General features: G+C 40.8%; 12 protein-coding genes, 1 long non-coding RNA gene and 3 other non-coding genes across 22 annotated transcripts; 5 read left to right on the top strand and 11 right to left on the bottom strand.

Moving 5' to 3' along the window:
* Positions 1-4,872: 4,872 nt before the first annotated feature.
* LOC141767092 (sperm axonemal maintenance protein CFAP97D1) lies at positions 4,873-9,527 on the bottom strand. Of its 2 annotated transcripts, XM_074634336.1 has the most exons (5): positions 9,348-9,527; positions 8,131-8,211; positions 7,918-8,036; positions 6,334-6,517; positions 4,873-5,174 (listed from the first exon to the last, which is right to left on the bottom strand). In XM_074634336.1, exons 1-5 carry the CDS (start codon positions 9,438-9,440, stop codon positions 5,070-5,072), a joined length of 582 nt encoding a protein of 193 aa, XP_074490437.1. In that variant the 5' UTR covers positions 9,441-9,527; the 3' UTR covers positions 4,873-5,069. The 2 variants fall into 2 exon arrangements, with proteins under 2 accessions (XP_074490437.1, XP_074490438.1); XM_074634337.1 differs by lacking the exon at positions 8,131-8,211.
* A 5,924-nt stretch (positions 9,528-15,451) lies between these two features.
* LOC141766481 (zinc finger protein 609-like) lies at positions 15,452-59,839 on the top strand. 2 transcript variants are annotated; one of them, XM_074633382.1, is made up of 9 exons: positions 15,452-15,849; positions 39,849-40,697; positions 50,032-50,257; positions 51,929-52,016; positions 52,498-54,643; positions 55,140-55,521; positions 55,696-56,040; positions 57,412-57,490; positions 59,011-59,839. In XM_074633382.1, exons 2-8 carry the CDS (start codon positions 39,969-39,971, stop codon positions 57,483-57,485), a joined length of 3,990 nt encoding a protein of 1,329 aa, XP_074489483.1. In that variant the 5' UTR covers positions 15,452-15,849; positions 39,849-39,968; the 3' UTR covers positions 57,486-57,490; positions 59,011-59,839. The 2 variants fall into 2 exon arrangements, with proteins under 2 accessions (XP_074489483.1, XP_074489484.1); XM_074633383.1 differs by lacking the exons at positions 15,452-15,849; positions 39,849-40,697 and adding an exon at positions 46,657-46,794.
* Positions 16,294-16,652, bottom strand: LOC141766511 (uncharacterized). Its single transcript, XR_012593645.1, has 3 exons — positions 16,574-16,652; positions 16,437-16,522; positions 16,294-16,395 (listed from the first exon to the last, which is right to left on the bottom strand). It is a non-coding gene; the product is annotated as an uncharacterized LOC141766511 (long non-coding RNA).
* Positions 59,840-63,754: 3,915 nt separating the features above from the next.
* gramd2ab (GRAM domain containing 2Ab) lies at positions 63,755-105,929 on the top strand. The gene is made up of 12 exons (XM_074633415.1): positions 63,755-63,970; positions 87,243-87,355; positions 94,612-94,669; positions 96,777-96,849; positions 97,127-97,230; positions 99,056-99,154; positions 100,560-100,631; positions 100,720-100,779; positions 101,558-101,687; positions 102,053-102,161; positions 103,719-103,820; positions 104,761-105,929. The coding sequence occupies exons 2-12, from the start codon at positions 87,249-87,251 to the stop codon at positions 104,792-104,794; spliced, it is 948 nt and encodes a 315-aa protein (XP_074489516.1). The 5' UTR covers positions 63,755-63,970; positions 87,243-87,248; the 3' UTR covers positions 104,795-105,929.
* Positions 105,930-109,289: 3,360 nt separating this feature from the next.
* Positions 109,290-133,249, bottom strand: LOC141766499 (proline-rich protein 5-like). 2 transcript variants are annotated; one of them, XM_074633413.1, is made up of 9 exons: positions 132,931-133,249; positions 120,547-120,680; positions 118,727-118,807; positions 117,802-117,850; positions 114,829-114,886; positions 114,257-114,348; positions 113,217-113,354; positions 112,797-112,914; positions 109,290-110,098 (listed from the first exon to the last, which is right to left on the bottom strand). In XM_074633413.1, the coding sequence occupies exons 2-9, from the start codon at positions 120,666-120,668 to the stop codon at positions 109,743-109,745; spliced, it is 1,014 nt and encodes a 337-aa protein (XP_074489514.1). In that variant the 5' UTR covers positions 120,669-120,680; positions 132,931-133,249; the 3' UTR covers positions 109,290-109,742. The 2 variants fall into 2 exon arrangements, with proteins under 2 accessions (XP_074489514.1, XP_074489515.1); XM_074633414.1 differs by having other exon boundaries at positions 120,547-120,677.
* Positions 133,250-136,459: 3,210 nt separating this feature from the next.
* On the bottom strand, positions 136,460-159,281 carry glsl (glutaminase like). 2 transcript variants are annotated; one of them, XM_074633398.1, is made up of 23 exons: positions 159,148-159,281; positions 156,626-156,746; positions 156,145-156,376; positions 154,004-154,104; positions 152,787-152,836; positions 152,206-152,314; positions 151,738-151,870; positions 151,582-151,648; positions 151,247-151,359; positions 149,971-150,100; positions 148,806-148,873; positions 148,315-148,478; positions 145,267-145,325; positions 145,132-145,176; positions 145,005-145,063; positions 143,186-143,252; positions 143,059-143,109; positions 141,819-141,995; positions 141,275-141,406; positions 140,015-140,107; positions 139,871-139,932; positions 139,231-139,371; positions 136,460-138,070 (listed from the first exon to the last, which is right to left on the bottom strand). In XM_074633398.1, the coding sequence occupies exons 3-23, from the start codon at positions 156,189-156,191 to the stop codon at positions 137,992-137,994; spliced, it is 1,947 nt and encodes a 648-aa protein (XP_074489499.1). In that variant the 5' UTR covers positions 156,192-156,376; positions 156,626-156,746; positions 159,148-159,281; the 3' UTR covers positions 136,460-137,991. The 2 variants fall into 2 exon arrangements, with proteins under 2 accessions (XP_074489499.1, XP_074489500.1); XM_074633399.1 differs by lacking the exons at positions 156,145-156,376; positions 156,626-156,746; positions 159,148-159,281 and adding an exon at positions 154,814-154,926.
* On the top strand, positions 157,835-161,593 carry c4h15orf40 (chromosome 4 C15orf40 homolog). Its single transcript, XM_074633420.1, has 5 exons — positions 157,835-157,999; positions 159,168-159,294; positions 159,388-159,515; positions 160,936-161,108; positions 161,270-161,593. Exons 1-4 carry the CDS (start codon positions 157,880-157,882, stop codon positions 161,023-161,025), a joined length of 465 nt encoding a protein of 154 aa, XP_074489521.1. The 5' UTR covers positions 157,835-157,879; the 3' UTR covers positions 161,026-161,108; positions 161,270-161,593.
* Positions 161,594-170,761: 9,168 nt separating this feature from the next.
* cart2 (cocaine- and amphetamine-regulated transcript 2) lies at positions 170,762-173,999 on the top strand. The gene is made up of 3 exons (XM_074633422.1): positions 170,762-171,017; positions 172,556-172,639; positions 173,705-173,999. The coding sequence occupies exons 1-3, from the start codon at positions 170,895-170,897 to the stop codon at positions 173,810-173,812; spliced, it is 315 nt and encodes a 104-aa protein (XP_074489523.1). The 5' UTR covers positions 170,762-170,894; the 3' UTR covers positions 173,813-173,999.
* Positions 174,000-176,087: 2,088 nt separating this feature from the next.
* On the bottom strand, positions 176,088-182,762 carry LOC141766506 (small ribosomal subunit protein eS17). Its single transcript, XM_074633421.1, has 5 exons — positions 182,644-182,762; positions 181,735-181,886; positions 180,882-180,987; positions 178,322-178,387; positions 176,088-176,210 (listed from the first exon to the last, which is right to left on the bottom strand). The coding sequence occupies exons 1-5, from the start codon at positions 182,644-182,646 to the stop codon at positions 176,133-176,135; spliced, it is 405 nt and encodes a 134-aa protein (XP_074489522.1). The 5' UTR covers positions 182,647-182,762; the 3' UTR covers positions 176,088-176,132.
* LOC141767140 (small nucleolar RNA SNORA71) lies at positions 176,285-176,411 on the bottom strand. Its single transcript, XR_012593794.1, has one exon. It is a non-coding gene; the product is annotated as a small nucleolar RNA SNORA71 (small nucleolar RNA).
* On the bottom strand, positions 179,307-179,434 carry LOC141767142 (small nucleolar RNA SNORA71). Its single transcript, XR_012593796.1, has one exon. It is a non-coding gene; the product is annotated as a small nucleolar RNA SNORA71 (small nucleolar RNA).
* Positions 181,564-181,690, bottom strand: LOC141767141 (small nucleolar RNA SNORA71). Its single transcript, XR_012593795.1, has one exon. It is a non-coding gene; the product is annotated as a small nucleolar RNA SNORA71 (small nucleolar RNA).
* Positions 182,763-185,748: 2,986 nt separating the features above from the next.
* LOC141766488 (E3 ubiquitin-protein ligase TRIM39-like) lies at positions 185,749-188,010 on the bottom strand. Its single transcript, XM_074633402.1, has one exon. It carries the CDS (start codon positions 187,775-187,777, stop codon positions 186,194-186,196), a length of 1,584 nt encoding a protein of 527 aa, XP_074489503.1. The 5' UTR covers positions 187,778-188,010; the 3' UTR covers positions 185,749-186,193.
* Positions 188,011-190,240: 2,230 nt separating this feature from the next.
* On the bottom strand, positions 190,241-198,475 carry sh3gl3b (SH3-domain GRB2-like 3b). The gene is made up of 10 exons (XM_074633412.1): positions 198,281-198,475; positions 196,245-196,313; positions 196,066-196,138; positions 195,841-195,984; positions 194,154-194,287; positions 193,907-194,065; positions 193,732-193,835; positions 192,888-193,012; positions 192,740-192,793; positions 190,241-191,205 (listed from the first exon to the last, which is right to left on the bottom strand). The coding sequence occupies exons 1-10, from the start codon at positions 198,323-198,325 to the stop codon at positions 190,994-190,996; spliced, it is 1,119 nt and encodes a 372-aa protein (XP_074489513.1). The 5' UTR covers positions 198,326-198,475; the 3' UTR covers positions 190,241-190,993.
* Positions 198,476-199,409: 934 nt separating this feature from the next.
* commd9 (COMM domain containing 9) lies at positions 199,410-205,084 on the top strand. Its single transcript, XM_074633419.1, has 6 exons — positions 199,410-199,526; positions 201,021-201,137; positions 202,018-202,157; positions 203,480-203,514; positions 203,621-203,724; positions 204,451-205,084. The coding sequence occupies exons 1-6, from the start codon at positions 199,473-199,475 to the stop codon at positions 204,586-204,588; spliced, it is 588 nt and encodes a 195-aa protein (XP_074489520.1). The 5' UTR covers positions 199,410-199,472; the 3' UTR covers positions 204,589-205,084.
* Positions 205,085-205,401: 317 nt separating this feature from the next.
* On the bottom strand, positions 205,402-220,835 carry fcsk (fucose kinase). 3 transcript variants are annotated; one of them, XM_074633388.1, is made up of 23 exons: positions 220,404-220,809; positions 220,246-220,338; positions 217,946-218,097; positions 217,204-217,254; positions 216,905-217,106; positions 216,632-216,729; positions 216,419-216,499; positions 215,271-215,390; positions 214,788-214,959; positions 213,111-213,217; positions 212,915-213,016; positions 212,670-212,843; positions 211,778-211,851; positions 211,187-211,542; positions 210,762-211,008; positions 209,271-209,437; positions 208,642-208,869; positions 208,348-208,491; positions 207,306-207,425; positions 207,009-207,196; positions 206,296-206,395; positions 205,996-206,219; positions 205,402-205,893 (listed from the first exon to the last, which is right to left on the bottom strand). In XM_074633388.1, the coding sequence occupies exons 2-23, from the start codon at positions 220,325-220,327 to the stop codon at positions 205,813-205,815; spliced, it is 3,270 nt and encodes a 1,089-aa protein (XP_074489489.1). In that variant the 5' UTR covers positions 220,328-220,338; positions 220,404-220,809; the 3' UTR covers positions 205,402-205,812. The 3 variants fall into 3 exon arrangements, with proteins under 3 accessions (XP_074489489.1, XP_074489488.1, XP_074489490.1); XM_074633387.1 differs by having other exon boundaries at positions 220,246-220,835; XM_074633389.1 differs by having other exon boundaries at positions 205,402-205,865; positions 220,246-220,835.
* Positions 220,836-221,295: the final 460 nt, after the last annotated feature.

Genomic DNA, 221,295 nt, shown 5'->3' with positions numbered 1-221,295 from the left:
CAGTCTACAATCTGCGGTCAGAAACACTTATGCTCCCCATCCTGCTCCAGTGAAGCCTAACAAACACTAATCACCAAATAGTTCAATAGCATCCTGCTAGACTATGGGAGCAGAAGTCTTAATTTCAATGGCATAACACAATGCATTTTTGCAATGAGGATCAAATACAATAAAAACTGTAAATAATACAACATGGCTCTTACAGAAGGTAAATGTCAATGACATTTATCGGCTTAAGATTTTAGGAAACACACTTATTCACATTCTTTCAGTGAGTTAGATCAGAGGATTGACACCTCTCTCATATCTGTCTGGTAAAATGTTATACAGCGAATCCAAATGTCGAACTGTTCCTTTAAAAGTTGGATTGTTTGAAGTGAATGTGAAGGCAGACTTTAAGTCCTCAGTGAGAGGAGGCAATCGTGATCAAGTTATTCTGGAATTAATCTGAAAAAGAACATTAAACATTTCTGATTATAAATGTACGGGAAAAGTATAAAATATAAATTCCTGTCACTTTAAATCCCAAATGAAAACAATGAACATTATGCAGAAAGTCACTCAGAGACAAAAAGATCACAGCCAGGAGAATAAACTGCTCTGAGATCATTTCAACCGCACAACTAAAAATACTGCAGTAATGAACAGAGTCCTTTAATTTCCTGACACTCAACTAGCGCCACTAAATATTGGAACAATAATATTTTCATCACAGAGGACACAACAGAGAGTTGGAGGGCTTTAAATCAACCCTGTCTCCTACAAAATGATGTTCCCACACAACTAAACTGCATTCTCGATTATGTTTCAAAGGGAAACGTATTTTCTCTTTCTGATTACGGTCACAGTTTTAAACAGTTTTAAACACGTGGTTAAAGTTGTAAATTGAAACAAAACGCAACAAAACAACTTGGTTAGGTTTAGTAAAACAAAAACATCATGGTTTGGCTTAAAATGACAATGTTTGTTAGGTTATTTAATTTACGGATGTAAATTCAAATAAGTCAACGTTGACTTTTAGTTTCATACGGGACATGAGCGGCGGTCTCCTGGGTGGAAGTCCTGTGTTTATTTGACCCATCCATCACCCCGACCTCCTCCCTGTCGTTAGAAACGCAATGCAGCGTTTGGTTATACTTAGCTCCACCCTCTAGTGTCACTTCTGGTTGCAAGAAACCAATATGGCGACCGCCAAAAACCAAGGTGGTGATGGCCAAAAACCAATATGGCGACGGCCAAAAACCAATATGGCGACGGCCAAAAACCAGGATGGCGACGGCCAAAAACCAATATGGCGACGGCCAAAAACCAAGATGGCGACGGCCAAAAACCAATATGGCGACAGCCAAAAACCAAGATGGCGACGGCCAAAAACCAATATGCCGACGGCCAAAAACCAAGATGGTGACGGCCAAAAACCAATATGGCAACCGCCAAAAACCAAGATGGCGACGGCCAAAAACCAATATGGCGACGGCCAAAAACCAAGGTGGTGACGGCCAAAAACCAATATGGCGACGGCCAAAAACCAATATGGCGACGGCCAAAAACCAGGATGGCGACGGCCAAAAACCAATATGGCGACGGCCAAAAACCAAGATGGCGACGGCCAAAAACCAATATGGCGACGGCCAAAAACCAAGATGGCGACGGCCAAAAACCAATATGCCGACGGCCAAAAACCAAGATGGTGATGGCCAAAAACCAATATGGCAACCGCCAAAAACCAAGATGGCGACGGCCAAAAACCAAGATGGCGACGGCCAAACACCAAGATGGCAACGGCCAAAAACCAAGATGACAAAGGCCAACATGCCGAACTCAAGGCTTCAAAACCGCAGTCCACAAACCAATGGGTGACTCTGACTCGACTGATATCAAACAAGCAGAAAACTGCTACCAGTGATGGAAGAAGTATTTAAACCCTTTACTGCAGTAAAAGTACTAATACCACGCTCTGAAAATACTCCACTACAGATTCATCCTCTGGAGACCCTGAATGTAAACCTCTGACCTCAACCCGGTGATCCTGCAGCCACAGAGACCAGGATGGACCGGAGCCTAAAGAGACAAAGGAAGCATTAAAAGAGAGCTGCTGACAGCCTGTTATGAAACAGAAGGAAAAATATAACCTGATTAATAATGAAAAGCAGTTCAAGATGGCCGATGGCGTGCTAGGTGAGTATTACATTCCTACAGAGAATGGAGCTGTTGGCTCGGTGTTGTCTGGAGGACGGGGGACGGCTGTAGATCTGTTTCCTGGACTGGTGTGAGGACTCGTCTCCTCCAGCAGCTGTCAGTAACAGGAAGGACGAGGAATCTAATCCAGATAACCTGGACCAAGATACTCTTCATCATCACAAAACGTGATGAGACGCAGAAAATGTGTTGGTCCCCACATCCGGTGAGTCTTCATCTGGATCAATATGTCCCCTTTTTTAATTCTACTTCCTGTTTACATCAATCCCTGTCAATCCCAGAATGCAGCAGTCAGATACATCGTTTATTCAAAGCTGATTTAAAGCACAACTTTGGTCCTTTATGTGCAGTTTTTACCATCTTTTCTATCAGTAATAATCATATTGTACTCAACAAAGTCATTTCTGAAGCCAACACGGAAGTGCCAAGCTCTGCAGTTCACTGAATGGCCACTTCAGGCTCCAGTTATGGCTGGAGTAAAGGAGGAAGTCAGGTGACGTAGTATAAAGAGAAGGACAAAAACACAGGACTTTCACCCAGGAGACTGTTGTTGGTGTCCTGTGTGAAACCAAAAATCAATGTTGATTTATTTTAAGTCACATACGTAAGTTAAGTTACGTAAAGTACATAACGCACGTTACGGACATAACTTAACTGCATAATAAACATACTTATTTTAACCCAAACCACGAGGGGGCTTTATAACCTATACTGCAACCAGCCACCAGGGGGCGATCCTCATGTTTTGGCTTCACTTTTGGGGAGATGTCATTTTGTCCATCTTTATATACAATGTTATGGTGGTTACATTTTACTGTATGAGCTGAGTAAAATAACAGCTGAGCAGAATGAAAATATTTCCAAGAAAAAAAATTTAAATCACCACAAAAATGAAATTAATTGGTTGGTTGGTTTCTCTACTTTAGTTTTACTTGAAATTAGGCTTTTTTACAACCACATGATGTGACATCAGAAAAACAGGATATAGAAATAAAACCTAAAAATAAATGTGTTGTTTTAAGGAATATGCAGCTGGTTTTATTAAACATATTTCATGTAGTTTGTCTGGAGTGCAGCTTGTTATTGTTGTTAGTGTGTACAGTGTGTCGGCAGCACTAATAAAGCCGGTCTGTGTGCTGCTGCCTCTGATCTTAATAAAGTGAAACGTTGTAAAACAGGGACGGACGGCTGCTCTCCTATAAACCAATAACACTGTTGACTGTGGTTTTCAGGAAACATGATGCATATATTATATATATATGTATATCTGCATGCTTGGTGACGCAGCTCTTTTATATTCATATTTAAAGAGATGAGAGAAGAAGTGGAATCATTGTTGTTACTACAGTATTTGGCTTGATGCCGTGGGAGGGGGGGGCTGGTCTGGTTTACGGTTACAGACGCTGGTTAACTGTTCCCAGATGGCCCGGTGGTGTCCTGGCCTGAGGAGCTCGGCATCAGGACAGACTGACGCTGGTAAAGGGCTTTTCCACTGCACACATATTTACTCCACACTCTGCTCTCACTGTTAACCCTCTGAGACTCTCAGGATCGATCCTGACCAACATTACTGTATCAGAGGCTGTAGCAGTTTTTCATTTTTAGAGCGAGAGTAGATGTCCTGGTATCATATGAAACTAGAAAACCTAATGAATCCATTGGTACCAACAATGTCATACCAGCTTGTCATGAAGGATGTTAAATAACGAGTCTCCTCTTTACAGACATGCCCACTTTATGATAATTACATGCCATTTGGGGCAAGTCATAGTCAAGTCAGCACACTGACACACTGACAGCTGTTGTTGCCTGTTGGGCTGCAGTTTGCCATGTTATGATTTGAGCATATTTTTTATGCTAAATGCAGTACCTGTGAGGGTTTCTGGACAATATTTCTCATTGTTTTGTGTTGTTAATTGATTTCCAATAATCAATATATACATACATTTGCATAAAGCAGCATATTTGTCCACTCCCATGTTGATAGGAGTATTAAATACTTAACAAATCTCACTTTAAGGTACATTTTGAACAGATAAAAAATGTGTGATTAATCTAATGTGAGTCTCATTGTCTCAGCCTCTGAGGGATGAAGCTCTTCTCATTATAAGCACACAGAACCGCTAAATCACTGTTGTGCTCCTGTAGTCGTTGATCTTCTGTCTCTCCCTCCATCACCTCTTTAATGACCAGAGAAAAACACAGACATGTACTTACTGCCACCTAGTGGACATAACAGCAGAGGACAGAGAGCTGCTGACATGAGGGGGTGTCTGAAACTCATATATTGATGTCTTCTTCACATATTTTAATGCAAAAATATATTCAATAGGTTTGACATTTGTCATTGTGTCTAATGCAGGTGGATTGAGTTCCATCTGTGCTTTTGACGGGACACTACAGGCAAAAACATTGTTTTTCATGCCAGGGCCGGCTTAGGGCATAGGCCATATAGGTGGGCGCCTAGGGTGCCACCTTCTGGGGGGTGCTGGTCACCCTCTAAAAAAATATCTAAATTTTTTGGCACCCTTTCTCATTTTCTGCATTGAGGTGGCAAATAAAGAAAGAAATAAAGAATGAAAAGCACTTTTCACCCTGTAACTCTCTTTCTCACACTTTTAAAGTAAATTGTAGTGAAACTGACTAAACACTTTTAAGCCAACAATATCAGGGACCAACTGTTTATTTATATTTTATTACACAGCTTTGTTGAATCCTCGATTCTGATTGGTCAATCACAGCGTTCTATCATCTGTTATTTCTTTATAACAGAGAGCTATATTACAGATTTTGAGCCATGCATGCCAAATTTAGGGTCATTTTTAATTAAGGCAGTTAGCTGAGGATAGTTGGTCTACATGGGGACACATTTAGCTGGTTTCTCTGTCGGTCCTGTTGGTCCTGTCGGAGTGGCTGCAGCTCGTCGAGCGGTCGCTGCCCTCCACGGCTGCAAACTTCACCTTCCTGTGCGACCTCTGCAGACACAAACACATCCTCTGCTTCAGGGTTCATCCTGAGATAACGAGCAGCTCATCATGGCTGACACACAACAGTCAGGCTGCAGGAGGAGCGCCGTGGTCGGACATCGATTATCACTCAAAGGCTTTTTGTGAATCTGTGGGAGCCACTTCAGCATTCATTCAGTCCAGCAGGCGTCTCTTATCTCAGATACAGAGAGCCCACACATAACGACATGTTGTGTTAAATTTAACAGTTTTGTTCCTGTAGTGTGTGGAGAGCAACGATTTGGCCAAAACAGCACACCACACATTAACAGATTCATTCATCAACAACAAGAGTCCCCACTAAAAAAAACTGAAATCGCACAAAATCTCTGGCGATCAAACATGACTTTAGTGTAAACAAACATAGGGGACGACGGGCAGGATGAACGATGGATGGATGAAGTCATGGAGACACGTTAAATAAACACTACTCAACAAGTTGCTCCTCCATTTCTGAGCTCCATCTTACTACTACTTTATGCTTCACGTTTAGCATTAGCTCATTTATTAGCCGCGGCCGCCGTGATGACGATGGTTGTCCTTCCTTCAGCAGTCAGCTTGGTTCTCTATTGGCTATCGTTCTTTTCTACGTGACTGCGTCATCGGCTGTCCTTGGGGTTCCCCACACACAACAGGATATCCCATCGTAAATATTGAACATGTTTAATATTTCCGATATGAGATCAGTGCATCCAGGATGGACTTCAGAGCCGATCGGGGGATGTAAAAAACACTCTTAACTTACAGTACCTCACACCACAGGAACATCTGGAAAGATCATCTTTAGAACCATCAAACTATCAGGGCTTTGCTGACCATCATCAGGAGGAATCAGACCTAAAATCTGCTGGATTTTCATGTAGTGTGAACCCGGCATTATAAGGACTGTGATAAATACAAATGCAGATCCCACTGTTCTGACTGCATAAAAAAGTAAACTTTTAACTCAGATTTTATGCTGGTGGTGTGTTCTTTATACTATCACAAGTAAAATTAGTTTTTAAAAATCTTAATACATCACCATACGGTATCTCAATATAGCACAATATATTGAATCGTAACCTCTGTATCATGATACGTTATCGTATCGGCAGATCCTTGCCAACACACAGCTCCAGTTTGGACTCACCTGTTTCTCTGCGAGCCCCGGAGGGTATCGGGAAATGCCGTCCCGCCGACGCTCCGCCCTCTCCCAGTCATCCAACCACAGCTGGCGGCGGTACTCTGACTGGCGAGACGTGATTCGCTGGTAGATGGCCTGATTCTGACGGCCGACCAGTAGAAACTCCTCCCTCCTCTTGTCAGCATTCAGACTGAGGAAGAAACACAGGAGGAAGATGAGGAAGCTTAATGGAAGGGTAGAAATGCATTCATTTATGTGAAAACCACATAGTTTAAAAGTCAATAAAACTCACTACACATGCATTAACGCTACCCGACGTGTATTTTTATGCTTTAAAGCTTTAAATTATCTTTTTTCTGGTGAGCTTAGTGGAGCATTTAGCAGCTAAAGAGACAGATATGTCCCTCAGGAGTTGGTGGAGACCAAAAACAGAGCTAAAAGAAAGAGAATATTGGTCAAAAAGACTGCTGGATGTGGAAATAAGCAACTGTTTGCTAACAAGGTCAACATATCAACTTAAAAAGTGATGATTAACGCCCATAGCACTTTATTTTACTAAGCAGGAGTGATTTTTTTGGTGTTTTGTTGCTGGTTGTCAAGGTGGATTTATAGCAGCTCCCTGAGTCCCAGAATAAAAGGTTTCGGAGAAGCTTTATAGCTCCTGTCAACATTAAAGGTTTTACAGCCCAGTGAGAGGGCAGATAAATACCAGAGACTGTCACCACCATCACACATCCACATCCAGATCAATAATTCAACAGCGTAACAGAGCAGGACTGGTCATATCCATTATTTAAAGGTCCAACAAGGAGCCCTGGCATCATCATAGAAACGTTAAAGACCTCATGGGAGGAGAGAAACTCCATGAAGGTCACCGTGATAGCAGAATACAAACTGAGATGAACAACAGCTGTCAGTCATTGAATAAACTTCAGCTCTGTGGAATATACTGCTAAATATATATATATATATATATATATATATATATATAATAAGATGTTATACTCTGGCGTCTTGTGCTGCTGATCACATGTAAATTGCAGTCATATGACGTCATGTTTCATGACATGTCATAACAATACTTACATGACAAGATAAGACAGGATAAGGTAATGGCAAAATAATAACAGGAAATGACAAAATCATGATATAACAGGATATTAAATGACTGGAAATGGCATGATATAACAAGGCGTGACATTACAGTACATGAGAGGACGTCATAACAAGATAGGACATGACATCACATTATGTCACAAGCTATGACCTGGCATAATGTAGGACATGACAGAACAAGATATTAGATGACATAACAAGACATAACATGCCATTCCATTATATCACATCATATAACACGCTATGACATAAAAAGACATGATATGACATGATATAACAGAACATGACAGAAGAAGGCATTACGTGACATATCAGGACAATACATCACAGGACATGACAGGAAATGGCTGATATAACATGACAGGACATAACATTACATAAGAGGACATAACATGTTGTGTCCTGACTGGATACAGCAGGACATGACAAACCCTAACATAACATGTTCTGTATTATGTGTCAGCAGGTTGTCACCTCCTCAGGTGGTACTGGTTCTGATGGTCCACAAGGCCTTTAGAGCAGACTATGTTGGCCAGTTTGGAGGCCAAGAGGCGGTTGTCTCTGTCGATGATGGACAGACGCTCGTCCTGCAGCTGAATCACAGAGACCAGGAGTTAAACCAGAGACATCTCCCACACTGCTCTGGTTTTAATGGGAACTGATCGACACCGGGGAGTGTCCACTGACCTGTAGTTTTTTGAGTTTGAGCTGGACGTGAGCTGGCGTCCTCGCGCCCTTGTTGTCCACTACTGGCAGGGCGGAGCACACCTGGACAGGTAAACACAGGAAAGCTGCAATGTGGATGCTGTTCTAACTTCAGATACTCAAACTTTAAACTAAATCTACAGATAATATGTATACTCTGTTTTTTAATAAACTCCCAATTTGGAGACACCCAACATTATTATTATATTCAGACTGAAGCGATTTTTCGCTTGCAATATTTGGATCTTTTGTGTGGTTCATGTTTATTGGACCTCATGTCTGGTTTTATGGTTCATTTAACTCCTTTTCACTCCGAATGAGAGACAAACAGGATCTTCTGTCAAATAAAAATCCAAGAAAAAGGCACAAAATGGGAAATGTTCAGGTGTTAATATGACTTTATCTTCTGTCTTCCATAAAGATGTTTATAATTAATATTAGAACATTCATTTTAGGATCAACTTCCCATTAAATGTTAGTTAGATATAATCTGTAACTGACGGGTGCGTAAATAGGAAACTGTTTATTAATAATGTCGCCACAACAACATTATAAAGGGAAAATATGTCAAATACTGTGTTTAGTTTGTGTCGCTGCCCCCAAGTGGCCAAAAAAACAATTAATACAACTTTAACTGATTACTACAACAAGTATACAATGTATTTTCTATTCCTACTATTCTACTACTGCGAATACTTCTTATTTATTATATATTCCTTCAGCTAGACGTTACAGAGCCAGTAAATGTGAAAATAACCATCTATAGCACTACTGAAGAAGAAAACAGTTTAATCCAAGGAGACACTGTTGCATTTAGTTTTATGTGTTATGTATTATGGTTTTATGGCTTTTATGATTCTCTCCTGATTTTTATAATGCCTATGTATTTATATCTTTTATCTCACAGGGCATGTTCAATACTTAACTTATCTTTTTTATTGTGTGTTTGGTTTACCACTGTATTACACTGACAATGAAGTAGATCTTATCTTATCTTATCTTATCTTATCTTATCTTATCTTATCTTATCTTATCCACCAAGTCCTCCACCATTCAGTCCACCACTACTCAGTCCAACACCGCCCAGTCCTCCACCACCCAGTCCTCCACCACCACTCAGTCCACCACCACTCAGTCCACCACCACCCAGTCCTCCTCCACCACCCAGTCCCCTATCTTCCCCTCCCTCCTCCTCCTACCTTCCCGCGGTGGCTCTCGTAGTTGTTGTGGTCCCATCGCTGCTGCAGGTAGCGGTTGGTGACGGGCTTTAGCGGCTGGTAGGACCTGTGCATGCTGCAGCTCTGATGATAACCTCACACTCACTGCGTTCACAGTAGTCTAACCCAACAGGAGGTGTGTGTGTGTGTGTGTGTGTGTGTGTGTGTGTGTGTGTGTGTGTGTGTGTGTGTGTCTGTGTGTGTGTTTGTAGGCCTGGGGGGTTGTCACCATGGAGATGTACCCCTCTTTATCTCAGCCAGATAAGTTTCCTATTAATTATTACTGAGCTGAGGAGGCACACACACACATACACTCTCTCTCTCACACACACACACCTGAGGATAATCTATTTATGGAGCTGTAGATTATATCATTAAACATCACAACATTCATCTATTGCACCATTTTAATTTTGATATCTAGATATTTGGATCAAAATATTAAAAAAAGTTTACCTAAATGTTTAAACTAAATGCAGTCAACACTGGACACTGATTGGCTGACAGCAACTAAACAAGACAGCAATTGAAATAAGGAAAACGTGCTAAGTGAAGGTTGGATTAAAGTCTGCAAACTGAACCACGACCAACTGTGATGGATTCTTTCTTTCTTTCTTTCTTTCTTTAATTCATGCTTCCATTCATTCTTTCTCTCTTGCATTTATTATTTCCTTCTCTCTTTAATTCATCCTTTCTTTTATTCATTCTTTTGTTCAAGTCCAAGAAACTTTTGTAAGAGGTCAAAAGTCCAAAAGGTCGGAAAGAACTGGTTTCATCTTTAACAATTCATTGTATTTTAGAAGTTTATCATATGTTTTTTTATGTAAAATCTTAGTCTGAAAAGTAACAAGCAACTACAGCTGTGAAATAAATGCAAAAAAGTGCAGTAAAATGTACAATATTTCCCTCTGAAATGTAGTGGAGTGGAAGTATAAGGTAGCAAAAAATTTAGAAATAAATACCTCAAAATATTACATAAGTACAGTACTTGATTAAATGTACTTAGTTACTTTCCACATCACTCCATACTTGTGTCTCTCAGCTGTTGTTGTTGCCTCTTGGCTTCTTGTGTTCAGTCTCTTTGCCTAAATATGATGTAAACTCAAACTGGCTGCAGTTTCTATTCTGACTTCATCCTGTTAAAGTTGTTTTCTTGTGTTTACATGGCAGCAGGTCAGAGCAGGAATAAACAGCCGTGTCAGGTCGTCTGCTGCAGAATAATCGAGCTGCACGAGAGATTAAACACAACCGGAGCTGAACGAAGACATTCCTCGTCCACACAGTCTCCCCACGGAGGCTGCAGCCCAGAGACGGAAATAATGACGACGGATCAACAACTCTGTGCTTTTATTGAGCCGTCAGCTCCAGTTAAACTGGAGGAGAGGAGTGTGCGGCGAGCCAGGCCTCTCGCTCTGGAGAGGGTTGTGTTTCTTGGCAGGTGTAGCTGGTGTGAAACCAAAACCTCAGTCATCTATTTCACAGTTAGTTGTAGCCTCAGTGATGCCTTCTCAGTCCAATCTCCCATCCAAGATTGTTCAGGCAGGACGGCCAGGTTTGCAGTGAAATATTTGTAAGAAGTGGAAGAAAACTGAGATGTTTCACAATTAAAGTGCCTCCTAGAGTGTGGAATGAGTTCGTTGTTGCCTCTTGTGGCCGTTGGGTTAAAAACAGCTACTATAGCTGCAGTTTTCACCAGGGGGCAACCTCTGGGTCTGAAAAGTGAAGCCAATGCTGAAGTGCCTTAAACCTGCATTCTCTCTAATAGCCAGCAGGGGCCGACTCCTCTGGTTGCTTAAAGAAGTCTGATTCTATAGAAGTCTATGAGAGAATGAGCCTACTTCTCACTTGATTTATTACCTCAGTAAACATTGTAAACATGAGTTTATGGTCTCAATCGCTAGTTTCAAGTCTTCTTCAATACAGCATGATGTTCATTTAGTAAATTATGATCCCATTCAGAGTCAAATAAACCATAAAGCAGGGGATGCTTTAGGGCGGGGCTACCTTGTGATTGGCAGGTTGCTACCACGGTTTTGTACAGTCTGGGAAAAGTCTGTGTTTTCGTCTTACAACTGTAACCCTTTCACAGTGTGTTTTCAGTTCATCAGAGTTAATTATAACCTTTTTGGTCGCCTAAAAAAAAGCCTTATTCAGCGTTCAGTTGTACTTAGCTCCAACCAAGATGGCGACGGCCAAAGACCCAGATGGCGACGGCCAAAGACCAAGATGGCGACGGCCAAAGACCCAGATGGCGACGGCCAAAGACCCAGATGGCGACGGCCAAAGACCAAGATGGCGACGGCCAAAGACCAAGTTGGCGACGGCAGAAGACGAAGCTGGCGACGGCCAAAGACCAAGATAGTGACTCCCAAAACCAATATGGCGATGTTCAAAAACCAAAATGGCGACGGCCAAATACAAAGATGGCGACGGCCAAAAACCAAGATGGTGACGGCCAAAAGCCAAGATAGCTCCCTCATTGTCCCGTTGGTTTGTGTCACACAGGAGAATATAACCAACCTGCTGTATGTTTACAGAAGTTTTTGTGTTTTCTTGCAGCCGCCTGTTGTTGGCTGCTTGATTTAATCAAGGTAAACTCAGTGGATCATTATGTATAATGGCTTTGCCCTTTGGCACGACACTTTTTAAATTAAAGGCTGAAGATGAAACACACACACACACACATCTGTCCTGCTGCCTTCAGATGACTGCAGGGATTTAATAAACTGAAGGGTTTTTATACGGCTGAGAAAGAAGCTGTGGATAAAAGAAATCAATCTTTGGTTCGATGCTGACTGCCTGAGTATATTTATCTCACTGCCTCTTTATATATATACAGTATATATGTTCTTAAGATGCCTTTGTACAAAGTATTTCCTTTTATTTATTGTATATAACTTACTCTTTTAAAGGAGCTTCCCAGCAAAAAGTATTTCGCACTATTGTACTTGTATAACCGGTGTGAAAATAAACATCTTGAATCTTGAATCTTGAGTGACGAACATAAGTGTTAAACTTGTAATTTGATGCTGATCTAGTTGCATCTTCAGTGTTTCATTATGTTATTATTTCATTAATTGTTTGCATTAGTCGGCAATGGTCTGTAGCAGCTACAAGTTTCCATCAAGTATTTAGTTTGCACTTGTTGATGAATCACCAAACAGACCTGTGATTAATGAGAGACAGTTTTCACCAAAACACCACCTCAGCTTCCAACCCGTTCTCACTCACAACTCGTCAAATATGGCCGTATATGACGAATCTAATAATAATACAATTTAAGGTTAAGTTTAAACCTGCATATAAGAAGTGGACGTAGTCACAGTGACGTCACCCGTTGGTTTGTGGACTACGGTGTTGGAGCCTCAAGTTTAGCATGGTTTTTGGCCGTCACCATCCTGGTAACTTTGATGAACTGAAAACACACTATGAAAGGGTTAAAGTTCCAAGACGAACACACGGACAACTCCCAGACCGGACAACGCCGTGGTAGCAACCTGTCAATCACAAGGTAGCCCCGCCCTAAAGCATCCCCTGCTTTATGTTCTATTTGACTCTATATGGGACCATAATTTACTAAATGAACATCATGCGGTTGAGACCATAAACTCATGTTTACAATGTTTACTGAGGTAATAAATCAACTGAGAAGTTGGCTCATTTTCTCATAGACTTCTATAGAATCAGACTTCTTTTAGCAACCAGAGGAGTCGCCCCCTGCTGGCATTAGAAAGAATGCAGGTTTAAGGCACTTCAGCATTGGCTTCACTTCTCAGAGCTGGAGGTTGCCCACTGCTCTTGAGATTCGTCCATTTCTAAACTGTTTTTCATGTAATAATAAAAAATGTTTCTGTGATGCTCATCCAATAAACAGAGCTGAAATGTTCTGCATCATTTAAACCTGGTTGTCTGAGTGTTGCTTGCTCACGTGTTTAATTGTAACGCAGGTGATCCAGGATCTAAATTATAATGCTGCTCTGAGTGGAAGCCTCTCTGAATAGGAGTCGGTTAGAAATGACTAGAATATAAAACCCACTAATGTTTATTCTCCTCTGAATACAGATGGAACCGGACGCCAGAGGCAGATTTCAAAGAATAGTTCAATATGCTGTTCAACACTGCATCGAGGACACCATGTCCTCTGATTTCAGCTCTGTGTGTGTGTGTGTGTGTGTGTGTGTGTGTGTGTGTGTGTGTGTGTGTGTGTGTGCAGGATTAATTGAGCATGTTTTGCCACTGAGTGGGTGTGTGTTCTCTTCTCTTGCTGTGATGAAACGCCGTGGGGAATTCATTTATTTTGAAGTCTGCTTATTATGCTCTACAGTGGAGAGAGACAGGACGGACAAGAGACATTCAGGGGGAGTGGAGGAGAGAGAGAGAGAGAGAGAGAGAGAGAGAGAGAGAGAGAGAGAGAGAGAGAGAGAGAGAGAGAGACAGTGTTGCCTCAATGCTCAGAGTGGGAAATGAAGAGTTTATTTAATGGGGGAAAAAGGGACTGGAGCACACTGATTGACTTGCAGCCTTTAATTGTGCAAACGTTTCAACACTAATGTGTCTTCATCAGAGAAAAGAGGACAAACACACAGTGCTGGAGGGAGTATTCAGATCCTTTACTGCAGTAAAAGTACTGATACCACACTGTAAAAATACTCTGTTACATAAAAAGCTTTAAATGTAAGAATGACACCTGTGGCCGTTAAGTCAACAACAGTCAGCATCCTGTTACTCGCGCTTGTGCTCGCACTACGTAGACGCGAGCAAGCATCGGTCAAAACAGTGAGGCGACACACACGAGACTGAATGTGATTGACAGCTAAAACCACAATATCACTAAATATTTCCCATGCTTGGCAGTAATGTTAGGTTAATTGTCCAATAGGAATTTTGCCAGCTCGGGCTCCGTTTTGATACCCAAAACCAAACGAAGGTCCCACCATGAATCGTAGGCCCGGCTGATGTTGATCCTAGTTCCCCTCCCTCCCCCCACGTCGGTCACGTTCTATGGTCTATAGTCACACTGTACTTTGACCTAATGCTAAAATGAGCATGCTAACAGGCTAAACTAAGATGGCAAACATTATACCTGTTAAAGGTCAGCATGTTATTGTAACTGTGAGCGTGTTAGCATGCTGATATTAGCATTTAGCTCAAAGTACAGTGTGACCATAGACTCTTAGTCAGACCCAGTTGACCCCTGAACCACTTCAGTAGGTGGCCCATGGATGTATTGTAAGAACTGGATACCGGATTCCAAGATGGCGCCCATTCATCCCAATATAAGTATAAATTGATTTGAATGTAGAAAATGAGTAGGAGCGCCGATCGGCATTTTTTTAAAAACATTATTATAATTTTTTTAGAGGGCGACCAGCGCCCCCCCAAGAAAGTGGCGTCCTAGGCAACCGCCTATATGCCCTATGCCTTAAAGGGTCCCATATCGTGCTAATTCTCAGGTTCATACTTGTATTTTGTGTTTCTACTAGAACATGTTTACATGCTGTAATGTTAAAAAAACTTTATTTTCCTCATACTGTCTGCCTGAATATACCTGTATTTACCATCTGTCTGAAATGCTCCGTTTTAGTGCATTTCAACAGAATTGCAACGGAATTGCAACAGAATTGCAACAGAATTGCAACAGAATTGCGTGGCCTGGCAACAGTTTGGGTCCATGTTTACTTCCTGTCAGCTGATGTCATTAACATACACTGCAATCAGGACTAAACTGGGACACATTTAGAATGTTTACGTTTAAAACCGTGTAATGGTCTAAATATTGTATATTTGTGACATCACAAATGGACAGAAATCCTAACGCACAATTTCTGCATACGGGCTGTGTGTATTTCTCTGTATATTGAGAGCTTCGATACTTTCACAGTATTTATCAAGCACTTAAACCTGCTTTATAATATAAAAGACATGAAAATCTTACATTTTACAATATGGGACCTTTAAACCGGCCCCGGGTGGTGTGAATCCAGTCCAAAAGTCCACTGAATCCAGGTCCAGTCGGTGGCTGCAATCCAGCCAAACCCAGTCCAGGTCCAGTGACTCCATTGATCCAGTGTTCCTGGGTTTGGTTGCATGCATTGTACCTTAACAGCCATTTAGCCCCACAGTGCTGTTTGTCTGTCTGTTGCTTGTCTGTTGACTTGACTTGGGGGGGGGGGTAACGTTGACTCTGGGAACTCTGGGAATATCACATCCACTCATGGAATATCTGGGATTAGTCTTGTTTTCATCCAGGCCCGAGAAGTGACTCCAAAATGTCGGTGTTTCCCGCTCTGCTTTCCCCGTTTTCTCTCCGGGATGTGACCGTGTGATGGCTGCGGTCCAGTGAACTGGGAGCACGTTGACTGGTTCTCTCTCTGACGGCTCAATCCACCAGTTTGTGGGAGCTGGTTCTAACTGTTTCTTACTGGGATTACCGGGACTTTATGGAGTGCACATGAACGGTGGTCGGATAGGGATTGTAAACGTGGTAAGTGGACGCTGTTGAAGTTGTCTCTGTTGGTGTGATTTTGGATGCAAACGCGGGATAGATAGCCTGGTAGCTATCTATCCCGGTGGGTTAGCTGCTTAGCTCAGCAGGGCTAGCTGCTGTCTTTGTCTGGAGAGACCGGGGAGCTAAGGGGCATGCGTCCATCATCGGACACGTCAAGATTTTCAAGATTCACTTTATGGTCATTTCACTGAGTATTTTGCATACACAGAAGAAGGAAATTAAATATTGTTTCTCTCCCAGCAGCTCCCAGTGTCAGTGCATTAAGGATTAAGGATATAATAAATAAGTATTAAAATTAACAATACCTAAAAAATGACAATAAAATAAGTAAAGGCACAATTTCACACAATTTGCAGTCGTGTTTAGCAGCAGAGAAAAGGTGCATTTATGTCCATAGTGAAGTGCTGTTTTGCATTACTAGTCCCCATCTGACCCAGCTTGTTCCCTTTTACCTGAACCACTACCTCCACACTCCTGAACCACTACAATACCTGAACCACTACCTCCACACTCCTGAACCACCTCCACACTCCTGAACCACTACCTCCACACACCTGAACCACTACCATAGCTGAACCACTACCATACCTGAACCACTACCTCCACACTCCTGAACCACTGCCATACTTGAACCACTACCTCCACACTCCTGAACCACCACGATACCTGAACCACTACCATACCTGAACCACCACAATACCTGAACCACTGCCATACCTGAACCACTACCTCCACACTCCTGAACCACCACAATACCTGAACCACTACCATACCTGAACCACTACCATACCTGAACCACTGCCATACCTGAACCACTGCCATACCTGAACCACCACATACAGTGACAGTAACAGCAGCCTTTCCCTGTTTTGTGTAACAGTTATTCACACTTATCAGTAGCTAGGTTACAATGATATCTGTTTAACTGGGATGTTTAGCATGTTTTCAAGCTATTTTAGCATTTTAGAAACACTTGATTGCCAATTTTACTAAATCTATAACCTCCCTTTGACTATTGTGATTGCTTGCTGTGCAGCGAAACTGGATTAAAATGATGATTTAAAAAGGGTTAAGTGGGGAAATGGTAAACGCTTGTCCGATAATGGATCTATGTGTTTGACAGCGGAGGCTTGAAAGCGCCGCATCGGTTAATTTGTGCATCACACGACAGATAGGACAGTTAGGTCAACAGCTGTATAAACCATCTGTATAATGTTAAGTAGGGGGGTATATATGGTTTGTCAGCTGTCCATGCAGGTGTTGTTCTTGTAAAAATGGTAGGTTAATCGCAAAGTTACACGGAAAAACACTAAAAAATCTCACCCATCCTAGCTGTAAGCAGCTCCGCGTCCGATAATGGATCTCGTTAGCCTGGTAGCGGGCCACAGCGGGCCTCGGGACTAGCTGCACAAGTTGTGCCAAAAATACCTTCATATTATTCGATGTTGCACTCTTAAGTGGATGTTATCGTGTCTGTTTGAGACTAATGTTATTGCAGTGTGTTGCTGTGAGACGTTATTAGCGTGCGTGTTAGCTTTGTAAGGGCAGTGAGATCCAGGGCCGAGCAGTCAGCCACCGCTAGCTATGCTAAGCTAAGCTAACGGTAGCTAGGTTAGCTGCTAGCTCCGTGGGACTGCTGTGTTTGTAGCAATCTTCTGTTTCTTTACGTGTGTAATTAGCCACCATAACCTCTCACAGATTATTAACATTCAATTAGTGTCTGTGTTTCTTGTCCCCCACCATCTAAAACAGACAAGCACTGAGCAGGAACGTGGCTAACCTAAATGCAGGCTAACTACATGATATAAATATCCTCTGAACAGGGTTACCAGGTTCAACTTTATTTGTATCTTACAGCACAATTGACTTGAAAGTTATGATTTTGTTGCTGTTATTAAAACATGCTAATTATAATATGACATATAGGCTCATTTTAGCACGATTGCATAACACAAGCTAGTGTTGAAGGCCTGTTACATTAGTTACTAGGAAGAAAAAGACTACTTAGTTCATCACTAAATCTCAGACTTTTTGGGGCCAGGGACCCCTTACAGGGGAGAATCTTCCAAGGACCCCCTCCTAAACGTAACACTGATAAAGCATAATGCTTACTACCATTTGTACTATTCAATACTAGGTCTGGGACAATACCTCCAGATTCGATTCGACCACAATACTTTGGTGCCGATTTGATATGCATTGCGATTTTTAAGTATTGCGATTCTACAAGTATTACGATTCGTTATTGCCATTTTTGTTAACTTTTTTTTAACTTACTTACTTTGGAAAATCTCTAAATTAATCTAGTAAAACATTTTGATTTTCAGCATGTATGTAGTCACAGATGTCCTGAAGTCAAATATATCAGTCATTGTCAGGGATTATTTATAAAACATTTCCAGCAATTTGATTCAAATTGTATTTGGACTCAACTTCACAGCATTGTTAGTCGACATTTCAAGTAATTGATCTTAAAAGATTTCAGAAAATGAACAGTAACGAGACTGGCATAGCCCTAATAAATCCAGATATTTAAATTTACAAGTCTCAAGATGACTTTCAGTAAGTGCTTCAACTTATTGCTGTGTGTCACAATCATATCAGAGTTTCTATTGGCCCAAAGCTAACGTGGGTGGGAGTAATGGACACAATATGCTTGTTTTATTCGCGCAAATGGTCCCCATCTGTAGATATGCACTTTTTATTGATACAGCACAATTTTATAATTTATATCTAATTGCTTCGTGGACCCCCTGACAGAGTTCCAAGGACCCCACTTTGAGAATCACTGTTTTAAATGCCTTAAAGTTACTCTGACAGGGTGTGTGATTTTCATTTAACCTACCTAAAGTAATTCATCCACCTTTTTAAGTGCTGCATTGTGTGTTAATTCCATTAACAGGAAACCAATTTAACTGTGAAGCAACATTAGGGATTATATCTGAGAATAGGCGGCATGTTTATTCTTCTAGTAAATGTGTTGACACATACCGGATATCAGTTAATGTTGTGGGAGGTGTAGATATTCTGTAGGTGTCTGACTTGTTCTGTTGAACCATATGATTCAATCTGTTTATCCAGTATCATAATTACTATATGATGACTTCTTTCAGCGTTGTGCGTCAGTGAGTTTGTGGTCTTGAGAGTCAAAGTAGTTTTACATAATGATGAAAAGACTCTGGATCAGTTTCGTCCCATCGGCCATCACTCTGATGAACACTTGAAATCAGTCATAGACTAAAACATTCACTCACTTCCATTATGATTATATTTTTACAGTTAAAATGTACACTGTATTTAACATGTACATTATATCATCATGCACTGTCACTGTTCATATAAATCCTACATGCTGTATACTGTAGCCTACATAATCACCCGTTAAATATTTTTTTCTTTGCACTATTTATATTGTTTACAACTTACAGAAACACTTGACTTGTATATAGATTAGGGCTGTCAATCGATTAAAATATTGAATCGCATGATTGTCCATAGTTAATCGTGATTAATCACACATTCTTTATGTGTTCAAAATGTACCTTAAAGGGAGATTTGTCAAGTATTTAATACTCTTATCAACATGGGAGTTGGCAAATATGCTTGCTTTATGCAAATGTATGTATATATTTCTTATTGGAAATCAATTAACAACACAAAACAATGACAAATATTGTCCAGAAACCCTCACAGGTACTGCAATTGCAACAACAGCTGTCAGTGTGTCAGTGTGCTGACTTGACTATGACTTGCCCCAAACTGCATGTGATTATCATAAAGTGGGAATGTCTGTAAAGGGGAGACTCGTGGGTACCCATAGAACCCATTTTCATTCACATATCTTGAGGTCAGAGGTCAAGGGACCCCTTTGAAAATGGCCATGCTAGTTTTTCCTCACGAAAATTGAGCGTAACTTTGGAGCATTATTTAACCTCCTTCATGACAGCTAGTATGACATGGTTGGTACCAATGGATTCTTTAGGATTTTTAGTTTCATATGATACCAGTATCTTCACTCTAGCTTTAAAAATCGGAAGTTGCATTAAAGAAATTTGTGTCTTTAAAATGAATTTGCTTTAACACATTATTATCGCCTCAACTTTGACAGACCTAATATAGACATTATATTTATGTTGTTGTATATACACCTATTTTCGCACTTACTTGTGTACATAATAGTTGTGTCTATTCCCTTTATTTTATTTGTCCAGATTTGTGGTTCTTGATTCTTCTGAACATGAACTTGGACGTCTGACGCACTAAAGCCCAGTACCATTGGTCTTTTTCGTTGATATAATATACTCTTTGTCAGTAGTAATTGTGGTGAACAGAACTTGGAGAATAACACCATTACTGGTGGCAGCCGATGAAAGGAAGTGAAGTATTATAAAGCTGTTTCTCCTGCACCAAGTACTGAAAAATGTAAACAAAGGTGGTGAACCACAAAGAAAAGGTTGTCTGAGGTTTGTCATGTGACTGTTTTAAACCAATCACAGTGGGGTGTGTGCACATAACATTTAACTGTGTCAATCAGCAAACATATCTGGCAGCAGAGTCAAATGCCTGTAAGTCTGGGTGTGACTTCTGAAACATGCTTCAGTGACTACGTTTACATGCACCAAATATAATTTTTTTTTGTCCTTATTCTGAAAAAGACAATATTCTTACTAAGCTGTTTACATGGCTAATGAAAATGAATATTCCTCTAATATTCCAGTTTACATTACGGCTGTTCCGAATACCATTTTGTGGGCTTCGAAGCTTTGTTGAGAAATATTTGAAGGCATGCATCTCTGCAAACTATCAGCTAGTTGGTTTGGGTCCAACGCACAGAGCTGGACGTAAACAGACAAGAGGTTGTGTGTCACAAACTGATGTAAAAACCCTGATTGAGACACATATTGGGATTGTGCTGTGTACATGTCCAAAGAATGCTCCTTAAACCTGAATAATATCAGCGGATCACACGTCTTAATCTGAAAATGCTCCATTCAGAATAAGGCCTAATCCAGAATAACCAAACAGAATATGCTGTTTACATGACCCAAATCAAATTCAGAATACTGTCATATTCGAAATAATAGTGGAATATAAGTGTGCATGTAAACGTAGTCACTGTTTCTGAGTTATCTAACGTTATCCAGCTACATCAGACTTTCCCACTTGGTCTTGTGTTTGGACTGTTAGGGAGGGAGTGAGAATATTAGAATATAAAAAGGAAACTCCAGATTCTCATTCCTGGAGGATATGAGCTTCATCCTTGTATTCTGATCATGTTATGGCTGTAAAAGTTCATACCTGAAGATGCTGGTTCCTGGATAAGATCACACATGTCTTCCATAGACAGGCACATCCTGTCATGCTAATGCTTTGTTTATGCTCGCGTGCAACACCGTGGCGTGGGCCTCCGTAGATGGCGCGCCCGCTACGAGCATGCACAGAGACGTTTATGCGCAGCGCGTTGTTTGTTGCAGTATGCTCCGAAACACCAGCAGGCGTAAAAACAAAATAGTCTGTTGAATATAGGGGTGTAAGAAAATATCGATACACATGAGTATTTCAATATTATGTTGTGTGATACTGTATTGTTTCTCCAAAACACTGTATAGATTTTTTTTATTAACCTCTTAAAAGTCTGTCAATCTGCCATCGTGCCCGACCGTTATCCAATCTTTCGGAGGTTGTAGTGGCTCATTTTCGAAACTAGAGAAGTTACTGGCATCATATGAAACTAGAAAACCTAATGAATCCTTTTGGTACCAACCATGTCACACTAGCTTGTCGGGAAGGAGGATAAATAACACTCCAAATTTACACCAAATTTTGGCGAGGAAAAACTGGCATGGCCATTTTCAAAAGGGTCCCTTGACCTCTGAGCTCCAGATGTGTGAATGAAAATGGGTTCTATGGGTACCCACGAGCCTCCCCTTTACAGGCATGCCCACTTTATGATAATCACATGCAGTTTGGGGCCAAAAAAGTTTTTTTGCATGCAGTGTTGTTTTTTCCTATTCCAAAAGGTGTATTTCTTGTGTTCTTTATACAATTACCTTTTTCCTAAAATTGAATTTAAAAAAATTGCAATATATCGCCTTGCTTACAGTATTGCAGTATATCACAATATATTGAACCGTTACCCCAGTATCATGATACGTATCGTATCTCCAGATTCTTGCCAATAAGTCACCAAATGTTACCGGAAGAACGTTACGTAAATGAAACTATGTAGAAAAGAGAAGCGTTCTCTGCTTTATTCTTTGGGAAGTCTGCTACCTGAAGCCTGATTTGTGTGTGTGTGTATATATATATATATATATATATATATATTCCATATTCCATGAGACCTTTTTTTTAGGTTTTACAAAACAATCTCTCATATTCTTCCGCAGCCTGCAGCATAAACCCTCTTTCACCAGTGTCTTTCCTGTTTCTCTCCAAGTATTTAATGTCATGTGACTGTCCCTGTGGTCATGTGACTGTCCCTGTGGTCTCTGAATGAACAGTTGTAGAGATGTCTGTACAGGCCAACCTGCTCGGCCAGTCTTCCCTCGTAGGCGTCCATGTTGAAATGAAAAGCGTAGCGCGTGCAGTCAGCTCACAGTTAAAAAAATTCTGAGGTGCGCCACGACAAGTTGCGGAACTTTCACACACGACGCGAAAGCCGTGATGACGTAATTTTTTGCGCCGGCTTCACTACGGCGACAATAAACGTAACTGTCTCTCAGTCTGTTGTGTGGTCCGGTTCCAGCATCCATAAACACTAGTTTGGATAAAATAACAGCCAGTGCAGGAGTGATTCATCAGCCATGGATTTAAAGCAGAAATTTATGTCGTGCTGTTTCATTAAAGAGACTATTTGGCTTATAACTACAGAGACAAGCGTTCATTCAGTTTTTTAAAATTCTCCATTTACATGATGTCCCTAATCTGATATTCAGTGCAAACATTCAAGTCAAAGGCACGCCCTTTACAACTGCACATGAATACTGAAGGAGCAAATAATCATGTGATGTAGTTTGTTCTTGATGATGTAATATTGGCACTCTGGCACACGTATTATGATGAGTAATGTTGCATCACTGAGGCAGAAGTGTTTCCTTCTTTCCTGCTGTTATTTGAACTTTGATTTCAGGCATTTCAGCTTTTTGCCAGTTTGTGGTTGAAATGTGGTGGTGTGGTTGACAATGAAAAAACGTGTTTGTGTACTTTGGTCAAAAGTGTTTTATTTCAGTTTTCTATGAAGCTCATCCTAATGCAGTAAATACATTCAACTAGAGCAACCAGAGAATAATCGCACATTTTTTATCTGTTCAAAATGTATCTTAAAAGGAGATTTGTCAAGTATTAAATTCTCTTATCAACATGGGAGTGAACAAATATGCGGCTTTATGCAAATTGTTTGTACATTTGTTGGACTTTGTTTCGGACATTTTTTCCAAATGTTTCGGACATTTTTTGTACATTTGTCGGACTGTTTTCAGACATCTTTTCCACATTTTTCGGCATTAACGCATTATTATCGTGTTAACTTTGACAGCCCTAAAAAGAATACAAAGTTTGTAGGTGGGGAGGTAATGTGTTCGAACAGGTAGTTCGAAAAAACACAACTTAATTTTAAACACACCTTGTAGTCTTGAACATGTTTCCTCTTTAAACAGCATGTGTAGAGTCGTGTTAATCTGTGTGGATGTTAGAAGTCAATCCACTTCTGTGGAAGAGAACAAGCTCCTGATCAGCAGTTTAATATCAGTGAAGTGTACATTAATAGCTGTGGACACGTAGGATTGTAGACTATCATTATGTGCAGCCAGCCCTCTGTGGTGTTAGTGGTCGGGTTGACAGCCGGGTCGCTGAGCCCGTCTGCCCTGGAGGAGGACACCAACAGGAAGCTGAGATGAGCCGATCTGTCTGCTCCTCCTGGGAGAGCCGGTCAGACAGGAAGAAAGCTCTGCTGAGCAGCGAGCTACGTGACCTGCCGTCACCCCGATCGGCCTGCCCGGCGCTCTGCCACAAACAGCCCCGGAGGTCCTTCAGTAGCGGCTGCAGTGTTGAATGACTCGGAGGATTTCAGTGGAGTTACCTGAGCTGATGAGCTGCTGCAAACAACAGAGAATCAGACTGAAAGGGAAGTCTAGTCAGGAGGGGTGAGGGTGGTGTTGGCCTGCCGGGAAATGTAGAAATAGATATCAGAATAACCAGAAGACTTTGCCTTAATTCAGGCTGTGGTATGTTGTGATTATATCACAGCTAAGAGGCGTTTCTCAGCCCGACGCGAAGCAGACAAACCTACACTAGCATGTTTCATTTGTCATCGCAGGCTAGCGTAGGCTAGCGTATTGATTTCATTATTTGGCTCTTTATTTACATTATTGTATGTTTCCATTTATTGTGTAACCACTGAAAACTGTCCAGCGTCAGCAGGATGACTCTGATAACTGCTTGTAGGCTTGCCTTTTGTTGTCAGGTGGAGGTGAGTTGCTTGGCGTGGTGAGGATGTTGCTCCACTTTCTCTGTTCCCAGAGTTTTGGTTGCCAATTCACTTACGGCCATAATCTCTCTGATGTCAGATAGTTTCTGAGTCGCTGTGCTGCGGAGGCATCTCTGGCTGTTGTTTCTCTGTCTGCTGACTGAACCTCAGAGTGACAGAAAGACGGATAAAGACAGAGCTGGGTGGATGTAGAACTGGTGCAGTAGATGATGATGGTTGTCGGTTCGCCCTCCACCTTCTCACTGCTGCTGATGCACATTAGTTTGACATCACTTCTAGACACACAACAAAAACGATGATTTTACATACAATTGACAACATGAAATTCAAGAATATACCAAAGAATACAGTTCATATTACACAGTGGAAACCGTTCCTGTAGACTTTAGCACATGGTGTGACTTCCAGGTTTCGTAGCAGAGCTCTTAACAGTAGTTTCGTACATTTAGATGTTGAGCTGTTAAAGCTCTGCAGTGTGCTGACTGAGCTACACAGCCGCTGGATGATCAATAAGATGGAGAGTCCTCTATAACAGCAGAAAGAGTCCTGATGGATGCAGGCTGAACACGGCTGCTGATACCAGCACTCAGCTCACTGTTCAGGTCCTGAATTACAGCCAGAGGTGAACTAACTGGCTGCCCTGGCAATTTGGTTCTGTGTCCGTCATAAAAACTGTTTGCACTTCACTTTAGACACATTTCTGCTTCCATCCACAGTAAAGAGAGACAGGAAACGAGACTACAAGCGTCCAGATACTGGACTCTAATCTGAGAGTCTTGATTCACTCCAGCTTTTATAACAACAACATTTAGGACAGAAATTAGTTCATTTCAGTGGATTCACTCACCTCAGGTTCCTGACTTTAATTCTCTTTTAACACTGTGTAAAATCTTTAATTATTTTTATTATTTTAGCAGTTTTAAGTAATGGTCTATTTGAAATAGATTTAACTACCAATGTAGCATTAAAGCATGGTGGAATTAGCTAACTAGCGGACAGCTGGCTAGTTTGCTAATTCTGCCATGCTTTAATGCGGGCTGGTGGCCAGCGGCAGCGCCGGGTCTAACTCTCCCACCATCTCTTGCAAGCGGTCTCGGACCGGTTGTTTTGGTCCACACCAGAGTATGATTACTGCGTTCACAGCTGACCAAACAAACCGCACCAGAGTTTGTTAGCTAACAGCATCAGAGAAGCTAACGAACTTAGGAGAAACTAATGACATTGGAGAAGCTAACGGCTTTAGTCAATTTTTATGCTTTTTTAACCTATTTCCAAGAAACTTCTGAGCACATCTCTGGTAAACACCACATTTAAAGCAGTGTTTTTGTGCGATTCTTAGTGGAGAAACTCAGTTTTACAGATCTGTCGATTAAATCAACTAATCGATTAACAAAACAAAATAGTATGAGTGTTAGTGGGCGTACACATGCCGCGTCTTTTGCACGCTCAAATCTATTGTTGTCAATATAGACGCGCAGCAGGCTCGCTCAAACCCAAGCGCCTGTTTTTCAGGGCAAGACGGCTGCGCTCCGAGATAAAAATATTTCAACCGCATGTCGTGACGAAGAACAACCAATCACAGCTGGCAGATATCTTTTCTTTCTTCCCTGAATATCAGTCTACGGTAAATATATGGAGGAGGAGTTAATCATTATAGTACAAATCGAGCAGTAATGTTACTGTGAGGGATTTACGGTGTGCTGGAAATCCATCTATCTTTTTTCTTACTTTGTTTAGTTTAGTCAGTGAGGCTTTTACTGCTAAATTGCCCCAAATTCATCATTGTCATCGCAGTGCGCAGGTTTTGGTTGCTTAAGCGCAACAGTAGCGCAACCCCCCTAACACCTTGGATAAAAGGATGACGGCGGCACAGCTGGTGTTTTCCACATGCTTACTCAACTAACGATTTTTTTTGGTTGAGGACGGCCCTAATTGCGAGGCAACAGCTTGAGTCCATGTTTACTTCCTGTCAGCTGATGTCATTCACTGCAACAGGAAATAAATTGGGACACATTTGTAATGTTTACAGCTGTGACATGGTTGACATCCATCACTGCTAACGGACCGATAAAAACACAACGCTGTAAAGAATTGTACCACCCATTAATCTTTAAACCCTAGCGGCGTATTTTCACACGTTTTAAGGGCGTGACGCTGCTGAAACTCACTTGACACACTGACATAACATTTAAACAGGCTGTTTATCATGAGCGGGTCCATCCAGACAGAGAGGACGAGGCTCCACACCAGCTTCATGCTCTGGTTTCTATATTAGAACTGTCATTGTGTCGCTGGTGCAGTTTGTGGGTTGTTGTTTTTTTTATGCCCGTCTAGGATTCACATGTCATGGCATCAGAGTTGCTTCATGGTGGAGTCTGAAGAGGTTATAGACATGATTAGCATCATGTGACACTGCTCAGATTTAAAATGGCATTTATTTTTAACCCTGAACAGCAGTGATGTAAATCAGCTCTCTGCTACTACGTCTATTGACAGGAAACTTGTGATAAAATTACATTCTCTCCCATTTGATATTAATATTACGGCTGTCGAAGTTAACGTGATAATAACACGTTAACGCAAATTTGTTTTAACGCCACAAATTCTTTAATGTATTCACGCAACTTGTGATTTTTAAGTTGTAGTGGGCTATCTTATTGTGAAGGAGGTTAAATAACACTCCAAACTTCTCTTCCACAGAAGTGGATTGACTTCTACCATCCACACAGTAAGATTAACATGACTCTACACCTGCTGTTTAAAGTGGAAATATATTCAAGAGTACAACGTGTGTTAAAAAGTAAGTTAAAGTTTATGCGATAATAAAGCGTTAATGCCGAAAAAATGTCAGAAAGAAGTACCAAAAAAGTCCATGGTAGCTTGTGGAGAAGGAGGTTAAATAATGCTCCAATGGTCCCTTGACCTCTGACCTCCAGATATGTGAATGAAAATGGGTTCTATAGGTAGACACGAGTCTCCCCTTTACAGACATGCCCACTTTATGATAATCACATACAGTTTGGTCAAGTCAGCACACTGACACACTGACAGCTGTTGTTGCCTGCAGTTTGCCATGTTATGATTTGAGCATATTTTTTATGCTAAATGCAGTACCTGTGAGGGTTTCTGGACAATATTTGTAATTTTTTTGTGTTGTTGATTGATTTCCAATAATAAATATATAAATACATTTGCATAAAGCAGCATATTTGCTCACTCCCATTTTGATAAGAGTGCTAAATTCTTGACAAATCTCCCTTTTAAGGTACATTTTGAACAGATACAAAATGTGCCATTAATTTGCGATTAACTATGGACAATCATGAGATTAATCACGATGAACTATTTTAATCAATTAACAGCCCTAGTTAACATGGTGTTACACCATGTTAACTAGGGCTGTGTGACTTCACATTATTTGGAGCCCTCTCATACACTTTATGTTAAGCTTTCTAGTAGACGTTCTTATCTCTTATTGGCCTTCATGTGCTGAAACAGGATGCGGGTGTTTCCACCGCTGGCAGTGGCAGCTGCATGACACAGCCTGCAGGTGAGTTTTTTTTTTCTTGAGAAACCAAAATCCACAAAATGGAGGATGTCCCCTTTTATGTAGAGAGTGAGGGACTTGATTGCGATGCTCAGGTGTGGTGGTTTAACTTTCACTTCCTTCAGGTCTCATTATAAGAGTAGAGTCTGCAGAAGGCTTCTGTTACTGTGATTTACTGACAGCAGTCTCAGTGTGGTTCAGTCTTCAGGGTCTTTGCACACTGATGCAGGAGGCACAAACACACCTGTTGTGTTAAGTTAATGGAGACAAAATGAATGGTTTGTTTTGGTGATGGATACGGAACGGATATGACGTAATGTTACTTAGACTACAACAATAAAAGCGGTAACTTCCTTTAACCTCCGCATAGACTCAAATAAAGCAAATATATTAATTCTGGCATTAAAAAATCTATTTCAAAATCATAGAAAAAACATGACAGTTCTGCATCTGGATGAATCTAGTCCAGATGTTTCCACCTACACTGTGTGACTTGAATATAGATTTTTTTTTTTTTACTTCAAACTGCAGCTTCCAGATGTTTGTAGTCACTTTTAAATCCTCTCCCTTCCCTTTGCTTTGAGTTTGTAGATGATAACCACACAGAGACGTTTATCACTGACTATAAAACCATGACTGTGGTATTCTGTATTTATAGAGTCTTCAGCTGTTTATTATCTTCTCTCCTCCTCCTCTGAACCTAAACACATCTTTGGTATGTCTAACAGAAGAGAAACAGGGTTTGTGTCCTGCAGGTTTAACAGACAGCAGACATCATTCAGAGACGGACTGTAAACATCCAACAGGCAGCTCAAGTAGTGAAAGTGGTTAGTGGATTATGGGATTTACAGAAAGTTAAAAGCAGTTCAGGGTGGACTGCGAACCAGCCACAGAGAGGCTGGGTCAGTGGTTGGTTCAGTAACACCCTTCAATACCTGCTCAACATCATCCTAAAAGTAAATACATAAAGACACTTAAGACACTTAAGACCAGCGTCCCTTTTGGCTCTCAGAGTCAGACACCTTTATGTTCAGCTCAACACCATGGTCTAGACTGGATGCAGCGTTGGTTTAACCCCGACCTTTGACCTCCACTAGAGCAGAGCTGCTGGACAGACTACTTAAAGTGTGACCTTTGACCTACAGAGAGAGGGGTGGTAGTGAAAGCTGGATTAGAGCTTCTTCACTCAAAGGAATAGTTCAACATTTTTCTGGCAGAGAATTAGATATTTAAATTGTATTGATACGGCTCTGATGTCTTTGTGATAGATGTAACTCTACAGACAGCAGCTGCTTAGCTTAGCTTAGCATTATAGCTGTGTATTGGCAAGAATATGACGATACGATACGTATCATGATACAGGGGTAACGATTCATATTGGGATATATAGCGATACTGTAAGCGACGCTGTATATTTCGTTTTTTTTTTTTTATTTAATTGTAGAAAAACTGTATAGTAGTAGTAGAAGTGTAAAGAACACACCAGAAATAAACCATTTTAGAATAGGCAAAAATAACATTTATACTGCATGCTAATGTCTGTAAAGGGGAGGCTAGTCGGTACCCATAGAACCCATTTTCATTCACATCTGGAGGTCAGAGGTCAAGGGACCCCTTTGAAAATGGCCATAATAACAACACAATATCCTGCTGGGGAGAAACTCCACTGGGCTCTGCTCCTTCACCTCCTTCACCTCTTTCACCTCCTTCTCTTTTCCCTTTTTCTCTTTCTCAAACTGAATATCGTGCAGCCCTGCTCACCGTAGAGGAGAGGATAGTAGCTGTACATTCTCTACTTAATCTCCCAGGACTTTGAGCAGCACTTAAACTAAATAGATGTTTATGTTTTGGTGGTGCATCAACTTGAGAAGTGTTGTTAACCGTTTCTTTACTTCTTTAATCGTCTTTATTGAATCTTTATTTAATAGTGCCGCCCAGCTGTAATGATAACCGATGCACAAACAGGTTCAATCATCATTTATCACCAGATGCAGAGTATGAAAAACAGACAAAACAGACAACTGAGTCCCCAGTTCATCAGACCGTTAGCAGCCACAATGTTGTGTGTATTGTTGTGCACCCACTTCAGTCTCCACCTCATCCGTTAGTTTAGCTGCGAGGTTGTCAACTGTGTGTCTGCCTGACTCCTCTGTCAGGGTTTCTTTCCGTCAGTGTATTACAAGCCCGGCGTAACGTTAGCGACTGAGAGAGAGAGAGAGAGAGAGAGATTTTGTGATGATGAGTAGGAAGTTATCAGTAACGTTATAGCTGAATGTAGCAGTGCAGTGTGTGTACAGTGTCTTCACAACCACCTGCTGGCTAAAGTGAAGGCGGTTAGCCCCAAAGCTAGCAACAACAATGGCTCAGGTGCACTTAAGGTGGGCTGACCTTTAAGGTGGACCAGCTATTCTTTTTTAAGGCTTCATCCACACTTAGACGTTTTTGTTATAAAACAAAAATGATCTCCATCCAGATGAGCGTTTTAGGGCCGTTTCAGAATTAATCTCCGTCCAGACTACCAGGCCGGAAAACGCATGACCATTCACGTACACTGGGCATGCACGTGCCGGTATAAACAGGAAGCAGCGCGGGATACGGGAATCGATGCAAAGCACTTGAATAATGGCTTCCCTCCTGCGCATGTATGCAGTAGTAGCATTATAAAATGCAGAATTTGACTGCACAACAGCTGCTGGCAGAGACAACAAGGTCAGCAACGCTTGTAACTCCATTTTGAATTAACCACTGGTGAACGAGGCTGATGTCGTTTGTTTTCTTCCGGAAAGGGTTCATGTGATGACGAATCAGGGAAGGACACGTCGTGACTGATAAGACACAATCAGGAAGTGAAAGTGGGCGTCTGCGTCATTGTTTTCAAACGTCTCCGTTTCTGTCGGTCTTAGAGTTTTATAACTAAAACGGCGTCAGCAGCGTTTTCAAACTCGAAAACGCCAGAGTAGTGTTGACGCATAAATGCAGCAACAGTTATGCGTTTTAAAACAAAAACGTATTAGTGTGGCTGTAGCCGAAGTGATAAGCTTCTCAACACCCAGAGCCAGTTCACCAGCTGAAGCTGGCGTCCTCCCAGCCTCGTCTTCCTCCTCCTGCAGCGCAGCACGGCCCGGTGTAAATCATCAGGAGCACTGACGGTGTGTTAATATCTGGGCGAGGATTCACCCTGACTGGGACATGTAGTTTATAGCCCAGCGCAGTCAAAAGATGCTCGCTGGCTCGTCTGTGTTGAGTTGTGGAACTGTCCGGGCCAAGTTTCCATCGGAGCAGCCTGGATGATTTGTCCTGCTGCTGGTGAGAAGCCCGGTCGGGCCGGCTCGGCGGGACCGGAGCGTCTCCGGCTCATTTCCATATAAAGAGGCTCCTCTCCGGCTGACAGCAGGCTCAAAGGAGCGGGCGGCCTGCGGAGGTGCTGCCACGCCGCCGCCTTTAATTAAGTGTGGCATTAGAGGCAGTTGAGCAGAAAGTCTGACCTAAGAACAGCTCTGCAGTCTGGACGCCACCAGCTAATCCACTCAGTCATTTTAACACAAGCAGCTTAGGAATCAGTGTGAACAGCAGAGGCTCAGTGTTGGACCAGTTCACGTTCAACACAGCTGCCATTCACAGATACTGCACATCTAACTCTCCATTAACTTTAACATTTACTGTTGTTCACGTCATTTTAGTGCTGAAGTGATTAATCACTGAATCAATCATTGGGCTGCGTATTATTTTTTTACTTTGACTTATTAAAATTGCATAAAATTAGTCATAAATAAGAAGACAGTGTTGATCTGATCAGACAGTTTTCAATAATTGGTGCTGGACCTGAAACAATTTAGTCTATCAGACAAACGACAGAAAATCACTCTCCAACTTTTTTGCTTATTGATTAATTGTTTGGGTCATTTTTCAAGCAAAAATGCATCAATGATTCTGATTCCAGCTTCTAAATGTGAGGATTTTCTCCTCTTCTCAGTTTTTTTATCACAGTAAATATTTTACCTTTGGTTCGCACTGTTGGCCAAAAACAGACATTTGAAGACGTCATCTTGGGAAACTGTGATAGACATTTTTCACTATTTTGTGATGTTTTCTTAAAGTCCCCATGAATCTGAAGTATCTCACAGTGAAACAGAATATTTGAGCGGTGTACAGGGATTTCAATGAAATCATTCACATTTCATTGGATGACTTTTTGTAAACACCCTGGAGTGAAACCGTTTACAGGAAGAGAAAAGACAGGGATTTTGATGTAAAGATACTCTTGAGACTGCTTTTCTGTCATATATTTGGCATATAACATGGGAAAATGTCTTTTTCATTTCATGGGGACTTTAAGTAAACAATCAATCAGGTAATTTGGGGAATTAATCGTCTGATTCATGGATAATGAAATTATTCAGTTCTCTTTTTAAAGAAGAATTTGAAAGTGTAAATAGCATTTGTCAGGGCATAAAACCAATGATCTGTTGACCTTTATGATATATATATATATATATATATATATATATAGTAGTCTAACAATGACATGTTGAAATCGAAAGTCAAATCAAATCATGGATTTGGAGAATCGTGACGCCCCTAGTCGACTGACAGCATATTTAGAACATATTTTCAGTTTGGATTTTCTTCGCCTTCTTTGACCGCAAACTGAATTTCTTTTTGGTTGAGAAATGTTGGAATAAGTTAGCCAAGGCTCAGGAAATTGGGGTGGGTGTTTTTCTGAGACGTTTTATATAATAAATCAACAGAAGTATTGATAATGAATAGATTCATTAGATGCAGCCCTCCTGTTTTACACTGTTGTGAATGTAATATCTGTTGGTCGGACACTTTGTGCTCCGGTACATCATGATTCAACACTAACTTACGTTTCATCGACAAAAGATTCGATAATGAAAATAATCCTTTGTTACAGCCTGACAGTATTTTCTTCATCCAGTGTAGTTCGGTGTGTGTTTGCTGTGTTTTATGGTTTTATGTATTTGTTGAACATGCGGTGTGTGTTTTCCATGCCTGTCGTGTGTTTGGTATGTTTGGTGTAATCCTCCTGGTGTGTTTTCAGTGTTTGCTCTGTGTTGTCGGTGCGTCCTCTGTGTGTTTTGTCGAAGCATTTGAAGTCGTGTTATTAGCAGCAGGATTAGCACTGACCCCCCACCCCCTCCCGTCTGACCATCTGGCTTTTCAACCAGGCTGAGCAGTTAGGCTGTTAAGTAACCCTCCTGCCAAAGGTCGGCCGGTGGGTCCGATCTCACACATAGAGCCAGTAAAGACATGAAGCAAACATGAAACAAAATCACACCAAATGATTTGTTTTTAATTAAATATTACAAAAGGTAATAGATGTTGAGTGTCTGTTACAGCTGGAGTTAGCATCACTTCATTGAGTTTTATAAATGGATTTGTGGCTCTTGTAAAACCTCCCCACAGGATTCAGAGTCACATCTTTGTCTCCAAAAAAACGACATTTGTGGAAATCCCAGTCAGGCCTGAATCTAATCAGCTGTTTCTCGGATGAAAAGCCTCCCTGTTAAATGAATTTCATGGCGATCTGTATTTTCAAATGCTGATGACAGACAAACAGGCTCAGTGGAAACATGCCTTCCTCAGGCTACATCCATACTAGAGCTGCACAATTAATCAAAAATTAATGGCCATCACGATTTTGGCTTCCCGCAATTAAATGTACATGATCGCCTGAGATATTGACGATTAAAATGCTCTGCTCATAGAAAACTCTGCTGCATATATCAAGCGCTTCCTAAACTAACAGCCAGCCGGCGATCCAGATGTTTTGGCTTCACTTTTGGGGATGGATATTATCTATACAACCAATGTGTTAAGATTAAATTGAGAGGATAAAATTGTTTATTTAGCCTCTTAATGTTGCTTATTTTGCTCTCAAAGTGCACCAGAATGATACATTTAACTTTAAAATGTAGCTAGCAAAAGGGTAGGGTGAATATTACTTTTCCCAACATGGTGCAGACCTAAATGTACATTAACGGGAATGTAGCACAGCATGGAAGTGAAAGCAGAGCTCTGTTTATTTTAATGTGAAAGCGCAATAATACAAATATGTTGTTGCTAAAACCAATGAATAATCCTGATAAATAATCATGATCTCAATATTGATCAAAATAATCGTGATTATCATTTTGGCCATAATCGTGCAGCCCTACATCCCACAATTAAATAAACATGATCACTGCGATATTGACGTTTAAAATGCTCCGCTCATAGAAAACTCATGCATAAATTAATAAAAATGAATATTGGGTGATGGTAAATTATAACGCTATCCTGACGCATCAAATGTAATCTTGTAAAAATGTAGTTTCTGGAGAGAAATTTAAATAAATCCAGTTGTTTGAAGGAGATGTTTTCACAGCAATATAAAATAGATAATAAACTTCCTAACACCAGCTCTAAGCAGCTTATAATACATATTTAGAATGACTCATGCCAAGATTTTTTTTAATCAAAGCAGCTATTTAGAAATATCATCATTTATTTCCTATTCATTTGAATTGTGTGTTTTCATGCTAATAACCACTATAGATGACAATAATAAAGTAAAAGGACAACAAAAACGGTTGGAATGAAGCACAACATGGAAGTGAAAGTCCGTCCATACTACCACGCCTGAAAACGCATATCACATGATCATTCATGTACACTGGTCATGCGCTTGCCGGTGTAAACAGGAAGCAGCACGGTTGGTTGTTCAGTTGCAGAAAATGCTACGAAGGAATAACAAAGAATGCAGAATTTAACAGCACAACAGCTGCTAGGAGAAACAACAAGGTCAGCAACGCTTGTAACTCGTTATCCGTGTTGAAATTAACCGCTGGTGGTCGAGGCTGATGTCGTTTGTTTTCTTCCGGAAAAGGGTTCACGTGATGACGAATCAGGGTCTGTCCGTCCAGACTAAAACACAATCCCGACAGTGAACGCAGCATACGCTCCAGTACGGGTGAACTGGGGACTCCGTTGTCTGTTGTGCTCATACACTGCAGCTGGCGCACCGCTGCATGCGAGGCACTAATCTTGTCGGTTAATGGTTAATAATCGGTTAACGAGGGTCGGTTATCGGTTGAGAACATTTTTCAAAATTTGCATCCCTACTTGTGGTGGATGGTAGTGTTTACTGAATGACTAAAGAAACAAGTTGTACAGGCTCCTTTACTCTTGTTGGAAGGTTTTAACCAAGTGTCAGGGAGGTCAGCATGTTGTCATGTTTGAGCTGTTGAAGTGTGAATGGGCTGAGCTGCTGTGTTCATGTTGAGGATTTTGTAACAGGATGCGCAGGGTTGGAAACTTGTGGATGTTTTGCACAATTTCAATATAAAAAAACTAGGGCTGTCCAAGTTAAAACAAAACTGCTAAAACAATGCGGCCCAGACCACCTCTGAATGTGGTCTGAGCGACCGGATCTCAGTGCGTCTTGTGTGCGTTCACACCTGTACTCAGACCTGTTCACTCTAATGCCTGGTGTGAACAGGGCCTCCCGTCAGCTCCTTCTCACTTTGTTTTTTTAAAACATAGTTCTTATTCTTAGAAAACAGAAAACAGAGAGGTCTAAATGAAGAAAAACATGCTGTAGATGATTTTACATCATATGTGAATCTAATAAACTTGATGTTGTGATGTCGACCTTCCAGTTGGCCCATTTACAGCTCTAACCTCTTTTACCCGACGGACCCGGTACCGTTCGGGTACCGGCTGAGCTGTGTGTTAAAACACTGCCTTTAAAAACTTCATAAAATGCTGTGGTGGTCTTTTTTCTGAATAGTTTCTAAAAGACGAGGCCTTAACGCTACTAAAACATCACTCCAAGTGTATTTTTACTTTATAATATTTTTGACCGGTTTTATATTGAATTTACATACTTGACTTTGAATTATTTTTTATGTTATTTACATTGTTATTGATCTTATTTGTTATTAAGTTTTACTTGATCATATTTATATCATTATTATAATAGAACTACTCCATTTGGAGTCAAAATTATACAATTGAGTTGTTTTTTATTGATTTTATACAGTGCACAATGGTAGAAGGTGATGATGCACAGGGTAAATGTCATGGCCAAAGGCTCCATTGTGTGCGCATAGCATCCTGTAGTGGATATCAGTAGTATTTTAGAGCCAGATTCCCTTTCAAGAGGTAGAAAACTCATTTGGCACACTTTGGGTATTCAAGTGGCCAAATGGAGAGTTCGCCTGGTCCTATCTTCACTAAAACCTTTGTAGAATCTATGTTCTTTGTGTTATTTATATCTGCTTTGGCAAAGTTGTAGTCAAGGAGTTGTTGAATTCAGTGGCATCTCTGTGCATGGCATCATTGCTATAATGGTGTTATCCACTGAGAAAACATTTTAGGCGGGGATAAAAATGAAAATGTCTCCTTTGGTTCATCACAGTTTACTCAGGCATAGTAACAATCACAATGTTTCTGACACTGGGGATGGATTCTCCGAGGTCTTACCTATCTATAGAGACCAAGATCATGCATATATACCTGGTAGTTGTGGAGCTATTCTTGATTTATTTTGGGTACGTCTGCCACACGTTGAATGTTGAAGCTGTGAAAGCTCTTTACTACAGGTTCTTCAGATGAGGAAACCTCCCAGTAGACGTTCAGCGTGAATAACCTCGTGCGTCGTCTGTTTGCTTCATGCGCTGATAATCAGAACCTTAATTAGCATCAGTGTTGAGTCAGTCGAGCTGACCTCCCCCTCCCTCCCATCCGCTCCCATGGCTCTGCCAACAGCCCCGTATTGTCAGAGGAGGTCAGAGGTCACGTCCCTCCATTCATATGATAAGTGGCCTGAAGGAGGATTTAGAGGAGGGATGCGTCTGCTCCCTCATGCTGCCTGTCGCAGAGGGCTGCTGGGAAAAAAAGCCTTGCAGTGACTGGCTGTGATCCGTCGTCAATACAGCCTTTATGTCAGGAGCAATACCCCCCCCCCCACACACACACACACCCACACCCACTTCAGCAGTCTGTCCCAAGAAGCTACACAACAGGAAGTAACAGACCGGCTTTCTGATCACAACAAACAGACCTTCAAAGCCGACGGGACACGTTCAGTCTGACGGGCTTCAGATATACAACTGTGACTACATCCACACTGAGGATGGGTCGATTTTTCGAATAGCCGTTAAATTCTAAGAAAAATCGACTACTTGTCCCGTCTTAAAAATCTATATTTTTGTTTGTTTAAACCGTCGCAGGAGCTGCCTGGTAGTGAGTTACTACCGGTAAAACGTGTGTGGCAAGTTTAGTTCGGCTCTTTCCTGATGGCTCCGCGCCCTTCATAGTTTCAGCAGGTAGATCAGCTGTTCGAGCATTTATGTCTAGCGTCCACACTACTCCGGCGTTTCCAAGCCTTTAAAACGAAGACGTTTGAAAACGCTGCTGACCCCATTTTAGTCATGAAACTCCGGGGTTGTGTTTTAGTCTGGACGGACAGAAACGAAGACCTTTTGAAAACTGACGCAGACCCCCACTTTCACTTCCTGATTGGGTTTAATCAGTCATGATGTGTCCTTCCCTGATTCGTCATCACCTGAACCTTTTCAGGAAGAAAACAAACGACATCAGCCTCGACCACCAATGGCGTTAGTGACCTTGTTGTCTCTGCTAGCAGCTGTTGTGCAGTTACATTCTGTATTTTATAATGCTGCTACTGCCTACATGTGCAGGAGGGAAGCTATTACTAAAGCGCTTCGCATCAGTTCCCGTGTCCAGCGCTGCTTCCTGTTTACACCAGCATGCGCATGCCCAGTATACGTGAATGGTCATGTGATATGCGTTTTCAGGCGTGGTAGTATGGACAGAGATTGTTTGGGAAACGTATTAGTGTGGATGTAGCCTGAAACACAAGATCAGGGCTTCCTCCACTCATTGATTACCAATCATCACTGATAACACCATGAAACTGACCAGTAAAATAATGTTTTCTCTCGTGTGTTACTTGTTTCTCATCTGACATATCAATTTGAATGACAAAATTCAGTTGTATTTATACCATTTTCTTTGTTATTTTAGTATGGACAACATACTTATATTATTATTATATAGCCTCCTTCACGACAAGCTAGTATGACATGGTTGGTACCAATAGATTCTTTAGGTTTTCCAGTTTCATATGATACCAGTATCTTCACTCTAGATTTAAAACTGAGCCGCTACAACCTAAAAATCACAAGTTGTGGGCGCCTGGTTAGCTCAGTTGGTAGAGCGGGCGCCCATGTATCAAGGCTTGGTCCTGACCGCGGCGGCCCGGGTTCGGCCTGTGGCCCTTTCCGCATCCACTCTCTCTCTCCCCTTTCCAAGACTCTATCCACTGTCCTCTCAATAAAAATGGAAAATGCCCCCAAAAAAATAACTTTAAAAAAAAAAAAAAATCACAAGTTGTGTTAATGTGTTAAAGAAATTAGTGGCGTTAAAACAAATTTACGTAACGCGTTATGTTATGTTAACTTTGACAGCCTTAATTTATATGCAATTTATAAACAATTTCTGTTTTCTGTTTGTTATTGTATTAGCCAAATAGGACTGTTGAGCTCCAAATGATGGTTGAGCTGCCAGGTGAAACACATGTAAAGTGACATGAATTAATTTCGGCCTGCTGTTGATGCCAAACTGCTGTGTGATCTGACAATAAGTTCTTTTAAACTGTCAGACAAAACAAGCAGTTTGATTTGTGAACTTGATTACAAATTAAGGCTATTTTCTGACACTTTGAAATCACTTTGTCTGTAATAAAAACCCTAATGGATAGGGGCGTCACGATTCGATTCAATTTTCGATTCAAACCCACTGATGGACTATGGAGTCTTGATTGGTAAAGATCAGCAGATCATTGGTTTTATACCCTGACAACTGTCATTTACACTTTCTAATTATTCTTTAAAAAGAGAACTGAACTACCCTGTTATTTAGAAAGTGTTTCAAAAATTAGACTACAACAGTCTACAACATTAAATACTGCATCTTTTCAATATCAGTATCTGTGTGACCCACCTCAGTACATAATCATTACAAAAACACAACAGAAATCCTTCTGCAGTGCATTACAAGTGTGCTGTAATCTACAAAAATATGGTTATGTTGTCATTTACTGTCGCGCTGGTTTCTCTCCTCTGATCGCTGTTTGTCACTGAGGTCGGAGGCAGAGCTTTGGACACCGTCTGTGCACTGAGAGACGCCACTCAGCAGTCCGCTAGCTTGTTGTTACTATCAGCTGCTCTGATTCAACAACGATGAATTGAAAAAACGTGCATGTAGGCTGAAATTCAGCCACGCTGTTGTTCTGTTTGGAGGTCGATGACTTAACATTAAACCAAGTAAGAGTAGAAGAGCTATGATGAGTAAGGAGAAGTTACTAACTGAAGTCTGCTAGCCGCTAGGCTAATTCATGCAGTGTAAAATCCCATTGGCATGCAGGAAGTGCCCTTAGTATCATAGCAACAGGGACGGCCCACATTTCCCATCATGGCTGTCTAGTCCCGAGTGCTGGACTGAGTAGTTTCAGTTTGCTGTTTATGTTCCAAAATGCAAATGTTCCTTTTGTTATTGTTTGTAATGTAATGTGTCTGGTCAGAACATGACTGCTGATGTTGGAAATAGTGATTTTTGTGCTGTTTTATAGTTTTAACCATGAGTGAAGTGACCGTTTCATTTCTTGACTCCAGCTGTATTTTCCCTCTGATGCATGCGAGTGGTCGGGGCCGTAGAATAAAAGAAATCGTCGATCCTGCTTTTGATTTAGATGCTTGAGAACGGAAGCCAATTTCGATCGATTTCCAATTTAGAATAGAAATCCTGACAGCCCTACTAATGGAGAGATTGATCAATAATGGAAACTTGTGTTGTATCCGACCCTGTTGCAGCGGTTCTCTGTGTCTAACCGGTTGTTGGTCCTGTGTGCAGGAGGCGATGTGGGGAGCAGGGTGGCGGCGCGGGGTCCAGCCCTGAGGAGGCGTCCTGCGGCTGGGAGGAGCGCGGCCCTCCTCTGGCCCTCCTGCGGCGCTCCGGGACGCTCCTACTAAGATGTCCCTCAGCAGCGGCCCTGCAGGCGGGAAAGGTGTGGACTCCAACGCGGTGGACACGTACGACAGTGGCGATGAGTGGGATATCGGTGTTGGCAATCTGATCATTGACCTGGACGCCGACTTGGAGAAGGACAAACTAGAGATGTCGAGCAGTAAGGAGGGAGGGGGCATGGCCGCCCCCCCCAGCACTGTGGCTGCATTACCTGACAATATCAAGTTCGTTAGTCCTGTAGCCGCCGCGCAGGGCAAAGAAAGCAAATCTAAATCCAAACGTAGTAAGAACTCTAAGGAGAGCGCGAAGGCGCCGGTCTTGGACGCAGCTAAGAAGGAGGTTCAGGGTCGGGCCCCCGGGGACCCGCCAACCCAGAACCCCAACTCTACCCCCACCAAGGGAACTGACAAGTCTAGTAAACCCTCCCGTACCCTCCCCGCTGTGAAAAAGGAAAAGGACGGGGTGTCAGGGAAAATTAAGAAGGATAAAATGGAGGTTGTGGCCACAGGCGTGCTCAACGCTGAGAAGGAGTCTGTGGCCCCCATCCTGACGCTAGGGGCCCCTCGCAGCGGCACCTTCGAGGGCCAACAGAACCCTGAGTTAGCTGCAGCCGAGCAGCTTGGGAATATGGCACTGGACTCGGCAGGGATTGGCCTGCCTGTCGCCATGACAACAGAGCAAGAGGAGGTGGACAACGGTGAATGCCGAAATCTGAAGAAAGTGGTTGGTGTGAAGGTAAGAGGATTTATTATTATTATCTAATAAACTCTGGTTGGTGCAGTGAGTCTGGCTGGACGACACGTTGGTGCTGGTCTCTCTGTAGTTTAATGCTCGTCCATTTATTCACCTCCTGTTTGTGAGTGTTGTAGAGCAGAACTGTGCTGCCATTTTAACCAGAGCTCCTAAAAGAAGATATATTGATGTCCAGAGACACAAGTGGTTAAATATAGGGCAGATATAAAATGTCTTGCTGGAGTCATGAAGCTGACAGATCAGTGATCAGTCTTCTGTCTCTGGATATAAAGTACGGGGGACTCTGATCAAAATAGAAACAGCAGAGGTTGAGATATCCTGACTTTTAGTCCATATGTTGACTTAAGCCACAAGAATGCTGGATCCTACATTTCTTCTTGATCTTGTAAGATCTTGCCCAGTGCATGCAGAGAACCTTGAAGGAGTGTTTCCTCTAGGATTTTTCCCAACAGCAGTGCTGAAGTGCCCAAGTTTTATTTCGTGTGGTTGGTACCAATGGATTCCTTAGGTTTTCTAGTTTTATATGATGCCAGTATCTTCGCTAACGTTAATCTTGCTCTGAATTTGCTCTGAACTCTATAGAGAATGTATTGTGTATGGGGACATGTTTATATCGCAGTGGCACTAATCATTTAGTAGTAGCAGCGGCGCTTGAAACCATCAGGTTTTTTTAAGACAAAGTTCCTCCGGACACACAGAGTGGTTCTCCTCGTGACGAGTTTGTGTAAAATCGGTGGAGTTTTTCCCTTTAAGCCTGCAGTCTGTAGCGCTCTAAAACCACTCAGTATCACGGTGGTTCAGCAGAATCGCAGCTACGCTATCAGAGAGCTATTGAAACACAATCTGTGTATCAGGAGACTCGTGCAGTGAAGGATTCACTGTTGTGGCTGCTCCAGTTACAAATAAAATGTTTATTTCATGTTCGGTTTTGTCAAGATGGACTGAAGATATACAGAATTCAGTGAGCAGTTTCCTTATGGTCTGTTCGTGGGTTATTACTTGATGAATTCTTCAACAAACATCTAAAACTCACAAATAAACATTACCAGTAAAAGTAGATTTTACACATATTTAAGTGGCTGCCATCATCATCTTTGCTTTTTTTGCGACATTTAGACTTTATTTTGTTCCATAAATTTCAGAATATTTGAAGAAAGACGAGTGTTTCCTAAGAAGGGAGAGCAAGACATAAGGAAATTATCCGTCTGTGGTTTTACAGTGCAGCTCTTTTTTTCTCGTGTGGACTCTCAGCTGCTCAGTGTTCAGCTTGTATATCCTCCACAGCTGCTGTTCAGTCCAGCTTTCCTCATCTTCTTACCAAGTTTAGCTTAGCGTTGAGGTTGGCTGTTATCCAGCAGCCTGGAGGTCTGCTGCCAAGTCCCAGCACATCCAGCTGGCCGACCTCCTCCGTCCGTCACACACATTTTACTGCCGTCACCTCTGACCTCTCAGATACAGGCAGACAGTGACCCGGCTGTTGGTGTCACCGTTTTTTGACCTCATAATGGCCTCAAAAAAACTGAACATCTATCTTGTTATATAATAAATCAGTTTTGATTGTAATCTAAGAAGAAGAAGGAGTCTGTGATACTTGACACATTTTATTTGTTGTGGAAAAATGTACATCGTCTACTTCACTTAGTGATTTCCTACATTTCCCAGAATGCCTTTCGATAACCTCCAGATGAGGAATTTTATGCTTTAAGCTGTTGGTTATTGTCCGTTACACAATTGAGAATACAACAATAGGATGTATTGAGTAGGAACACATGTGAACAGCAGTTAGTCCTAATCAGGGTTAACATCTGAGGTCAAAGGTCAGAGTTTAACCTAAATCTGTTCGTGTCTGGAAGTGGAAAGCTGTTTTCTAAATTTAAGATTCAAGGTTAAATCAGGTGCTGATTCAAGGTTAAAGAGGCTGTTGATTCAATGTTAAACGGGCTGTTGATTCAATGTCAAACGGGCTGTTGATTCAATGTTAAACGGGCTGTTGATTCAATGTTAAACGGGCTGTTGATTCAATGTTAAACGGGCTGTTGATTCAATGTTAAACGGGCTGTTGATTCAATGTTAAACGGGCTGTTGATTCAATGTTAAACGGGCTGTTGATTCAATGTTAAACGGGCTGTTGATTCAAGGTTAAACGGGCTGTTGATTCAAGGTTAAACGGGCTGTTGATTCAAGGTTAAACGGGCTGTTGATTCAATGTCAAACGGGCTGTTGATTCAATGTCAAACGGGCTGTTGATTCAATGTCAAACGGGCTGTTGATTCAAGGTTAAACGGGCTGTTGATTCAAGGTTAAACAGGTTGTTCTTTTAGGGTTAAAATGGGTTTACGGTTAAAGGGGCTGTTGATTTATGGTTAAACAAGCTGTTGATTCAAGTTTTAACAGGCTGTTCTTATAGGGTTAAATAGACTGTTGATTCATGGTTAAAAGGGCTGTTGATTTAAGGTTAAACAACCTGTTGATTCAAGTTTTAATAGGCTGTTGATTCTGGGTTAAACGGGCTGTTCTTTTTGGGTCAAACAGGCTGTTGATTAAGCAATAAAATGGACCATTGATTCCTGGTTAAATAAAGCATCAAATCCCAGCATGACATGGCTGCTCTGAGCGCCTTCAGTTGATAAATTATGGTTTGATTGACGTTATGCTGAGTGAAACATGAATGAGACGAGTTAGAGACGATGTTGTTAGCCAGCCTTACGATGTTATTATGATAGGCTGATTCATAGAGTTTCTCAAGGAATCAGCCTATCATAATAACATCGTAAGGCTGGCTAACAACATCGTCTCTAACCCCAATCATGTTTTGAACAGTGAATATCAACTGTTACCATCGAATCGGAGATACAGGGTTCCACGATTTAATAAGGTTAGACTGAAGCACTCTTTTTTGCATCAGTCAATCCTTAAACTAAATATGGAGCCTAATCCCAGATCAAATGTGCGTTAAAGGGCCCTGAATATTGTCTTCTGTGATTGTAATGTTTAAATGTTTGTATCCTTGTTTATTGTCTTTGTCCTTTCTGTGATGTTGCAAACGGAGCTGCTGTTATGCAAAACAAATTTCAGACCTGTCTCACAATAAAGTATAAAGTAAAGTATAAAGTATAAAGTAAGTAGACGATGTCTTAAAACATCTTAATTTGACACAGGCCAAGCTGCTGTCAGCTGAATGCTGGTTTAAATGTCACAATAGAAACGTCTGAGTTACTGCTTGACATTTCCAAGAGCCACTTTCTCTTCCAACCACTGCAGCCAGGACACACTGAATTTATTCTAACACCACAGACAGAAACAGAAGACAGCACGTGGACCAAAACTCAGACTAAACACTACGTGAAGACTGTGGAAAAGGAGTGAAGTGTTGTCTTCCTATTGGACAGTTTACATGAGGACAGACGGGAACGATTATAGAGAGACCGTAGGGGTTGTTCTTCCTGTTAACAGATAAACTTGGACCGCTGACGTCACATCTGGATTTCCAGCTGCTCCATTCGTGTTTTATAACGTTGATGTCCAAAACGGCAGTTAACATCTTTTGTTAGTGTTGGTCACTCTGAACCTGTGTCGTCATTTCAACCTGATGTTTAGCGAGGAGGGTCCGTTAGTGCTCATGTTGCTGATCTCTCTTCTGTGTTTGAGGGTGAATCTGGTTAGGATGATGCCTCTAAAGCTGCTCTGTCGAGGGGACACAATGTAGTGCTCAGCTTGTAACAATAGTGGTCAGATACCAATATATCTGTGATACGCCAAAATCAATATCACCCAGCTGGAGATACGTTTGTATGTGCACGGTTCTCCTGACATTTTGATTAGTTCAGCTGGATTTTATACCAGACCCTTCTGACGTAATTACAGATAACTTCAACGTCATTTCACCTTGTCACAACTCTACTTCTAGAAATCTGTAATTACATTTTAACTATCCCTAACTTCAGTTAGAGATATCTACAACATCATTCGGACTAGTCTCAATTTAATTTCAGATATCTAAAAAGGACAATGTAGATATCCACAGTTGAGGGGAATTAAAGATATCTTGAACTGGAATCCTGACTAGTCACAATTAAATTGTAGATATCTGGAACTGGAATTACGACTAGTCATAATTCACATTGTGGCTATCCGCAACTGAATTGTAGGTATCCGTAAAACCCCATAAACAAAGTAGTTTGAATCGTACTAGTCAAAATGTAATTACGGATATCTAAAATTAGAGTTTTGACTATAGGCAAAATGACGCTGCAGATATCTCTAATGAATATCCTGTGTAGCTATTAAATGTTTGCCATGCTGTCAATTCCCTCTGAAGGCCTCCTAAACATGGCCTTCAACATGTGTGCGTGAACAGTGTAACTATATTCCTGACGTGGCGCTCTGGACACGTGTCCAGGACGTCCAGCACCTCCCACATCTCCTGACAGGAGAAGAATGTGTTTTTATTTATCTGAGTCGAGGGTCTGAGGACAGAGGGTGTCGTATGCTGGACACACTGTAAAACCTCTCAGGCACATTTGTGATATTGGACTATATAAAAAAAAAATAGACTTGACTATGACATGGCCTCCAGTCAACCAGCTTCCCCTGTAGAGTTGTTCGATGCTTAGAAGGTGGATGATGGAATAAAAGGAATTTTGAGGTCATTTATTAATTTAGTTTCTTGCATGGTGATTCCCGGTGTTTTCTAGCGTCTCAGTTCTCTGTAACTATAATTGATATGACTAAATGTCTCTACAGTGATTTCAGTTGAAAACAGTTATGTCATCAAAGTTGGGTCGAAGGGAAGATCTTGTGAAAAGTGACAATATTTAAACTAGGGCTGTCAATCGATTAAAATATTTAATCACAAATTAATCCCACATTTTTTTATCTGTTCTAAATGTACCTTAAAGGGAGATTTGTCAAGTATTTAATACTCTTATCAACATGGGAGTGGCCAAATATGCAGCTTATGCAAATGTATGTATATATTTATTATTGGAAATCAATGAACAACACAAAACAATGACAGATATTGTCCAGAAACCCTCACAGGTACTGCATTTAGCATAAAAAATATGCCAAATCATCACATGGCAAACTGCAGCCCAACAGGCAACAACAGCTGTCAGTGTGTCAGTGTGCTGACTTGACTATGACTTGCCCCAAACTGCATGTGATTATCATAACGTGGGCATGTCTGTAAAGGGGAGACTCGTGGTAGTTTGGAGCGTTATTTAACCTCCTTCACAACAAGCTAGTATGACATGGTTGGTACCAATGGATTCTTTAGGTTTTTCTAGTTTCTTATGATACCAGTATCTTCAGTCTAGCTTTAAAATTGATATGGTTGGTACCGATGGATTCCTTAGGTTTTGTAGGGAACATTTGATGTTTCTGACTGCAGTACTGTCTCAGACTTGTAGTTAATGTCTCAGACTTGAACCTGTTGTGTTCACAGTCTTGTTCTTTTGATTTTTTAACAATGAACCGTAATGATCTCAGCACCGTGTCTCGTTGTCACCTCACTCGGTCTAAGAGAAAGAACATGAAAAGGTCTCTCCTCTTATTATAACCTTGCCCTCTTCACTTCTCTGTCTAGTGACACATTAAACAAACATCAACTCAAACACACAGAGAGACGGAGTGTTTGTGAAGTGCTGATCAGTATCACTAATCTCTCTCTCAGCCGGCGAGTGACCTTGACAGGAATGTGGCTGGTTGTTGTAGTGAATGCCTCTCTGAGTGAATGAAGAGGAGGAGGAGGAGGAGGAGGAGGAGGGTCGGTGTTTCCCAGCCCAGTATCAGAGCGACGGTATAAACCAGACCTCCCTCCTGCGAGAGAGCTGGTTGGCGATCTTCTGGGGGTTTCCCAGCATTCCAGGCAGCCATGTTTTTTTTATTCTTATAACAGAGAAAGGATAAGAGCTGGTGGTTTCTCTTGTTACCACGACAACACCCTCTTAACCAGTCGCTAAACCAGTAAGCTACACCCAACAGAAGCGCCTGGCAGTATTTATCATGCCCCATCAGGTCTGCTGTCGGAGCTGCAGGGAGGACGGAGGGTGTGTCCCAGCCTGTAGAGAGAGACGAGGTAAAACAAGGCTATATTCATGAAAAGTTTACATGATGACATTAACTCGTGGATGGTTGGTTGTTTTATTGATTGATCATCACAGATCATGGATATATCAGACTATATCTGATCTGTACCAGTTAACAGCAGATACACTGAGGGTTGAGGTGTCGGGAGAAACACTCCTGACAGCTGATTGGCTGGTTATGTTGTGACTGACAGCCTGTAAGTTGCTGCAGCTCTGCTTTAAACTCCCAGGATGCACTGCTGCCTCAGGTGTGGGCGTCTCTTTCTCCTCCCCCTTCTTCAGGAGGAAACGTTTGGATGTTGACACGTCTGTTCAGGTACCGAAAGCTGTGTGTCACTTCCTGTTGGGCTGTCTGGTCAGACAGGTGTAGGTGTTTGAGACAGGAAGTGTTTAGAGGAGTTTTGTTGTGTATGAGTTTTACTTATTGTTGGTGTTGCTGAGGTAGCAGGAGGCGTGGCGTGTGTTTCCCCACAGAGTCAGGTGACGAGGGTTGTGGTCAGTACAGGTCTGTGGGGGTTAAAACTAACGCTGATTAACATTATTGGTTTGATTAATCGGTTGTTTAGTCCAGAAGATGTCACAGAATCGGGATAAAGCCAAACCATAAAACCTTCAGCACGCTTCAGAAAAAAGTAGTTTGATTTGAAATGTGTAAAATGATTATCAGATCCACTCGATTGATCCTGTGAGTGTCCTCAGTGATCGGAGCTGTTGTCATCTCAAGGGATGTGACGGTGAGGAAATTATCCCATCGGTTAATAAACTTCGGACTACTCTGAGATGAGACTCCGTACAGAGCAGACACTTTCAGTTGGTAGTGTCCGTCGTCCCGTTATGTGTTGATAACACGCTGCTGATTCACGAAAATCAAGGAAATGGGTTTTATTTCTGTTTAAAAAAAAGCAAAACGACGGAGGGTACGTAATGTAATCGGTGTGTGCCCGACCACCGTGTAACACCGACTACCACGGCAAGCCTAGTCACCTCCAGGGTTAGTCAGTTCTGACCTTTGACCTCTGGGTTGGAGGAGGAGGAGGCAGGATGAAGGTGCTGCTCTCTGATCTTCTCCCGTCTCCTGGAGAGGAGGCGGTTTTGGGAGCGTTGCCATGGTGACGGCTGACACCTTCCCAGTGCTCCCTGCTCTGCCCTCCACCCCCTCACCCCAGCTGCTTCCCACTTGATAATTACAGGGTTCCTCTTCCTCCTCTTCTTCTTTGTCCTCTTTTCTCCTCGTCTTCTCTTTTCACCAATCTCTCAACCTTTTCCTCCTCCTCCTCCTCCTCCTCCTCCTCCTCCAGAACAAGCTGTAACACAGACATATAACCACTTCTTAAAGTTGTTATGGTGAACGTGATGGCAAACAGCAGTCATTTGATGACTCCTAATTAATATAAAAGTATTGATTATAGCAGCTTTAACACTGAACGTCACTCTCATGGCTCTCATTAAATAATCACGTTAATTAATAAATTCTGCCGGAATGGTTTTAACAAGTCTTCCTGTGAGGTAATATATTAGTGAAAAACACTTCTGATGTTTGATCTTTTATTCTTGTCAAACTAAACTTTCACCAACATCTGTGCTGTTTGTTTTAACACTCACACCACAGCTGTGTTAGTCCATTCAACATCACATAGTGAAGTTTTTAATGTGGTGTCGCAGCACAGATGTAGAGGAAACTGTGTTCATACTAGTAACCGATCTGCAGTTTGAGGCATCCTGTCAACAGTTTACACTCTTTTATAACGGTGACTAGAGCTGTAACGGTACACAGGAGACACGGTTCAATGTGAGTTCATTACAGCAGGAAAACAAACAAACCCATAAGGATCCGTTTGTTGTCTTGTATTCTGAACTGACAGTAGTTCAAGTGTCAAAGACAAACAGTCCTCCTGCTGGGGACTGAGAAACATTTTGGCAACTTTAGTAGGGATGCACCGAGTTATCGGCCAAACATCGGTATCGGCCGATATTCATCTTGTCGACAGCCATCGTCCTATCGGCACATAAGATGACGTTCACCGATGGCGGTAGCCGATGTTTATCTGTTGTGTTAGATCAATTCTGTGCCGGCTAAATGTTGTGTTGCTTATTTGTCTCTGACATCAGTAACCAGCTGCTGATTTAGAGAAGAAGACGCTGGCTGGACACAACTCTGACATGATGGCGGGTGCCGTGTGCCCCTGTGGTTTGTTTACAAATAAAAGTGAAAGAAAAGTCGTCCGTGTGGGAGTTTTACACTGACTCAGAGACAGATCAGCGACAAGAACATTGTGTTCAACGAAAAATGAAGCAGTAAAACAATGGCTTACAAGATTTATTAAAGCAATCACTGTGGTCTGGATGAGCGAACCTGGTGTGTGCGTAATGTGTCACGAGAAGCCTGTCAGTCCAACGAGGGGTGACGCAGCACCCAGTACGTTACCGTGGGAACATCCTACACGCCATCCAACCCGGACGGCTGAGGCAGCGAGGCCCGAAGCTGAGCCAGCAGAGCGGAGCTCTTCATCCGCTCCCCGCCGGCGTTCTGCCGCTACTAGTCCTCTAGTTAATCCATCACGGATGACGTCGTTCTGTCAGTCGGTTAAAAATATATCTATAATAGGCGGCCGCTAATATATATAAATAAGTGAAGTCTGTGTGAGAAACACTGATTATGTTTCTAATCGCTTTTACATTTACATTTAATTTATGTGTCACGAAACAAATATTTGTGTTGGGCTGTGTACTGAAACATTCTTCTCATTGAGTAGGTAGATGTTTAGCAGCTGAAAGGCTTTTGAAGCAGTTATTAAAAAAAATAAATAATAATATTTATCATGTGAAAGAAGGTTATATTAAAGGTTGTTTCATAAATGTGTATGAATGAATCTGTGCTCATTCAAAGACAGTGTAATGAACTGCTGAATGACTTTAAAACAGTTCAGTTATTTTGTATAATGAAGAGGTCTTTGTTTCCCGGCACAAAAAGGGAATAAATGACAGCAAAAACAAAATATATAAAAACATAGGTAATCGGTCAAATCGTTATTTTAAGCATCTCTATTGGTATCGGCTGGGCAGCCCTAACGGTGACCCATGAATGTAAATGCTCTCTGAGTTTCAGGGGATTGTTGTTGCGTACTGCTGAAGGGACGTGTTGACCTCTGAGTCTCTGGTCCAGATTGTGTTTAATCTCATTGAGTGATATCGTGTCTCTCACCCCTCTGCTCTCTGTTTCCTTTCAGATGGAGTCTCCGGTCTCCCCCCCGGCTCCTCCACCTCTCCACCTCCTCGCTCCCGTCGCCAACAGCGACATCTCGTCACCCTGCGAGCAGATCATGGTTCGCACGCGCTCAGTAGCTGTGAACACGGCAGACGCCGCGCTGGAGACGGAGCCGGAGTGCCTGGGACCCTGTGAGCCCGGCACCAGCGTCAACCTGGAGGGCATCGTGTGGCAGGAGACTGAGGACGGTGAGATGATGGACATCCCCAGTCTGTTTCTGTTATCCGTATACATGTAAAACACCAATAAGATGATAGTTTTTTATTTGGAACACAAAATTATCCAACAGCAGGTACACAAGTGTACCCAAAGTGTGTGTGTGTGTATGTATGTGTATATATACGCTCATCAATGACTAAGTTAAAGGATGAGATTGTGTCATTATTGTTATGTCAGTGTAAATGGGATTGTTTCCATCTGGTTAGCAAATAAATGATCTTTTTTATACCCCAAAAGAAGCTAAATTGGGCACAGAGCTGATTAACTTCAGTAACAGCAAAAGGTCGACTTTGTGTACAAATGCACAGATATTCACCTTGTCCATCTGTATAAAGACAACCAGTGAAAGTAAAAGATATCTGGAGGAACTGGGAGAAAAATATTTCTATAATTTCTTCTGTCATGGAAAAACAACACCAGCAATGCAGCAAAACTGCGCATGTGCACAACGTTTTTCTGATCTTCAGATGCTTTTAACACGATTATTTAACCTCCAGATATAAACCTAATCTAAAGGCTGAAATCTACGACGGTGTATCAGTGCCATTTCAAGTAAAAAATATAATAGAATTACAGAGCCGGAGGAGGGGGGTAATATTCCGAGAAAAAACTCATGATTTCTGAGATTAAAGTGGTAAATTTCTGAGAAAAAATTTGAATATTCCCTGAGATTAGAAAATCACAAATTTACTAGAAAAAAACTCTGTGGTTTTTTTTGTCAAGGAACCACATCGCTTCAAGGTTGGATCAACCTCATCACACCACAGACGCCACAGAATATCCACGTTTTTTTCCTCGCAAATTTACCACTTTAATCTCAGTATATATCCAAGTATCTTTCACCTACATTTAACGCTTTAATCTCAGAGAATATCCATGTTTTTTTCTTTTAAATTTACCATTTTAATTTCAGAGAATATCCAAGTTTTTTCTTGTGAATTTACCGCTTTAATCTCTGAAAGTTTTTTCTCTAAATATTACCCCCTACCACCGGATCCTTAATTTTATTTTTACCCACAATGGCCCTGATATGCCATCGTAAATTTTCTCAGCTGACAAATTGCTCCACGGATTTATTTGAGAATTAAAGATTACAGACCCACACATCCAGCAAATGTTTTTTGCTGAACTTGGAGCCTTTCAGCCTTTAGTTCAGGCTCAGCTACGATGAGGTTTGTCTGGAGTTGTGTTGTGTGACCCACATTATGAATGGTGATGTCCAACAAGATGCCACACCAGACGCAGCGACTGATGTTCAGGTCTCATGACGGTCGCCTTCATATGATAGAAGATGCTGGCGTCCTGTTGCAGAGACAGAGTGGCGGTGACGGACCTCAGCTCACTGTCTGGCAGGAAGCTGTTCACACATCAGCTGCACACTTTGATCCGCTCCTGTTGGTGGAAAGTTTCTGCTAAAATACTCTGTTGCTCTCTGCAATTAGTCACTGATTGATGTGACTCGACCTCAGAAACCTGCTGTGTGCCATGTTGGTATGAAACCATTTAACATCTGCTTCCCAGCAGGGAGGGAAGTCAATCTGTCACGTCTGTTTCCTGCTGCAGCAACACGTTCTGTGGCTGTCATTGTTCTCAGTCACTGCGGAAATGTACATTAACTGTCTGTGTCTGTCTGTCTGTAGGCATGCTGGTTGTCAACGTCACCTGGAGGAACAAAACGTACGTTGGGACCCTGCTGGACTGCACAAGACATGACTGGGCCCCTCCAAGGTACAGACACACTGAATCCACTTCAATATACATGATCTATAAATCAGTATACATCAGCACACTGATCCGTCAGTACACGTCAGAGGTGTGGACTCAAGTCAGACTCGAGTTTGATTATTTGATTATCTTACACTAAATTCCCCAGATCCTTTTTGTTTGAACCGATTCGACAGCATCCAATCAAGTTGCTGGAGAGAACCATGAAGAACTGACGTTACTGAGCGCCAGTTACTCTGTTGTTAAAATTCACATTTGGTGAAGAGCACATTATGACTTGTTTAGGACTCGAAATGCAAAGTTTAGGACTTTGGACTTGAGTGCAAAGACTAGAGAATCACCTCTGTCACACATCACATGATGGCACCAGAGGTATTAAAGGTACCTTGTTGGACAGTTGTTTAGTTGTCAGATCCCTTTGTGCAGGTAAAGGATGCTAGCTCTAACCCAGTTAGCTGCTCTCTAACTTCCTGTGTGTTTGCAGGTTCTGTGAGTCTCCCACCAGTGACGTGGAGATGCGGAGCGGCCGCGGTCGGGGAAAGAGGATGCGTCCCAGCAGCAACACGCCGTTGAACGACAACAGCAACTCCTCAGACAACAAAGGCAGCGGGAGCAGCAAGACGCGCGGCGCCGCAGCTAACAGCAAAGGACGGAGAGGCAGTCAGACGGCCGGCGGCGCCGAGGACGCTAAGGCCAGCCCGTCGTCCGCCAAGAGGAAGACCAAACCCGCCTCCGATATGGAGCCCACCTCCAGCTCGGAGGACACCAAGGCTTCAAAGCGAATGAGAACCAACTCCACCGGCGCTGCGGTCCCCCTCCCGGGGAGTAAACCGGACCCCCTGCCCCCGCCACAGCTGGACCGGACCTGCCCCTCCCCCGTGCTCATCGACTGCCCTCACCCCAACTGCAACAAGAAGTACAAGCACATCAACGGGCTCAAGTACCACCAGGCTCGAGCCCATAACGACCACGACGTCCGATTGGACCAGGATGGAGACAGTGAATACGGGGACGACCCCGCCCTCCACCCTGACCCCGCCTCCTGCAACGGTGCCGCCATCTCCCCCGCCCGCTCCACGACACCGAAAGGACGGGGCTTTGACGCCCCATCCCCATCGCCGGGGAAGCTGACATCAAAAGGGAAGAAGAAGGCAGGAGAGGCTGAGCCTGAGGTGACGGACGGCGGCGAGGAGGCGGCGTGTTTGACAGACGAGGCCAGCAACGACGGGATGGACGACAGAAAGGCTAAGAAGATGGCGGCCGGAGGCAAACCTGATAAACTGACCCAGAAAGGCTTAAAGCAGAGCCGCCCTGCTGCTCCCGCCGCCCCAAATGCGCCCTCGCCATACGCCCTGCAGGCGTCCTCCCCAGCTCTGGGCTCCGTGGTACAGCCCATCCCCAAGAGCCCCCAGCTGAAGAACATCCAGCCTAAACCGCCGCCGCTGGTTGACCCCGCCTCCAGCCCCACCCTCGCCAAGGACAAGAAAAAGAAGGACAAGAAGAAGAGGGAGGGAGGGAAGGAGGGGGACAGTCCGAAGGGTAAGGGGGGGCGGCCGGAGGAGGGGAAGAGCCCGTACTCGGAGTCGTCGGACGGTTTGCTCAACGGCTCCTCAGAAGCTCACCAGAGCCGGCTGGCCAGCATCAAAGCCGAGGCCGACAAGGTGTACAGCTTCTCGGACAACGCGCCCAGTCCGTCCATCGGCGTGGCCAGCAGGATTGAGGCCGGCATCGGGCCCCACCTCAACCAAAACGGAGCCGACAACGCGTCCGTCAAAACCAGCAGCCCCGCCTACTCCGACATCTCTGACGCCGGGGAGGACGGCGAGGGGAAGGCGGAGGGGGTGAAGGTCAAAACCGAGCCTGACCAGGGGCCGCGTGAAGGGGCCAAGAAGGCGCTGTTCCCCCCTCAGGCTCCCAGCAAGGAGTCGCCCTACTACCCCAACTACGAATCCTACTACTCCCCCAGCTACCCCAACCCCAGCCCGGGAGCAGCGCCCGCGGCACCGCCTCATGTGGAAGGAGCTCAGGTGAAGGTGAAGAAGGAGGAGGATCCAGAGGTCAGCGAGGAGGTCAAACTGAAGGTGGAGCCTCAGGAGGAGAGGAAGGTGGACCCAGGGCCTCCGCAGCCGTCCGTCATCCAGCAGCGCTCCAACATGTACACCCAGCCGCTGTACTACAACCAGTACTACGTCCCCCCCTACTCCTACACACCTGACCAGGCCTATCACGCCCACCTGCTGGCCTCTAACCCTGCGTACCGCCAGCAGTACGAGGAGAGGCAGCGACTGGTCGACAAGAAGGCCGAGAGCAAAGAGCGGGAGGCTTGTGGGAAGGAGGAGTGGAAGCAGAAGGCCTCGGTGCCCCCCACCTTGTCCAGAGCCCCCAGCCTCACCGACCTGGGCGCCAAGGGGGGGCTGAACCCCGGCAAGTCCAAAGAACCCCCGCCGGCTGCAGAACAGGCCAAGTCGGTCATCATGGCGAAGGGAGAGGACCAAAAAGCTCCCGCCGCCCAGCCTGAGGGTCTGAAGATGAAGCTGAGTGAAGCAGGGCATCATGCGAAAGAGGAGGCCAAGCAGGGGGTGGAGCCAGGCAGGCCAGCAGGTGTAGAGCCCGCCATGTGGTACAGACAGGTAACTGTAGTTTTACACAGCATCCCCACAACATCCAGCTACATCTTGTTCTGGCTGTTCTCCGGCTTTTTTCTTTGGCTCAGTCACGGCTCTGTGGTGGTTTCAGGAGTGGAGCGTCTGTCCTTCAGCAGCCACTTTTATAATATAGTTTAGAGTTGTTTCACTCATATTTTTTTGTGTTTTACATGCACATCAAAAACACTTTTGCAGCTCGTATAGATGTGGTAACAGATATCTAGCTGTTCGTTACTGAGACGTTGCTTTCTCTGATCACTTATTTTAAATGTCAGTGAAACTGATTTTGTTTGTTCTGTCAGACAATGTGATTGTAAAATATCATGATGAGAATATTTAATCCTCAGCTGCTGCTGTGTGTATATATATATATACGGCGAGGGGAACATTTCTATATATATATATATATATATATATTGTACATATACATGAGGTATCACCACTGTCAGCTGCCTTTACTAACGTTTCTTCTTCTCTGCAGGAGCCGGACTCGCGCTTGTGGCCGTACGTCTACCCCAACAAATACTCCGACGCTCCCAAACCGCAGGAGGAGGAGCGATGGAAGGAGGATAGGGAGAGGGAGCGCGACAGGAAAGGGAAGGAGGAGAGGCCGCGGCCGAAAGAGAATCTCCAGAAAGAGGAGGCCAAGGAGGGGGCGGAGGGCAGGACTCAGCTGCCTCCAGAGGAGCACCGGGGGGGAGGGAAGGAGGTGCGCCCCCCCCACATGCAGTTCTCCTCCCCCCTGGCCCAGCACCAGGGCTACATGCCCTACATGCACGGACCTTACGCCTACAGCCACGGCTACGAGCCCAGCCACCCCGGCTACAGAGGCATGCCCTCCGTCATGATGCAGAACTACCCTGGTAAGAGGAGGGTCTGACCTGGAGAGGAGTCAGGTGACTTAAATAACCTCTATTTTACCCAGCGAGGGTCCAGGAGCACAACATTAGGGTTCAAACATCAGTTCTGGTTCTCAAAGGTCAGGTGCTGGCGATGTTACATAATGTTTGTGTCAGCTGACGTGTCTCTGTCCTCAGGCTCGTACCTGCCAGCCGGTTACTCCTTCCCCTCGTACGGCGGGAAGATGGCGGCGGGGGAGGAGGGGGAGAAGCCCTCCAGGTCCAGTCCCACGGTGAAGCCGCCCGGCGAGGCCAAAGCTCTGGACCTGCTGCAGCAGCACGCCAGCCAGTACAAGAGCAAATCCCCGTCCATCCAGGACAACAAGACGCCGCACGACCGCGAGAGAGACAGAGAAAGAGACAGGGAGCGGGAGAGAGAGGGCGACCGGCCGCGATCCTCACCGTCCCAACGCATGCTGCCTTCCCATCATCACCTGGGCTACCCGCTGCTGTCGGGACAGTACGACCTGTCCTACGCCTCAGGTGAGACGAACACACTGTAGCACTGTGACGGAGACGTCCGTTTGTAGATAACCGCAGACGACACATCCACATGTTTCCAGCTGCAGCTGAGTTTGATTGCAGAAAATGTCAAACATGGAGTGTCGGTCCGTCAGACGTCTTCCAGAACCACTTGGCATCGATCTTTGAACATATTTGTTTTTTGGCAGTTTGTTTATTTTTTCTTCTAGTTTAGTCCAACGATTTAAATTACTTCCATAAATTTAGGTTGGATTTAAAAAAGAACGGTCAAATCAAAGATCTTCTAAAGTCGTGTTCAGACCAAGAGCAAAGCAAATTTTCGCCTCGCTTTACTTGGACCGCCGGTATCATTTGTGTTCATTCGCGCTAGACGCGCCGGAGAGGAGGAGGAGCTTGTCTCCATAGATACCAACAACATTTCTTTCCTCCATCAACCATGGAAGAAATAACCTCTGTTGCTGCTTTGTACATGTTGTGGAAGTCCCAGGTATGTCAGAAAACCAAACGCCGTCGTGTCTGGGATCATAACATCACCCGAGCTGTATTCACATACAGTGCCATCGCACTGACTGTATCTAGCAGCCACACGTCACTACTGCGGTATGAACCCAAAATAAACAGATTGTGCAGTGATTTAATATCAATAAACAGATCAAAATGATGCTGAAATAACTACATAATGATGTTGATTAGTAAAAAGTCTGAACTCATGCTTTGCCAGGTCTGTCTGCAAGACAACAAGCAAACAACTTTTAAAATGCTTGTTTTCTGAATGGAGTTTGGATGAATCAGTGCCAGGCTATGCAGCTGCTCCATCAACACTCAACATAAAGTCATCTAGGCATAAATACGGCTGCGACGTTGTTGTTTCTACCATAGACAGTCTGTGATTTCTACACAGAGTTTGTCCGGTCTCGGTACAGATATGATGTACTATCGTAGCTCTGGGTGACCACAGACACAAACAAGATTTATTTCCTCCATTTCTGATTCGACAACGTCAGGACGACAGTGAGGACAGGAACTCTGGATTCAGCTATTAGTTCATTTTACAACTTTTAGGAGCTAATGATTTAAATGAGGGATATTTAAGTGTTCCTAGTGGGAAGTTGATTTACCTCAAAAAAATGTATCCTTTACAGATCATTTACAGACGTCTCTTTATAGATCCGTGGAAACAGACTCATGTTGTTTTCAGTCCAAAATGGTGGCAGCGGCATCTAGCAGCTGTTGTCAAAATAGCACCAGAGTTTCGTCTCTTTGCTTCTAAACTCTTTTGTTATACACAATAACATAACACACACTGAACATGTGTGATTCATGTGTCTGCCATGTTGGATCTGTCTGATTCTCTCTCTGTCTGTCTCTCAGGCCTCTCGTCCTCAGCCATCGTCGCCAGTCAGCAAGCGTCCGCCCCGTCCATGTACCCGCCCGCACGGAGGTGAAAACGGTAAGACTCTCACCTTTTATTACATCTTTTATATTTTGTATTCTTCCATACCTATTGGTGTGTCTTCCTGTCTTCTGCAGTGATCTTATCCCACTGTGTCTGCAGCACCACCTGGTGGTCACAACAGCCATTGTTTTCTGATGCACTAAAAGAAATGTGGTGCAAATATTTACCTTGTTACACTTTTAGTACAAATTTCCATCAGTGTTGGATGTGACTGCAACAGGTTGACCTCAGAGGTCAAAGGTCAGTGCAGCAGTTCAGTGTTGAGTTTCTCTTTAATGTCTTTAGTGGATTAACTGACTCTGAAGCAGCAGCTTTCTGTTCACGGTCAATTTTCTGATGTCACAAAATAACAATAAAATCTTCTTCTACTCTGTTTACTGGCAGATTACAGCCACGCGGTGTGGAGGACGGAACCTGCCAAAATAAAAAATAAATGAATAAATAAATGACGATAAATAAATGTCATTAAATGTATCAAAAATAATATTAAAAATAAATGTAGACATTAATTAATTGATAAAATGTAGCATACGTAAATTTATATTTCTGTTTTAATTTGCTTATTTATTTATCTTAGACACATGATGAGTGACGGCCCGCTCATCTGCATAATCAGGCATAAATGCATAAAGAAATATAAAAAGAAATGTGTAAAGAAAAGAATACAGAAATAAATAAGTTTGGAGAAAAAAATAAGAGGTGAAATGCAAAGGAAAAATTATGCTGAAATTATAAATAAACAAATCCATAAATATATAAGTAAATACATACATTTAAAAATAAATATAAAATAAGTTAAAAAAAAAGTAAATGCAGAAATAAATGAATAAATACAAAAATAAATGCAAAATACATAAATAAATTAATAAGAATAAATAAAATAAAAAATGAATGAAAAAAAAATGCATAAATATATCAATTTAAAATTAATAAAAATAAATACATAAACTACATACATACATACATACATACATATATACATACATTTAAAAATAAATGTAAAATAAAAAATAATCGCAAAAACATATAAATAAAAACTAAATGCAAAAATGTATAGAGATAGTAGATAGATAAATGAAAGGGAAAATTAAACAGAAGACTAAATAAATAAGGGAATATTACAAAAATACATAAATAAATGAAGAAGCAAATTAAAACAGAAATATCAATTTGTCACATTTTATCAATTAATTAATGGCTATGTTTATTTTTAATATTATTTTTGCTACATTTAATGATTTTAATTATTATTTATTTAATTAATTATGTTTAATTATTTTTTTATCGAATCATTTATTTATTTAATCATTTATTTTAGATTTTGGCATGATTTCGCTCCAAACCAGTTGATGGAAACGCTCCTAACTCACATTTGTTTTTTGGGACATTTCAAAAGTTCACTTTAAATTCTCTTGACAGCTGAATGGAAACACGACGACTAACCACATGTCGAGTTACAGGTCGCTGCGTTGTCGTTCCCTGTTGACCAATAACGTTCTCTCACCTGTCTGCAGGCACACCTGATTGGCTGACCTCCACCCTGCCCAGAGTCATGTGACTGGATCAGATGAGGAAGCATTTCTGTTTCGACATCAGTTCAATGGTGTTTGTGTACGTTTGATTTCTCTGCCTGGACGTCCAGCCGGCCGCTTCGCCCCTCGCTGGACTGCTGAGACTTCGGGAGGATTCTACTGGTCCTGCTGGTCCTACTGATCCTGCTGGTTCTGCTGGTCCTGCTGGTTCCAGACGGTACCATGGTGCTCGGGTGGGTGGGCAGCAGACGTTTTGGCACTTGGACAAAGAGGACCTGGTGGGTGGAGACACGTTGAGGTGCTGCTGGTCGTGTTGTCGGACCGTTCTGGGCGGCTGCGGCGGGGGGGGGAAGGACGGGCGGTCACTTCCTGTCTGGCCGAGCCTTCAGTCGTCTCAGTTTTTTATTTCCTCCTCACATTTCTGCGACGTCCTCCGACCCCCAGACTCTATCTGCCGTGACCTCTGACCTCTCTGACTCCACCAGACGTCGTCACACTTTGACCTGGAAGTTTCTCAGCTTCACAGGAAATAAAAAAATACTGTGGACGGAGGAGGACGGACCAATCAGAGGGCAGCGTTGGGACTGATGCTGCGTCCTCAGACTCCTCCTCCTCAGTGTGTAGCTGTACTGTACTCTGTGTATGTGTGTGTGTGCGTGCGTGTGTGTGTGTAAATACTGTACAGAGGAATTATTTTAAAGAGCCTGTTGGATGCTGTTGGATTTCCTACTCTTCTTTTTGTCTGGTAGCCTCTGCCTCTGTTTTTCTACTGTTGTTGATCTGATATTAAACCTGTAGCTGGTGGAACGGCGCCCGCGCTCAGTGTCCTCATTGATTCACCCGAAACACGTGGAAGCAAATCAGCGACTGAAGGAGGAAGTGATGAACGAGTGAGAGAGCTGAAGTCATATTGTACGAGCAGAATTAGGTTTAAAGGAACAGTGTGTGTCATTGAGACATGGACGCTGTTCCTTTAAACCTAACAGAAGATAATTATTAAATATTCAAAGCTCCCTTCTGGCGGTCTGGATCCCCCGAGCACACAGACCTGAGCATCATTTGACCTGGAAGTGCCTCTTTCAAAACCCCCACTTTCAAAATAAAAGCTGGGACAGTGGTGTTCGAGCACTACAGAGTGCTGCAGAGATGATGTATTGCTGTCGTCCAACAGGAAGTGATCATCTCCCTGGTTTACTCCACTAACAGCCAATGGGATTGTTCCATTGCTTGGCTGCGTGGCTATACATTATTTCCAGCCGATATCCGGGCCAAGACTTCCTCTTCCGTGCGCTGCTCATTGTCTACAGTCCGATTAGCAACTTGAGATGTGAGACGAGTTGGAGTTGAGAGACTACGTCTACGGCAATTCACTCAAAATGAATTCTCTCTGGTTCCTGTGTCTCTAATGTGAAGATTTACTGCTTTTCTCTCATGTGTGATAATAAATTAATAACAAATCTTTAACTGTTTGACTGATGGTCGAATAGAAAAAAATATTTCAGCTTTGAGAAGTTGTGATTTCACTATTTATTTTTGACATTTTATTAGACTAATCAATTAGATTAATTTAGGAAGTAATTATCAGGCTAAATGATAATGAAAGTAATTATTAACAGCAGTGCCAAACAACACGTTGTTACATTAATTAATTTATTATGAATTTCTTGAATTGATAGTAATGATTGCAGCTTTTCTGTCCGTCTCTTCTTTTTGATTTGATTTTTATCATTATTTGCATTTTAAGAAATGATATTGTATTTAATAGTAATACTGGAGTTACACAGCGTACGGAAATAATAACTGATTACATAAATATCAGTTTGTAAGATAATTCCTTTTAATTTAATTATAACTAAGAACAGGTGAGAATCTTTCTTCTTGATCTCTTCTGGTATTTTCCCAAGTAGTACGATGTTTTTTATTTTATTTAGAGAAAAACCCAAAATATTTGACTGCTTTATATGACCAAAACATATGACTGTGGTTTCTCTCTTCTCCTCAGTGATCCAGATGTAACTACAGATGCTGTTTGGAGCCTCACTGACATTGTTACACCTTTAAAACCTGATGGTGAAAAGAAAACGTGAATTTTCCACTGGAGTCGGGGGCAAAGGCAAAGATGCTGTGTGAGGTGAAAGGGACAGGAAGTTAGTTATTGTAGTTTGGCTGCTGATTTGTTATGCTCCATATTTTTAGATTCAGTTTGACTTAAGCTTTCCGTGGATATCATCTCTGATGTCCATCAGGAATAAACGTCCATAAATCCACTTAGAAGTCATAGAAACAAAAATGATTCTTATAACTGCAGAATTTGACTAAGAATTGTCACATTTTTAAGTTTTCTTCAGTCTCATATTAATCCAGTGATAGTTGTTTGTACATCCATGAGTACACTGCAGACAGGAGCTACTAATAGATAATAGATATAGATAAATATGGGCTCGAAATCATCCCAAAGCATTGGAGGCTCACCGTGTCCCCTGTTCTAAGTGATCCTCATGTAATGTGGTTGTTTAGCCACAGAGAGGCGCTGCTGCACTGTTAAACGTCTCCGCAGCAGACTGATTAAAAGGTCAGTTCACCTAAATCACACAGAAACAAAGCTGTATTTTCTCACTTACCTCAGGTCGTATCCAGCCGTGCAGACAGTTTGGGTTTCCACCCCAACACCCCATCCTCCTCCAACTTCTGGAGTAAAATAAGACCTACAACTATCTGCATGGCTCAGAGAGAAACTGTTTTGAGAAAACACCAACCCGCTGCAGCACCGCGACTCCACCCGCCTACACCTTCTGCTTCTCAGTGTTTAGTAAACTTCACAGGATGTTTCAGAACTGGATGTGGTTTCTACCTCAGCGACAGCAGACTTCTCAGCTCAGACCAGAGGAAATAAACCCAGAAAACTGCTTCTTCTTACTGTATTGTGAGTCATAAACGTGTCTTATATGTTCCTCTAGACGTCCAGCGTGTTTTAAAGCATGTTACCAAAATAATTCAGCCTCCAGAGAGTTCAGCGAAGTATCTTAATGTGCAGTCTTTTAATTACAGTGTTTCTGCTGGTTTGATAGAAAATGTGTTTAAGAAAAAGCTCAGTGACCTCTGACGTTAAGGTCGTTGATCATGACCTCAAGATTTGCGTTTTTATAATCCCGATTAATTGCATGATTGTCCAAAGTTAATCGCGATTAATTGTAAATTAATTGCACATTTTTTATCTGTTCAAAATGTACCTTAAAGGAAGATCTGAGGTCAGAGGTCAAGGGACCACTTTTAAAACAGTATGTGCTCGACAAAATTTAGGGCAAGTAAGTTTGGAGAGTTATTTAACCTTTCACAACAAGCGATTATGACATGGTTGGTACCAATGGATTCTTTAGGTTTTCTAGTCTCATATGATACTAGTATCATCACTCTGGCTCTAAAACTAGAAAATCAAAAGTTGCATTAATGTATTAAAGAAATTAGTGGCATTAAAATACATTTGCGTTATTATGGCGTTAACTTTGACAGCTCTAGTTTTTATGTAGCATCTTCCATATTTACTGTTTAATCACATGAGCACACTACAGCACACCTGGGGCCAGGTACACTGTAAAACAAATCTCCATCTTATCAAGTTCTCTCCATAATTGAGTTTTTTTGTTTAATGTAAGTGAAATGGCACTTTGCTGCATTATAATCAATCGTTATGTAATCAATAATCAAGTAGTTATCAGTATTTTATAAGACCCTATAAGAACTCAATTACAGAAATAAGTGACAAGAAATGAAAGTGTTGTATTCCAGAGAATAACGTTAACAGATAGATTGATAAATTTGTCAGAGCAAATTTGTTTTGATGCCACTCATTTCTTTAACGCAACTTGTGATTTTTAGCTTGTAGCGGTTCAGTTTTAAAGCTACACTGGTATCATATGAAACTAGTCAACCTAATGAATCCATTGGTACCAACCATGTCATACTAGCTTGTCGTGAAGGAGGTTAAATAACGCTCCAAACTTGCGCTAAATTTGGCGAGGAAAAACTGTCATGACCATTTTCAAAGGGGTCCCTTGACCTCTGACCTCCAGATACGTGAATGAAAATGGGTTCTATTGGTACCCACGAGTCTCCCCTTTACAGACATGCCCACTTTATGATAATCACATGCAGTTTGAGGCAAGTCATAGTCAAGTCAGCACACTGACACACTGCAGCTGTTGTTGCCTGTTGGGCTGCAGTTTGCCATGATATGATTTGAGCATATTGTTTATGCTAAATGCAGTACCTGTGAGGGTTTCTGGACAATATTTGTCATTGTTTTGTGTTGTTATTGATTTCTAATAGTAAATATATACATACATTTGCATAAAGCTGCATATTTGTCGACTCCCATGTTTATAAGAGAATTAAATACTTGACAAATCTCCCTTTAAGGTACATTTTGAACAGATAAAAAATGTGCGATTAATTTGAGATTATTTGCAATTAAATATTTGAATCAATTGACAGACCAGATAGATAGATAGATAGATAGATAGATAGATAGATGTATAGATGTATAGATGTATAGATGTATTTAATTGATCCCAAATTTGGGAATTATTGTTTAACAGGGCCCAGCAGTTCATTTTGACTCCGGGGCCTCCTTGCAGGTTCCTGTTTGAAACCCTGTTTGGTGGCTTACTATTCCATCTTCTCCCCATGCTTTTATTTAGATTTTTTTTATGTGGCATGCCTTTATTTTGAAGGCCTCTTCCTGTCTCTTCCTGTCTTGTCTCTGTTAATCTGTGTGAACTTGGTGCAGCTGCTCCAGAAGACTGTGAGAGGACTGTGAGAGGAGAGGACTCCCAGCAGCAGCAGCTCGGCTCCGGTCCGGTCGGTCTGTCGGTGGATCGGTGGGTCGGACAGAGTACCTGCTGTACTCCCGCGGACCTGATTGAAGACTGCAGAGTACACACAGGTGAGACTGGCTGTTGTATAAATACTGTGAATGTGTGAGGAGACGCTGCTGATGTCATCACTGATGGTGGTAGTAGTAGTACTGCTTGTACCTCAGTAACAGTACTGACATGTATTATATACTGTGATCATAATATTACTAGTATCAGTGGTATTATAGGTGCTATTAGAAATAGTACAGTACTGGGAGTAGTATTTTTACAGCAGCATCAGGCTGTTATAGTAACTGCCTGTACTGTAGAGGCTACCAGTGGTGGAATGTAACTAAGTACATTTACTCAAGTACTGTATGGTACTTGTACTTTACTGGAGTATTTCCATTTTCTGCTACTTTATACTTCTACTCTACTACATCTCAGAGGTAAATATTGTACTTTATACTGCTTTAACCAGCTCCAACATTAAAATGATTCTTACATAACATAATATAATATATATTATTCTGCATAATAAGCACTTTTATTTTTGGTACTTTAAGTATATTTTGATGCTGATACTTTTATTCTTTTACTTGAGTAACATTTTTAATTCAAGACATGCAACAGAGTATTTCTACACAGATCTGAGTATTTCTATATCTTACTTTTCTCAAGTAAGAGTACTCCAAGTAAAAGTACTCATAATGCAAAATGGCCCAGAATTATTGATTTCATTATAATGTTTCTTATAATAATAATAATAATTATTATTATTGATGTGAACATGAATGTTGCAGCTGGTAAAGGTGGAGCTGACTTTATATACTGCTGGGTAGTTTTATTTATAATAACACATCATAATTTATTAGTGGATTATATTTTGTTTTAATAATCTGAATGTGTTTAGTAAATATTAACTACAGATGTTAAATGTAGTGCAGTGAAAAGTATAATATTTCCCTCTGAAGTGAGTAGAAGTATAAAGCAGAAAATAGAAAATACTCCAGTAAAGTACAAGTGCGGTACGATCCGTACCAGGATTGTTCCTGTTATGCAGCAATATTTCATCCTTATGATTTTTGAAAAATAGAGATGGATTTTCATCATTTTTTTGGTCATTATATAAGAATATTGACACGTTTAATCGTCAGGAAAACATATTGGCCAATCTGAGGCACTCAGATAATAATCCTAATGGGTAGACTGGTTTATACTGGTCTATAACAGGGTGGAACATGTGGAGCTTCAGATCTGTGAGTGATCCAGGTTTACTAGCTAATCTTCCTTTACACATAAACATAACTTTTATAACTATATCAAATATGTTTTAACTTTTTTTTGATCAGATCAATTTTCTTCATAATTTAGCCAAACAGGCTGGCACTTTAAGAGTGTGACAAACAGATTAACATCATGAAACATGGAAACAAAAACACAGTGAAAGTTTATTCTCATCCTGCGTTTCAGATTTTATAATGGGTGTGTATTGCGTGGGTCGTTAAGGGCTAGAGCGCGTGACATCATCGCTGGAGTGCGGGAAAGCTTTGAAATCTTTTGAAAATTTTCCGAACAAATTGCTCTGTAGCCCACAACGTCCACTCCTCATACACAATTAATACATCAAAACGTAGGTATTTTTGTGCCGGTCGCAAACATGTAGCTATGGAATCAGTCGGACTTACACATTTGGCGACACATGCCTGAACGTGAGAGCAACTGCAGGCTTCGCTCCCATAGGGCCCCATATTAAATTTCACAGAATGTTTTGGATCAGAGAAAAAAGTTACTACTTTTCGAAACTGCCGCCGAGGTCACATTTTTGAAACTACAGACCCAAATGTCGCACCATTTGTTCATCAGAGACTCCTACCTGGTCTCATGAACAATCTAAGCGATAGGAGTCACGGTTTCTGTCGTAGAAGCACTTTTATGACATGTACGTCTCTGGTTAACTCCTATTATAAACTGCCCCACTGCAGCAGTGGCCAATCACCACGGCAACTTCAGATTGCTGCTAGACAGCTGATTCACATTAGCCAATCAGAGCAGGCTGACTAACACACACACACACACACACACACACGCACACTATTTACTGTATCACGCCATTTCAGTGAGCCAGCATGCTCTAAACCAGGGCTTCAATGGATCAGGGCCATAATTAATGTGATCAATTACACCTGTGATTAAAAGCCCCCAACTCTCATTGTATGATAACAGGAACTAGGTATTCACCTACTTTTCAAAATAAAATCCCTCAACTCTTACTGTATGTTAACAGGAAACTAAACACTCCTCACGGCCCCCCAATCACCATGGCAACCACTGACAGACACGCACGCAGCGAAAGGGCCTACAGTGATGACCTCACTATGGACAGACAGTCTGAATTCTGCCCCCCCCTCCACACACACACCACCCCTAGCCCCCACCCCCCCCCCCCCCGTGCCCCAGCACCAGGCACACTGGTCAAAATTTCTTGCGAAATTTTCTAGTTCCAGTGTGCCTAGAAGCACAAGGCAAAGCCTTGTGCAAAGCACACTGGTCTATTATTCGACGGGCTTATTCTTCCGCTGCTTCTGCCTAAACTTTGCCGCGCTACTCCTCCGGCAGCGTTGCCAACACCTGTACAAAAAGTACATCAAAACGTGCGGAATGATCGGGAATCGTATGCTATGACCTGGCTAAGAGATTCGCGCAGCGGTTTCCGAGAAAATCGCGCGAAAGCGTGATTTTTTTGCTCCATTGGAATGCATTGAAAATCGACGTGAAGAGTGCTCATAAACACTCCTCTTTGGGGCCATACAGAGTCGCCAATACTTTAACGTAGAAGCGTGATTAAAAGTTTAAACGGGTCACGAGACTTGGGACTTTATTTGGCCAAATGGAAATTTTTTGATAGCTGGCACGGTTTTCACGAAATCGCAGTTTACGTTTTGTGAACTTTTCAGACCGTTTCAGATTTTATAATGGGTGTGTATTGCGTGGGTCGTTAAGGGCTAGAGCGCGTGACATCATCGCTAGAGTGCGGGAAAGCTTTGAAATCTTTTGAAAATTTTCCGAACAAATTGCTCTGTAGCCCACAACGTCCACTCCTCATACACAATTAATACATCAAAACGTAGGTATTTTTGTGCCGGTCGCAAACATGTAGCTATGGAATCAGTCGGACTTACACATTTGGCAACACATGCCTGAACGTGAGAGCAACTGCAGGCTTCGCTCCCATAGGGCCCCATATTAAATTTCACAGAATCTTTTGGATCAGAGAAAAAAGTTAATACTTTTCAAAACTGCCGCCGAAGTCACATTTTTGACATTACAGACCCAAATGTCGCACCATTTGTTCATCAGAGACTCCTAACTGGTCTCATGAACAATCTAAGCGATAGGAGTCACGGTTTCTGTCGTAGAAGCACTTTTATGACATGTACGTCTCTGGTTAACTCCTATTATAAACTGCCCCACTGCAGCAGTGGCCAATCACCACGGCAACTTCAGATTGCTGCTAGACAGCTGATTCTCATTAGCCAATCAGAGCAGGCTGACTAACACACACACACACACACACACGCACACTATTTACTGTATCACGCCATTTCAGTGAGCCAGCATGCTCTAAACCAGGCTTCAATGGATCAGGGCCATAATTAATGTGATCAATTACACCTGTGATTACAAGCCCCCAACTCTCATTGTATGATAACAGGAACTAAGTATTCACCTACTTTTCAAAATAAAATCCCTCAACTCTTACTGTATGTTAACAGGAAACTAAACACTCCTCACGGCCCCCCAATCACCATGGCAACCACTGACAGACACGCACGCAGCGAAAGGGCCTACAGTTATGACCTCACTATGGACCTCAGACAGTCTGAATCTGCCCCCCCCTTCCACTCACACACCACCCCTAGCCCCCACCCATCCCCCAGCACCAGGCACACTGGTCAAAATTTCTTGCGAAATTTTCTAGTTCCAGTGTGCCAAAGCACACTGGTTTATTATCCTGCGGGCTTATTTCTTCTTCTGCTTCTGCCTAAACTTTGGCACGCTACTCCTCCGGCAGCGTTGCCAACACCTGTACAAAAAATACATCAAAACATGCGGAATGATCGGGAATCGTGTGCTATGACCTGGCTAAGAGATTCGCGCAGCGGCTTCCGAGAAAAGCGTGATTTTTTTGCTCCATTGGAATGCATTGAAAATCGACGTGAAGAGTGCTCATAAACACTCCTCTTTGGGGCCATACAGAGTCGCCATACTTTAACGTAGAAACGTGATTAAAAGTTTAAACGGGTCACGAGACTTGGGACTTTATTTGGCCAAATGGAAATTTTTTGATAGCTGGCACGGTTTTCACGAAATCGCAGTTTACGTTTTGTGAAATTTTCAGACCGTTTCAGATTTTATAATGGGTGTGTATTGCGTGGGTCGTTAAGGGCTAGAGCGCGTGACATCATCGCTAGAGTGCGGGAAAGCTTTGAAATCTTTTGAAAATTTTCCGAACAAATTGCTCTATAGCCCACAACGTCCACTCCTCATACACAATTAATACATCAAAACGTAGGTATTTTTGTGCCGGTCGCAAACATGTAGCTATGGAATCAGTCGGACTTACACATTTGGCGACACATGCCTGAACGTGAGAGCAACTGCAGGCTTCGCTCCCATAGGGCCCCATATTAAATTTCACAGAATCTTTTGGATCAGAGAAAAAAGTTACTACTTTTCGAAACTGCCGCCGAGGTCACATTTTTGAAACTACAGACCCAAATGTCGCACCATTTGTTCATCAGAGACTCCTAACTGGTCTCATGAACAATCTAAGCGATAGGAGTCACGGTTTCTGTCGTAGAAGCACTTTTATGACATGTACGTCTCTGGTTAACTCCTATTATAAACTGCCCCACTGCAGCAGTTGCCAATCGCCACGGCAACTTCAGATTGCTGCTAGACAGCTGATTCACATTAGCCAATCAGAGCAGGCTGACTAACACACCCACACACACACACACACACGCACACTATTTACTGTATCATGCCATTTCAGTGAGCCAGCATGCTCTAAACCAGGGCTTCAATGGATCAGGGCCATAATTAATGTGATCAATTACACCTGTGATTAAAAGCCCCCAACTCTCATTGTATGATAACAGGAACTAGGTATTCACCTACTTTTCAAAATAAAATCCCTCAACTCTTACTGTATGTTAACAGGAAACTAAACACTCCTCACGGCCCCCCAATCACCATGGCAACCAGTGACAGAATGATCGGGAATGGTGTGCTATGACCTGTCTAAGAGATTCGCGTAGCGGTCTCCGAAAAAATTGAGCGTAAGCGCGATTTCTTTGCTCCATAGGAATGAGTGGCAAATCGATGTGAAGAGAGCTCAAAAACACTCCTCTTTAGGGCCATACAGAGTCGCCATACTTTAACGTAGAAAAATTATTAAAAGTTTAAAGAGGTCACGAGATTTGGGACTTTATGGGGCCTATCATCCCCCTTCTTATAACCTCACTTATGTCCTCAGACCCCCCCCAGCACCAGGCACACTGGTCAAAATTTCTTGCGAAATTTTCTAGTGAAGTCTTACTATTCCTCTTCTTACGGTTTTTGCCGCGCTACTCCTCCCTCAGCGTTGCCAACAATGCCTGGAAGGCACGTTCACAGTCATCATTCCATATCACTTTCGAGGTTGATTTTTTTGTTAGTTCGGTGAGTGGTGCCGCCAATGTAGAGAAATGGGGAACAAACCTTCTGTACCACCCCACCAGTCCTAAAAAGAATCTCACTTGCTTCTTGGTCAGGGGTCTTGGAATCATCTGTATGGCCTTTATCTTCTCTATTTGTGGCCTTATCTGCCCACGGCCGACCAGGTACCCAAGGTATTTCACCTCCTCCTGAGCCCAGGAACACTTGTTTGCATTCAGGGTCAGCCCAGCTTCCTGTATCTTGCTTAGGACGATTTCAAGATGCTGCAAGTGTTCTTCCCAGGATTCACTGTAGATTACCACATCATCAAGATAGGCAGCTGAAAACCTGGAGCAATCATTAAGAACAATGTCCATTAATCTTTGAAAGGTCGCAGGTGCGCCATGAAGGCCAAAGAGTAACACAGTGTACTGGAACAAGCCCATACCTGGAATCTGGAACGCTGTGTATTCTTTGCAAGATGGGTCAAGAGGCACTTGCCAGTAACCTTCATCCATCATCAAGATAGGCAGCTGAAAACCTGGAGCAATCATTAAGAACAATGTCCATTAATCTTTGAAAGGTCGCAGGTGCGCCATGAAGGCCAAAGAGTACACAGTGTACTGGAACAAGCCCATCCCTGAAATCGGGAACGCTGTGTATTCTTTGCAAGATGGGTCAAGAGGCACTTGCCAGTAACCTTTACAAAGGTCTAATGCTGTGATGTAGTTGGCTTTCCCGATTCTCTCTAGCAGCTCATCAATACGGGGCATGGGATATGAATCAAAACAGGAAATACTGTTCAGTTTCCTCATGTCTGAACAGAACCGAGGTTGAGTACAATTTTTCTTGGGAACAAGCACTATGGGGTTTGACCACTCACTTCTGGATGATTCAATGACTCCCATGTCCAACATCATCTGCACCTCCTTCTTCAGTGGTTCCATCATTCCAGTGTGCATAGAAGCACAAGGCAAAGCCTTGTGCAAAGCACACTGGTCTATTTTTCGTCGGGCTTATTCCAGTGTGCCTAGAAGCACAAGGCAAAGCCTTGTGCAAAGCACACTGGTCTATTATTCGTCGGGCTTATTTTCTTATTCAGACTTCTGCCTAAACTTTGGCACGCTACTCCTCCGGCAGCGTTGCCAACACCTGTAAAAAAAGTACATCAAAACGTGCGTAATGATCGGGAATGGTGTGCTATGACCTGACTAAGAGATTCGCGTAGCGGTCTCTGAAAAAATCGCGCAAAAGCGCGATTTCTTTGCTCCATAGGAATGAGTGGCAAATCGACGTGAAGAGAGCTCAAAAACACTCGTCTTCAGGGCAATACAGAGTCGCCATACTTTAACGTAGAAAGATTATTAAAAGTTTAAACGGGTCACTAGACTTGGGACTTTATGGGGCCTATCATCCCCCTTCTTATAACCTCACTGTGGTCCTCAGACCCCCCCCAGCACCAGGCACACTGGTCAACATTTAACCAACTTCTTTAGGTATAGGCAACAAAACTACAATTTCTTTAGGTTTAGCCAAAAAAATCAGTTAAGTTTAGGTAAAAACATCATGTTTTGGGTTAAAACTACAAACAACAACAGCTACACAGCTAACCCATTGCATTATCCGACACATATTAAGATAATCCACATTAACTGTGAATTGGTTTAAAACAAACATAGAAATTCAGAGATTCTCAAACTACCACATTGCATAACTCTTTGTTCACTGTGAGGGTTTTTTCCAGTCCATGAAGTGCTTACTTCTTGTAGAGCACAGAGGTTGTAAGAAAGTGGTCGTGGTTAATACAAAAGAAACTCAGACTTTAACCTTAAGGGAAAGAATCTGGTTTTGGTTACATATTGATGTTTATGCATCCTGTCTCGTGTCAGCTTGACTTTATCAATAATTAACCAAGACGATGATGTTTACCTAACTTTAAAGTGCTTTGAGTTTCTTCAACATTACCAAACTAGGGTTATCATATTAGTTGTGACCTCCCTCTTCACCAAAACGCTCACAAAGCTAAAGGCTCCAAGGAAATTTATTTCGTCATTGGAGTAGCAACTTCAAGACACTTTTTTTTTTAAGTCATGGGAATATTAGATCTGTTTCTCCAGTCCTCCAGCTCTGTCTCCCTGGTGGGGGCTCTGGTGGTCCTGCTGCTCGTCTACCTAGTTTTCTTATTCAGACTTCTGCCTAAACTTTGCCGCGCTACTCCTCCGGCAGCGTTGCCAACACCTGTACAAAAAGTACATCAAAACGTGCGGAATGATCGGGAATCGTGTGCTATGACCTGACTAAGAGATTCGCGTAACGGCCTCCGAGAAAATCGCGCGAAAGCGCGATTTATTTGCTCGACAGGAATGAGTGGCAAATCGATGTGAAGAGAGCTCAAAAACACTCCTCTTTAGGGCCGTACAGAGTCGCCATACTTTAACGTAGAAAAATTATTAAAAGTTTAACGGGTCGCGAGACTTGGGACTTTATTGGGCCTTTCATCCACCTTCTTAAAACCTCACTATTGTCCTCAGACCCCCCCCAGCAACGGGCACACTGGTCAAAATTTCTTGCGAAATTTTCTAGTGAAGTCTTACTATTCCTCTTCTTACGGTTTTTGCCGCACTACTCCTCCCTCAGCGTTGCCAACAATGCCTGGAAGGCACGTTCACATTCATCATTCCATATCACTTTCGAGGTTGATTTTTTTGTTAGTTCGGTGAGTGGTGCCGCCAATGTAGAGAAATGGGGAACAAACCTTCTGTACCACCCCACCAGTCCTAAAAAGGATCTCACTTGCTTCTTGGTCAGGGGTCTTGGAATCATCTGTATGGCCTTTATCTTCTCTATTTGTGGCCTTATCTGCCCACGGCCGACCAGGTACCCAAGGTATTTCACCTCCTCCTGAGCCCAGGAACACTTGTTTGCATTCAGGGTCAGCCCAGCTTCCTGTATCTTGCTTAGGACGATTTCAAGTTGCTGCAAGTGTTCTTCCCAGGATTCACTGTAGATTACCACATCATCAAGATAGGCAGCTGAAAACCTGGAGCAATCATTAAGAACAATGTCCATTAATCTTTGAAAGGTCGCAGGTGCGCCATGAAGGCCAAAGAGTAACACAGTGTACTGGAACAATCCCATCCCTGAAATCTGGAACGCTGTGTGTTCTTTGCAAGATGGGTCAAGAGGCACTTGCCAGTAACCTTCATCCATCATCAAGATAGGCAGCTGAAAACCTGGAGCAATCATTAAGAACAATGTCCATTAATCTTTGAAAGGTCGCAGGTGCGCCATGAAGGCCAAAGAGTACACAGTGTACTGGAACAAGCCCATCCCTGAAATCGGGAACGCTGTGTATTCTTTGCAAGATGGGTCAAGAGGCACTTGCCAGTAACCTTTACAAAGGTCTAATGCTGTGATGTAGTTGGCTTTCCCGATTCTCTCTAGCAGCTCATCAATACGGGGCATGGGATATGAATCAAAACAGGAAATACTGTTCAGTTTCCTCATGTCTGAACAGAACCGAGGTTGAGTACAATTTTTCTTGGGAACAAGCACTATGGGGTTTGACCACTCACTTCTGGATGGTTCAATGACTCCCATGTCCAACATCATCTGCACCTCCTTCTTCAGTGGTCCCATCATTCCAGTGTGCATAGAAGCACAAGGCAAAGGTATTCACCTACTTTTCAAAATAAAATCCCTCAACTCTTACTGTATGTTAACAGGAAACTAAACACTCCTCACGGCCCCCCAATCACCATGGCAACCACTGACAGACATGCACGCAGCGAAAGGGCCTAAAGTTATGACCTCACTATGGACCTCAGACAGTCTGAATCTGCCCCCCCCCACCCATCCCCCAGCACCAGGCACACTGGTCAAAATTTCTTGCGAAATTTTCTAGTTCCAGTGTGCCTAGAAGCACAAGGCAAAGCCTTGTGCAAAGCACACTGGTTTATTATCCTGCGGGCTTATTTCTTCTTCTGCTTCTGCCTAAACTTTGGCACGCTACTCCTCTGGCAGCGTTGCCAACACCTGTACAAAAAATACATCAAAACATGCGGAATGATCGGGAATCGTGTGCTATGACCTGGCTAAGAGATTCACGCAGCGGTTTCCGAGAAAATCGCGCGAAAGCGCGATTTTTTTGCTCCATTGGAATGCATTGAAAATCGACGTGAAGAGTGCTCATAAACACTCCTCTTTGGGGCCATACAGAGTCGCCATACTTTAACGTAGAAACGTGATTAAAAGTTTAAACGGGTCACGAGACTTGGGACTTTATTTGGCCAAATGGAAATTTTTTGATAGCTGGCACGGTTTTCACGAAATCGCAGTTTACGTTTTGTGAAATTTTCAGACCGTTTCAGATTTTATAATGGGTGTGTATTGCGTGGGTCGTTAAGGGCTAGAGTGTGTGACATCATCGCTAGAGTGCGGGAAAGCTTTGAAATCTTTTGAAAATTTTCCGAACAAATTGCTCTGTAGCCCACAACGTCCACTCCTCATACACAATGAATACATCAAAACGTAGGTATTTTTGTGCCGGTCGCAAACATGTAGCTATGGAATCAGTCGGACTTACACATTTGGCGACACATGCCTGAACGTGAGAGCAACTGCAGGCTTCGCTCCCATAGAGCCCCATATTAAATTTCACAGAATTTTTTGGATCAGAGAAAAAAGTTAATACTTTTCGAAACTGCCGCCGAGGTCACATTTTTGAAACTACAGACCCAAATGTCGCACCATTTGTTCATCAGAAACTCCTAACTGGTCTCATGAACAATCTAAGCGATAGGAGTCACGGTTTCTGTCGTAGAAGCACTTTTATGACATGTACGTCTCTGGTTAACTCCTATTATAAACTGCCCCACTGCAGCAGTTGCCAATCGCCACGGCAACTTCAGATTGCTGCTAGACAGCTGATTCACATTAGCCAATCAGAGCAAGCTGACTAACACACACACACACACACACACACTATTTACTGTATCAAGCCATTTCAGTGAGCCAACATGCTCTAAACCAGGGTTTCAATGGATCAGGGCTATAATTAATGTGATCAATTACACCTGTGATTAAAAGCCCCCAACTCTCATTGTATGATAACAGGAAACTAGGTATTCACCTACTTTTCAAAATAAAGTCCCTCAACTCTTACTGTTTGTTAACAGGAAACTAAACACTCCTCACGGCCCCCCAATCACCATGGCAACCACTGACAGACACGCACGCAGCGAAAGGGCCTACAGTGCTGACATCACTATGGACCTCAGACAGTCTGAATCTGCCACCCCCTCCACACACACACCATCCCTAGCCCCCACCCATCCCCCAGCACCAGGCACACTGGTCAAAATTTCTTGCGAAATTTTCTAGTTTCTTATTCAGACTTCTGCCTAAACTTTGCCGCGCTACTCCTCCGGCAGCGTTGCCAACACCTGTACAAAAAGTACATCAAAACGTGCGGAATGATCGGGAATCGTGTGCTATGACCTGGCTAAGAGATTCGCGCAGCGGCTTCCGAGCAAATCGCGCGAAAGCGCGATTTTTTTCTCCATTGGAATGCATTGAAAATCGACGTGACGAGTGCTCAAAAACACTCCTCTTTGGGGCCATACAGAGTCGCCATACTTTAACGTAGAAACGTGATTAAAAGTTTAAACGGGTCACGAGACTTGGGACTTTATTTGGCCAAATGGAAATTTTTTGATAGCTGGCACGGTTTTCACGAAATCGCAGTTTACGTTTTGTGAACTTTTCAGACCGTTTCAGATTTTATAATGGGTGTGTATTGCGTGGGTCGTTAAGGGCTAGAGCGCGTGACATCATCGCTAGAGTGCGGGAAAGCTTTGAAATCTTTTGAAAATTTTCCGAACAAATTGCTCTGTAGCCCACAACGTCCACTCCTCATACACAATTAATACATCAAAACGTAGGTATTTTTGTGCCGGTCGCAAACATGTAGCTATGGAATCAGTCGGACTTACACATTTGGCGACACATGCCTGAACGTGAGAGCAACTGCAGGCTTCGCTCCCATAGGGCCCCATATTAAATTTCACAGAATTTTTTGGATCAGAGAAAAAAGTTAATACTTTTCTAAACTGCCGCCGAGGTCACATTTTTGAAACTACAGACCCAAATGACGCACCATTTGTTCATCAGAGACTCCTAACTGGTCTCATGAACAATCTAAGCGATAGGAGTCACGGTTTCTGTCGTAGAAGCACTTTTATGACATGTACGTCTCTGGTTAACTCCTATTATAAACTGCCCCACTGCAGCAGTGGCCAATCACCACGGCAACTTCAGATTGCTGCTAGACAGCTGATTCACATTAGCCAATCAGAGCAGGCTGACTAACTAACACACACACACACACACACACACACACTATTTACTGTATCACGGCATTTCAGTGAGCCAGCATGCTCTAAACCAGGGCTTCAATGGATCAGGGCCATAATTAATGTTATTAATTACACCTGTTATAAAAGCCCCCAACTCTCATTGTATGGTAACAGGAAACTAAACACTTCAGGCCCCCCAATCACCATGGCAACCACTGACAGACACGCACGCAGCGAATGGGCCTACAGTGATGACCTCACTAATCCCCCCAGCACCAGGCACACTGGTCAAAATTTCTTGCGAAATTTTCTAGTTTGAGTTACTGTTGCCTTTCTATCATCTCGAACCACTCTGCCCATTCTCCTCTGACCTCTGATATCAACAAGGCATTTTCGTCCACATAAACTGCCTCTCACTGGATATTTTCTCTTTTTCAGACCATTCTCTGTAAACCCTAGAGATGGTTGTGCGTGAAAATCCCAGTAGATCAGCAGTTTTTGAAATACTCAGACCAGCCCGTCTGGCACCAACAACCATGCCACGTTCAAAGTCACTTAAATCCCCTTTCTTCCCCATTCTGATGCTCGGTTTGAACTTCAGCAAGTCGTCTTCACCACGTCTAGATGCCTAAATGCATTGAGTTGCTGCCATGTGATTGGCTGATTAGCTATTTGTGTTAACAAGCAATTGAACAGGTGTGCCTAATAAAGTGGCTGGTGAGTGTATATATATACTGTATATATATACACACACACATTAATTAAAGAATATTTGAATATTTTTAAAACATTTCTTTTTATTAGCGAAAGGCTTATTTTACAATTCAATTCCATTATGTAGTAACATTTCTTTTTTGTTTTTAAAACAAATATTGAAATAAGAAAAATAAAATAAATTAATAATTATAGAAAAAATATAAGTGGTAATAATATTATTAATAATAGTATTGATATTGACCCTATCCTACATTGACTACATTGACCCTACGTAATAATAATAATAATAATAATAATAATAATAATAATAATGAGTAAATGAAAATATAAAAACATAAGATACATTCAAAGTAATGATTGAAACAATAAAGAAAAATGAATAGATAATAAAAAAAAGAAAACGTAAAAAAAAACATTGAATACAATTTACAGTATATAAATAATAAACACACATATCTGGTGCACACACCCATAAACACATCTCAGAGGGTGAACTTTGGGTCGGTCCAGGAGGAGTTGTACGTTTGTGGCCATCTAGTTCCAAAGAAAGCAACATGTTGATAAATGGTCCCCACATTTTGCATATTTTACATCATTTTACATAATTACTTTGCACTGGGGATGTGGTAAAATCCAAAATGTACCAAAACAAAGTCAGTAAAGTAAAAAAAAAAAAAAAAACGAAGTATTTTTAATGTGCATTATTCTTTGTTTTTGTTATAGAGAAGACCTTAATCTATAAATTATGAATATTTGACACATTTTAAAGAAAATATGAGGAAGTAATTCATGGGGACAGAAATGTTGCTGCAGAGAGAACAACACTGAATGTATGTGGTTGAAAGTTTCTCTGCAGAGAGGACTCACTGGTCCTAATATTTGAGATACTGTAGTACCTTCAGTTCCTTCAGTGTACTTTAGTTCCTTCAGTGTACTGTAGTACCTTCAGTGTACTGTAGTACCTTCAGTTCCTTCAGTGTACTGTAGTACCTTCAGTACCTTCAGTGTACTGTAGTACCTTCAGTGTACTGTAGTACCTTCAGTTCCTTCAGTGTACTGTAGTACCTTCAGTGTACTTTAGTACCTTCAGTGTACTGTAGTACCTTCAGTGTACTGTAGTACCTTCAGTTCCTTCAGTGTACTGTAGTACCTTCAGTACCTTCAGTGTACTGTAGTACCTTCAGTAGTAGCTGCAGTAGTCATCATGAAGATCTCAGCCTCCGTTTGTTCCAGCAGCATCTTCCCTGCAGGCTGCTGTGTTTTGGCTCTCTCTTGGTTTTTCTGTTACCTCGTGTGTTCAGAGGCTCTCGGGTCGATCTGGTCCAGTCTGGTCTGGTCTGGTCCGGTCCGGTCCAGTCTGGTCCGGTCCTCACTGAGGAGCTGCAGAACAGATCGTCCTCTCAGAACAGCACACAGTCATCCACCCTCTTGTATCAGATTTAAATAAACCACCACCTGGATAATAATTATTCATCATCTCTCCTCATAATAATATCTTCTCATTTATATAATGAATGATATCCTGTAAAGTCAGCATGAGATCTAAAACATCTTTAGCTATTAAATAAATATTAATCATCAGTTATTTTTAAGGAAATCTTATGTTTGTTAACGTCTTAAGTAGGAACCAATGAGCCACAGACAGGAAGTCAGACAGTATTGAGGGACGGACGAACACACTAGCACATTTGATTTAATGATAAAAGTAAAAATATAGAATAACAACAGACGTATGCGTTAAAAAGTTGCTGTCCTATTGTACAGCGGTGGAAGAAGTATTCAGATCCTTTACTGAAGTAAAAGTACTAATACCGCTCTAGTCCACTACAAGTAAAAGTCATGTACTTACTTAAGTAAAAGTATGCAAGTATTATCAGCAGAATGTAGTTAAAGTAGTCTACAGTAAAAGTATTGATGTTGCAGTAAAATGTTCCCTCAGTGTTTCACTATTATATATGATGTTCTGGTGCCGTAAAAAGTACAATATGGAAATACTCGACTAAAGTACAAGTGTCTAAAATGTGTACTTAAGTGGAGTACTTAAGAGATTAAATGTACTCAGTTACATTGCACCACTCCTGTTGTGATCTAGTTAGTGTGAATAGATGTTATCCTGAGTTCACCTGTGTGACGCAGGTGTTGTGATGGAAGTTCACATTGTGGTTGCAGAGGAATATAATTTTCTTATGGTTTGCATATATTTCATTGAAGAGGATGCCGCTGTGTGGTGAAGACTTTCTGTTTCAGCCGGAACAAACGACAGACCGTCAAATATCATTATTAATATTAATAATAATAATAATAATAATAATAATAATAATATCAGGGTTTTGTTTTATCAGGTTAGAAGATTTGTGTGTTTATTGACAAACCTCCTCTGTGGTTTTATGACTCTTTGATTATGAAATATTCAACATTATTTCATTGATGGATGGATGGATGGATGGATGGATGGATGGATGGATGGATAGATAGATAGATAGATAGATAGATAGATAGATAGATAGATGTACTTAATTGATCCCAAATTGGGAAATTCTTATGTTACAGCAGCAGGTTATCCAGACAATGTACAGGAACAGTAAATATACATATCAACACTAAAGATAGAAAAAGATTAGAATACACTATAAATATAATATACTACTACAACAAGCTCAGAAAATATAAGATGTAAAAATAGAATAACAATAACTAAAAAAATCTGCATATTTTTATAAAAAGATTTGGAAAAAATAAAGAACAAAAGTTTAAAATGTCAGAGGAGGATCCTTAACCCTCCTCTCTCCTCTTCTCTCACCTCTTCGCTCTCCTCTTCCCTTTCCTCTTCTCTTCCTCTTCTCTCTCTTCTCTCTCCTCTTCCCTTTCCTCTTCTCTCTCCTCTTCCCTCTCCTCTTCTCTCTCCTCTTCCCTTTCCTCCTCTCTCTTCCCTCTCCTCTTCCCTCTCCTCTTTCTCTCCTCTTCTCTTTCCTCTTCTCTCTCCTCTTCTCTCCTCTCCTCTTCCCTCTCCTCTTCCCTCTCCTCTTCTCTCTCCTCTTCTCTCCTCTCCTCTTCCCTCTCCTCTTCCCTTTCCTCTTCTCTCTCCTCTTCTCTCTCCTCTTCCCTTTCCTCCTCTCTCTTCCCTCTCCTCTTCCCTCTCCTCTTTCTCTCCTCTTCTCTTTCCTCTTCTCTCTCCTCTTCTCTCTCCTCTTCTCTCCTCTCCTCTTCCCTCTCCTCTTCCCTCTCCTCTTCTCTTTCCTCTCCTCTCTCCTCTTCTCTCTCCTCTACCCTCTCCTCTTCTCTCTCCTTTTTTCTCTGCTCTTCTCTCTCCTCTCCCCTCTCCTCTTCTCTCTCCTCTTCTCTCTCCTCTCCTCTTCTCTCTCCTCTTCTCTCTCCTCTCCCCTCTCCTCTCCCCTCTCCTCTTCTCTCTCCTTTTCTCTCTGCTCTTCTCTCTCCTCTTCTCTCTTCTCTTCTCTCTCCTCTTTTCTCTCCTCTTCCCTCTCCTCTTCCCTCTCCTCTTTCTCTCCTCTTCCCTTTCCTCTTCCCTCTCTCTCTCCTCTCCTCTTCCCTCTCCTCTTCTCTCTCCTCTTCCCTCTCCTCTTTCTCTCTCTTCTTTTCTCTCCTCTTCCCTCTCCTCTTCTCTCTCCTTTTCTCTCTGCTCTTCTCTCTCCTCTCCCCTCTCCTCTTCTCTCTCCTCTTCTCTCTCCTCTTCTCTCTCCTCTCTCCCCTCTCTTCATCCCTCTCCTCTTTTCTCTCCTCTTCCCTCTCCTCTTCTCTCTCCTTTTCTCTCTGCTCTTCTCTCTCCTCTCCCCTCTCCTATTCTCTCTCCTCTTCTCTCTCCTCTTCTCTCTCCTCTCTTCCCTCTCTTCATCCCTCTCCTCTTTTCTCTCCTCTTCCCTCTCCTATTCTCTCTCCTCTTCTCTCTCCTCTTCCCTCTCCTCTTCTCTCTCCTCTTCCCTCTCCTCTTTCTCTCTCTTCTTTTCTCTCCTCTTCCCTCTCCTCTTCTCTCTCCTTTTCTCTCTGCTCTTCTCTCTCCTCTCCCCTCTCCTCTTCTCTCTCCTCTTCTCTCTCCTCTTCTCTCTCCTCTTCTCTCTCCTCTTCTCTCTCCTCTCTCCCCTCTCTTCATCCCTCTCCTCTTTTCTCTCCTCTTCCCTCTCCTATTCTCTCTCCTCTTCTCTCTCATCTTCTCTCTCCTCTTCTCTCTCCTCTCTTCCCTCTCTTCATCCCTCTCCTCTTTTCTCTCCTCTTCCCTCTCCTATTCTCTCTCCTCTTCTCTCTCCTCTTCCCTCTCCTCTTCTCTCTCCTCTTCTCTCTCCTCTTTCTCTCTCTTCTTTTCTCTCCTCTTCCCTCTCCTATTCTCTCTCCTCTTCTCTCTCCTCTTCCCTCTCCTCTTCTCTCTCCTCTTCTCTCTCCTCTGGAGAGCGAGCTACGCCCGCAGGGAGTTGGAGCTTTTCAACTCCAAAAAGACAGAAAAACACAAAGGTTCCTGTTAATTTAATTATGGACATTTGTGTTGTGATATTTAAACAGTGAAATAAAAGCGTCTCGTCTACAGACCGGTCTCTAGAGAGCTCCAGCTAGCTCATAGCGGTCTGTGAGCGTGACCGCCCGGCTTGCGAGGTAGTGATCCCGGCAGGCGCTAGGAGCTTCTAAACTCTGAAAACGTCGAAGCAAATGTTCGATTCACCATCTAATATTGTAAAACTGTCAATATTCAAAATCTACACAGTTGATTTCTCGCCTCAAACATTCTCGTAAGTGAATTTAGTGATGAAATAGCTACGAAAAATGTAAAAAGAACTAGCCTTTTTTGGCTGTTGTTGTTGTAACCTGTGGGATACAGTAGGCGAGGTGGACTGGTCCGATGCATACTGTAGATTTTGCTTTTGTTTGCATACTATATGCTACATTTTGGCCAAATCAGTACGCACTACTATTATAGTATGAGGTTTAGAATACAGGTAGATACTGCATTGGCCGCTTCAACCCGGTTATGGCTAGAAAGGATCCGTCTTGTGTAAATCTCTTGCAGGAGTTCATGTTCATGTATTTACCTTCTGCAGGCATCCTGCATATCTACATTTGTTGTTGCATCTGCACTTCTGTGTGTCATGTTAACATGCTAATTTGAATGCAGTGTGTAATTTGTTTTAGATTAAAGTTCTAGTAATGTCATGAATCAAGTTCAAGGTTAGTTTTTGTCTTCTCTTTCATTTCATCATCATTTAGTGTTGATTTTGACGGTCCCTACGGAAAAGCGGTAGTGTTTCTGAGCACCAGAGTCCCTTTAGAAAACCTCTCATTTTACTGCAGCAGGGTCTGACAGTCAGCCCCGCTCAGTTCTGGTTCTGGTTCTGGTTCTGGTTCTGGTTCTGGTTCTGGTTCTGGTTCTGGTTCTGGTTCTGGTTCTGGTTCTCCCGTGCCTCCCTTCCCTCGAGCGGGCCCAGAAATATGGCCTGGGCCTCCAGCAGCATGGTGTCGGTGTTGGTTCCCAGCGGGAACCGGCAGAGCAGCGAGGAGAAGCTCTGCTCCTGGCCGGAGAAGGAGCCGCTGCTGCCGCGCGCCGAGCTCTCCACCTCCGGCGACTGCTGGGAAGCCGGATGACATATTCTGACATCTTCTGTCGTTGAACTCTGTGGAGGACTGCGAGCTTCAAGCTGTGTGCTAAACCACGTGGAAGATGTCCTGCAGGACTCTGTCATCCTGATCCGTCCTCTCAGTTAAACGTTGAGGATGTGCGACCTGATGTGTGACGGCATGAATTTGAAGATCTAAAGTGTTTCCCATTACAGCGAACAGCCTTCGTCTCCCTGAGGTGCTGCCTGATTTAATCAGCGGGGCGAGACTCCTCCAAGAGGAAACCAACGCACATCTCCATGGAAACCAAGAAGAGGAGGAGGAGGAGGAGTACCTGCTGTCAGCTGGAGGGAGGGAGATGGGGCTACATATGTGTGAGGAGTATGCCTATTACCATGGCAACTGTGGTTCACTTCCACCTTTGGTCCGTCGGTGTGTTTATAGAAATGTGTGCTGCTCACATCAGCTCTGGTTATTTAGATGTTTGGTCCAGATGAAGATCTTTATGTCTCATTATAATGGTATCAAGCATGAGATTTGTCTGCGGTGTCATAATGTGCACAAGGCTGTTTTCATCGCTGGATGTCTGGAGGTCAATATGCATAAATATGGATTATTCAGAGTTGCAGGTTATGAAGCAGAAGATGTTTCTTCAGCTTGTCTTATCAAGTCTTCATTTTAACCCTTCCTTTTACACATGCCCTTGTAATTTATTAGAAAGTACTATCTCAATTTCTAGATAGTACATAATTAAACATGGGCTGTTACCGTTGCCTACTTTCTTTGAAAATACATAATTATATCTGAGTTATCACCAACCTAAACCGCTCACAACTACACGGTACATAGTTGAGTTGATGGGTAATCGTGCAGGTTTTTCTTTTTCTATTTTCTCTGTATTTACCTACTTATTTAACGGGGGTAATTACCCAAGAATATACTATAATTTACCATATAATTACCGGGTAAATATTTAGTAATTGGGGTACTGTGTAAGGAAGGGTTACCGTCTTTATTTGTCGTGTGCAATTATAATCAAACTTTCTTTCTCAGATTACCAATACTACCAATATTTTTAAAAAGAAAAACATGCACGTTAAAATAAAATATCCTAGACATAAAACATAAAATAGTGCAGAAGTTGAAATGTAGAAATAAGATTGAATATAAAATAACAGTGCAATACTCTGGCATTAGTACTGCATTTATTTATACTGTACATTTAAACTTATTAATTTATACTATTCTTGCATTTTAATACACTAAATCATATATCCCATTTTTTCAGCATTATTATTTACACTGTTATATATATTGTAGTATATTATTTTCCATATTTATTATTTATATTTTTCCATATTTATTGTTGTTATGTTGTAGTATAATGTACTTATTTGACTTATTTCGATTTTCTTATAATGTATTTCTATTCTAGAATGAACTGTATGGATCAATAGAGTATTTCTGATAATACTGCTAGGCTGGTGTACAGTAGTATTAGTAGTGGTAGTAGTAATAGTAATAGTAATAGTAGTGGTAGTAGTAGTAGTAGTAGTAGTAGTAGTTGTATAGTAGTTGTCTCCTAAACCGGATATAAATGCTGATGCTGCTGAAAGAAATCCTCACAATGAAGAATTACTGTATAAACTCAGTCAAATCAAGGTTGAAACAGGAGAAAGCAGATTATACAAAGGTGTCAGGTTGCAATGGCTTCACATGTAAACACTTTTCTGTTTTTAATGTACACATGAGATTTCCATGCAAAGCAGGTTTGTGATGCACAAACAGCAGGGTGACCGAGACTGGTAGGAAAAACCCACAAATAGTGAAAGACACTCGTAAACGCAAAAAAAATAAAACAATAATTTGATGTTTTTGTTGGCTCAGATGTGATGCAGCACATTCCTCTAGGGTATTGATTCAATAATATAACAAATCAACAGTAATCCTGTAGATGCATTTCACCTCTCTGACTGTTAGAAAGCTGAGTTCAGCCGACGTGGAGACGATGAGGAGAAAAAACACTCAACAGCCTCTTTTCATGCCGTTGCCATGGCAACAGAAGGGAGAATATCCCAGCTGCCATCACGTGTCGCGTCGGGCACGTGTTCGATCCGAGCTTCTGATCTGAGGACTCACTTTAATAACCAATAAACCACCAACACTAAATGATAAACCCAGAAACAACTGCAGCAGCTCCAGTTAGATATCAGTACTAATAATACTACCAATACTAATACAATCATAGTATTAACTCTAGTACGTACTGCAGTAGTACAACCCTTTTACTAATTCATCATGTACAATATATACACTCACCGGCCACTTTATTAGGTACACCTTGCTAGTACCGGGTGGTGTTCTGCTGCTGCAGCCCATCTGCTTCAAGGTCGGACGTGTTGTGCGTTCAGAGATGGTATTCTGCATACCTTGGTTGTAACGAGTGGTTATTTGAGTTACTGTTGCCTTTTTATCATCTCGAACCACTCTGCCCATTCTCCTCTGACCTCTGACATCAACAAAGCATTTTCGTCCACACAACTGCCACTCACTGGATATTTTCTCTTCTTCGGACCATTCTCTGTAAACCCTAGAGATGGTTGTGTGTGAAAATCCCAGTGATCAGCAGTTTTTGAAATACTCAGACCAGCCCGTCTGGCACCAACAACCATGCCACGTTCAAAGTCACTTAAATCCCCTTTCTTCCCCATTCTGATGCTCGGTTTGAACTTCAGCAAGTCGTCTTCACCACGTCTAGATGCCTAAATGCATTGAGTTGCTGCCATGTGATTGGCTGATTAGCTATTTGTGTTAACAAGCAATTGAACAGGTGTGCCTAATAAAGTGGCCGGTGAGTGTATATTAGGACTATCATAGTATTAAGTCTATTACGTACTGCAGTACAACCCTTTTACTAATTCATCATATACAGTATATATATTAAGACTGTCAATTTATTAAAATATTTAATTGTGATTAATTGCACACATCACACATTTTCTATCTGTTCAAAATGTACCTTAAATGGAGATTTGTCAAGTATATACAGTATATATCATGCACTTTGACTCATTGCTGATCTACTGTGAGTCCCTTCTCCAGTTTATCTCAAATGACTTTATAAACGTCACTGTTTTTATGGACTTTATTTATCATATTATATTGTTCTCTTCGGCCCAGATGTCAATCAAACATCGGTCAGTCCTCTCCCCCTCATGTTAACCTGTTGTTTACCTGTGTCCATCTCAACGAATGCCCTCATAGACAGCCTGCATTTTAGTCACTTGGAAATGGTCTGAGGTCTGTTTTGGTCAACACCAGAGTTCGATTACTGTGTTTACAACTACCCAAACGAACCTCACCAGAGTACGATAACTGCGTTTACAACTACCCAAACGAACCACACCAGAGTACGATAACTGCGTTTACAACTACCCAAACGAACCACACCAGAGTACGATAACTGCGTTTACAACTACCCAAACGAACCTCACCAGAGTACGATAACTGCGTTTACAACTACCCAAACGAACCTCACCAGAGTACGATAACTGCGTTTACAACTACCCAAACGAACCTCACCAGAGTACGATAACTGCGTTTACAACTACCCAAACGAACCTCACCAGAGTACGATAACTGCGTTTACAACTACCCAAACGAACCACATCAGAGTACGATAACTGCGTTTACAACTACCCAAACGAACCACACCAGAGTACGATAACTGCGTTTACAACTACCCAAACGAACCTCACCAGAGTACGATAACTGCGTTTACAACTACCCAAACGAACCTCACCAGAGTACGATAACTGCGTTTACAACTACCCAAACGAACCTCACCAGAGTACGATAACTGCGTTTACAACTACCCAAACGAACCGCACCAGAGTTCGATTACTGCGTTTATAACTACCCAAACGAACCACATCAGAGTACGATTACTGCGTTTATAACTACCCAAACGAAGCTCACCAGAGTACGATAACTGCGTTTACAACTACCCAAACGAACCGCACCAGAGTTCGATTACTGCGTTTATAACTACCCAAACGAACCACATCAGAGTACGATTACTGCGTTTATAACTACCCAAACGAACCGCACCAGAGTTCGATTACTGCGTTTACAACTACCCAAACGAACCGCACCAGAGTTCGATTACTGCGTTTACAACTACCCAAACGAACCACATCAGAGTATGATTACTGCGTTTACAACTACCCAAACGAACGGCACCAGAGTTCGATTACTGCGTATACAACTACCCAAACGAACCACACCAGAGTACGATAACTGCGTATACAACTACCCAAACGAACCGCACCAGAGTTTGATTAAAATGGACAAAAGTTTGGGTTGTGAAAGCGCTCTAAGTTCCAGTCCTTGTACCATCTCTTGTAATTTTACAGTATTTTTTGGTTCTACTACTAACCACAGGGTTAAGAGTACTACCTCTAGACAACCTCAGTCATACTGTAGCCATAGAACCAGCTCTGGTATAACCCCCAGTATTAAACCAGAACCGACCTTATTACTCAGTGTAAACTTTACTTCTTCTCGTTGTCAGATGAGTATATTTTGTTTTTACTCAGCAGCTGTCAGATTGTGAAGAAGATGGAAGTAAAGACAGTTTTTGGTGGTAGACCAGAGGAACAGAAGTGTTTCTGTTTTGTGTTTCAGAGTGAAGCTGGTCCTCTCGTCTCCTCACTCTCGTGTTTGTTTCTTCTTCAGCTCGCTGGATGTTGGTCACACGTCTATATTTAGAGCTGGTTATCTGATGCTGCATCCCTCGCTCTCCCTCTCCTCCTGATCATCATTTCACAGTCTTTCAGAATAGCGTTGATGTAACACTGTGGTACATTAAAAAGCTTTATTTATAACGCTCTGTGGCGACGGAGCGATCTGCAGACACAGAGGTGTAATCCCCGACATCATCACACTGAAAAATATGTACAAATACGTGTGACTTCAAACAGAAATATTCTAGTTGTCTAACATTGTTCTTCCCTCCTGACCGTCCAGGCCCATAATGATGATGTCAGAGAATATGGAGCAGAGTGATGATGTCAGCGTCCTGCACCCCCATGAGGTGGAGCCCCCCAGGGAGGAGGACGGACACTGCCTCTTGCCCTTCAGGTGAGTAACTGCAGTCTAGCTACAATCACAGTGATTGGTGAGGGTTTTTATAGGCAGGATTAAGAATGGGGGCGTTTTTCTTTCTATGCCAGAGAGAGAAAAATGGCCACAAGGGTGGAAGAGATCAGCACGGCTGTTTGGGTTGTTGGAAGTTGATTAACTTGAGATGATTATTTGATCGACATGACAAACGTTAAATGCCCCTAGCGACCACTACTGCAACGTCTGTATAGTTGGTTTTCAAAGTCCGACACTGACTCAGTTTAGACTTCATTCTGAAGTTAGGGTATTGACCCGTTTATGCTGACGTCATCAAAAAATTTATTATGCCCCAGCCATCTAGACGAGGTCGCTAGCTTTAAACATGGAATTAAAACTAGGGCTGCCAAAGTTAACGCAATAATAACGCATTCGATCTGAGCAGGCTCAGTTTTAAAGCTAGAGTGAAGAAACTGGCTTCATATAAAACTAGAAATCCTAAGAAATCCATTGGTACCAACCATGTCATACTAGCCAGTCGAGGAAAAACTGTCTTGGCCACTGTCAAAGCATTTATAGGTACTCACGAGTCTTCCCTTCACAGACATGCCCACTTTATGATAATCACATGCCGTTTGGGGCAAGTCATAGTCAAGTCAGCACACTGACACACTGACAGCTGTTGTTGCCTGTTGGGCTGCAGTTTGGCATGTTATGATTTGAGCATATTTTTTATGCTAAATGCAGTACCTGTGAGGGTTTCTGGACAATATTTGTCATTATTTTGTGTTGTTAACTGATTTACAATAATAAATATATACATATATTTTCATAAAGCAGCATATTTACTGGGGCTCGAACGATTCACCTATCTCCCGATTCGATACTATCACGATACTTGGGTGCCGATTAGATAAGTATTGCGATTCGATATTACGATTTATTTCGATTTTGTGATTTTGTTAACTTTTTTAACACTAGACCATTGGAAAAAGTTGAATCATGCACTTCTAGGTACTGTTACTTTTGAAAATATCTGAATGAATCCAGTAAAAAATGTTTGATTTTCAGCATGTATGTAGTCAGAGATGTCCTGAAGTCAAATATATCAGTCATTGTCAGGAATTATTTATAAAAAAAATTCCAGCAACCAAAAAATAAAGAATAAAGACATTTCCCTCACAAATTAGTGGTATTTTCTTTTTAATTTATAAGGGACATGTAATGTTTTATACTTCTGGTGAATATAATCCAATCAATCTTATTTCCATATATGTATTTTATAAATACAGTTCCCTTTGTTAACATCTTATTTTGAAAACTGGACGTAGTCCCACACGTGTATACTTCCTCTAACTTCTCCAAGGTGGTCTCTAGCTCTCCCGTCAGATCCGTTCTCTTTATACATCCATGGTCAGCTCCATCGGGGCCGTTTGAATGTATTTAACATAAATGTCAGTATATGGGTGCTCTACAGTTGTAGCGTCGGCCCATTTGACCACGGAGATGAGAGTGACGGTCGGCTCGACCGCATGTTACCTCAATACGATAATGTTTCCTGTCCGTGACAGAGTTAGCATGCAGCTTTAGCCATGATGTCTAGATCTGCTTTTCCTGCAATGTGTGAAACCCAAAGTGTTTCCATACTTTACTGGATGTGTAGTGTTTACCACGCTGGATTTAAAATGTGAGGCTGCAGGTCGTATCCATGCAGACCCTCCAACGTTTTCTGCTTTGTCGTTTCTGCTTGCTGCGGCCGGCTTGTTTGTCTTGTTTTTTAAACGGATATGACGTCACGTTACTCAGACTGCAAAAATAAAAGCGGTAACTTCCTTCTACCTCCACATAGACTCAAATAAAGCAAATATATAGATTCTGGCGTTAAATAAATCAATTTCAAAATCGTAAAAAAAAAAAAAAATCGCTAGACATAGGTGAATCGATTAATTTTCCCACCCCTAACATTTGCCCACTCCCATGTTGATAAGAGTATTAAATACTTCACAAATCTCCCTTTAAGATAATTTTGAAAAGATACAAAATGTGTGATTAATTGTGATTAACTATTTTAATTGACTCACAGCCCTAGTTTTACTATTTGATTAATTTACAGACATTGTTATAATATGTTGGCTGTTTTGTTGGCAGCTAATCTTTTACATATGAGGAGTATGCATGAAGGAAGCAGCTGGGTGACTGCCGGTGTAGCTCTCACCTATTTGCAGTATCAATACAGATATTTTTGTGACAAAACCAAATACTGATGGTAGCTCTGTGTTTAAATACTTCCTCTCACATGTTGCGTTCTCACCGGAAACAGAAGCAGTTTAGGTTTTGATCTGAGGAAACAGATGTAGGTCGGGCTGCAGGTAGAAACCTCCAGCAGCTGCTAGATGTGGACTAAGCTCACAGCTGGAGGGCCTGCAGGTGGATCCAGATGTTGTGGACAGAAACACACACTGAGTTATAACCTGTGTGTTGGTACAGGAAGGCTGCAGGAGACTCGGCTTGTGATACAGAAAGTGAACAAACGTTATGTGGATGATTCACTCCCTCCTCCTCATAATCAACCAGCTCCCTCATTAGTCCTGACAAAGACCGTGTGTGTTTGTGTTGGTGTGTGTTGGTGTGTGTGTGTGTGTGTGTATGTGTGTTTGGCGGGAGATGAAAGCTGAGTAGACGTGCAGGACAGACAATAAACAGAGAGGGAAAGCCTCACTGTGTCTCTCACTGCTCTGTTATTCCTGTCACGTACGACACAAGCTGCAGAATCAGAGGCTGACTGTGTGTGTGTGTGTGTGTGTGTTTGCCTGGAGCACGTGCAGTCCGCTCACGTTTCCAGGCAGCAGAGCTCAGAGAGGCTGATGGGAAAACACTGGAGGTGTGTGCATGTATGTGTGTGTGTGTGTGTGTGTGTGTCTGTGTGTGTGTGTGTAGCTGGTGTAAAGCCTTAAATCACCTCTGCTGACAGGAAGCTAATGTTCCCTTTAAAACCCACAAACAACCAAACACACTAAAACACACACCACGATTCTAAACGGAGAAATGTCACTGTGATCTGAATCCTAATGGACATAAAGCTGCGTGAATGTGTTGAACTTTGAGGGGACGGAGAGTCCAAAATAGAGCAAAGCTATCGTAGCTTATTAGCTGTGTGTCACCGTTTACTTTTATTTAAAGGAACAGTGTGTAACATTTCAGAGGATCTATAGGTTTTAGTGTCGTCACGGTGTTAGCTGGAGGCTAAACAAAGGAAGGACTGGAGGCTAACACTAGCAGTGGGCTAAAGCTCCACATCTTAAATGTCATCTTGCTGTGTTGTTGGGTGCCAGAATCCAGATATCACACATTTGATATGACAAACTGTGATTCGAGGCTCTAGCGAGCTACAATATCGGAGAAACGTTTCAGAGATGGAGAGTTGCTAATATTTAGCCTTCTGCTAACCGCAGCCATGAGCCGATATTGTACGACTCTTTACTGAAGTGTAGTTAACTATAGGCATCCAAAGATTTACATACGCCCTCAATTTATCCTTACAGCGCTGCCGTTGGCCACCAGCCCGCTGGTCGGACGGCTGGCTACTTAGCTAGCTTAGCTTGCTAATTCCACCATGCCGTCATGCAACACAGAAAATGAGCCGAACAAAGTTGTCACTCATTTGGCGATAGCACTGTGCTTTCCTACGTCGTGGCAAAATCAGGATAATCAACAGCGATCAAAAGAAAATAGCGGTCAACAAAGAAAATGGCGACCCACTCAACCTCTCTTTCCTCCGGCATCCGGGTGACCAGCTGATTATAATAACTATGAGCGGCGCCCATATCTATGTGACCCAAATCTCCCAGATCACATAATAATAAATGACAATATCACAAACACTAACCCCAATACCAAAACATATAAACCATCATAACCAGTGGCGGCCGGCCAATAGAGGGCCACGGGGCCTGGCCCCACCCACCTTGAGCCACCAAAAAAAAAAAAAAAAATTATAAAATTATAAATTATAAAAATTATAAAAATTGTCAATATGTGTGTTTTTGACCTATGGAATATACCCGTAATATTTGTAAAATAGGATAACTGCGCCAAATATCTGCTTTCCTCCTTGAACTCTCTGCTAGTGCACCTCTCAGCTGCTCTGCTGCACGTGCACTTTCTGGGGCCAAATGGATTTGGCCCAAGGAAGGCGGGTCTAATAAGCAGTACAGCCAATCACTGATTAAAGATATATGATTACAAGCATGAATGACATACAATTCATCCAATCAGCGCCGTAAAAAAGACTTCCGGGAGGGCCAAACTGATTTGGCCCATGGTGTGCGCGCGCACGTTCACGTGTGTCTCTCTCTGTTCTCGTCAGGGCTCATGTCAGTTCTCGCGTGATCTTGTCTTCTCGTCTCTCGCTTCTCTCCACTTCTCTTCTCTCACAGCCCATTTTAACGGCATGACAATGGAACAGCCAAGCACTAGTAGCGCTACTCTTGCAAGACTCAACCCTAACTCGATCAAATCTCTCCTCCAAGACCCGTTTGAGAGAAGGACTTTGGCGGAGAAACTCCTGGTGAAACAACTGGGCCCAGATCAACCTCCTGGACTCAGCATAAAACAACAGACCGGCGTTTGTTGAAATTGATTGGCCCTACCCAAAAAAAAATCCACCAGCCGCCACTGATCATAACCCTAATTAACATGACTACAAACATGACTCCTTTCTGAGGTCGTTCATGGCTCCTACATTAAGGACGGCCTCTGAGCGAGGAGAACGGCGTTACCGCGGTTTGCCACTCGGCGGCTCACGTTACCGCAGTCTTGGAAAGAGAGGAGTGAGAGGAGGGGGACTCAGCTGGTTGCAATCTGCAACCACACCACTAGATGTCACTAAATCCTACACACTGTCCCTTTAAAGGGATAGTTCAGGTGTTTCTCAGTGGGGTTGTATGAGGTACTTATCCACAGCAGGTGTATTTCTTACAGTAGGTGACGGTCGGCGTGCCCCCAGCTTGGAGACAAAGACAGCAGTACCAGTACCGGAGCAAAGCAGTACACTGCAAAAAAACATATTTTAGCTACCTAAAAGAAAAGCTCACCTAAAAAAATTTATATCCGTTTAAGTTCCATGTATGCTCTATTTATTAATATTATATTTATAATTATTAAATTATAAGGATTCAAACTTTAAACATCTGAGACTGAGAAGATCCAGACGTGTTGTTATCTGTTCAACCACACGACACTCTGAAACTGTTGAGCGTCATTTCAACTGTTTGACATGCAAACATGAGATGTTCAGATGTGTCTGCTGAGTGTGAACACGACCTGTTTCTCTGCTCCACTTTCTCCATTCAGAGTCACTGTTTGCATAATTACTCCTTTTATCTGTGTGTGTGTGTGTGTGTGTGTGTGTGTGTGTGTGTGTGTGTGTGTGTGTGTGTGTGTGTGTGTGTGTGTGTGTGAGCGTGTGTGTGTGTGTGTGTGTGTGTATCTGCCTCCCAGTAGCTCTTGTGGACAATAGGTCCTTTCACACACACACACACACACACACACACACACAGATTGAACTCTCCAGTGTACCGAACTAAAAGCAGTGGCTGATGGGAATTTTCACTCCTTTTCCAGTTCCCGTTTTTCACATTTACACTGTTAATAATGATGACTGGTGGAAGAAGTACTCAGTAAAAGTAGAAACACCACAGTCTAAAAACATACAAAACATAACGTATAGCTGAATACTAGCACTGTCAATTGATAAAAATGTTGAATCGAGATTAACTGCAAATGAATTGCACGTTTTTTTATCTGTTCAAATTGTACCTTAAAGGGAGATTTGTCAAGTATTTAATACTCTTATCAACATGGGAGTGGACAAATATGCTGCTTGGGTAACGTGACGTCATATCCGTTCTGTATCCATCAACCCAAACAAACCGCAGCGAGCTGAAACGAGAGAGTAGAAAACGTTGGAGGGTCAGCGTGGATACGACCTGCACCCTCCCATGTTAAATCCAAAGTGGTAACATCCAGTAAAGTATTGAAACAATTGAGGTATCACACATTGCAGAAAAAGCAGAGACATCATGGCTAAAGCTGCATGCTAACTCTGTCACGGACAGGAAACGTTATCGTATTGAGGTAACGTGAGGTCAAGCCGGCCGTCACTCTCATCTCCGTGGTCAAATGGGCCGACGCTACAACTGTAGAGCACCCATATACTGACATTTATGTTAAATGCATTCAAACGGCCCCGATGGAGCTGACCATGGATGTATAAAGAGAACGGAGCTGACGGGAGAGCTAGAGACCACCTTGAAGAAGTTAGAGGAAGTTTACACGTGTGACTACGTCTGGTTTTCAAAATAAGATGTTAACAAAGGGAACTGTATATACAAAATACATATATGGAAATATGATTGATTGGATTATATTCACCAGAAGTATATTAAGTATATTACATGTCCCTTATAAATTAAAAAGAAAATCACACTAATTTGTGAGGGAAATGTCTTTATTCTTTGATTTTTGGGTTGCTGGAAGAAATGTAATAAATAATTCCTGACAATGACTGATATATTTGACTTCAGGACATCTCTGACTACATACATGCTGAAAATCAAACATTTTTACTGGATTAATTTCAGAGATTTTCCAAAGTAAAAGTCCCTACAAGTGTATGATTCAACTTTTCCCCCATGGTCTAGTGTTAAAAAAGTTAACAAAAAATCACAATAAATCAGAATACTGAATTGCGATACTTGTAGAATCACAATACTTAAAAATTGCAATACATATCGAATAAGCACACAAGTATCGTGATAGTATTGAATCTGGAGATAGGTGTATCGTCCCAGTCCTGCTGGTATCAAAATGTGGCATATGAATAACCAACAGTTCGTATGATATTTTACAAAAAGTCATTCCTTATTTTTTGTGGGTTTTCCTCAGAATATCCAGCAACACATGACAATTACAGTCTTTTCAAAATAAACTACCATCTTCACAGGAAACAACTTGGTTAGTGTTAGGAGTAGATGTTGGTCTGGGTTAAATAACTACGGAAGTTACGTGACAAATAAATCAATCGTTGACTTCTGGTCTTACACGGGACACGAACAGCAGTCTCCTGGGTCTGGTGTTTACCCGCCCATCCACCCCGACCTCCTCCCTACGCTGCGTTAGTCGATCTTTATACGTCCTGGTTCTTCTCTGCAGAAACTGTGGTTCTTGTCTGTTCTGACAGAATAATGACATGAGATGTAATGTGTTGTGTCCTGCAGGCTGCAGCTGATCGATGACCTGACCTACGAAGACGTGAAGAAGTGTTACCGAGGATCAGTGAGTCCTTCACTCAGCAACACAAACACTCACCGCACCTACACACACCTACACACACACACACGCACGCACGCACGCACGCACACACACACACACACACACACACACACACACACACACACACACACACACACACACACACACACACACACACACACACACACAGGCAGCTCTGTAGTTGTTTCCAGACGTCCAGAGATGACGGTCGACCAGCAGGAGTCCTTTCAAATCTTTTTTTAAGTCTCTGCAGAAGTTTCCGGCGTCTGTCTCGTCTCCATGGGAACACGGTCAGGGGTGTGTGTGTGTGTGCGGTTACAGTCGACCGTCAGACATCCGAGTTCCCAGATTAAATCTCAGATATGAGACCTATATTTAACACAGAGCTACAGATTTACTGCAGCTTCTAACACATTCTGAAACCCAGCACCATTTACTATTTACTCATTTGCAATGATCAGTTTTGCGCGGAAAACTCTCCACTTCTGAGTACCAGATGCAAACATAGCACGGATGGGATTCACAGGAGACACAAGGAAGAAAGAAACGTGAATGCTATTTATTCTACAGAAATCTCCTTGATATCTGTGATGAGACCACAAAAACACCAGTAGTGGAAGAAGTACTCAGATCTTTAACTTCAGTAAAAGTAGTAACACCAAAGTGTAGAAATACTGCTACACATAAAAGTCCTGCATCCAAAATTGTATTTAAGTAAAAGTACAAAAGTATTGGGATCAAAATATTCGTACCAAAGGCAAAAGTACTCATTAAACAGTAGGGGTGTAAGAATATATCGGAAAAAACGATGTGTTGTGATATTGTATAGATTCTCAAAAACCCTGTATCGTTTTTTTATTAATAGTTTACATGCAAAGATTAACTCAGTCAATACTTCATTTAATTTATATATATATATATATATATATATAAAATATATAAATTAAATGAAGTATATATCAACATGAGAGTGGACAAATATGCTGCTTTATGCAAATATATGTATATATTCATTATTGGAAATCAATTAACAACTCAAAACACTGAGCCCACTACAACCTCCACAAGATCGATTGAATTGATACATTAAAGAAATGAGTGGCGTTAATACGAATTTGCGTTAACGTGTTATTATCGTGTTAACTTCAACAGCCCTAGTTTCAAATATTAAACTGACCTCTGGAAGTAGGAGTTGAAACTCCAGTATCAAGAGAAAATGAAAGATCAATGACTTAATGTCTTCTATAAAACTTCTTTGGTGTCAAAGCTTGTAGTTTGACCTGAATGTCCCAGCCGTCTCTTCAGGTGGAGCAGCCGGCGTCGAGCTGCCTCTGCTGCTTTCTGTTGATTCAGTCTTTGTTGTTTCAGACAGGAACAGGAAGGCAGGAAGTCTCACAGAGAATAAAGACACACAGGTGTATTTAGATGATGTAACGTCTGACCCACATATCAGGAATCAAAACAATACTGAGCATGAATATTCATGAAAGTAGTGGTTTAGTTTGTATTAGAAGTATTCAAATCTTACCATGGTAAAAGTACTAATACAACAATGTAAAATACTCTGTTACACGTAAACATCCTGCAGTCAAAACTAGGGGTTGGGCGATATTGAAATTCCCCTACTGACGTTATTGCTTTAAGGAAAACAACGATATACGATATTATCGCCCAAAAAGAAAGCTGAAGAGAGATGCACATAGATATAAATATCTATAGAGATGCATATGTTGAAATAATATGCATAGAAATGTATAAGCAGGGAGAACTATTTTACACAAGGGCATGCTGAGATCAATAAATCAGATGAATCAACTGAACAACATCGATGTCGGTGAAACGTCGGTGTTGTTGTCTCAGGTCTCTCTCTCGTACATTCGCCAACGGTCGGTCCACACAGGGAACACCAACAGCGCCTGGCGGCTGCAGAACCTGTTACCTTACCTTACCTTCAGCAACAACAGTCCAAGTTCTCTCTGTAATAATGACATTCAAATCAATTATTATATTGATTTCAACCAAGTGACACCAAATGACATGATTATTAATTCCATAACGAGCTGTATGTGAATGTGTGTGACTAACTGTGTTCCTCCTGCTGCCTCCACAGACTGTCAGCAAGTACAACTCTCAGTACCACAAACTGTTCCAGACGGTTCCTAAAGAGGAGATCCTGATGAAAGGTAACACTGACTGACAGGACAGATGTTTCACCACAGCTGTATCTCTCTATCAGCTGTCTATCAGCTGTCTATCAGCCGTCTATCAGCCGTCTATCAGCCGCCTATCAGCTGTCTGATCTATACCCCATTCTGACCTGGTGTTAGCTCCTATGTTGTTTCCATAGACAGATGTTTTTATATTTTTTTCCAGCTCCTGATGAAAACATTTGATAAGTTAACTGTCTCTCTGTCTTCCTGTCTGACGCACCTGTCTCCCTGCTCTCTTCTTCCTCTGTAGTGTATTCGTGTGCGTTGTTGCGAGACATCCTGCTGCAGGGACGACTCTACATCTCCAGGAACTGGTTGTGTTTCTACGCAAACCTGTTTGGTAAAGACATCAAGGTGAGTGAAGAAGCCGTCGGTCCATCTCAGACCACCTGTTCCCTTTAAGCTCGATGTCCACTGATGATGACTTTGTGATTTTTCAAATTAAAACAAGCTTTTAAAAAACTCTTTCCGAGCTGGACGAAGCTGAAAACTCGTCCAGTTTAAGACCACTTCCTGTTAGCTTTCTCTGTGATTTCCATTATAACCAGTGTCGAACAACTTTGTGAATATAAAATCATCATGTCAGCGTAGTAGCACAGAAATGACTGTTTATATGACAACAGAAACTGAATATGTCGATGAGAACAACACATTGTGAACTAGTATGCTAAAATACATCTGCAGGTCAAAGGTCACTGTAGTAGGATTGACTTGTACTGCTGTTCTCTCGTAGTTTAGGTTAGCTGAGCTGAGCTTAGTTAGGAGATCTGCAGACTTTTTAAATCAAATTGAATACTTTTTAAGACCTCAACCAGGAATCTTTTAAACCCAAATGCACATAACGTAATATGTTTTAAATCAATTACAATATTGTTATTAATAAATATTTATATTAATACATATTTATATGTATCTCCATATAACAAATTTATCAAAATATAATAATAAAAAAAATTCACTGCAATGAACTGTGTTCCAATGTTTGATGCATTACATGAAACACATCTAAAACAAAACCTTACATACATACATATCGTAGCTTTTAATTACAATTTGGAAAATTCTTAATTTGGAAAAAAAAATAGTAAAAGGCCGTCAGTGGGTTCAGTGATGAGGTGACAGTTGACGGAAGTCAACTTTATTTATTTATATAGCACCTTTCATACAATTATGCAGCCCAAAGTGCTTCACATAGAAAACTAAAACACAAAAAAAACTAAAAATGACAACAATAAAATATTAAAAATCTATAATAATAAAATACTCAAAATCAGAAAGCTAGAAGCCTTGATTTCTTTGTCAGCTGGAGATGAAAAGTCTGTTTGTTTAAGACAGAATTATTGATTTCAGTTTGGTAAAGCCTCGTTCTCGTCCTTAAAACAGTGTCGTGTAGTCGTCAGCACGACAGGAACATTTAGAAAGATAAAGGTCCAGTTTTACATACATGATCCCCATATGACTTCACTGAGTCAACATGTATTATGTTCTGTATGTGTTTGGTCTAGACGGTAGTTTATTCTGTTGAGTCCAGGTGAAAGGTCACCTCAGGATCATTCAGGAGAAAACTGTCATAAAACTACAGTCTGTACCCCGAAACAGCAGAGGAGGAAGAAGTACTCAAATAAGATACTTCAGTAAAAGTACCAATACAAAAGTGTATTCATAAATTGACTTAAGTAAAACTACAAATGTGTTAGCATCAAAATATACTTGAAGTACCAAAAGTACAAGTATGCAGAATAATCTATAATATAATATTGTATTATAAATATTGATGCATTAATGTGTTCAACACTTTAATGTTGCAGCTGGTAAAGGTGGAACTACTTTTAATGACTTTATATACTGCTGGTAGTTTAATTTATAATAATATATCAGCATTAATTAGTTAATTAGATTTTGTTTTAATATTTTGAATCTGTAAAGTTACTAAAGTTATTAAATAAATGTAGTGCAGTAAAAAGTACAATATTTGCCTCTGAGATGTAGAGGGGTAGAAGTATAAAGTAGCAGAGGATGGAAATACTCAAGTAAAGTACCTCAGAGTTGTATTTAAGTACTTGAATAAAATCTTTGATGATGAGGTGCCTTGCTCGAGAGCTGTCGAGCAGAAGAGGCAACAGGAAGTGTTTGCTCTGACTTTCAAACTAAAATGTTGTATTTGATTATCTTCCTGCAGGTGTGTATACCGGTGGTGTCCGTTCGGCTGGTGAAGAAACACAAGACGGCCGGCCTGGTGCCAAACGGCCTGGCTATCACCATGGATACCGCTCAGAAGGTACCAGACAGGACGATTACACACCGGAGACACCACAATATTACAACATTATTACACATATAAGACGGAGGCTCTACTTCCTGCTTTACTTTGACTTACGGATCATTTTTGTTGTATCAAAAGTCCTCAGTTCCAGCTCAGTGTTGCTTTTTATTCAAGCACAAACATGACTGGATGGATGAAAATAAAAATGAAATATAAAGTTTAAGGGTGGCGGCCAGCTTGTCTAAGGATCCTGCAGAGTTTAGGGTTTATCAAAATAAATTTAAGGATTTTTTAATACCACATAGAATGACATTTAATTAGGGCTGTCACAGCAAATTTGTTTTAACGCCACTAATTTCTTTAACACAACTTGTTATTTTTAGGTTGCAGCAGGTTCAGTTTTAAAGCTAGAGTGAAGATAGTGGTATCGAATGAAACTAAAAAACCTGATGAATCCATTGGTTTCAACCATGTCATACTAGCTGTCACAAAAGAGGCTCAATAACGCTCCAAACCTGTGCTAAATTCTGGCGAGGAAAAACTGTCATGGCCATTTTCAAAGGGGTCCCTTGACCTCTGACCTCCAGATATATGAATGAAAATGGGCTTTATGGGTAGAAGTCACTGACAGCTGTTGTTGCCTGTTGGGCTGCAGTTTGCCATGTTGTGATTTCAGCATATTTTTTATGCTAAATGCAGTACCTGTGAGGGTTTCTGGACAATATCTGTCATTGTTTTGTGTTGTTAATTGATTTCCAATAATAAATATATACATGCATTTGCATAAAGCATCATATTTTACACTCCCATGTTGATAAGAGTATTAAATACTTTACAAATCTCCCTTTAAGGTAAATTTTGAACAGATAAAAAAAAAAAGTGTGATTAATTTGCAATTAATCGCGATTAACTATTTTAATTGATTGACAGCCCTACATTTAATACATTCTTCACTGTCAAACCAGTCAAAGAATGACAAAAAACCTTAAGGGACAACCTACAATTATTTATTAAATACATTACACTACTTAATTAATTTATTAAGTTGACATGGACTCTGATAAGTGGCAGAAAATAATTGAATGGATTAACCAAGAAAAAATTTATTAATCACATTTTAGTTTAGAGGTGTAAAAAAATCTCCTGACAAAAGTTAGAACTAAAAAAATATTCAAAACCTTCTTTAACCATATTTAAAACCTTTAAGACCTTTTTTAATGGAACTGAATTTACGTGCACACAAAACGCTGTCAGACTCAGCTTTAAACTGTCAGACTGCAGTTTGAGGATGTTTAATCTGATAAATGAATGAGATGCAATGAGAGATATGAATGCTGGTTTTGGCGTGTTAGCACAGACATTAACTGGTGTATTAGCATGATAGAACAGTTTGTACCGTAACCTGTGTGTCTCTCTGCAGTACGTGTTTGTGTCCCTGCTGTCCAGAGACAGCGTCTACGACGTCCTCCGGAGGATCTGCACTCACCTGCAGGTCAGTGCATCAGACACACAGAAGACAATAATACCTGTTTATATCACAGAAAATATTCCATCCTGACTTCCTGTTTGTCTGTTTGTAGGTGAACGGGAAGAGTCTGAGTCTGAAGCAGTACCTGGAGGAGCCCAGCTCTCTATCCATGGTAACGTCACATTCACCTGTATTTATAGACAGTTTCTGTCCATTGTAACGTCACATTCAGCTGTATTTATAGACAGTTTCTGTCCATTGTAACGTCACATTCAGCTGTATTTATAGACAGTTTCTGTCCATTGTAACGTCACATTCAGCTGTATTTATAGACAGTTTCTGTCCATTGTAACGTCACATTCAGCTGTATTTATAGACAGTTTCTGTCTATGGTAACGTCACATTCAGCTGTATTTATAGACAGTTTCTGTCCATTGTAACGTCACATTCAGCTGTATTTATAGACATGCTGAATACAGAAAGAAGAGAAACACATCCCGTTAATGTGGGAGATATAAAAACCCATCAGAAGCAGAACTGAGTCTCCAGTGTGATGATGAAAGCTGATGTATTAGATATGAGTCACCAGTCAGTGAAAACAGGCTTAGCTGAATACCAGGATCTGTTGTTTTGGTCCTGTGGTGACCCTCGGTGACCCCATCATGCTCCCTGGATAAGAGGCTTTCCCCGTGCTGCCTTCAGGTTCTGGCTGAAATACTGTAAAGTGGAGTAGACAGCACATGATCGACCCAGAGGAAAAAGTTCTCAGTGATTTCCTAAAACAGCTGCTCTCCGTAGTTTTTTATCAAACAGGTGGAAATAGTGACTTTTCTGGGTACTATAGGGGAGATATCAGGCTAAATTCATTGCTGGTTTGAGTCTGAACATGAGATTTGATGTTGAAAGTTCATGAAGTCTTGACTGTCTGTTTTCTGTCCTCTCTCTGTCAGGACGAGTTTCCAGAGGTGTTGAAGTGGAGGAGGAAGCCCTCGCTCCCCGCCGTCTCCTCGTCCCTCCCAGACCTGCTGGGAAGCTCCTCCCCCGGCCTCGTTGCAGACACGCCCTTCATCACGCACACAGGTAGGCCCGCCCACCTGTCAATCAACAGTCACAGGAACCCCCCTCGAGTCAAAGAACGTATATTGATAAGAAGTGAAAGTCAATAGTTCGTTCCATCAGCGCCCAGCAGCAGAGCTACGCTTCTGCCAAGTTGATTTATATCCTCCGATTTACAGACATCTCTTTATACATCCATGGACACACACTCATTGGCGTTTTCAGTCCAAAATGGCATCAGTGCTGCCGCAGCGCTATCTGGTGGCTGTTGTCAAAAAAGCATCAGAGTTTCATGTCTTTGCTTCTAGACTCTTTGCCTGAGTTACAGACAGTGAGGTGCTGAGATGCCTAACATGCCGATTAAGCTGTTTTCTTGTGTCTGTGTGCAGACAGCAGTCTGGAAACAGAGAGATCCGAGATCAGAAAGATCCTGCTGACAGAACCAGTACCTGAACTGGGTCACGTGGAGTACCAGCTGCTGAAACTCTCCATCCTGCTGTGAGTACCACAGTACACAGAAAGTACAACAAAATACCCAGAAAACACATTCACAATCCTCCAGAAACAAAAATCTGAAAAATAGTTAATAAAACTACAGACACCCCAGAGTGTTTTTTCCCTAAATCTTGTGGACTCAATAACTTAAATATGCAGTTTATTGTGTTCAGGAGCTCTATTAAAAAATACCTCAAATACATAAATTTATCACCCAAAAACATCCAGGATTTGACTAAAAACACATACAAATGATAGAAATGGCACTAAAAACCTCCAAAACCTTCAGAATACACAGAGAACAACAGTGGGTGTGTAAATATTACTAATCAGTATTAGTAGTTTTAGTAAATCTCAGGTGTGTTTAGAATCTTCTGTATTTTCCAGTTTTGTCTCAGAACTGTGAACTATATTTTATTGTTGGTCTGTGTTGCCACCTGCTGGTTGAAAATCTTTCACATGGCCACATGCAATATATAACATGACATGAAATGTATCATATTTTAATCATCCATGGTTCATTTCAATACTTTCACTTTCAATAGCTCTTATTTAAAACACTACTCGGCTACTGCGTCCAACTGCAACCCCCCTAACAAGCATCTGTCAGCTTAGGAATTACAATTTTTAGAAAGCTACTGGTTGTCGTGGTAACTGGAGGCACCTCGCGATAGTTGCAGGAATTACGTTCTGTCATCAGCGCTGATGCTACTAGCCTGAGGTCCTGAATCATATGCTCGCTCCCTAAGCAGGCACTCAGTCATGAAAGCTTTGAGAACCCTGATATATGTCACAAAAAGTGTACTAATCAAACTGTATTATGACTGATGACATACTATACTATGACTTTTTATGACATGTTATACTGTGATGTTTTTAGAAAGTTTTTCAACATGCTATACTATCACTTTTTATCTTTGTACAATACTCTTCTTTTTTCCCCATGACATTTTTCGACATAAGTTTTTTTTTCATGACTTTTTAGGACAAACTATACTATGACTTTATTATGATTTTTTTTACATATTATACAATGAATGTTTTTATCACATGCTATACTAAGACTTTTTTTCATGATATTTTTCAAACTTTTTCGACATACTATACTGTTACTTTTCGTGAAATTTTTCGACATATTATACTATGACTTTTTTCCTTTAAATTTTTCAACATATTATAGACTTTTTTTCCATGAAATTTTGTGACATACTATACTATGACTTTTTTTCCATGAAATTATTCGACATAGTATACTATTACTTTTTTTGGTGAAATTTTTCGAACTTTTTCGACATACTATACTATGACTTTTTATGACATTTTTTTACATACTATACAATGAATTTTTTTATGACATGCTATACTAAGACTTTTTTTTCATGACATTTTTCAACATACTAAATTATAAATTTTTTTGGTGACATTTTCCGACATACTATACTAAGACTTTTTTCATCAAATCTTTCGACATACTATTATGTATTATTACTAGTGAGCATGTTTATTGATTGAAGGGTGTACATGTGATCTGTGATATATGTTCTCCTATATGTCCCTCAGTGTCTTCCTGTTGGTCCTGTCGTCCTGCTATCTCGCCTTCAGAGTTTGTCGTCTGGAGCAGCAGCTGAGCTTCCTGAGCAGCCAGCCCACGCTGAGAGAGAGGTACACACATAAATATACAATCCCCTCGAAAACTATTGGAACAGCGAGGCCAATTCTTTTATTTTGCTATACACTGAAAACTTCCCTTTCCCGGGTTAATGTGGCCCGGGAAAGGGAAGTTTGGGGTCCCCTGCTGGAGCTGTTGCCCCCGCGACCCGATCCCGGATAAGCGGTTGAAGATGGATGGATGGATGAAAACATTTGGGATCGACATCAAAAGATGAATATGAGACAAGAGATCAGTATTTCAGCTTCTATTTTCAGGTATGTACATCTAGATCTGTTAACATAGAAGATAGCACCTTTTGTTTGAACCCACCCATTTTTCAAGTGAGCAAGTTTATTGGAACAAGTGACTGACGGGTGTTTTTTGTTGCCCAGGTGTGTCCGATTACATTGATCATTCAAACAATAAATAGCGCTGAATGTCTACTCTCAGTTTCAGCTTTGGGTTTTGCCTGTGCAGACTGCAGTTATAGTTAAAAAGGTGTAACCAACATGAAGACCAGAGAGCTGTTTATGGGAGAAAAGCAAGCAATTTAGAAGCAGAGAGAAGATGGAAAATCAATCGGAGCCACTGCGGTGAAAACCTGGCAAAGCATCACAAAAGAAGAGTGCAAAAGTTTGGTGATGTCAATGGGTCGCAGGCTTGATGCAGTTATTGCAAGCAAAGGATTTGCAACTAAATATTAAGTATTATTCACTTTAATCTATTTTAAGTCTACCTGTTCCTATACTTTTGATCACCTAAAAATGTGGTGCTTCATTACAAACGATATAATTGGAGCACAACCTCATCGCCCCCCTTTTTAAAAATGGGAACCACCACCCCGGTCTTTGTACTTCAGGAAATTAATTAACTGGACCATTTAAACCCACAAACCTCCAGTGCATCAAATAAAAGATTAAACATGCTTACTCTTTGTTCCTCTTTTTCCAGGTGTGGCGAGGTGCCCTGCTGGCTGGCCAATTAGAGGACAGGAACCTGACACTGAAGCCAATCAGGGAGTTAAGAAGAAACTTGCACTTACATAGACTTCCCATCAGGGGGCGGCGGTGAGCGGAGACAGCTCTCAGGAGGACTGTAGCAGCCGTCAGCAGCTAAACTCTGAGCCCGCCACGACCTGGTTACCATAGAGACGTCACAATAGACAACAGAAACAGTAGACTGACCTTTGACCTCTGAGGATGAGGTGATGGGGTGGACACGCAGAGGGCACGTAGAGGTCAGGAGGCTGGAGGGACGACGATATGCTGTAACATAACAGATGTAGATTAATGTGAAGCAGACTGAAAACAGTGTGTGTGTTTGTTTGTGTGTGTGTGTGTGCGCGCATGTGTGTGTGTGTGTGTACATAGACTTAACGGTATTAGGTGTCAAACAATCAGCCAACTAACGCACAGTACATCCACCGCGTACCTGCTACGGCTAAAGTGCGTATATTCCTGTACTTTGGCGAGAAACATACTACGCTTCAGTTGAAGAAGATATCTAGGCTTGCGTATAGACCCTTTTAGTGTCAACGTCATGATGACATCACGGTGTTAGCTGGAGGCTAAACAAAGGAAAGACTGGAGGCTAACACTAGCAGTGGGCTAAAGTTACACATCTAAAATGACATCTTGCTGTGTTGTTGGGTGCCAGAATCCAGATATCACAAACATTTGAGATGACAAACTGTGATTCGAGGCTCTAGCGAGCTACAATATCGGAGAAGCGTTTCAGAGATGGAGAGTAAATGTTGCTAATATTTAGCCTTCTGCTAACCGCAGCCGTGAGCCATTGGCTGAGGTTAGCAGAAGGCTAAACTATTAGCAACCCTTTCTCTCCATCTCTGAAACGCTTCGCCGTTGGTGGTCCCATTGGTTAATGTTCACTTTCTCAGCCAACACTTGTGATCCTGAAGAGTGAGTGACAGGACATATTGAGAGAAACTAGTATTTTCTTCAGCCATTGTTAAAAAAACAAGCCAACAATACTTGCTAGCCAGCGTTAACTAACATGTTGGGAGAATTATTTTGCCTCCACTAAATTCCTCATCATGGTTACTAACAGAAAAGAGGGCTATATGCACGCGTAGTTATCTATCAGGTGTAATGTGTTGATATAACATGAAGTGACATGTACAGGCAGGTGTGGCGTATGTTGCACTAAACGCCTATGGTATGTCACATGTGTAACGCCTGTGTGAATGGTCAGTGTTCAGAGGTTTGGTCAGATCGTTTGACACCTCATAAATGGATCCACATCTACTGACACTCTGACCGTGAGGTCTGTTAGTAGTTCAGGTTAAACATGTTTTCATATGGACACTGTTGGATGTGATGAAACCGTAGTTAGAGTTGGGAGAAGCTGCAGGTTTCTCTCATTCTGTGTTCACGTTACAGATGTTTGTACAAGTTTTACATGAATTCAGCAGGAGATTTATATCTGATGGTCACAACGTAACTCAGTGTCATTAAATCATCCAGGAGACTCCCGTCTCTGTTATGTTGAGAAACATTTAAAGTTGCATTCACACCAAGAGAGAAGCAAATTTTCGCCTCGATTTACTCTCGCGAGTTGGGCCGCCGGTATCATTTGTGTTCATTCACACTAGATGCTTGTCTCCATAGATACCAACAACTTTTCTTTCCCCCATTTCCTCCATCAACCATGGAAGAAATAACCTCTGTTGCTGCTTTGTATATGTTGGTGAAGTCCCAGATATGTAAGAAAACCAAACACCGTCGTGTCTGGGATCATAACATCACCCGGCGGAAAGCTGTATTCACATACAGTGCCATTGCACTGACTGTATCTACCAGCCACACGTCACTACTGCGGTATGAACCCAAAATAAACAGATTGTGCAGTGATTTAACTGCAATAAACAGATCAAATATACAGATAAAAAATGATGCTGAAATAACTACATAATAATGTTGATTTGTAAAAAGTCTGAATTCATGCTTTGTCAGGTCTGTTACCAAGACGACAATCAAACAACTTCTAAAATGCTTGTTTTCTGAATGGAGTTTGGATGGATCAGTGCCAGGCTATGCAGCTGCTCCATCAACACTCAACATAAAGTCATCTAGGCATAAATACGGCAGCGACGTTGTAAACGGATCAAAAGGATGCCGAAATAACTACATAATGCCAATTTGTAGTTAGTCTGAATTCATACTTTGTCAGGTCTGTCCGCAAGACGACAAATAACTTTTAAAATGCTTGTTTTTTGAATGAAGTTTGGATCACACTGCGCAAAAAGTTTGCTTCTCTCTTGGTGTTAATGCGCCATAAGTTGTTAACTAAAGAGACGTTGGTGGAACCTGCAGCTCCGCCCAGCTCTCCGCACTCTAGTGGTTTATGTTTCCTGCCATTTTCATTCATATCTCAACTGACTCAGACTTTTTTTATATCTACAAAGTGCCAGAATTCAGAATATCATCTGTAAAAACACTAAATAATCTAAAGGTTTTAAATGGAGTCTAACTGCTGCCTTAAAGTGTCGATGTATCCTTAGATATCGTCTTTAATAACATTTCATGTGGAGAAGCCACTTCCTCCTCAAGGTTGAATGTTACTGAGTAAATCTATCACTTCCCTTAAATGTGAACTTTCTGCACCTTTTAGTTTGTTTTTAAAGAAATAAATTCTCAGTGCCAAATCTGTGAAGTAAAGTGTTTGTATGAGGAGAATGTTGATAACTTACCAGAGCTGGACTCCTGAGTAGAAAACCAGCTTCAGCTCTGCCTGTTAGAGAAAACACACAGTGAGATGTTAGTACCCAACACAGGGTCGGCTGATCATGAAGTTAAGAGTTTATATTTGATGCACTTACAGGAAAAGAAGGAGGTCAAGTCCAGGAGGTTTGAGCAGGAGAATGATGATGATGATGATGATGATGATGCTGTTGAATGTTTTAACTCATTTTGTAGTTTTGGCTGTAACACAAGATTCATCAATAAACACATTTACATCTCCTGACTGATCTTTAATTACAGCATCAACTCATCATTACTTTAGTTATTGAGAAATGTCACTCAAACAGGAAGAAATAGTGACTTTGCTGGGGACTATTTTCAGCGGCGGATTAATCCACATTTGGTGTTCAGTTTTAATACTTAAACTACATTTTCCTGATTATACTGACATACTTTTACTGAAGTAACATCTTCAATGCATGACTTTTACTTGTAACAGTATTTTTACAGTATGGTATTAGTACTTTTACTGCAGTATCAATGCAGGACTTCTACTTGTAACAGAGTATTTTTACAGTGTAGTTATAGTACTTTTACATGTAACAGTATATTTACAGTGTAGTAACAGTACTTCTACTGTAGTATCAATGCAGGACTTTTACTTGTAACAGACTATTTTTACAGTGTAGTTATATACAAAAATATGAAAATAATTGTGGCATTAAACTAATCTGATAAATCTACGATGAGCATTAAAGAAATTATAAAATGTGTTTATCATGAAACGACTCTTTGACCAAAACGTATGTTTTCAGTATGAAACACGGACCAGCAGAAGACTTCAGAGGTTTGTTCCTGGAAGATAAAAGTAAAGTTTACATTTCACATTAAACTGCGACGTGTTTCTGCAGATAAACGACTCTTTACCTTCTCTCTGCTGGTTGCTGATCTGTAAACTAAACTCCATCCAGCTGTGGAGCTGAAAGTTTCTCTGGAAACACACAGAAAGCAGTAAAATAACACACTACAGTCACTTCTCTGACTCACCACATGAGGGCGCTACAGCAGCTGTTTTAAATGTCACTGTCCAGCAGTCATGTTTAGTCATTTTAGTCTTATACAACTAATAAAATTACACAAAAAATTAATAAAAACAGAAATAAGACTTTTGAAGTGGTGACAAACCAAAGCAAGTTTATACTGACTGAAAAGGAGCTGACTTATTACACCTTGACTTTATTTATTTATATTTATATTTATTGATATAGCTCCTTTCTAGTCTTCCAACCCCTCAAAGCGCTTCACACTACATGTCAGCATTCACACACACATTCACACACTGATGACAGAGGCTGCCATGCAAGGAGCCAACCTGCCCATCAGTATCTAATCTAAATACTCATTCACACACCGATGGTTCAGCCTTCAGGAGCAGTATCTTGCTCAAGGACACTTCAACATGTGGACGGTTGGAGCCGGGGATCGAACCTTCTGAGTGGTGGGAGACCCGCTCTACCGCTGAGCCACAGCCACTCAATAAATGATGCTGTCATGTTAATAAGGACCAACATCTGTGAGGAACGTTTCCAGCACCTGGTTGAATCTACGCCACCAAGAATTAAAGCAGGTCTGAAGGCTGAAGGGGGGTCCAACCCGCTACTAGTGAGGTGTACCTAATAAAGTGGCCACAGCACCACCACCTCCACATCACTACCAACAAACTAGTAACAACTACACCGTCACATCTCTGCTGCCTACGGGACTGAAGAAAACACCGTTTAAATTTAATTAAACTTTATTAATCATTAACAATCCTAAAAGACAAACTTATTTACACGACCTGGTTCTGCCCACCGGATCAGTCCAAACCTGAAGACACAAAGCCTGATCCTGGATCAGCGCCTCTATACTGTTTCCTGTCATGTTATATTACTTCCTGTCCTTTTCTTTTACTGTCTATTCACTTCCTGTCTTCTTCTGTCGCACTGCGTCCTATTTCTTGTTCTATCCTTCCTGTTTTCTGGGTTCTGTTTCATCCTCTCTGGATGTTTTCCGTTGTTTTCCTCGTTTTGTTTCCTCTCCTCCCGTCCTGATTTCTTGTCCCATCATGTCTCATTATGTCTCCTGTAGTTTACTGGCTGATCCGCTTGTGTTTTAATTCCCATAATGTCCTGTTATTTCCTGTCCCCGTCCTCTTGTTTCCTCCGTATGGTCCCTCATTAGCCCCTCCGGCTAGCTGCGAGACTCTGCCATGTCCGGTTGGCTGGAAAACGTCCTGGAACTCATCGGCCCGCTACCCACCACAAACCCGACGCCTCCCTCGCCTAGTCCCTCCACCCCGTTGTCCTCCTCCGTCCCCGTCTCCGTCCCAGCATGCATCCTGCCCGACGCAGACAGCAGCCGGACGTCAGAGTGCGCGTTGGCCACCGTGTGGCGCCGCACTCCGCCGGACTTCTCCAGGTAGGCCTCGCCCTCCTGCTCCACCAGCGGGGCCAGCGACGACGAGTCGGAGGAGTTGTGATGATGAGTGACGGTGATCTCTGGCTGGTCGCCGAGCAACGACCCCGACGACCGCAGATGGCAAGGCTCTGGAGGAGGAGACAGGAAACGGTTGTGAGTGAGCAGACACGAAAAACGCCCGTCAACCTTTTGAGAAAAAATTTACGAGATTAAAGTCGTAAATTTACGAGAAGAAAGGTCAAATCAGTAAATTGATTTCTTCTGAATTCAAATTCACAGTGTCTGGATGCTGATGATAATAATCGGGGTTTTAATCAATAGCATTTCCTTATTGATAAATCTGATTGCATAGTATAATCTGATGAGATCATCCAGGCAGCCAGCATACACGGCAAGCGGCGGAGTGCGTGGTGTGATGAATATATGAATATATATATTATTATTATTATTATTATATATTCAAGTTTGATGCCAACAAAAATATATGGAGGTTCCAACTCTTCACAGTTTCCACATTAACTTCATGTCACTTTAAACAAGTTTAAACTCTTTCATTAGTTCTGACGAAGGAATTAAATCTTGTGTGTTAATCTGGATTAACTCCAGTTTGAAATATTGATATTATGAGCGTTATATAACAGTAGCAGAGTATTGTTGAAGTGGCCTCCTGCAGGAACACCTCGCTGCTAGACAGTTTCTAGACCCAGCAGGGATTAGGACGATAATCTCATCAGCCTTGGTGAAGTGGTGAGTTTACAGCTGAGACATAAGAAAAAGCTACTGCACTTCATCGACTCCACACAGTCTGAGATGTAAAACGGCAGCAGATTTCTGTTAGCATCTGTTAGCCACGCTGCTAAACGTCAGTGATATACCAGAAAATAAATAAAGTAAAAGAAACATTTGTTTTTCCCTAAAATATTTAGCTATTAATTCATGTTTTGTTGACTTTGTTAATCAAGCACAAAGCACGGAGTGTGATTTTGTTTTTGTATTAACTTGGTCAAGACATGATTTTAAATGGTTTCCCCCAATTATTTCTACTTTATTTACAAGTTTTTGCTGCTTTTTCCTTTTAAGAATTTACTTTTTAAATGACGAATGGCAAGAAATATTACTAAACTAAAATTTTTCAAATCTGTTTTGAACAAAGAAACAAAGAAAAAAACAAATATACAACAATATAATATAATGATATTATTATTGTTGTATTGTTGCATTAAATAATACAACAATATACAACAAAAAATAAATATATTACACGTCTACTTACTTAAGAAATCAATAATTTGACACAAAAACATTCCGCCAGAGTCCGACATCAGAACTGCGCCCATATTAACGGTCTGCTATAAAGAAATAACAGACCAATAACCAAATAATTAACCAATCAAAATCAAGTATTTAATTAATTTAACTGTGTAATAAGATAATATAACTAAAATACTGTATGTCCAAACAGACCAGTTTGCAACATTTGAACTGTAAAGCTTCCACAACACCAGATTACCGATATCATATTTTATCATCCTGATCTACGACATATATGAAAACAAATGCAAGAAAACTCAATAATGTGAGACCTTTACATCTCTCGTTTGTACTTACTTACTCTGAATTACATCTGTGCTTTAGCTCTTTATGTCCACAATCCATAATCATCTATACGTCTAAAACTGTTCATTAAAACGCTCTTATTAAGATGTGAGTATTTTTTCATGATACCTCAGTTGCACTGCGCTCACACTATAGAGATGAAAACAGCTGTTGTGTCAGGTGTGTTACAGTAGCACTAACACCTGTAGTTGTAGTACAGTAGAGCTCAGACTGAAACAGACTGTGTGTTTGTGACCTTCTTACTTCACAAAGAACCGTACGGCCGACCGGCTGGAATGAAACCACAGCAGCAGATTAAGCAGCTCACCTCCCTGCTGAGAGGATTTAAACAGCATATTACTACAGAGCCACGCCCCCTGACCTCTGACCTCTGACCCCTGACTGGATCTGAGCATCAATGCTTTTACAAGATGACTTTGTGCGACTGATTTTAGACAATTTATGTGCCTGTTTGTTTCATCGTGCTTCAGGTAGGAACTGAAGAACATGATGATGTCTCTGTGTATTTTATGTTATTATCATAGACTGTATACAGTATAAGAAGTGGACGTAGTCATGGTGACGTCACCCATTGGTTTGTGGACTGACATTCTGAAGCCTCGAGTTCGGCATTTTGGTCGTCGTCACCTTGGCTTTTTTTGGCCTGTGCCATCTTGTTTTTTTGGAACCAGAAGTGACACGAGAGGGTGGAGCTAAGTACAACTAAACGCTGAATAAGACATTTTTTGGCGACCAAAAATGTTACAATTACGCCGTGGTAGCGACCTGTCAATCACAAGGTAGCCCCGTCCTAAAGCATCCCCTGCTTTATGGTCTAATTGACTCTAAATAGGACCATAATTTACTAAATGAAAATCATGCTGTATTGAAGAAGACTTGAAACTAGCGATTGGGACCATAAACTCATGTTTACAATGTTTACTGAGGTAATAAATCAAGTGAGATGTAGCCTCATTTTCTCATAGACTTCCTGGTTATTATGAAGCAGCTGTGTGCAGCGTTCAGGAGAACTCTGACATGTGACGTCTACATTTAAGTGTCAAATGATGACATTTCCCACAAGCATTTGAATGCACCATCAGAGAATACAGTCTGTGCACTGATATGTCAAATATTTATTTAAGAATATGCACCGTGAAAGAAAAATATTTAACTGCAACTAAAGTTAATTGGATCAATATTGATTCAGCAGTGATCGGTAGTACTCACCCAACAGGAGCTGGTTTCTGTTGTGAAGGACGTTGCTGAGATACGGAGACACGACGATCTCCACCAGACGCTCCAACTGGTAATACTCCAAACTGGGAGCTCCGGACTCGTGGATACCCTGACAGAGTAGATGTACACAGAGGAAGTATTTGTTTTGCCTATTATGTCTCAATTATTAAAGACTGAAGAAAGAAAGAAAGTGCTGTCTTGGCTATCATTAGCAGCCGCCGTGTATGGTGAAGACGCTGCTACTTATATCCCTGAGAACTCAGTAGGCCGACTATGTTTGCTACGGTGAAGATCTGTGTCACTGGTCCATGATTTTGTGAATGTATTCTACAGCACCTTTAATATTTGTGTCGTTGTATTGCTCTTCTCTATGCGGACATAAATAAATAGTTTAAATGTGTGTGTGTTTACCTGCAGCACCAGCAGCATCTGTGTGACAGCTGGAGGGACGGCGGCTGCAGTTCTCAGAGTTTCCTCCAGGTGGAGCTTCAACAGCACCAGTTCTCTGAAGGCCAACAGGGCCATCTGCCTCACCGTCAGTTCCTGACCCTGAACAAACACACACAACAAGTTAATCCACTGACCTCTCCACTTAAATTATCCCAGATTATTTAAAGTTACACTCAATAAGATCTCCGTTTTGTTCTCTTTGGCGGTGCGTGTGACGATAAGCCGTACTTGCAGGTGTGTTTTTGGATCTCACTTCCCAGAGATCCAAACAGTGTCACCTGTGTGACGTTTTTTTTTTGTTTCATCGTCTGTAGTCATCGCCGTTTCCTTTGTTTGTCCAGCCATAGTAACCGTTTACTCGCAACGCTAGCAGAGATAGGAAAAAACAGCACGCCGCTTCACAGACAGGTGTGTTGAAGAGTGTGATGAGTTAGCTCCGCCTACCCTCTCTGCCGGACCAATCACTGCTGGCGGATGGAAAACACGTCACTAACTGTGAACCGCTTGTGATTTTCCCCAGGAATGTCTCCACAGTGGGCCACAGACTCAATCACTACAGAGCGCTGCAGGGATGACGTATTTCTGTTGTCCAACAGGAATCACGTTACCGCAATACGATAACGTTTCCTGTCCGTGACAGAGTTAGCATGCAGCTTTAGCCGTGATGTCTAGCTCTGCTTTTCCTGCAATGTGTGAAACCCAAAGTGTTTCCATACTTTACTGTTTGTGTAGTGTTTACCCCTTTGGATTTAAAATGGGAGGGTGCAGGTCGTATCCACGCTGACCCTCCGCTGTTTGTCGTCTCGGCCGGCTGCGGTTTATTTTGGTTGAAGGATACAGAACGGATATGACGTCATGTTACTCAGACTACAACAATAGCATTAAAAAATCCATTTCAAAATCGTAAAAAAAAAATCGCGATACTTAGGTGAAACTCTTTTCCCCCCCCCACCTCTAATCAGCGTGCTAACATGCCCACAATGACGATGTGTGCGTTGTACCTGGACAGGGTAGAAGATGGCCTGCAGGGTCGGGAGGATCTCCGTGAAGAATCTGTCCCACATGTCGGCGAGGACCGCGAGCTGGTCGTCACCTACGGGGACACACACACACGCACACACACACAGCCGGTTACCATGGAAACACATGTCCACCAACATCCCGAGGAGGAAATTATCTTGTTAAAACGTCAACTTAATGTTTCTGTTGTTCAGCAGTCTGTAGACACAAACAGGCCAACACGATCTAACACGGTGTGTTATTACGTTAAAAATGAACCTTATCGATTCCTGGATCACAGCAGATTTAATACAGCAAGGAATCATGGGTAATATGTGAAGTGACTACATGTAACAAGGAGCTGCTGTCTGACATCTGATCACATCCCTTTACATACAGTACATCAAGTCAGCTCTTCAAGCACATGTTAACTTTAATTCAGACAGAAAGATTTTGATTCCTATTTAAAGACAAAGTTGCAGTGATGAAGGAAACCAGTCACAGTCACACAAATGAGAGAGCCTGAGAGCCTCCCGTTCAGAGTTCAAACTCAGAAACCAGAAACCAGTCTCACCGGAGTGAAGGAGGACCTGATCCAGGATTTCAGACAGACCTCGAGTCAGCAGCTGGTTCTGAAACACACACAGTTTATACATTAACTTAAATAAATAAAAAAAAACATTAAGATCATTCAGAGAGAGCCCGATCAATACATCTTTAATTTATCACATGTATCAGTGTATATCCTACCCTCATTGAGGTGGACGAAATAATAGAAACACCGGTTTGTCTTGTTGCAAAACTCATTTTGGCCACAAGAGGCTGAAGTGCGCCACTACCTCTTGTTCTAAATACGATTAAAGCATTCAAGATTTCTTCAAGGTGAGTTTTAAGCTCTCCATGCACTCTAAACACACAGTACATACTGTATATTGTTCTGTAAATTAAAACTTGTGTAAGTAAACATGAATGCTTTTAGTTGTATTTAGAACAAGAGGTAGTGGTGCACTTCAGCCTCTTGTGGCCTAAATTAGTTTTACAACAACAAATACAAAAAGAAATAAAACAATCTGCCAAACATTTATTTTCTTAGAAAAATTATCCTGGTGAAATCTTTTTTTTCCACCTGTTTTTAAGTCTCACGTGCCTCTCAGGTCTTCCGTAAATAAAAATATAAATCCTGCACTTACATTAGTTGTCAAAAAACAAATTACAACCCCTTTTTGTCCCCTCATTCATGTTGCTGTTGACAGGCAGGACCACTGATCAATAATGTCCATAAGCAGAAGAAGCTGATCGGTTATTGATACCCGATCCCCATAACACATTCAGGCGTAGCAACGTCTGTACTTGTGAAGTCTTCTGTACTTGTGAAGTTTAACAGTCTTATTGTTCTTATTATTATGTTTCTATCATTTTTATTTCTCGTGTGTATTAGTATCAACGTATTTGTTGAACTGTGTTATCATCAGTCATCTGTAAAACCCTTTAAGCTGCACCGACCTGTAAGAAAGGTGTTGGATAAACACATTAATCCTCCACTTGAACAGGAGTTACAGTCAACTTTAATGTTCATTTTTAAAATCTGCAGAGTCACTGCTGTACCGTCACTGCTCCATTTAAACTAAACAGGAAAAGATGTATCATGTGACCTTAAGGGAAGACAAGGTCACCGTCTCAGTGACATTTTATCACATTTTATCTGGATGTCAAAGTTCAAACGAGCGTTTTCCAGAGGTCAGATCAGTGAGGACGCTGAGCTTTTGGACAGGAAGGACACGTCGTCTCTGAGACGAGCGTTGAGATTACAGACGGGTCTGACAGGAAGTGGACGTCTGTCATCTCCATCTGCTGATCCACACCTCACCATCTGCAGGCCGGCCGGTTAATAAAAGGATCAGGAGCCACTTGGCCGTTCCCTGACTGCAGAAATCAGCTTAGTCTGAATCACACGGAGCCGCTGCTTTATATCGGGACTAGGGCTGTCAATCGATTCAAATATTTAATCGTTGATTAATCTCACATTTTTTATCTGTTCAAAATGTACCTTAAAAGGGAGATTTGTCAAGTATTTAATACTCTTATCAACATGGGAGTGGAAAAATATTCTGCTTTATGCCAATGTATGTATATATTTATTATTGGAAATCAATTAACAACACAACACAATAACAAATATTGTCCAGAAACCCTCACAGGTACTGCATTTAGCATAAAAAATATGCTCAAATCCTAACATGGCAAACTGCAGCCCAACAGGCAACAACAGCTGTCAGTGTGTCAGTGTGCTGACTAGACTGTGACTTGCCCCCAACTGCATGTGATTATCATAACGTGGGCATGTCTGTGTCCCTCACAGGTACTGCATTTAGCATAAAAAATATGCACAAATCATAACATGGCAAACTTTGTAACTTGCACACTGTACTAATGTTTGTAGTATTTTATTCTATGTTTATATTTTAGATTTTGTATGTTAGTTGTAGTAGTCAGGTATACCTATAGTATATTCTAATATTCTTTTGATTGTTTATTCTATGGATATATTTCTCTAGTGTTGATATGTGCATTTTGTTTACTGTTCCTGTGCATTGCTTAGATGACCTGCTGCTGTAACACAATCATTTCCCAGTTTGGGATTAATAAAGTACATCTCTCTATCTAATTCAGTTCAATAGATATTACTATAAGTGGCCCATATGACAAGTACGTTTATGTATTTGGTTGGTATGAATTTTCTCAGAAAGCACTTCCCTCTTAGTGTTCAAGAAAGAAGAACATCATTGATGTGGTTTAGACTCATTATTTATATATCATTTATAACAACATCTAGACTGTTGTGTTCTGCTAACGTGAGTCAGGAAGGTTACAGACTGGACTACAGACTGGAGAGAAAGAGTGGAGGATTAGTAGTATTTAAATCGGATCATGTGTGTAAATAGTAGGAGAGTTTTAACCCTGTTGGAGTCAGTTAAAGGGCTTCCACAAAAAGCTGTAGAGAATATTGTAATTTTATTGAAAATTAGTAAAAGAAGAGTAAACAGGGTTCACATTTTTAAAGAAATATTATTCCAGGACATTTTCAGAGACAAAAACACATCCAGATATATTTCAGTAAAATGGACCCAGACATTGTGAACTTAAACTTCTTAAACTTCTGAAAACATGAACAGAGATGTCACTTTATATTTGTTAACAATAAGACAGTAATCCAGATAAGAAGCTCCAGATTTCTCTAAATTAAACTTGGATTTAAAGCTGCACCTGTCAACATTTCGACATAAAGAATGAAAAGACTTTTTAAGAGATTCCTTTCTGTAGTGGGATCATTTCACACACAAATACCAGATTATTGATTTTCACATCAGCCTACAAACATCCAGTCTCACCAGACTCTGATGATTAAACTGCACCAAACAGATACAGGAAGTGAGGCGACCACATCGACACCAGCTAATGTTTCCTCTGATTGTTGAAAACTTCTACATGAACTCAGTCCCACTGTCAGGTTTCTATAATATAAACAGGAAGTAAAGCGTGAACATACCTGGAAGTATTCTGTGATGAAGGAGCCCATCTCAGTTTTAAGGAGCCACCTGTAAACATACAAGAAGAGTTCATGACGGCCGCCATGTTTCACATCTGGAGCTGATTATTAAGATCTGATTAAGCTAATAACGTTCATATGACTCTAATCTACAGAAACAGAAACTGAGCACACTGTACTTGGTCTGGTATTAAAGTGTGATGTTGGAGTATTTCTATTTCCTGCTACTTTATACTTCTACTCCACTACATCTCAGAGGAACCTTTTACTTTTTACACTACATTTATCTGACAGATTTAGTTATTTTACAAATGAAGATTTTACAAACAAAACGGGATCAATTTATAAAATATGACAGAGCTATAAATTAAACTTATAAAGTATATAAAGCAGTTCAAATGTGCTCCACCTCCACCAGCTGTAACATTAAAATGATGCTTACGTGTTAAAGCATCAGTAATAATATAATAAATATATTAACTCTCTGACAGGGGCCGCTCTGCCCAACAAGTACTTTTACTTTAATACTTAAGTACATTTTGCTGTTAATACTTAAATCTTGAATGCAGGACTTTCACTTGAGTATTTTTTACAAAGTGGAATTTATACTTTTACTGATATAAAAAGATGCAAGTACTGCTTCCTCCACTGCCTAGAGATGAAAAAAGTCTCATCTTATATTATCTGATGTACTAGTAAAAAAAGAGGGCTACAGCACTGGGGTACAGGCATTATCATGACTACTACTACTTTCAAAAACTTGCTTCAACAGGTGATAATCATTAATTCAGAGTTTTCTAAACTCCTCTCTTTGTACATCAGAGAAGAGGAGTCACATGAAAACATGAAACATGATGATGAGACCTGATGATCATCAGCTTCTATTGTCTGTTCATTAAAGAGAAAAAGAAGAAGACTTCGTCACCTGATGCTCTCGTTGAGCGTGAACAGCTCGTTAGTCTGCAGCACTCCACCCTGGAACACCTTGATCACAGCTGATTGGACGCTGAGGACACATAAACAAACACAGGTCAGAGGTCAGAGGTCAACAGGTGGTGTGTCAAATGAACTACACGTCCTGACAGGGAGACTTCTCATCTCTGAAGCACAGAAATTATATTATTATTATTAATGCATTCATATTATTAACATTATTACTAATACATTAAAATTATTAACATTATTACTGCGTGCATGCGTTGGTCCTGGTATGTGACTCAGCTGGTTGACAGGAAGTGGCCCGGCTGCCACCTCCACTTCCTACTAAACATCCTGGGAAGAAGAGCAGGAAACAGGCCGGAGAGTTTCTAATGCCAGAGCTGAAATAACCTCCGCACACTGAGACCCGGATGTACCGGGGTCTATCTGGGGTCTATCTAGGAGTATCTGGGCCCTTCATGTCCCAACATAATGTTAGACCCTCTCATGTCATCACTAACGGTCACTATTTATGATATATGAACTCCAGCGGCAGCCTCGACTAATAACGGTCTGATGATCAGCGGTGGAAGAAGTACAACCAGTAGTGATACCACAATGTAGAAATACTCCATTACAAGTAAAAGTCAGGGATTCAAATTTGTACTTATTTAAAAGTGCAAAAGTATTAGCAGACATTTAAAGTCATCTCCTTGGACTTTGAGAAACTGGGATGGACATTTGTCACTATTTTCTGACACTTTAGACTTCTCGATTAGTCTGGAAAATAATCGGCAGACAAGGAAAATAATCTTTAGTTTCAGCTCTAATTAGCATCAAAATACACTTAAAGTACCAAAATTAAAAGTATGCAGAATAATATATTTAAATTACACAGCTTTGTTTAATACTCGATTCTGATTGGTTAATCATGGCGTTCTTCGGTCTGTTATTTCTTTATAGCAGACTGTTGCTATGTATAACAGTGCGTTGCTACGTATAGCAGGCCGTTGCTACGTATAACAGACTGTTGCTATGTATAACAGACTGTTGCTATGGGCGCAGTTCTGATGTCAGACTCTGGCGGACCGTTTTTGTGTGAAATTATTGATTTCTTCAGTAAGTAGCCGTGTAATAAGCGGGATAATGTACAGCTAGCGGGTCATTATTGTGAAATAAACCCCTTCAGGGCGATGTGAGACCCCTCAGTGAAGTGCGGCATCTCCCTGTCGGGGTTTCTTTCACAACAATGACCGGTTCACTGTGCATTATCCCGCTTATTACATCACCTTAATGTTGCAGCTAATTTTATCTACTTTATCTGCTGGGTAGTTTGTGAATTGCCCCCAGGGATCAATAGTTTTATCTTACGCCGAATAGAAGAATGGTTTCAGAAAGTTATATATACAGTAAACATATATATACAGGACTTTTACTTGTAACAGAGTATTTTTACAGTGACCTTGCGCTACTTTTACTGTCCTTAAGTGTAAGTTATGAGTACTTCCACTTAAGTACCACTGACAACATTTTATTGATGTTGGATTCTCTCTCCTTCTTCAGATATTCTTCCTTCCTGGATTAACAGCTGGATGTTAACAGGATGTGACTGACTCATAAATAAAGTCTCACCTTTAAATCTCACATCTTAAATATCAACAGAAAACCGTATAATCGGATCAGAAACTCTGTTCTGACCTTCAATGGAACCTGTTCTTCTGTCAGAGGGCTGGAAAAAACACGAGTTAGCACTTTTTACCCTGTTTTAAGCTCATGTTTGGACCCATAACACACACACACACACACAACCACACACCCACAGCTGACCTGTTCCACACGCTGGTGTTGGAGATCTGCAGCGAAGGTGAGCTGGCGTGGAACCGGGCGAGGTCCGACAGAACCGGGGAACTCATAAACCGGGGCCTGGGACGCCGAAAAGATCCCATCATGCACCCTGGCTGCTGAGGAGAGAGGAAACAAAATGGTTAGTTAAAAAGCATCATCAGCATATTAGCAAATACAGTACATATATATATATATATATATATATATATATATATAAATATTCCTTCTCTAATCAGAACGTGGTATCCATTAGAAGATTTTGTAATATTAGTAGAAATGAAAGATCCAACTGTAGCTTTGCAACATGTTCACTTGGCAGGTTTTACATTGCAACCAGGTAATCTGATTACAAAACCAACAAAACACAGAGACCTCCCACGCTGAGGCTGATGGACATCTGCTCTTCTTCCCACTGTGCACCAGTTAATCAGAGATATAAATAGTGGTTCTTTGAGCTAAATATCAGCATGCTAACATTAGCTAATTAGCACTAAACCATAGAAATAGAAAATAGGAGTAGAACAGACATTCCCATTCAAATCAACGTAGCAGGATGGTCAGAGTGATGGCCATTTTTAATGTAATTTTGACAAGTTGGTCTGCATTCATCTCTTGCTATGCAAACGTTTGTTTTGTGAACATGTCTAATAATGATTTAGCAATTTTGCCTGAACCTGAGGGTTGACGATACCTTAATAAATGAAGGTTGATCGTCGCCATGTCCCTTCAGTCTTCCCCCGTCCAACACACAGGATATTACTGATCCTGACATCTCTACATATCTGATTGAATCCCGTTAGGCTAAGTGTTGTCTGTAAATAACCAACGTGTTAATTGCCAACTGTTTGATCTACAGGCTGAGATTTAGTTGGAGACGACAGTCTGATGCTGCTATAACGTTAATGTATGACTGTATTACTGCAGCAGCCTCACACTCAAGCTAACGTTAGCTAGCCATGCTAGTCACTGTCACCAGCATCATTTAGCCATTTAGCACACTTACAGTGAATATTCACGTATCGTATGTGCCTCCAATGTCAATGTGAAAGCCTCGGTTAACCCGCTAAACAACAGCTTTTCATCATTTTCTCTTCCAGCCTCGGAGATGACGCCATGCTGGTCTGGTCTATAGCTTGGGGTCATAAAGCCATGCTGGTCTGGTCTATAGCTTGGGGTCATAAAGCCATGCTGGTCTGGTCTATAGCTTGGGGTCATAAAGCCATGCTGGTCTGGTCTATAGCTTGGGGTCATAAAGCCATGCTGGTCTGGTCTATAGCTTGGAGCCATAAAGCCATGCTGGTCTGGTCTATAGCTTGGAGCCATAAAGCCATGCTGGTCTGGTCTATAGCTTGGAGCCATAAAGCCATGCTGGTCTGGTCTATAGCTTGGAGTCATAAAGCCATGCTGGTCTGGTTTATAGCTTGGAGCCATAAAGCCGTTCAATATACCTTCTACTCCCATTTGATTTCTATGCACTAAACACAAAGTGCAGCTGAGGCTGATGAACGTCATTAGTTCTGCCGGTATTTGGTCATAAAGTAAAGATTTGGACACATTAACATGTTGACCTGATGATGGCGCTAGAGGAAAAGTAGGATTCATCCTCTGGGGAACATAAATGTCTGAACAAAAATGTATGCCAGAGATTCACACAAGTTCACACCAGAGGGACGAATTATTCAGTTTTCTTTGAGAGAATTAAAAGTAAAATGAGTACGCCTATTTAACTTAAAAATGCTGTTGCAGTGTACTTCTTATTTTGTTATTTTCATTCTTTTAAAAGTCACCAGAATGCAGGAAAGAACGTCTCTGAAACTTAAATTTTTCTCCTGCTATGGGTTAGAAATCCTCCCTATTTTGAGGTCTCGAGGTTGGTATGAGCTGAGATCTGCAAAAACTTGCAAAAACTCTCACAAGACTCGCTGCCCGACGACCTAACCTAACCTTAACTATTCAAGGTCAATGCCTAACCTGAACCATCTCACGAGAGTTTCCCCAACTTGCTGCTTCCCTTCTAGACACGAGCAATAAAGAGCTCCTGACAGCAGCTTTGTGTAGGTTCTACTTCCTGTTGCAACTTCAGCGGCGTCTGATTCATTTAGAAACACAGAAACACCAGCTTCCTCCAAACCACAGCTTCCTGTGGAGCGGCGCTGACCCGAGATCAGCCCGTTTATTTACAGCGCAGAGGTCTCACTCTGCCTCGCTTCCCAGAAACCACAGACGCAGACAGCCGGGCTGTCCTCTCAGCCCTGTGACGGGTGACAGCCTTCACACTCTGGTGTCACCACATGCTTTAAAGATGTATTTCTGTGCATGTAAAGTTTCTTTGTACTGTAATATATTTAGTCTCTTTTTCCCTCTAAAACCACAGATTTAATTTTGTCAGTGTGGGAAACTTTCAGTCACTTTTTCTTTTCTGTTTTTGTGACTGAAGGACTGAACGTGTGAACTCAATGAAGCTAGTTTCACAGGTTTGTTAAGTAAAAAGCTGGAGTTGGTGATTATTACAGAGTAATGGAGAGGTGTGTTGTGGTTTTGATGGCAGGAAAGTGAATGATTCAACACTAATTGTATGTTGAAGTTAAAGGAAATATATTCGTTTACACAAGTTGGGTTTTGCTTCAACGTAAAATCCACCAGAGACGAGGAAACATGTATGTACGCCCACAGGAGGAGGAAATACAGCTTTTATTTTAAGGGGGATTTTTTATCTGGACTAGAAAATAACTTTCACTATTGCTATCGCTCTCTACACCCGCTGGTTAATACAACAAGTTCACACCTTGACTGGAGGATCAGCCACAAACTGGTAGATCAAAAGAGTGTCGAGCATTTACAGAAACAAACAGTTCAACAGCTGCAGACGAGGAGACGCCGCCCTGTTTCTGCACCTACCACAGAGAAGAGCTCAGTATTTACCAGAAACATCTACGGTTGTCAAACACAAACAAATCTTAACTTAACGTCAACTTGCTAGATTTTTCTGGAATGGATGAGTTTGCTCTGAAGGAAAGGCTGAAAGCTTCAGAATAAGTGGATAGTAAGTGAGCCCATAGTTAAGGTTTTGTTTTGGTGAAACTACTGTTGTGGAAGTTGAGAATGAACTTTGACTTTGATCAAAGTTAATGACGTGTTAACGCAAATTCGTTTTAACGCCACTTAATTTCTTTAACACATTAATAAGATTGCGATTTTTATCCAACATGTCCACATCCCATCCTTTTATTCTAGTCTTTATATCATACATGCAATATCAAAGCCATAATATATGTATGGTATTTATTCCAATTAGTGAATACAAATGTGATTCATAGGTTGTAGCGGGCTCAGTTTCAAAGCTAGTGTGAAGATACTGGTATCTGCTGGCGGCACCAGATAAAAAGGTCAGAGGATCACCAGCATCATTAGGAGTCACCCTCTGGGGAGCAGGAATATTCATTTCAAATGTCATTGTAATGATGTTGAAACTAGGGGTTGAATAAAACTAGGGGTCTTTTCTGGAATAAGTGTGACTGAAGTAAAGTTAAAAATCATAACAAGTGACTTAAATCAGACGTGCAGCATTCAACACGTGGAGCATCAAGTTACTTAACTAATAACAACTTAACATCCAAAAACAACTTAAACCACTAAAACATGCAAAAATGTCCTCATGCAACACTTTATCCTCCCGCGCCGCCGGGCTGAGTCTCCATCCAGGACGCCCAGGTGGCTGATGGGATCTCACAGCCCAGTGTGAGTCCCACAGTCTCTGGCTGTGCCGTCTCCTCTGATCACAGCCAACGGGAGGCCCCGCGCTGACCGTCAACACAAACACACTATTGTTTATTCGGCTGCGTCCTGCCAGAACCAGAGGAGGCCAATACATACTGATTTCTCTCTCGCTGGGCAACCCGAGGAGACGGGGAAACAACCAGGACAAACTCACTCGGACTCTTCCTCGTCTGTAAATGGGACTGACCACGGCCCATTTAAAAACCTCATATCTGTATGAACTCATTTGACAGCTAAGTGGGTCTGAAGTACCGATATCCGAGTGTGTTTTTATGGACTGCTGCGGACAAAAACAGGAGAAAATCAACTAGGAAGGGGGTTAAATAATAATAAAAAACAATAGAGACCCACAATAGAGGTAATGTCTTTTGTAAGGGGGGTACAGGAGGTGTTTAGGGAAGGATAGCAGGTCAGCAGTAGATATCAAATAGAAGTGGTGTACATCATCTGAAAGCTGGGACCCTGAAGATTAATTTGAGATGCAGCTCAGCACTGTGTGTCAAGTTGTTCTAGTCATAAATCAGAGACATGGATGAATTAATTAATTAAAATAAAGAGTGAAAGTGTATATGGGTTTAGAACATGATGATAGAAGTATATGATGGTCATCCCCATGCTCTATTATGTCTCATAAGTTGTTGCAGCAATTTTTGGGTTGATACCATTTGTTACCCAGATTTGGTGCTAAATTTAACCATTTTTTACCACTGGAGAATTGATAAAGAATGATCAATACACCCTCCTAAATACCACATTGAGACACCAAGACCTTGAGGAACACCGTAGAAAAAGTCATGCTTCGATTTGGGATCAAAAACTTTTGACATTTGGAGATTTCTGCAAGAATTTAAATTTTTGGCGATTTGATGGCGAGCACTTCTGTTGTGTAAACTGCTCAGAAACCTCCTTATTGTCAATCTAGCTAGGAAAGCCTTCCATCCTCTGAATTCTCTAGGTCTCTAGTTTGTGGCTGTAAAGTTCCATGAGGAACACATTTATACTGCATTCAAAAAACTGCATGTGATTATCTTAAAGTGGGCATGTCTGTAAAGGGGAGACTTGTGGGTACCCATAGAACCCATTTTCATTCACATGTGTGGAGGTCAGAGGTCAAGGGACCCCTTTGAAAAAGGACATGACAGTTTTTCCTTGCAAAAACTTAGCGTAACTTCGTAGTGTTACTTAACCTCCTTCAAGACAAGCTAGTATGACATGGATTCCTTAGGTTTTCTAGTTTCATATGATATCTAAATCCTCACTCTGGCTCTCTGAACCTGCTACAGCCTCTGAAAGACAGTAAAGTCGGTTAGGATCGCGGACCTCAGTGGTTTAATGTCATGTGAATTAATCATCTGTTGTCCAGAATGTTTATAAGGTATCAATTTTTGAGAAAAGAGTAAAAAGAACAATCAAAACAAAAATCTGAACCGTCTGAGAATGTAAAAAGGTGAAAGGGGGGTTAGCAGCTCGTCACCCAGATAAGTGTGGGAGGGTGAGACTAGATCTCATACCAGGGACTACAGGTTGTGTGTGGGAACAGGACCATGTGTGCACACAGTCCACCACATGTAGCGTTCACAGGATTTGGTGGCATTAACAAACACTTCAGAGTTACGATGCAGAACGTCTCTCTGCATCTTCGATCCCCAAAGACCGTCTACGTTTGAGAAGATGATTCACTTAGGGAAGAAACAACTGTTTCACCTTCTGCTCTCCAAAAGTGGGCGTTAGGTGTCACCATGTGTGCAACCGTCACCATGACGACCCATCTGGTAGACAGTCAAAAACCAGTCATCAAAAAAAAGGTCAACCCCCCCCCCCACCACCAGCAGCTCAACCCTCTCTCCGTCAGATCCTCCTCCACCGAGCCATCCCATCAGTCTGTGATGTTCTGTCCAGCAGATATTTACTGACCAGTTCAATCATATCCTGTCGGTCTAAATAAGCACGAGTCATTTTTACATAAAGTCATGACGACGGCAACACTTTTGTCAAACTTCACACACAGAACGAGTTTTAATTGACTGACATCACGGTGACATTTAGGTGAATCCTCTTCTTCTCTTCCTGTCTGAGACTCAGCTGCTCACATTGACTCCACTCGCATGTCTGTATGTTCACCACCATGAAACAATCAGAAAATAACTTTGGCGACGGCCAAAATGCTCAAATCAAGGCTTCAAAACAGTAGTCCATAAACCAATGGGTGATGTAACGGTGACTACGTCCACTTCCTATATACAGTCTATGTTTTTGAACCCAGAAACTCAATGTGATCCTCCATTACATCCGTCACATTAAACAATAAATAATCAAATGATACTGCAACCCTACTGATATTAGTGAGGTAGGATAGCGACAGTCATCCCTGCAAACTCCACCCCACAAAGTTCCAGTACTTTCAGAAAAAATTACCCCCCGACCAAGGCTTTTTGGGGGGGGGGGCGCAATGAGTTCCTCAAAAAGTTCCTGGTTCCAGGGGAAAGTTCCTGAGTTGGAAACGGGATATATAACAAAGCTGAAAAAGTTTTCTTTGGTCACATGAAAATCAACCACCAGTCAGCAGAATCCAGCTACTGTAGGTCACCTGACAAACCAAACCAAAACTTCTTGACCAGATCGACCCAGTCAAATCAAACTGAAAGTGAAACTAAACAGTTACAACTGAACTGGAAGAAAGTCGTCTTATTCACACAGTGTTTGTTCTACTATAAAATCATGAAGACAGATATCTCCTGAAATGACCAACGCTACAGTAAACAGAGTGTTGGGTGCTACAGTTTCTTGTGTTTGGTTGTGTGCATTAGTGCGAGCATGTGGGCTAATCCTAAAACAGAAGCCCCCTGTCATGTGAAAGTACTCAGAGAGACTAAAGCAATTATAAACTGAGAGGGGGTGTGCAGTATGTATATTCTGATCTGGGATCATTTCTGTGAACTCCAGTCAGAAAACAACCGTATTCAATTTTGTACTACTTTAATTTGCCCATTTCAGAGAACACGTATCTACATACTGACTGTGTGTAGTTTATGTTTCACAGGTAATCAAGGTGATGAATCAGTTAATGATATTTCACAGATTAAAACATCTATTTGAAAATGTTGTATTTAGCCAGCTGAGCCTCCTGTGAATGTCAATATTTTCCAACATTTTATGAATACAGAACAAACATAGTGAAGGTGTCACTTTGGGCTCTGGGTCATTCTGACGCCATTTCTCACTATTTTCACTATTTTTACAAACCAAACAATCAATCAATTAATGAAGAAAATATTAGCAGATTAATCCATAATGAAAATAACCAATAGTTGCAGCCTTAAATAAAATAGTTAATAATTAGCTCCAGTAATAATAATAATAATAATCTTATGATATAATACAGTATATAATAGTAAAACAGTCAGTTTTAATACTTTAACTACATTCTACTGATAATACTGACATACTTTTACTGAAGTAATATTTGAATCCAGGCCTTTTACTGTAACAGAGTATTTTTACACCATGGTATTAGTACTTTTACTGTAGAAGAGTGGTTTTACATTGTGGTATTAGTACTTTTACTGTAAAAGAGTGGTTTTACATTGTGGTATTAGTACCACAGTTCAAAGCTAATTGTAACCTTTTTGGTTGCTTAAAACTGTCTTATTCAGCATTTGGTTGTCGCTGAGCTCCACCCTCTTGTGTCACTTCTGGATGCAAAAAAAAATAAAATGTTGCCGTACAAAAAACCAAGATTGCGACGGACAAAAACCAAGATGGTGATTGCCAAAAACCAAGATGGCAACTGCCAAAATGCTTATCTAACGGCTTCAAAACAGTAGTCCACAAACCAATGGGTGGCGTCACGGTGACTACGTCCATTTCTTATATACAGTCTATGTTTTGAACCCAGAAACACAATGTGATCCTCCATTACGGTCACATTAAACAATAAATAATCTAATTATACTGCAACCCTACTGATATTAGTGAGGTAGGATAAGCATTTTTAATCCAGTTTAATATACAACACATTTACTGTGATATTTTCAGCCAGTATTTGGCTTCATTATTTAATTTTGAAGCATCTGAGAGAGCAGAACTAAAGAAAAATCATAATTTATTTTATATGACTGTATGTTTCTTTTTAAAGCACCTGGTTCAGTCTTCAGCCAAATCTCCATGGAAGCCGTTTTTAAAAGGGAAAGTCCCTAAAATCCCCTCAACAGTTGTCAATGCCGTTATATTTTTAGGCAACCTTCCCTTTTCTACTTGTTAGTAATATCCTACGTTTCCCAGAATTCCATTCCACAATGTCCACATAATTATAGGAAATGGTTAAATACTGTATGTGTATATCAGAAATTACAGTGATATTATGATCAAAGCATTCAGGGTTTCTCCGGTCTACAACATGTGAACTCAACAAGCGGTCCTGTCGCTGGATTCTGGTCTTTTTCTCCTCATGTGGTCATAGAAACTATAATTGTTCTTCTTCTCTGGTGGATTCGTGGCGGCTCTACCAGAAGCCCTGTGACGTCACCTTGTCTACATATGGTGATCAACAGGAAACAGTTACAAACGCCAAACCACTGAATGATGAAAGGTCCATCAGTAATGTGCATTTATTGTTAAACAGTTCATAGTCTTCTGACAGCAGGTAAAAGGCAGAGGTCAACAACTAAAGTAAACTACCAGTACATACATGTATGTCACCAAGACCTAAACCACCTGTAGGTCTATCTAAGGACTACAAACTACCTGCAGTTCTACCCACAGACTTTAAACTACCAGTAGTGGGTCTACACAATCTAAACCCTTTCACAGCGTGTTTTCAGTTCATCAAAGTTAATTATAACTGTTTTGGTCAACTGAAAGTGTCTTATTCAGCGTTCGGTTGTACTTAGCTCCACCCTCTCGTGTCACTTCTGGTTCCAAAAAAACAAGATGGAGACGGCTAAAAACCAAGATGGTGAAGGACAAAATGCCGAACTCAAGGTTTTAAAACAGCAGTCCACGAACCAATAGGTGACGTCACGTTGACTACGTCCACTTCTCATATACAATCTATGCTTGTAGGTCTATCTACAACAGTGGTCTCAAACTCAATTTACCCGGGGGCCGCTGGAGGCAGAGTCTGGGTGAGGCTGGGCCGCATCAGGTATTCCACAAAAAAAGCTTTGTTAAAAAAAACAACAATCTTCTCAAACGTCATTATTAACAGTTCTTTAACTTGAATGGGTTCTTCTGAACATGAACTGTCCTGAACATTAATGGAACATTGAAGAACATGAATGGTTCTTCTGAACACGAACTGTCCTGAACATGAATGGAACATTGAAGAACATGAACGGTTCTTCTGAACATGGCCTCTATTGCGTCTCCCACTTTTCCTGAAATTGTCTGTGCTCGTCACCAACCTTTCTCTTCACTGCAGGCTTTGAAAAAGACATGATTGGGGCTGTGTGACAAGATATATATTCATTCCACTTGGTGTCACTCCGCAATAAAGTTGTGCCTGCTGTGTTTGTGTTGCTCTGCAATTACACCACCAAACCGCTAGTTGGCGGCGGCGTCTCTATGAGTTTCCTTCTTCTTCTTGTACTACAAACAGAAACTGAGGGAGTTGGAGCTAATAACTGTTGAACCACAGAACTTTTACTGATATTACTGCAACGCCGAAAAGAGAAAATATATCTGAGTGGATTTGTGTGAACAAACATTGAAAAGATGGAGGCAGAGAGAAGTAGAACTTGGTCCTGGCCGCTCAGTATCGCTGAGAGACTGGACCAATCACAGCTGTTGCGGTCTGCGTCGCCGCGACGTGTAGTTACATTTCTGGAGAGGTGCACGTCAGGCTACGGCGTCGATTACACGCAGAAGTATAAATCAAGCTTTAATCGAGCTTATGCGATGTTACACGGGCGCCGCCACAGTTGTTGTGAAATGTTTCTCTGCTTGCATCAAGCCCGGCCGATTGCCCGCCCCCGGGAGCCATATACCCCACTGTGATTGGTAGGTTCGTTCAGCTCGGGCTCGCGCAACAAAGGGACCTTCCACGGCAAACTGCCATTCACATAAAACTCGCGGGCTGAGGGCGCCTGGTTAGCTCAGTTGGTAGAGCGGGCGCACATGTAACAAGACTTGGTCCTGACCGCGGCGGCCCGGGTTCGAATCCGGCCTGTGGCCCTTTCCGCATCCACTCTCTCTCTCCCCCCTTTCCAAGACTCTATCCACTGTCCTGTCAATAAAAATGAAAAAATGCCCCCAAAAAAAACTTTATAAAAAAAAAAAAAATTTGCGGGCCGCACTAACATTAAACTTTCATATCAAGGTGGGGGCCACAAAATATCGTCTTGCGGGCCGCAATTGGCCCGCGGGCCGCGAGTTTGAGACCCCTGATCTACAAACTCTAACTCTAAACTATCAAAGATCTAAACAACCTGTACTTGTTCTGTCCACAAGCACAGAACCACCTGTAGGTCGATCTACAAGACTAAACTACCTGTAGGTCGATCTACAAGACTCTAAACCACCTGTAGGTCGATCTACAAGACTCTAAACTACCTGTAGGTCGATCTACAAGACTAAACTACCTGTAGGTCGATCTACAAGACTCTAAACCACCTGTAGGTCGATCTACAAGACTCTAAACCACCTGTAGGTCGATCTACAAGACTAAACTACCTGTAGGTCGATCTACAAGACTAAACTACCTGTAGGTCGATCTACAAGACTCTAAACCACCTGTAGGTCGATCTACAAGACTCTAAACCACCTGTAGGTCGATCTACAAGACTCTAAACTACCTGTAGGTCGATCTACAAGACTAAACTACCTGTAGGTCGATCTACAAGACTCTTAACTAACAGTAATAAGAGTTAAACCACCTAGGTCTATTGGTGCCTTCAAATGAAACTTGTGAGCTTGTATTTACAACATGGGAAGTCGTGTACACAATATGCTTGGCGTTCAAGTGGTTAAGTCGTGAGAACACCGCTGCTAAGCAACGGCAATATGAATGGCTACCTGTTAAGACTTCAACCGAGTGCAGGTCTACTCTTCTGATTTGTGGGTCTATTTACAAGAATTAAACTATCTATAAGTATATGAACAAAGACTTTTGTGATATTTTGAGCTTTTTCTTATTCTTCATGTGTTACTTTTGAGTTTCAGAATCTAAACGTGTTTATTTTATGTGATTCCACAAAACAAATTTAAATTACTGCAGAATGAAAGCTTGAGCTCGGTTTTAAAACACCTGCCGGGTTAACGGTGATGTGTTCAGGTGAACTAACGGTGATGTGTTCAGGTGAATAAACGGTGATGTGTCAGGTGAACTAACGGTGATGTGTTCAGGTGAACTAACGGTGATGTGTTCAGGTGAACTGAACGGTGATGTGTCAGGTGAACTGAACGGTGATGTGTTCAGGTGAACTAAATGCGATGTGTTCAGGTGAACTAACGGTGATGTGTTAAGGTGTCACTAACACTGACGTGTTCAGGTGAATTAACGGTGATGTGTTCAGGTGAACTGAACGGTGATGTGTTCAGGTGAACTGAACGGTGATGTGTTCAGGTGAACTGAACGGTGATGTGTTCAGGTGAACTGAACGGTGATGTGTTCAGGTGAACTGACGGTGATGTGTTCAGGTGAACTAACGGTGATGTGTTCAGGTGAACTGAACGGTGATGTGTTCAGGTGAACTGAACGGTGATGTGTTCAGGTGAACTGACGGTGATGTGTTCAGGTGAACTGAACGGTGATGTGTTCAGGTGAACTGAACGGTGATGTGTTCAGGTGAACTAACGGTGATGTGTTCAGGTGAACTGAACGGTGATGTGTTCAGGTGAACTGAACGGTGATGTGTTCAGGTGAACTAACGGTGATGTGTTCAGGTGAACTAAATGTGATGTGTTCAGGTGAACTGAACGGTGATGTGTTCAGGTGAACTAAATGTGATGTGTTCAGGTGAACTAACAGTGATGTGTTCAGGTGAACTAACAGTGATGTGTTCAGGTGAACTAAATGTGATGTGTTCAGGTGAACTGAACGGTGATGTGTTCAGGTGAACTAAATGTGATGTGTTCAGGTGAACTAACAGTGATGTGTTCAGGTGAACTAACGGTGATGTGTTCAGGTGAATTAACGGTGATGTGTTCAGGTGAACTGAACGGTGATGTGTCAGGTGAACTGAACGGTGATGTGTTCAGGTGAACTAACGGTGATGTGTTCAGGTGAACTAACGGTGATGTGTTCAGGTGAACTAACGGTGATGTGTTCAGGTGAACTAACGGTGATGTGTTCAGGTGAACTAACGGTGATGTGTTCAGGTGAACTAACGGTGATGTGTTCAGGTGAACTAACGGTGATGTGTTCAGGTGAACTAAATGTGATGTGTTCAGGTGAACTAACGGTGATGTGTTCAGGTGAACTAACGGTGATGTGTTCAGGTGAACTAACAGTGATGTGTTCAGGTGAACTGAACGGTGATGTGTTCAGGTGAACTAACCCACCAACCCGCCACCAGCTGCGCGCCGTTAGTGGTTCTGAAGTGACAGGATGTGGACTAAAAACCTCGTGGTGGTCTCAGTGTGTGAACTCACCTCTGCAGACCCGCTGCTTCAGTCCTGATGAATATAAAGTCCTCTTCACCGGAGACAACGGAACCAACCGGGTAGAAACGCAGCTCAACGCCGACAGCAGCTCCTCATCTTCGGCTCTCATTCTGCTGCACACATCGCTCCAGTGTCCGGAGATAACAAACAAACAAACAAACAACCAGTGAATGTTTGCTGAGAGCACAGTGAGTGAGGCGGACCACTTCCTCCAGTCAAACACTCAAACTGACCAACATTGCTCGGCTCTCCTCACCGGGACTGACTGACTGACTGACTGCCGCCTCTGCCTCGGTTCAACGGGCTGGAGGTTAACAAGCTAACCGAACTAACTACTCACTCTTCTGGTCACAGCCTTCAAAGTAAAAGTCCAGCTTCATCTACACGTTCTCATTGATGTTTATATATACTTTATTTTTCCCTTTTTTCAAGGTTGTTTTTTATATATGTAATTTTACAGTTCGTATTTACAATAGTTTATAAACCATTTTTTAAAGTAGATGAGCTTATAGACAAACTCATTAAGTACACGAGAGAGAAAACAACTTCAACATTCAAAATTGAAATAAAATTAAGAAAGTGAGTGTTGTCAGATTTATTTCCTGTAGTCCTGTACCTTATAATAAATCTGGCTTTATGAGAAGTTACATATTTAATGCTAAACATCAACATGTTTCATGCATTCAGCTCAAAGCTCCACAGAGTCTCAGTTCAACCTCACAATTTCATTTGGTCTTTTAGACGTTAGAGTCGTGTTTCTGAGGTCGGTCACAGAGAACTATCCAACTTCTTCTTCTTCTCTTTGTCTAATAACCGTTGTAGTCCTGCTGCTGCTGGTGATTTCAGTGAAAACAGAAGTAGTGAACTTGTTTCCTGGTGGAAGTTGTGTGTTTGGGAGCGTCCTTCATAATTACAGAGCAGCTGGTTTCTTGTTCTGGCTGCTGTGGGAACAAACTGGTTCTGTTTTCTTCTCTTTGTGTTCACGTCATCACATGTTCACGTTCAGCAGGACACAGCTTTACTTTAAAGTCATGATGATTTCATGAATGATTATTCATTGGTTTTCAGTGCAATACGTCTGTTGTAGACACATGCATCTCCATTTTCAGAAGAAGAAAGAGACAAGAGCAGTTTCATCCCGTTAGGCCGTCACTCTGATGTACACTGAATCAGTCATACTGTCAATAACCCTCTAACACCAAATATCCACTGTTGTCATTATAGATATAATTCATTCTATCTAATGCACCATTTTTCACATTTGTAGATGATAATTTACAGTTTTTAATGCACATTTTTGAACATTTTTAGATTAAAATTTACAGTCTTTAATGCACATTTTTAGATTATAATTTACAGTCTTTAATGCACATTTTTAGATTATAATTTAGTTTTCAATGCACATTTTTAGATTATAATTTAGTTTTTAATGCACATTTTAGATTATAATTTACAGTCTTTAATGCACATATTTAGATTATAATTTACAGTCTTTAATGCACATTTTCTTTAATATGTATATATCATCTGTCACTGCCAATAGGAATCCTACTCACTGTATGTACATTATACATTATCTTCACATGTACATGCTGTATATAATCATCTAGTCCATGTATATCCATCCTGTATTTATTTCTTTGCACTATTTGTATTTATTACAACTTCCAGAACACTTGATTTAGATATAGATATTTCATTTTTATTTTTATTATTGTATTGTTATATTCTGTTATTACTATTGTGTGTAAGTACATTGAGTTAAATTCCATGTATTTTTTATGTTTGTGCATCAGATTATATTTTTAATCTCTCTGTAAAGTACTTTAGTCAACATGTATGTATTGTTTTGTGCTCATAATAAATCTGAAACTGACGGTTATTTTCATTATCGATTAATCTGCTGATTATTTTCTTGATTAATCGTTTAGTTTTTTTAAAAAAAGCTATCCCAGTTTTCCATAATCCACTGTGACGTCTTCAAATAACTAGTTATGTCCAAAACCCAAAGGGGTTTCACTTAAATAACAAATTCTCACTCTTAAGAAGAACATTTCTGGCGTGTTTGCTTGAAACACGACTGAAACGATTAACAGAATATAAAAACTATTCTATTAATGAATTGTTGCAGCTTTACTCTATAATACATTTATCTGACATATGTCCATCACTGAGTCACTCAGTCATATGGAAACACAAAGCAGAGGAAGAACTACAGAATTACTGAAATAAAATTACTTCAACTAGCTACTGTATGTGGTTAACCAACAGTAGCTGATGTTATACTTTTATTGTGAAGGTACATACCTAACATCCGGTACCGGTCTGATGTCAGCTTGACTCTCAGAAGATGATTGGTTCACAACTCCTCATCTCATGAATATTCATGAGGTGGTCACAAATAAAACATGAAAAGTTTCAAAGTGACAACAAAACAATAAAACTTAAAAAGTTTAATGTTTTTATGATTCAGAAGAAAATGTGTCTTTTTTCTGACAGCAGAGACATTTAAAGTTCTACTTTCTGACGTTAATGTCACATTTACTGTTGAAGTTTTTATGTCAACTCAACCGTGCTGCAAGCAGTACTCAGATATTTTATTCCAGTAAATGTAGTAATACCACAATGTAGAACTACTCTATAAAGAAGCATTAAAAAGAGGACGTATAAAAATAATTTACAAATTAAATATTAATCCATCAATAAATAGCTTGAATTAAAAATGGATTTGCAAAAACACCATAAAACAGTCAATAAGTACATAATTTAAAAATACATCAATACATTCATAAATATAATAGAATTTAAAAAAATGTATCTGAAAATGCAGTTTAAAAATATTTTTATTTTTTTCAAAAAAGGCACTTAAAAGGGCAATTATCTATTGGATTTTAACAGTCATATAGCTGGATGGATTAATATTTCATTTGCAAATTATTTGTATAATTCCTCTTTTTATTGCCCAACAAAATAAAAAAATAATTAATTTGTAATATAGTCTATTTATTTATAGATTAATACATTAATTTGCAAACAAATGTATTAATGCCTATTTTTATTGTTAAATTGTTTATTCTTTAGTATTGTTTATTCTTTGGTAGTTTAATCTATAATAATACATCAGCATTTATTATCTGATTAGATTTTGTTTTAATAATCCGAATCTGTAAAGTAGCTTAAGTTATTATGTAGTGGAGTAAAAAGCACAATATTTACCTCTGAGATGTAGCGGAGAAGAAGTAGAAAGTAGCAGAACATTGAAATAATCCAGTATTTGAGTTAATGTACTACTTTCCACCTTTGATCTTTTCTGGTGCCACCAAGAAATAACTTTTATCTAACAGCAGTATAAAGTAGCATAAAATGTAAATATTCAAGAAAAGTACAAGTGACTCAAAATTGCACTTAAGTACAGTACTTCAGTAAATGTTACTTTTTCAAATAATAATATAATATTTTAAGTACTGAAAGAAAGAAAAGTTAATGTGAGTCTACAGAAGGAAGCCAGAGTCTCTCCTCAGAAACATAAAGCTGCTTTATTAAACTCAACAACACTGCAGCTGATTCCAGAGCAGCGTTTTCTCATCAATAGAAAAGAGGCTGATGTGAACAGAATATTAATTATTCACTCAGAGTCCGGAGCTGCTTTCAGTCCAGAGACAAAGAGAACTTAAACTGCTCACTTAACCCTCATTTAATCTGTTTAAAAGTTCAACTCTCGTGTGATAAAAGTGAAGTACTCCACTGCTCTGTGTACTTCTACTTTCCCTCAAAAGTAAAGCCTCGAAACATGAGTTTTATTTAGTGAAGTTATCCAGATAATAACTCAGTGAACCTGCTGTATGAACAGACGCCTGTTTCCAGTGGTGGTACTTGTACTTTACTTGAGTATTTCCATTTTCTGTTATACTTCTACTCCACTACATCTCAGAGAGAAATATTGTACTTTTACTGCACATTTATTTGATAACTTTAGTTACTAGTTATTCAATAATACAAAATATTTTCAACAAATAAATTATGATATTAATAAGAATTTATTGATCCTCAGGGGGGAATTCTCAATCTAAAGTAATGCATATAGGATATATAAAGTCATTAAAAGTAGCTCCATCTTTACCAGCTGCAACATTAAAGTGATGAACACATTAATGCATCAATAATTAGAATACAATAATATAATATAGATTATTCTGGATAATGAGTACTTTTACTTTTGGTAGTACTTTTGTAGTTTTATTTAAGTAATGTTTTAAATGCAGGACTTTTATGTGTCACGGAAATAGTAATAAAGCATTTCATGAATTAATAACTAATTGTACAATAAAAATAGGCATCAATACATTTGTTTAATAATTAAATTATTTGTTTAATTTATTCATCTATAAATAAATAGACTAAATTAAAAAGTAATTAATTATTTGATATTTTAAAAGTAGAATTATAAAAATAATTTACAAATTAAATATGAATCCATCAGGCTGTATAGGAAAAGGAAATTGCCCTTTTAAATGCCTGAATAAAATCTGTATTCTTATGTTATTTGTTTCTCTTTTTAAACTGCATTTTAAAATATATTTTTAAATGCCATTTATTTATTTGTAAATTACTCAATGTATTTTTAAATGATGTACTAATAGACAGTTTTATGTTATTTTTGTAATTTTTTTTAATTTGAACTCTTTGTTAATGGATCAATATTTCATTTATAAATCCTCTTTTTATTGCCCATTTAAGTATCAATAATGAATTACTTTGTAGTTTAGTCTATTTATTTCTAGATTAATAAATTAATTTGTAAACAAATTTATGAATGACTGTTTTTATTGTACAAATAGTTATTAATTAATGAGATGCTTTATTACTATTTTCTTGATACTTGTGGTCCTCCATACAGAGTATTTCTACACTGTGGTATAAGTACTTTCACTGCAGTAAAATATCTGAGTACTTCTTCCACCACTGGCTGTATAAAGAAGCAGGTTTATTGATTTATTTTGTCCATTTTATTCATCAGATAACATTTGTCTAACAGGTCAAAGGTCAGATTCAGACAGATCCCTGCAGCAGCTGGACGGCAGCGTCCTTGTTGTGTCTCCTGGCCTCCTGCAGAGGAGAGCTCCCCCATCTGGTGGAGAGACAAAACTACATCACACACCGTCTCCTCCAACAGGGACCAAAACAAGTCATGTCTATTATTTAAGTCCTTTTAGTCAGATTAATTTAAAACAATCGTAAAAGTCACCAGTGGAGTCAGAATAACTCAACTTGTTTCAAGTATTTTATCAATTAAAGTTTCCCTCTTTCTTGTTTCAAGATAAATCTCAGGAAAATGAAGCAAGATGATTTTATTGGAACTTGTTGAAATATTCTGACTGCACCAGAAGATGTTTTCACTTGTTTTTTAAGGGTCAACTAAAGATAATAGTACATTTTTCTGTCGACATCATGATGACATCACGGTGTTAGCTGGAGGCTAAACAAAGGAAAGACTGGAGGCTAACACTAGCAGTGGGCTAAAGTTACACATCTAAAATGTCATCTTGCTGTGTTGTTGGGTGCCAGAATCCAGATATCACATACATTTGAGATGACAAACTGTGATTATGATCGATAATATCGGAGAAACGTTTCAGAGATGGAGAGAAAGGGTTGCTAATAGTTTAGCCTTCTGCTAACCGCAGCCGTGAGCCATTGGCTAGAAGGCTAAACTATAAGCAACCCTTTCTCGTCATCTCTGAAACGCTTCGGCGATATTGTGCGACTCTCTTTTTGACTGACTTTACTGAAAGATAGTTAACTATAGGCATCCAAAGATTTATACGCCTTCAATCTATCTTTACAGCGCTGCCGTTGGCCACCAACCCGCTGGTCGAACGGCTGGCTACTTAAATGGCTTAACATGCTAATTCCACCATGCTGTCATGAAACACAGAAAATGAGGCGAACAAAGTTGTCCCTCATCTGGCGATAGCACTGTGCTTTCCTATAGCCTACTGTGACAAGAGTGTGTGGATGAAGCATTAAGTTGTTAAATTTTACTCATTTAGCGGCAATACAAGCCAACAATATTTGCTAGCCAGCGTTAACTTACGTGTTCAGAGAATTATTCTGCCTCCACTTAACGCTCCGCCCACTAAATACCTCATCATGGCTACTAACAGGAAAGGCTTCTATATGTTATACAAGTTAAGATGGAGATTTTTGCTCTGTAATTATTGTTTTCCAGTCTGACACTCCAGAGGCTGATGGTTGGACACACTGTCTTCTGCAGGTACGGTCTCTCACCTGTCCTTGAGGGCGGGGTTCGCTCCGGTGTTCTGGAGCAGGAAGCGGATGACCTCTGCGTGACCTTCGGCGGCCGCCACGTGTAGAGCCGACCTGCCGTCGTAGTCGACAGCGTTTACATCTGCTCCAGACAGGAAGTACCTGCAGACAACCACAGAAGAAGAGATACTGTCTGACATGTCTGTCTGTTCATCCTCAGAAATCAATCAAGTCTTCAAACTCAAGTTTCAAGTTATTTATTGTCGTCATGTGAACAACAATTACAGAGAAGCAGTCGTTGGCGATGAAAGTCTCAGATCTCAGGCTCCATCTATAACAGTGCTCATTAAATATGTATAAAAAGAAAAACACGAGGTGAGAATGAGAATCTGAGACATAAATAGTGCAGAAGTAGGCCTATAAATATAATATACACAGGTTAACATGGGTTGTTCTTTTAGCTCCAGAGTCTACCGTCATGGCAGCAGCTCCGTGAGGCTGTAATTCAACCTCATGGTGACGCTGGAGGAAAAGTTAGAGGATCACCTAAAGTCTGTAGAATGTGTTGCCTGACTTAATAAACACGTATACTGACAGTGTATAATCTGCATTAACGTGGTTATGTAATGTTGTCATATTAAAACCTGACGTGTGGCGTTACCTCCTCATGGCCTGGACATCTCCTTTAAAAGCTGCCAGCAAGACGTTCATGATCTGGTATCCCTGCAGAGGAGAGGAGGGTTTATATGAACACTGATCCTGAAGAGAGACGGAGAGACGTAAAGTTAACTTTAACAGAACTGACCTCAGATTCAGCCTTCCACTGTCTGTAGGCCAGAATCTGTCTGAACGGAGTCCTGATGTCAAAACTGTGCAGCTGAAATGTGGAAATCAGCTCCTACAAACACAAACACATATATATAAATACAGGGCCGGTTTAAGGCATAGGCCATATAGGCGGTTGCCTAGGGCGGCACCTTCCTGGGGGGTGCTGGTCGCCCTCTAAAAAATATAAATAATCATTTATTTTTGTTTGCATTGCGGTAACAAATGACCAAATAAAGAAAGAAAGAAAGAGAGAAATACACTTAACACCCTGTCACTCTTGTTGTCATGAAACTGACTAAAGCCTCCGTCTTAAGTCGCCTTTTTTAAATATATTTATTGTTAATAATTTTATTTTATATATCTTGTTCTAATTGTCTGACATCATCATTATGTAGTCATATTATTTCTGTATATTAATCTTGGGTTCTCTATAACATTGTGAAATTTTAACTCTATTTAGGTGGAGGCTGCAAATAAACCCAGTGGGTTTTTTTTTGCCTCTTCCTGCACTGTATGTTATTTATTTTTGTTATGTTTGTGTAGTATTGTGCAAAATAAATAAACATAAACAAAATAAATAGATGATCTCCAGATCTAAACTCTACTCTTTATCACACTATTATATAATACATCTAAATCAGTCCTTTCCATCCCAACCTGTAGTCTATAGTCTGTAGGTATATAGCATATTTGCATCGGAAAATGACTTGAACAATAATCAGAGTAAATTTTCTGTCAAACGCTAATCTGTTAAAGCGGCATAAAAAGAAAATACTCAAGTAAAATAGTACCTCGAATTTGTACTTAAGTGCAGCACTTGAATAAATGCTCAGTGACCTTGTGTATTACTTATTATAAATGATGTAGATGACAACTGAATTTTAATTCAAAGTCATATTTTTATTATAATTTGTTATTTGTTATTATTATTGTCATTATTATTATTATTATTATCATTGTCATTAATACTATCATTATTATTATTATCATTATCATTTTATTATTATTGTTATTACTATTATTATTATCATTATCATTATTATTATCGATGCTGTTATTATTATTATTATTATTATCATTATTGTTATCATTATTATTATATTTCTATTTTTACTTTGGTCTTTTTATTATCTGGAACAAGTCGTTTTCAAGAGTTAATTGTTAGTTTATTTTCTGCTCTGTGCCGACCATGAAAGGTGTGAATTAAATTTTAAAAAATGAGGGAGGTGTTACGTACCTGGCAGAAGTGGACGGCCCTCCAGGGGTTTCCACAGGCGTCCGTCTCCGGAGAGAACGCCATCAGACCCAGAACACCAGGAACCACCGCCAGCAGGGAGCCGTGGCTGCCAGACACAGCCGGTACCGACGTCTGCAACCAAAAACAAGTCAACATACACGACAAAACGTGAAGATCCTCACTAAACAGATCAGTATTTGTACCTGCAGAGACAAACTAAATAATATAAAATAAATTAACCATATAAAAACATAGAGTCAGTGATGGGTGAATTATACAGATCCTTTACTTCAGGTACTAATAACACATAATAACTCCTAAAACTGACATCTCCTTCTTCTCCATCATGGAAACATTGTTAATTTCTAGAGTTTAACTTCTGGACACCAGATGTCTCCTGTTCCACTGTAGTGTCTTTGTGACCTGGACCCTGATTGGCTCCAAACAAGTAGTGATGTCATAAGTCCTGCAGGTACGTCCAGGTGTTAAACTGTGAGTATTTCCTCCTAATGGTTGACTAGAGCAGGATGGAGGCTTTACAGACCTTGTAGTGGAAGGTAGTGGAGTAATCTTTCATCCCTGCCACCTGCATCATAGACAGCATGCTCCGCGTCGCCGCCGGCGACAGCACCTGGTCGCCTGACAGTGGACAGAGGCCCCCGTTGGCTAACGAGGCGGCCATGGCAGCTCCTGATTCACAGGTGATCTCTGTTGAGGCGCACTGTCACACAGTAGAGACAGTAGAGACACAGTAGAGACAGGGACACAGCAGGGACACAGCAGAGACACAGTAGAGACTTAGTAAAGACACAGTAGAGACACAGAAGAGACAGTTGAGACACAGCAGAGACACAGTAGAGACAGAGACACAGCAGAGACACAGTAGAGACAGAGACACAGCAGAGACACAGTAGAGACACAGTAGAGACACAGCAGAGACACAGTAAAGACACAGTAGAGACACAGTAGAGAGACAGTAGAGACACAACAGAGACACAGTAAAGACACAGTAGAGACACAGTAGAGACACAGCAGAGACACAGTAGAGAGACAGTAGAGACACAACAGAGACACAGTAAAGACAAAGTAGAGACACAGTAGAGACAGCAGAGACAGCAGAGGCACAGAGTAGAGAAACAGTACAGACACAGTAGAGACAGCATAGACACAGTAGAGACACAGCAGAGAAACAGTAGAGACACACTAGAGACAACTCAATAACAAATAACTGTATAATAAGGAAGTTATCATATCTTTAATTTATTTTTAAAATAATAATTGTACATTTAATTTACATAACAGATTAATATGGTTATGGACTAACCTTGCTTTTATTTTATTTTATTTTATTTTATTTTGGCTACTGATATTTCAGAGCCGTGGTCGGGGCCATAGATTCTAACTTATTGATATTTCAGAGCCGTGGTCGGAACCATAGATTCTGACTTACTGATATTTCAGAGCCGTGGTCGGAACCATAGATTCTGACTTACTGATATTTCAGAGCCGTGGTCGGAGCCATAGATTATAACTTACTGATATTTCAGAGCCGTGGTCGGGGCCATAGATTCTAACTTGCACAAACTTCAGTAAAGGATCAGTGATTCAGGAAGACTAGATTAACATAGTCTGTCCCTGCACTCTCTCTGCTACTAGGGGATGGCAGGTTAACAAAGGGGGCATCCCCCCTCAAATCATCTACTGTGTGAGAATAATAAAGATTATGACAAGTGTCCTGACCTGTTGGGATGTAAACCAACAATAAACTTAAAGGTGTGTTTTACCTGCAGCATTAGATCCAAAGCAGCATTAATGTCCGCCTTGTCTGGAAAACACTGGAAGACAGGAGGATTTTTAGAGAGGAGGCGTGGGTGGACTCTGGTGAAAAAGATGTTTTAAAGGATGTTTTACCTTTTTCTCCTGCAGGTAGAAGGACAGGGAGTGGAGTCTCACACTGGCCTTCCTGCTGCTCTGATAACTAAACATCACAACAACAAAACTCACTTTATTCCCTACACACACAAGAAAAAACAAATGATCAAATGATCTGTATACCTTCAAATAAGACACTATATCACAAGTCCTACTGAAAGAGAGTTAGTCAGTGAAAACCCAAATAAAACACTACTTTATTAGTATTGATGAAAAATGCTTTCTAACTAAAAACCATGTCTCTCATAAACATAAAAAGCTCATAATAACTGACATCTAACAAAATACCTGGAACATCAAGGAAACATGGGAATTAATTATTATAATTGAAGATAATTCATGGGAAGACCGGTTCACAGGCTGTCTTAAAGGAATCAACAGTCACTTATGAAAAGATGTTGACTGGAAAGATATCTCATACCAATAAGTCATATGATAATGGTATCTGGTGGTCGGACTCTGCAGGGGTCTAGTATAGTCAACAATAATTTACAAACAATGCTGATTACAACGGTTGATGACTACAATCTTGTGACTGGCTGCCAAAGCAGTTTTGCCCTTTGAATGCTCACACACCTAGTAACGTTTGTATACAAGAAACCCGTCTATCCACGTTATTCTCGGGGACGTTACTGTAGAAATGATTTTGGGCGTAACTTCCGGTGAGGTAGCGGAAGCAGCAGTTTGCTAGTTAGTCCCATAGGCTAACCATAGTTGCTAACTACCAACGGTGTTTCTTTTGAAAAGTAATTCGCCTTCAATTTAGCAAATCCTGCTTTATTTTTAACAGATATTTTACTAACGTTGAATTGACATTTTCTAAAATGTCCTTGCGGAGCCTTGATAATTGCTGCACTGTTGGCGGCTGTACTAACAACCAGACAAAGCTGCATTTGTGGCTTCAACAACAGTGTGTTGAACATGCACCCAAAACAAAAAGGGATTGTTCTTGTGACCAAAGGTTCAGTTTCCATTGCCGACCTACAGCTGAGGAATCCAGAAGAATCTGGCTGACAAAACCTAAACTTGAAGAGACCACCATAAACCCTTTTAACGTTATGTGTGCTCATTTCATTTAGTGGACAAAAAGCCAACGGAGGAAAACTTGTATCCTACTTTGTGTTCGGGCTATAAAGAGCAGCATAGAAGAGACGTGGGGTCCTTAAAAGGACTGACAGCGGTGCAAGGAGAACATCAGCTATGATTTCATGTGTAGGGATGACACAGCATCGTAGCGTTGGTTTAATGACAGCCAGTTACTTTGACTATTCTCTGTACAGTTTATAATGTAAGGCAGTTTATGGCACGGAGCGCAGGGAGCATTAGACTACAAATAGTTTAAGTACGGTTATCTGTGTGTAGAAATAAACTTGTTACTGTGGAAGTACTGATCTGCCTCAGAGCTTTTCAGATTGTTCATCGCTTCACCGTCTGTAGCAACGGAGTCAATAACGTAGCTAAATATGCTAGTGTAGGTTATCTGAGGCCCCTTCTTCAGGTCGTCCTCCCATCCCTCCATAGTAGAAGGCTGAGGTATGATCACATTATCCCGTTTGAACTGTAATAGGTGGTGTTCACATATGTTTTACTAGATTTATAATACAATCACTCTAGGAGAGACGATTAGCGTAGCGTTACCATGGAAAACGCCGGTTCCGGTTCAGTGACACGATACGTCGGAAGTTGCGCACCTAATTCATGCAAGGCATCATGGGGGCTGGGAATAAGGTGGATAGAATATCACCTTTAAAATACGAGTTTTATAATATGACTGTAGGTCTGTTTGCAGTGTCAGTACCTGGTGCAGTTTAAGCTGGCGTGCTCCTTGTTGCAGAGCCTTCGGATGACGTTCAGCACCTACAAACAAACAGTCAGTTTGATTCTGAATGGACGTTTACAGTCTATTGTCTGGTCGTGTCACTTACCGAGTCATACTTCTCCTCTTCCTCTGCACACAGCCGCCCCGCCAGCTGGAGACACACGACACACAGTGTTACAGGAAGTGACAACACTGGTGATAGATGGATGGATGGATGATGAGTGATGGATGAGTGAGTTACCTGCAGTAAAGACGTAGTAACGATGGCTCCAGTCTCAGTGAGCGGGCTGTGAGGGATTCCTGCAAACAGATATTTTAACCAAAGTCTTAATGCCATCTCCTGTTCAGGGTCAGAGGTCAGAGGTCAGAGGTGAAATAGGTCAGGGATGAAAACACACTTTCTGTCTGATATGTTTATATATTGAGAATTTTGTGGAAATAAAAGCTTAAAAAAAACGCAGCAGGTGGTCTAACAAACTGACCATAAGGTCCATTTAGTAGCTGCTCTGGAGCTTTCAGTTTTATCACATCACCTTCCTCAGCAGATGGAGTTGTCATGAAGATGTTTAAAGGCACACTGGTTTTCTGTGGGATTATGGTCAGATCTACTCGTGCCCTAGACGGGGCAGTGATATTATAAGTCTGTTAATTTACACATTCACACAGTCGGCAATGGATAATTTCTTGTGTGAATGAACTACGTACTCAAGACAAAGACAGAAGGAGTGAACCGTATCTAATGGGGGCAATAAAGTCTGGAATGAAACTCAACCTGACGAACTGGAATGATGAAGCTCTGCCCCTCAACTGAGACAAACCAGGAAACAGGTTGTTATTCTGTTATTCTGTCAACGCACACACACACACACTGAGAGACGGACGATAAGATTCACCTTCAGACCAAAACCACCACTTCCACTGAGAGAGGACATCTACAGGAGGGAATACTGGAATACTACCACTTCAACCAGCTGCTGAATCCACAAGCTGAACGAGAGTTTTAAGACTTAAAGTGATCATAACTTTGAGGGAACAGGGAGTGGCTGAGCCGTCTGCCTGCTGTGTTTTCAGCTTCACTCAGAGACAAAATGAAGAGAGACCAGAGATCTTCAGAGGCTCTCTGCAGTCTGCACTCTGAGAAACTCAAACTCTTCTGTCTGGACCATCAGCAGCCGGTGTGTCTCGTCTGCAGAGATTCAGAAAAACACTCCAACCACAGATTCAGACCCATCGATGAAGCTGCACGACAACACAAGAAGGAACTTCAGGAAACTCTGGAGCCCTTAAAGAAGAAGTTAAAGGTTTTTGAAGAAGTTAAAGTGAAGTTTGATCAAACAGCAGAACACATGAAGGTCCAGGCCCGACACACAGAGAGGCAGATTAAGGAGCAGTTTAAGAAGCTTCACCAGTTTCTAGAAGAGGAAGAGGAGGCCAGGATGGCTGCACTGAGGGAGGAAGAGGAGCAGAAGAGTCAGATGATGAAGGAGAAGATGGAGGCTGTGAGCAGAGAGATAGCAGCTCTTTCAGACACAGTCAGAGCCACAGAGGACGAGCTGAGAGCTGAAGACGTCTCATTCCTGCTCAACTACAAGGCTGCAGTGGAAAGAGTCCAGCAGCGCCCCCTGCTGGAGGATCCACAGCTGCTCTCAGGAGCTCTGATAGACCAGGCCAAACACCTGGGCAACCTGACCTTCAACATCTGGAACAAGATGAAGGACATGGTCTCCTACACTCCTGTGATTCTGGACCCAAACACTGCTCATCCAGAACTCATCCTGTCTGAAGATCTGACCAGTATGAGACGAGGAGAGAAACAGCAGCTTCCTGATAATCCAGAGAGGATTATTAAATATCACTCTGTCCTGGGCTCTGACGACTTTAACTCAGGGACTCACAGCTGGGACGTCCAGGTTGGAGACTGTACAGGCTGGGGACTGGGTGTGTTAGCAGAGTCTGCCCATAAGACGGGAGACCTACTGTCTGCAATATGGGAGATATGGTTTGGTGATGGTAAATACAATACATTCTCCTCATCTGATGAAGCCACTGTTCTTGTAGTGCAGAAGAAGCCCCAGAGGATCAGAGTGAATCTGGACTGGAACGAAGGAAAGCTGTCGTTCTCTGATCCTGATACTAACACACCCATACACACCTTCACACACACTTTCACTGAGAGGATGTTTCCATACATTAGAGCTGATGAACTGAAGGTTTTACCAGTGAAGGTCTCTGTGACTGTAGGACAACAGAAATAGAAGAAGATGCATCATCATACATCATATGATGATGACGGTGGTGGTGGTGGTGGTCAAGGTGTATATTTCTGAATGCTCCAATCAGAACATTTATTGAGTTTATAAAATACAGATTTATTCAGTTTTACTTAAAGACTTTGAAATGTAGAAGGGTTTCCAGGATCCTGATCCAGGAAGCAGGTTTACTGAGAAAAACCTGGATCAGTCCATGTTCCAGATGTTAGGTTTATTTGGTAACATGATCCAGATAAACTCAGTGAACTTGGACCAGGAACCAGGTTTACTGCTGTGTTTACACACATTACTGATGTAACCAGTAGGCGATTTGAGGGGGGGATACCATCCCCCTTGTTAACCTGCCATCCCCCCTTCTCCATCTCTTACTGAAATATCAGTAAGTTAGAATCTATGGCCCCAACCATTGCTCTCTCTCTATATATATATATACTAACTATATAACTAGAAGCGGGGGAGGGGAACCAAAAGAGTCGTTCATCGTGGGTGAACATAACGAACCGGGTCCGCCCCCCTGTTAGAAATTAATAAATCACCTACTAGATGTAACATCATCAGAATTAATAACTTATATTATTTGTTGTGTCCTGTTTCTGAATCACAAGACCTGTTAATCAAGTTGTGATTGACGGCAGCTTCAGATTGATTTTGGTGGTGGGAGGGGCTAGTCTTTGTTTTTTAACAAATTATTGATTATATCTTTAAAGTGAAGTTTCTGTGTATTTGAACTGCAGGTTCAAACATTGATTTGTTTATTGATGTTAACCTTTAAAGAGATTTTATTTTACATTATCTGTCATCATTATGGAAATGAGATTAAAGCTTCAACTGGAAAATAATATAAAAAAATATTAAAATCAAAGTGACATCTGACTGCTTCTCTGTGATTGTTGAGCATATAAATAAAAAACCTGAAATAACGCTGTCAAACCTGAAATATCAGACAGAAATTGGGAGGGAGAAATATGAGAGATGTGATATTAGAAAGTTAAGAAGAAATCAGACGACTGTTCCCAGACCTGTTTTGGTGAGTGTGAACGGAGAGTCGTGTCTGGAGTACGCCTCCACGCCAACGTATCTGTGGACGAGGTCAGAGCCCAGCAGGTCCACCGCCACGCCGTACACCAGCGGCCATGAAACCTCACCCAGAACCAGAGAGCCGGCCCAGTCGCCCAGAGACAACCTGTATGAAATAAAAGACTCCACGTAAACACAGATTGGTGAGATTACAGACAGACAGACAATGGAGACAAAACCAGTCTGTGTTTTTAGTCCCATTTACTGTATACTCATCATCAAATTGAGATGCAAGTTACAAGATAAAACTTCCACAGATCTACAGGCAGTGATGGAGGAAGTATTTAGATCTTTTACTGCAGAAGAAGTACTACCACACTGTAGAAAATACTTTGTTACAAGTAAAAGCCCTGCATCGAAAATGTTAACTAATAAAAGTACGTAAGTATAATCAGGAAAATGTAAATAGGTTTGTTTTAATATATAGACGTACCTCTGTCCATCCACAGTGCAGATGGAGACGCCCCACTTTGTGCTGTCCATGGTCTCCTTCTCTTTCTCCTGGTTTCACAAATTCAAAACAATAAAAAGGTCATTTGGGAATACTATAAAATTTATTATTTAAACCAGTATGAATATTACTTGTATAAAAATTAGGCTATCGAGTAACATATCAATTATGAATCAAAATTGATTAACCATTCATTTGATCTAGCTCCGAGACAGTTAACGACGCTTGTTTTACGGCACCAGCATATCAACACAACACCTTCCTTTATCCTTTAGTAGACTTCACATGACAATATTCACAACTTGGATTAAATTGAATTAAAAACCGTTTTGATTATTTTGATTGGTGAACGCTTACGGACTAAAGGAATATAAATAATCAAGGAATGGACACATTCAGACTTTATAAGACTTGGTAAGGAGTTGCCACTTTTTATTTGTCTCTCTTGTTTACTGTTGTATCAAATAGTTTGAAGCTTAGAAGCTTAATAACGTTTACATTTATATTATTATTATTATGAATAACTTACAGAAACATTGCGTGTCTTCTCTTTCTTTCTATCTCTCTTTCACACAGACAAGTGACGCAACGCTCAGCGCGTCTCACTGTAATTGTCTTCAGTCCAAAAAAGGACGATAATTATTTCCGAAATTCACAGCATGCTTCCATCCAACGAAACACTCTGCTCCAATCTATATTTGTTGGCATTTAGCCTTTCAAAAACAACACAAAGGGAGAAAGCACCTAACAGGGCGGTCTAGCAGCAATCAACAGCACCATAAATCTGAATGAATCATATGTTTGTGCTCATGGTTTCTGTAAAATTAACTGGACGTTTGAATTTTGAAGAATCTAACCGATCTAATGATGTGTAACACGTCCATATTGACAAAAGTTACCTGGCGTCTAATTGAGGCCTGAGTTTATTTCTCAAAACGTTTAACCATACCTGGCGAGTAAAAAGGACTCGGCTTTTAATTGAAGTTTTACCGTAGTTACTTTCCACCACTGTCAAAAACTTTCTGGTCTAAAGTCCACCAGTCTATGTTTAGAAGTTTAGAAACTGATCTCAGAATCTAACAGGATGTTGGGGGCAGGGTGGGAAAAAAAGTGACTGCTGACCTCAGTCCTCCAGAGTAGAACTCACCTGGACAGACGACAGCTGACGACACCTCGAAAACAACTTCTGAGTTTCTTCGGTGAAGGTGGAAAAATCTGGGATGACGAATCGGCCCTGCAGAGCTTTCAGGATCAGAGAGACGAATCCTGTGATGCACCTACAGCAGGAAAAACACTATCAAAACCAGCAACTCCACAAACATGATGACATCACTAATCACGGCCAAAACCACATCACCACTTATAACAGCATCCTGAACTTGAACCAGAAGACTCCTGTGATCCACAACTAGCTGAAAAACAATGACACCAGATCCAGAAACATGAGCACAACTGGTCACTGTCAGACTTCAGCTGGATATAAAGCAGCGTATCATCTGCAAAACATGGGAGGTGGATTTATTTCTAGTATGTCTGTAGTAACCTTGCCATCCTGGGAAACCAACCCGTTGATAATTTTTTGGACTCCAGCGCCCTTCAGTTGTCTGCCAAAATAGAATATATAGAATGTTTTTGTTCCTGAGCAGTACCTTTTCTCTGAAGTAAGAGGAAACAAGGTCGTAGTCTGCTTTGAGTTTCATATGCTCTCTTTGGGGGTAGGTATAGTGCGTATCTTTGATCCAATTCAGCTATTTGTTTACAAAGTTTTAATTGTTGTGAGTTATTTTTCTTATTAGCCCTAAAAGATATGATTTGACCTTGTAGATAAGCCTTTATTGCCTTTCAAACAGTTGAAACGGAAACATCTGGGGGTCACATTCGTATGTAAAAAAAGTGTGAGAATTTGTTCTGACAGAAATTTCAATAAATTTTCATCTGCCTAGGGAGTTAAACCTCCAGTTTCTTCTAGTAGCTCTTGATTTATTAGGTCAATTTTATTTCAATTAGGGCTGTCAAAGTTAACGCGATAATATTTTTATATTTATTTTATTTATTCATGCTAAATGCAGTACCTGTGAGGGTTTCTGGACAATATTTGTCATTGTTTTGTGTTGTTAAATGATTTCCAGTAATAAATATATACATACATTTGCATAAAGCATCATATTTGTCCACTCCCATGTTGATAAGAGTATTAAATACCTGACAAAACTCCCTTTAAAGTACATTTTGAACAGATACAAAATGTGTGATTAATTTGCAATTAACTATGGACAATCATGCGATTAATAACGATTAAATATTTGAATCGATTGACAGCCCTAATTGTTTTATTTTTTAGTATTACTATAGACCCGTTTTCTGTTAGTAACCATGATGAGGTATTTAGTGGGAGAAATCCAGTCCAAGAAGACAGGAAGCACCTGTGGAAGGTGTTTCTATCCACGGATCCCTCGGCATCCTGCAGTTTCCTCAGGTGAAAGAAACACTCTCTGAGACGAGGGTCGGACCTGTGCAGCCCGGAGCTCCAGATGGCCTGACAGAGAATCAAACAAACCCTCAGTTTCCTTCAACTTAAAATAAACACAAACCCCCCCAAAATATGGAGGACAGAACCTGCCAAAATAATAAATAAATTAATAAATAAATAAATGACTCAATAAATAAATAAATGTCAATAAATGTAATGTTTTACGCAAGAGATATGTCCCCCTTTTCCTTCCACAGCATGTTATATCTGTAAATGAGTAAAAAATACCTCAAAGAACTGGTTGATGTTAATTTTTCCATCTGAGGCGAAGCTGTCAAACAGCACATCAGCAGCCCTGAAAGCACAGAGGACCGACATGAGGAGGGATGGAGGGTGTAGCTAGCAGATGATGGTGGTGACTCTGAGAGTGACTGGAGGACTTACGCTCTGCGTTTGGACGGACTCTGCTGGGGGGGGAACCAGGGCTGGGAGAGGGGGTAGCCTCTGTCCTCGGGCTGGACCACCGCCTGGGGGAGAGGAGGCTTCAGGCCGCCATTAGTGGCTGACACCGGGACCACTGCACATAAAATCATAATGTCTCTTTATTATTATGATGTAAAATATGTTACCATTTGGATACTGTAGAGGCCATAAGTCAGTCCTGTGAGCTGAGTTTAAACTTTCTAAACAGGAAAAAAGAGATGAGAGATCTTGATCAGAGCATCAGATCATATGATAAATATTTTTGCGTCAAGCTGTGATCCATTCAAAAGAGAAATGCAACTATTTTCATTCAGTCCTAAAAGAAAAAGCTTAAAAAAATAATCTATAAATTTTTTTATTATTGTAACCATGACAACAAAGGTCCTGAGACCTTAACCACAGATTTACTTTTGAATCTCCACGCTGTACCTGCAGGTCCAGGACTCACGAGGCTGACGGGCCTCTGGACCGGACTCTGGACTGCAGTTTGGACCTGGTTCTGGATCAGGCTCCTGGGAGCTGGGCGAGGTGCTACATCCTTAAATCAACACAGAGGGATGGAAAAATAAGATCTCCTCAAACCATAATAAACACCTGTAGTATGCAAGTGTTGCAGTGGTGGAGGAAGTACTCAGATAATTTTCTGTCAATCCACTAATTGATTAATGGACTAATCATTTTAGCTGTACTTTTATAGACTAGTTTAATGTATAACAAACCATCATATTATCTTTGTATATTTTTTGCTGTCAGATAAATGTAGTGTGGTAGAAGTATAAAGTAACATGAAATGGAAATACTCAAGGAAAGTACAAGTATCTCAAAGTTGAACTTCAGTATAGTAGCAGTAAGTGCACTTGTTATTGAGAAGATAATCAAAGGTTTCTGTGTTGATTGAAGACAAGAGGAGTGTCTGATGCTCCTCTGTGATCCTGCTCAGATTGAAGGAGACCAACTCTCTGATCTTCACAGCATGATAATACGAGTGTGACATGTTGAAGCAGGTCTACCTGGTTCTCAGTGTTCCTCTGCTGACTCTCGTCTGTCATCCCTCCATCCTCTGTCGGAGAAGAGAAGAGAAGAGTGCTGCTGTTACTTTAATAAACACTGATGCTTCAGTTTCTGAGCTGATGACAGATCAGCAGCTGTGTGGTTTCTCTCATGTTTAATATAAAGCCAGAGGATAATGTCACAGCGTCTGATGGTGTGGTGATGAAGATTCTCCGTACAGTTTGTTAACCCAGTGGTTCCCAAACCCTTTCTGCAGGGCCCCCCTCAGGGGTCGCGTCCCCCAGTCTGGGAACCACTGTGGTAACCAGACAATTGGACAAATAAACCAGACAAAACCCGAAACAGAAAACCCCAAACTGACCACGGAGCAATACATGTTGCTGTTTTATTTTGGTGAAGAACATGTTTGAAGCACAGCTGTTTCAAGGCTGGTTTGAATTTGAACCGCAGAACAGAACAGTTTATTCAGAACCACCTCCACGACAAGAGAGAAAACTCTGTCCACTGATAAACGCTGTGAGATGCAGTTGAAAAGTTGATGTTTTTTATTTTCCGTTAATTATGCTAATTTAAAATTAGCATGAACGCACGTTCATTTAAATCCAGGTGGCATTCATCATGTTTACGTAGGTCTTTATGTTTACACAGTTATCTGAAATTAGGATCGTTTAATGGATCTAACGTGGCACGCGCGTACAAGCCCACGGTAAATGTTCATGCATGAGGCCCGATGATCCTTTATCTGACTGAGGTATCTGCAAGTTAGAATCTATGGCCCCGACCATGGAACAAGGGGCTTTAAACTGTGATTTGTTAGTCTATAGTATGTTCAGCTGATATTCCAGTACTGCTAACCCTAGACTAACCTTCTATTTCTATTGTGACGTTTGAAGAAGAGTTTACATACAGTACATGGAGTAGTCCTCTCACACATCTGACAGGGCACAATCAAGCTTTGTAGCAGCAGATTATGAACTTTTCAGCGGTGGAGTATATTATATAGTAAATATATAGAAATAGCTGAAATAGCTGAGCATCGGTGCAGAGCAGTGGTTTGCTATAGTTAGCCTCTCTGTGGACGGTTAGCAGCTCTGTGGTGATGACTGGGCAGCAGCTTAATTTAGAGACCAGCAGGCTCCGCCCACTAAAGGATACTCCACAGACCACTAATCACAGGGTGTTACACACACACACACACACACACACACACACTAACCTTTCATGTCTGGGTCTTTATTGGGCTCCAGCAGTTTGTTGCCGTCCAGACCGCCGTAACGTTTCCTCCATTTGCGTCTGAGAGACGGAGTTCTCTGGAAACTGAAGACACGACGAGAACAAGTTAAAAAACAACTTCTAAATTTTAAAAAACAATTCTGAGAGTCATCCTTTAATACACAACTATTCCACATCTAACCACTGAAATGATAACATCAGCACAAAAACACGCCCACAATGACAAAGCTAACATGCTAATGTTTAGCAGGTATAATGTTTTCTATGTTCACCATGTTAGCATGCTAACACTAGCTAATTATCAGTAAACACAAAGTCCAGCTGAGGCTGATGAATGTCTTTAGTTCTGCAGGTATTTGGTCGTAAACCAATACGATACGATATGACCCTTACCAAAAAACAAGTTTGTTCAAGTGTGCTATTGGTATACTTCTTCTAAACTTAAAATAAGAGACTATACTTTCAGTTTACTTTTTATGTACATATCAGAGATATACTTAACAAAAGTATACTTAAGTATACTTGGCTCATTCTTAATCTTTTGATTAAGAGATACTGAAGAAAAGTATAAGTTAATATATTTGTAGTATAAAAACTAGTAGTTTACTGAATATACTTTAAAGTGTACTTTCATAAACTATAAAGTGGGCTACAAGTATGTACAAGTATACTTGCAGTATAAAAAAAACTATTAAACTAGTAGTTTACTGAGAGTATACTTTAAAGTGCACTTTCATAAACTAAAAAGTGGGCTACAAGTATAAAACTAGTAAACTATCAGTACAATACTTACCCTTAAAGTATACTTTTATAAACTAAAAAGTGGGCCTATTTAGTCCAAAGAAGTATTGAAGTAGTATGCTTACAAGTATAAAAGTAGTCCACTATCTGTATACTTATAGTGTAGTTGCAGTACAAAATAAAACTTAAATGTAAACTAGTTGTGAACTCAAAGTTTACTATTCTTACATTTAAAGTACACTTAAAAGTATACTTTTATAAACTTAAAATCTGCAGATTTATTCATAAAGCAAATAATTAGTTAATAACGAGTAGTTGTAGTGTGTGTCTATAATAATACTTTGTTTTGTTTATTTTGTTTTAATAATCTGAATCTGTAAAGTAAATAAAGCTGTCAGATAAATGTAGTGGAGGAAAATGTACAATATTTACCTCTGAGTTGTAGCAGAGTTGAAGTAGAAACTAGCATACAATGGAAATACTTAAGTAAAATACAAGTACCTCATAATTGTCCTTAAGTGCAGTACTTGAGTACTTTCCACCACTGCAGGTAAGTTTTATTTCTATAGACAAAATCACAAATTTTCCTTTCCAAGCAGATCCTCAAAATTAATGATTCATTTAAAGTTTATCCCGTCTGATTTGTTTGGTTTATATTAATTAAATATTCTTACTGTACAATTAGGTATTAATCAATTAAATGCTTTAATACTACTTCCGTGACATTTGTGGTCCTCCATTAAAGTCCTGCATTCAAAATGTTACTTAAATAAAAGTATTACCATCAAAATATACTTAAAGTACCAAAGGTAAAAATACTAATTTATGCAGATTAATATCTATTATTGTGCTGTCAAAATTGATTCATTAATGTGTTTATCACTTTAATGTAGCAGCTGGTAAAAATGGAACTACTTTTAATGACTTTATATACTGCTGGTAGTTTAATCTATTATAATACATCATCATTTATTTGTTTATTAGATTTTGTTTTAATAATCTGAATCTGTAAAGTAACTAAAGTTATTAAATAAATGTCGTGGAGTGTCTCCTCTCTGTGTTGACTGATGGAGATGAAAACCTGTTGACATTGGTCCCTGCAGCCTCCTACAACAACCAGTAACCTGAACTGGGACCAGCACCTTTCAGCCCAGGTGAGGAGGTTTAAACAGCAGCAGCAGGTCATCTCTGTTCATGTCATCTGAACGCTCTGCCACGTCTCAGCCTGTCCCTCACCAACACAGCAGGAATGTAAACCTGGACTGTTCCCAGCTTTACAGCAGCTTCACTACATGGAAAAAGTCTAAGCGTTGTTCAGGAACAGACTCCAGATCTGATGGAGTAAAACAACAATAACACAGTAAATCACTGAATGTTTCTCACCACAGGTAAGAGCCGTCCTCTGCCTCCTGGTTCTGGATGTTCTCCATTGAAGCCTTCAGGTGTGTTACTCCAGTTCTTCTCTGTCTTCATGTGAGACGGGAGAAGCGGCGGCTGGCTCTCTCAGTGAGTGTGTCTGCAGGCTATAAACTTTCTTTAATGAATGGGATGGTCTGGAGAGGAACCAGTCAGTGCCTGCAGACACTCCCAGCTGCCACACACACTTCAACAGCAGCTAAAAAAATGAAGGATAAAAAAACATGTGAAACCACAACAAAAACTATAAAACAGCTGAACAACAAGGAATATATTTAAGCTTTTATGACATGAAATAACAGCTTAGACAAAATAAGAGTTCCCATGACACCAGAATGAGAGATTTATCTGTGATTTATAAGGACATAAATGTAAATATGTCAGTGGTTAGAATTAGATTAAAGGGTCACTTCACCCAAAATATAAAGATACATATTTTCTTACTTACGTCAGATGGTTCAGTTCAAGTAATTTATTGTTATATGCACAACAATTACGGAGAAGCAGTCGTTGGAAATGTAAATCTTGGATCTCAGGTTCCCTCCAACAATGTTCATTAAGTATGTAGCCTAAAAAAAGAAAAAACACAAGTAAAAATGAGAATCTGAGACACTTTGAACACTTAATCAGTCAATAACACTCTAACACCAAAATATATAATTTACAGTCTTTAATGCACATTTTTGCACATATTTAGATGATAATTTACGGTCTGTAATGCACATTTTAGATGATAATTTACGGTCTTTATTGCAAATTTTTGCACATTTTTGATTATAAATACAGTCTTCTTTAATGCACATTTTTGCACACATATATATTATGATTTACAGTCTAATGCACATTTTTGCACATATTTAGATTATAATTTACAGTCTTTAATGCACATTATTTTGTAATATGTACAGATGAACTGTCACTTAATGTACATATTGTAATATGTACATATCATATGTCACTGATAATATAAATCCTACTCACTGTACGTACATTATATTGACATCTTCACATGTACATGCTAAATATAATCATCTAGTCCATTTTTATCCATCCAGTATTTATTTCTTTGCATTTGTATTGTTTACAACTTCCAGAACATTTGACTTGTATATAGACGTTTTATTTTCATTATTGTATTCTTTTTTATTTTTGTTCCTAGCTGTTATTTCTATTGTGTGTATGTACATTGAGAGAGCTGCATAAAACCGGAGTCAAATTCCATGTATGTATATACTTAGTTAAATAAACCTGATTCTGATATTAAATATTCACAGTACAGAGAATAAACTCTTACGTAGCCGCTGGAAATATAGTAAATAATAAAAAGTATGTTTAGTGTTTCCATCATCATCTCTTCCAGCTTCTGCAGCTCTCACAGACACGATTAAACCACAGAGTTAAGCAGTTTATTTGTATTATTCTTTTTATTCTATTGTTGGTCATTGTTGTTCCTATATACTTGGCAAAATAAACCTGATTCTGATCAAATATAAAATATAAATAATATTGGTGAAGAAATACTTTTATATATAATAATAATTTTATTATATTTTCAGATGTTTCAACTGGAAATTAACATTAGTTTGTCATTGAGGCTTTTAGTGTGAAAAAGGCCGGAAGTTGATATTTTGAAAAGCGGAAATCACGATGTTTACATTGTTAGCACTTCCGCTCCCTGCCTCAGATAGCAGGTAGCAGGCGGATGTTTCCCCGGGCAGCTTTAACTATTAGTTGTAGTTTTATAAGGTTTTCTAAATCTGTCCCGTTAAACCGTTTGTCTGACGTCTCCAGAAACAGACAGATGCCCAAAAAAGAGAAAGCGGTGAGTCAGAGATCTACTCAGTGGAAAATAATATGTATTTAAAGGTCCCATATCGTGCTCATTTTCAGGTTCATACTTGTATTCTGTGTTTCTACTAAATGTTTACCTGCTGTAATGTTAAAAAACACTTTATTTTCCTAATTCTGTCTGCTTGAATATACCTGTATTCATGCTCTGTCTGAAACGCTCCGTTTTAGCTAATTTCAACGGAATTGCGTTGCCTGGCAACAGCTTGGGTCCATGTTTACTTCCTGTCAGCTGATGTTATGTACGTACGCTGCAACAGGAAATAAACTGGGACACATCATGGATGTATTAAAGGAACTGGATACAGCGTTGGAGGCGGGGCACCGTTCATTCCTATGAGAGTTGCTCATTGGCGCATGAAAGTCCGGAACGTCGACCGGCGCACTTCCTGGGGGCTTGGGACACATTTAGAATGTTAACGTTTAAAACTGTGTAATGGTCTAAATATTGTATATTTGTGACATCACAAATGGACAGAAATGGCTTACACACAATTTCTCTATACGGGGCTGTGTGTGTTTCTCCGTATATTGAGCGTTTTGATAGTTTAACAGTATTTATAAAGCACTTAAACCTGCTTTATAATGTAAAAGACATGAAAATCTCACTTTTTACAATATGGGTACTTAAAAATATTTTTATGGCAGGTTTTTTTGACGTGGACATTTTTGTCCTGTAAGGACATCAGATCTGTTTTAAAGGGATGCACACGGCTATGGAGTTACATTTGCATCTTTATTATGTAATCAAACAGAATAGGTTTCAGAGCAAAACTTGCCACACTGCAATCAAAAAATGTTTTATTGCAAATAAAATAAATTTGTGATTAAAAATGTATTAATGCAAATCAAAAACTTTTGTTTGCAAATTCAAAAGTACCATCCACGAGATCAAGCTTTCATTTTACATTTGCATCATTACATTTTTATTCACAAATGTATTTTACTTGCAATAAAACATTTTTTCATTACAGTGTGGAAAGTTTTGCTCTCAGACCTATTCTGTTTGATTGCATAATAAAGACACAAAAGTAACTCCATACAAGGGTACAATTTTGAGGTACTTATACTTAAACTACTACTTTATACTTCTATATTACTAAACGATGTACTATAACTGACCCTCCATACTGTGTTACCAGGTGAAAGGACAGCCGGCTGCCGCTCGAGCAGCACAGGAAGCTTCTTGTCCGGTGGCCCGAGACAAAAGTGGAGCTGTTACCATAACGGTGCACGCCAAGCCCGGCTCCAAACACAGCGGCATCACAGGTCACCTTCACTTTCCATCGCCACACTGTGTAGAATAACCAAACTGTTGGCGTGAACACCTGAAAGACAACTTTTCTTCTTCTACTCTTGCAGACGTTTCTGCGGAGGCGGTGGGAGTTTCCATCGCAGCTCCTCCGACAGACGGAGAGGCCAACACCGAGCTCATCCGTTTCCTGGCTGAAGTTCTGGAACTGAAGAAAAGTCACATATCTCTTGACAAGGTTCCTGAAACTTGTTAACATTCACATCGACTACAAGAGACAGTTTTTGGTCTTATGGTTTGACAGGTGTGTCAGGCTGAAGGTGAAGGGGATTTTAAAGGAAGCATGAGTGAATGGACAAACACAAACAGGCATAGACTGCTGCATCATCTGTTTAAAACAGCCTTGCAGTCAAGATTTTGGTGGATAAAAACTAACTTTCCATTCACTCTTAACACACATTAAAACCTGCCACCTCGACTTCCCTTTATCCTGACTCCTCCCCCCTCTTTATCCTCACTTTTGTACCTTTTTTATCCTTTTTTTTTATCACTTGCTTCACCTCATGTGTCCTACCCCTCCACCTTTCTATACTGGCTTCTTTGCCTCCTTTACACCATTTATTCTGCCTTGTCGACTGTCTTTATATAACAACTAGGGCTGTCAAAGTTAACGCGATAATAATGCATTAACACAAATGCGTTTTAACGCTAATAATTTCTTTAATGCAACTTGCAATTTTTTATTAACCTCTTAAAAATTCGACAGGGCACCGATCTTTCGGAGGTTGTAGCGGGCTCAGTTTTGCTCAGTTTTTTTTTTTTAGGTTTTCGCATGGAGCTTTGAAGGCATGTTTATTTCAGGTGCGAGCCGTCCTTTGTGCGCGGCAGCAAGTGGGAGAACAAACAGTTTTTGACCGCAGTGAAAATGTTGTTTTTGAAAGGCTAAACGACAACAAATATGACATGAAGTTGCTATTTTTAGGTTGTAGCGGCTCAGTTGTAAAGCTAAAGAGAAGTATACTTGTAACATATGAAACTACAAAACCTAATGAATCCATTGGTACCCACCACGTCATACTAGCTTGTCATGAAGGAGGCTAAATAACGCTCCAAACTTTACGCTAAATTTTGTCGAGGAAAAACTGTCACAGCCATTTTCAAAGGGGTCCCTTGATCTCTGACCTCCAGATATGTGACTGAAAAAGGATTCTATGGGTACCCACGAGTCTCCCCTTTACAGACATGCCCACTTTATGATAATCACATGCAGTTTGGGGCAAGTCATAGTCAAGTCAGCACACTGACACACTGACAGCTGTTGTTGCCTGTTGGGCTGCAGTTTGCCATGTTATGATCATATGTGAGCATATTTTTTTATGCTAAATGAGGGGTTTTGTGTCGTTAATTGATTTACAATAATAAATATATACATACATTTGCATAAAGCAGCATATTTGCCCACTCCCATGTTGATAACAGAATTAAATACTTGACAAATCTCCCTTTAAGGTACATTTTCAACAGATAAAAAATGTGATTAATTTGCAATTAATCACAATTAAATATTTTAATCGATTGACAGCCCTAGTAATAATAACATCTATTCTGCTTTATCTACATCCTGCTTTGTTTTACCTCCTTTCTCCTGTTTCTCGCAGGGGTCCAGGTCCAGAGACAAACTCATCAAAGTGGACTCCTCTCTCAGTCCGGAGGAGGTGTTGAGGAGGCTCAGACAGGCTGCAGGCTGACTGGAGGAGGTGGACGGAGGCTGAAACACGCTACTGCAGAACCACAGGAGGACGGAGGAGGAGGACGGAGGAGGATGGAGGAGGTGGGAGGAGGTTCCTATCCCATTCATTTCAACTGCAAAAGAATGTGAAGAGTTTTAGTGTGAAAACAAAATCATGGAAACTAAATAATAATAATAATAATAATAATGATATAGGAGCCTTATGCTGTCCTGTTTCGTCTTCTTGGACCACATTCACATAGGGGTTCACAGCTGGACCAGTATGGCTATTGGTACAACCTGAACAAAAACCAGAACATCACCATGGAAACGGACTGATCCACCAACCAACCAGTAGTGAGCAGGAGGTGTTTCCATCCCTGGACCTGCTGTCTGTCCTACTGGAGACTGGATATGATGTTTGACTCATGTAAAAGTGTTTTTTATTTGGGCTTTAAATAAACAGATTATGAATCTGTATGATTAAATCTTAACATTAAGATTTTATTAACTTAAAAGATTCAGAAAAGATCTCACAAAATGTTTTTGTTAAAAACTAATTCCTACAAGAGGTTTTACTAGGAGATATTAAAGGTCACATATTATGCAAAATGCACTTTTCCATGTCTTTTAAACATCAATATCTGTCCCCAGTGTGTCTACAGGCCACCATAGTATCATAAAAGACCATCCTCTCTCTTTTTCTCCTCCTCCGTTTGTCCGGAAATGGGTGCAGAAATAAAAATTCGCTTTTTTCCTAGTCTTCTGACGTCATTAGGCAGAAATGCAAGCCATGTAAGGGTTTCCTGGTCGAACCAGAGAGAACCTTCAGTAGCTGACCCCGCCCCACAGCGCGTCACTGTCTCTCCTCCTCAACCTAACTTGAGCAAAGTCTGCAAGAACCAGCAGAACAGGCTTCATGTACTCCCATCATCTAAATATAACATGTTCTTTCACAAAGGCTTTATGTAATTACACTGTTTAAACAGATGATATTTATATATTATATATATTTGATGTCATGCATGTAGCAGAGTACAGGTAGTAAATAGTGACTTGTAAGCAACACAACACATTTCTGTTTCACAGTCAAACTTTATTTGAGTTGACAGATGACAATATTAATTATTCACAGCATTTGTAATCATCTCACCTGTTAGTTAGTTATGTGACATGGTACAGGAGAAAGTCTTCAGCTCTGGTAAACTATGGTAAGCTAAGCTCCGGTGGTCTGTAGTCATGGTAACACAGAGACAGCTACTACTGTAAATAATATACCATTACTCTGATCTTCCATACATTTATCTTTTAGCAGAAATAATGAACTGACTACTGTTTCACATCTTCTATTTTCCACCCTGATGGTCGCTGTGTTTACACACCGTGTCATAGCGGTAGCATGTAGCTAACCCGTTAGCATGTAGCTACATGCTAACGGGTTAGCTCTGTATCTCCCATCTGCTTTCAGCTGTCTGCTCTCCTCTGGGATGATTCTGTCGGTCATTTCTCACAGATGGATCTGTAAAGACAGACGTAAAACAGAGTGTATGTTTACGGTTTACAGAGTTGATGCATGAGGTAAACACTGAGTTAACTAACAGAGCTATAAATAGTATTATTTACCTGAGAGAAACCGTCAGGAAAACCTGTAATCTGGACCGCAGATGTTCATCATGTGTCGCCGATTTCTGATCAGATTCCTCCGGTAACGTGCGCTGGGTGAAGTTTCTGGTTTATAAACTTTAAAGTGGTTTATAAACTTTATTCTAGCTGCTATCTCTCCACTCGTCTCTCTCTCTCTCTCTCTCTCTCTCTCTCTCTCTCGAGAGAGAGAGAGAGAGAGAGAGAGAGAGAGAGAGAGCTTCTCCGGGAGGGAGGGGGAGGGTGACGCTGTTGTTGAGGACGTTTGATTGACAGAAAACGCTGACCAATCAGAGCAGAGTGGGAGGAGACAGGCTGTGAATCAGTGGTTTTCAGACAGAGGCTGAATTAGGCTCTGAGGCAGGCAGACTCAGGCTGCAGTATGAGAAGAATAAAGGGTTTTTTGAACATTGCAGCATGTAAACATGTTCTAGTGCAACATTAAAATACATCTATGAACCTGGAAATGAGCATAATATGTGACCTTTAAATGAATATCCTGCATGTGAACACGCCTGTGACCCAGCAGTAGATGGCACTGTGTTACCTGCTTGACTCTGGATTAAACGTTGTTGTGAGATCTGCAGAAGCTGGAAGAGATGATGATGGAAACACTAAACACACTTTTTATTATTTACTATATTTCCAGCAGCTACGTAAGAGTTTATTCTCTGTACTGAGAAGATTTAATATCAGAATCAGGTTTATTTTACTAAGTAAACACATACATGGAATTAGACTTCGGTTTTATGCAGCTCTCTCAATGTACATACACACAATAGAAATAACAGCTAAGAACAACAGTGACCAACAATAAAAAAGAAAACAATAATGAAAATAAAATGTCTATATACAAGTCAAGTGTTTGGAAGATGTAAACTGTAAAAATGGTGCAAAGAAATGAATACAGGATGGTTATTCATGGACTGGATGATTATGTACAGCATGTACATGTGAATATGTCTATATACTGTGGTGAGTAGGATTTATATTATCAGTGACAGATGATGTATACATTACAGAAACAATGTGCATTAAAGACTGTAAATTATAATCTGAAAATGTGCATTAAAGACTAATTTATAATCTAAAAATGTGCATTAAAGACTAATTTATAATCTAAAAATGTGCATTAAAGACTGTAAATTATAATCTAAAAATGTGCATTAAAGACTAAATTATAATCTAAAAATGTACATCAGAATGAGCCCTTCATATCTACATACATCAGAACCGCACATATGGGTACTTGGCAAAAAGTCAAGGCCACGCCCCCTTTTGGGGATAGAAAACTGAAGCTCTGATAGACTTCAATGCAATCTGACGTATGTTTGGGTTGTAATTTTAACAAGTTCGTATGCATTCATCTCGTTATACAAATGTTTGTTTTATACACATGACTAATAATTATTTTGTGACCTTGTCTGAACCTGAGCGTTGGCGATACCTTAATAAATGAAGGTTGATCGCCACCATGTCCCTTCAGTCTTCCCCCATTGAAACACAGTGGAGGATATTGCTGATCCAGACATCTCTACATATCTGATTGAATCCCGTTAGGCTAAGTGTTGTCTGTAAATAACCATGTTAATTGCCAACTGTTTGATCTATAGGCTGAGATTTAGTTGGAGACGACAGTCTGATGCTGCTATAACGTTAATGTATGACTGTATTACTGCAGCAGCCTCACACTCAAGCTAACGTTAGCTAGCCATGCTAATCACTGTCGCCAGCATCATTTAGCCATTTAGCACACTGACAGTGAATATTCACGTATCGTATGAGCCTCAAATCTCAGTGTGAAAGCCTCGGTTAACCCGCTACACAACAGCTTTTCATCATTTTCTCTCCTGTGACAGCAAGTTTCTTTCCCCCAAAGGGGACCGCAGCCTCTGAGATGATGCCATGCTGGTCTGGTCTATAGCTTTGGAGTCTCTTTATGGTCGTTTTGCGCCTCTTTGTGGTCGTTTTACGTCTCTTTGTGGTTGTTTTGCGTCTCTTTGTGGTTGTTTTGCATCTCTTTGTGGTCGTTTTACGTCTCTTTGTGGTGGTTTTGCATCTCTGTGGTTGTTTTGCGTCTCTTTGTGGTTGTTTTGCATCTCTTTGTGGTCGTTTTACGTCTCTTTGTGGTTGTTTTGCATCTCTTTGTGGTCGTTTTACGTCTCTTTGTGGTTGTTTTGCATCTCTTTGTGGTCGTTTTACGTCTCTTTGTGGTGGTTTTGCATCTCTGTGTTCGTTTTGATCTCTTTGTGGTTGTTTTGCGTCTCTTTGTGGTGGTTTTGCATCTCTTTGTGGTCGTTTTACGTCTCTGTGTTCGTTTTGATCTCTTTGTGGTTGTTTTGCGTCTCTTTGTGGTCGTTTTATGTCTCTTTGTGGTTGTTTTAAGTCTCTTTGTGGCTTTTTTACGCCTTTTTGTGCTTGTTTTACGTCTCTTTGTGGTTGTTTTAAGTCTCTTTGAAGTTATTTTGCATCTCTTTGTGCTCGTTTTACGTCTCTTTATAGTTGTTTTGCGTCTGTTTGTGGTCGCTAGTTGGATCGGGTCGGGATTAGGCCGTGCGTGAAGTCTGTACTCACGGACTACCGGGATATCAGGGCCACAGCTCACATGAATGCAGGTCCCCGGAGCCCCATGTGATCCACCAGCGTTCTCAGAGTTAACGCCACTTATCAGCACGTGTAAAGTCTCTGGAGAAAAAAAATCTCATTAGCATCAGTCATCAGAACCAGAACCAGCGGATTGCCATGAGTTAGTGGAGCGGTAATGAGCTAAAAGTAAAAAGCTTCAAAGAGCTGTAGAGCTGCTGTGGATCAAAGCCTGGACCGATAATGACGTCCTCTCAAACATCACAGCTTTATGAAGCTCCATCCTCAAACTGCTGAGTTTGATTTTATATTCCAGCTCTTTGCAAACAAACTTTCTGCTTGTCAGGGACTGTTTAGTCAAAGTGAAGTTTATTTTTACTGTCACTGAGAACATTATATAAGGAGTAGCTCGGAGTGGGCTGATGGTTTATACATGCTGCTATAGCTGAAGTTATTTTTCATGGTGTGTCTCCTCTGGTGATCCTGGATCAGCAGCTTTACGTCTGCTGCTGAAGCTGCTGTCAGGCTGAAGGATGTTCAGACGACGTGTTAAGCCCCTGCTGGCTGGACGCACGATTTCCCTCCTAAATTTAAGGGATTCATAAACATAAATCCTCTTTTCCTCCATGTTGGGGGCTGGAAGATCCCTCGGTCAGTTTCTGAAGATTTCAGACTGTAACTACAGTTACAGGTTGCGTTCTGTAAAATAAAGTATAATTACTAAAATGATTCAAATAAGCAAACATGATGCCCCCCCACAAATGATACAGAGAGTCCTGAATGCATTAACTGTCTATGAGACAACGGACCCCTGGACACAAACATGTAAAAGACACCCCACCCCTCCAACACCTGAGCCACAGACTGAAAAAGACACAAAACAACTAGAAACAACACAGACACTTTGTGGTCATTTTACGTCTCTTTGTGGTCGTTTCGCATCTCTTTATGGTTGTTTTAACTGACTTTGGTCCTAAGACCAGACTAGGACCAATTTACAAAGAGAATCATTATTAATCAGAATTATAATATTTATAATGATGATTATATTTTACTTCATTATTGTTATTCCATTGATTGATTGATTGATTGTCTATTACACAGGGATGAGAGAGTATCAAACAGGAACAAAGAATCTCACTGCCATGTCAATGTGTATGTGATCAATAAACTAAACTTGAACTTGAACTAGAATCTCCTCCAGGTAGGAGCACTCAGATGAACTTTGGGACAGTGTCGGTCCTTATAATTCAAACAGTTTACTTGCTTATGGTACATAATTTATCTTAAGCCTGGCACCAGGAGTGCCAGAAATAAGCCACAAAAACCCACAATGGGCCATCCCGGTGACCTCAGGGTTTGAGGCGCTGTTACAACCCGGCTCTTAGGTTGCAACAAAAATGGGAGTGGAGACGAGGTAAATGCAAAAAGTATCAGTTTATTTACAAAACACTAAATTGATCAATAAATGTTTAGATCATTATCAGTAATCAGTGGTGTAGGAGTGCATGGATGTGTGTGTGTGAGAGCATATAGAAAAAGAGGAATAGCCGCGCCGCGATGTCCACAGGAATGGAATGATGTGCGTGCATGGAGAGAGAGCGCGTTCTGAATGGCGAAGAGGGTTTTATAGTCAGCGCTACACCGGGCCCAGGTGTAGCTCATCAACCCATCATGTCCTCATGTCCCCGCCTCAACCAGAGCCTGCAAGAAACAAAAGAGACCAGCGAGCCAACACACACCTAGTGGTGGGGAGGGGTCGTCACAGGCGCTGATGATGACGTCACAACGTCACCCGTTTAAGTCCTGTTGAGGAAACTTCGTCACATGTTATCCCTCCTCTCTCTCCCCTCATTTCCTGTCTCCTCTCCAGTATACACTATCAAAACAAAGCTAAAAATGACCCCAAAATAAAACTTTAAAAAGGGGCTCCAGGCCAAAGCTGACGGTTCCTGGTTCCTGCTCAAACAGTAATCCTTAAATAGAAGACTCAAGGCTCAAACATTACTGCTTATTTAAGCAACTCCACGTTGAATGAAATTCAAGTTGGTTAAAGAAGAGTCAGAGGAAGACTGGCCCAGAGCCCGACGGAGGATCAAACACCCACTGAAGAAGAAGAAGAAATGATCAAAAGATGCAGAGCTGCATCCTGCTGCAGATTCTCTTGAATACCAACAGCTTTCACTTTCACTACAAGTCAGCAGTATGTTTTGGGTGGATGCAGAGGATGGGGAGGTTTCTTCCCATAAAGAGACAATCACAGACTAAATCATGCCCTGGAGCCGGGCAGAACAAGGAGACGGGATTTAAACGTCTTACCTCACTTCTCTCTGCAGGTTTATTTATAGTGGATCTCCATCTGGGAGCTGACATAACGCTGCTTTAATGCTGAGGCCATTTTCTTTGTTTATTATCTATTCTCTGCGTACCCAGCACCAGCTTCACGTCAGCACAACGCTCTTATTCTCACACTAATGCCTCGCTGACAACAGGAGGATTTGGATGCAGCAGCTCTGAGTCTGCAAGCCGGATGTTTACCGACAACAATCCGCTCAGTTTGTGGTCGTAAATATAAAGTCGAGATCATCATAAAGTAAAAAAAAAAAAAGATATCAACAAAAATAAATTATCATCCTATCATCCAGTTTCCTTTTAGAGTCTCAGAGTCAAATGAATGCTCCAGACAAGAAGGAAAGCCAAAACAAAACAGTGTTTTTTTGTTAATAATAATAATATTGTTACATAAATACACATTTAAACAAGATACAGAACTGTGGAGCTTTGAGCTAAATGCCAACAGGATGATGATACTAACAGCTGATGAATGTCTTTAGTTCTGCAGGTATTTGGTCATAAACCAAAGTATTGGAAACAATAACCCCCTGAGACTGACTTCATTGTCTTTCAGAGGCTGAGGCACGTTCAGTTTTAGAGCTAGAAAATACTGGCATCATATGAAACTAAAAAACCTAAGGAATCCATTGGTACAAACCATGTCATACTAGATTGTCAGGAAGGAGGTTAAATAACAAAATTTTGGCGAGGAAAAACTGGCATGGCCATTTTCAAAGGGGTCCCTTGACCTCTGACCTCCAGATATGTGAATGAAAATGGGTTCTATGAGTGTAATAAGTGTTATGTAATTCAGGACGGTTTAGGGGACCCCAGTATGCAGAAATATTCAAACACACCATTTTAGAATAGACGATAAATAACATATTTATACAAAAACTGCATGTGATTATCATAAAGTGGGCATGTCTGTAAAGGGGAGACTCGTGGGTACCCATAGAACCCATTTTCATTCACACATTTTGAGGTCAGAGGTCAAGGGACCCCTTTGAAAATCACCACGACAGTTTTTCCTTCTAGCTCTAAAACTGAACCTGCTGCGTTTCTTTTCTCTCCTGTTATTAAGGTGAATATTATTAATGTTCTGCACTTAAAATTAGTTGATTTATAAAGAAACTATTTCATTGCTTGGATGGATACTGGAGCCACTCCTAAAATGGAACATTTCTTCCTTTAAAGTGAAGACTGACTCCAGGTTTGACCTCCTGCGTGTTAATAATGACCGTGATGTTATCCAGCAGCAACTTGAACAACAAACTTCCATGTTTGTTTCCCATCAGAGGTATGGAGGATTTTAAGATGCAGCTGCTCGCTGCGTGTCAGAAGGGTTTAAGTTGAGGTCTGGGACATTAATACCTCCATCCCTAATATGAAATACAAACAGAAGCACTGCAGGCAAGGAAATATATTCATCTGTGTTATTTCCGCTCTCTAAAGTTAAATATGAAAAAGGAAATTGGAAAAGGCTTCGTCTCTCGTCTCATCCACAGATTCATTCTGACTCTTTGTCTCTGAGATGTTCTGCTTGTTTTCAGGTAAATCAAAATAAATCACTTCATCCATAAGCAATCTGCTGGTTTCTGCTCTGGATCAATAACGTCATCAGCAGGAAGATGCACAAACTGTCATTGTTAAACTCACTATAGTATTTAAACTGTCACCACATTTATCATGTTGTCTGCTTGACTTTTACCTGTTTAATGTGAACATTACTGTAATTTGTGCTTTAAACATTCTTACAATATTATTCAGTGGTGGAGGAAGTATTCTGATCTTTTACTACAGTACAAGTTCTAATACTACAATGTAAAAACACTCTGTTGCAAGTAAAAGCCCTGACTTGATACTGAAGTAAAAGTACTAATACCACAGTCAGCAAAAGTATTATCAGCTAAATGTAGTTAAAGTATGAAAAATATAAAAAACTTTATTCTATTACATATATTACATCATTAGATTAGTACTTTTTTGGTGGGCTGATTGACGTTTAATCATAAAGGAATCTAATAACGCATTCATATTCTCATGTTTTTCAGCAACAAAACGTGTCTTAATAATAATAATAATAATAATAATAATAATTAATATTAAAACTCAATATAACTCATAATTAAAAACTCTTGAATCAAAGTTGACAAAACTCTCAATCATCTGTTTATTGACTTATTTAGTTATTGGACATAAAAATATCAGCACAGACTAATTTACCAAATATTTAATTTAATGTTTTATTTTTGGGATTTGGGATTTGTGTTTTTACTGTCACTTTGTTTTGAAAGGTGATATATTATTATTATTATTATTATTATTATTATAACTATGGAATATATTAATATATTATCATCACTTCCATCATAATTATTATTGTTGTTATTATTACTGTATATGATATATTAATACATTATAATCATCACCACCATCATCATTATGATTATCAATATAATCATAATAATGATAATTGTTATTATCATTATTATTACTGGATGTGATATATTAATATATTCTCATCACCTCCATCATCATTATTATCATTATTATTATTATTATTATTATATCTTTATGCAATATATTAATATATTCTCATCACCTCCATCATCATTATTATCATTATTATTATTATTATTATATCTTTATGCAATATATTAATATATTATCATCACCACCATCATCATTATCAATAGTATTATTATGTCTGTATGCAGTATATTAATATATTATCATCACCTCTATCATTATTATCAAGATTTTTTTTTTTGTATTGTTGTTGTTCTTACTAGATATAATGTATATCTAGTAAAATAATATATTATCATCACCACCATTATTATTATTCTATCTTTATGCAATATATAAATATATTATCATAACCTCTATCATTATTATTATCAAGATTATTTTTTTATTGTTGTTGTTATTACTATCTATACTGTATACATAGTATAATTATATATTATCATCACCACCATTATTATTATTATTATTATTATTATTATTATTATTATTATATATTAAATAAGTATCAAATAATATATATATATCAATATATTATCCCTAATTTCCCCCTGGGAATCAACAAAGTATTTCTGATTCTGATTATTATTAATGAATCTTCCGGCCTACGTCATACCCATGACGCCAACCGGAGGCTGGAGGGGGCGGGGCTGTTCAATCAAACATCCCGTGCGCGGCGGGGCAGCGCGTGAAACCGGAGCCACGGGAGAAAGACAGTGAACGAAAGCGCGTGAAACCGGAGCCCCGGGAGCAGACAGTGAACGAAAGCCCGTGAAACTTCGTCCTCCGTTACCTGGCAACATGTGGGTGCGAGCTTTGCTGCTCGCGGCGCTGCTGTTCGCTCTCTGCCCGGCTGGAAGGACGGAAGCCGAGAGGGACGAGAGAGACGTTCAGGACTACAGCTACGCAAACTCCAACAGACTGGTAGGGCACCGACACACACTACTACTACTACAGCATGAAATACTACAAATAAAATACTGCAAACAAAGAAGTAGTTTAAACATACTTTTAATCACAACCTTATTTATTTATTTAGCTATTTATTATTTGTCTATTTTTCTGTTTCAGTTTTACATCCATGAGCTCCATTATTTAATAATTATTTGTCGATATTTTCAAGGTTTTGGCCATAAAGAATCTTGTAAATAATAATAATAATAATACATTATTATTATTATTATTAGTAATAATAATAATAATAATAATCATATTAATAAATATATTAAAGCAATTAGTCGATTAATCTTTATTTTTTTGCCCTCTGGTTCCAGAAGATTTTCTCTATTTAAGTATTTGTATTTCTATATATTTAATATATAACGTAAATGTTCACAGTCAAATCTGTTAGCTGTAATTTGCCATTTGGAGGTTTAATATAATTAATTTGCTTTTCAGTAACAATAGCTGAAGAGACAGAGGACCAAATGAAGATTCATTTTTGAAATGTGCAGCGGCAGCAATGATTAGACAATTAATCAATAAGTCAATTGTCAGGAAATTAATCGGAAATTAGTTATTGAATTAATTGTTAAAAACATAACCAACAACTCTCTGGTGTCATTTTCCCCAATATGAGGATTTTCTGCTTTTCTCTGTTTTATTTAATTATTTTATATATTTATATTATTATAAACTGAATATATTTGGGGTTTGGACTATTATAATAAAATTAAAAATTAAAAAATAATCAGCAGATTTATCCATGAAAATAATAAACATCTACACCAACTCAAAGACATCACACAGAACTTTATAATAATACATCATCATTTATTATTATATACTGCTGGTAGTTTAATCTATAATGATACATCATTTATTATTATCTACCGCTGGTCGTTTAATGTATAATAATACACCATTTATTATATACAGCTGCTAGTTTAATGTATTATAATGCATAATTTATTATATACTGCTGCTAGTTTAATCTATAATAATACATCATCATGTATTATTATATACTGCTGCTAGTTTAATCTATAATAATAATATAATCATTAGTTGATTACATTTTGTTTTAATAATCTGTTAAGTAACTAAGGATATCAGATAAATTTAGTCAAAAGTACAATATTTACCTCTAAGATGTAGTGGAGTAGAAGTAGAAAGTAGCAGAAAATGGAAATACTCAAGTAAAGAAGAAGTACCTCTAAACTGTAGTAAAGTACAGTACTAAACGTAGTACTGCAGGTGTCTGTATTGGATGCAGCGACGATGGTGAAGTTATTTTTACCTGTTGGGAAGATGAACGAGTTTGTAGACTTCAAATGAGTCGATCATCTGTCGGCTTTATGACATGCGTTTGCGTGTGTGCGTGCGTGTGTGTGTGTGTGTGTGCGTGTGTGTGTGTGTGTGTGTGTGTGTGTGTGTGTGTGTGTGTGTGTGTGTGTGTGTGTGTGTGTGTGTGTGTGTGTGTGTGTGTGTGTGTGTGTGTGTGTGTGTGTGTGTGTTTTCAGCTCGGCGCTCTGCATGAAGTCCTGGAGAAACTGCAGACCAAGAGGATTAATCCCTGGGAGAAGAAGTACGGACAGGTTCCCTCTGTGAGTCACACGTTTAATACATAATAATAATAATCATTATTGATTATTAGTCATTATACCACTTACTGTTTATTCATTACATGTCCTTTTCATTATATAGATTACTGATTATTCTATACATTAGTTTATTCTAATTATTACTAATTATTTTATATATAACAGTTCATTCTATATATTACGGTTTATTCTATACATTACTCTGCACTGTGTTTAGATGCTAAACTGTATTTTGTCGTCTCATTATTTGTACTGATCCAGTGTTGATGCTCTGCAGTAATGTCTGTCTAACACATGGTGGCGCCACTTTGATTATAAACTTCAATGACTGAAGTGAAAGATTAACATTTATGAGTATACATTTATTCATACACAGAAGTATAAAGTAGCATCAGGTAAAATACTTGTGTTAAGTACAAGTACCTAAGAAATGTACTTAAATACAGTATGTGAGTAAACGTATTTTCCACCACTGGAACCACATCTGCTGCTCTGATTTATCCACCAATACATTTTCATATTAGTAACATCATGTCACACTGTTTATACTTACAGTAAATATATTTAAATATACACAATATTATATATTAATCAGGAATTAATGTTGTTTGTACTTCCAAACTCAGCATTACTCAGCATTACTCAGCATTACTCCTGATGATGAAGTTAATTATCTGTCAGCTGGTCATATCATAAATGAATGTTTAGAAACAGCTTCAAGACTGTGTTCATCATGTCCACTAGAACAGCTGAGTTCTATATCAACGTGGTTCTACATGTGGGTTCTCTGTGTTCTACATGAACGTGGTTCTGTGTGTGTTCTCTGTGTTCTACATGAACGTGGTTCTGTGTGGGTTTTCTGTGTTCTATGAGAACGTGGCTCTGTGTGGGTTCTCTGTGTTCTACGAGAACATGGTTCTGTGTGGGTTCTCTGTGTTCTATATGAATGTGGCTCTGTGTGGGTTCTCTGTGTTTTACATGAACGTGGTTCTGTGTGGGTTCTCTGTGTTCTATATGAATGATTAAAGTGTATAAACGTGGTTCTGTGTGGGTTCTGTGTTTTCTCAGTGCGACCTCGGGGAACACTGCGCCATCAGGAAAGGATCTCGTATCGGGAAGATGTGCGACTGCCCTCGAGGAGCTTTCTGCAACTTCTTCCTGCTGAAGTGCTTATGAGCCAATCAGATAACAAGAGTCTATTTTAACATGTTTATTTTACAAATATACGTATATATAATATATAAAACAATGTAAAGCCTGTGTGTAAAGTAGCATTTAGAGAGGAATAAATAAATCATTTAGTGGAATAAATCCTTCATGAATATTTATGTGTTGTTGCATTAAAGGTGTTTTATCTTTCTGATGACTCCTCTTTGATTTACTGCTTTTAAAAGTCATATTTCATATAAACGGTGTTATTGAGGGTTAAGGTTGATATGGAAAAACTGTTCATTAAGATAAAAAATTATTTCAGCATTCCTGGATTAAATTTAGTTTCATGATCACATCTGAGTTTTGATTTAATTCTTAAATTCATACAAAACTGGAAAACAAAATTAAAAAGTCAGATTAAGTTTATTTTCCTGGGAGCTGAGGTTTGTGATGGTTGATGCTTTAAAGAAATCAGATTTCAGTGAATCATATTACAATCTGACAAGGATTAACCAATTAATGGAGTATTTAACTGGAAGAAAAAATCCTACTGTGACTTTTTCACACAAAAAAGCCAAAAATTCTCTAATTCAAGCTTTTAAAATGTGAAGATTTGGTGCTTTTCTTTGTTTTATGTCATAATAAACTGAATATTTTTGGGTTGTTCGACAGAAAAAACAGGACGTTTGATATAATTGTGAGGACTTGAATCTTCCTACAATTTACAGACATAAAATTAATGAGAATCATCAGATTAAGTAATACGTCTGAGCATCGTCACTGAATCCGAATGTTAAATATATATCTTCCATATTACTCTGATGGCATCAGTACACTGTAAGAACATTAGATAATCATGTGAGTTAATGTTTTTCTGGTGTATTTATACCACAAGAAGCTGCTCAAATTAAATATTTTACATTTCTACACCAAATTTTATCCAAGACTCCATTCATATGTTGGAATGTTAGTTAAGGAGTGAAAACACCTTTTATTTCTAGAGTGAAGAGTGTTCTTGTGGCCAAAATCTATGATAAAATAGTATTTAACTGACTCAGAACTGGGACGATTCAGCTATCTCCTGATTCCATACTATCACCATACTTGGGTGCCGACAATATGTGTTGTGATTTTTAATTGTTGATTCAATATTTTGATTTATTGTGATTTTTGTTAACTTTAACACTAGACCATGGGGGAAAAGTTGAAGCATACACTTCTAGGGACTTTTACTTTGGAAAAGCTCTTAATTAATCCATGTTTTTCAGCATGTATATAGTCAGAGATGTCCTGAAGTCAAATATATCAGTCATTGTCAGGAATTATTTATTACATTTTTACCACCAACCCAAAAATCAAAGAATAAAGACATTTCCCTCACATATTAGTGGTATTTTCTTTTTAATTTATAAGGGACATGTAATGTTTTATACTTCTGGTGAATATAATCCATCAATGTTATGTCCATATATGTATTTTATTATATACAGTTCCCTTTGTTAACACCTTATTTTGAAAACCGGACGTAGTCACGTGTATACTTCCTCTAACTTCTCCAAGGTGGTCTCTAGCTCTCCTGTCAGCTCCGTTCTCTTTATACATCCATGGTCAGCTCCATCGGGGCCGTTTGAATGCATTTAACATAAATGTCAGTATATGGCTGCTCTACAGTTGTAGCATTGGCCCATTTGACCACAGAGATGAGTGACGGCCGGCTCGACCGCGATAAAGTTTCCTGTCCATGACAGAGTTAGCATGCAGCTTTAGCCGTGATGTCTAGTTCTGCTTTTCCTGCAATGTGTGAAACTCAAAGTGTTTCCATACTTTACTGGATGTTTTGGTTTGTTTTGGTTGATGGATACGGAACGGTTATGACGTCACGTTACTCAGACTACAACAATAAAAGCGGTAACTTCCTTCTGCCTCATCATAGACTCAAATGAAGCAAATATATCGATTCTGGCATTGAGAAAATATATATTTCAAAATCATAAAAACAAATACACATGTGAATCAATTTTTCTTCCCACCCCTTCTCATCACAGAGCTAAAGACCTTTAAATTGAACAGATTCATGGCTCAGATTAAACGCCTCAAGAATGATGCTTAAACATCTTCAGGTTTACAACAAAAACCACCAGGGGACTCATCACACAGATGAAATGTGCTTCAGTAAAACACCAAAAATCGATCAGTTTGTCAACTTCCCCTTTTTTCTCTGAATTTACATCATGCAAAAAGGAAAAGAGGATTAAACACAGGTGGAGTCCTCAAATCAACAGTCCTGCACAGCCAAGAGTTTTTGTCCCAATGGGTTTTTATTAGTAAGATACTTTACAGACGTCTAGACTCCTCGGGGTTGCTTGAAGTTCATGCCGACGGTGGGCTGGGTCACCTGCAGGTTGGACAGACCGCCGAAGTCCTGAAGAACAGAAACAAAAGACACTCAGCACCAGACTTCATTATGAAAACAGCAGATTTTAGGCGAAAAAGAACTGTCTGAGAGCGCCAGGGTCTGATAGGAACAGAGAATCCTTCAAACACGGGAAAGGCTCTCAATTTGATGTTCCTGTACTATCAATGACCTGGCGACGAGGACACCATGGTCACTTTCGATACAGGAGGGAGAAGAACACAAGCTAACATTTTATCTTTAAAGAGGAAATTAACACCCCGTTTCTAAAACCTGTATCTGCAAAGTAACGACAGCTGTCAGACTTAAGTAGTGCCGTAGAAGTATCATGTACCAGAATGTAAAAATATTCAAGTACCTCAGGATGTACTTGAGTAAACACTTTTAGAGTAGCACATTCAGAGTTCGTACAGCTTTAAGAGTAAAATTCAAGCACTTTCAAGGTACCTGAACCAAAACTGTTCAGACTCTCGCAGCCTTTATCACATCTGAACTGTTAATATAAATGCAATTACCAAAAAATCATCAATGTATATTGTCACTGTTTATTTTACTAGCTGTTCATATCAACTTTGTTTTTATTGTGATTCTTTTTTTTAAGATTTCTTTTTATTAGCAAAAGGCTTATTTTACAATTCAATTCCAACATTATTTTTTAAACAAATATTGAAACTACTAAAATAACATAAGAAATTAATAATTGTAATAAGAAAAATGTGGTAATGATATATTATTGATAATGAACCTATCCTTTATCAAATATACTTTACATAATAAAAATAATTATTATAGGACTGAGAAAGTGAAAATATAAAGATACATTCAAAGTAATGATTGAAATAAAGAAAAATGAATCGATGTTTTGATGCTGATTCTTTAACACTTAGCTCTGCTCCATGTCGGCTGTGAGACGCCAGGAGATAACGAATGACGACAGATCGTTTCATTTCAAATATTAATAGTTTACTTGAGTAACTGCGTCGATGAAACACCAGATCATGTTGAAAATAAAGCATTTTTCAAGGAGTACATTCCTCACCTTGAAAACATAACGGCATCTGCTGACCGTGCATGCAGCCTGTTGCTCCAGTTCATTTTCTTATTTTTTTCCCAACTATTTTGTATTTACTTATTTGCACTGTGGTTATGTGTTGTATACACTTCACGTCTTAATGCAAATATTCGTACATATTTCTTAGTCTCATTTCTTATTTTTAGGGCTGTCGAAGTTAACATGATTTCCACTAATTTCTTTAATGCAACTTGAAATTTTTAGGTTGTAGCGGACTAAGTTTTAAAGCTAGAGGGAAAATACTGGGATCATATGAAACTAGAAAACCAGTGAAGGAGGTTAAATAACGCTCCAAAATTACACTAAATTTTGGTGAGGAAAAAAAGTGGCATGGCCATTTTCAAAGGGTCCCTTGACCTCTGACCTCCAGATATGTGAATGAAAATGGGTTCTATGGGTACCCACGAGTCTCCCCTTTACAGACATGCCCACTTTATGATAATCACATGCAGTTTGGGGCAAGTCATAGTCAAGTCAGCACACTGACACACTGACAGCTGTTGTTGCCTGTTGGGCTGCAGTTTGCCATGTTATGATTTGAACATATTTTTTATGCTAAATGCAGTACCTGTGAGGTTTTCTAGATTATTTGTCATCGTTTTGTGTCGTTAATTGATTTATAATAATAAATATAAACATAAATTTGCAATAAGCAGCATATTTGCCCACTCCCATGTTGATAAGAGTATTAAATACGTGACAAATTTCCCTTTAAGGTACATTTTGAAAAGATAAATGTGCAATTAAATAATATAATCGATTGACAGCTCTTCTGATTTTTAATTTTAGTACTTATATTTTTTTTTACATATATGGTGTTTATATTGTATCATTATGTACATAAAATACATGTTACATACCACTTTATTTCTATTTTCTTACATTTCTTCATGTTTATATAAGAGCAACTGTATATAAACATGAAGAAATGTAAGGATCTATTTAAACATTTCTGATTCTGATAATCAAACATTTTCCAAACTTTCCAGACTTTGAATGAACCCTGAATGTTGTGACTACTCCCGTCAGTACTGTAGCAGACACTCACCAGCAGCTTCAGCATCTCCTTTGTGTCGGGATCAACTTCAATCAGCTCCTGGTCCAGGGCCGACACCTGGACAGGTAAACACACAGGAAACAGTTACACATCAACCGTCAGATCTACAGCATCAACTCTTTCACACAGGCTCTCCTTATTCCTCTTCACTCTCTGTTCTTGAACGCATCACTTCATTAAAGCTCACCAGCAGACGTCCAGTTGACTGCAAACTGAGGTGAACGCTGTTTTATTACAGCAACATTTGGGTTTATTCTAGAAAATTAATCTGTATATTCCAGCTGGACAAATTGGAGAATTTGCTGCTTTTTTTTCTCTACATTACAGTCAATTACATATTTTGGGTTTTGGACTGTTGGTCAGCAAAAACAAGACATCCGAAGACCACTTTATACATTTTTCACTACTTTCTGACTTCTTATGGACTAAACTATCATTAAAATATTCAGCAGATTAATAGAAAATTAAGATAATCTGCAGCTCTGCAATGAGCTTTACTGATGTACCAGAAACAAAATGTTTTTTTATTATGTTTATCAAAGTTGGAGAGACACCAACATGACGACCTCTGACCTCAATGTGGCAGGAAAAATACTTTCTGTACCGGTCAAGAGAGAAAAATACTTCCGACAATTATTATAACTTCCAAATGGACTATATTCATGTTGTTAAGAGTTTATATTTCACCATTTTGTTTGACGCTATTCAGAAAACAAAGTTACCAAAAGACATATGTGTTGTTCAGTAAACACTTCACTTCCGGTTGCTATGCTGATTTTATATTCTAACTATTTTATTGCAAAATATCTCCAAAGTTGTTCAGTTTTTAAGTACCGTAGCTGAACTTTATGTATTACTAATACATGTAGTCAACATTAAAAACAGAAAGACAGAGAATCAGTTAATGTTTCTGTTGCATTAAAACACGTCTGCCGTCACAGTTGACCTCTGTGTCGACCACGTGCATCACAATGTCTGTATGAGAGCGCCAGGGTTCAAAAGGAACAGAGAATCCTTCAAACACGGGAAAATGCTCGCAGGTTGATGTTCCTGTACTATCAATGACCTGGCGACGAGGACACCATGATCACTTTCGATACAGGATTGACATGTCAAGTCAAACACACACACACAGCAGATGATACTTTAAACATTTCCCCCCCCGACAGGACGGTTCATCTGTGTTATGTCATTTAGCACGAAAAAATAAAGGGTCAAAGGTTAAGGTGTGTGTTCAGTGCATCACTTCATGACACTTCTGGTGGACAGCATCACTGATTTCTCTACCGCAACGCTGAAGACCAGCAAACAACACATTCATGTCTGATTCTAAAACTGGAACACAGCAGCTCTGAGACGAGCAGTGATGGAGGATTTTCAACCACCTCTCAGTTCAAGTCTGCATCGTATCATCTGTTGTTTTCAATGAGCTGAGCTTTAACAGAATTAGTTAACAGTAGAGATGTACTGACCGATCAGTCTCAGATATGGCCGATTCTGCACCGGTCAAATTTACATGCATTTGCCGCACAATGATTCACATGGCGAGCACGTCGGCACTGACAGTAACAATTTTTGTCACAGCCACACAGCGTTGACAACTTGGCGACTTTCTTCTAACACTGTATGTGAATACAGCTCGCCACCTGGTGATGTTACGAACCCAGACAAGACGGCGTTTGGTTTTCTGACATATCTGGGAGTTTCACAACATGTACAAAGCAGCAACAGCGGTTATTTCTTCCATGGTTGATGGAGGAAAGAAACGTTGTTGGTATCTATGGAGACAAGCTCCGGCACATCTAGCGTGAATGAAAACAAATGATACCGGCGGTCCAACTCGCACGAGTAAAGCGAGGCGAAAACTTGCTTTGCTAATGGTGTGAACACAGCTTTAGGGACTTTATTTCTAAAAAAGCGACGAGCGACAAATTAATTAACTTATTCAGACCATCAGGGAAAACAGAAATATATTTAAATATATTAAATTAATTCAACCTCAGGCTGCGGTCACAGTGAGCTCTTCTCTCCCTCTCCTGTCAGTAGTGTATATAATATAATACACACCTTTACATTCTTGTAAATAGATACTGATTAATAAATAGTTTTGTACAAATGAATAAATAAAGACTTGATTTTCCATTAATGAAAAGTTACAAAAATTATCGTGTATGCTGTCAATTATAGTTCTTAGGAAGAAAACTGCAATGGGTGCATCTTGTTAGAAGCATTTCTGAAGAGGAAAACTCTTGAATGCAAACAAGAAAATCAAACATACCACACAAGCTAAATTAAGCCGGTCAATAACTTCTAATATTTTACATTTTCAGTTATTCTGCCGGCTCGACAACGCAACCACAAACTGTAGTTCAAAAGATTAACCAGACAAGCACCAACGTCTCTCTGGACATTTAAGTTTTTAAGCACCTTCAGGAGGCACATCCCAGTCAACACCAGACCCCTACCAGTTAAACCCACGTCTATGTTTACTGGTGAAAGCCTCCAATCGATCAGCCACTGTAGAACAGATGTGTGTGGTGCATTCACTGACCTCTGGCACGTAGTTATCCCTCCTCTCTCGCTCCTCCTCCTGCAGTTTGATGGAGATTCCTCTGACTGGACCCCTCTGGATCCTCTTCATCAGATGTGTCACATACCTGCAACAGCCAGCAAACATAACATAAATATAGATATAAACATAGATACAGTCTGGTTTAGCATCAAACAACGAACAGGAAGTGATTAAATCATGGTGCGATTTGTCTGAAGTGTGCCGACCATCACGGAGGTCTTTTGACCTCACGTGAAGACACTGCAGGTCTGATACTTCAGAGATATATTGACTTATTTGCTGCCTTCTCGTTGTCACTATAAAGCAGACAGAAACGCAACTGAAGCAGCATGGATTATTCCTGACATGACTGGAACACAGTGCTCCAACCAACATTTATTTTATTGATTTATCTGACAAATATTTTCACGATTTTCAATTAATAATCTAGTCTAAACGGTGTTTTTTAAAACGGTGAAAATTGAAGTTCACAGTGATGCCTTCTATCAGCTTGTTTTGTCCAACCAACAAAGGTTGTTCCGATACTGACACCAGTATCGGAAATGCTTCCGACACTGTCCAAAGTTCGGGATCGAGGGTTTGATGGGAACAGATAAAGCACTGGTCTCAATATTCAACAACAGACTTCATTGTGAGAACAGCAGATTTTAGTGGAAAGAGTTGTCTGGGAGCGCCAGGGTCTGATAGGAACAGAGAATCCTTCAAACACGGGAAAGGCTCGCAGGTTCATCTTCCTGTACTATCAATGACCTGGCGACGAGGACACCATGATCACTTTCGATACAGGATGTGTGCAGACGTTCAAGACACACGGCGGTTCTGATCAACTCACCCAGCGATCTTGTTGCGGAGCTTCTTGCTTGGAATGATGGCGATCTCCTCACACACCCTCTTGTTGGTGTGGAAGTCGCTTCCCAGCCGGGTGTAGTATTTCTCGATGATGACCCTGGCGGCCTTTTTCACCGTTTTGGTCCTGACTCGTCCCTGAAAGCAGAACATAAAACACAATCTTTATTCAGTTTGAACAGCCTCAATCAGCATCTTACTCACAGGTTTCTTTAAAACTGTGGGTCTGTATGCAACCCAGAAAGATCCTTACTGTTGACACATACTAATACTACTACTACTACTATTACTACTACTACAAACCAGCAGGAGTCTTTTGAAATCAATTCTCTGAGAGACAGGGAGCCAGTGTAGACCTCACACCTGGACTGATGCAGCCAATAAATCATACTCAACACTTCACATGCATGTTCTTTACAGTTTGACCATAACCGAGCTGACACCTATATGTAATATATGTTAACAGTCGTTATTGCCTTGGTAACGTTATTGCCTTGGTAACGTTAACCCTCTCCATGGGGGGGGGGGGGCAAGCTAACTCCCGGTTTAACCTCCAAATCTAACTAACTACGAGTCATATTTATTAGTTATTAAACCACATATGATGCCCCTTAATCAGACATAAAGAACAGTATGTGTATTCTGCCGTTCCCGTTGAACTAACCGATAAACCGTGAGTAAGAGCCGCGGTTCATTCAGCTCGCCAGCGGCTGCAGTTTCTCGGCAGCAATACTTTAAATAAAACCGCTTTGTTTGCGTCATCTCACATCAATACTGCGCTTATCTGATGTATTAAACACTCCGGTGTCTGCGGAGTAAATAATTGAGGAGTATAAACCGTTAAAACAACAGGATTAGTTTAGATTAGAGAGGTAGACATGCAGAATTCACCCACCATGTTGGATCGGCCTGGTAGAAGAGGACAAGCATTCTTCCGGCGGAAGTTTAAATCCACAGCCGGAAGTTGAGAACAGAAACAAGCTGCAGCCGCTGCGCCCCCCGAAGGCCGGAGGAGGGAACTACAACAACAAGTACAACAACAAATACTACTATGGAACTGCTACTACTACTACTATTACTACTAGGCTACTGATACTACTACTACTATTACTACTACCACTACTACTACTACTATTACTACTACTACTAATACTACTACTACCACAACCATTACTATTGGTACTAGTAATACTACTACTACTTCCGTCCAGCTTCCTCCTCATCCTCCCCTCTGCCACCACCTCCAGATCGTCCAGCTCAGATCCAACCACAGAGGTAGCCTTCCTCACCAGCCTGTTCAGTCTGTTGGCATCCCTTGTGTTGGTGTTAACAGTTTACTCTGTCCCTTCCTGTAAAGGGCCTCGGTGTTGTCAGTCCAGTCCAGTTTACTGTTCATATGTACTCCCAGGAACTTGTAGGTGTCCACCACCTCCACCTCCTCCCTTCGGATGGTGATGGGAGTTGGGGGCCTCTTGCTCCGCCGGAAGTCCACCACCAGCTCCTTGGTCTTTCCAATGTTAAGCTGGAGGTGGTTGTTATCACACCACCCTACGAAGTTCTCCACCAGGGCTCTGTACTCCTCCTCGTTGTCATCCGTGATGCTGCCAACGATGGAGGAGTCATCGGAGAACTTCTGTAGGTGAAACGTACCCGAGTTGAAGCGGAAGTCGGAGGTGTAGGTGGTGAACAGGAAGGGTGACAGCACAGTTCCTTGGGGCGCCGGTGTTGCTCACCAGCACATCTGACAGGCTGCCCTGCAGTCTGACATACTTTGGTCTGCTGGTGAGGTAGTCCGTAATCCAGGCCACCAGGCCATGATCTACCTGCATCCCCGAGAGCTTCTCATCTAGAGTGGCTGGATAGTGTTAAAGGCGCTGGAGAAGTCGAAGAACAATATTCTGACGGTGCTGTGCGGCCTCTCCAGGAGTGTGTAGGCTCTGTGGAGCATGTAGATGATGGCATCATCCACACCAATGTTTGCCTGGTATGCAAACTGCGGGGGGTCCAGGGAGTCGCTCACAAGGGGCTTGAGGTGCTGCAGAACCAGAGTCTGAAAGATCTACTGGCCTGTAGTCATTGGGGGTGCTGGGTTGTCCCCTCTTGTGTCCCCTCAACATGTGCACTAGTTAACTAGTTGCACTAAATGCTAATGAGGAGGTGGGGAAGGAGCATACTCTGAGGCTTTCTATTGGCATTCCAGTTCAAAATAAAAAATACAAACCAATCAAGACTCAGGATTTTGTCATTATCCCGCCTGCTTCATTTGCAGGTTGTGCACTAGTTAATATGTTGGCCTGAGGAATTGCAACTAGTTAACTAGTGGCTGCATGTTGCACCTTACATGTTAACTAGTGAAGGCCAAATGCTCACTAGTTAACTAGTTAAAACCTTTTTGACCTGACTAGTTAACTACTGAAGCTCAAAATATTTACTAGTTAACTAGTAAGGGAAAAATGTCCACTAGTTGCACTAGTGAGGGTCTTTTTTACCTTACTAGTTAACTAGTGCGGGCCAAAAAGAGCCACTAGTTAACTAGTGCACTGATATTTTCCTAACTAGTTAACTAGTGGAAGGTATTTTGTCTCACTAGTTGGACTTTGTGCCAAACATGTAAAGACTTTGACCAAACATGTTGCAAATTTGTCTTACATGTCGGACCTTTCCTTAACTAGTTGAGCCTTGCTCAGCACTAGTGTGCGACTGTGCCTAACTAGTAAGACATTTGTTTAACATGTTGAACTTTTTGTTGCACTAGTCGACATTTTCGGTGCACTAGTTGACGTTTTCGTCTTACTAGTTTGGCAAAACTGCTCACTAGTTGACTTGTGCGCGTGACTAGTTAACTAGTGAAGTGCTGCAACTGTCATACATGTTAACTAGTGAAATTTTACCACATCACTAGTTAACTAGTCAAGCGCACATGTCAACTAGTGAGCAGATTTAAACAGGAAGCTGTTCCTGTTTAAATCTGCAGCTTCCAGTTTCTTTCACCAGTGACTGCTGATTTGACCTGCACCAGCTGATTTCTTCTGTTCTGATTGAACTGGTGCTCAGAGGGATCAACGACTCTTTCAGTTGTCAGTCTGGTTGAACCATTGGACTGCGTTTTGTTCTCCATCTACTAAACTAAATAACACCTATTAGTAAAGAGGACTTTCTATCATTCAGACATATGTGAAATATATCAGAAAATGATTAGTAAAATACGTGGACATTTTTTTTTTTAAATATCCGAAAAATGTCTGAACTATAGTGTAAAATTTGTAAAAACTAAACTAAATAACATCTATTAGTAAAGAGGACTTTCTATCATTCAGACATATGTGAAAAATATCAGAAAATTATTATAAATTACGTGAAAAAAATCTTGAAAGATATCCGAAAAATCTGGGAAAATATCTGAAAAATATTGGTAAAATAAGTGAAAACTAAACTAAATAACATGTATTGGTAAAGAGGACGTTGTACCATTCATCAGATATATAGAGTCGTCCTCTCACACATCTGACTGCAGCAGATTACTAACAGCAGGTTTCCACGACTGTGTGACTGAAGCCTGATGTATAAAGCAACATTTACTAAAGCTTTGACTCTGACAGGTAGTTTTACTGAGGACTAGAACAGAAACTCTTCAGCCCTTATATATATATATATATATATATACAGTATATATACACTATATATTACATTTTAAAGTTACAACCTCAGATCAAAAACAAAAGCACCGTCAGTTTCTGTTTCATGAGACACTTTAATTTTCCAGTTGAAGCTTTAATCTCATTTCTAATGATGAATTACAGTGAACAGATGATGTGAAATAAAATCTCTTTAACACTTTACATGAATAAACAAATCAATGTTTGAACCTGCTGTTCAAATACACAGAAACTTCACTGTAAAGATATAATCAATAATCAATAATGGTAAACCAAAGAGTAGCCCCTCCCACCACCATCATGTTACTAAATAAACCGCCTGGCGTCATGGTAACGGCCTCTGTGCTCTACTGTATCCTGTCGGTACAACTGTAATTTATTCAAATATCTTGTTTATAGGCTACATATCTACAGACCATCAGATATAGGCAGGGGAAGGACATTATTATCAGACTGTTGGAGATGTGTCGGTGTTTTTGTTCTGCTGCTTTGCACGGAGCTGATACCCGCTCGCTCTCTCTCACATCCCCGGCTCTCTGCCGGTTCAATAACCTTTTATTTTGATGTTAATGAAATGTTAATAAAATGTACCTGAATTCACAAATATGTAGAATATTACTACTGACATTCCTGTAATGTTACATCACAACGTCTGCTGTAGTAGCCGTGTGTTTACTACGTGTTTATTTACATATAGAGTGGGGAAGTGAGATCAGATCACAACAGCTTCAACTATTTAAAGTTTTACTGTAGATGTCATCCACATCACCATGACAACCAACATCATCATCAGGACAACACAGTCACATGTTCCTCAAAGACTCTGAGAAAATCATCATCATCATCATCATCATCATCATCATCATCATCATCATCATCATCATCATCACCATCATCATCATCATCATCATCATCACCCTCGTCATCATCATCATCACCATCATCATCATCATCATCATCATCATCATCATCATTCTGTTGTCCTACAGTCACAGAGACCTTCACTGGTAAAACCTTCAGTGGGCGCTCATCATCATCATCAGAGCCAATGAATGGAAACATCCTCTCAGTGAAAGTGTGTGTGTGGGTGTGTATGTGTGTGTTAGTATCAGGATCAGAGAACGACAGCTTTCCTTTGTTCCAGTCCAGATTCACTCTGATCCTCTGGAGCTTCTTCTGCACTACGAGATCAATGGATGGACCTGGTGGGGAGAATGCTTCGTATTTACCATCACTGAACCATATTGTCCATAATCCAGACTGTATGTCTCCCTCCCTCTGGGCAGACTCTGCTAACACACCCAGTGCCCAGTCTGCACTGTCTCCAACCTGGACGTCCCAGCTGTGAGTCCCTGAGTTAAAGCCCTCAGAGCCCAGGACAGAGTAGTAGTGATCATCAAACCTCTCTGGATTATCAGGAAGCTGCTGTTCCTCTCCTGGTCTCACACTGGTCAGATCTTCAGACAGGATGAGTATTGGATCAGCAGTGTTTGGGTCCAGAATCACAGGAGTGTAGGAGACCATGTCCTTCATCTTGTTCCAGATGTTGAAGGTCAGGTTGCCCAGGTGTTTGGCCTGGTCTATCAGAGCTCCTGAGAGCAGCTGTGGATCCTCCAGCAGGGGGCGCTGCTGGACTCTTTCCACTGCAGCCTTGTAGTTGTGCAGAAATGAGACATCTTCAGCTCTCAGCTCGTCCTCTGTGGCTCTGACTGTGTCTGAAAGAACTGCTATCTCTCTGCTCACAGCCTCCATCTTCTCCTTCATCATCTGACTCTTCTGCTCCTCTTCCTCCCTCAGTGCAGCCATCCTGGCCTCCTCTTCCTCTTCTAGAAACTGGTGAAGCTTCTTAAACTGCTCCTTAATCTGCCTCTCTGTGTGTCGGGCCTGGACCTTCATGTGTTCTGCTGTTTGATCAAACTTCACTTTAACTTCTTCAAAAACCTTTAACTTCTCCTTTAAGGGCTCCAGAGTTTCCTGAAGTTTCTTCTTGTGTTGTCGTGCAGCTTCATCGATGGGTCTGAATCTGTGGTTGGTGTGTTTTTCTGAATCTCTGCAGACGACACACACCGGCTGCTGATGGTCCAGACAGAAGAGTCTGAGTTTCTCAGAGTGCAGACTGCAGAGAGCCTCTGAAGATCTCTGATCTCTCTCCTGTAAGAAACTCTCACACAGGTTCTTTAAAGCCAAGTTAGGAGGTAGGAAGCTCTTTGAATGTCTTCTCTTACAAAGTGGACACTCTTGGACGTGTTTCTCTGTCCACCAGCTCTGCAGACAGACTTTACAGAAGCTGTGGCTACAAGACAGGATGACAGGATCTTTAAAGATGTCGTGGCAGACAGAACAGCAGAAATCGTCCTCTAATCTGGAAGCCATTTCGTCTCTGAGTGAAGCTGAAAACACAGCAGGCAGACGGCTCAGCCACTCCCTGTTCCCTGAAAGTTACTTTCACTTTGAGTCTTTGTTCTTGTAAATCTCTGGTTCAGTTTGTGGATTCAGCAGCTGGTTGAAGTGGTAGTATTCCAGTATTCCCAATATTCCCTCCTGTAGATGTCCTCTCTCAGTGGAAGTAGTGGTTGTGGTCTAAAGGTCAATCGTATCGACCGTCTCTCAGTGTGTGTGTGTGTGTGTCCACTCAGTGAGGCAGAATAACAATCTGTTTCCTGGTTTGTCACAAGGATATTAAATGAAGGCTGAGACTCCGTCTTTGACCTCGTGGAGTTATGACTCATGCTCAGTGTGACTGGAGCTGTGATGTTGGAGTGTTACAGCAGAGGGTACTAGAAATAAAGGGATGGTTCCCACTCAGGTGCTCTTTGGGTGGACTCGGACTGACTGACCTTTTTGGGTATGATTTCTATTTTTCAGATAGAAATCATTTGTTTATGGTCTTTTATTAAAGATCTTTAAATAATTGCAGAGTTGTAATTCTCACCCATAAAGTAGTCTAGTATGACACCCTGCCTTTATTTGACACAACATGCTTTTGTATTAACCCTCTGAGACCCGACCAACTTTACTGTCTTTCAGAGGCTGTAGCAGGTTCAGTTTTTTCAGTTGACATGAAGGAGGTTAAATAACGCTCCAAAGTTATGCTAAATTTTGGTGAGGAAAAACTGCCATGGCCATTTTCAAAGGGGTCCCTTGACCTCTGACCTCCAGATATGTGAATGAAAATGGGTTCTATGGGTACCCACGAGTCTCCCCTTTACAGACATGCCCACTTTATGATAATCACATGAAGTTTTTTGAATGCAGTATAAATGTGTTATTGTCTCCTATTCTAAAGTGGTGTATCTGAATATTTCTGCATACTGGGGTCCATAAACAGTCTTGAATTACATAAATTGGGTATCACTGTAAAGCTGAGACTCTTGTGGATCCAATGAGCCCAACTGTATTCATGTGTGATGATGTTAGTCCCCATAGTAGACATTTCATTGTAGTGAGACCAGTTTTTAAAATTTGACCTCACTGTTTAAAATGACCTGTGGTGACCTCTAGGATAATCACAGCCTCATGAAACTTTACAGCCACAAACTAGAGACCTAGAGCATTCAGAGGATGGATGGCTTTCATAGCTAGATTGACAATAAGGGGGTTTCTGAGCAGTTTACACAACAGAAGTGCTCGCCATCCATCGCCGAAAAATGAAAAATCTCCAAATGACAAAAGGTTTTGATCCCAAATCACAGCATGGCTTTTTCTAGGGTGTTCCTCAAGGTCTTGGTGTCTCAATGTGGTATTTAGGAGGCAATATTGGTCATTTTTATCAATTCTTCAGTGGTAAAAAATTGTTAAATTTAGCACCAAATCTGTGTAACAAATGGTATCAACACAAAAATTGCTTTAACAATTTATGAGACATAATAGAGCATGGGGATGACCATCATATACTTCTATCATCATGTTCTAAACCCGTATACACTTTTTTCTAACAACTAAACTATATAACATCTTTTAGTTAAAAGGAATATCGACAAGCTAAAAGCATCAAAGACCATTCAAACGTATAGAGTAGTCCTCTCACACGTCTGACTGGACACAATCAAGCGTTGTAGCAGCAGATTACTAACTATTAAACATTAGAGTTAATTAAACTTACTTATAATTATAATAGTATCTTTTATTTATTCTTATCATGAAATTATACATTATAGTGGAAGTGCCCAGATAGTGGTCTATTCACAGCAGTCTGCAGTCTATCCCACTCATAAGAGCAGACAGCATCATTCTGATGTTGTGCAGTAATGTGAAGGCAGGAGTCGCTTTGTGCAGGAAATTAAGGTAAAAGTCTTAAAGGGAAACACGCACTTTAGTCTAAACATGTCTATACAGTATTTACTGACGGGTGTTTTTATAGCTTAAAGTTTAACATGAGGTCAGAAACTAAAGCTCTCTACAGTAGACACTCAAGCGCTCTACAGTAGACACTAAAGCTCTCTACAGTAGACACTAAAGCTCTCTAAAGTAGAAACTAAAGCGCTCTACAGTAGAAACTAAAGCTCTCTACAGTAGACACTAAAGCTCTCTACAGTAGACACTAAAGCTCTCTACAGTAGAAACTAAACCTCTCTACAGTAGACACTAAAGCACTCTAGAGTAGAAACTAAAGCTCTCTACAGTAGACACTAAAGCTCTCTACAGTAGAAACTAAAGTTCTCTATAGTAGACACTAAAGCTCTCTACAGTAGACACTAAAGCTCTCTACAGTAGACACTAAAGCTCTCTACAGTAGAAACTAAAGTTCTCTACAGTAGACACTAAAGCTCTCTACAGTAGACACTAAAGCTCTCTACAGTAGAAACTAAAGTTCTCTATAGTAGACACTAAAGCTCTCTACAGTAGAAACTAAAGTTCTCTACAGTAGAAACTAAAGTGCTCTACAGTAGAAACTAAAGCACTGTACGGTAGAAACTAAAGCACTCTACAGTAGAAACTAAAGCTCTCTACAGTAGACACTAAAGCGCTCTACAGTAGAAACTAAAGCTCTCTATAGTAGAAACTAAAGCTCTCTACAGTAGACACTAAAGCGCTCTACAGTAGAAACTAAAGCTCTCTATAGTAGAAACTAAAGCTCTCTACAGTAGAAACTAAAGCGCTCTACAGTAGAAACTAAAGCTCTCTATAGTAGAAACTAAAGCTCTCTACAGTAGAAACTAAAGCGCTCTACAGTAGAAACTAAAGCTCTCTATAGTAGAAACTAAAGCTCTCTACAGTAGAAACGAAAGCGCTCTAAAGTAGAAACTAAAGCTCTCTACAGTAGAAACTAAAGCTCTCTACAGTAGACACTAAAGCTCTCTACAGTAGGAAATAAAGCTCTCTACAGTAGACACTAAAGCGCTCTACAGTAGAAACTAAAGCGCTCTACAGTAGACACTAAAGCGCTCTACATTAGAAACTAAAGCACTCTACAGTAGAAACTAAAGCGCTCTACAGTAGAAACTATGGCCTTCCTTCCCAGTAAAACAGACACGCCGCTTGTGAAAAAAGTGCAAATCAGAAGCTGATGAGTTGCATCATTGAAAGAAACACGCTCAACACGTACGATGTGATGTCTGCGTTTAGCGTTGGTGTGTTTCTAATATGTCGTCATGGTAACGGCAGAGGCACCAGCACGTCCACGTAGCTGACGGGGAACAGTCCCGATCGGCCGCCGGCGTTGCCCTCGTACCAGTTGGCGTCGACCTGATTGGTGAGGACGATGACGTCGCCCACGCTGAAGCTCAACTCGCCCTCGTGGCTCGGGTGGAAGGAGTACAGCGCCCGGCAGCAGGGCTGATCCAGGACCAGCTGACTGTCAGCTGGGCGTGAGACACCGAGGCAGACAGAGAGAGAGAGAGAGAGAGAGAGAGAGAGAGAGAGAGAGAAAGTATTTACTGTTAGCAGGTTTAAACAGAGGTGGAATGTAACTAAGTACATTTACTCAAGTACTTGTACTTTACTTGAGTATTTCATTTTCTGTTACTTTCTACTTCTACTTCTACACTACATCTCAGACGGAAATATTGTACTTTTTACTCCACTACATTTATCTGACCGTTGCTATGCGTAACAGAATGTACAACAGACCATTGCTACGTATAACAGACCGTTGCTATGTATAATAGACCGTTGCTATGTACAACAGACCGTTGCTATGTATAGCAGACAGTTGCTATGTATAACAAACCGTTGCTATGTATAATAGACCGTTGCTATGTATAGCAGACCGTTGCTATGTACAACAGACCGTTGCTATGTATAGCAGACCGTTGCTATGTATAACAGACCGTTGCTATGTATAATAGACCGTTGCTATGTATAGCAGACCGTTGCTATGTACAACAGACCGTTGCTATGTATAGCAGACAGTTGCTACGTATAACAGACCGTTGCTATGTATAATAGACCGTTGCTATGTATAGCAGACCGTTGCTATGTACAACAGACCGTTGCTATGTATAGCAGACCGTTGCTATGTATAACAGACCGTTGCTATGTATAATAGACCGTTGCTATGTATAGCAGACCGTTGCTATGTACAACAGACCGTTGCTATGTATAGCAGACAGTTGTTATGTATAACAAACCGTTGCTACGTATAATAGACCGTTGCTATGTATAACAGACCGTTACTATGTATAACAGACTGTTGCTACGTATAACGGACCACTGCTATATATAACAGACCGGTGCCATGTATAGCAGACCGTTGCTATTTGTAACAGACCGTTGTTATGGACACAGTTTTGATGTCAGACTCTGGCGGACTGTTTTTGTGTCAAATTATTGATTTATTAAGTAAGTAGCCGTGTAATAAGCAGGATAGTAGCCGTGTAATAAGCAGGATAATGTACAGCTAGCGGGTCATTGTTGTTAAATAAACCCTGACAGGGCGATCGCCCTGAAGTGTGCCTGTGTATGATCACCTGAAACTAAGAATCTGGTCGTCTTCATGGAGTCTACCATGTTGCTCCTAAATGTTTCTACAGTAGCCCAGAACGGACAAACCAAACACTGGTTCTAGAGAGAGACTTTCACGTTTTTACGTAACCTAAAGAACATCGTAGTTCTCTGACACGCTTGTGAAACTGCGGTAACGTGAGCCACATAGTGTTAAACCGTGGTACCGCCAGCCGCCGTCTGACTTCCGTTGCCCCTAAACTGGTGTTATTATGGTATGGATGGCCTCTGAGCCAGGCCAAAACTAAATCACTAAATCCTACACACTGTCCCTTTAACAAACCAACCTGTTAGTCTTCATCCCTGAAGTCTCTTCTCTAGTGAAACCCAAAAATATAGTTTGAAAACATTTGAAATAAAACATAAATCTCACCTTTGTGAGTATTTTCTTACCGTAACAGGAGATGGGACTGCCGGGTCGGGACGGTAACACTGTGAACTGCTCTCCTGTCGCAGAATAACAAAAATATGTTCTAAATCTTTTAGACATTTTATTCCAGAGAAACTTGAGAGAGAAAACAGTATTTTCAACAGGAGTAACCTGAGGGAACTGGAGCTGTGATGGACGGCTGCTGGTAAAATCCGACTCCGCCGTTGTGTTCACTTCTGACTCGGATCCTTTTGGGTCTGAACCGTCGCTCTGGTTTGTTACTGGCAGCAGTCAGACTGTTTACAACACATACAGAACATTTAAAACTTAATGCAATAACACTGAAACCAGATCGAGAGTCTAAAATAAATAAATAAACCCTTCTGACTTAGGTGACTGATTTTAATGCCAACATCAGGACAAGATCTTCTATACATCAAATCAACCTGTTTATGTATATTCTTATGATCCTCACCGTTAACTCTTTACTTTGAGGTTTGTGTATAGTTTGAATTTGCACCTTATTGTTCACCAGTTTCCATTTATGACACTTAAGGCCTTATTTTAACAATCTTTATTACAAGGCTGTGTTGAATACTCGATTCTGATTGGTCAATCATGGCTTTCTGCAGTCTGTAATTTCTGTATAAGAGATCATTGCTATGTATAACAGACCATTGCTATGGATACAGTTCTGATGTCGGACTCTAGAGGACCGTTTTTGTGTAAAAATATTGATTCCTAAAGTAAGTAGCTGTGTAATAAGGGGGATAATGTACAGCTAGAGGGTCATTGTTGTGAAAGAATCCCCTTCAGGGCGATGGGAGACGGGTGGTAAACAGTGATAAATTCATGCTCCCCAGAGGATCTCTCTCCGTTGTATTTAGAGCTCCTGCAGTTAATAAACTTTGTACACATGATAAAGTATTTCTGTGGGTATTTATGGTTAATTAAGTGTAGAATAGTTTATATTTTGGTGATGCTGAAGTTTTCTCTCTGGTGTTGAACAGCTCACCTGACCTGCAGGTCGCCATGGAGACCCAGCAGGATGCGGTGGGCGTCGCGGTGAAAGTCCAGCAGAGCAGCGACCAGAGCGGCCAGACGACTGAGCTGAACGACCTGCAGGCAGAAACATCACCCTCTGAGTAATAGATCTGAGGTCAGTCAGAGTTTATCATCATCAGACTCACGTCGCTCTGCAGTAGGGTGAACATGCTCCTCTCCGCCAGCTCTTTGGACGTGATGAACTTGTCCCAGGCTTGATGGACCTCCTCCGCTGGGACTTTCCCTCTTCGTCTCCTCTTGTAGTCAAAGTCCAGCCGACGGCCGTTCAGCTTCTTCAGCTGGTACTGAGGAACCAACCAGAACGATGGTCAGAACACCTACACATGGTTACTGAATATCTGTATTTATATGATGAACATGAGCTGCTCTCACCCTGATGTCATTCAGCTCCGTGTTGTGGAGCTCCTGCAGAGGGTCGATGAAGGTGCGTTTAACGTTGACATCCAGAACGTCTCTGGCCTGAGCGACCTGCTGCAGAGCTTCACCCATAACAGTCAGAGCACCGCCTGAACAGGATGAGGACCAAACAGAGGATGAACCAGAGGATGAACCAGCGGATGAACCAGAGGACCAACCAAAGGACCAACCAAAGGATGTAGCAGAGGACCAACCAGAGGATGAACCAGAGGACCAACCACAGGATGAAGCAGAGGACCAACCAGAGGACCAACCAGAGGATGAACCAGAGCACCAACCAGAGGATGAACCAGAGGACCAACCAGAGGATGAACCAGAGTACCAACCAGAGGATGAACCAGAGGACCAACCAGAGGATGAACCAGAGGATGAAACAGAGGATGAACTAGAGGACCAACCAGAGGATGAACCAGAGGACCAACCAAAGGATGAACCAGAGGACCAACCAGAGGATGAACCAGGGGACCAACCAGAGGACCAACCAGATGACAAACCAGAGGATGAACCAGAGGACCAACCAGAGGATGAACCAGAGGATGAACCAGAGGACCAACCAGAGGACCAACCAGATGACCAACCAGAGGATGAACCAGAGGACCAACCAGAGGATGAACCAGGGGACCAACCAGAGGATGAACCAGAGGACCAACCAAGGGACCAACCAGAGGATGAACCAGAGCACCAACCAGAGGATGAACCAGAGGACCAACCAGAGGATGAACCAGAGGACCAACCAGAGGACCAACCAGAGGATGAACCAGAGGACCAACCAGAGGACCAACCAGAGGATGAACCAGAGCACCAACCAGAGGATGAACCAGAGGACCAACCAGAGGATGAACCAGAGGACCAACCAAGGGACCAACCAGAGGATGAACCAGAGCACCAACCAGAGGATGAACCAGAGGACCAACCAGAGGATGAACCAGAGGACCAACCAGAGGATGAACCAGAGGATGAACCAGAGCACCAACCAGAGGAACAAACAGAGGATGAACCAGAGGACCAACCAGATGATGAACCAGAGGATGAACCAGAGGACCAACCAGAGGATGAACCAGAGGATGAACCAGAGGACCAACCAGAGGACCAACCAGAGGATGAACCAGAGGACCAACCAAGGGACCAACCAGAGGATGAACCAGAGCACCAACCAGAGGATGAACCAGAGCACCAACCAGAGGATGAACCAGAGGACCAACCAGAGGATGAACCAGAGGACCAACCAGAGGATGAACCAGAGGACCAACCAGAGGACGAATTGGAGGATGAACCAGAGGACCAAACAGAGGATATACCAGAGCACCAACCAGAGGATGAACCAGAGGACCAACCAGAGGATGAACCAGAGGACCAACCAGAGGATGAACCAGAGGATGAACCAGAGGATGAACCAGAGGATGAACCAGAGGACCAACCAGAGGACCAACCAGATGATGAACCAGAGGATGAACCAGAGGACCAACCAGTAGAAGATATAAAAGAACCAATCAGAGGATGAACCAAAGAATGAACCAGAGGCCCAACCAGAGGATGAACCTCAGGACCAACAAGAGGAGTTTTAACAGAGGATTAAAACTCTTCCTTTTCTCACTGTTAGCTACATGTTTAATATCATATCTTCCTTAAACCGACTTCGTACCAAATTCAGAAGCAGCTCCGAGCTCCTGGCCGTAGTGCGACATGCAGTCTCCCAGCATGCCCTCTGTCTGCGGGTAACCCACCGACTTCCCCTGTCCTCGAATCCTGGACATCGTGTTGAGCATGCTCAGTTTAGCTCTGTCTGCTGTGAAAACACAAAGACAGTCACGTCATGTAGTAACACAAGATGGTTGGAGGAACATCTGTATAGTGTTGTGTTTATTACCTGGGTTTGGTTGGAGGAACTCTGTGGTTCTGGACAGCAGCTCCAGCAGCAGAGAGTGGATGACAACAACACTCTGACAGACAGAAACAGAGAGATGGAACAGAAAGATGAAGCAGTCAGCTCTGATCTGATGGAGCTCTCTGAATGAACACAGTGATGAGTCGTATTCACAGTTTTACCTTCTCCATCTTCAGGAAGTCATCGTCCATCTTTGTTCCTTCAGCTCCCATCAGCCGCTCGTTCAGCAGCTGCAGGAACAGATGAGGAACATCAGCAGTAGTTACTGTAGTAGTAATGGTATCAAAGGTAACTATATTCATATCATAGGAGCAGTAGTAGTAGTAGTAGTAGGCTACTAGTACTAATTGTACATGATTAAAGCAGTGATGGAAAGTAAGTAAGTACTTGTACTCAAGTACTGTACTTGAGTGCAATTTTTCCATTTAATACTTTATATTTCTCCACTCAAATAAAGATTTTTGCACCCAAAACATCTGAAGAGTTAATAAAATCTAAATATAATACTATAAAAGTCACAGTTATACACACAGAGTAATTTTTACTTTCAAATACTTTAACTACATTTTCCAGCTTACATATTTTTACTTTAAGGTGCTACTGATAACATTGATAACATTCAGCCACTAGATGTCACATTGTCCTCCCCCGCTCCATTGCATTCACTTCACAAGAAGTAGTTGCCAGACTTTTACTGTCAATTTCAGCCATTTATCCGTTATTTTTTCACACTAACTGATGACACACAGATACCACGTGATACCAACGTCGTTTTACTATTGGCTCACAAGCCTTGATAGAAGTTTTATCTTACACAGAGATAAACAAAACATTCATTTTGGACACGCCAAAATTTATAAATGATTAATTCACAATCATAATATTTTTTTTCAGAAAAAGCCATACTTTTATTCTGCACCTTTCTAAAAGCTTTGTGGATATATTATTATTTTTTAAAGAACATAAAAATGTTATCAATAAGACCTTTAAGTAACATTTACAATGCAGGATTTTTACTTGTAACCAGGTACTTTTACATGTGGTATTATTAGCCTAAAGGGTCTGAATACTTCTTCCACCGCTGACTAATAGTAGCAGCAGTTTTGGGCTGAACGGTAGTAGTATCTGTGCAGTATTGTAGTAGTATTATGGTAACAGTATTGTAGTAGTATTATGGTAACAGTATTGTAGTAGTATTGTCTGAGCTGTGGTAACAGTATTGTAGTAGTATTGTCTGAGCTGTGGTGACAGTATTGTAGTAGTATTGTCTGAGCTGTGGTGACAGTATTGTAGTAGTATTGTCTGAGCTGCGGTGACAGTATTGTAGTAGTATTGTCTGAGCTGTGGTGACAGTATTGTAGTAGTATTGTCTGAGCTGTAGTAACAGTATTGTAGTAGTATTGTCTGAGCTGTGGTAATAGTATTGTAGTATTATTGTTTGAGCTGTGGTAATAGTATTGTAGTATTATTGTTTGAGCTGTGGTAATAGTATTGTAGTAGTATTGTTTGAGCTGTGGTAATAGTGTTATAGTAGTATTTTCTGAGCTGTGGTGAAAGTATTGTAGTAGTATTTTCTGAGCTTTGGTGAAAGTATTGTAGTAGTATTGTCTGAGCTGTGGTAACAGTATTGTAGTAGTATTGTCTGAGCTGTGGTGATAGTATTGTAGTAGTATTTTCTGAGCTTTGGTGATAGTATTGTAGTAGTATTTTCTGAGCTGTGGTGACAGTATTGTAGAAGTATTTTCTGAGCTGTATTGATAGTATTGTAGTAGTATTTTCTGAGCTGTGGTAACAGTATTGTAGAAGTATTGGAAGAAGTAGTAATATCAGTTGTATTAGTAGAAGTTGTAGTAGTCAAAGTGGCATCAGTATGCTAGTATAGTAGCAGATGTTGGTGGTACTGTCAGTGGTACTGTAGTAGTGATTGTAGTAGTCAGTAGTAACCAGTAGTAGTACTAGTAGTACAACAACAACAGTATCAGGCTGATATCAGATATCAGGTAAACTGCAGGTTTTCAGATGGAAACATTAAAAGTACTTATTGTGATGTATCAATAAAGTCTTATCATTAATACTGATCTGATGGATCGATACCGGAACCAGCAGGCCTCGTGTCGCAGTAAATCCACTGAAGGGAATACATTGATCCTACATCCCCCGGTACACCTCATAAAACAGCCCGGTTTAACCCGGTTACCTGGCTGGCTTTGTGGAGCTGCTTCTTCATGCCGGAGACCGACATCTTCACCGGCGGACCGGACACAAACACCAGCGGCCGGCCGGAGATCAGCGGAGCGGATCACCGGCAGGCTCCGGCAGACTCCATCCCGTCTGAGAGGCTCCGACCCCCGCAGAGACTCACTGCAGCGAGCCGCTCCGGCTGGAGCCACCGGCACCCACTATTATTATTTATTAAACTATTATTAATGTATTATTACCGTAAATTAAGATTCATCATCATTACGATATTGAATCAGAGGCTTGTGTACAGGCATTTAATGCAACATTTATCTCTATATTACAAATATATGTTATTTATTTTTACATACATTTATATAGACTAGTTTTATTTATTTATGTAATTAATTATTATTTAGATATATTGTTGGTTTATTTTTTTATATAATCCATTAGCATATCCTTTAATATGATTTATTTATTTATGATGTTTTTTAATTATTTATTGTTTAATTAGAATGTTTTCTTAAACATTTTCTATTATAAAGTCATACTTTTTATTCAATTAAATCTGATAATAAATCAATGACTGTATTTTGGGATTTATTATTATTATTATTTATTATCTGTTATTTTTAAATAATCCATTAGCATATTAGCCTTTATTATGATTTATTTATTTATGCTTTTATTATTATAAAATATTATTCATTCTTTTAAAATGTTTTCTTAAACATTTTCTATTATAAAGTCATACTTTTTATTTAACTAAATATAATAATAAATCAATGACTAGATTAAATCAATAACACTGATTATTATTATTTATTATCTGTTACAGGTATCAGTCTGTAGGATTTATTGGATTAGATTTTAAAAGTATTTTGTTGTGATAAAATGTTTTATTTTTTTTAAATTTACTACTTTTTTTCCACACACTATTTTACTGCTGTATTGTTTTCATATTTTTATATACATGTATTTTTACTCAACATCTTCTAATATTATTAAAGTAATTGTATTAATTGTTGCTGTTAAATTAAATAAAAAAAAAATTGGATTAGATTTTAATTTTTATTGTACATTTGTTTCTCTTTTCCACTACAAATACATTTAATCTGATTTTATCTTTCCAATTTGAGGTTTCTTGAGCGCACTTCATTTCCCATGAGCAGTAGCGCCATGTGTCCTTGTCACATGACCGTGCCAACATGGCGGCCGCTGTCTCCAGCGAACATTTCGACAACTTGCAGCTTCTTCTGAAGGTATTCATCCTTATTATTCACTCTTTATAAACTCTCAGCGTTTAAACTGAAGCTCCATCTGTTGGTTTATATTGTAGTTGTTTGATTACTTCTGATTAATATGAATAAATAGCTTAAATTAGCCCTCTAGCATCTCATTCAGTTCAGGATGTAAACTCAGATAAAGACTCTGTCAATAAGAGTTTAGTCCTTATGTTTTTAGATTATGTTGTTACATATTATAATTGCTCATTACTTACTTTACACTATACATCATATATACCACTTTATAGACTGCACATATGTACATATTACATTTATTTATTGACAGACTGCACACACTATGTTCACCCATTCACTCTTCTTTTATATCTCTATTATTGTTTTTATAATGTTTGTATACCTTTACCTCTTTACCATTTATTATAATTTAACTGTCAGATCATATTCTTGTTTTGGATCTTGTTGGATTATTATTGTGGGGTTGCAAATATTAGCTGAAATGTTTTCTAGAGCTCAAACAATACTTCAGTTTTGAAGTCCATATACAGTGATGGAAAGTAACTAAGTACATTTACTCAAGTACTGTACTTAAGCACAAATTTGAGGAACTTGTAATTTACTTGAGTATTTCCATTTTTTACTACTTTCCACTTCTCCTCCACTTCATCTCAGAGGGAAATATTGTACTTTTTACTGCTCTACATTTATATGACAGCTTTATTTACTTTGCAGATTTATATTAATAATACCAAATATAATTAACTAACACATTATGATGTATTATTACAGATTAGGATAAGACTTTATTGATCTCTTTGTGAAATCCACAAATTGCCAAGCAGTGTACAGTAAAATGAGCTCCACCTTTACCAGCTGCAACAATAATCATAATACATAATATAATATAGATTATTTTGCAGAATGAGTACTTTTACTTTTTGGTTCTTTAAGTATATATTTAATGTTGATGATACTAGATCAAGTAAATAAAAATGAAATCAAGATGAAACCAACATAACTTTATTTTTATTTATTTCTTGATGATTGAATATTTTCCAGTGGCAGCACTTTTTTTATTGTTTTCATTTATTTATTCATTTTTATCTATTTTAGCATCAGTATATGTTTTCTTATTATTCTGTCCCTGGATATGTTTCTTGTTTCCTTTGTCTTTTATGTATGTGGAGTGTGTTTTATGGATGCAGTGTGGGTTGAAGCCCAGTCCTAATGTCCTACAATGTGGGACAATAAAGTGAATCTTGAATCTTACTGAAGTAAAAGATCTGAGTACTTCCTCCACCTCTGCAGATATTAATATATTGTCCGATATTAGTTTTTTTAATATAAGCAAACATCATTTCAGTTGATATCTCAGAATTATCTGACCAACAAAAATCTTCAATATTCAATGAAATCAGAGAAAATGTTCCCACCTGAGAAGCTGAAGGAGAGCTGGTCCACAGCTGTGCTCCTGATGTTGTTGTTGACTCTGAGCTGTTGTTGTCTCCTGAGGCTCCGTCTAAAGACGCAGTGAAGGACGTTTGTGTCCAGAGTCACAGAGGTCCGAGTCGGCGGCTGGCAGAGTCCACAGCAGCTACACTCAGCATCCCTGCCGCCCAGGCTGCTCAGGTAGGTGAATTCTCACTGGAGCAACAGTTGATGCTACATGAACAATAATACCTGTAAAGACTCTTTAATCATCATACTAAACATCATAATAATGTGAATGCACATTGCAGTGAGGAGAAAAAAAGGTCTGTGAATGAAATGCATCATTAAATAAATAACAATAATGAACTTTATTTATAAAGCACCTTTCACATAGGGGGTGTAGTTTCAAAGTGCTTTACAGTAAAGTCAATAAACAAGAGAATAAATAAAAACAAGTACTTAGTTCTTTATACTATGACAGTTTTCCTAAAATTAGACTGAAAAATCCCAATATATTGCGTTGCTTACATTATCGCAATATATTGAATCGTAACCCCTGTATCATGATACTTATCGTATCGCCAGATTCTTGCCAATACACAGCCCTAATGCTGAATAAATGAATACTCACAGAGTTTCTCTTTCAGCCTTCTGTAAGAGAAACTTTGTGTGATAGTTTGTATTTAAATAAAACAGCAGCAGAGGATCTAAGAGGACATTAAGGATTAGAAAACAACCAATAATTAGTAATGTAGGCTGGTCCCAAACCATTAAGAGCTTTGTAAACAAGTAAAAGAAGTTTAAAATCAATCCGAAAAGACACTGGGAGCAGGTGACGGATGATATACTCTTCTTGTTAAATGAACTCTGGCAGCAGAGCTCTTGATTAATTGTAGTTTATCAATGGATTGTTCTGGAACAATAAGAGGTTGCTGTCAGACAAAATGCAATTAAAAACTGAGTAAATCTAAACTGGTGATGATGGACGTTCAGTAGTCTGACTTTAATGTTCTATATACAGATGTTGGACTTAACAATAAACAGATCAAACCTCTGCGTGTGTGCGTTTTCCCTCCAGCTGGTTCGGTCTCTCCACGTTCTGTCTCACCACGTCCTCTTCTACAACCTCAGCTCTCCGGAGCAGATCCTCCATCTGTTCCCCGACTCGTTCCACTCCAGTCTGAAGAACCTGATCACCAAGATCATGCTGGAGAACAGGTCAGTCAGAATCTCTCTCTGTTCATAAGAGGACTGAGTCACTAATAACACATGATAATTCATCAACATCATCAGCATCAGTTAGCCTCATAATTACTGCTACGTCTGCTTTACATGGCTGCGTGTATGTGCTGACTCGTGGTTGTGATCGTTGCATGATTTGTCTTGTTGCTGATTTTGTTGCATCTTATTGTCACTTCATTGGCTTTGTTCAGTATGGAGGACAGAACCTGCAAAAATAAATAAAAAATGAATAAATAAATGACTCAATAAATAAATAAATATGTCATTAAATATAGCAAAATAATATTAAAAATAAATGTAGCCATTAATTAATTAATTGATCAATTGTGACATAAATTTATATTTCTGTTTTAATTTGCTTCTTTATTTATTTTGTCTTTGTATTAATTCCCTAGTTTATTTACTCTTATGTTTAATTTTCCCTAATATTTATTTATTATTAATCTTTAAATTTATTATTTTTTTTGCTTATTTTTTATTTATTTTATATTTATTTAAAATGTCTGTATTTATGGATTTATTTATTTTCTGTATTCTTTTCTTTTTACATTTCTTTTTGCATTTCAGGCTGTTACTCAACGTGTGTCCACATAATACATACATAAATACATTTAGAAATACTTATAAAATAAATAAAAGAATAAGTGCAAAAATAAATACATTTTAAAAATAATAAAAAATAAATAAAAGGGAAAATTAAACAGAAGAGGAAATAAATAAGGGAATAAATACAAAGATAAATAAATAGAGAAGCAAATTAAAACAGAAATATCAATGTCATATTTTATCGATTAATTAATGGCTACATTTATTTTTGCTACATTTAATGACTTATTTATTAATTGATTTTGGCAAGTTCTGTCCTCCATAGATCAGAGGACTGTTTTCCATTCAATTAAATTAAGACATTTAGGTTTTTAAAACATAGGCGTCTTATTACCAGGTGATACTTTATTTTATGGCTCCATAATTTCCGAGGATGTAATTTAGCACTAATTTTAAGAAAAAAAATGGAATTTCCTTAAAAGAAAATCTCACTTTAATTCCAAATAAATATTCATTATTTATTGTTCATTAGAAACTTTAACTCTCCATATTTGTTGAATTTTGCACCACATTTTCAATCAAACATTTCTTTAATTGTACTATAATTATTAACTAATTTCATGGTTCTTCCTCAGAAATGACAGATGTGTAAAGTAAAGCATTATTGATTACCCCTCTTCCTATTGGTTGGCTGAATGTGATGTAACTACAGGCTGTAATGACATCACACGTCTCCCACTCATGTCTTTCAGTCCAACATGGAGAACAGAAGCTCTCAGTAATCAGAGTGAGTCGATCCAGATTCAGGTTTTATCTTCCATCTTTGTAGAGTGCGTGTGTGTGTTAGGCTCTAAACTGTGTGTGTGTGTGTCTGTGTGTGTCTGTGTGTGTAGTCTCCCTCCCCCAGCTGAAGGAGTTGGACTGGAGAGTCGACATGGTGACCGGCTCAGACTCAGTCAGTCGGATGTCCATCCCAACCTGCCTGGTTCAGCTCAAGGTGGGTACCAACCTGAACCTCCGGGTACCGAGGTCACGTGTCCTCCGGGTACCGAGGTCATGTGAATTTCTGTCCATCATTCACATGAACTGATGTAGCCAGTACTTACCTTCCTCTATTGTAGAGTGATGAGGACGCTGTTCCTGCAAACAAAAGATGCTGTGAATCCGTCGCTGGTTGTAATCGTGCCCGTCACTCCTCCTAATCGCGCCCGTTGCTGGTCGTAATCGCGTCTGTCGCTGGTTGTAATCGTGTCTGTCACTGATCGCAATCGCGCCCGTCGCTGGTCTTAATCGCAACCGTCGCTGGCCCTAATTGTGTCCGTTGCTGGTCGTAATCGCGTCCGTCGCTGGTTGTAATCGTGTCTGTCGCTGATTGTAATCGCGCCCGCCGCTGGTCGTAATCGCAATCGTCGCTGGCCCTAATTGTGTCCGTTGCTGGTCGTAATCGTGTCTGTCACTGATCGTAGTCGCGCCCGTTGCTGGTCATAGTCACGTTCGTCGCTGGTCGTAATCGTGTCTGTCGCTGGTCGTAATCGCGTCCGTTGCAGGTCGTAATCGCGTCTGTCACTGATCGTAATCGCGCCCATCGCTGGTCGTAATCGTGTCTGTCGCTGGTCGTAATCGCGTCCGTTGCAGGTCGTAATCGTGTCTGTCGCTCATCGTAATCGCGTCCGTTGCTGGTTATAATCGTGTCTGTTGACGTGTCTGTGTGACCTGTTTTCAGATGGAGGATCCATGTCCGTCAGCAGGCAGCGAGTCGGTTTCCGCGGTGACGGTGGAGCTGAGCCGGGAGTCTCTGGACACCATACTGGACGGACTGGGACGCATCAGAGACCAGCTGTCTGTGGTCGCCGGGAAATGAGGCCTGGAGACAGCTGATTGGCTTGTTCATATGATGACATCACAGTTTTTACAGAATGACTGAAGCTGAACGTTAATCATCTTCACATTTGACTGATTTCTTCCACATCATGTTGATTATTTGTTGTTTTCTCCTGGAAGTTACTCGTCAGGTTTTTAACCCCGAACTAATTAACGAGTTAATTCATCAGTTGGTCGATTTACAGAAATGTACACGTTTTTATAACCGATTTATCATCAGAAAGAATCAACATTTTTTTCCTTTTTTTTCCTTCAGACCAAGAAAGAATGACTATCTGCCATCTGATATTTGTCATGTTGATAATTTGTCCATTGAATGATGAATCAAAAGAATAATTAAGGGTCCAAGCATGAAGTAATGAATATGAAATTAACTAGTGTCAAAGATATTACCCTCAAACTGCAGATATGTATTTGATTAAAGATTATTCTTTTTTACATCCACTAATATGAAAATAAACTCTTTAAGTCTTTAACATCTATGAATCATATTCACCTACATTTTATACTTTTACTTCCTTCTAAAATAAAACTACAGATGCTACGACCGCGAGATTCAAATATCGTCATTAATTAACTATTATCTGAAAAAATGTCTTTTAAAAAGAGAAGTCTGGTCATATTTTAATAATATTGTTGCTTCAGTGACATGACATTTACTTTAGAGTGATGAAGAGACAGTTTAATGATATTTAGATGTTGTTCCTCTGGAGGCTGAACAAAGTATTTACAGTCAATAACAGGATGTTGTCTTCAGACACACACACACTCAAAACACCCCAAAACAATGAGCTTTTTGTCCTGTATTTATTCTCAGTTTATTAACTGAATCTCACAGCTTCATCATCAAAAATAGATCCATAATACAAAGAAAGACTCCTTCACATTTATATTAGTACATCAGCTCTGAATGTGAACCCAAAAGTCACCAACACTACAAAAGTAAAAGTTAAAAGTGCCTGGATGACAGTTAAAATGTCCCGTCCAACACTGAAGACATCAACACTGATCAATCATTTACATTATTAAAGCTGAAATACAGCAAACTTTATGAACCAAAACTCATAATTTTATCCCTTAAACGTCTGTAATGTTTCCATTAAATACAGATGAATTGCTCATTTAAAGGTGCAGTGTGACAAATTAATAAAATATTAATAATACAATACGTGTGTGTGTGTGTCCTCAGGATGTTGGTAGGACTTTAATCCCATCCATGTCCAGCTCCACTGAGTGAACGCTGAAGTCTCCCAGACCCTAAAACAAACCAATCGGCACCACGGATCTGGACTTTATTATTTACATTATTATTATTTATATTATTTAGTATTAACATGTTAACCTTATTACACTGAGGTGTGTGTGTGTGATCAGTGTTGGTGCTTACCGGTGTGTTGTGGAGGACCTGCAGCACCGCCTGCCGCTGTCGAGGCTCCCGCGTCAGCAGGTAGAGGAAGCCCCCCCCTCCGGCCCCGGCCAGGCTCTGACCCAGGACCAGCGGCCTCAGGGCCTCCATCATGGCCCTCACTGAGGCCGGCTCACAACCAGGAGCCATCAGCTTCTTGTGCTGCCACGAGCGGTCCAGACACAGACCCAGTCTGGACAGAGAACCTGAGGGACAGATTTCAGACTGTGATTTAAAAGCTGAATGCAGTGTTATACACCCTGTTGAGGTGACCGGTCTCACCGTCTGAACAGGCTCTGGCACACTCCTCTGAGTTGGCCACCAGCTGCTGGGCGTTCTGGACCATCGAGGGCAGACGACTGTACCAGCTACGAACCACATCCTGCAGACAAAACCATCATCACCATCATTGTTTAATTTATTTTTCCCTGTGAGCTGCTCCTCCATTTCCTTTGTGCAGTGGATTGTGGGAGAATAGTGTCCATCAAAAGCACTCTTATATTAAAGCTGCACTAAAAACATTAACATATCATCACCTTTTAAGTTCATATTTTAAACTTATTTCCACATCCAGCAGCTGCAGAGCAACATGATGATTCATCAGGAGTCTTTGTGTTTGTGTCACCTGATGAATGACTACCTGAACAGGTAGTGAACAGAGTACCTGAACAGGTAGTGAACAGAGTACCTGAGCAGGTAGTGAACAGAGTACCTGAGCAGGTAGTGAACAGAGTACCTGACCAGGTAGTGAACAGAGTACCTGAGCAGGTAGTGAACAGAGTACCTGAGCAGGTAGTGAACAGAGTACCTGAGCAGGTAGTGAACAGAGTACCTGACCAGGTAGTGAACAGAGTACCTGAGCAGGTAGCAATCAGAGTACCTGAGCAGGTAGTGTACGGTGAACAGTAGTGAACTCCATGTAAAGACAGATAGTGAGAGACAGACAGACACAGACAGACAGACAGACAGACAGGCAGTCAGACAGTCAGACAGACCTGCAGCAGGTTGCGAGCCAGGCGAGTTTTCCCGGTGTACACCAGCAGGAGGTGCTGCTCCAGAGAAACCAGGAAGTCCTCTGGAGGACTGAGACGTTCCACTTCTACGTGCAGGGGCAGAGACGCTCTGGAACGAGCCACTTTGACTCCGCCCACCAGACCTCCCACCTGATCCTGCCATCCTCCACCTGGAGGAGAAGAAGAAGAAGAAGAAGAAGGAGTTCAGTCCAATCAGAGAGAGGCAGCAGACTGGTTGTCTCCTCTCTGATACTTGACAACACTGAACTGAAGACCCACCTGTGGTGAGAATCTGTTCCAGGTACAGAACGGCGTGGATGAGCGAGTCGGTGTCGTAGGTTTGACCCGTACACCTGTAGACTGCAGCCAACAGTGCCCCCGCCAGGATACTGCTGGTACCTGCAGGACAAGGACTGATTAACCTCTGACCTCCTGACCATCTGTATTTATCATTATTATTATTATTACTACGTATTATTAGACATTTAGACTTTGAGAGGTTTCATTAGTGGTGGGAATCACCAGAGGGTCCTACGATGTGATATTATCATGATACTTAAGTCACAATACGATCTTAATGCAATTTTTTTTTAAATTCAATATGCTGAATATTGCGATTTATTAATTTTTTCAACTGCAAATTATGCAGTTTGTCGGTTTTATGTAATCAGATACCATTTTCACTCTGTTCATTTCAGTGTTTTAATTCACATATCTGGAGGTCAGAGGTCAAGGGACTTGAAAATGGCCATGACAGTTTTTCCTCGACAACATTTTGCGTAAGTTTGGAGCGTTATTTAACGTCCTTCACGACAAGCTAGTATGACATGGTTGGTACCGATGGATTCGTTAGGTTTTTATCTTCACTCTAGCTTTATAACTGAGCTGCTACAACCTAAAAATCCCAAGTTGCGTTAATGTGTTAAAAAAATTGACAAAAAATAAGTTTTTCTTCACCTTCATTCAGAACATTTTATATTTAATATACAGTAGATTTCTCTTCTACTCTGGACTGCAGCCAAAACATTCAGGAAAGTTTCTCACAGGCTGCCGCTGCAGTGTGTGAGCACAGCTGCATGACAGCTCCCCTAAAGTGAAGCCATAACATCTGGATCGCCCCCTGGTCATTCACCAGGCTGCTAGTTTAGGATGCGCTTAATTTGATATGCAGCAGCTTTTACTATGAGCGGAGCATTTTAAACGTCAGTCGATCATATTCACTTAATTGTCAGAAGCCAAAATCATGATTAATATTTGATTGATTGTGCAGTGCTGAGTTGTTGTGATAGTTTTATTTCCTGCAGGTTGGTTTGTTTCTTACCAAGACCAGATCCGGTGGGCAGCACCGACCAGCTGTGGAGCTCCACCCCTCCTCCCCACCGCTGCATCAGCTGATCCCCCAGAGCATGCTGGGAGGAGAGAGACACCAGACCGCTGCACACACACACGGCCTTCAGCAGGGCTCCTGTAACAAAGAAAATATATTATTAAGAAGTGAAAGTCAGTTGGTCGTTTCATGTCAACATCAGCTCTTTATACATCCATGGATGGCTGTAACACACATGAACACAGAGGGAAACTCTCATTAACCCCGTCATTCCCTTTAATCTCCTACCAGGTGCGTGCGGCTGACAGTAGTCCCTCAGGTCATCCAGGTTGTCACACACCGTCTCCGTGGAAACCCCGCTGTCCCGCCCTCCAGTGTGGCTGACCAGCAGGAGGCGGGGCTCTCTGATGCGACGGGCCCGGGCACCAATAGGACGCTTCCCATCGACCTTCACTGCAACGTTGGTCACAGAGCCGCCATGCTCGAAGGCGATGGGCGGCGTGTCGCTCCAGCCGCCTGAAACACAACGATGCTGCTGTTTACTGAGTTTACCACAGCTGGAGGATACGTTGACAGCGTTTAACCGTTCAACGGAGGGAGGATTAAATGTAAATCAACTTAAATGTTACGGAGCTGATATCTGATTAGGACATTTCCACATAGATTTGTAAAAGCGGAAATACAAACAATAAAATATATATTTTTTGGGACAAACCAAATTATTGCTCCACATTGGAAGCACCACAGTTTGGCCTGACACTGATTTACACACAAATGGTGTTTAAAGCTGCTTTAAAAACATTTTTTTTAAATAAAAGTAGTTACCTTCACGGTTAATGTGTTAGCAAACAGCTGACTGTGGACACTAAATTAACATATAGAAAAGAATATTCTGGTATTATTTTCCGTCGACTCACCGGCCAGGTCCAGTCTGGAGGGACACTCCACTTCCTGCCACTCCTCCAGGGGTGGGACCTCCCCCTGGCCAATAGAGATGAACCTCTGCGATGACATCAAAGCTTGTCGTAGGAGCACCTGGCCGGCGCCTTCGTAGTGCCGCGCCGCCCGCACCAGCAGGTCGGGCCTGTAATAATAATAATATAATGACATTAATAAACTTAATTTTAGTGCTGTCATGGTTAACACGATAATAACGCTTTAATGCAAATTATTTTTGGGGCAAGTCATAGTCAAGTCAGCACACTGACACACTGACAGCTGTTGTTGCCTGTTGGGCTGCAGTTTGCCATGTTATGATTTGAGCAAATTGTTATGCTAAATGCAGTACCTGTGAGGGTTTCTGGACAATATTTGTCATTGTTTTGTGTTGGTAATTGATTTCCAATAATAAATATATACATACATTTGCAAAAAGCAGCATATTTGTCCACTCCCATGTTGAGAAGAGTATTAATTACTTGACAAATCTCCCTGCTTGTGCTCGCTCTACATAGAGATGAACGAGCATTGGTCAAAGCAGTGAGGCGACACACATCAGCTAAAACCACAATATCACTCTATATTTCACCTGCTTGGCAGTAATGTTAGCTGACCAGACGAATGTCTCTCCATGAATCAATGCTGATCCTAGTGTTGGCTTTTCCTGCCTCAGCCTCCCGACCGCGGTCGTAGGGAACAGGGGAGACACCAGAGTTTTGGTCGGAGACGATAACGGGACACGGGAGGAGGAGCTGCAGCATTTATTTCTGCACAAATGTCCACTGTACATTTCCTAGATATTCTCAGAGCTAAACTAACTCTTCTACAGTGTGTAGTGTGCGCGCATGCACGTGAGAGTGGAACGAAAGAGCAAGTGAGAACGAGCGCATTGTGTGAGTGAAGGCAAGCAGGACAGGCAGAGGAGCAGAGTACAGCAGAGACTCCGGCCCTGGAGACCAAAGCTACGGTCTCCCCCGCGTCCTCCAACCGCGGCCAACACTGTTTAACAGACGGGCTTCACTAGATAGAACTTTGTGGTTTTGGTGCTTCCGTGTAGTTTGTGTTGGAGTCTGAACAGCGTAGCCACATGCGAGTGCGCATGGGACACCGACCCGCAATGATTTATACGTGTAAGAAGTTAAAAACAGTCCCTTTAAAGTACATTTCGAACAGATAAAAAATGTGTGATTCATTTGCGATTAAATATTTTAATCGATTGACAGCCCTAGTTTATTTGTATAGTACCTTTCAGACAATAACTGCAGCTCAAAGTGCTAAACAATAAAGACATTACATGCACTGAGTGCTTCACATGAAAATTAACATAAAAACGATAAGATAAAATTAGTGACCTAAACAATCTGTGCGTTCCTCAGTCTATAAAAACAAGCTAAGACAGAATAAACATGTATAAAATACAACCATAACAGTTACAGTGCAAGATGTTATTAGGGGGCAGTCACGCTCACCTGCTCAGCCAGTGTTCTCTCTGCATAGCCAGGGCGTCGATCCCGCCCCTCAGGTTACCCTCCTCCAACAGGAAGTAGGCGGAGCTCCAGGCCTTGTTAGCGGCTGGCCCGCTCCTCAGGCCTCCCTTTCCTCCCGCCATGCACACCAACACGTCAGCAATACAGGAGAGGCAGCGAGCTGCCACGCCCAGCTCTGCACCTGACTCCGCCCCTGACTCGGCCCCCTGCTTCCTGCTACCTGCAGCAACTGAAAAAAAGAGCAGAAACAGGATGTTGAATTAATAAATACAAAATAAAGATAAAAACAGTCTCAACAGGAGGTCCATTCAGTAGCTGCTGATGAGTTTGACAATAATGCACAAATAATGAAAACATGACATGAACACAACAGTACGGGAATTCATGAGATTGTGATTGTGACTCACTGCTGTCCAGTGCCTCCAGCAGCGCCTCCTGCTGGCCTCCCAGCACCGCAGCCCTGAAGCAAGGCAGCAGGCAGACGTCTGTGCGACTCCTCAGGGCGTCCATCACTCTCCTCCTCCCTGCCAGGAACAGTAACTCCTCCCTCCACTGTAGCTCCGCCTCCTGGCAGGTGAGTGACATCACCTCCTTCAGAGAGAGCCTCCACGCCTCCCTCCACCTCCGCAGACAGCCGGCTCCACCCAGCAGCCAGCCGACACCTCCCTCCAGACCCACAGCACCTCCTCTGGGGTGGAGGACCGGGAAGAGACGAGCCTCCAGGAGGGAGCGTCGTTCTCCTCTGACCCACAACTCCTCCGGCCTGAGAGGAAGAGAAGAGGAGAGAAGGGGATGGGAGGGGAGGGGAGGAGAGGAGAGGAGAGGAGAGGAGAGGAGAGGAGAGGAGAGTTGAGGAGAGGAGAGGAGAGGAGAGGAGAGGAGAGGAGAGGAGAGGAGAGGAGAGGAGGACTTGTGGTTTACAGAAAAATCTCAACACTAAAAGAAGTTTAAACAGGAAGTATGCCACAAAATGATGTTTTAAAGATCAGGAGTCCTACTGGATTCCCGTTCTGCTGTAGAGGAGGCTCCATCTCTGGTTCAGGAAGGAGGAACTGCTGTCATCAGAGGAGACCTGAGGAGGAGGAAGAGGAGGTCAGACAGGAAGTGTCTCAGTTGGTTTCTGACTTCGGTCGGTGACAATATTTTTACATTTTATGATCAGAATATTACGAATATTGAAATTTGAGAGTGTTTTATTTGAACACTAATTTATTTTCTTTGGCTGTCTCTTGATTTTAAACCTTTTATTTTGTGGGTTGTGACTTAATTTCACCCGTTTTTATATCAGAATCAGGTTTATTGACAAGTAGGCTTTCACATACATGGAATTTGTCTTGGTGTTTTGGAGCATAACAATAAATATATAGAGAAAATAAAGAACTGCAACAGTCAAGAAACATAAATAAAATAGAAAAATATGACAGAATATGTATAACATATCTGTTTTTAAAATGAAGAGCTGTACAGTTTGTGCAGGAATGTACAAAAGTATGAAGTATGGAGAATATGTACAGAGATAATAATAATAATCCAAAACATGTGCATTAATGTGGATTCTGTTTTTTTTTTAATCTTCTACTTTTCCCTTTACTCTTTTTGTACACTCTGTGTTTTATAAATAAAGTTTTCTTGCTTAAAGCTTCTAAAAAAATCAATAAAATAAAATAAAAGTTAAATAAATAAATAAAGGATGAAGTCAGACAAGAGTTAAATATGAGAGTTAAAGTTCATTCTTGACCTTAGAAACACATCAACTCAACTCAAAGTCCACTTACTCGCTTCTTACAGTGCTTTTAACAGCAGCTCAGTCTCCCTCAGCGGATGAAGACCATGAGATATGTTTGAAAGCTCCAGATAAATCTTTTCAGTGAGTTAAATGTTTCTGTGTACCTCAAGGTCGTCCTGCGCTCCCGTCACCGTGTAGACGCTCAGCTTCAGTTCCCCCACCTCTATGCGATGTCCCTGGATGATGATGTCATCGGCCAGCTCCAGCTGCCTGATACACTGTGATGTCGTCAACTCGAGACCCGACAGTAAACAACCTGACGGGACTTCCAGAGGACCCTGGTGGAGAGGTCAAAGGTCACAAAGGTCACCACTGTATACATGAACAGCAGCAGTGAACTCTTCCTGACCTGCAGGTGACAGTGTTGCACCACCGCTCCGGTCGCCACGGCAACGTCTCCCTCCAGAACGCTGTTGATCACTCGACCGCCGTCGTCCACCGCACTATCCATCTGAAACAGGAAACTGCTGTGAGAACAGAGGACCTGATTGGGGACTGATTTTAATGACAATGATGATGCACGCTGAGGAAACAGGAAGTGTCACCTGGATGTGAGACAGAGTGTTTCTGTTCGTCCAATCACAGCTCAGTCGCTCCACGTGATGCTTTCCAGACAGAGTCAGATAGTCATAGCGACCGCCGGGGACGTACACTGTCAGGACGAGAGCAGCAGTCTTACCCACAGGATTTATGACATCACTACTAGTTTGGAGCCAATCAGAGTCCAGTATGAAACGTGAAGCCTCCGGGTCACTGACACTTTTCAGTGAAGCAGGAGACATCTTGTGTCCTCAGATCATTTACTTAAAGCTGAAGTTGGTAGAAACGGAGCAAATATGATTAAAAAAAGTTATTTTTATAAAACGGTCACTATATCCTGACAGAAGTGCATGAGACAGGTCATCTGGAAAAAAAATCATGTTCCTCTGTGTCCTCCGATGCTCTTAATGGCATCTGCAAGATTTCACAGACCGGAGGAAAACAACTAATCAGAGCTGATCTGGAGCCTGCAGTCTCTGAGCGGCTGTCAATCACTCGCCAACTCCGATCAAACGGTCAAACTAGGCAGCGCTGATCAAATATGAATCAATATTCTGTTACTGTAATGCCTATTTTTCTCCTCAAATGTTTTCAGAATCATCTTTTAGTGTACTGTTTAGCTGTAAAATGAGAACGTTTGTGACCCGGCAGCCATTTTGAGATCTGCTGAGGAAATACCAAGCACCGCCCACCAGCCGGAGCACAGCCAATAGGAACACTCTCTCAATGAAATGACCTGTGATTGGTCAAAGTCAAAGATTTCTTAAAGTCTGAAAACGGAGCCATGAGGAGGTGCAGAAGTCTAGTTTCCTCTCAGAACACTTTAAGTACAATATGCTGAAAGGTTATTATGGATATTTTCCCCAATGATGGCAAAAATATATACTGCCCACTGAAGCTTTAAATGATTCTTCGGTCTGAGCTGTTCCAGAGCTCCTTTGATTGGAAAATAGTTGGCAACACTGGGCTGGGTTTTTAAAGACAGACTGACAGAGATGGGATCCGCGGGTCTCTGCGTCCTCAGGTGAATAGACAGGAAGACGCCTGGCGTCATGGTAACGACCTCTGTGCTCTACTGTATCCTGTCGGGACAACTGTGTTTTATTAAAATATATCTTGTTTCTAGGCTACATATCTACAGACTATCAGACTACTATAGTCAGGGGAAGGTCATTATTATCAGACTGTCGAAGATGTGTCTGTGTTTTTTCCCGCTGCTTTGCACGGAGCTGATACCCGCTTGCTCTCTCTCTCCTCCCCGGCTCTCTGAAGCTCTGTACGCCGCTGTTTCCTGATAAAGGCAGCGGTGTCCTCGGCACGGAGGTCCCCGGGGCCCTCCGGTACAATAACCTTTTATTTTGATGTTGATAAAATGTACCCGAATTCATGAATATGTAGGATATTACTACTGACATTCCTGTAATGTTACGTAACAGCGGCTGCTGTGTGTTTACTACGTGTTTATTTACATATAAAGCGGGGAAGTGAGATCGGATCACAAGTGAAGACGCATGTGGAGACGCATTCTAATAGCAGGTGTGAACAGACGTACTTAAAGCTGTCCAACAATCGGATCACTCAGCACTCTGGACTCAGTTAATGCCAGGTCTGAACAGGGCCAAAGAGAGAGACAGACAGGTCTAAAGGAGAGACAGACAGGTGTAAAGGGCAGAGACACCCACCCAGACTAAGCGGAGCTCCTCTCAGGATCCTCCACAGCTCCGTCCTGCCGCCCCTCACCGCCGCCCCCTGTGGTCCAACAGCTGAACTGCAGCCGGCTCGCTCCTCACTCACAAACTGATCCTGAGTCAGATCTGAGCAGAGACACTTCAACACGTCCAGGAACAGAGACACCTGACCAACGAGATGAAGAGATAAAGAGGAAGACAGCACTGTTCCTGATCAGCTGTCCAACAGGAAATGACCAAAACTGACATCTGGACGATTAAAAACAGTGACAGTGACAGTGACATATTGATATATCACTGTTATCAGGTTGTGAGATCTTTGTTAAGTAACAAGAATCATGCACATTCATATGCATTTTTTTCTTTTACAAAATAAAATTATTATTCTGGTAAAAATGAAACTCTGGTGTTTGGGAGCATTTGAATGCATCCTCCCTCTTTGTTTCTGCTTGATCAGATAGACAGACGGACCGGTACCTGGAGGGGCGGTGCTCCAGAGTCCAGGCCCAGGTAGGTGCAGCCGTCCAGAGGAGCAGTGACGTGAGTCTGCAGCAACTTCTCTGATACAGACCTGCTGAAGAAGACTGGACCCGACACCTGCACACACACACACACACACACACACACACACACACACACACATTACATCAGATACAAACATTTATGAAATATCAACTTAAACATGAAATATATAATATGATAATCACAGGAATTTCAAGAAAGTTTTGGTTATAATCAGACTTATCTTTTATGGCAGATTTTTGTTTTCGGGCCATCGTAGATAAAAAATATATAAATTACGGCGCCAGGGGGTAGAAAAACTATGCATAACACACAGCAAAATCGTAAATTTGTGACTTTAGTCTCAGAAAATATTCAGGTTTTTCACGTAAATTTGTGATTTTAATCTCAAAGAATGTTCAAGTTTTTTTCTCGTAAATGTTTACTTTGTTCTTTGACAATATAAAATTTCTTTCTCGTAAATTTACGAATTTTTTCTCATAAATTTGTGACTTTAATCTCAGAGAATGTTAAAAGTTTTTTTCCCGTACATTTGTGACTATTTTCTCGTAAATTTACCACTTTAATCTTAGAGCATATCCAAGTTTTTTCACGTACGGTAAATTTACGGATTTAATCTCGGAAATTCTGATTTTTTTCTGAATATTACTCCCCTCGCCTGGTTCTTAAATTTATTAATTTTATTTACTTATACTGGCCCTAATACGGCATTGAATCTTTTCCACCAAAAAAAAGAGTAAAATTCTGACGAAAAATACTAAATATTAACCTGTTGCCTTTTTGATAATAAGATGTTAAGACTTAATTTCCCCGAATTAAATAAAAACAATTTCCCTTTTACCCCTGGTGGTATGCAGCCATGCAGATAGTTTCACATTCATTTGAGTAGGTTTGACAGCTTGAGAGCATCACCTTGATACGGCGGAGATGAAGAAAAACTGTACAGTAAAATACCTCTTTTCAGAAACAACGGGTTCTTCTGAGTTAATGTGACCCGTTCAGAAAATAAATATCAGCTTCAGTAATAGACTTCAGTTTCTGCCTTCACAGGAAATGTAAAGGTGTGTTTGATTTACAGAACAGGATAGAAGAGGAGGACGTACCAGGGGCACTTTCCCATCAGGCATCACAGCCTGTTGAATCTGCTCCGTTGTTCCCTTGTAGATGATGTCCCTGACCTGACCCTGGGACACAAAACAAACGCACCTTCAGTCTGGATTCATATTGTTAAAGTGAATAATACAAAAACAACAATACATAAACATAATTCTAAATGTTACAGTGGGAAGTAAAAACTGTAAATAAAGAGTTAGCACCTGTTGGTCGGACAGGTAGACGCCGTGATTGGCTGCATAGGAGACGTCGCCTGGTAACGCCAAAACCCGAACACCAGAGAAACCCTCCCAGGACAAAACTACACACACAGCAGAAAGTTCTGAGTACTCATCGATGATTTATACTTTGAATTATGCCATGACAAATACTCGATTCTGATTGGTTGGAAGGTGTGTATCACTTTTACATGACATCATCAGCCTACTGAATACTGGACAGCTGTCACCTCAGTAAATGATAGTTGATAAACTCACCGAAGTCCGGAGGGATGTTGAGGATCATGTCGGTGCTGCAGACCCAAACACCGGGAGGAGAACCAGAACAAATCTGGGTGCTGAGGCAGTCCAGCAGCAGGTCCAGACAGCAGACTGGAGCCTGGACGCTCTGGTCGGGTTTCTCTGGAGCCGGCAGCCAGCAGAACGCTCTGCTGCAGGAGCTCCAAGGGAAGTCACGACCCTACAGCAGGAAAATAAACACATCATGAACACATCAGCACGGACTGAAGAGGACAAAGCAACATCTGGAGGAGTAAACATGCTGCTGCTGGACTCACCGTGTGGAGGATGAGGATGTGAGCTTCATCCAGGACGTCAGCTGTCACCACCTGAGGAAGAGCATGACAGGAAATACTAAGAATGTTTGATCATCTTTGTCATACTGTACATCACAATAACATCCACTACTGGTGGTTCTGTGTTATTAGTCCTACTAGTATTAGTTATTACAGCTGCTGTGCTATTATTGTGGTTCTCTCTCTCTCTCTCTCTCTCTCTGTTGTTTCTCTTCATCCTCTGCTGACTGAACGTTTCCTCTCAGGTTGTATAAAACTAAACTGTTTTCTGTGATTTCTTCCTGGATTGTTTCAATTCTATTGTTTTATTCTACTGGACCATCTCAGATACATATAGATTATATATATATATATATAGAGATTATAGATTATATAGAGATATATAGTCTCTCTCTCTGTGTTGACCTGGCTGCTGAATCACTGACTGACTGATCTTATTTAACAGCCACATGTTGATTTATGATCTTCTGTGTGTTGTTGGTGTTTTTTTCTGTTTAGAAGCTGTTTATATATTTAGAGCTGGCTGATAATCTACTGAAGCTGCCGATACTCACTCTCACTCTCTCGCTCTCACTCTCTCTCTAAAACTGAACATCTTTTCGATCTGCTGGTCGGACAAAACAAACACTCTTAACAGCATTAATAGAGCAACAGGAGTCAGTTTCATGGATGATGAAAACGATCATCAGCGTCAGTCTGACCCGTCAGAGCGTCGTGAACTCACAGTGTGTCCGGCTCTGTTGCTCAGGTGTTCAGCAGCGACCAGCAGAGCGTTCAGTGTCGCCCCGCCGCTGCCCAGCGGCTCCTGGCGGTCCCTCACCGTCAAAACCAACGCACCCGGAGAGAGAGCACCACGCTGCTGCCGCAACTCCAGCTCTGAGAGACACACACACACACACACACACACACACACACACACACACACACTGTCTATCTATACTGTACATAACATTTCTATAATGTTCTTCTAAGGTATGGAGTCATAGAAGTGCCATAAAAAAAAAAAATCTGTAAAAAGATTTTAAAAAATAAATGTGGAAATATAAAGAGAAATAATAATTATAAGCATTTTCATTTATTTCACATTTATTTCTGTTATTTGTCTTTATATTTTCATATTTATTTATTTACTTATTCATTATTTTATTTATTTCTCTTTATATTTCCACATTCATTTACTTATTCATCTTTATAGTTCCACATTTGTTTATTTATTTACTTATTTATTATTTTATTTATTCCTCTTTATATTTCCACATTCATTTTCTTATTATTTTACAGATTTATTCTTTTTTATGGCAACTCCTATGACTCCATACTAAGGTGGGTACAATCTCATTGAATAGTTCAGAAATGTCACATGCAGAAGAAGCAGCATTCAGTTTTTATGCACCAAATATCTGGAACAAGCTCCCAGAAAACTGCAGGACCAACTCCAACTCTGAGTTCTTTTAAATCAAAGCTTAAAACTTCCCTGTTTGCTGCTGCCTTTTATTAAACCAGATAATGATCTTATACTGCACTAGAGCTTTTACTCTTGTGTGTTATTACTCTATTTTAGCTTTTTGCCTCTTGGATGTGGACTTTGTATCTTTGCACAAAAGCATGACAGATAGTTCCTCTTTAAAACTGTTTATAAACTGGGAAAAAAAAGTTTGGAAACTTGTGTTTGGTCGATTATTTCTCTGTTGTTACAATGCTAATGGTCATTGTATTTTACATCGTTGGAAAGCCTGTTCATTTACCTTCACAATGATGTCCAACTTGTAAGGATCATGCATTTGTGGGATGAGCAGCACAGCTGATTATGTGGGTGGCGCCCAAGAAAAAATTGTCAAAAATGCTCTGCCAATGGTAAACAGTGTATTCTCATAAGGCTACCAGGAAGCCTGCAATGACTGCCCTTCACCGTCAGGCCCGTTTGCGCTGGGGTCGACAACACAGACAATGGAACCTGAACATGTGGGGGAATGTCATGTTCAGTGATGAGTCCAGGTTCTGTCTGCAAAAGTTGGATGGCAGGGTCAAAGTATGGGGACGACGCGGAGAACGCTATGCTGATTGTTGCACCGATCGAGTAACAGCTTTTTGGTGGGGCAGTGTCATGGTGTGGGGCGGCATCTCCCTCACTGGCAAAACAAGGCTTGTCATCATTGAAGGCCATCTAAATGCAGTGGGATACTGGGATGAGATTCTGCAGCCACTGGCGATCCCATATCTCCACAATCTGGGACCTAACTTCATCCTCCAAGATGACAACGCTCACCCCCACAGAGCCAGGGTTATCACAGACTACCTCCCCTATGTGGGAGTAGAGAGAATGGAACGGCCTGCCAAGAGTCCAGACCTCAACCCAATTCAACACTTGTGGGATCAACTTGGGCGTGCTTTACGTGTTAGAGTGACCAACACAACCTCGTTGGCTGACCTGCAACGAACCCTGGTTGAGGAATGGAACGCCATCCCACAGCAACGTGTGACCAGGTTGGTGACCAGCATGAGGAGGAGGTGCCAGGCTGTTGTGGCTGTGTATGGATCTTCCACCGCTACTGAGGCTCCTGACGGTGTATTAAATGAATAAAGTGTAAAATAGCCAATATGTCTGGTTTGTTCCTTGTTACTGATAGAGAGTTCAATCATCCAATCCACCAAACAACTCACAACAAGAGTCAACACCAACAGGAGAATACACTGTTTACCATTGGCAGAGCATTTTGGCAATTATTTCTTGGGCGCTACCCACATAATCAGCTGTGCTGCTCATCCCACAAATGCATGATCTTTACAAGTTGGACATCATTGTGAAGGTAAATAAACAGGCTTTCCAACGATGTAAAATACAATGACCATTAGCATTGTAACAACAGAGAAATAATCCACCAAACACAAGTCTCCGAACTTTTCCCCAGTTTATAAGGATTTTATTCTGACATGTCAATAAAGTGAATCAATGGGGGAATTCACTTCCGGGAACCGGAGCCGTTCAAACAGCGGGCGGTCCCGGGTCCCGGTTCTGGTCCTCACCTCTCTGGAAGGAGTAGACGCTGTCTTTGTGTTGGCAGGTCAGAACCACCACCGTCCACCTCAACCCGCCGCTGTCCGACATCTTTATACCGTCTTCAACCCCCGTTCACCGGTCACACTCTATAAACCCTGCTGCTACACACGGACGTTTAACGGACGTTTAACGGCCGTTTAACCGTCATAACTCTATAAACCCTGCTGCTACACACGGACGTTTAACGGACGTTTAACGGCTGCTTAACGGCCGTTTAACCGTCATAACTCTATAAACCCTGCTGCTACACACGGACGTTTAACGGACGTTTAACGGACGTTTAACGGCCGTTTAACGGCCGTTTAACCGTCATAACACTATAAACCCTGCTGAAGGCTGTTTAACCGTTAACGTCAGTTAGTCAGTTAGTTACCGACAAGAGGGATCACTCTGTGACAGCAGACAAACACAGACACACGGCCAGGGCGGAGTCAGCTAGTCGAGCAGGAAATACCGGGAAATAAAGAGTTACAATACTGAAGACTGGTCCTCTCTAACCGGTTTAACCGGCAGAAGCCAACTTCTAGTTTTCTGACTGTTTAGCTTTGACCGTGCGAGCTTGATTTTAACTTGCGGACCCTCTCGGCGAGGCGGTGACTAACGACACAAGCCGTTAAACACTAGTGATGGGAATTCCGGCTCTTTTTAGTGAGCCAGATCATTTGGCTCAGCTCACCAAGAAGAGCCGGCTCTTTCGGCTCCCAAACGGCTCTTCGTTTTACCACTTCTGCCTTTTTATAATTCAGCCAAATGTAGCGCTGTTTTGACCTATGATTAGTATGTGTGCACAAATATCACTTAAATTATTCAATTTAATTATTCTAAAACTTATAATTTCCAGAATATCATAACTTTACATGCTGCTTCGTTTCCGACTGTCACTCATCTTGTCTGCTATTCGCGCACCGCACTCCTCTCTCTTTCTCTCCTGCTCTGTACCTGTAGAACAGGGGTCAGCAACCGGTACTATCAAGAGACATTTTAGGCAAAAAAAAAAAAAAAAAAGTCTGTCTGGA

Source organism: Sebastes fasciatus, chromosome 4 (assembly GCF_043250625.1).
Source record: "Sebastes fasciatus isolate fSebFas1 chromosome 4, fSebFas1.pri, whole genome shotgun sequence".
NCBI lineage: Eukaryota > Metazoa > Chordata > Actinopteri > Perciformes > Sebastidae > Sebastes > Sebastes fasciatus.
This window is presented reverse-complemented; position numbering and strand designations above follow the sequence as displayed.

What these genes read in the sequence shown, in the direction of transcription:
- LOC141767092 (XM_074634336.1), bottom strand. Translation starts at nt 9,440, where the DNA reads ATGCACAGGTCCTACCAGCCGCTAAAGCCCGTCACCAACCGCTACCTG. An exon ending in TCAAACTCAAAAAACTACAG is followed by an intron (nt 8,037 to 8,130) that starts GTCAGTGGACAC and finishes TCTGTGATTCAG; the next exon opens with CTGCAGGACGAGCGTCTGTC. An exon ending in AACCAGTACCACCTGAGGAG is followed by an intron (nt 6,518 to 7,917) that starts GTGACAACCTGC and finishes TTTCTTCCTCAG; the next exon opens with TCTGAATGCTGACAAGAGGA.
- LOC141766488 (XM_074633402.1), bottom strand. Translation starts at nt 187,777, where the DNA reads ATGGCTTCCAGATTAGAGGACGATTTCTGCTGTTCTGTCTGCCACGAC.
- fcsk (XM_074633387.1), bottom strand. Translation starts at nt 220,327, where the DNA reads ATGTCGGACAGCGGCGGGTTGAGGTGGACGGTGGTGGTTCTGACCTGC. An exon ending in TGCAACACTGTCACCTGCAG is followed by an intron (nt 212,844 to 212,914) that starts GTCAGGAAGAGT and finishes CCTCTCCACCAG; the next exon opens with GGTCCTCTGGAAGTCCCGTC. An exon ending in AGAGAACACTGGCTGAGCAG is followed by an intron (nt 209,438 to 210,761) that starts GTGAGCGTGACT and finishes TTATTATTACAG; the next exon opens with GCCCGACCTGCTGGTGCGGG.
- LOC141766506 (XM_074633421.1), bottom strand. An exon ending in GGGATAACTACGTGCCAGAG is followed by an intron (nt 178,388 to 180,881) that starts GTCAGTGAATGC and finishes TTACCTGTCCAG; the next exon opens with GTGTCGGCCCTGGACCAGGA. An exon ending in AGGAGATGCTGAAGCTGCTG is followed by an intron (nt 176,211 to 178,321) that starts GTGAGTGTCTGC and finishes TCTGTTCTTCAG; the next exon opens with GACTTCGGCGGTCTGTCCAA.
- glsl (XM_074633398.1), bottom strand. Translation starts at nt 156,191, where the DNA reads ATGGAGAACATCCAGAACCAGGAGGCAGAGGACGGCTCTTACCTGTG. An exon ending in AGTCCGTCCAAACGCAGAGC is followed by an intron (nt 151,649 to 151,737) that starts GTAAGTCCTCCA and finishes CTGTGCTTTCAG; the next exon opens with GGCTGCTGATGTGCTGTTTG. An exon ending in CCACTACCTTCCACTACAAG is followed by an intron (nt 141,407 to 141,818) that starts GTCTGTAAAGCC and finishes TTTTGGTTGCAG; the next exon opens with ACGTCGGTACCGGCTGTGTC.
- gramd2ab (XM_074633415.1), top strand. Translation starts at nt 87,249, where the DNA reads ATGATGATGTCAGAGAATATGGAGCAGAGTGATGATGTCAGCGTCCTG. An exon ending in TGTTTGGTAAAGACATCAAG is followed by an intron (nt 97,231 to 99,055) that starts GTGAGTGAAGAA and finishes ATCTTCCTGCAG; the next exon opens with GTGTGTATACCGGTGGTGTC. An exon ending in GCCCTTCATCACGCACACAG is followed by an intron (nt 101,688 to 102,052) that starts GTAGGCCCGCCC and finishes GTCTGTGTGCAG; the next exon opens with ACAGCAGTCTGGAAACAGAG.
- c4h15orf40 (XM_074633420.1), top strand. Translation starts at nt 157,880, where the DNA reads ATGTTTCCCCGGGCAGCTTTAACTATTAGTTGTAGTTTTATAAGGTTT. An exon ending in TGCCCAAAAAAGAGAAAGCG is followed by an intron (nt 158,000 to 159,167) that starts GTGAGTCAGAGA and finishes CTGTGTTACCAG; the next exon opens with GTGAAAGGACAGCCGGCTGC. An exon ending in CAAACACAGCGGCATCACAG is followed by an intron (nt 159,295 to 159,387) that starts GTCACCTTCACT and finishes CTACTCTTGCAG; the next exon opens with ACGTTTCTGCGGAGGCGGTG.
- sh3gl3b (XM_074633412.1), bottom strand. Translation starts at nt 198,325, where the DNA reads ATGTCGGTCTCCGGCATGAAGAAGCAGCTCCACAAAGCCAGCCAG. An exon ending in AGCTCCACAAAGCCAGCCAG is followed by an intron (nt 196,314 to 198,280) that starts GTAACCGGGTTA and finishes CTGTTCCTGCAG; the next exon opens with CTGCTGAACGAGCGGCTGAT. An exon ending in GTTCCTCCAACCAAACCCAG is followed by an intron (nt 195,985 to 196,065) that starts GTAATAAACACA and finishes GTGTTTTCACAG; the next exon opens with CAGACAGAGCTAAACTGAGC.
- LOC141766499 (XM_074633413.1), bottom strand. Translation starts at nt 120,668, where the DNA reads ATGATGGGATCTTTTCGGCGTCCCAGGCCCCGGTTTATGAGTTCCCCG. An exon ending in AACACCAGCGTGTGGAACAG is followed by an intron (nt 118,808 to 120,546) that starts GTCAGCTGTGGG and finishes ATGTGTCCTCAG; the next exon opens with CGTCCAATCAGCTGTGATCA. An exon ending in AGATGCTGCTGGTGCTGCAG is followed by an intron (nt 112,915 to 113,216) that starts GTAAACACACAC and finishes CTACTCTGTCAG; the next exon opens with GGTATCCACGAGTCCGGAGC.
- LOC141766481 (XM_074633382.1), top strand. Translation starts at nt 39,969, where the DNA reads ATGTCCCTCAGCAGCGGCCCTGCAGGCGGGAAAGGTGTGGACTCCAAC. An exon ending in AGAAAGTGGTTGGTGTGAAG is followed by an intron (nt 40,698 to 50,031) that starts GTAAGAGGATTT and finishes GTTTCCTTTCAG; the next exon opens with ATGGAGTCTCCGGTCTCCCC. An exon ending in CATGACTGGGCCCCTCCAAG is followed by an intron (nt 52,017 to 52,497) that starts GTACAGACACAC and finishes GTGTGTTTGCAG; the next exon opens with GTTCTGTGAGTCTCCCACCA.
- cart2 (XM_074633422.1), top strand. Translation starts at nt 170,895, where the DNA reads ATGTGGGTGCGAGCTTTGCTGCTCGCGGCGCTGCTGTTCGCTCTCTGC. An exon ending in ACGCAAACTCCAACAGACTG is followed by an intron (nt 171,018 to 172,555) that starts GTAGGGCACCGA and finishes GTGTGTTTTCAG; the next exon opens with CTCGGCGCTCTGCATGAAGT. An exon ending in AGTACGGACAGGTTCCCTCT is followed by an intron (nt 172,640 to 173,704) that starts GTGAGTCACACG and finishes GTGTTTTCTCAG; the next exon opens with TGCGACCTCGGGGAACACTG.
- commd9 (XM_074633419.1), top strand. Translation starts at nt 199,473, where the DNA reads ATGGCGGCCGCTGTCTCCAGCGAACATTTCGACAACTTGCAGCTTCTT. An exon ending in CTGCCGCCCAGGCTGCTCAG is followed by an intron (nt 201,138 to 202,017) that starts GTAGGTGAATTC and finishes TTTTCCCTCCAG; the next exon opens with CTGGTTCGGTCTCTCCACGT. An exon ending in CCTGCCTGGTTCAGCTCAAG is followed by an intron (nt 203,725 to 204,450) that starts GTGGGTACCAAC and finishes ACCTGTTTTCAG; the next exon opens with ATGGAGGATCCATGTCCGTC.